The sequence below is a fragment of the Nansenia antarctica genome, assembly GCF_963989245.1.
Source record: "Nansenia antarctica genome assembly, chromosome: 5".
Taxonomy (NCBI): Eukaryota; Metazoa; Chordata; class Actinopteri; order Argentiniformes; family Microstomatidae; genus Nansenia; species Nansenia antarctica.
Window position 1 is genome coordinate 22533525 of NC_137690.1, and position 228675 is coordinate 22762199.

Sequence of the window (228675 nt, forward strand, 5' to 3'; positions counted from 1 at the left end):
GACCACAGAGCCCAGCTAACCGACAGTCACTGGAGTATGAGAAACTCTGAAAATGGCCATTTATGGTCAATAGGAGAAAAGCACTCTGTGGTTACAGTCAGAGTAGAACCATTTTGGGAAAGCTGTTACCAGTAGTATACACTGGCACACGGTGTGTGTGTGTCTGTGTGTGTGTGTGTGTGTGTGTGTGTGTGATCGTGTACCGGTATGTATCTATCTGTGTGTGTGTGTGGTTGTGTGTGTGTGTGTGTGTGTGTGTGTGGGGGGGGGGTGGTAGTTTAGGCTACTTGTTACTTGTTTGTATTTGCCTATGGTGACTTATCTTGGCCTACACTCGAATGAAAAACATGTATGCAAAAAGTACCATATTAGAGCACCAGTCAGTATCTGCTCCATTTCTCTCTGTGTCTGTGGGACTGTATACTCCCCCTGGAACAGTATCAAAGACATGTTGGTGCCTGTTTGATTCATACCAACATTCTTTAGGTTGTTCATGCTGTCTGCATGTTGAAGATATGTAACGTCTTGTATAGGCCTACACTTGTTAGTCAACCTTTCCCTCAAAGTAAATGATGTTGCCCTATGTCCTGTGTATAGTTCAGAAAATGCAGATGTTAAGTAAGACTGATAACTGATTGGAGCGGGTGTCTGTGTCATGGTATTTTTTTGTGCATCTACTGAACAGATTGGCAATACCAAGGTAAAGAATTATTTCATGTGTTCCTTGGTTGGGGAATAGTGTGTTTTGCCTGTTGCATAACAAGGCCGTGGGTTGGTTGAGGACAGGTGTGTACGTGGTGTGCTGGTACCGATCTAGCACCTCAGAGCACTGCTAGAGCCGTTTCTAATAGCCCGGAGTGGTGGCGCACCGTGGGCTGTTCAGAGCTGAAATCCGGAGAAGGCTGATTTACCACTGTAATTTTAAAATGAAGAAGTAAAATAGGCGATGCAGCCCCTCTCATCTCTATAAATAAACCAGCTCTCACCCTCCCCACCCATCTCTCTTTTACTCTCTGACGACGGTCTCCGCGTCACGGCCTGATGCGCTCCACTCAGTCTGCCTCTTCCTTTCGCTCTCTCCCGTTTATCTGTTCTACTCCTCTTTCTCTCTATCTTTAGCTAGGCCTACCCTCTATTGATTTATCCTGTTGCGTACTTTTATCTCTTTTTCTGTCTCCCTCGCTATCTCCCTCTGTCCCCATTATACACCTTCTCTCAAATCTATTTGTGTCAGCTCCAGAGCAGAGGAAATTGACACACTAAAAGACTTGGTCCTTTACAGGGATTGAACAGAAGGAGGTTTGCGATAACTACTCTGCTGTGCAGTAGCACCTCCCACTCACAGTTTACTTTACATTTCAATATTTTGGAGAAGAAATATCTTTCAAGTACAGTAATAATGTTGCAGCAATGTTGTATTGATTTCAACTGCACTGTTATGCCATCATAACCTGATGGGGTAGCATATCAGTGATTGCCTTCAGGTATGGTTAGCATGAGCCTCAATGCTGCTTTCTAGTTGGTCCAGCTCAGCCCTTCTGGGGGGAGGGGTCAATCAGCAGCCAAATTAACGTGAGTGCTCACTCTGGGTCAACATCCCCAACACTGCCTTTGTCTCTCTGTTTGTCAAGCATAGTTTATTCAGAGTGAACAAGGATAACCCATCTGGTTTATTTGGTCATCTGTCTTGCTCAGTGAATAAGATATGAGCTTGAAATGCATCAATGAATATGGTGACATTTTGTTTGGAACTAACAGTTCCTTCCCCCTTTCTCCTATGTAAAACCTTACCCAAAGTGGCACTCCCATTTCCCTCTTAACCTACACAGGATGACAGCAGGGTGCAGACAGAAATATTGTATTTGCCTACACAGATGGCCGTCAGCAACAATCAAACACAGCCGTTGGTTTTGCATAGGGAGTATTGGTGAAGTGAGAGGTAGGCCTAATCATGAGTCACCATGTCAACTCATGTCTGATGGTTGTCTTTGCACAACAAATATAAATGATGCACTATACTTCATTGGTAGGCTGTTACCTGTCGTTACCAGTATCATGTACACACATAGTCAAGGTGATATAGGACCTATGTGAACTACAGTGAAACAAAAGCAATAAATCATGGAATAGAGGAATGTGAAAATCATACTATACAAAGAAGAAGCGAGAGGGAAACAGGGACATGAAATTGAAACTGAATGGAAGAGAAGGGGGATATAGAGTGAGGGTGAAAGTGGAGAGAGTAGAGGAGTAGCAGCTCTGGTCTCCACTCTCCTCGTCACACCGACTGCATCGCAGCAGCCAATCATGACAAAGCCTCCTATGTCTCCATGGTAACCTCCTGTTGAAGCAATGACAGAGAGAATAGAAAGCGGGTTTAGGGGCTCAATGTAGAGAAGAGAAAGACTTTCCGCCCCTAAAAACAAACAAACATTGGCCTTGGACACTTTTGTCTCTTTCTTCCTATGTTGTCTGTGTATCATTAGAGATGACAGCCAGGCCATTAAACACAGCAGCAATATCAATAACAGCAGGGGAGTGTAGGTGGTAGAGGACGACAACCCAAGGCAAAGATGAATAGCTGAGGTAATTCTCAGAGGTAATTCGCTCTGCACATTTGGTGGTAAGTTTGAATTACATTTATCCTCATAGGGTCCAAGTCATGGTGTAAGATATATTAATTTATGTAGCTGAATGAAATTCCGGTGGGTCTGTAGAAATAGTCTTTCCCCAATTTGAACCCAGGAAAGGTTTTTAGTTTGTTGAGGCACGCACAGTTAAGGGCTCTGCACACAGCGTGCGATTTCTGTTGCGCATCAACGTTCCATTTTGAAGTTTGAATGGAAGTCTATGAGAACATCGCATTTACCCACACACGGCCCCGATTTTAATCGCACGGCGAACATTCGATTCCATTCATTTTGAATGGGACAAAGCACACGGCGTGCGAGTTTTGTCGCACTGTCAAAATGAATGGAATCGAATGTTCGCCGTGCGATTAAAATCGGGGCCGTGTGCGGGTAAATGCGATGTTCTCATAGACTTCCATTCAAACTTCAAAATGGAACGTTGACGCGCAACAGAAATCGCACGCTGTGTGCAGAGCCCTTTAGTCTGACTAAGCCGGTTTTTCAGTCTCTCTCTATTGCCCTCAAACAAAGATCGAACTTCTTTTGATGTATTGTATGTCATAGTTGTGCACCGCAGTGTGCTGAAAATCGTACATGATGAGCTTGCTAACCTTGAAGATGCATCTGGAGCTTTCACATATGGGAGGGATTAGGCAAGAGTAGGGAGGTTTTAAATTATTGAAAAAACTAATTGTAATATAGAGCTCACAAAGCTTTGTGATGAGAGGGAGGGTTGGCTTGTTGTGGCTTTGGTACAGGGAAACCATTAGCAGGTTAAAACGTTGACTGATTGGCCTTGAACAGTGTCTGCAGTGTGATCTCTCCTGTCTTCAGTGGGATTTCCTGGCCCTTTGCACCTGCTTGGTAGAAACAATGTCAGAGGAGGGAAAGCCACTTGTTAGTGGGCCGTCATACCTTGAATCGGCGTCTTGTTGTTCGTTGAACTTTCTTGGATCAACGTATGATGTCAGAAAGATTGTTTCAATCTCTGAGAACATCTGTAGCCCCGGGGAAGTTAGCTGCATGAATTAAGTGATGGACGAAATGGTGGCAGGAATGTTTGTTCTCTTCGATATCCGAGTTACGTAAGACTGCTCTCTGTTACACCGTTCTCTCAGGGTCTTTAAGCAAGCTACCCAGACAGAATGTCAGTGACGGGTGATTTCACTCTACCTCAGCACTTAAACTGATTAATTCAAGTGTGATTTGCTGCTGTACTGTAAGGTCATCTCTCCTCGTCTTTCAGGGCACTTGATGTGTAACTGGTAGCAAGTCTTTTGAAAAAACTGTGAGCAAAAGACCACAAACAAACCAAATGAAAGACTCATATATAGCAGTGTTTAGGGCTGCAGTTGCTCGTTGTTATCGATGTTGGGGTTGGGACTCAATAACTGTACTGGAGTTAATCCCCCCCTCTTCCAGTCACAGTGCCTTTTGGCCTTCCCTCCACTCCTCTACCTCATCATCATCTCCTGATCACCCCATACAGGACCCAAATGAACCACTGTGTTTTACAGTTGGTAGCTGGTTTGACAACAAGATAAGATGTGCTACAAAAGGTCTTAGAAGAAAGTTATATCATGGCATCACATCACTGAATTACGGACTATGTGAAACAATTGAAATATCTGAAGACATGTGGCTGAATGCCTGGGAGATACAGTCATCCTCCATCATCTCCCTGTCCTGGAGAGACTTTTGCTGGAAAAATCTGATGGTTTTTAAATTTTTATTTTATTACTCCAAAACAGAAATCTAAACAAACGGGCACTCAACTATGCTGCTGGAGGGAATGTGGAGGAATTGTGGTTGATCATGCTCATAATTTCTGTTCCTGCCCCTCTATTCAGACCTTCTGGAAGGAAGTAGCAAAAATCATCTAAAAAAGCCTGGGTTTTTAGCATCAGTACAACATTCACATCCTTATATCTTGGTCATATCCGTGACGGGTTAAGTAAAGATGATAAATGAATAAATTAGGCAAATCTATTTTGATTTAATTTGATCATCCCGTGACCTTGTTTTTTTGTTTTTGTTTGTTTTGTCTAATTTTTTTGTTGCCTCGTCTGTATGGTTTCTTGTTCTTAAAGTGGAAAATGTTCATACATAAAAAGTAAAAAGAACAAAAAAAGATAGGATGTGCTCTGAGGTGATCATGGTTGGTGGGTCATTAACTAACAATTTACTGGTTGTTCATCCTGAGCTGGGCATCAACGAAGCTGTCAGAAGCTTGACTATTGTACACCATTCTACTAGTATCAATATCTAGCTCTGTTTCAATTTCTTTTTAGAAACAGGCGTGGGTAGGAGGAGGAGGAGGAGGAGGAGGAACGTGATGGAAGAGATGCTGGGTATATGAGTATTTTTAAGCGCTCCCCATAGCGGAATGATGAGGAGGACATCCCTCCTCTGCCTGTGGTGGGGCAGGGTCAGGGGGACTTCACCATGGTAGACATGGGAGACTGCCCTGCGATGCAAGAGACTGTCCCCATGGCCATTTATTAAGAGCCGTTTAGTAGTACTTTTCGACATGGCTCATCAGAAATGAATCAGATTTGGATTTTGCCTCCCTTTGGCATGGCCTCGCAGTATCCATTGTATGACTGTTTCGGAAAATATTTCCAAAATGTATTTTATCCCAGTTATCAGGGTAAACCAGGTATCAGTCTTTTGTTCCTCCTGTATGGTCATGGTAGGGGGGTGGCAGAGCTCGTTCTTAACAAGGCTCACACCCAGATGATGCTGTATTGTCCAAAATCCTGTGCCATTTTAACAGGATTGGGAGGAAAGCCTGTATAGCCAATCATGGGTTCTTAACATACACTGAGCGGTGTTTAGTGGTTGTCATGGCTAATTTTGCTCCTGCAATGTCAAGGAGATGTTGTGTGAAAGTGATATGTTGTATTTTAGGCAGGACAGGGCCCAACATTTTCCACTTGTGCTTAGGTGGGTCTTATTTTTGGCCCAGTCATGAGGGGAAAAGCCCCGCCCCAAATGCTCCCCTTGAAGCCCTCTTCTCAGAAAGAGGGTGCATTTAATGGAGCCCCACTATTGTGACCTCTGGGAAAATGCCTCCTGTGACCCCTCTCTCCCAGGATTCTGCCCTGCTGCCTTACGTCGCCGTGACGACAGCCAGGACCAGCTGTTCCCCATTGCTCCTTCTACAATCTCTTTGTTGAGTGTGTTTGTTTACATACAGTAGTGTATGCACTGTGATAAGTCGTGTGTATGTGGAGATTGGTCAGGTTAAAGAAGATTAAAGTTTTGATAAATAAGAACTTCATGATGAATGTGAGTTGTACTTAACCATGCTAGGTTATACAGCCCTTCCCTAGTGCACCTCTGTGGGAGCTAGGTGCTCATCATTTAAAAAAATTCTGTCATGGCACATAGAGTGACCATAACAGCACTTCCTGGTGTGTGTAGCGTCCTGTGCTCAAGTGGCATGAAGATAGAGAAGCCTCTAGCTTTAGATGTTGTGCTTTACTGTTCTATAATCCCGGTTTAACTGTGTGAGAGTGACTTGTGTACATATGCGAGTGTTGAAATTGAGTGCGTGTGTGTGTGTGTGTGTGTACACAGTGGACCTGGCTGTCAGATGCACGCACAGATGTTGAGTGTTTACAGATGGTGCTGGTTCCCGTCGTGCTAAGAGTATAATTTCAGGCTTTCAACGGTTGATCTCTGTTGATCCACCCTGAAACCATGGAAAGTTAGTTTTACAGACCTCTGACACTATCATGCAAACCTGAGTCGTGCTCTTTTCAGGGAGATTGCGATGGTATTGGGTTAGCCCGGTTTATATTCACATAGCATATCTGATGCCAGCTGCGATAAGCTATCGGGCCAGTTCAGCTCGCTTAAAGAGAGCCAAGCTGCAAAGTGAAAGTAAAATATCTAAGTCAGTCGTGTACAGTTTGAGTTGGCACAATACTGTGATTACAAGGGCAACCTGGACCTGTGCTATCCTATTTCCAGCATGATACTGAAAGTGTGTGTTCACAGGTATTGGTGATATGGTGTAGCAGCAATGTGAGAACTATCAATTTTGTTTGTATGTTGAGGGTTGCATATGTTGTCCAACACTCACTCTCAGTGCAAGACGTCCTGCTGCTCATACTCTGCCCGGAACACCTTCCAGGGTAGAGGGCAGTGCCCCACATGAGAGGGACACAGGAGTGGGCACAACCTTGTCCTCAAGTAACCATCTAGAGGTGCCACCAGCCTAACTCAGTGGTCTCACACACACACACACAGGGGAGATTGGGCCTCTTGGGTTAACATTACAGGGAAGGGATCATAGATATGGGCCCAGCGAACAGTACAGAATGGTGTCCAAATGTAACTAACTACCTTGGCCATAACACCCCTGAGAAACCCCTCCAATGACAGTGGCTCACCCACAGCAACAGCTTCAGTTTTAAGAGAGTGAGAAGGCTAAACCTCAGCCCATCAGATTAGTGCTGACTCTGTGCGCTCTTCTGTGTGCCACTATTGCGTCACGGTCCAGATAGCAGGAGAGAAGAGACTGTATTTGGAATGGGCATATTCTCTTCCTGTACAGCGTCATGCACTCTGCTTGCGTATGTTGGGATTATTGTTACCAGTCTATTTTTAGTCCCTTGCGTGTGTTCTTTTTTTGTCTAGGTCAAGAGCGGTGCCAGTGTTCTCTATGAAGGTTGCTGGTGGTTGTGTGTAGTGTGTGTAGTGTGTGTGTAGTGTGTGTGTGTGTGTGTGTGTGTGTGTGTGTGTGTGTGTGTGTGTGGCCTCATTCTGCACAGAGCATCTGTATCAGTTACGCAAGTTAGGGTTTTGGTAGGGTCATAGTTAATTAAAGAAAGATAGAGGTATAGTTGGGCAAAGATGCAGCAACATTATACAAAAATAACCTGTTTTCATAGTGAAATGTTTGTGAAAAATATCAGCCATTATCAATAAAGAAAGGTATGGTCGATTTGAAAAACTGACTCTCTTCGGCAGGAAAGGTAGAAGAAAAGTGATCAGTTAAAGATCTGTCAATCAGTCTGCCTGAATGCTATGCTGCTCTCCACTTTCCCCTTCAGTTACCCGTGTCAGTCAACCATCAGTCCCACCAGACTGTTGAAAAAGTTCACAGAAAGGTTCCAGAGAAATTGAAAGTCAGTGGTTGTCATTTCTTGGCTGTGTCTTATTCCAGAGGGCTCTGAAAGAGTTTGGTATTGCCTAGACAAAGAAGAGAGAGAGAGATTAAGAAAGACAGACAGTGACAAAGGGGGAGAGGGAGATGACGGGTTGAAGAGGACTAAAGTAAACGTGACAACCTTCTCTCTCCTCCGAAAGACTCATGAATGTTGCATGTTGATGGCTGTGTGGCAGTCGGGCGGGGATGTATCCGCATGCGTCAGCATAATCCCCTTCTGCAGCGTCATTTCCCACTAGGTCCCCCACGACAGAGCTACTCTGTGACACTGCACTAACTGACTGGCTATCTGTCTGTGTCTGTCTGTCTGTGTCTATCTGTCTCTCTCTCTCTCTCTCTCTCTCTCTCTCTCTCTCTCTCTCTCTCTCTCTCTCTCTCTCTCTCACTCAGACACACTCTGGGGAATTCTGAATGCAGAGGTGTGTGAAGGGACAAGGACACAGGGAGCCTGTTCTTCATACAGGCTTGACTAATGAGATTAATCCTTGACAAAACAGTTAATAGGATGTGCATGTTATGTACTGTTTTTCTAGAAGTGTGTGTATTAGGGTTGAGAGGTAATACTGTAATACCGTACACCGCAGTATTTGAAAATAGCAACGGTGTCGATACCAATACCGTCATATACAATTTTTTATATATAATGTACAGTGGGGGAAATAAGTATTTGATCCCCTGCCGATTTTGTAGGTTTGCCCACAAAGAAATGAACGGTCTATAATTTTAACAGTGAGAGACTGAATATCAACCAAAAAATCCAGAAAAACACATTATATAAAAGTTATAAATTGATTTGCCTTTGATCGAGGGAAATAAGTATTTGATCCCCTAGCAAAACATGACTTAGAGCTTTGTGGAGAAACCCTTGTTGGCAAGCACAGAGGTCATACGTTTCTTGTAGTTCAAACCAGGTTTGCGCACATCTCAGGTGGGATTTTGGTCCAGTCCTCTTTTGAAAGTCCGGAGACTGACTAGGCCAGTCCATGACCTTAATGTGCATCTTCAGCCACTCCTTTGTTGCATTGGCCGTATGTTTTTGGGTCATTGTCGTGCTGGAAGACCCATCCACAACCCATTTTCAGTGTCCTGGCTGAGGGAAGGAGGTTCTCGCCCAGGATTTCGCAGTACATGGTCCCGTCCATCATCCCCTCGATGCGGTTAAGTCATCCTGTACCCTTAGCAGGGAAACAGCCCCAAAGCTTTATGGAGGTAATCCTGAAGGAAACGGTCGGTATTTATGCTTTCCCTACTCCTCCAGTAGTCGATGGGGCCCATAGAGTCACCATTCCCCATTCCCCGTCCATCCCTTGCATGGATCCACCATTACCAGACCAAGGAGCGTATCCTGAAACTCATTCCCTTTCATTTTAATGAAATATTTGGATTAAATGGGGGGAGGGTTGGGAGGATCAGAGAGAGGGAGGGGAGGTTTGGGGTAAGGATGTTAACTCATTTGTAAAACCAATAAAAACTGTTGAACATTTTTTTTTTAGAAGCGATCATAATCATGTGTCACATGACCACTTCTCTTCAGAAGAAGGATGTGTGATTCACACAGCACTCGTCTGCTGTAACACGCTATGTGCTTTGTACTCTGGTGAGTGTTGGCCGTGTTTCCCATACATAGTCAAATTTGTCCTGCCATAGACTCATTATGAAACAAAAGTATTTTTACTGCTGTTCTTATTTATTTATTTTAAGCACATTTTTCAGCACTGCTTGTGGAAAGTGTTCAAGCAGGTTCATGTAAAGGCTAGGGCTTTGGTCCACCTTTCACCAGCCGCTGTCAAGAATTTATTTGAAATTGGCGGCTCCCTCAAAGCCACAGTGTGATTTTGAATACCATAATATGATATATTATACCACGGTTACATTTTGGGGCGGGGAGTTTAACGGTATACCGGCCAACTCTAGTGTGTATAAGCTGTCACAAGTGGTGCATATGAAAGTCATGTGAAGAAGAGGGCCTCCGAAGCTGTTATTGTGTGTGGACAGAAGAAGAGCTTGGGACCTAGGCCAAGTAGGAGAATGACTTCACCCCTGACTGAAGAGTAGTGCGAGGCTCTTGTTGCTTGCCTATTGTGTCTAGTGTGTGTAAGTTCAATCCTGTTCTCTCAGGATGCCGGTGGGCGGTTAAAATCTAGTGTAGGCCTAGTCATAATGATTATGATACAGTACGTTGGTTAATAAGTAGTGCCCTAGAGCAGTGTTATAAACATCTACTTTTGGGTTAAGGGTAACCCTAACCCGCTTTGTTCGACACATCACTGCTCCCTATTATGCAAACTGTGGTGTTGAGAAACTGTGGTGTTGCATCAAACTGAGTAGGTTTATAAAGTGGCTTTTCAGCAGATGTGATGTAAGATGGGTACAGGAACTCTCCAAATACACAGGCATGCCCCTCCCGCCCCTACCCCCTAGGGCCCCTGTGCCCCTGCCTCCTCTGTAGGGCTCTGTAGCATAGCCTATTTTATCTCCAAGTGTTTCCCAGGAGTGTGGTTATTTTAAGCGGAGCACAATGTTCCACTCTGCTTTTGTGGGTGTGTCCTCCGATCTAGAGCAGGCCGTACGTTGTAGGAGAATATAAAGAAAGAGCGGAGGAGGAGGTAGAGAGATGAAAATCCACAGCTCCACCGCCCTCCCACACTCTGAGCACTGCCTCTCAATCATCACCTGTTTATAGAGACAGGTCCCTGAGTGAAAGTCTGGATGGGTCCCCTTCATGTCCCTTATCCTGCAATGGATCGTCACTGAGTTTTAACACGTGAGCATGTCTGGAGAGGATGGGCGCCAGCGTGCATTCCAACAGGTCCAGGGTCTGAAGGCGACGGCGGCATCACTAGGGGTCCTCTCTCAAAGCCAGCCTTTGTTCAGTGGATGAGTGACGCAGTGGGAATATTAGTGTGATTAGTGTGATTAGATGAGATGGCCGTGAGCCAGAGGGGGAGGCAGCCGCTGCTATTGGAGGGGAAAGTTGTGGTTACGCAACACTGTGGTAATCACAAATGGATGACCACAGGCAGCCAGGCCCGTGCTCTGAGCTCTCTCCCCCAGTCCCTAGGAGAATTGGTAAAGGCATAGTCCACTGAGTTTTTGTCCTGTGGAAACAATGTAAGGCAGTGGATCTGAAAACAGATCCCAGAGGCTATGACTTTACTGTGTGGGGCAATATTATTTCATTATAGTTACCAAGCAGCTGTATGGACATGTGCTTGCATGTTAGCACAGTACCTGAAATGAGTGAGGAGCCCTGGTGAAGCTCGCAGTGTACCGATCACAATCTGCTTGTTCAAGTTTGTTTATCTGGCCTCTAGCATCAGGTGTTGTTGTTCTGCCCTTAGGACTCGAGGTAGGTAGACCTGCCCCACTCACTCACTGTATGTGTTTGACATTCTTCATCCCCCCCCCTCAGCCTCACAGTTAAAATGAGAACATTATTATATTTGTAATGTTTGGCAACAAGCGTCAATGGGCCCCCCTCTAGGAACCACTGTAATCCCTCTTAGGCTAAGTGAGCCCCCCATGTGACCGTACTCAGGTCTGCCTGTATATAAGAGCTGTATAAGAGTATATAAGAGCTGTTTCCTCCCGTTGGCGGTGGGGACCTTACTGGGATCTGAGATGTGAAAGAAGGCCACTATCGGATGGGGCTGCACTGCTGATGAAGTCTCTCACTGAACTAAGCTTTGGGATCCACGTCGACACTGCTAGGTTGAGCGTATGCCCCCAAAGACTCCATCTCTCCTTTCGTCCTCCTGTCCTCTTTATTTGTATGTGAGCCAATTGAAAATGTATTTTTATGCCTTTTGTGGTGCAAATAGAGGTGTTTCACTGCCAAAGGGGATTCTGTTTTTGAATACAGGTATTTTTGGACTCTCGGGTTCTTGGACTATTTGTTCCATTATTTATTTTCGGCGTTTGCGCTGTTGTGGCTTTGAGGCATGCTTTATGATTTTAAGTAGAGGCCTATTCTATTTTTGTAATTCTGCACATTTAAGAGAGCTTGATTGGATTTTCTCTGTTAGAAAAAAGTACCTCCTGTGTTACCAACATCTACCTAATCAGATGTCTCTCTCTCTCTCTCTCTCTCTTCTGTCATCCACAGGCATCATCGATGAGGACGCAAGCAGTGATTTGACACACCACACATAGAAGTCCCTCCCATCCCCAACCCCCCTCCCCTCCCTCTTACCCCCCCCCCCCCCCTCCCTCCTTCTGAGTGGACTGCTCCCCCTTCCTGACCCCTCTCCCCTAATTCCAGACTCACCATGCTGATTAAAGAGTACCGGATCCCCATGCCCATGAGCGTGGAGGAGTACCGCATTGCCCAGCTCTACATGATCCAGGTGAGGCCGAATACACTCCCACCACCTTTCACCCAAGGCACATGGCTCAACACAACGATGTCTGTGCAGTGAGAACGGGACGCAATCCTGTGGTAGGAAAGAAGGTTATATAATGGTGGAGACTTTCCGAAACTGGTGGCAGTAAGTGCTGGCACTAATTATGAATTGATTGGTCAGGTGGAATCCCATATCTGTATGAAGGAACAGAAGGAGCTGTGTGATGATGGATTATCTACTTTAATTCTGAAGCTGACTGCTCCGCCCTGTAACTGGCAGTGTGTTTGTCCAGGGAGGGAGAGCCATGGAGGGAGGGGCACCCTGCTCTGACCGCACAATTAAATGAAGATGCTGTTGTGACATAAATGAAAATGCTGTGACGTAAATGCAGTAGTCGCAGACTGGAGATATTCTACTCCCGAGGAGATAAATACAGTTTGTCTGACTGACTTTGACCATGCCAGATTAGTTTGAGCAATATTGTTCCATTTATATAGCCAGTTTTTCTTGTATGAGGTAATGGAAATAATCTGTGGAGATTCAGGCTCTACTCTATGATGCTTTGGAGCTTGGAAGGGAGCCAGCTGTCTTTGTGTGCTGGGTAGTTATTTGTTATTGTTGCACTGTGCATTATCCTCTGGTTTACTGGCTGGTAATCCAGTTGAGCCGCATATATGGTTGTAAATGGATCGAAACATGTGAACAGACATGACCCAGCATGAACATTTGCTACTACCACTAATGTTTCATCACATACATACTGTGGTGCTGTGAACTTTAACTTGATAAATGATATAATCAAAGGAAGGACTTTGACACCAAGAGGAAGAGAGCAGCATTGTTTTTAGAACAGCATATCTAATGCAATGGGGGGGAGAGGTATTCTGGCTCAGTGCCATACTCAGAATAGGCTCAGAATAGGATGGGCTGTGTATATTGACCCCCAAAGCATGTGAAGTAAGGGAGGAGGCAAAGTGTTACATTGACCTCTACTATCAGTGACCCATAGTTACCTTTCCCCCTGACCTCAGCCTTGTAGCTGTTAAGTTTCAATTACCATGGCAACCGTGACCTCAACAGCATGCGGCAGTCAGAATTTGTAAGAGAGAGAGAGAGATGGAAAGAGAACAAGAAAATAACAGAGGAAATGGAGACGGGGAGGGAAGGAAAGAGTAAGAGACAGAGACAGAAAGGGAGGAAACCGTGAGAGGAAGAGAGGGATATTTAGGGACATTAGGAGATGAGAGCCGAGTGTGGATACCTTTCTTTCATTACTGTATGTTGCCAGGGCAACGCAAGCTTGCTGGCCTCTTATTCATCCCTTGTATAAGCATGATGGTTCAAGTCTGGGCCTCCTAGTTGTACAGTATCTCCTCTCCTCCACTCCAACAGGCAAGACTTGAGCCATTGCTTCTCAGCACTATTCTAACCTCTGGGGCCCTTATCACCATGCCTTGTTAATTAGTAGTTAATTGTGAATTAATTATTGCCACTATGGGATTTTGCAAAGACATCACAAACATAAGTGAAATGTTGTAGGTTCTCTCTCTCTCTTCTCTCTCTCTTCTCTCTCTCTCTTCTCTCTCTCTTCTCTCTCTCTCTCTCTCTCTCTCTCTCTCTCTCTCTCTCTCTCTCTCTCTCTCTCTCTCTCTCTCTCTTTGTCTCTGTGCCTCTTCCTAATTGAATGATTACCCACTATTTTGCTCTCTTTACAATGAAGTGAATACCATCTCAACAGGAAACAGGTTTTACTGATCTGACACCAGGAAATAGGGACAGGGCAGGATGTGACTCCTCACATCCTGTAATTACAGTGCCGTGGTGAGGCACGTCTGAAGAGAGGGCTTTAGATCAGATCCCCACCCTAAAATGTAGCATACGTTGATTGTCTTAACAATCCTGAATAGCATAATCAATGTAACCATGTCTGTTTGATATACTTTTTAAGTTATTCTTTTAATATCTATTCTATTTGAGGCTCTTAAAGGTTTACACCCTCCAGATCCAACTAGAACATGTGGTCTACTCTCCCTCAGTTATTTTGCCCTAGGGTAGGAGTTGAGCATGGATTTTTTTATGTCCCTGCTGGTTTCTGGCAGGAGGGTAGGATTGATACTGGCCAGTGGCACTTGGGCTTGCAGGCCAAAAGCACCTGTCAGCGGGCTAATGAAGTGTGTGAGCGTGTGTGTGTGTGAACGAGTGTGTGTGTGTGAGCGTGTGTGTGTGTGTGTGTATGAGCGTGCGTGCATGTGTTAGTGTATGTATGCTGCCTGTGTGCTGGTGCTGCAGTGTCTGTGCTGTATCTGAGGAGCTGTGTCTGGCTGTTGAGAGCAGGCCGGGTGGTTAATGAACGACCTGTCAGAGGTAATGAGGTCCGGAGGGGTGGACAGTCACCTCACACCCCATCTCCCCACACCGCTGATTCACTGGCCTGCCCTGCCTCTGCATCCTGCTCTGGAGAAATCTCTGTAATTAGACATCTCTGGAAATACTGTATTTAGTCAAATGCACTTTTTTTTAAGAGGTTGATTTATACCCGAAATTAAGCTAAAGAGAAGAATAAAACAGAATGCAATGTCAAAACATGGTACTCATGTAGTGGTAAAGATGGGCCTATTGCGCCATACACGTCATGTGTAATATCTGTGGCTCCAATAGGGATATTGTACAGTAGTCCTTGCCCTTTGCACCTCACATTTTTGGTGGCATCAGCACTTGGACTCTGTTCCCTTTCCTGTCCTTGGAAGATTCTGTTTCCCAGATTTCCACATCAGCAGGAAGCTTCTCCCTGGTGTGTCACAGTACCCTGTGGTAGGAATGTTGAGTTATTCGTCTGTGGTGTACCTTGAATTGAAGTATGGGAAGGGTGTGGCTCCTGCTTTGGTGAGTGTGGGTAATAGGCTGCAAATCTATGATAATGAACTACTCATTTACCAGTGTTTCTGTGTCTGTGTGCTCATCTGTCACTTGCTCTTTGTCAATAAATGTTTGCTCAAGCAAACAGTTGTGGGACAGGTGGTTTAAAAAGCCTTGTGCTTCCAACACCTTTAGTAGGGAGTGGGACAGTGCCTCAGCCTTTACAATGATCCTAATACAAGTGTTCTTCTGTATTCTCAACAGAAAAAGAGCCGGGAGGAGACTTGTGGTGAGGGCAGCGGAGTGGAGATTCTGGAGAACAAGCCGTACACAGACGGACCAGGGGGGATAGGCCAGTACACCCACAAAGTCTACCACATCGGCACGCACATCCCCATCTGGTTCCGCTCCATCCTGCCCAAGGCAGCGCTGAGGGTGGAGGAAGAGTCCTGGAATGCCTACCCCTACACCCGCACAAGGTGTGAGATTTCCCCGTCCAGGAGTACTACCATTTCACCCCCTCACAGGGAGCCTAGTGCCCTCCACTCTCATAGAAAACCTGAACATACGAGACAGCATCCTCTTTGCCTTTGGCACACCCGCTTACTGTATGATTCGCCTTATGCTTACACCTGCTCCTGGTGAGGGAGTGTACACACTTACGGTCCATAACCCTTTATGTGGGTCCATAAAACCCCCTTGTACATAAGGGACATCATACTTGGTTGGTTGGTTGGGAGACAAAGCCAAGCAAAGTGAAAAGGTTCCAGAGCAGTTTTCTGATCAGTGTGCCAACAAAGTTAGTCAACAAGCCAAGAGCTCTGCTAGTCTGTGGTTAGATGTTGACGGTCTCTCCAGTCTCAAGGTGTGTTTGTCTGTCTGGGGCCTGGACACAGCCGGCAGCACACAGGTGTAAAGCTGCTGGAAAGCAAAGCACTCCTTGAAAACACTGTCAAGATATTGATAGACTAGAAGTGTCTGCTGACACGTTTATCAAACGACTGCTTTTGCTGCAGACATCTCTGACTCGACAGATTGGCAGGGCTAGCACCTCGCCTCGCCTGAGGCCAGACACAGACAGAGACACTGAGAGACAGATAGTGAGGAGCAGTGGATAGCTCTTATCCAATAGAACAGACATGGACTTCGCACAGTAGCCCCTTAAGAATGAAGACATATTCATCATGCACAACTCATGATGCAAAGATTGGCTGTATCCAGGCCAATATAATGCCAGTGGTTATAAATGAGGATGGCTGTTTTCTTTCTTCCAGATACACCTGCCCCTTTGTTGAGAAGTTCTCCATTGACATTGAGACGTACTACAAGCCTGACACAGGCAACCAGCCCGACGTCTTCAACCTGTCCTCAGCGGAGAAGAGGCAGAGGAGTCTTGGTAAGGACACCAATCGTTGATCAATCAAGGAAGAGTCTCGCACAGTACACTTAAGAGATACGAAGGAAACACGTCTTACAGCATTGCAATGGATGTATTGAGTAATAGTGTTCATTGGTTCATATAATTTCCAGTAAAACAGGGCCCGGTAATTAACAGCACGGTAATGACGATGATGATGATTTATGGTGATTATTTGTCCTCACTATCCAGCATTGTTGAAAGACCATCAGGTGTGAGTTACATGACCTCCAGTACTGAATTACAATGACAGGCCTAGGGTATCAGTCTTTTTTTAGATCGCTTTGTTATTAAAGGCTTCCTGGTCTATGACCTCCAGCAGGGTTAGGCAGCACTTCACACACCAGCCAGTAGACTAGAGGCCCACTTGTGGCTGTTTGCTGCTACTGCAGCTATTTTCCTGTTGTTGGCGACAACAGGGGCTCTCGTCAGAAGTGACGCTACTCAGAAGCTCATGGTTTGAGGGCATGCAGTGACCCAATTTACACTGTATTGTCACAGTGTTCCTGAGATGTCATGAATTACCTATTTTTACTGTTTCTTCGTCAGCTCGAGACTGAAAAATCAATGTACGTCTAAGAAAAGATCCAAACATAGGCTCAAACAAGTCCAGTGTATCCTAAATATAGTCTATCAAATGGGGAATTATACCATTCTGTGGTGACCAAAAGACATCAAACCACCTGTTATGTTATGTAATAAAATACAGACACCTTTTTAAAATATATATGCATATATAAAAACAATTTATTTTTCTGGGATGTTTTCAAGTGTGACTCTCTCTGTCAGACCCCATCGACATTGTAAAGGACCCGATCCCCCCACATGAGTACAAGGCGGAGGAGGACCCTCGGCTCTTTCAATCAGACAAGACCAAGAGGGGCCCCCTGCAGGACGACTGGATCGAGGAGTTCAACAATAACCCAGGGAAGACACCCATCATGTGTGCCTACAAACTGTGCAAGGTGGAGTTCCGCTACTGGGGCATGCAGTCCAAGATTGAGCGCTTCATCCACGATGTAGGTGTGTATGCAGAGATAAGACGAGCCATGTACATTCACAAGTTCACAACATATCCCTGCCCAGGGCTGTGTAAGTGCTTGATCAACGGGGGGTAGAAGTGTTTTCTATAGCAGAGAAATAGTACTGCTACTATCTCAGTCCATAGTTGGGCCTATGTGTCAGTGCAAATTCAGGTCAAAGTCAATACTAATTTTCTCTGCCAGAAGTGAATTGAAATTCAATTTGTGAAATGATCCCCCCAGGGCTGAGGAAGGTGATGGTGCGGGCCCACCGGCAGGCATGGTGCTGGCAGGACGAGTGGTACGGTCTGACCATAGAGGACATCAGGCAGCTGGAGCTGGAGACCCAGCTGGCTCTGGCCCAGAAGATGGCCCAGTACAGTCAAGGCGAGGAGGCCACCGACGCCAACGGAGCTGCCACCTCGCCAGACAAAAACCAGGAGGCCAAGGAGGCCATCAGCTCCATAGTGGCTGAGGAGGCCGTGTCTGCAGGGGAAAACACTCTCCACGCACGAGCAGGGCTCACCAAGCAGTGGTCCACCTCATCCAGGTCCTCCCGCTCATCCAAGAGAGGAGGTGAGCTCAGCTTTAACCCACCAGTGTGTCCGTGTCCGTGTGTGTCCGTGTGTGTCCGTGTGTGTGTGTGTGTGTGTGTGTGTGTGTTTAGGTGTGGGGCTGGCACCAAGTAATCTGGCAATCAAGTTAAACAAGCAGGAATGTTACATTCCTCATATGTCAGACAGCATTAGCTGTAGCTTCAGTGTGTTCTATCAGTCTCTATATAACCAGGTCTTTTGTCATTGTCTGAAAACACACACCCCTCTCCTCCTGCGCCCCGGGCCGATGTAAAAGTTGGATGGGGGGCGCATTATAAATCAAATTAACATTAACATTAACATTACAAACAGTAGAACAGTGAAGCAGCAGTCAGAGTCCTGCCTACCACCTCCAGCCTCACTCCTCTCCGGGCTGCCTTGTTTCACCCCTATGTTACCCCCCTCTCTGGTGCTCTCCCGAGTTATTTATAGCTGCAGTATTGACATCACAGGCTAGAGGAAGCTGACGCTCTTCACACTGACCCACCCCTCCACCCCTCCTGCACCCCCCCCCCCCCCCCCCCTGTCAGGCACAGCTGTGCTCTCCTCTCTCCAGCTCAGCCCTATGAGCATCCAGCATGGGCCAGCCTCCCCCTTCCCGCCTTCTCAGTAATGATATAGGAGGTAAACAACAAAGACATGTGATGGACAAACTTAGTTTTAGCCTAACCCTCCTCTCTGTGTGATCATTGGCTGTCAGTGTGTTTGTGGTGTCTGTGTTCCATTGGACATTGCACTCTTCACACCCCCGCCTGACCGCTGAGCAATCCATCTCTGAAGTCAAGCATCACAAAGACTGTTGAGTGTTTATATAATATGTGTGTGTGTGTATATATGGTATTGTGTGTATGGGTAAGAGTATGATGCTAAAAATAACAGTCCTGCTGTTTGTGCTTCTGCTTATGTGTTTCAGCGAGCCCGTCACGCCACAGCATTTCTGAATGGAGGATGCAGAGCATAGCACGAGACTCTGAGGAGAGCTCAGATGAGGAGTTCTTCGATGCTCACGGTAAATTCCCCATGTTCATAAAGTCTTCGAGGGTTAGATGTAGCTAGAGTAGAACACAGTAGTGTGTTCCCTTTCCCATAAACATTCAGCGCTGTTCACCGCTTCTGACCCTGCATGCGTCTCTCTAACACAGATCAGTTCTTAAGCAACCCAGATACCCAGCATGCTTTGGGCCTGCGGTTGAAATAGGTGGGTGTGGTGGGCGACACACAGGTCCAGTCGACTTGTCCTGAAGAGAAGTCCTGCAAGCAGCGTCATCTACCCTTGCCGGTTCCCATTGTTAAAACAATGTCTCCAACCTTACACGCTCATGCACGCACGCACGCACACACACACACACACACACACACACACACACACACACTTTACGTTAGCTCTATTACACTTACAACAGTCTCTAGTACTTGTTATAGGCTCATTGCATCCCCAATTCTACCACGCATTGTCTGTGGAGAACCAATCCTGTCAAGGCCAATTGATTCTGCCAATTGAAAAATAATGCTTCATCATGTGCGGGTGTAAGTGTGGATGGATGGTTCGATCAAGCTGATGTTAGCAACTATGATGTTTTATATATATAATACAGAATAAAAGCCATGGCTTTTCCATTGTATTTATTTATTTTGATGATACTGCTGCCATTTAGTTTTCATCTGTGTCAACTGTATGGAAACCGTTTGTGGTGTCACAAATTAACTGCATGTGCAGAATTCATGTTCAAATATATCGCTGTGACTGCTTTTGGTGTTGTGCTATTATTTATGTTCATATGGATTTGATGGCTGAAATGATATAGCCATGTTTGGTGAAGATAAATGACCAGTCCTGGATTTATTTATATTTTCACCATATTATTAACACCAGTCCCATCTCTGTATGTGGCTATATAAAACATGGGGAGAGTCCTCAGCTTTTCAGTGTGCACTTGGTTCGTTGGTTTAAACGCATTGAAACACAATGAATTCCAGCAGACATATGCCTGCCCCCACATACAGTATCTAACCATACCCATGCATTACATAAATCATTATTTTACTATACTCTTTTACCATACAAGCACTACCCTTCAGTTGCTTCATGATAGTTGAATTAACCAACTTTCCCAGTATGAGCAGGGTTTTTAGAATCATGCATATATACTGTATAGTAGTGTGACAATATCATGCTGATAAAGATAACACAGCAGATTAGGCTCCATGAGGCCACGATGAGCTAACATAAGCTTTGCATGAAACGAATAAACAGATGAGTCACTTCATTAGCTTGATGAACACAATTGAGAGCAGCATGTGCAATGATAATAAACAGAAAACACAGCTGTGTAGGACACGTGACATTTGGTATCCGATCACTGCCTGTCACAGCGGAATGTTACTGTAACACTCAGGCTTCCACAGAGCATCGTATCATCACAGTTCTGCTACATCACTGTTTCAATTAATCTGTGACCATTTATGCTAAATCATGGTATGACTGAACCAGGGTGACACGCATACCACTGCTAGCACCCGTTTTAATCAGGTTAATATATGTTAATAAGCTGTAGAAGTGTTTGATTGAGCATGAAGTGAAACAGCATGCTACTGCTACAGACAGTAGGCAGCATAGAGTATAATTAGTTAGGTTGTCTGAGCCATGCTTAAATTAATACTGTTTTACTGCTCAGCTCTCCTAACTGGATAGAGTCCCTCTGATCTGTGTGACTGAGAACCAACAAAACAGCATTAAGGAGATTCAGACTGACTGGTGATCTTTTGATAAAGCAAAAACATCTCTTAGGCTATGTGAAATAACATGGTGTCTGTCTCCTAGTGGCTCTATGATTCAATAGATGAGGCAATGTTATTGCAAAACCATGGTTTTTAAAGGGAGTAACTATTAGATTTGTCTACAACTAGTGATTGATTTTCATATCATCAGGGGCTGGGTTTATTTTTGTTAAGGTATCTGTCTGTCAGTAGTCCGGTAAGACAAGTATTTGCATATAGAAATGGCGTATTGACTCATATTGGCTATAGACTTGACAGTGCCCCTTTGTCAAAGACGTTTGTCCCTTGTCGCCCTCCACAGAGGACTTCTCAGACAATGAAGATGTATTCCCCAAAGAGATCGCCAAGTGGAACTCCAATGACCTCATGGACAAGATTGAGGCAGCTGAGGCAGAAGGAACCCCCGGTATGGCAAGGGAAATGTGTGTGTGGGATGATGGGAGATGGAGTTTGTGTGAAAGTATCTTTTATTGGCACAATCACACTGACTCTGACTCTCTGTTAAAGTGGGTCCTGTGTGTGTACTTGCGTCTGCAGGAGAGCTGTATAAGGACATGACAGTGGATTACGAGAGAGCCGCCAGTGAAGAGAGACTAGATGAGGTAGGTATCTCGGAATGTGAGCTAGCTTTAACTAATCATTCTCAGACCACCAGTGATGTTTCTACCAGGCCCAATGGTAGTACGACATTGTTTAGAAGCAGTCCGGCAGGATTCATGCCTGAGCAAAAAGAGCAACCCTCAAAATGCAGTAAACGTGAGCTGAAAGGCCAGCTCAGTCACTGACTTTTTCAGGCACAAGTAGGTGTTGAATTGAATTGTGTGCCCTGCACAGGGCTTTAGGGGTGGGCAGTCAGAGAGAGGGTCCACTTCCTCAGCCTCTCTGTCCTCTTGTGTTCAGCTGCGTGGCTCTGTTAGCGGCCAAGCCGATAGCTCTACCATTCCCACCATCACCGTAACCAGGCACCAGTCAGTAAGTAAACTTCCTGGCCCATTGCATTATGGGCCAGAGTAGATCCACAGTCCCTAACTGACCCAGTACTAACTGCCCTTGCCCCAGCCCACCCCCTCTACTCCTGAACCCCTCCTCCCCCCACCCAGTGTGAAACTCCCCTGTACTGTGGTCGTGCCGTGGAGTGTAACATGCTTCTTTGTGAAAATGTGGAGTTTTGAGTCATACAAATCTGGGAAATAATGGCAAAACTGCACATTACGTTTTCCCTGTTTGATGTCAGTGTATTTATTTGTCTTCGGAGGCTTTTGGTGTTGGCTTGTTTCTGTGGTCAGTTAAAGATGTAAATGTTGGCACATTAGACCAACAGTAGGCTGCTGGTTCTACCTGTCCCTTGATTGTGCTCTAATGCTGATAGTGTGGAAGGAAAGCTGAACTGGCATGCTGGATAGACTATAGACTACAGTGCAGTTACTGGTGATTGACTACTACTGCATCATCAGAATGGCATAGTTACGTACACTTCCTGTAATCCACATCGGGAGAAATGGACACTGGGAGGAAGTGGGGAGGTTCAGCGGTTCACTCACACTATAAACAGTGAGACGGATACTCAAATCTACAGTGATATAACAAAGAGGTGTGTGTATCAACAAAGGCTTGCTTCTATCTCAGTTAGGAGGTGGTTTGTCATTTTAGGAGGCATGTTTCAGTGGTTATAATGAATGTTACAGCCAAGCCAAAAGCACAGTGAGATCAGCGGGAAGGCTTCATTTTACTCGAGTTCCACAGATGTCTGCAATGTCCAAAATACTTTCTGTCCCCCTCACCTCTCATCAACCTTCCCCCCTCCTTTACCCCTTTACCCCATTTTCAGGACGGCTCCTCGCAGTCTCTGCAGCCCTCCAAAGTCCACGTGCTGATCTTGGTTCTCCACGGAGGAACCATCCTGGACACAGGTGGAGGGGACCAAAACAGCAAGCAGAGCGACGTCAACACCATCAGCACAGCGTTTGACACGGTGATGCGTGTGCACTATCCCACCGCGCTGGGTCGCATTGCCATTCGTCTCGTGCCCTGCCCCGCCATCTGCTCCGAGGCCTTCTCCCTGGTGTCCAAGTGAGGCAGCCTCCACTCACGAGCACGCACGCACACACACATACATTACACATTATGCCACTTGATACATTTTGCACACATACTATTCCCTCTACTGGTGATAAAATGGTTGATCATTCTAACCTGTGTTTCAGCCTGAGTCCGTACAGCTATGACGAGGGGTGCCTCTCCAGTAGCCAGGACCACATCCCACTGGCAGCCCTGCCTCTCCTGGCCACCTCTGCCCCCCAGTACCAGGAGGCTGTGGCAACAGTCATCATGAGAGCCAACCAGGTGTTCTCTGACTTCATCAGGTCCCTGGACGGGGCGGCCTTCTCTGGACAGGTTAGAACCCGTCAGTCTCGGCATGGTCATGTTTGTGGTAGCGCTCAGAACCACATGACCACATCTTTAGTCCGAACACTTCACTAGCCAAGAGCATGTTTCTAGGTCAGGGATAAGATCATCTGATTTCCTTAGGAAGCAAGAATGGAGCTTTGGTTTTGAATCATCGTGACAGAAAGGAAGAAGATACATTATTATTATTACAGTACATAAGCTACCACACTGTATAAGCTACCTTAACTGTACATAGCTCATAACTGTATATACCTCTAAACTACCGCACATGCCATACTGTACCTATCACTATCATTGTCATGTCACTATTTGCACTTTTGGTTACATGCTAAACTGCATTTCGTTGTATAGTACTTGTACTCTGCAATGACAAAGTTGAATCTAATCTAATCGAATTAGCACTTAGTATTTGATCCCAGTTCAATTTGGTATAAATGTTGGCCTTTTTGTAACAAATTGACAGAGGCACAGATTATTACTTGTTTATTCAATAAAGGCTATGATGGCTGTGTTTTTTGACTTGCTAAATTTAGCCATTGGTGTGTATGTGTTTGTCTGCAGAAATGTGTGTGTGTGTGTGTGTGTGTGTGTGTGTGTGTGTGTGTGCGTGTGTGTGCGTGTGGGTGTTTGTTTGGCAGTTATTATATCTGATTAGTCTAAGAGGGTTTGAACCCTCTTATGTGTGTCGTTGTCTGTATTGGTGTCTAATGATCTGATAGTGTTTGTACATTGACCTATGACCTCTGTAGGTATGCCTCATTGGGGACTGCGTGGGAGGGATCCTGGGGTTCGACGCGTTGTGCAGCAGTAACCAGACAGTGTGTGAGAGCCAGAACAGCAGCCGCCGTGGCAGTGTCGTCAGTGTACAGGTAAGACCCAACCCCTGAACCTGACTCCCTACGGCCTACCCCTACACTTCACATTACCCCGTCCCCACATCCAAGATTTACAAAAAGTTCTAATTTACCTAAGTAACTACTCTTCTAATCCAATCCACTACCATATTTCTTATCCCAAATGGATACTTACCGAGAACACAATTTAGGTCGGGTACAAATTGCTTTTGCGTCAACCATACAATCCCTCAATTTTCCGCCAACCGTTCCCCCCCTCCATCTCTGCAGGACCAGGACCTCCTCTCCCCTGGCATCATCATCAACTGTGGGCAAGGCTCGGCCTCCCCCACCCTGGAGGGCAGCCGCCACCTCAGCCGCAGCAACATCGACATCCCTCGCTCAGGGGGTCCTGACGACCCCAAGAGACAACTGACCCGTAAGAGGAGCGACTCCTCCACGTATGAGCTGGACACCATCAAGCAGCACCAGGCCTTCCTCACCAGGTGTGTGTGTGTGTGTGTGTATGCGCGTGTCCCGTCCCTTGGTGGGATGAGTCACATTACGTCTTGTTTCTTAAATCCCTTTTTGTTTAACTAAGAGTTATTGGGTATGATGTTATATGGACATGATATGTTCTTTATCCTACATTAGGTCTACTGTATTGAAACATATGTATATGCATGTTGGTGAGAGTATGCTGCCCTAACTGACTGTGTGTGTGTGTGTGTGTGTGTGTGTGTGTGTGTGTGTGTGTGTGTGTGTGTGTGTGTGTGTGTGTGTGTGTGTGTGCGTGCGTGTGCGTGTGCGTGTGTGTGTTGGCCCTGTCTCAGCCTGCACTCCAGTGTGCTGCGGAACGAACCGTGCTCCCGCAGGTCCAGCAGCAGCACCATGCTGGATGGAAGCTCTATGGGGAAGTTTGACTTTGAAGTGTCCGACTTCTTCCTGTTCGGCTCTCCCCTGGGCCTCGTCCTTGCCCTGAGAAAGACTGTCATTCCCGTACTGGATGGTATGTTTACCTGGACAGAAGCCAAAACGAATACATTTATTTATTTATTATTATTTATTTTTTTTAAATATATTTTTGGGGTAATTTATGTTTAGGGGCATTTTGCATTAAGCTCTTAACTTTGCTCTATCTTTCTAGTGGCCCAGCTCCGCCCAGCCTGCCAGCAGGTATATAACTTGTTCCACCCAGCTGACCCCTCAGCCTCACGCCTGGAACCACTCTTGGAGAAGAAGTTCCACCTCCTGCCCCCCTTCAATGTACCCCGTTACCAACGCTTCCCCCTGGGGGACGGCAACTCCGCTCTACTAGGTGAGCACACTGGCTGCTGTTAATATGCGTGCAGAGAAGACACACACACACACACACACACACACACACACACACACACACACACACACACACACAGATACAGACATGAACATTTACATGCACACACACACTTGTACCAACTTTGGGTTATACAACAATTTGAGTAACCGTCTTAGGTAGCCCTGAGGCTCTCTGTGTGATATAACAGGGTGTGGAGAAACAGACAAATATGATCTTCTGTCAGGTTATCTCTGTCTGGGAGAGGGAAATGTTTTTTTCTGTTTTTGTGATACTCATCTGCATGCTGTTCTGGTGCAGCTGGTTTGACTGGCCCTTCAAAAGAGTATCTTATACTCTACATCTAGGTAGATATTCAAGCAGTAATGCTTTTAAATATCTCTTATACTCTAGGTAGCTTAGCTTTATTTTAGTTTCATCTAGCGGGCTACCCTTGAATAAGCTACCACAGGGAAGGGGCTTAAGAGTGGTCAAATATATCCATACAGAAGCAAGGGTGATGCTGGTCCTGAATGGCTGCAGGGTGTGTTTCATATTTAATATAAATAATTGGTATGACAGTTGAATCAAATGAGCTGGCAGGCTATATCCCCAGGTGTACCATGCACCATGGCTAAAACTTCCTCAATATTCAAAACTTTGTTAATTAAAGATTCATTTTGGTTCATTAATCAGCTTGTGCATAGGTGAATAGGAACCAGCAAACCCTGAATTAGAATCCTTGAAAAGAGTTGTACTACGACTGCTCTGTGGGCACCTCTACTCTAACGTTACTCGTAACGCTAGTAACCTGCAGTCTTCCTGTAGCTGGGAGGGCTGGACCTGCTCTCCAGTCTCATATGTGTAGCTGTTGTTCTTGTTATTGCTTCATGTCCTTTGTCTTCCTTGTCTTCTTTTTTTCCTCCTCTCTTGGCTTTCTGTCCCCATCCATACACACCTGGCTCCCCATCCCCTTCAACTCCCTGACCCTCCCCCTCTGCCCCCTGCCCCACTACCTCCCTCTCTAGTGGAGACAGTCCAGAGCAACCCTCAGCTCCTGCTCGATATTGGGGCCCCCCTCTCTTTCCGCTGTCAGGAGACCATCAGCGAGACCTGCATCCCTGTGCCTGTGCTAAACTGGCAGGAGGGCTCCCTCAAGGCCACACCCGCCGCTCTGGAGTGTGTGTAGCCTCTCCCATTCACCTGCATCCCACTAAATCCATTCTGTGTGTGTGTGTGTGTGTGTGTGTGTGTGTGTGTGTGTCTTTGTGCTAGTTGTATATCCTTTCCACTTACCCATACACACTCTGTGTCTGTGTTTGATATCATGTGTCCTGTTCACACCATTTCCAGTGCTATTGCATGAGAATTATGTGAGAATGTTACCCCCAGTCAGAGTTGGGGTCCCATTTCTGTCTGTTCCAGGTCAATTCTGTCTGTATGAGCCCTCATTCTCCACTATTCAGTCTATTATCTTAATCTTAGAGAGAAAAATATTTTTAAAATATTTTAAAAAGCAAAATTGTCATTATTATTATTATTATTATTTTAGTGATAGAGAGAAAACATTGACCTGGAAGAGTCTGTCCTTGTTTGGTTGCATTTTGCTTTTGACATCAGTTATTCATGCCCTCTATAACTGTGTATAAATACAGTACTTATACTCATTTCTGTGATGTGGTTTCAGTGCTACTGCAGCATCTCCACAAGAGATGGGAGAGTGTCTAAAGAAGTGCATTCTCTGAGTGTGTGCTCTTGACAAATCGGAGGCTTAAAAGCTGTAACGCTGTACTGATTGTGTTGTCAGATGGTTTGTGCCTGCAGAGAACATGGAACCATGTCCCTTGCATTGTAATTGCATCCTTGTGTTGTTTTTTTTTACTGCTAGTGATGATGGTCAAAGGTCCTTTGAATATTACATTCCCGGCCTTATCTGTTCTCCATTTTGATCACAACGACATGCTATTATATTATTATACACCTGAATTATTGAATTTGGCAAACATTTTACCCTACAATCTACTGTTGAGATACAGTAGCTAACCTCTGGAAGGACGTCCAAAACTTTGCAACAGAACATTGACAGTCAGCCACTGAGGTGAAGGCTGACGGTTCTGACCTGTGGCTTTTCACATGCTGTTGTATTCATCCAACCTTTATGTGACCACTCACTGTCTGTCCCTGAAATGGTTTCACCCCCCTCTGAAACCAGACCAATCACATTTCTTGGCTGCAACCCCCTAGTCATCCTGTCCCCTCTCTTGTCATCCTCCTTGCCTTTGTCTATGTCTAATGGGATCTCCTTGTTTCGGCTCAAATAGCGGATGTTGTTCAGTCTCATGGTGGTGTCTTCATGGACAGTTCGTACCCATCCTCCCCCATTACGGGCCCCCACTGCCGGGGCCTGCGGAGGGCCAGTGAGGTCAGCAATACCAGCCAGGTCTCAGGAATGGCAGACAGTTACACTGCCACCAACATAGCCAACAGTAAGTGTTCTCATACCACAAGTAACTCTTTCTCTCTTTCTCACACACGCACACACGCTGCGCCATTTCTATTCCTCTTTCTGTCAATCTGTCTCTCTCATAGCTATCTCCCTCTCTCTCTCTCTGTCTCTCTCTCTGTCTGTCTCTCTCTCTCTCTCTCTCTGTCTCTCGCACTCTCTCATTATCTTCTGCTGCAGTCTTTTATTCTCCTCCCTCTTATTTCTCTCTCACTCCCTCTCTCCTTACTCACATTCTGCACACACCTTGCGCGGTATCCCACCCACTGGATCCCACCGATTTGCTAGCTCTGCTCAACCACATAATGACACCTGTGATCACACTGCTTTTCGCCCCCTCTGTCATATCGAGAGGCATTCAGAGAGGACCTGATCCATTGTGTAAAAAAAGTGAAAACTCTACTGAGGGTGCACAACCTCACCACCGTTCACTGGGTGTCTGTCTTACTCTGATCCATTGTTTCAATGTAAATGCAAAGGAGTGGTGCTGCATTTATCTAATGTGTTTGCAATGCATGCAAAGAGACCCATGTTGCTGCTGAGTCATTCCTGCATTGTTCACTCCCTGTCGCATTGTCTGCTAAGATGACCAGGCTTCTGTTGTGTGATGTCAAGATTGTCTCCCAAAGTCACCCTCTCCCTTGTTATATGAAATGGATACATTCTATTCAGGGCCTCCAGAAGCATAACTTGGTATGTGAAGATATACCAACATTCTTCTCAGTTGGGTTGTTATTATAGTGCTTTGATTATTTCCAGCTCATGGTCATTGGAAGAAATGTTGATAATATCAATGCTTGTCAAAAGCAAGTACCGGTACTATGGAATGCTATTCTGTGTTTTCAGGAGTACTAAGAGAGCAAATATATTGTGGACAATGTAAGAAAAAGGTGTTTTTTTTCTACATCCAACACACTCACTTATTATCAACACACACTGTGCTGACTCTTTGTGAAGTTATTTTAACCTTCCTTATTTTAACCTTCCTTTTGAAGTTCACCTGAGGACCATATGGACACTTCTATGATTGCTATTTTAAAGGAGTTGTTTTCAGGTCATGAATGCAGCCGGTACCAGATGTACAAAATTGTTTGCAAACTGGAATTGACTGTGTGTACTGTATAACACTATTTCCTTTGGCAACAACTATCACTCATTTTCATCTCTTTCTTTTTGTTTTGTTTCCCATAGCACAAGTGTGCCAAATTAATCAATCCAAAAAAATCAGCCTTTTGTCCCAACTCGCCCTGTCGTCACAAAATAAATTCTTCATAAGAAGCCCCCCTAAGTCCCGTAGGAAAGTAAGGGCTGACCCAGTCTCGGACTCCTCAGACACAGGACCTGTGAATGAGCTACAAGCAGACCCAGAGGCAGACCCAGAGGCAGACCCAGAGGCAGAGGCAGACCCAGAGGCAGAGGCAGACCCAGAGGCAGACCCAGAGGCTTACGGAGATCTGAGCCCCTCTGTGGAGTTAGACAGATGCCTGTCGGCTGGGCTGGATCATGCTATATCTGACCTGGTCTCTCTGGACTCCCAGGCAGAAGTGGATGAAGGTACTCTTCTGAGGGATGGGCCCTATTAACTCTGTACCAAAGCCAGGCTGAGGCTACAGCTGACTACTGTCCTTGTCGTAATTCTTAATTACATTGTTCAATCAATATCTTTTTTATTCTTTTGTCTCCAAGAGATGCTCCGCTTTGTGTCTCTCCCTCTCTTTTTCTATGATGGGAACCCTTCTCTGAACCATCACCATCTTTTCCACTGTTTTTTAAGCTGTTTTTTTTACCCAGTATGGGAGTTTACTCTGTCATTGTATGTTGACAATATCAGGTTCAATGTAGCGAAACAATAACAGTTACTCAATTATTTTTACATTCCCCAGGTAAACAACAACGCATTCAGTGTGAATGCACATATAGTAGTTTCAGATATAATTTACTACAGATTTATTTTCAATCACTTCCATCTTTCTTAATTTTTCATATACTAATACAATTAACACAGCTTGTTTGTTGCTATAATTGTTTAATCATGGTTCTTTCCTGTTATTGCATAATAATCTTCTCTCTACATTTCAAAGCTTTCTGTAACAATCTTCATCTATACTCCCCTGTAGCCGAGGAGCTGCTGTGGACTATCTGGGCTTTGATTGTGGTTTATGATTGATTGAAAACAGCCTTGTTTCAAACTGACCATGTTTTCACCTTTTTAGGGGTGTGAAGTGGAAGGTTTTGATCGTGCCTAACCACCTATGCCAGTCCATCTCCCACCCCACCCCAACCCTTACCCATGAACCCTCTTCCCCCATGCAGTTGCAGCCCGTTGGTGGGGTACCAAGCGTATGGATTTTGCCCTGTACTGCCCTGATGCCCTGACAGCTTTTCCCACAGTGGCGCTACCTCACCTCTTCCATGCTTCTTACTGGGAGTCCACTGATGTTGTGTCCTTTCTGCTACGGCAGGTGAGTATTCACTTGACACCCATCACCCCATTTACTTCACTGCTAGCGAGTTTGGTCTCATCTGTATGTCTCTTGTAGGTGATGAGGCATGAGAACTCCAGCATACTGGAGCTGGACGGTAAGGAGGTGTCAGAGTTCACCCCATCCAAACCCCGTGAGAAGTGGCTCAGGAAGAGGACCCACGTTAAGATCAGGGTACGGTTGTCAGGATAACTAAAGCTAGAACAGCGTTGACCACCTGGCTCCAGACCAACACTGTATCTGTGTGTATCTTTGACAGAATGTGACAGCCAATCATCGTGTCAGCGATGCAGTTTTCACAGAAGACGGACAGCAAGTGGTGACAGGCCGCTTCATGTACGGTCCTCTGGACATGGTCACTCTGACAGGAGAAAAGGTGTGCTCTCTCTAAACAACTATTCTCTACATTCACTATTATTACAATAATATATACTCATATATGCACATGAGGTATTTCAGTGTTTAAATGTTAATACATTTGCTTACATTTCTAAAAAATCATTATGGGGTATTGGGTGTGGATTGATGACAAAAATAAATTAAATTCCACAACAAAATGTGGAAAAAGTGAAGGGGTATGATGACTTTCTATATGCACTGTATGTGCGTATCATGTGTCTGTGTACATCTTGGTCATATGTGTGTGCGTAGGTGGACATACACATAATGACTCAGCCTCCGTCGGGAGACTGGGTGTACTTCGACACGGAGCTGACCAACAGCAGCGGCCGTGTGTCCTTTGTCATCCCAGAGAGCAACCGGCTGGGGATTGGCGTCTACCCGGTCAAGTTGGTGGTCAGGTGAGACTGGCAACTTGGAACATATACTAGAAATGTTTGTTTACATAACTTAATATTGCATTGGTTGGATCATTTTGCTCTTGTAGTTGATGGCCACTGACATGCTCAGGGGGTGATGATCTTTTTTCTTGAAGTGTCAATGAAACACAGTCCTTTCTTGCCTCTCTTTTGCTCTGTCCCTCTACCTCTTTATTTATTTATTTATGTCTCTATCTCTCCTCCTCCATCTCTGTCACCCCCAGGGGGGACCACACATTTGCAGACAGCTACCTGACAGTGCTTCCCCGGGGAACTGAGTTTGTGGTGTTCAGTATAGATGGTTCATTCGCTGCCAGCGTGTCCATCATGGGGAGTGACCCCAAAGTACGGGCTGGAGCCGTCGACGTGGTCAGGTGACACACTTACAGAAACTTGTCTTTTATAGGGATTGGTGGAACAGAATAAGCATCTGCCAAAATGATTTATCTCTGTTTCTGTCACCATCTATTTCCCCCTCCTCCTCTTACACTCTCTTTACTCTTTCTCACAATTTGTCTCCAGGCACTGGCAGGACCTCGGGTATCTGATCGTCTATGTCACAGGCCGTCCCGACATGCAGAAGCAGCGAGTGGTGGCTTGGCTGTCTCAGCACAACTTCCCCCACGGCATAGTCTCCTTCTGTGACGGCCTGGTCCACGACCCCCTCAGACACAAAGCCAACTTCCTCAAGTCCCTCACTGAGGTTAGGGTGGGAGTGGGATGGTGGGCTGGAGTAAAAAAAAAAAAAAGAAGCTCAGTCTGAATTTGTAGATGACATCTGATGATTTGCTGGTCCCACAGGCTAACATGAAGATCTTTGCTGGCTACGGTTCTACCAAAGACATCTCAGTCTACACCTCCATCGGCCTCTCTGCCTCCCAGATCTACATTGTTGGTCGAGCCTCCAAGAAGATGCAGCATCAGTGCCAGGTACTGTTACGTTAGTGTGTACTAGTCCTGGTCCTCTAGTGACTGTATTATATTAGTGTGTACTAGTCCTGGTCCTCTAGTGACTGTAATACAGTGTATTATATAAAAACACCTGTGTTTTGGTTTGAATATCCCTCTTGGGACCAGTCAGTATAAGGAAAGTTGATTGTTTGGACCACTTTAATACAGCATTGGTCTCTCTGTCTCACACTCTCCTAACAGTTCATCACAGAGGGCTATGCAGCCCACCTCTCTCAGCTGGAGTACAACCACCGCTCCCGGCCAGCCAAGACCAACAGTACCCGCATGGTCCTACGGAAAAGCAGCTTTGGCCTGGGTGCAAACAGCGACTTCCTGAGGAAGCGTAACCATCTGTTGCGCACCATCTCGTCCCAGCCATCCCCCACTTCACCCACGGGCAGTGGCCACAGCAGACCGGAGCGCACCCAGAGCCAGTCAGACAGCGCGGGGCGGGAGAGGGAGCGCGGGGAGCGGGAGAGGGAGCGCCTGGAGCGAGCTCACAGCCAGGGCCACGGCCACAGCCACAGCCAGGCACCTGCCCAGCGCAGTATGAGCATGGCAGCCGGATGCTGGGGCCGCAGTGGCAGCACCAAGCTGGACCCCGGGTTATTCAGCCCAAAGTAGGGTTATGGTAAGAGAGAGAGAGACAGAGAGAAGAAAACGTGATGAGAGTTACTATAGAGACAGGAAGAAGAATGAGAGAATACAGCAGAATACAGCATTGACAACCGGTGCTACAAACCAGTATTTGTAAAACCGACACCATCAATATGCCTGCATCAGTAAAAACAATAATGGACAGTCTTCAGACAATAATACAAATGAGAAAGGCTTTTTAAGGAACATATCCAAGCAAGGAACATGCATGCACAACAAACAAAAACAACAAACTGGCCAACAATTGGAAGCGGGTCAATAGGACAATGATTTTTTAAATCTAGACAGTTTCTATGTTTTAATATTACTTACGTTTTTTATTTATCAGTGTCTTCAATACAATACAGACATACACACAGTGCGTGGCCTCTCAGTGTGTAGGTTTGAGAAGATGGCTTTAGATTGGAGCTGGTTCCGGATGATGGTTCCCTCAGCGCCCTCATGCTGCAGGTTTAGGTAAATGCATATCCTGAAAAATGAAACATAACCAATCCTGGGTGACGCAAGTGTGTTGGATCCCCTCTGAACAATGCCAGTGTGCAGTCACTGCAAATACACAAAACACAGCCAAAACACTGTAGTCCAAGTCTATAAAACAGTTGCTCTTTTTGCACTTTTGTTACAGCTGAGACTCTGATCATTACCTATGTTACAGTATGTCACATTATATTTATTACAGTGCACTGTTGGTGTTGTCTACACAGCTAGCATATGTACTTTCTCACTTACAGGATAAACTTACACCACTGAAGGTGATGTGCCAAAGCAGGAAGTATAGAATTGTGTGGGATATACTGTATGTGAAGGGAGAATAACTGAACCCAAGATGTAATGTGTGAAACTGAAACTGCTCTGTGGGGCATAGCTGTTATGATTGTATAGTTAAAAGAAAAGCAAGATTTGTATATAATATTGCATAATCTTGTCAAGCTTGGGATCAGGTCACAAGGGGCCATTCTCAAGTATCTTCTTCTCTCTGCTGAGATAATCATATTCATGTGATACACGTTCATTGACCATTTAACAGGACACAGATACATAGATCGGCATGTATATACACATTTTATGTTTTGGTTATTTTAATTGCATAGTGATTCTTTTTACAGGTTAAAATCATCTGCAGAAGCTAGTACACATCAGAGGTATTTGCCTTGCACAGTATTGTATTTCTACCACATGTAGTTTGATCATGCAAATCACCAGAATTGTCAATGAGTCAATGAAATTGCTATCTTATTGTGTCATATGTTTATTATGATGTATTTGGAAGATTTGGTGTACAGCCTGTATACCTGTTCATAAATGTAAATGAGACATTGAATGTGCACACAGACAATACTTTTAAGGTTCAAATGGGAGTTCTTTGCAGAGGCAAGACAAATACAAATCTGCAAATTGTAGATACTGTAAAGATATGCTTTGAAATGTAGGAATATTAAGTTAAGATTTATTCAATCATGTAAACTATTTCTAATTTCAGTCATCATTTTGGTTTATGTATTCAAATGATGTAGCTCTTTCCCTGTTTCAGACATGTATAGAACTAAGACTGTAATGGACCAATGAGAACTGAGATGTTAATGAGAAGGTGCAATATTACCCAATCATGTCACAGCAGCAGATCCACCATGCTGAGAAAATGCCACAAAGCATCGACAATCAGTTAAACAGGCACATACTGTAACCAAAGTCAAGAAGCAGGTGTTGCTCAAGAGGGCAAGACAGAACCTCATGCTCACACTGTCGATTGTCTAGGTACCTGATTCATGACAAATTGACAATAGTCAATTATTCCGATAAATGAACACTTGGTTCATTTGTCAATAAGGGAGGAGCAGTATCTGTGTCATACATATTAGATTATGCTATTCCTGTCTAGTGCTCTACTATAAGCACCCTATTAACATTCAGGGGTGACCCAGAAACCAATGCCACAAATACTCATTACCATTGCATAATATGGAGTGCAGATAGCACAATAGGGGGTATAGGTAGTAAAGCAAAACAGATGTACAGTAATTGAAACTGTAGTCTGTCACTATCCCCAAGCTTTGACCTTTGCTTTGATAAGTTGCTCGCTCGCTCTATGGGCAACCCTCTTGTCTTGCTGTACCTGGAGATGAAATTGGGGAGAATTGGGGAAGCAGAAACACTGTAACCTTACAGCTATGAGGTGGCCACTGTCGCATCAACCCTCCAGAGATATCAATGTCAACTTTACATTAACATCCAGAGAATGTAAGATTCTGACCTGTGCAATCATCAATTAAACTTGAACCCCTCTGGACAGAGACAATCTCCATTATTCTGCACACATTCTTATACACATGCAGATATTACCAGAGGCCTTACAGTTCCCTTTTTTGCCTTACATTCACGGTTCCCTTAGTTTGATTTTAACCCATGGATTAATACTATCATACAGTACAATTAATTGGTTACTGGAAAATGACATTATTTCACACAAGACTTTGGTATGACTTGTAGTTGTTGATTGGTTGTTATTTCTAGGGAAAGTAAGTAAGAACTATTACAAAATTGACAGCAATGTCATCTTCATCCATGTTGACATCCAACATGTACCAATAACATGTCATACAAGCCTTCCCTCTGCTCTTTTTAACAGGTTTCATCTCACGCTTTATCTCACAATTGTTGCAATGTCAATGCTACTGTGACCAATTTTCATGGTCACCTCAAAAATATATATTTTTCCTGGCTGTAAATGCAATGTTCTAATACCTTGGTGAGCACTTGGTAAACAGTATCAGTACTTTGTGTTAACTTTGTGTTAATGGTATTGGACAGCTTTATTTTATTCATTCCCTTGTGTTTCCATGTACAGTGTATAAAGTAAATATGAATAACAAAAGTAATTTGTCGTTTCTTGTCTACATTATTTTAATGGCAGTCCTCTTGAGCCAATTGCTGCCAACTTTGACAGAGCGATGACTGCAGGATTATCATTTTGTTAAGACAGGGTGCGTTCCAATTCTCTACTCTTCACCCAGAAGTGTGCATTCAAACACTTTCTCATGCATTTTGAATCTGTGGATTGGTGCAAGCATGGCTGGAGAGACTTCCCATATTCCTTAAACCATGACATTCCTTTTAAAACCATGTTAAAGAATGGCAGCAAATCCCTGGTTTCACAAGGGATCATCCCCTGTCAAAACTGGAATCAGTTAGCATCATATTTTCAAACCCACCACTGCGATATTCCAGGATAAAAAAAAAAGAGCACTACCTAACACAGTAGACGGTTATTTCAAGTTCATAGCAGAGAGATCATAATAGGCTCAGTTGCCTTCACTCAACACAAAGTGCATCACTCATCACCCAATTTAAACTAAATTGTTTAAAAACTGGTACATTTATTGACTTTTGGTATATAAAGACATTTCAGCTGCCACAGCTATTCCAACACATTCACATGAGGATTTAGAACAAAATAGCATAGCCAGACGCAGATTTAAATGAGTTAATCAAATCAAGTAGAATGACATACATACTTTACAATACAGTGGTAACAGTGTAGTTACTACAAATGAACATGTTATCAAAGTGATGGTATCTGCATGTTCACATAAGCATAATAAAACATGTCTATAAGTCAGCATATTAAAATATAGGCACTGAGGGGGGCTGATTGTAAATCCTGGTAGAATGTGGGTCACTAAAGAATAGCTCTGTGTTATCTGGGTACTTTTACACACAATCCACCATTTATTGCAGACTCCTGTCCAGTCCAGTGCTGCATAAAGTAGAGATAACTCCAGTCCTAGGTGTGACTCAGTCCCTTTGTCCCATAGCCTCTACCGCTTGGTTCCAAGTCTCTTCTGAAAGGAATTTCCGTCCGCCTTAGTGGCTTGCTGTGAGAAGAGGAAGGTGATTGATTAATGTTAAAGAGTGATGCTCAATTCTGATCCTGGAGATCCAGTCCAGGTTTTTGTCCCAGCCTACTGCTACCACACCTGAATGAACTAATCAACTGATCTTGAAAACCTTGATCAGCTGAGTCAGGTGCGTCACTACTGAAGTGGGATTGATTGAATCCGCCAAGATTGAGGATCACTGATACGGACTGTGTGCAATCATGCACACACACACACACACACACACACGGTAACAGGCCATTGGTGGCTTTTGGTTTACCTTGTTGACGTCTTTGTGTTTGTCTTTACTGACGATCTCCTCGATGATCTCACCCTCACCTCTTATTAGCCTTAAAAGCAAAGATAGAAAATGTCACCTTTTAACCAGGTAGAAAAGCACACATCTAGCACTCAAGAAACAGAGGTAGGACCAACTGACTAATAGGTAGAAAACACTAGAGATCTCTGGCTTTGATGTGATGTACCTGGTGTTTCCAGTCTCAGGGTCTACCACCCTGCGGATGACGCTCTGCCTGGCCTCGTACTCTTCCCTCGTCAGCGGCCTCTTAGTGGAGAGCCTGGCCTTCTGCTCATCTGTCATTGCTGCAGAATACAAAATAAAAAAACAGCAGCTTAGCCTCTGGTCACCATTTACATTTACTATTCATGAAGCTCCTGAGGGACCGGCAATACATCCAAACATTGCCAATATGACATGGTAACATTTAACAAATCAATTGCTGGGGCAAATTCTGATGGATGACATCCTTGACCATCCTACCTGGTCCTTGCTCAGCTGCCTCTTCACACTGCCACAACTCCAGGAAGGACGGGGGGGTCTCCACAGGCGGAGGGGGGGGTACGGGACGCATGGGAGCCACCACAGCAGCTCTTTCCTCAGCCTGTTTCTTTAACTTCTTATCTCTCTTTTTCTCCTTTTTCATCTGTTTCTTCAACTTTTCCCTCTTCTTCTTTAATAACTTCTTCTTCTTCCTGTCTTTACTCTTTTTCCTTTTTTTCTTGGCCTTTGCGTCACTGGATGACGACGACGATGAAGAAGACGAAGAGGAGGAACTGGACGAGGAAGATGAGGAACTTCTTTTCTTTTTCCTTTTCTTTTTCCCATCTGAAGCAGACAAAACCAAAGTAGATTTAGTGGCATTAAACATCACAGATTGACGGCATACTCTGAAACTGTCTCTCTGGTTAGGCCTACTACATTTAGAAGTCTACATCCACACTTCTGATGCTGATTAACTTCTCAGTCAGAGCTAAACAAAGGACAGAGCTAACGGGTTGCATGTCATTTGAGAAACTAGTGGTCAGTATATACAGTACAGGCCAAAAGTTTGGACACACCTTCTCATTCAATGCGTTTCCTTTATTTTCATGACTATTTGGTACATTGTAGATTCTCACTGAAGGCATCAAAACTATGAATGAACACATAGGAATTATGTATTTAACAATAAAGTGTGAAATAACTCTAAATATGTCTTATATTTTAGATTCCTCAAAGTAGCCACCCTTTGCTTTTTTGTAATAATATGTGTTAATAATATATTAACATATTAAATATGTTGTAATATTATTATTATATATTTTATTAACAACAAAAATATATATTTTATTAAACAAAAAAGCAAAGGGTGGCTACTTTGAGGAATCTAAAATATAAGACATTTAGAGTTATTTCACACTTTTTTGTTAAGTACATCATTCCACATGTGTTCATTCATAGTTTTGATGCCTTCAGTGAGAATCTACAATGTAAATAGTCATGAAAATAAAGGAAACGCATTGAATGAGAAGGTGTGTCCAAACTTTTGGCCTGTACTGTAAGTTAACTAAGCTATACAATACACCTGGATCGTATGAATGATTCAATAAGTTAAGGAAACCTTGGCTCTTGTTGATCGTGCGCGTGGCTTTCTCTTTCTTAGGACTGGGACTGCTGCTGCTGGACGAGCCAGACGAGCCTGAAGACGACCGGCCCCGCTGCTTCTTGGCTTGTTTCTTCTCTCTTCCTTCTCTGCTTCTGGACCCACTCGGGGACCTGACGCGCGATCTGTCCATGATCAAAAAGCAAGAGTCTTTCTAGCTTCAATCGTATATGAATATTATCTACTCATATAGAGCCAGGAGTGTAGACGAAACCTCCTTCAAACAAACACCATATAAAAAACAAGTGGTAAATTAACTGTGTAACCGTGAATGTATTCCCCCCAAATATTTCCGGGTTTTAAGGAAATACGTCCGCCTAAATAGCTGTCCTCTTGCGCACCAGTCGTCGAGCATTGTGACAAAGACAGTTCCGACAACTTATTATTAATGCTGGTCTTGGTATTAAATACCCAAGGAATTGACACTATTGGATTTCTGTGCATCAACTATTTAATTTTATGTATTAAAATAATTAATTCATCTACACAAACAATCTGGTCATCCCTAAATATGAACAAGAGTAGAATGACTCGTATGCTTTAGCCACTTATGCAGAATAATAATAATGTTTGCCCATTCTGGTATTTCAGGGTTTTACAATGGGCTATAAATCATATGATAACACAGTGCCATTAGAGAGTGGTAATCGATCATCTACTACATCTACAAAGTAAGCCACATGAAGTGCAGCAGGGGTATTTTTCTGGTGTATTTCCAGCTACAGGCACTTGTTCAACAAAACAACCCAGCTCGACATTTACCCCAAGAAATGTACACATATTGCATAATGACTTATTATAATTAAGAAGACCAACCATTTTTAGGAGCCACCCCTCCTAAATTTCGTTGTTTGGTACCTGTACTGTAGCAATGACAAATAAAGTCCATTCCATTCCATTTGCAATACATTTTATTTAAAAAGTATATTTACAAAGGAATTTCTGAAAATCTGTACATTTAAAGCTTATGGTGTGTTAACAGACTTGTTCATTTCACGACTCTAGCCCTTAACCCTCAGCTCACAATTCTCAAGTGATCTAAAGGGTGTTGTGAAGATGGACATTGGTACAGCTGTCTACTTTGCCTGCTAATTTACATTGGTTGGCTGTCTTCTGTCCCTTGCACTTTACATTGGACAAATGAACGCAGAAATATCAATAAATAAACTAGCAGTTCAAATTCACCTACAATTCCAAAGGTCTCATAAAAATTCAATGCAAAAGAGAAATGCCAAATAGTCTAGAAAATAATAAATACGTAGATGCATGGGTGAGTTGTGTAACAGTCTGAAACAGATAAAGCTATCATCATGTTTATACCCATATCTACATGCAAGGGAGTTTGCAACGTTACTCTGGGTAAAAAGGGGAGGGGCGGGGGGATGGAATGTGTCACTGTTGAAGGAGTTCAGCGTGTCTTGTTATGAGGAGGCCGCCAAGCGCATCCTCTCCGGGGGAGTCAGCAGGAGGTTCTTAGCTGCCTTGATGGTGTTCTTCATAAGCATGGCCACTGTCATGGGTCCAACCCCCCCAGGGACTGGGGTAATGAAGCTTGCTTTTTGCCTCACACCTACAGATGGAGAGATAGAGGGTAAGTCTCGAAGAGAATGTATGATAATAGTATGTCAGGATAAATGTAAGATGTGACAAATTGTGAAGTCTGTCTATAAGCTCTTACCTTCAAAGTCCACATCCCCAACCAGTCTATTCTTGCCAGTCAGGGGGTCGTGCACTCTGTTTATTCCAACATCAATGACTGCTGCTCCTTCTTTAATCATGTCTGCAGTAATGAGGTTTGGAATCCCTGAGATGGGGAGGGGTTAGAGGGAGATATAGTTAGTAAATAATCCAATGACATATTGCGAGCGAAACAGCGAGAAGACATTATAGAGAGATGTATGCTAAGAAGAAGGAGAAGATACCTGCGGCAGAAACAACTATGTCTGCAATTTGTGTGTGCTGACGGAGCTGCTCCTTTGGAGTGTAACGGTGAGAGATGGTGACGGTGGCATCACCTGCAACAAAAAAAGAGACAGTTAATGTCAGGGCTTTCATCCAAAAATCAATTCCCCATCACCTCTATTTACAGGGCCTCTGGCACCATCACTCACCACCAGGTCTCTCGTGGCTTCCATCTGTGTGCAGCAACATAGCAATGGGCATTCCTACATTCTTGGAACGTCCTAGCACCACAACATTCTTCCCAAGGGTAGGAATACCTGAAAACCAGAGGGAAGTCAGTAACCAGGTTGGCAATTTCTGTAATTACAGTGTACCAACATTGCTATGTTGGCAGGCATTCAGGGTAGTGACTGCAGTGTTTCCTCTATATGCATTTATTGGTGGCGGGCCGCCACGAATGAATTTCCTCCGCCACTAATTGATTCAGACAGTCCACTTTGATTCAGGCTGCGCAGAAAGGCAGCGAGTTATTATGACCGGAGAACAGAAAAAAAGCAGATTGAAGATAGATTTAGGCCGCTTCCAGACCAACATTTCGTTACGATTTAGGGGTAGTTATTTACAATATGTTACAATGTTGCAATTAACCTCGTCGTTTGTGTTCGCACTGCAATCGAGACTGAATCTCTAAACAGACGCGCGGCGCGAGGCGACGCGCTTTCAAAACAGTTTTGTGATTGGTCCGAATTTAGCGGGACACACGCCGGTCCCTTTAATCCCGTATCCTAATCGAAAATGCAACATCATCAGCGACGACTGTGGGTTATTGCATTTACTGCTTATTATGTTTGTGTTATGCTAATAAATGTAGATCCACACAGGTATACAAACTGAGCTCCATTCATTCTGACAACACACACACACAGGTCGTAAAGCTCTAACGGACGTACAGAAGGTGACGTCGTAAAGTGCAACAAAGTGCTGCAATGACACACTGTCGTACATAACACTGCTGTTCTCTGGTTCATGTTCTTATACCAGTGCTCAGTATAGAGTATTTTAAATGAACATTCGTAATGTATGTCTCTGATGTTCATGGTCAATTAAATCAGCCTATTTTGTGAAACAAATAATGTTCCTGCTAATGGGTTAACCGAGCATTCTCGCACCTAACGTGCAAGCACCTAGCTTCGAACTATTCATAGCAATATGCGCGGGGCAAAAATAATCTATTGCCTCTAAAATCACCACGAACAGAACGGCGGAGGTACGGGTAAGCAGGGCTCATGTTGGTGTCCTCAAAGGTAAGAGTTTGTTTTCTTTAACTCAACTGATAGCATTACCTTGCTGTTGTTGTTTACCGAATGCTCCATCTGACTGTCACACTGTGATTTTACTTGTGTAAACAGTTAATGAGTAACGTTAGACGGTTTTGTGTGTGTACTCTCATGTAGGCCTACTTCGTATTGATCTTTCTGTGTGTGTGTGTGTGTAATGCGCGTTCCGCATGTTCCGCTGCAGCTGTAGGTAATATTGGTATTTGATCACCTTCTATATAAAATCACCTGCTTTAATGACTTAATGGCTTTAATGACTTAATCGCTATTTAAGAAATTATAATTGTTGCCACCCTCTAGTTTTTGGTGAAACTACGTCCTTGTTTTGAGCGCCAGTGCGCGTTTTATGCGCTGTGCACGCGCGAAAGATGACCGCTCCGCCACTAATGTGAAACATCCTGGAGGAAACACTGGACTGTTATACTGATACTCCCATTATCTCACCTGTGCGTTTGATGATTTCCCAGACTCCCCAGGGAGTGGCAGGTAGCATGGTAGACTGGTCCAGGCACATGCGGCCTACATTGACCACGTGGAAGCCATCTACATCCTTGCCCGGAGACACCGCATTACAAACACGGCGCTCATCAATGTGGTCTGTTAGAAGATAGGACTTATGGTCAGGAGACAGCATGACTTTACCATGTTGTGCATCTTAATAACTGGGTTAATGTTCGACGAACCAAACGGATGATTTATATTATACAATATAGGCCACTTAACCATTCAAGTAATTCTGTCTCTACTGAGGTTGTATTGCGTCTGCTCCTATCCCTGCGCTTCCCCTTCAGCCTTCCCTTACCTGGAAGAGGCAGCTGGATCAGCAAGCCATCTACCCGATGGTCTGTGTTGAGGTTGTAGATCAATTCCATGAGTTCTTCCTCAGAGATGTTGTCGGGCTTTAGGATAGTCTCACTGCTAATACCTGTAGAGAAGAGAGGAGAGGAGTGGATTTTTGGATTTGAATAAAAAAATAAAATAAAAAATCCATGTGTGCAATTTGCATCCTTCAAGCTTTAGAGATAAATGAAAGAATTACTTCTGAATTTATTTCCAGCTCATTGTGTGTGTGTGTGTGTGTGTGTGTGTGTGTGTGTGTGTGTGTGTGTGTGTGTTCGTACCAACATCAGCTGCAGCCCTGGTCTTATTCAGGACATAAGAGTGACTAGCTGCGTTGTCTCCCACAAGGACCACACTCAGGTGGGGTCTCTTGTTGCCAGCGGAGACCCACTGCTCTACTTCGGCCTGTGCCTCCTCTCGGATCTGACGTGCCAACTTCCTGCCTGAGATGACCACTGCTGCCTGACTGCAACATTTGAAAGCAGAGAGGTAGCAGTTAAAAGGATGCAAAGAATGTTGAGTGTCAGCAGGAAATAATCTTGTATTATCACAACTGAAAATAGTCTGATGGTCACGTCCTACACAAAGGTTTTAGCACTTGTCTACAAAATGATCAATGATAAGAGAGTTGTGCTTGAGAACCACCCATAAGTTAGGCCATGAGTAAACCGGCATAACAATGCACCTTCAATCAGAACGCAATCTTCCTTTCACACGGAATAGTGACTCCCGACGGTTGAGTCACTCCCAAGAATTGCATAAGAGTTTCCACTGAGCCATTTATAAGAAGTCTTTATAGAACAAAGCAATATAGTATTTGACCTACAGCCCTGTGTACACAAATTGTGGGTGCATGGCAGGCTAAACCAGCAGAAACCAGTGAGGGATGCTTGCAGAAAGCTTTGTAGAGGTCACCATAAAGGCCAAGTACAGTCATATTGGGGTTCCTGGCGGTTGCCCATGCCTGAGAGGGTCAGATGAAAATAGCATGACACAACTAACACTGTAATTTAAGAAACTTATTGGAACCCCCTGCCCTCCAGGCAAGTTGGCTTCAGTGTTGAATTCACAGAGTGAACATGAGACCATAGTGCTGCTCTACATTTATAGACTGTGCTTATATAATAGTATGCACAGAGTAATAACTGAGGAGTAATGAGCCATCCACGGTGATGTGAATAGAATGAATATCAGATCCTCTGGCAACACTTGCCATTGGTCCAGGTTCCAAAGAAGATTTGGTGTTTGCCATTTCACCCCTGGCTGTTCCTGTTTTGGGTCCACTGCACTTCTCTTGATAAATGTGTTGCTTTCCTATCTTAAATGACATCTCGTGCTTGTCTCAGTGTTGGAGCCAGTCATGTGCACAGTGCACACGCGGCTTGTGTTTCTGCACGATGTGTGGATCATTAATTATATCTCAATCATAGGGAACGTGGTGTGGTAGGCTATGTCTCGAATAAAACTGACACATGACATTGGATTAAACAAAATGTAGAAAGTAAGAAGAGAGAGGGCAAGCAAATACTTGTTTTAAACGTAGAGTACACAATGCACATAATGGTTGATTTAAAAACTGATCAACAGGTTGGTTGGCGAATGTCGGTGGCTCATACACAATCCACAGAGGGAGCCAGACCGCCCGTGAAATGTAAGTGTCCTGTGCGATTTCATCAGCCGGTGACTGTAATGATACCGGCATAGCCACAAGGGGCGCACTACTATAATCATAATAATTCCTTCCTACTCGTTTCGCTACAACGAATGGTTTTAAGATGACATATTAATTGTATAAAAGCACAACTTGAAACTTTGTCTCCGTCAGTTACAAAACAGTGAGTGTGAAATATACGGAGATTCTGATGGGAGCTCGGCAGTATATTGGAAACCTTCAAATGACCCAAGGAGCCTTAAATACATTAAACGTTGATGAACAAACAGCAGCCTAAGTATTATTCCACCACGATTAAACACGGATTCAACTGCAAATGGTACATACCTTGAGGCAGACGTGTGTAGACTACACAGTTGATGCTGCGAGTGTTGCCATAAATTCCTCAGCGCTCTCAGTGTGGCCATACTGTTTATTGGTGTTGACAAATTATCCAATGATAATGTCAGAGAGTCAGATAAGCGATCGGAAAAGCAAGGAAGCTATCCGGCCTGACAGAGGGCGGTCTGCAAGAAAGACCGAAGCGAGTGGAAATGTTTTAAAGGCTCCTTCCCCCTCCCGCATGTCCCCTCTACGTCAATGCGGCGCAGAGCCACACCTCCAAATGCAGACCAAACCAACCCAGTGAGAGCAATTCCCATGTGGCTCTTTAATGGCTGTAACCAAATTAAAAACATTTAAAGATGTGTTTTACACATGTGTACATGTGTTTTTAATGTGTTTTAATTACCGTGTGTATATTAACTGCCCTGACAATACTACAATAAACCAAACGTTTTGTTTTGTATGTATGTATTGCGGAGTGTGCAGTCAGAACATGTCATATCCTACCTACTGTGCCTACTGCACAAATAGAGAATGGCTGTGTTCGGAATGGCATACTAGCATACTACTCATACTAGATATGACATATGAATGAATGAATGAATGAATGAATGAATGAATGAATGGTCTTTATTGTCATTGCTATAGTACAGGTACCAAACAACGAAATTTGGGAGGGGGGGCTCCCCTGGTGCTAGGAAGAAGAAAAAAAACTAGAAAAAAAACAAGAAGGGAAAGGAGCTGGTTTACATAAATAAAGGCGATGTACACTATCCACTATACTATACTGTACAGATAAAACGACTAGGGTTGTCATATTGCACATAGTGTTATTGCACATTTCGCAGTTTGCAGGCTTGAAATGTACACATTTGTGCCTCAGCACTACACCAGATTTTTTCAATCCAGCAGCTGCCATCAATCCGTCCAGACTGTCCAGGGCCCAGAACCTAGGTCTTTGCTGTGTTCAGGGCCTGGATGGCCCTGGGGTAGAAGCTGAGCTTCAGTCTGTTTGTCCATGCGGCCATGGTCCTGTACCGCCTTTTCGAGGGCAGCCGGCAAAGTGTTCGTACCCAGGGTGGGATGGGTCTCTGGAGATCTTGGAGGCCTTCCTGAGGCAGCGTGTGTTGTACAGCTCTTCCAGAGAGGGGAGGGGGGCGCCGGTGATCTTCTGGGCTGTTCTCACGACTCTCTGTAGCGCATTTCTCTCTGCGGTTGTGCAGCTGGAGAACCAGTTGCAGATGCAGTAGGTGAGGATAGATTTTGAGTATGCAGTGTGTTCTCACTGTAGATTATGTGAAATTTGAGTATGCAAGAAATGTATACTAGATTTTCGGTCGGCTGGTATTGGCATACTTATTATGAATTTAGTAAGCAGTATGCAGTATATACTAATTGAGTATGCTAGTATGCAGTACGCTAGCATGCCATTTCGAACACAGCCAATGTGTAGCTAGAGAAATGATTTGATGAGCAGTGCTCATAACGTCCAGCAGGGGGCGACTGCAGTGTTGAGAGATGTTATTGCTGTGGGCCTCTCGCGAGGGAGTCGCACCTTACAGGACACCAGTGACAACTGAAGAGGAGACGAGTTGAAAACTTCGGATTTTTTTTTTTTTAACAGGGAAATTGCCAAGCTCTCGACACGACCACCGATCCGTGTCACTTACTCTCGTGTATTATTTGTTTTGGTGGTCTACTTTTTTCAAACCTGAACTAAATAATTCGCAACGATGAGCTTCCTGTTGTAAGTAGCCTGGCTACTGTAAGCTAGCTAAGTTAGTTAGCTCACGGCGTTAGCTCTCTGCTGTCATGAACGGGTTGGCAACTTGCTTTGCTCGGTCTATGCATGTTATTTGATTAGCTAGTAAGCAGTCGTTTGCCAATGCCCTTAGCTGTATGGGTACATTAGGTCGCTTGCACCTGGCAGGGGCATGTTTTATTATTTTATTATAAGTTGGTTGGTGAATTAGCCAGCTAGCTAAGTGATACTAGCTACTGTATTTACTGCATCGCCAGTTTGCCAACATGTCTGCTTGCAGAGAAGCGGAAAGTGTCAAATAAAGCAGGAAGGAACGCAGACAATCTCAAGTGTGTCTACGCTTCTATTTAGTCTCTGACACTAGCATACATATGTATTTACTAATGTTAATGCTTCACACTACTAGCTAGTTGACAACGTAACATAAGTGGATCCATCTCTCTTTTGTCCCTGGCTCCAGTGGTAGTCGCTCATCAAAGACCTTTAAGCCGAAGAAAAACATCCCCGAGGGTTCCCACCAGTACGAGCTGCTGAAGCATGCCGAGGCCACGCTGGGGAGTGGGAACCTGAGGCAGGCTGTCATGCTGCCAGAGGGAGAAGACCTCAATGAGTGGATTGCTGTAAACAGTGAGTAAAGGAGTTGTAGGCAAAGTCAAGTAAAGGGAAATAGCAGCCAAGTGGACATGGGGAGTGTTAGATGAAAACTACTGCACTGCCATTGCCACTTTTATAAAGAAACCCTAAAATAAGAGATCTAGCTGTTCAATTAATTCCACATAACCCCTGGTGATTAGATGTCCTTGTCATAGCCTGTTGCCATAGTTATGCAGCAAATGAGGTTGTGTTTTGGCTGAAGTAAGGTAACATGGCCTTTTCTTTGCTGTGTTTCAGCGGTGGATTTCTTCAACCAGATAAACATGCTGTATGGCACCATTACTGAATTCTGCACTGAGACCAGCTGCTCTGTGATGTCTGCTGGGCCTAGGTACCTTTACACCAAGTCTGTTGGTTCACTGTTAGTTTCACTTCAGGTTTATGCTGTTTGCTCTTAACCTAAGAGATGTCCTTGTAGAGGAATGAAGTTTTGGCACTTCCTCCTTGCTCTATTTCAGTGTCTAATCGAGAGGAAGAGACCCGAACCGACTTCCTGCCTTCATGGCCATAATCAAGGCCAATGTAGATACAGTGCCCTGCATAACACATTTTTATTCCTAACATCCCTATTTCAGGGCACCAAAAGTAGTGGGAAAGATTAATATAATGTACAAATCTAAACACTCATGTTAAGTATATGGTTGCAAGTTCTTTGTATGCAATAACTGACTGAAGGATTGGATTTGAATCTGGAGATTGATTTGACCAGAGAAGAACTTAGGCTAACACATTTTGGCCCTGAAAAACATTCAATGGTGCTTCATTTAATGACCATCCAATGAGTAATTAGTGGAAGAATTTGCTTCTACAAGATGTTCCTGTACACTTCTGAATTTATCCTGCTGTTACCGTCAGCAGTCATATCATCAGACAAGTGAGCCAGTTCCAGTGGCAGCCTTAATGCCCAAGCCATAACACCCCCTCCGCCATATTTCACATTATGTGGATCTTGGGCAGTTCCTTTTTTTTCTGCACTTTCCTGACTTGCCATCACTATGGTACATGTTCATCTTTGTCTCATATGTCCACAATACCTTTACAAAAAAAAGTTTTCAACAACCTGCCAATCCTGTTTTTGGACCGAATGGAAATGTATTGTGCTTTACAAAAGTGAAACACTAGGATAGTGTAAAGGGGGTCTGGGGGGTTCTCCCCCCCAAACATTTTTTACAGAGTAGATGCAATTTCGTGTATTCTGGTGCCTTTTAACAGGTGGGTTGATACTTTTACCTGGCTATACTAGTATGAGAAAAAATATGGATCATTTTGTAATTTCATCCGGAGGAAGTGAGCAAACCAAGAGATCGTCAGCCAAAAAATAGACAAATCTACTCTACAGACTGTAGCTAGACTACAGTACCAAATGAAAACTAGCCTCCCTCGTCCTCTTTTCACTATTTTAAGACCCACAGGAGCGCCGGCGCTCCCAAATATCATACCTTCTTTAGAAATGCATAATTCGGAAACAGTTTGAGCTAAAGACAAGTCGCTTTTTGCATTTAAAAGTAGGCAAATAGCGCTCACCGGGAAGCTCCCGTTCATCGATGTGCGTCGCCGATGTCCGTATATAAATCTAGCCACAAAGTTGTAGACAATGTGGATAGTTTCTTGCTTTGCCTGCCGCAGTACTTCGTCAATCCCTGTGGATATAGGTCCTCTTGGAAAAAAAACGTCACATCCAGTCTCATGTTGGGTCCAGTCAAAATGTATAATACTAGTCATGTGCCAACATATCCGAATCCTATGTTAAATGTCAAACCAATTGTCCCAATACTTTTGCTGCCATAACTTTGTATAAAAAGTGTTCTTGTTTCGAAATGTTGAAAACCTTCTAATCTTGCATACTCAAAACACATACTAGATGGGTCGCAGTATGAGTAAATCGGACACTGCCCCCCCTCCTAAAACGTAAGTGTACCCAACTACAATAGTGTCCTCAGTGTTTCCTCCAGGATTTTTCACATTAGTGGCGGAGCGTTCATTTTTCGCGCGCGGAGCACTGGCGCTCACTGGAGCACTGGCGCTCACTGGAGCACTGGCGCTCACTGGAGCACTGGCGCTCAAAACAAAGACGTAATTTCACCAAAAACTAGAGGGTGGCAACACATATATATATTTTTAATAGCGGTTAAGTAATTAAAGCCGAGCAGATGATTTTATATAGAAGGTGATCAAATACCAATATATCCTACAGCTGCAGCGGAACATGCGGAACGCGCATGACACACACGCACACACAGAAAGATCATCAGCTCATCGATGAAGTACACAAGAGTAGAGTACAGATGGAACCGGGAACGCGCATACAGCACTGAACAACATCCGTAGAATATAAACTTGTGACTGACAGTCACATACATACACACACACACACACACACACACACACACACAATGAAAGATCATCAGCTCATCAATACGAAGTAGGCCTACATGAGAGTACACGCACAAAACCGGCTAACGTTACTCATTAACTGTTTACACAAGTAAAATCACAGTGTGAGTCAGATGGAGCATTCGGTAAACAACAACAGCAAGGTAATGCGATCAGTTGAGTTAAAGAAAACCAACTCTTACCTTTGAGGACACCAACATGAGCCCTGCTTACCCGTACCTCCGCCGTTCTGTTCGTGGTGATTTTAGAGGCAATAGATTATTTTTGCCCCGCGCTTATTGCTATGAATAGTTCGAAGCTAGCGTTAGGTGCGAGAATGCTCGGTTAACCCATTAGCGGGAACATTATTTGTTTCACAAAATAGGCTGATTTAATTGACCATGAACATCAGAGACATACATTACGAATGTTCATTTAAAATACTCTATACTGAGCACTGGTATAAGAACATGAATCAGAGAACAGCAGTAAATGCAATAACCCACAGTCGTCGCTGATGATGTTGCATTTTCGATTAGGATACGTTTACGGGATTAAAGGGACCGGCGACGGGCGAAGAGAGAGAGAGAGGAGAGTGATTTCCTGAAATCCAAATGTCCTGCTAAATTCGGACCAATCCCCCCCAAAAAATGTAAAGCGCGTCGCCTCGCCCGCCTGTTGAGAGCGATTCAGTCTCGATTGCAGTGCGAACACAAACGACGAGGTTAATTGCAACATTGTAACATATTGTAACTAACTACGCCCTAAATCGTAACGAAATGTAGGTCTGGAAGCGGCCTAAATCTAGCTTCAATCAGCTTTTTTTCTGTTCTCCGGTCATAATAACTCGCTGCCTTTCTGCGCAGCCTGAATCAAAGTGGACTGTCTGAATCAATTAGTGGCGGAGGAAATTAGTTCGTGGCGGCCCCATGCATATAGAGGAAACACTGGTCCTTCACATACACCAAATGTTGAAATTCAATCTGCCCTAGACAACATTTGATGGCCCATTGGCCTCATGATCAACCATAGGGACTTGAGGAATGTTTGGCCGTGTCTGAATGATCATACTGCTACCTATTTAGAAGGTGCTTTACTTATGGTGCCTAACCATAGAACTTAGTTGTCATGGTAATGTTGATGTGTATAGCAGCAAACACCCAGGAATTCTGAACTGCACCACAGGCATTCTTAGTATGTAAGGATTGCTTATTATGACAATGATCAACTTGTAGTGTTGTGTCTTATTGTGTGTGTGTTTTCTTTACCTCCTTCAAGGTATGAATACCACTGGGCAGATGGCACCAACATCAAAAAGCCCATTAAGTGCTCTGCTCCTAAGTACATAGACTACCTGATGACCTGGGTGCAGGACCAGCTGGATGATGAAACACTCTTCCCTTCCAAGATAGGTTGGTTTGATTTTCAGTTATGAGTATTTATTCCTAACTATCCTGAAACCTTTACTATCTAAGGCCCTAATGCTAACTTAAGATGTGTGCTCATAACTCAGTGTTTGATGTAAATCTCTCATTGACCTCAATGCATGATTTACACGGAAATCTGAATTACACTTGCATTTCACAGTTTAGGAATTCTCATTCCTCATTCTGAACAAATATTCCTGTTTATACGCTGATTAAGTTTCCTTTGTGTTTCACTAGGGGTGCCCTTCCCCAAGAACTTCATGTCTGTGGCCAAGACCATCCTGAAGCGCCTGTTCAGAGTCTATGCCCACATCTACCACCAGCACTTTGACTCTGTGATGCAGCTGCAGGAGGAGGCCCACCTCAACACCTCTTTCAAACACTTCATCTTCTTTGTCCAGGTGGGGCCAGAGAATGTACATGTGGGGTTAATGGATGACTCTCTTATACTGTGGACATAGTTGTTGTTAGTTGTGTGATTCTCACAAATCGCAGTGTGTGATTGGAAGATTACTTATGATGTGTATTTGCGTGTGTCTGTAGGAGTTTAACCTCATTGACCGACGTGAGCTGGCCCCCCTGCAGGACCTGATTGAGAAGCTGGGCTCCAAGGACAGATAAATACGATCCTCTCTCTCCCTCTCCCCCTCTCTCTCTCTCTCTGGCCACTTTCACTTTGTGCCTTTTTCTTCTCCCTTCCTCCATGTTTTCCTCTTATGTTTTTTTTTCTTTTTTTTCTTGTCTCCCCAATTTGTTTAGGAGCTTGTCATGATAGAGCTCACTTAGTCTTTCAGGTAAGAGTGTAGTGTATTAAATGTTTTTTTTCTAATGATTTTCGTTTAACAAATTCTATACGTGGGGCCTCACTGACCTGTACTGTGGACCAATATGTTTTAGGAGTTAAAATGGAATTCCTTTGAGCAGTTTATAGTATATCAATATCCTAAAACAGTTTTACATTTTGTTTTTATTTTGGGGTTTTGAGTGAGTATTTTTTAATGTACTGCAATGCTGTTTTTGATGTCTGACACACTTTTGTGTTTTAGATTATTTTCACTTAGGGTGAATGAAGTAGCTAAAGACCAAACGTGGATTCAAGTAGTATTTGAAAATAATTTATATATCAATATAAATCGAAAAAATAATTTCAAATACTTAGCTGTGCTTGAGTGAGTGCCCCACCAGGCACTCCAGGCAGGCTCACGTAAATGCTCAAAGTACAGTACTTAAAAGTATTTCAAATACTCATTCACCCAGGTCTACTAAAGAAAGGATATTGATTCAGAAATATATAGGGTCACCTTTGACATATTTGAGAAATAGATAATTTCCCAAACTCATTAACATTCAGAAGTTAGATTTTGTACACCTTATTTGAATACTTGGAGGCTTACATTTTATGGTATATAGGGTATTTTAAGAGAAACCAATCAAATTATCAGAGACTAAGATTTCGAAAATGTACATGCGATGTCAAATTAAATGTAGCATAATGTGAATTTATAGTCTTACTCATTTTGTAATTTCTGTCAAATAGTACAAAAGTGCCTCAATGGTATATTAACTATTATTGAACTCCTTGAATGTCTGTGTCCGTCATGCTGGTACTTCATGTTGATATCAGTATCAAGTTTTAAGTTGTTTTTGTCGTTGTCGTCTTTCGCTTCTCTCGTGCATGCAACAGTACATGACAAGGATGTGACGAGGACATGAGGTGTATGTAGTTTTTCATGTTTAAAAGTGTTATGTGTTATTTGTCTTCTGAGTGTGACATGGTAACTCCCCTGGTCATTTTCTGTGTAAAGTCCTGACACACAAGGCTAAAGCAGCAGGGCTGTTTGCTGTGCCAGTGATGCAAGTTTAATCCCATTCTATTAAAATGAACACACCAAAATTGAATGTGACTTTCAAGCTACAAAGCAATTTATATTCACTCTCTTCACATGTGGCCATGTCTATGCTTTTCAATCTGAACTCATGTCAGACAATCACGGACAATACTACCAACACAGTCAACACAGTCTTGGGCAATTCTGAAATTAGTTTACAAAACTGAAACTCTTTGTGATCGGTTGCACACGTGTTTATGTCTGATGAATAGGCCCTTCGATTGTATAAATTGACATAGCAGTTAATGCATGCTTACACATTTTATTAGCTTTGGCATGATTGAGAGTTTAAACTTTGTTACATCACACCATAGGAGATGGGGTGTTGGGAATGATATGACAATACACACTGATTGATTGTGTTTCTCCCCTTTGAGAGTAATATGTTTGTTTAGGTTTTTATCTCTATTTTATATGATTTATTGAACACGTTTATTGCATTTTGTTTTGTTTGTGTTGACCATTTTTTCTCCCAGATAATCATTTAAAAACATTTTTGGGCATGTCATACATTTGGAGTTACATTTCATGGTATTTTTGATATTGCTGTAAAATAAATTGTATCAGGCAAAGACTTATAAAAGGGTTGGGCTATTTGTACACATTTTGATGGTTATACATCTTTTTTAGGTATTTTTTGACTACAAGGATATCATTGAGGATGTTACAACTGTGACTCAGCTGTAAATAATTTACAGTGCATTATCTGAACAAAACTGTGCCTTAGAAAAGAGAAAATATTATGTCTGAAATTACAGTGTTGATAGCAGGAACGCTTGCTAAACATTAAAATGAATTTGTGGAGATGTTTGTTTTGTGTGTTTGTGTTTTTCTTTTCCATAACTGTGCTGTAGTACTGGACCTGACCTAGTTGCAATTGCAACCTGCGGCTTCACACTGACATTGCACAAAAAGACCTAGACAAAAAACAGAAAAGACATTACATAGCTCATAAAAAACCCTCCTTCAAATCGTACTTATTTGTTGTTCGACATAACTCATTTGAGAAGAAAAAAAATTGCGTAGTTTTTTTACGCAAATGATTTTTGCAAATACATCACTTTTCTCCACATATTTGTAGCCGGGGTTTTGTCGATAATGTGCTATCTATCGAGATGTGTCACTTAACCCTATGCGCATGCGCAGAACCGCTCAGGTTGGGGTTCGATTCGCATTAAACAGTAGCATTTACCGACAAGGCAACATAAATCCTCCGGAGAAAACGGATCAAACATAACTTCTGGTGAGTACTTAATTTCAACTCTCTGCAACGAAGAACAACACAAACATAATTATTAACAGATATTTACAAATCAGTTTGTATTCAGATATAGTAGCTTATGTATTTTTATGCAACCACTAGTTGCGACTTAACACACTGACCCAGTGCTGGAAATAGGGGGAACTCTCACCAGATTCCGGACATTAACATGTTATTGATGTTAAATGCCTTAATTTCAGCATTCAGTTTGCCTCTGGACTCATCAAGGTTCCTCCAATGGATTAATTCAGTTTCACCACTGGCCTCACCTGACCCCCATCGCTGCACATCACCCTCGCTACTCCCAGTCCACGCAAATACATCACTTTTCTCCACATATTCATTTCGAATTTAAATGCTGTACCTCTGCTACACGATTAAGTAGAGAATTGTCTTGTTCTTATTTTGGGACACTCCGGGTACGGGACACCAAGTCAAAAGTCACTTTCAGCCAATCACAATCATCCGTACAGAACCCTGTCCAACCTCACAGCCAGAGCAGGGGGTGGAGCTGGTTGGCTCTCCAGATCAACAGTGTTGACATGTCTGTCCGAGGATAGCTAACTTACTGTCTTTTAGCTAGTAGAAATAACTAGATACGTATGGCTAGGTGATATTTGTAGATGTCAACGCAGGGGAAAGTTTTTGAGTAAGTTTGAACTGATGTCACGGTCGTCTATTTTGCCAGTTAAGCGAAACGGGAGCTACATTCCAGGAAGATTACAGAAATTACAGGAAGCAAACTGGTAGACACATTTAGCCGAGCTAGCTAGCTAAATGTGTCTTGCTTTTCAGCAAGATACAGATTTATCTCGAAACCCAAAATATAATCTGTGAGATTGATTTAGTGAGTCTAGCGGCTGTCTTGTATATTAACATGGTTGAAACAAAGCTTTCCTGAACTAGCTAGCTAGAAAGGCTTAGCTTAAAGCCCAGAGAGAGGCTAGTACTGGCACCTGCTAGCCACCCTACCGAGTCTAGACGAAACGAAAGCGATCCTCGGAGTCTAGTCGGTGGAAAAGCTAAGGTAAGGCTTCATACAGCTGGCCAGCTAGTTAGCTAATTTACGTAAACGCCTATCTACCTACAGTTGACAAATATATATGAAACGTATTTTGGGTGAAATGTCACTAAATGTAAGTTAAAGGGGCGATCTTTGATTTACTTTTACTTGAAGTTAATTCTAAAATATATAGCAATTTATTGAATAATATAACTTTTAAATGCCTCATGAGCTTAGTTCAGCCAGATATTATATAGATTTAACTGTCCTACCCCATCAGAACAAATATAAGCTTGTTTCACTACTAACACTGTAGGTTCAAAACATAACTATAATTTTGATCTCATGGAAGTGTTTTTTTTTTTTTGGTCACAGCAAGCCATGGCAGATGAATGTACACAGTTCTGTGCCAATTGGTAAGAATCATGACTTAAATGTAAAAAAGTTTTAAAATCATGAAGATCCAGGAATTGTCTTACAATGCTGAATGTTACAACGTCTCATTCACTCTCCCCTCAATTAGCAAGCATGACATTCCAGAGGCTAATTTCACTACCCATGAGATTCACTGTCGCCGCAACATCGCCCTTTGTGATGTATGCCAAGAGCCAGTGCCCCACTCAGATCTGCAGCAGCACAAGGAGTTGGAGCATACACAGGTACATAGTGTGAGATATGGAGGGGATGTTATATTTGTAAAAAAAAATATTGTTTATTTATTTATGTGGACAAATGGCATCACATTTCCTATTCATTTTAGGTGAAATGCAAGTGTGGCATGAAGATTGAGAAAAGCCATATGGATGCCCACCAGGTATGTGTGTAATGAGTGTTAAGAGACTTGTCATGGTCATCACTGTTTTGAATATAGCTTGTTCATCAGATCTCTCTTTTCCAGAGCTCTGAGTGCAGTCAGCGACTAGTTCCATGCCAGTACTGTGACTTGGAGCTGGTCTTCAGTCAGTCCAAGGAGCATGAGGATTACTGTGGGACGCGCACAGATCCCTGTCCATTTTGCAAGTGCAACATAATGTTGAGAGAGCAAGCTATTCACCCAGCCTTGTGTGGCAGCCTTACACCTCCCCAAGAGAGAAACAACAGCAGATCGAGTCACAGTCCAGCAGAACCCCAATCCCCAGGGGCCTGGTTTGAAGCCCACTCCATCCGCAACCTGCTGAGGGTCCAGGAGGGAGGCCATAAGAACAACAACATAAGTGCACCTGACCGCAGGGCTCTTCCACGGCCACTCGAGGCCAGAGTGCACAACAGCACCCGGGGGCCAATGGACTTAGATAGAAGGAACACTGCCCCTAGGAATACAGCCTTCAGCCACTGTAAGTTAGACAATGGCTAATCAAGTGTTCTCATACAGACAAATGATCCCACTGATAAGCAATCAAACAAAAACGTAGGCATGGATTTAAACAAAAAGAAAACAGTTTTGTCTGTCTCTTAGAAACTATCTATATTCACCTGGGTTTTGTAATATGGAAATGTCTTATGTCTAATTGAAAGGATATCTCATAAGGTTTCACTTCCTTCAGTGCTGGAACAGGAAGAGGTGGTGGGAACCAACAATAACAGAAGTGCCTGGCCAGTGAGCCAATCATCCGGAGCTGAGTCATCGAGCCTGGACTATTTGCTGGCCCTCAGCCTGCAGAGTGATGGCGAAACAGGCGATCTAGGGGGAGAGGGGGCCTTGTGGACGGATGTCTGGGACCACAGACTTGGAAGGACATCCAACACCTCCCTCGTCTCTCCAGTCTCTCCCCCTAACAACAACTTCCAACATATCACTAGTAGTATAAATACAGCCCCAAACCAGGACCCGACAGGTAAGAGAATGTTGAGTGATGAATCTCATCAAAAATACTAACAATTTAATGTTTTATTATTGATAATAGCTACCATTCTTGTACGTATCTGGTCTCCTCTTCTTCCGCCTCCCAGACATTCCCCACCATTTTTTTTTTAACCCAATGTTAAGGTGTAAGTTTGGTGTACATTGAAAAGGAGTGTACTGTACAACAATGTATGTACCCATTATTTTCCTGCTTTCTATCTTTTATATAGACACCATGTTGCCCTGTGAGTTCTGTGAGGCGCTGTTTCCTGAAGAGGACCTCATTTTGCACCAGGTTAGTGGGATTAGATGAAGTTTATTGAAGTTGTCCCATGACTCTACCTCAGAGTTCACACATCTGACTGCCTCCACAAAGCCTGAACCATAGCAGACTTCAGATTTCCTTTTCTGCGGCATGTTACTCAATACAAACCCCTCACCTCCCCCTTACTTCCTTCCTCAGTATGTTGTTTTTCTGTTGTTACTCCCGTCAGTAGTGCTGATTAGCAGGGATTTTTTTGGGTTTGTTTCTTTGATGTCTTTCAGACTGGTTGCAGTCCTGCCTCAGCCTTCGCTTCTTTCAGCAAGCGACCTCCTTCTCCACGCTATGAGGACAGGATGACCAGGGGTGCTGGGGGGCTCATGCACATCCCACCTGACCCCCCCACCTTCAACATTCCCACCTTCCCTTCTTCGGTGTCCCCACTCTCCTACAGTCCACCCTCCAGTCCACTAGAGGGGGATGTAGTCATTCCGTGTGAGTTCTGTGGAGTTGCTCTGGAGGAGGCGGTCGTCTTTCATCACCAGGTACATCATTGGCAACACAAGACATGATGAAATTGTTACATTTTGTATGACAATAGACTATTGATGAGGTTGACTCAAGCTCTCATAACACTGACTCTGTACCCTGTCATTTCAGATGACTCTCATAAAGATCTTTATTAGTCTTCTTGGACCTGTCCCTGAATTTCATGGTCTGTGTTTACAGGATAAGTGTGACCTCCGACCCCGTACTGCAAACTCTGTGAATAAAGTGTCCTTTCAAAAACCATCATTCCCCTCCAAAGAGAGTCATGGACGGAGCTCACCACAGATGCAGAGGAGACTTAAGCACCAAGGTAATATACTGGAACTCACAAGATTTTCATCTTAATATACATTTTCGCTGACTAACTTTCTTGAGTAGTTACCCATTTCAAATTATATAAGAGGTGTGTGTGTGTCTGTATTGTACCTGTACCTGCATCATTTTAAGGGGACCGCAGTGAGCTGTCTGGTCTGGACAAAGGAATGCCGCCGGTTCGAAGCCCAAATGAATGGCAGAGGGGCCACAGTGGACTGCCCGCCCCCGGAAAGATCTCCAACTGTGATTCCCTGGTGAAGAACAGGCCCCTGCATGGCAGGGAGGCAGAGGGGGTTCCCTCACCGTTCAGTGACAGCCATAAGTCCAACTCTGCAACAGCAGTGGGGTAATGACAGCAGTACTTAAAGGGGTTGCGGTGCCTCATTTTAGGGGAAAAAGCATTTGATGATCATGTTATAACCACCCTAAAAGAGTCAAGACAGATGTTGCTTATTTGGAAAAAAGTGATGCGAAATGTTATATAATGTTTCCTCTGTGCTAGATCAACCCGACAAGAAAATAATGAAGTACGAAGGAGAATGAGGCCTATAGGGACACCAAAGGTAAACATCCATATCTTTTGTTCGGCCTCTGTGTGGCTATTTGTTGTTGATGTTTATTCTTATGCTTTTCTCTTATGTAATATCCAGGTGCCTAAGAAGCAAAATGAAGAACAGGGAGAGGAGTGAGAGCATGACTGTTCGGAGAGAGAGCATCAGGCAATCACCAACATTTTTTTATGTATGTGTTGTGTTCTGTCAGTCAAATCTTAGTTTGTCTTTGTATAGTCCTTGTGTGTCCAATGTCCATCTGTTTGGTTCAGACAGGTTGTGTGCTCCAGAATAACCTGTTTCAGTTGCTCTGTTAAAGAAGTGAAACGGATTCCTTTTAGTGATTCCTATATTTGTATAATTACTCTGTTCATTTTGTAAACTTTAAATGTTTCAAACTTTTAAAAGCATTGTAAAAAAAAAAAAAAACTGCCTTAGCACTCTTGCATATGTATAAGATCTTAAAACACTAGTGTAATTGTATTATTCTCTGAATGATGCATCTCTGACAAACATATTGAAGCATTATAGTAATTGTGAGTAGGGCTGCAACTATAAAACTTCTTTCAATATTATGATCTTAAAACTTTTAATAAATCCTTGTATTGACGCTTTAAGTTTGTGGATGACTGTGTCTTGAAACCATAATACAATGTCATGAATGCACCACATGAAAGCACTGCACACAGGCCAACCAGTATGGTTAGTGCAGTGAGAGGATAACAGATCATTTTAATCTGAGATTTTAGTTTGTTTTCCTCTTCTTTTTGTGTAGAGAATCGTATGATGCAGATGTCTACTGTTTAATAGTTATGACTATGTAGCCTTATATGTGCAGTGCATCTAAACTCGGAAAAAAACCTTTCTCTGTTGTTACAATGCTAATTTGCATTGTATTTTATATCGTTGGAAAGCCTGTTTATTTACCTTTACCGTGATGTCCAACTTGTAAGGATCATGCATTTGTGGGATGAGCAGCACAGCTGATTATGTGGGTAGCGCCCAATTAAAATTTGCCAAAATTCTCTGCCAATGCTTAACAGTATATTACAGTGTACTTACAAGTTGGACATCATTGTAAAGGTGAATAAACAGGCTTTCCAATGATATAAAATACAACAGAGTATTAATCATCCAAACATAAATGTCCAAATTTATGAGACATGGTCCTCTGTGGTTCAGTTGGTAGAGCATGGTGCTAACAATGCTTAGGTTGTTTGTTTGATTCCCTTTGGGACCATATATACTGAAAAATGTAAACGCTTTTGTCAGCTAAAAAGGTGTCCAAAGCAACTTACATTGGAGTGAGAGCATAGATTTGTCAGTATATTAGATTCCGATTAGATTAAATTCAACGTTATTGTAATTGCGGAGTATTACTAGAATTTTAACGACATGCAGTCAGATATGATCACAGTGGGAATCAAACCCACAACCTAAGCATTGTTAGCGCCGTGCTCTACCAACTGAGCCACAGAGCACCATGAAAGGAATATATACCTGCATATTCCAGCGAGTGAATTTAGTCGGTGTTTGTGGCAAAACCCTTTTATTAGATCATCTTTGTTTGAAGTATTGTTAGGGACTGTATTTTGGTAAATGATTATGTGGTCCACTAGTTGTCGCCCTCTACCTATTTTCCCCCTCACGTTGTTACGGCACATTATCACGGAGTAGCAGACCATCATCGGTGAATGCGCGGTTCTCATACGACACATTACCTTTGTAAAAAAAAAAAAAAAAAAAACGAAGTAAAAATAATACAGCTAAATTTGCTACTGACCGATAGCTATTTGCTATCGACGGTTGAATATGATAGACCAAATCATGAGCCTAGCGTAGCTTAAGTGTTTGTTATAGTGTGAAAATAATAATATAGAATATTTTCTGAACAAACGTGTTTTGTCTCTCTCTCAAATTAATCAATTAATGTTAATGATGTCTCTGATCCACCCACAAACTATTGCGTGTTTAATGTCTTATCTCCAATTGGTCGAAGCGTCCAGGGGGCGGGCGTACATCAACAGGAATTCTGGATTCAAAGCTCGCGCTATGTGTGTGTGCCTTTTTATTCAGCGTTTTCTGAAGTTCTGGGAGACAACTTTCAGTGGGAAGTGTAGAAGGGCGTAGGACTGAGACATGTTATCCTACTACAGGACATTTCGTTTCTATATTGCCGTAATCTAAAGAGGATTTTGAGGCAGCGCTTCACTGTGCTTAGATATCCACACTGCCAGGTTGTGAAGTTGCCGGGAAAAAAAGATCAGTTATTCGAGCAGGTGGAGCACCACTTCTGACTAACGTCAAGAAAAGAGGAGGGGGTTCGATGCTGACTAGGGGACTCTTTTATGATAACTACAATTAGTCCGCATAATCTAATCGTTTTCTAGCATACAGATACAGCATACAAATAAATAAATAAATTAGTTGTTGAAGGACGCAACTCTAACGTGGAAATCGGTCGTTCATCTTTGCAATTATCCTCTTCAACTTGGCATTGTGAAGAAATACTAAATATGTCTGATGAAAGATATTCAGCATTGGATGAATCGTCGCTTCGGAACCTGGTGAGTAGCCGCTCTTGCCGACAGGTTGTTGAAAATAAATTGTTGTTTTTCCCCCTGATAAAATAACTTTTAACGGGATGTCAATCTGAAGATATGCCAATTTGACACACCAGGTCAACTCAAGCCTCGTCCAGCGAATAGGCATATTCAGTTCCCAGTTGTTGTCCGTCCAAGAAGTCCAAACACCTTTTTCTTAATAATCTCATGTGCACGATCTGTGATCCACCATGCTGGGTACCACTTGCCAACAGCTACCCAGTAAAGCAGTACAAAATAAAACTCCTGGTATATCACAGTGTGTTAGATGATGCATGCTCTTGTTAGCTAGACATACTATTTGTTACTATCTCTATAAACCCCCATGCACCCTTGACCACCACATTTATGATCACTGGATGATCAACCTGAAATTAACAGGCCATACACTAAAACTCCCACTAAAGTTGACACTGTTGCTCCACAGGATTATTCATAAAAGCTGTCAATGTCAATTATTTTGAGAGACACAAAGCATCTAGCCTACATCATTCCACACCTGTAGCACATTAGATCGAGGAACATTCCTGGCCAATTGGGACCTTGAGAAAGGTGGAACTGGTGTACTTCCAGCTTGTTATGGTTAGGCCAACTGAGGTGGTAGGCTGACTGTCAGATGTGGTTCAAGTTCTCCTTCTGTGGCAAGAGTCCCCTGTTTTTTTATTTGGTTGAATTGTTAATGACCTAACATACAAACTCAGAATGTCTACACAGTGTGTACACACACACACACACACACACACACACACACACACACACACACACACACACACACACACACACACACACACACACACACACACACACACACATTAAAGGCCATCTTAAAATAACATTTTGATTTCCACTTTTTTAAAGATGGCTCTTTTTGGTAGAGGAATGCAGTCTGTTTGGATAAAGGCGGGGGAGGTAATGAATTGTTGATCTGCTAAAGATTTATTTGATATTTTTTATTGAATGCCATTTACCCCTCTCAAAGATAGCAGGGAATTGTCTGGCCAGGGACTCGGGTGACTTCATCCTCGTAAATCTCTGCAAACTTTTACCAAGAAGCATGAATCTGAGAGAGTGCAGGACGAACGTAATGTTCCTCCTCATGACATTCTAATGTCTTCACTTCAGCTTGGAATAGGGTAAGATCTGAATTCAGTCTAGACTATTGAAGGGCTATATATAGAATGCTAAGCGACAGGAATATGGACATCTGTAGCTTTATAGTTTTTTGTCTTTCCACTCCCACACTTTCTACATTTTTGTACCTCACTGGCTAGAGTGATTAACAGTTATGAGTGCATTGCATCATGCATTATCAACCAACTCTCAACACTTGACTGCATTAACATAGAATAGGGCTTTACAAAACATTGATTAGATAACATCTAATGGCATAAAACAAAAGAGGTTTTGGGTGAAAAACATCAGACACACCGCAAGTTGCCTTGGCTTATACCTGTGTAGTAAGTGTAATTTCTCTAATAACAAAACGTCATGCTGTTTCAATAAGTACATTGTGTGTGTGTGTGTGTGTGTGTGTGTGTGTGTGTGTGTGTGTGTAGATACCCAAAGTATATATCCATTAGGCTATATTTACATTATTCTGATGTCTGTGATAGTTGCAGAATAACAAAGAATCAAATGCCATGGCTCGCCTCATAGTCAATGTACTGTAGTATTTATGGCGGTGAATGAGGCCTACTTGTATATGTCCCCTATGGCTTTCCCATCTCAGATGTGACCACCAACGAGGGCCTCCAAGCTCCCAGCCCTTCAAAGACCAGCTTGATGTTTTGTGGTGTCATTAAGTGTCGCTTTTTTCCATGGCAGGATCATCTCCAAAAGAAACAAAAGGCTGTCTGGAGCTTATTGCTTCAGCCAAGTGTATATTTGGGGCCATGATGGGATTGGGGGCCTGCTTGTGAGAGATGAATGGCGCCTGATGTCCGCTTATTTCTTTTCTACAGTATCATAAGGGTTAAAACAAAAAAACAAAAAACACCTAACTGCTGAAACAGACCTGAATATGAATAAACAGTGCTTTAGCATCAGGGCAGCAGTTTGTGAACACAGGTCTCTAACCTGTTGCTATTCAGGAAGCTGGTAAAAAAAAGCCATTAAAACGTTTAACGGTAGAACTGCAAATGGTCTATACAGCCAGCACTGATGAAGGGTGGGGTTTCTACAAAAACAGGTTTAGAATACACACACACACACACACACACACCCACACACACACACACTCACAGACACTCAGTGCTGTACCTAATGAACTAAACAGCTAAAAGGTCATATGGTGGTCTCTCTAACGGCACTAATCTCATGAATACTCTTCCATTCAGCCCACTGGCTGCCTGATTTATTGCTCATTTTGTTCCTCTCCACAGCAACCTGGGAGAGCACCTTTCTATTGGTCTGAGATCCCTAAACTCACACAACATTACATTTACATTACATTGTTGGCATTTAGCAGAAGCCTTTATTCAAAGCCACTTACACCAACTACCTTTGTCTAAGTAAGTGAATCATCTACCCATTAGTCATCATAAGAAAAAGTAATCTATGGTAAGGCCAGGGGTCATAATGCTAGAAGAAGAATTATATTTTTTTTACAGTAGAGAAAATGTAGAGGGGATGAGGTCTGACAGTTAAGATGTAGTAGCCAGAAGAGAGACAGTAGTCTGGAGGTCAGCATCAACAGTCAGTTAGCGTCTTCTCCCCTCCTCTGTCTCTTTGGCACCTCACTGTTGGAGGAAGCTCTGGGAGCTTAACTACCATCTTAAAGCCAGGCCATGATCATTGTGGAGAGACAATTGCTAGGGTCATGTTTCCTGTGCAGTTTTTCATCTGACACTGGGACACATTTAAGTTAAATGTGTCCCATAACTCATAGATCGATATGGTCTCTCTGCTCATAGGTTGTGGTTGTGTCCTGATAATTTCCACTGATCGTATTATGGTGTGTGCAGTCAATTTCTTGATTAATACAATGACCTACGTTTTTCAGATAAGAGGAAGGCTAGGCTAGACTATGGAGGATAATTGTTAGTCATTATGCCTTCATTGAATCCACGTCATGGAGAGCAATGTAACAAACCTGCAGAACAGGCCGACCACCAGGTGTTCCAGACAGAGCCACTGTCAGTGCGGGGTCTTACCTTTCCCTCTTGTCTGGTGAGCTTCAGTGTTACACCTGCACAGGAAGGCAGGACGCACCTGCTGGCTCAAACGAGTGACTGACAGTCTGACAGCTTGCTCGTATCAGGCGGCCTCCCCACTCCCTCTGTAGTGTCTCTGAACCTGCTGGGCCTCCCTCCTAGTCTCTTAACGTGTAGGTAGGTGAGACCTCACTCAACCAGATCCAAGTTGAACCTCCTTAGTTGACTGTTTTTAGAGTTCTGGTGATATGCTGAAGTTGCAAAGGATCACCCTTGTTGTGGCGTTGTTTTGTTCTGTGAAGAGTGAGTGTTACAGTTGCACACCTGAATGTCATCATCATCATCATCATCACAGATATGAGGTTACCCTCCCCAAGGTGCCTGGTGAGCTGATGATCTGTGTGGAATGTCCTGCATGGTGATTTGTGACTGGGCTTGCAGGCCCTGTGACTATCCTCTCTCCCCAGTGAGAGAGATTCACATGTTAAAAATAATGACACTGTGTGGTTTCAGGCCCAGTGATATATGGGACTTTATGGCCCTCTGGGCACTGCTGTGTTTTGACAGTGGCTGGAGGGTCACAGGGAGGCAGAAGGAATGGGTTTGTTTTAGAAGCTCTCACACCATTCCCCTGGTCATCAGACCCCCAGAGACCTGGGCTGAAATGTCAGTTCCTTCAGAAAAAGAAAGAAAATGATCTGAAGAACTATAACAACAGTCTGGGTTTATTTTATTGTAAGTTTATTTGTGTTTTATGTTATCTTTCACAGAGTTTGTTACATTTGGTGGCAGTTGCCATTATTCGTTTTTCTGATAACACACTACAGTTGGCCTAGATTTTGCTGATGTCAGTGTATCAACAGGGTTCAAAATGTCTCTCAACTCCCCTCCAGTAAGCATTCAACTGTAAGACCTGTTTGCTGCACAACTTACTCCAACTTGACACTGCAAGGCTAGACATGCGTTTTTGAAGCATCAAGAGAACCACCCTCCCCTGCATTCCCCGGAGTGGTTCTGAGGTGGCTGTGAAGAAGGAGCAGTTAATGTTTGAGTGTTTTCCAACTAGGTCCTGGATGCAAGCTGCAGCATGCTATACAGATACTCTCTCAGTCGTTGTTGTCGTCGTCCACCCCACCCCCGCCCCCCCCGTCCCCCCCTGGCTGAGATAATAAGAATAGGACCAGCAATTTAATCACTTAATAGAGCTCCTCCATTGAGAGCCTCTCTCTTGGTTTCAAAGTGCATGCAGATTTGAAACAGTTCTTTACCCGGGGTGAGACTGTCTATATGTATGAGATTGTCACTGGACTTGTGTGGACCCTCTCATTTAGCCTAGTATGATGACGACCACAGCGCATCCAACTGATGACACAGTGCACGTTTTTTATCTAAACCATACTGTGGTTGGTGGTTGTCTCCCCCACACAGAATATATACAACACCCTGGAGTTTGAACCAAGATAAGAATGAGCATGTTTATTTGATAAGATGGAAACTTTTGTCTCTCTGACGAGTGCTAAAAATAGCTATTTTTTGGACTAGAAATGGTGAGAACTTTGACATGGGCTACATTTGTAAACCTAAATAATATTATGTTTAGTCCATTGTGTTTCAGGATGTTTTTGGAACAAGAACAATCATTTTCAGTGAATGTACTATGTGTTCTATAGAATCAGAAAAAAATAAAATAATCTACTCATAGAATACATAAGTCATTATGAACCATTACAAGTTCCTTTTTTATGATTGTTCCTTGTGTATTTGCATCTGATTAGTAACCGTTTTCTATTTAAGTCCATCTAGCAATACTTGGTGATCTTGTTGGAAAAAATTAGGCTTGAGAGAAACATAGATTATGTGGTTCTTTTCACCACCTGCAGAAGATTTATTAGAGCTCCCAGTTCTCTGTGCGTGTGTGTCTGTGCGTGTGTCCGTGCGTGTGTGTCTGTGTCCGTGTTTGTGTCTGTGTGCATCCTTGTCTCTCCCTGTGGTAGCAGTAGTGTGGTCCAGTGTTGACAGACTAATGGGAGGAAGGCCAGAATTCTGCAGGTTGAAGTGCAGAGGCCTCACCACAGCTGGTCATAACGTCAAACACATCTGCTATGCAGCATAGCATGTCATGTACTGTATTAGTGAAAAAGGTCAGCGATCCATCTTCAGAGAGGGGTTGTCAGCCAAGCAGAGAACTAACTCTGAATTGATGGGTTAGTTAGGCTACCCAGAGCTTTGAGAATTATTCTTCTGTCAGTGCTCAGCCTCTATCTCTCTGTAAAGTGAACCAGCAGGCAGGGCTTCTGGGGCTGGTCCCTGCCTGTCTGGAGCAACACCCTGCCAAAAAGAAACCTCTGGAAAAGTGATTTGAGGTGTTTTTCTCCTCATCCTCCTCCTCCTTTACTCTCTGGGATGTGTGGATAGGCCCCTGGTCCAGTGTTCCCGGGGGCCTAGAAGCTTTGGGGATCATGAGTTTGGAAAACATTTTGTCTTCTGCTTTTTCTGGCACATACCTGCAATAGATTCATGAAACAGGTGTTCTAAACCCAGGAGGAGCGCAGTTTGTAGATATTTACAGTCTCTTATGTGACAGGCCTGGAGCCATTCTCAGTGACTGCTGATTCACAGGTCCCCCTGCCTAGGCCATGGTGGCCTTGCTCTGCCTGAAAGATACAGTAAATTGCTGACACAGATCTCTCCCCTGCCCTCTGTTGCATTTCTGTGTCTCTTTTCATCACATCACATAATCTTATCCTCTCTGCAGCTTTCTTTTGCTACTGGAGTGGTCTATTAGAGGCTTCACCAGGTGTGATTTCTTTGAAGACCTTCTATGCTTCTCCAGACCTGCTTTATGTATTATGGTCTCTGACAAATCCTTTGCAAAAGACTGTGATCAGAAGATGGGATCAAGAAGATGGGAATAACTATTGAAAGAAAGAAAAAGAGAAACCACACATCACTTGGGGTTTTAACCTTCCTGTCTGGAATCCCTCAGGAAAGAGGCATTTCCTGAGATCCACCAGAGACGTCTTTGAGCGGATGTTGATGTTTTGCTTTCGTTGCTCCAGTGTTTAAAATAGTGGCACTCTAGATCTACTCAGCTGATTTTGTAAGTATTGTTTTGTTCTGTTGGTCTCTTTCTCTGCCCCTCTCCATGTTGCGGTCATTACAACGGGCACAGTGGATGAGAAGAGGGAGCTGTACCCACTGGGCTCATGAATCTTGCTGAACACCGCGTTCAAGTCCTGGGACCTCCAAATGAGCAACAAGCTCTCTCTTCCATCCCGTGGGACTTCTGTCTCCCGCCTCCCTTATTCAGACAAACGAGTCAGTCACGCAGAGCTGCAGTTAGAACCGTGACTGAAGACAGCACAATGTCCCATATTTGGAGTAGGCCTACTACCCATCATGCTCCAGTTCTTCTCAAGTAGCCCTTGATCTTGGCCATCAAATTAGGCGATGTCAGCAGGAGTTAGAAATCAGATCAACCCTGCGTGAGAATTTGTGTCATGTGACGTCTCTTCCATGTGATGATGAGGGGCCCGCTCTATCACTGCATGTGCTTATGTTAGCTGCAGGGGTTCTAGAATATGCTTATGTTAGCTGCAGGTGTTCTAGAATATGCTTAAATGTTAGCTGCAGGTGCTCCCCAGGTGTTGTGCAGTAATAAGAGTTAAGATCAGGTAAGGAGATAATGGAATGAACAATGGTAACACAGAAACTGAGGACTTTGTGCTTTTGAATGGAAGGCAGAAGATTGACGTGGCAGAGTAATAGACATCAAAGACAAAGAGCCTAGGTGGGTCTGTAGTCTCTACTTGTGGGCAGGGATTGGATAATGGTAATGTGTTGCTGTGCACATGGGACTGGAAATTAAAGTGAAATTATCCCTGGAGAGGAGAATGAGGACAAAATCAACAATTTAAAATGATAAACAGGTATAGTTTTTCCATTGTTTGTGAGATGTCTGCCTGGGGAATGAGGAACTGTCCATGTCTCTGTTGTCCGCTACACAGCCCTCTGATAGGGCCACCTCACGTCCACTGACCCGGATCCTCATAATCACCAGCTGTGACCTGCGTTACTGAGGAGGGACACATGCAAGACTTAAGCTCTGAAAACTGAATGATGCAGAATTTAAAAAAAAAAGAATTGTAAAAACCAGCCAGGAATTAGTCACTGATTCAGAGGAACGTTTTGATTTGAAAGGGAAGCAACCGACCGTGAAGAAGTAGAAGCAGCAGTTCATAGAAAGGAGGGTCATAGCAGGCTACTGTATGATGATTAGGATTTCACTTGCTCCCCAGGATTCAATTACCCACAGAGATGAGTGATACATTTTGCACAGTGCCGACTGACCTCACATCAACACATGTTAGTGGGCCTCATTGATGATCAACTAACACGTGCAACGCACCATCCAAATGTGACAACACTTTGGACTGTAACACGCCCATGACCCAGCAGTGCATGCTGTAGTGTGAGGTCTCAGACCTTCACTTAGTGTGTCATTATTCTCCTGTAGTTCTTTGTCCACACACACATGCATTCCCATGCTCTCTCTTTCTCACTGTTCGATGGAGTGGAAAGAGGGCCACTGTTTTCCCTGGCCTGGCATGGCATGGCATGGCCTGGGCCTCTTGTCCTGCCACAGAGATCTTAGTGGGGGATAATCTGCCCCACATTATGGAACTCTCCTCGCTGCATGGGCTGAGCCACAAACCCAAGGGATGAGCCTCAAACCCACACCACCCCCACTTCCCACTCCAATCACCTTTCCTTCTCTCCAAACAATAGCTGCACAGTATGGTGAAGTGCAATCTGCCCTTGAGTTCAGTACACTTTCTAGACCTGTATTTCCCCCAGAGACTAGGGCCAGTCATTAAACTGTCGTTTTTAACTGTAGTATCTTAACTGTCTCATACACAACAAGGCTCTCATTTACGCTGATCATATTTCCATTTAGATGGGTGTGGTGTGTACATTTGTTTGCTCGTGGCATTGGGGAATGGTTCAGAAGGTGTACCAGCCTGTTTTTAATAGAATTTGAACTGGAGCCCTGCACTTACATTATACATGTACTGTATGTGTTTTCTCTCGTTCGTTTGTTTGTTTGTTTGTTTGTTTGTTTGTTCCTATGTATCTGTCAGTCTATGCCAGTCAGGCTTCCTCGGTGGAAGCTGGTAATCTACTCTAGCCCTGCTCTGAGGTCCCATGCCCTTATATGGACAAACTCACTCTGGGGCTGACACTGGAGTCTGAGGCACTGATCCGATCTGCTGCCTGGCTGCACTCTAACCCCTGCTCTGGAAATTATTACAGAACCAACCATAGACGTATCGTATACCCACACACGCACACATGTTGTCAGTCACACAATGAAGAAAGCATTAAGTACAACAACAACCATTGAGACACACACGTGCACACATGTTGTCAGTCAAAAGGTTACGAGACAGCCTGAGGGTTGTTTCGCTCTGAGACAGGACTGGGAGGAGGAGAAGAGGGGATTCCTTTCAGACGCAGGCTGTGATGTAGAGTGACTCTATACTGGAGTTAAGTAACAGCATGACGTTGCTCAATGTGACTATGACTCAGACCATGGAGAGACTAGTGGCTGGTACCCTGGCCTCCGCAGCCCTGACACACACTCCAGCCAGTGTCTCTGCCTGCCTCCTTGCCTGTCAGCCTAACACAAAAGGGACCAGAGCAGGATTCAGAGACTCAGACTGCTCTTGTCTTCCCTGAAGCGGGGTAGCTCTGAGGTTTTTGCCAATCCAGTTCAGTAGTCTGTACTTCACTGTACGTGTGTGATTGGATCACCCAGAGCTCCATGTGCCTCTTGGCAGGAGCTGGACAGTTGTCACATTTTCAGTTTGGTCCAGATTACTTCTGACAGTTCTTGGAGGCTTAGCCTTTGTGCATGAGCTTTAAATCAAATCAAATCAAATCAAATTTTATTTGTATAGCGCATTTGAAAAGCAAGTGAAAAGCTCTGTCCTTGAACTGAGCTTTGGCATACTACATGTTTATTGTCACTTACATTTGTAACAAGTGAGATTGAACTGTTCAACAACTCTGGAGATTCAGCACCTGACCCGGCAGCCCAAGAGCTAGCCAGGCTTCGTTCTGTAAATATGTAGTAGTAGGTGATACAGTGTTACACATTGAAGCAGTGATGGAACATAGCGTAGCCACTCAGATCTGTTTTCCTTACTATAGCCCTATATGAACAGAGGCACATGCAGGCGTGGACTTGGTGCTGGCAGTCCTCAGAAGCCTTTCCCCAGCTGGTGGGTATTATGAGTGGGGCTTGGTATGCCATAATCGCCCTCTTATTGACAGTGATTGATTGAGCTACATCAGCTAAATCCCTTTATGGACAAGTTTGGGGTTTTTATTCTGTGGTGAGCTCTTTGGTGGAAATGGGCCTTTGGTCTGCCGGATGTTGAGTCAGAGAAGGCTGCATGCCTTAACAATGGTGCTTATGAAAACTTGAAATTACTTTTTTTTCATTTCTTACTGCAGTACATGTAATTTGACAGGTTTCCGGTGGGGCAGTCAAACAGGGCTCCAAGCGCTGCAGGGAACTTCATAGAGAACTGGATTGATGGAGGAAATGAAATGGGTTACAATGGTATTCCTATGCTACTTTCCTAACCATCATTTTGGGTTGGGGGAGGATGCGTCAGCTATCAGCAGGAAGTTCTGCCTGTCTCTCTCGCAACCATGTCCCTCATCTTTTCTGTCTACTAGAACCACCCTTCCACTCTATCCTGTTTCCCAACCACTCTGCCTGAATCAGGAGACACACCAAGGCCAGGTGTGTGAGGGGAGCTTCCTGATAGGCTGACTGTGTCATACACAGATCTCTGTTGTGAGTCAGGGTGCTGGCCGGTGTGTTATCTCTGTACCTGACTCATGCCTATTTCCTCTGTCTGTTAACAGTGTTTCTTCCTCCATTCTCAGAAAACTGCTCAGGACAGGAAAAGACCTCACATTCTCTTGGTCAAGCAGTGTTCTCAGTACTCACTACAGTAGAGAACACTCCGTTCTGTGCGCTCAGTGTTGTGGCTCAGTAACTGCTGCCTTCTGGATCAGAGTGCTCTTTGATTTGACCATAGTGACGGTTGGTTACCCAGAAGCCCGTGGTTTAGTTTTTGAAAAAGGCCCACAGTGAAGGCCCATGGTGTAAGGAGCTGTCACTGAGCGGTCTGTCCTGGGGCCACAACACTGGGCTCCCTGTTACAGTACCTACCTCTGGTCATAAGTGAACTCACACGCACTGTGTTTCCGTCTCTGGTTCATTAACAGTTATGTTCTGTTTTCTTTGGCAGACGCCCAAGGGAAAGGTGTGTTTTATTTGCTCTATCATTACTCATTACCTTCCTGTGTGCGACCCAGTCATTGGTATTGGAGTTTCTTTTTCAAATGAGCGTGCTGTAGAGGGAAATGACGGTTACAGCTGCTGGCCTGGTGCCAACAGACAGTCATTTCCTCAGCATGTACGTGGCATGACCTATCAGGGCTGACGTTGGGGTAAGACCTGCCGACGGATTGGCCAGTCAGAGGTTTTTAGAACCTGCCATAAGCTGTTGCTTGGCAATGTGCTGTCATCAGGGACAAAAGTCGGAGTCCACATGATCACAACAAGTTATGGATTCTGTTTCATCTTTTACCGTCACCTTGTGATCTTAGTTCATCACTGTCTGTTTGTGTTTGGAAGAATTGGGGTAATTCAGTTGGTAGCCTAATACCATGGAGACCACAGTCCAATGGCAGGCCATCACATGCCCTGTTAATGGGATGAAGGACTCATTTTATTGAATTCTGGAACTTTCAATCTTTGCAACAGGTTATTTTAAACAGAATATTGAATTACATGTTTGGCTTAGCTTAATTGAATTACGTAGTTTCTCCCCTTGATTCATAACTGTGTATGTGGTCTGTTATGAAACACTCTCACTATAGCTCTCACCTGTTTTCCGATTTGTCTCATGCTCCAGGCTGTTTTTTTGTTATCTGAGAAATGTAATAAATAAGTCAGTAAATCCTAGTCTAAAAACTTGGCAGAATATGTAATCTAATCATAGCATTCATGCAGCAATAAGCTTGACGGCACAGGAAGGCCCAATCCCATTTCATCCCTTGGCCTTACCAATTCTTGTTGGCTTGGAGGGTTAGGGCTACATGGACCTCCAAACAGATTTTTTTCTGAGGCACACTCCAAACGGAGTGTTATAAGTTAAGTGTACTTTTGTATTTTGTAAAATATTTTCTTTATACAAAATCCCACAATGCCTTGTGAATCATCGGCAACTCACAAGCAACAAAAGAAAGCCACAAATTATTTAATAAAGATAACTAATAATAATAATGGTTCAGACTTCCCATAATAGTAATAATAACAAAATTATGATAACTGTAGTATTATCTCACTTTAATGTCATTTCAATGTATTATAGACCATTTCTTTATAACAAGCATAACAAAAAAAACATTAGTATACCGATGTCTCGAGCTAGCTATCTAACTTTATAATAATGTTTTAAGGCTGATTTCTGCATGACAGTCCTGCATTTTGAAATGTTTCCCCTTTAATGGCATATGACGCCCAAAATGTAACTCAAGTCCAGCCACGAAGTTGTTGCACTTGTTACCGCTCCACTGATATCAGTGCAGACTGGCAGGGTAGGAGCACGGGTTGCTAGCCTGCAGAGCACTGCTATTCTGTCATGAACAGGCCTGGTAATGAAGTATTGTTCTTTTTATTTAATGACTTGTTTGATCGATTGATACGGTGACATTTAAGTTGTGAAAGAATCGCGAGCGTCGATGCTTTTCTATGATACTACTGATCACGTATCAGGGTCTTGAAGGGTTATCCCATTTCATACCAACTACTAGCCCTTGTAACTCTGTTCTGAGGGGCAAGCCTCCAAAACGAGGGGTAGGGGTAAAAATGTGTGTGTGTGTGTGTGTGTGTGTGTGTGTGTGTGTGTGTGTGTGTGTGTGTGTGTGTTGAGAAAATAGAGTAAAAAAATTAAAAGTAATTGAGTAAATAGTGTATATAATGTGTGTTTTAATTTCTTCTCCTCTCTTGCCTTCTAGCAGCGGGCCCTCTAATATTATTAGTTGGTTCAAGTTTATTTCGAACAGCAGTCCAAGTACATTGGAATACAAATTATTTCAAAAATAAAGCCTTTTTTTTTATTTATTTTTTTATCCACATGGTTAAGCTGTCCGAAAGGGAATAAGAGGAAGCAAAGCTTATTTGTCCTATCCCCATTCACACACTACAGTTACAGTAGCGTAGGTTTACAACAGAAACAAACAACAAACAAAAAAACAATCAGGCTCAATTTTGTCATTCAAATTCAAATACACACAATACAGGATACAAACTATCATACGCTAATTTTAGCAAATGGCATGTCCTGTCTCTTCCATGTTGTATCTAGAAAGGATATAATTCTTATACATTCTTTTGAATTGCAGTTCATTAGTACACATTTGGAGCTTTTCCTCAAGGCCATTCCACAACACAACTCCGCAGATTGATATACAAAATATTTTAACGTTAGTTTGTGCGTAATGCCGTCTCATGTTAAGTTCTCCTCTAAATGTATAGTCCCCCCCTCACTCAGTGAATAGTCTTTGCAAATTGCCCGGCAACAGTTCATTGTTGGCTTTATACATAATCAGTGCTGTCTTGAAATCTACTATATCCATCAGTTTCAGGGTATGCATCTTCATAAAGAGAACATTGGTATGATCAAGATATCCAGCATGATTAACTATTCTTACAGCTCTTTTTTGTAATATGCATAATGGTTGTAAAGTGGTTTTGTATGTATTTCCCCATACTTCAGGACAGTAATTCAGATATGGCAGAACAAATGAATAATATAAGGTATACAATGCTTTTTTGTTTAACAGGTGTCTTATTTTCCCCAATACTCCAATACTCCTTGCTACCTTTGATTTCACATAGCTTATGTGAGGTTTCCAACAGATCCTGTGGTCTAGAATCGCAACTAGAAATTTGGTCTCGTACACTCTTTCTATAATAAACAATGTTATTCATTGTTACTCTCACATCAGAATCTATTTTACGGTTTCCAAATGTCATCATATCAAGTTTAGTTTTTTTAACATTCAATGATAGTTTATTCAGATCAAACCATATTTTTAGTTTATTAATTTCTACTGTGATTACCTCCAAGAGCTGCTGAATTATGACCATGCATCACGCCCATGTGTCATAGTCCCAATCCCAGTTCTGCTGAGTTCCCCATCCTCTCTCCCCTCATGAGTCAGCAGGAATGTGAGGAATGACCTGTGTGAGGCTTGGCCTTTCCCACCCTGCTCCTGTCTGCCCATTTTTAGGCATGGCCCACTCACTCTTTTTCCTTCATTCCCCTCTCTTTCTCCCTGTCATCATATCTCTCCATTAACCACTCTATTTTTGCCTTCCTCCTCTCCCTCTCTTTCATACCTTGTAACTTCTCTTGACTTTTTCTTTTCTTTATCCAGTTTCTCCTCAGTCAGCTCAATGTTTTCCAAATTAAGTGCATAGGAGAGCCCCCTTGAGCAAGAGGCATTCTGGCTCCGTATTCAAACCACAGAGAGGCCTCAAACCCACCGACCTTGTCCCACCCTCATGAAAGGCACCCCATCTCCTCCCACCACCCGCCTGGGGATATATACGACTTATAGGCGACTCATAGGGTTGAATAGAACCCACCCCCAACCCTTGGTCCCTAACTATACCCTTCTTCATTCTCCCGTTTAAAGTGTTCAGTCTCTCGGTGCAGTCTGGCAAAAGGGTAGGGCTGTAACAGTTAATCCTTGCGTGTGTTGACAGGTTCCTGCTGTCAGTGCTGCAGGAGAGCTCTGTCATACACCTGACAGAGACGTGCTCCATCCACCCTCCCACGCTTTGGGCTGTCACTCACATTTAAAGCAGCTGGCTTTCAGAGCTTCTGTTTGTGCCTGCAGGCAAACACACACACACCCACACAGTCTTCAACCTGCCTCTGTCTTATAAAACACCTCTAACTCATGGAGCCACTTGAAGACCTAAAAGGGTCAGTGCTTCTGGGATGAGTGCTCTAAGTGGCCCACTTTGTTGACTGAGGCACAGTTGATAGCCACCCAGAGCCGTCTGGCCACTGTTCAACAGCAGAGAACGGATGAGCCCTGGAGAGCAGGACTGTGGGTTTAGTGTTGCCTTGTCTAGCCTTTCTCCTCGAGCACAGTAGCTCAGCAGCAGCTGTGAGCATGTCTGTTTCTAATTCTCAGCTCTGTGCTCAGGTGGCCCTGACTCTCGCTTTATTGAAGTTAAATCACTTGTCCCCAAACTATAAAATCTCCCATAAGCCGTGCTGACCCCATGACTCCCCACCACACTCAGAAGGCTAAGCCATGGCCCTGCAGCAGCCCAGCGCCGCCTGGCTCACACACTGCAACAGTCAACTAACATATCCTGTTGCACACGCATCATTGTACAATTTCAGACGGTTTCCTTTTCTAATTGAAGTAAGCACCGAAAATCACTAACAGAGCACTATTTGACTATGTGGCGAGAACGGTTCAGAGATTAGGGCGATTTGACTGTGTGCGTTTGGCAGAGCAGGGCAGGCATAACTCCTGCCGTCTCGTGTAAACGCACGTCTTAATGAGCTCGTTAGGTCGGGTTAATTACAGAGGGCGAGAGAGGGCTACCGTGCGAGGCTGTGGAGAGGAGGGTGTGGCGGCTGCTGAGCTGGTTTCCCATGGAGAGACCGGGATGAAGGAGCCTTCACAGAGGGGCTTGGAGTCGACGGCCACAGCGGTTTGACTTTACAGGGCAGAGGGCTCCAGCCAAAGAGCTCCAGCATCTGCCAGCACTGCCAGTCTGGTTAATTACCACTCTGTAACTCCTCTGGAAATAGAGCATGTGACCTGAGCACTGGGAGCACCATTTCCGTGTGTGTGTGTGTGTGTGTGTGTGTGCGCGCGCGTGCGTGCGCGTGCATGCACTCTCAACAGTTGGTGGAAATGTGACGACCATCTTAGCCATAAAGTATGTCTGGCAGTGTGTGCTTTCCCGCTGTGCTTGTTCTCCAGTGATGACACTGACTTGTCCCTCTCTCTCTCTCTCTCTCTCTCTCTCTCTCTCTCTCTCTCTCTCTCTCTGTAGCTGGATGGGACAGTAGATCTGGATGAGCGGCGTCTGATCCGATCAGCCATCCGGGAGCTGAGGAGGAGAGAGATAGAGGATATGGAGGCTGCCCTGGCTAGCAAACGCTTTCGCCCCACACGCCTCCACCAACAGGAAGACAAAGAGAACCAACACAGGTGAGACACATTACACACAGACCCTCCTGCCTGAACACCATGGCAGATCGCAGCGGTCCTGGTGAGTTGCTCGGGGAACTAGAGACAACAAGTACACAAACCCAGATGCAGCATTCCCTCTCCTTCTCCAGGGAGGCACATCGGTCGGACAGAACGTCTGGAAAAGTTATATCTGTGAATCTATTGGGACAAGGAAGTGAAAGCACAACTCATTTGCCATCATTTTGTGATGCATGTACACAGACACAGACGTCATTTACAGTAGTTGCGTGCAATTAATTGGATTTGTATTTTATTTGTCTTTATTGACCCATTACAGCAGGCTTTTAGCATTTTACAGCTTCAGTGATGCGCAGCCGCCAAGTCCCATCACACAGCGGCAGCGGACGGAAAAACGAACGACTCTGCGTTTTAAAGCTACTGTCGCCTCCCGTCATCTGTTTATATGCAGTTTGTCTTTCATTTAATTGATCCAATTGTAAAACAGGACCAACAGACTCTCGTTGATTCTATTCAACAACATCCCTTTGTGAGCCCATTATCATTGTGCTTTTTAAACTTGTTTTCATTGGACTTGACTTGGAATTGTAGTTCCCTCCAGTGTGAGTGAGAGCTGTAGCGTCTAGGCCGGGCCCTGTGGGCTGTGCTGGATTACACACTGCTCTCACTCTGCTAATGAATGGCTAGCTTCAGTGCAGGGCCTTAGCAGATGGTCTGAACTCCTGTTTGGGGTTGGAGTTCAGACTTCCCAGAAGTCGAAGCTCCTCCACGTCTCTCCAGACCTATACAGTATCGTAGCCCCCCCCCCTTTGCTACTGGATCCTATTATGAACAATGGCAGCGTTAAATGACTTCCATCCGCTGTTGTAGTTGGATTACTTGGGTTACAAAAATAACAGAAGTGCAGGATTTTGTGAAATCAAAAGTCAAACACATGCACGCACATTTGTGCGCACACACACATACACACGCACCCCTCCTACACACACGCGCATGCACACACAATCCTTCTGAATGCAATATTATCCGTTGCTATTCACTGTTGGAATGTGAAGCATTCCCCACAACGTTCCACACATCCTCTAATACCAATGAGGCGAGGAGGAGGAGGAGGAGGAGGAGGAGAGGAAGAGGTGGAATGAGTCACAGAGAGGAATGAAAAGAGGCAGTGGAGATGGATAGATATATGAGGAGAAGGAGGAGGAAGAGAAAAACCTTTGCCAGGCTGTGTCAGGCAGGCTCTGTCCTTCGTGTGTCCAACATGCTGTTACTTTTTCCAGGCTGGATTTGGGAATCTTTTCTGATGTTTTTCCCAGCCAAGAAAAACTGTCTGGCATCTTGGGTTTCTGCGCTGCCTAAGCATCACACTCAGCATGGTAGAGCTCACAGCTCAGAGAGGAGCCAGGAGATTCCACAACACTACAATAACTGTCCCATTGTGGAGCTCACTCCACCTTTGGCAATCTAGTCATAACTGTCTCTTTAAACATGCACCTTGACGTGTGTGTGTGTGTGTGTGTGTCTTTGTGTGTGTGTGTGTGTGTGTGTGTGTGTGTGTGTGTGTGTGTGTGTGTGTGTGTATGTGATTCTCAGGTCGGAATCAAGTGACACTTTAGACATTCTCTCTGGGAAGCTACAAGCCATCGAGGATATTGATGAGCTTACTAGACTGGTAGGTATACAACACAGTACGCAGAGTCACCACAACACTCCTTAACAATCGTCCGTTGCATTCACAGACACGGGCCCACTAGTGAATAGACGGGTCAGGTTATTATCACTCTCACAGCTCAGTCGGCCCATCTCTTTCTCTTGTCTGTATCTCTGTGTACATACATGTGTGTGTGTGTTGCTGTCCACTGGTGAAGTGGACCTTTCCTACTGGTTGTAATGGGTGCCTGTGTGTTTCTGTGCAGCTACGCGGAGCCAGCGAGTATGAGGAGAGGAAGCTGATTAGAGCAGCTATCCGCCGCCTGCGAGATGAGGAGGGACAGGGTGAGTACACCAGAGGAGGAACAGATAGATAGATAGAGAGTGAGGGGGAGGAGGAGGTAGAGGGAAAAGTCAGAATAGGATGTTGATCCTGAACAGGCCCATGGTGTTCTGGGTGGGATTCAGTGTGACCCAGTTTAGGTGGTGAGGCAATGTCTCCCTCAGGTGTGTGTGTGTGTGTGTGTGTGTGTGTGTGTGTGTGTGTTATACGTGGTCGGTGGTGCAGATCTTACCTGTGATGGGGGAGCAGATAGTGGATTCCTGCCATTCCTTAGCCCTGTCTGGTCTATGTGAGGCCCCTGTCACCCACAGTGGTTAGGAGAGACTCAATGACGTGGGGAAGGTGTGGCTGACACACAGAGGGAGGTAGACACACACACACACACACACACACACACACACACACACAGAGGGAGGGAGGTAGACACTGCTCCCTGCTACCTGATAAGGAGGACATGTTGGGACACCTCTCTCAGATAATCATGTCCCCTGTCACCCAAGTTCTCGCTTTTTATCATTTTACTCTCTCACTATCTCTACCCACCTCTCATCCCCTTTTTAATTCAGCAGTGGCTAGTTATAGACTAGGTAGGCTGGTTTGGAACCTGTTCCTCCCACCTTTACTCAGTTCTCAGTCATTACCAGTGTAATCACACATGCCACCATGTCTCCCTCCCTGCTCAGCCTTTGTGGGTGTATTTCTGTGTCAGGTGTGTTTCTATATGCGTGTGTAACACGTTGGCTGTGTGTGTCTCAGGAGCGGTGGAGAAGGGGAGGCCTGCTGGTCGATACCTGGAGCCAGAGACCCTCGAGACCCATAGCAACTTGGGACCAGGGGTGAGTACAGGGAGGGGTCTCTGGGGGGAGGAGGGGTCTCTGCCTCAATAATTTATACAAAGATCTAAAGTTTGAAATGAAGAATGAGGATGTTGCAACGTATGCATCAACTTTTATTTGCGAAAATAAGCACAGCACAGACTAATTTGTGGGTGCTGAGTGTATGTCTGTACGGAAACAGTGACCCCTGAGGTTTTCTGCTGCCACAATGAAGAATGCAGCAAGCAAAAACACCCAGGCATGTGACCGGGCCAGACACTGTGTCATGAGTGTGTCCTTACCATGGCCCAAAGACTTAAATTGTCTGTCTGAATGCCAGATGAGACATATACACACACACACCGCAGTGGCTGCCACGACGCAAGGAATGTATTTTTTTTCTTCTTCATTCCACATTCACTTTTTGGCTAAGACCTACACCCAGAAAGGAAAGGAAATTTGCTCATGGACTGCCGTTTTGGAGAAGCAGGGTGATCCTGAGTGATATGAACACCCTCCAAGCCAAGCATGTCATTTTACACATTACTATTTACACAGCCTGTCACTCACACACTCCGGCACGAGGGGAAATCAAAACGTTCGATTATGTGTGGTACGGCACCAGAGGTGTGGCGTGGGTGTGCATTTTTAAGATTGGATAAGATTGATATATTCTCTTTTTGCCTTTCTATCGCTATCCCTCTCTTCTCTCTCTCTTCCTCTCAGGGCTGAGACTGGAATCTCTTCAAGTTTGGTTAGGAGAGGCCCCCTTGTGGTTAGTGAAACAAACAACTGGATTGTTAAACCGAATGGCGTCTTTTCAAGATGATATAATGAGATTTTTCCTGTGTAAGCATTACAGATTGACTGATGAGTGTAGCACACTGATAATGTCTTAATGGCATCACTGTAAAACAGCCTGTCTGGGAGAAGTCGCCTGGGGCCAGATGGTATCTTATCAGGGTCGTTTGATCAGTTTGTGTCTGTACTCGCTTTGATGAATGCTCTGTTTTCTAATCACAGGATTTCTGTGGGAAAAAATTAAGGTAATTCCTATTGCATGCAGTCCTTTTTAGGGTTTGTGAAAGTGATGGAGAGGGGGGGGTGAGTCTGTCCAGCTTAGCCTGAGTAGTAGTATACAATCATCATAACAGAGAAAAGTTTGTCACGTGCTCTGATAGTCTTGTTGGCTCGTAACAAAAAGCATTGACGTCAACAACTGGTTCTCTTTTGTGGTATTTCCTTTACAGTCTGATGTTGTTAGTCATAGATTTTGGCACCCTATAAATCTTTTGCTCTATTGTGTGAAGATGAAGCTACAGTAATGTAATTGTGTAATTGTTCTAGGCCAGAGTAACAGGATTTGGTGGCACAGCTGTCCTTGACTTTTAAACGTCTTCTGTATGTCTGTGTTGGGAGTGTGTCCTGTGTGAGTATCCTTTATATATTTGAACTTGTGACTGAGTTCAGTGGGTGTCTTTTTTTTTTGTTTCTTTGTGGCTGTGTGTTTGGAGTCTGGCTCTACTGACAGGAAATAGGATAGCATTTTAGGGTCACGGGGCACACAAACATACAGACCCATCTACCTCACTTCTTCTGAGACAGGGGGCTCTGTGCTCAGATGGCGGGGCTGATCTGGTCCTCATGCTGTCAGAGAGCCACAGGTGGGGTGAGGGGGCGGGGGTGAGGGGGGGGGCAGACAGACAGCCCACCAGCTGTGGCCCAGTAGTTCAGTCTGCTCTAATGGGGACGCGGCCAAGAACAACAGCAGCCACCGGCAGCAGGACTCCTTCCACATGCATCACAGGAGCGGATCTCTTTGAGCTGCACTCGATTGTGCTGGGGCAGATGGAGGCCTCAGATAGTAGTCTATAGATCACAAGCACGCACACACACACTTTGAGTGTAAAGGTCTACAGCAGCCACCTAAATACAGCTGCTGACCTCAGTTGATGTATTAGAGCAGTTTGTATCTCACATTCAAATGAGAATACAATGCAAACATTTTCATTTTAATCATTGGTGGGAGTTCCATTTATTTATGTATTGTGGCTGTTATGCTCAGTTTTTCACCAGGCACCAATGGGCCTGCTAGTGGTTATTGATGACTATGTTCATAATGAATGTGCATGAATTGAAGGGGATAACTGAGGTAAAAGCTTCCATCTGGCCAGTAGAAAAGAGCATTTTGTACACGTACAGTGTAGTTCAAATCTGTAATTACATGTATGGGTGAAAGAATGTTGGCTTGAAGAAACAACTTTTGTGGGACTGAAAAAAAAACATACATATTTTTCTTTTTTTTTCTTCTTTTTTTTTTTAAGTGCAGAGGTTTCATGCTATATTTCTCTTTTGTCTGAAGAAACTTGCCAATTAAGGCTCAGTCACAATTGGCAAGAACAAAGGAGTTAACTTTTGTCAAAACAAAGGAAAAGACTGTCAACCAGGCGCCCACTAACCTATAAGAAAAGTGAGTGAGGGTGAAGGAGAGGGAGCCCTGTGGAGACAGAATGGGAGAGGGGGGAAGTTGAGGGAGTGGCCTCTTAGTGTAAGAGTATGTGTGTGAAAATGTGTGTGTGTGTGTGTGTGTGTGTGTGTGTGTGGTGTAGGAGTGTATGGTGACTTGGGGAGTAGGGAGGCAGAGTAGAGGACGTCTTGACTACGAGAGGGAGAGCTGAGAGAGAGAGGGACAGTAAAAGGAGCCAGGGAGAAAAGGTAGAGGACGCATCCTTTCTTTCCATTCACAAGTCTAGCTCCTCTGTCTCTCTTTCTTTCTATTTCTCTTTTCCTTTAGGCTAAGGTGTATAGGATACCTGCCTGCCTCTACCTGCCTCTGAGCTTTAACTACAAATATGCTATATAGCTGTTCACCATAATTAACAGTAGAATGTATCTATGTTCCTAAAACTTAATTTGAAAGCGAACGGTAGCTTGGGGTAGTGTCTCTGTCAGTGCCAGGTGTGTGTAGAACAGGCAGAGGTGAGGCAAGGGAGGGGACGACGACTGTAGACAGTCTTGTTTGTTCTCTAATCTGATCTCATCATAAACCTGCGCTGTAACAAACTGAGTAAAGAGCTACAAGAGATAACTGGGCTCAACATCTGCTTCTTTGAGCCTCGGAAAAGCGCTATATACATTTAATGAATTATTATTATTATTATTTATAGCGAGGAAGACAGAAAGGGGCGAGAGAGAGAGTTTAGCCTGGCATTTGAATGATGTGTGGTGCTGAAAAATGGGGCTGTGTGTGTGTGTGTGTGTGTGTGTGTGTGTGTGTGTGTGATGAAATGATTGCTACCTCATTCCTGCTACTGTATTTCACTTATTGGAGGCAGGCCGAGCGTGTGGCTTCTCGGGTTTTGCCATGCAGTAATGGAAAATGACCCTCTCAGACTCCCCTCATCCATGTGGATGGTCTGACCTCATCTGCAAGCTGATGGAAAATAAGCCTGTTCAAACCCAGGTAGCTAATCCTTGGTGTGGCTGGATCTCTGTGGCTTGATGAAAGCTAAGGCTGTCCTCTCTCAGCCTTTATTGTTGTTTTTGTGTGGCTGCAAGGGTTCAGAGGAGTCCAGATGGCCCACGCCTCGGCTGTGGTCAGGCCAGAGGACAGTTGCCATGTTTGTGTGGAGGAGGCAGAACCTTCACAATTACAACTCGAGACAAGCAGCAAACAGCCTCCTGAGGACAGATGAGGTGACCTGTGTGAGGTCAGGACCAGCCACAAGAGCACAGCTCAGAGCCGCTCAGGGTGCTGTCTGGGTTGGGGACTGGGTTGGTTGGTCCCACTCAATCAGGTCAGGTCTGCTCTGCTCTGTCAGGGCCAGAGACCAGAGTGAGGCCGCTAATTACAGCGTGGGATTGGCAACGGCTTTGTCTTTTCTCTCCTTCACACACCACTTTATCTCTTTCTTTCCTCAGTCTCTGTGTCTGTGAGAACTATGTTCCCTGTGGTTTAGGGGGAGCTGTGAAATTATCACTGTCTGACAGGCTCCTGGTCGTGGCAAAGGAGAGGAGGGGCAAAGGAGAGGAGGGGGATAGGGAAGGGGAGGAGAGGAACACTGGGGTGGGTGGGGGGGGGGGGGGGGGGGGGGGCTCTTCCTAATTTGTGCTTCCAGCTCACACATCATTACCGCCTCAGCCTCTTTGAATGAAAAACCCTCCTTAAGAGTATCATGAGAGTAGTGTTGGTGTTTTTTTAAATTCTTCAATTTTCAATTATCTCTATTGATCAACCTAGCCTCTCTCTCCTTTTCCTCTGTGTGTGCTGTTGCAGCTGTTGAGATGAAGTGTTTTAGTGAGACGGTCAGTGGCTGGTCCTGGCTCATCACTCACAGGCTAATGAGTCACTAAGCTGATCTCAGACCAGTGCTCCACCTCTTACAGTACACAGATAATGAGCCTATTGTGTTTTTGTCTGGTGAGAGTATGACTGTGATTGAGCTACTGTCCTGTTATCCGCTGCTGAACTCTAGGTGGGGATGGTCATAGTCAATGGAGCAGAACCCACGAGGCCGTTCTCACGTCTCCCTCTCAGGTGTGTTTGGTTGGAGCAGGCTCCGTTTGCTCACTCACTTACCTGCCACTCTCTCACCTCCCTCTGACCACAGCCTGATTTGATTAAAGGGATATTACACTTTGGTTCCTTACCGTGAAAATAGTATATGGTCTAGGAGAAACTGTACTCACTTCAGCTCACTTTAGCCACCGCTAAGGAAAATAATCTAATGCTGTGAATGGGAGCAGGAGACAAAATTAAATATTGCATGGCCAAATCATCTCAAATGAACTTTCAGACTTTGTTGGTAGTTATTTTGAGGTGATTTGGCCACAAATGTTGAACTGTCTACTGCTCCTATTCACTCCATTTGACTTTTTCTCAACGGTGGCTAAAGTTAGCTGAAGTAAGTACTGACTATTTAAACATTTGTGTGTGTCTGTCTTGTCAAACATGACATTTGGTTTTAATATTGGTAGTGGTGTTTCACTGCTCTATTTCTGACACAAACACGGTAGAATTGTTGTTTAAGGGTGTTTAAGGTCAGAATCACATGTTTACAGAACAGTGAAGCAGCCAGGGTTCTGGTTTCACTATTCTGGGATGTGTTTTGTCAAATACCTTATGGTTTCAAATACATTACTTACTGTAAAGTTATTTTTGACATTTCTAAATAAGCATGTGTAGAAACACTATAAAAGGGTCTGATCCTTCAACACTGTACCACAGATGCACTTTAGTGGAGTGGTTTGTGGGACACTGGAGCTTTTTGGACGTGTGTGTGTGTGCGTGCGTGTGTGGAGGCCTTGGTGTTTGTACAGCTGATCCTCCTGTGGAGTAGCTGAAGGTCAGGCACCAGGGGCCCAACAGCAGTGGCAGCATCTACATCTTCCCTTCTCCTTCTCCCCTTTCCTCTCCGTCTCGACCTCCCCACCTCTCCCCGTTTCCTCTCCTTATGCCATGAATGTGTGCAGTCTCTCCTCTATGCCTCTCCCTCCTGCTGTGTCCTTCCTCTATCAATGTAGATTAGGACCAGACTGTTTCTCCTGCCTGGCTGTGCACCGTGTGCAGCTCTCTCTATCCTGAGGGCCAGACTTCAGACTGACCTCTCCCTCCTCCATCTTGGCCAGGGTCAGAGGTCAGATAGATGGGCTGCCCAGAGGCCAGGCAGATGTTCAGCAACCCAGTGCGTTAGCCACACCCTGCAACCATCACTCCAGAGGGTCAAAGGGTCAATGGGTGTTACCACTGAGTCACAGACTCCCTTGGTATAGAATTCAGCTCTCAAGTATGGGTTAGTTCACCTGCAAAGGTGTGTTTGGCTAATGCTCTGAAGCTGTCTTTTCCCACGATGAGGAGGGACAGGGTAGAGACATGAGGCTAGTGTTGTTATTATCACAGCAGGCCAGGCCAGGCCTCTCTCTTTGAGGACTGCTAGACCCTGACGTATTACACAAGACTGCTCTGATTGCCCCCATACAGAACTTTATGCACCTGTTTGTTTGTTTTTGTCACTGATCTGATCGGACCGTTGGGAGGGATGGGATGGGATGGGCGGGTGGTCTCTGTTCGATCTTCCCATCTTGGAACATCATGTCAGAAGATATTAAAGGTCCCTATTCCTTTGTCTATGCATCGAGGCGATGCATTGTAAGTCAGTCAGTGTCTCTGATTTGCGTATTTTGTTTTTGCAGGACACAGAGAGGGAGAGCCTTGGTGAGCGAGAGCGAATCAGATCACAGATCCGGGAGCTGCGCAGCCACCAGACGCAGCAGGGCAAAGAACTGCACAGGACAGGTGAGCAACAGTATTCCACACTGAAGCAGCCCTCAGGTGTGACTGCCATCCGTGAGGCTTGTAGAATAGCCAGTGTATAAGTTTTACACACACACACACACACACACAGTTTTAGTCACAACAAACACATACTGTAAACTGTTTAAATGTTTGTACTGTATATAAGGCATGTTTATATGGCAGTTTTTGCATTAGCTTAAAGGTCGGGTTTGGATAGGGGCTTAGACTTAACACAACATTGATTCGAATATTGCCTGTATCTCCACATTCATGCACCTCTCAATGCAATTTCCTCTAGACTGATTGTGAAAAAGCCAATAGAGCCATTTTACTGTGGTGGAGGTCAGTGGAGTTGACAGGGTCAGATTTGTTTTTAGCTCCTCTACAACCGTATTACAGGTTAGAGACACCCCAGTCATGGGACTAACTGCTCTAGCTTTGTGTGTGAAGGAATTTCATTTACCACTGTGTTAGCGGACCTAAAAATAAAACATGAATGAATGATTCACTTTACTAGGTATGAATGTGGTACTCCAACCTAAAACCTTGTGACTTGTACACACACATCTAGACAATGAAGAATAGGTTTTATGGACAAAAGAGTGCTAGGTTGGATTGAGAGAGATGCAACCAAGGATGAGAGGAAAGGACTGAAAATGTGGTTATGGCCTGACTGATTTGAATATAGGCCGACTGGTTTGAATATGGCCCGACTGGTTTTGTTAACCAAACTCATTCGCCCTTGAGTATTATTTTTTATCTGAGGTGGAAGGTGTTCAGGGAACCAAACCTAGATCCAATGGTCCATAGTAAGTTCATGTTGCACACAGGATCCTGCTCAACGACCAGTGTCCGTTTCTGGTCTTATGGGAGGGCACAGGAATTTCAAAGGGGGAACACACACCCATAGTGATACCTCTACTATTTCAAGCAGAACAGAGCAGAACTCTGTTTTAACGTGGCCCAGAAACACACAGCTCTCCCTGCCTTACTCTCGCCCTGCAATTAGGGCCGGGGTGAAGTCAGGGCTAGCGGCAGGAGCGGACCTCCAGAGAGGTCTGAGGGATTGTGGGGAGGAGCTGTTTGAAATGGACGCCGATAGTACAAAGACACAGGAAGTTTGTGGCTGGGAACGGACAGGATAGGGTGGGGTAGGTCAGTGGTGGTATGGTGTGGAGGGTAGTGGTGTATTTTAACAGAGAAAAGGGGAGAGAAAGAAAAACTCTGCTAAATATGGAAGATTGGGGGGTGGGAGAGGAGGAGGAGGAGGAGGAGATGCGTGTACGTGACCACCATGTACACACATCTACCCCTGTCTTACACATACATTTAAACAAACGGTACAGTAGCATACTCTTGGGCAAGTTAACACTAACGCTCCATATAGTATTAGTGACAAGCCTGTGATTTAGGAAATTAGCTGTTTGCAGAGGCACTGAGTGGAATGTGTTCCGTCCCTCCATTTCCCCAGGGAGCCACACTACACAACTCTGCGTTGAAAATACCCCTTTTGTGTTTTGTTGTTGTTGTTGTTGTTGCAGCTTTGTGTTTGTGTATTCATTAATTCAGGGAAGGGCGAGCGGTCCACATTATGCCCCCCTATGGTTATTTTAAGACTAATCTCTCATTATCCAAGAGCAGAAGGGGTTTTCCCAGAAATCTTCACAACAACGCACAATGGACACAGTACAAAGAGCCAACGACACTAGTGCGAGAGGTCAAGAGATGTGCTCCTTCTGCTGCCTTTCACTTCAACCATAGTTCTGTTTTAATTGGAGTGGACCAAAGCCCATCACTAGATAACGCATCTCACTGTGTTGTGGTCTGTCACGTGTCAGACAAGCAGGCAATATCTGTTTGTTGTGATGATGATGAAGTGAATGTGCATGATGGGCATGTCTCTTAGTCAAACTCTATTACACAACTATTTAGTGCAACCCAGGCATTGGAAGCTGAGAGAGTCTTCTGTGGCTTGGTCAGACCAGAGTTGGGGCTTCCCCCTCAGGGATGTGATTTGTAAACGATAGTCCTGCACGCTTTGTGAACCCTGTTTGCCTATTTGGATAGGACATGCGGTGATGTCTATGCTGTTAGAACACTGACTTTGTGAGGCTGACTGTGTCCAGCCTCAGAGTAGCACCAAGGGATGTGAGTGTTGGAGAGACTTAGACTGGAGGAGGGGGGGGTGGGTGTGGGCACGGCAGTGTTGTTTGGAGTGTGGTTTCCTGAGGAGAGGAGGAGGAATGAAGGAGGTTGGACACGGGGGAGGGGGAAGTACTTGTCTTAGTCTCTATTTCACCCCCACTTCCCCCTACACTTCCTGAGTTTAGTTACCACCTAATGTTCCGGTGCTTGCTTGCTCTCTTACACTCTGTTTGTCTCACTTACTCACACACACACACACACACACACACACACACACACACACACACACACATACACAAACTGTCCAGGGATTGGAGGCTGGCGTAGAGGAAATGCCTACATCCCCTCATGTCTCCACGTATCTCCTCTCTGATCCCCAGAGGCGCTCCTACATCTTTAGCTCTGTGCTCGGGGGGCTTGGGAGGCAACGGAAGCCATTCATAACCTCAAGACACCAAATTCAGCTCTAACTGTGCGTCATGTGACATTCCATCTTGTTTGTGTTAGTTCGGAGAAACAGAAAAGACGAAGTACAGAGTACTGAAAACTGTTCCATAGGATGAAATCCTCTGTGCGTGTGTGTGTATGTGTGTGTGTACTATAGGTACATGAGTAGGTTCTACTCACTGTGTGTGTGTGTGTGTGTGTGTGTCATAGATTCCAACTCAGGAATGGTGCTGGTTCTGGACCCCCTGGTGAGCGAGGAGGTCCCGGGGCCTTTGCCGGGCCTGCCACAGCGGGACTCTGTGACATCAGAGCCGGACGCAGTCCTGCCCCACCGCCAGCGCTCTGACTCTGGGGCCTCTGATCGCAGCCTGGCCTCAGTGCCCTCCAGGGCCCGTATAGACTCTGGAGCTTCTGAGAAGAGTGTGAGCTCAGCCTTCCGGGCCAGACTGGACTCTGGGGCGTCAGACAGGAGCCAGTGTTCAGCTCACCGCAGCCGCCTGGACTCCGGGGCCTCGGAGCCCAGCATCACCTCCTGCTTCAGACAGAGGCTGGACTCTGGCACCTCTGACTCCAGCGTGGGCCCACCAGCACGACCCTGCCTGGGCTCCGAGGCCTCCGACAGCGCCGGCCTGCTGTCACGGAAACGGCTGGACTCTGGGACGTCTGACCTGAGCGGGGGCGTGTCCACACCTGTTGGACGCGGCCGAGTGGACTCCTCCAGCACGGACTCCGAGGTTGAGAGCAACAACCACCGTCCAGCCAGCCACCCAGCCCCACCTAGCCACGACATCTCTGTCACTGACCCTGACCGTGATCAGTCTGATGGGGCCGTCTTATCCAGGAGAGTTCCAGGCTCCCACAACGGCCTGCTTAACGGAAGTGCCAGAGGAAAGATTGACATCCAGGAACAGAAGGTACAGCTTACAAACTAGTATCAGCAATGTGACACATTAGAACATTGAATCATGAACCCACACTGTATTCCGCTGTACCAGAAGGAGAAGTAGAATATTTGAATGCATAACCCCACTAGAGGGGGCTGTTGAGCTGTGTTGCATCAACTGGCTGCAATGCTCATTAACTTGTTGAGATTTTTTCTTTCTTTACCCCCCTCACCCCCTCCCCCCCCACCCTCTCTCCCTCTCCGTGACACATAATTTCTCAGCCACACCATTGTCACACTGACAGCTATAAACATCTCATGTTTCTCTCGACGCGTGTTAAGCCCTGTTTGTTTGACTCTGTTTCTTGGCTACACAAACACGTTCGTTACCTCAGAACTGGTCCCAAAACGTTGCTTTGTCGGGGTCGGTTCTGATTCACTTCTGTTCTCTGTCTCATCCACCTCCTGTCAGGAGGGGAGACACAGCGCCTGGCCAGTGATCTGTGTCTCCTCAGTCCGCAGCACCAGCAGTGCTGAAGCCCCGTAACAGACAAACACACAGGCTGGAGATGGATGCTTCTGTATTCACTTTCTGTTTTGTTCGCTGAATCCCTTCATCGAGGGCCTTCGGTCACTATGACTTGTTTACCCGACTCAGGCTCCAGGCTCTTTTATAGAACCCCATAATACACTAATGCACAGTGGGTGTTTACAATTACAATCAGGAGGCTGGGGCCCACCCCCTGTCCCCCTCAGACAAAAACAGAACCTGGCAGTCTGGCTCTAACAAACACCGTTACAGAATGAAACCTCGACCCGGTCGTCTGCATGTGTTCACATGGATGTCACCATGGCTACTCTGCTGTCTCACCCCAACGTCCTCCCGTGAATCTCATGTGTCTCTGTCTCTGTCTCTCTCAGGTCCCTCTCAGCAGAGATTCTACACTCACTCCTCTCAGTAATGCAAAGGATGCAGGTAAGCAATTTTATTGTACAAACACACATACACACAAACATACATGTACAGTTCTCACACACACATACATATACACACACACACACACACACAATGGTGAAGGTTCGTAGTTGGACTTGACATGAGGGAGCTAAGTAGTCGATGAGAGTAGATGCCTGTCTCATGAATGAGACGTTACAGTAGATCTCTCCTAACGGTGTTGATAATATCACACCAGAGGAGAAAGAGCCCGGAGGCGCTAGTCCTCCTGAGTTATAGTTGTTCTGCTAATATCAAGACGTCCTGCCCTCCTATCATCTAATGGCTCCCATCCTGAGCCTGTGCAGCCCCGGGGCCAGCATGACCGTATAGGGCCCGTCTCCCAAGGGTAGGGGTGGGTAATGGTGCACCTCTGGAGGAGTAGAGGGAGGGAGAGAGAGTACTGTGCAGTGTACCGTCTGCCGTGGATGTGTGTGTGTGTGTGTGTGTGTGTGTGTGTGTGCTTCTCGGCACACTGTTCCATGTAAACATTATTTTGTTGCATAGCAACACATTTTTTGACACAATAAAGGAGACGTCCATGTATACCTTCACTACACTCTATTTTTGTCTTTGGCCCTAATTTTCAATCTCATCTATCTTTTCTCTGCATTGTTCCCTATGCGGTCACAAGAGCGGTGGCTTTCAGCCACTTTCCTCTACATGACCTTTGATTAGCTCGTAGTACTTAGCATCTCCTAGGACCTTAGAAACTCACAGGAAACTAAAATAGTACAAATCTTTCAGCTCATGACCGAAGAAGAGGAAAGAAAAAAGAGGAAGCATGAGGGAGGGAGATTCAAGAAAAGAGGGGGGCTGGGGCAAGAGAAGGGGAGATGAAATGAGGGAGGGAGGAAAGGGATTTCAAGAGAGCTTTTGGAGGAGGAGACCATGGATAGTGTTCTGAGTGTGCTACTTTGAGTTTTGTGGATCTAAGGCTTATTGCCTTCAAGAGGGCTGTGAGACGCTTCCACATCTCTTTGTGCGTCAGTTGCACCGGATGTATTGGTGATGAACTAACCGAGGTTATGTTATTTTAGTTACGTCTATGTACGTGTTCCTCTGTGTGTCAATAATTTCCACTCATGCACTCTGTCTCTGTTCTGCAGTGGCTGAGAAGAAAGAGGTTGTGCTGGCCCCGTTCAGCAGGGCCAACTCTGTGAGGGACAGGGTGCGTAAGTTCACAGAGCCCAGCCCCAGTGTCCCGGCTTTGAAGAGGGGCTCTCTGAGGAACGGGACGGGCCATAACGCCACCGGCCAGACCCCCCTAGCCCGAGCCAACCAGCTGTTTGGAGACAAGAGACCGGAGGCAGGAGGGCCAGCATCCATCACCACCCCTGCAGACCGGCCAGGGAAGCCCCACGTAGGCTGCACATCCTACTCTTCCTCCTCCTCCTCCTCCTCCTCGAAGAGCCTAGTCCAATCCCAGGGCTTAGCTCAACAAGGGGGTGTGTCCAACAAGCTTCTGCCCTCAGCAGGCCAATCCCTGAACGCTGTGGGCGGGACGAGGCGGCCGGGTGAAAAGCTGAAGCACGCCTGTGGCGACTCAAAGGAAGAGAGGACCCCAGGGAGAGCAGCTGTACAGCGGGACAGCCAGGGAGAGGCAGACCCCGACATGAAGACCTTCCTTACTTTCGAGGTCAGAGATGGGCGCACCAGCGCCACCTCGTCCTCCTCCTCCTCCTCCTCCAGAGCCAACATGACCCCCATGGTCCCACGCATCACCACCAACACTGTGGGACAGAGAGCAGGTAGGAGCATCAACAATCTACACTCCCAGCCTCGGTATGGGAACACAGGGCAATAGGTCAATACAGGGCAATAGGTAGGATTTGGGACATGAAGATCTGGCTGGTCTTGTTGTGGGTCAGCTCAGATCAGGCATGCATGTTGAGATCGGTCTTTGAGGGGGAAAAAAAGCTCCTGTGCATCTCGTGTGCGTTTAGTCTCCTGTGTCTTGATCAGCGCTCTGGTTACCAAAGGAGACTGAGAGTGCCTGGTCTTTCCCCCTTTAGTCTTACAGTAGATAAACAAACATTGCCAGTGGAACACGCAGTACTGTGGCGTGTTGAAGCCCTACAGCTCAGTCTACTGCAGTACTGTTTACTGTATACAATACGTGTGTGTGGAGGTAGTGCAGATATGCATCCTTTGGCCCAGTTCCGGCCCAGAATGCTAATCTCAGCCTTCAGATCACCCTGGAATCCCTGTTGCCGTGGGAGACCAGAGACGCCAGCGGGGTCTGTCGCAAGAGATGAACTCTGCGATTGTGGACAGGCAGGTCGGGGCGCGTGGATGTGTGGGTTGGAGGTCAGAAGTGGGCATGGCGAAAGCATTGTCACTGTGATGGCCACATGGTGGGTGTGGAGGGGGGGGTGAGGCCAATGGTATGGGAACAAGGACACGCAACAATGGGCAGTTGTACGACCTGATGGCACAATACTGTCTCTCTCTGGCATTCCTGTAGAGTGAGAATACCAACATCCACAACAGAGCAGTCTATGTGCCACTCACTTGTATGTACACTTACTGTACATATATATATATATATATATATACACACACACACACACACACACACACACGTGTACACATAAAGCACACACACTACTACCAATACCCCTTGTTAGATTTGAGCACCAAACCTTCCAGCCCATGCACTTAAAAATATGTACATCATGTGGTTCTAGAACTATTCCACCACATTGTAATGCCCCCAACTCTCATAACCACTGTCAATTGAAACACATCATTCATGCGTGTAGGCCCGTGTCTTTCAATATGTGTTTGTCTGTCTCTGTACAGTACGCGTTGGTGTCTTTGTGTGTGTTAGACGCAGCCTGGTCACAGCTGCTGCTGTGGAGATCTGTCCAAACACACAGTCTTGTGTTCCAGCTCTTTCCAGCAACCAGGACCTCCAACCCAAACAGTTTACTTAAGACCCTGCCTGAGGCATGTCTATTATAGTCAGCACCAATGAGCCTCTTACCCCAGCCCCACCCCCCACCCCCCTATTGACAGCTCCACTGGCCTTCTTCAAGAGGTCTGCACTGTTGCTTTTAAGCCCAATTTGCTTTAATGGCTTTGGGCTCCTTTTTTGGAAGCTTACTGACTGAAGATAGGCTTGAAAATGTACAGCAGTCTAGAGTGCACAGTACCCTACGCTGGTCTGCATCCCACAGGTATCTCAGTGTCCCAGCTGTGCTTAGACTGACAGAGCTCCTGTCTTAAAAGTTTGCGCGTGCGTGATGCAGACCTGTGTAGTGTGACACATTGTGTGTGTGTGTGTGTGTGTGTGTGTGTCCGAGTGCGTGCGCGTGCGCGTGCGTGCCTATGTGCATGTGTTTGCAGGTCAGCTATGAAACACGTGTATGCACTTGGAGGAGGATGAACATGACTGTTTATGTTAGCGGTGGCTTTGTCCATACTTGTGACTCACTCATTAGACATGAAACTCAATGTTTATGACACCATGGCAGTTTATGTAACTGAGTAATGGCCACCCCCCAGCACACTGTGGGGCCACAGGCACATCATGTAATGTCTAGTACAGTATACAGATATGTGTAGACGTATGGTATTTGTCTCTATTTAACAGCTGCTCATCTCTAAGCTGTCTCACTGGTGTGGTGTGACACTATTTGAAATGACAGCATTTTATAGAGCTTTTCATCTAATTTGTATGTGTCTCTCCTTGTCAGAGTTGACCCTGGGCCTGACAGCAACCCCCTTCAAGATCTCCTCTTCCAGCCTCACCTCAGGATCCTCCTTTAAGGTACTGTGGCATTCTAACAACTATGGGCTCTGACATTTTCATGCCTTCAGAGGTTACCACAAAACATAATTGTTAAATTTCAGTTAAATATACCCCTTTTGACTGTCATGAAGTAGTTTGAGAGGCTTAATGAGAAGGGGAGAGGCAGAGAACGAGAATGAGAGGGAACAGGGGGAGGACTTGGTGTTTATCAAACACAGAGTGGGTAGCTGGTCACATCTGTCCTTGTAGGGTATGAGAGACACACAGGGAGAGGGAGGGAGAGGGAGGGAGGTGCGCTCGGCGCTCTTCACATTCTCTCCGTCCTGTCCCTCCTGAGATGTATGTCGGAGATGCTTCCTAAATTACATCACTGTCTTCATCTACACCATTAAGAAGCCCTTCTACCTCCCTAAAGTCCTAGCCTCTGAACCGGGTGATGACAGACTCCTCATCGCAACTCTTCTAATGCTTCCTAAACTGGGCCTCTCGACCCTCACCCCTCAGGTTGTTGTGTGCTGAGGGGAGAGAGAGGCCAGGTTCAGTGTGATTTAAGGATGATTCCTCCAGTCAGGTGGTTTAAGTATAGTTGGTGAGGAAGGGGAAGAGAGCATCGACCACCCAACCCTACACAGTTAGAACATCCTTGGCGTGCCTCCCCTTCCCAGCATCCTCCATTAAGGAGATTCCCTGTGGTGGAGTACAAGTACTGTAAGAGAGAAAAGTGTCTAGTTGGCTCTATAATGGTCCTATATTCCAGTACCCATGCCAAGTGGGACAATAATCTGGTTAGGGGATCAGGGCACTGGTTGGTTAGGCGGGGGGGGGGGGGGGGGGGTTGTTTTTGGTGATGCACAGAGACTGTCTCCATCAGTTAGCCCTGCAGTGAGACACATACACCCGGACAGATAAAGACATAGATAGGAGACTCTCACACACAACAGAGAGAGCCGCTCAAGCAGGCTGAGACAGAGAGGAAAGAAGACATTTATTCTGTTCTACTGAAGATTAAGCCTATGCTTTACTGATCTAAAGCATTATCCAGACAAATAGGTACAGTATCTGCAGTGTTGCTGTGTTTTTGTACAACGTTTAATTTCAGTTCTCTTAAATGTGAGGGAGACCTTAAAGGTGCATTGTGAATGTCATGGATAGAGCCATTGGATTCTTTTAAGATTCCAAGGGATTTACACACAGCCTTTTACAAGGCTGCGCCATGAAACTTTTCTGATTTAATCTTCTCTTGTGGTGATTTTAAATGTGTGTAAGACTTGTCTTTTTTTTTACTGCAGGCACTCTCACTGTTTGGGAAAGCAAGTCACCAGCATGGTGTGGATTATACATTGGCATCACTTTCCGTTACCGTTGGCTAGGATCTCAATTGTTATTATGCTGCTAATGCGGTTGTTATACATAGCTGTCAGAGGGTGAGTTGAGCCGTTGCACTTGACACCTGCAGCAAAGTGTAGTACGTTGTACCTTTGAATAGCAATGATGTGGGTGACTCAGCATGAAAAATTCATATCCTAGGCTAAGGTGATGACTCAGCAAATACCCCATTTACTGGGCAAACATGAAAACAGCCTGGCTAATGATACACAAAAACACTGGCAGACGCCATTTCTCTCTAGGTTAACATCAAGCAAGAGAGAGCTGGGCTTCCCTCCGCCATGGGTCCAGAGCTGACCACCAGTTCTTATGCTGTGGAGGTTCACGGGTATGTTAGAGAGTTGCCACAAGGAGCATATACAGTATCTCTCTCTCACTGATGGTTCTCCTCATTCACATTCAAAAGTCCTTTAGCTCTTGTACTGTAGTTGATATATAGACCTCTTTGGGATGAGTCTTGTAATCAGAGATGTATGATCGGGGAGTTGTTTTGTTCTTTGGGTTTTATTTCTCAATCTTGATTGATGTTTGGGAGAGAAGCTGCCCCTCTCTGATCTGTGTGGGTGGTCTCTGCCTCCTACCTGGTGGTCTGGTGACCTGTCCTACTCTCTACTCATTCTCACCCCTGTACCATTTCCCTAATAACAGCTCATGTTCAGATATACTTTTTTTGTGTGAAGATTACAACGACATAGCATAGCAATGGACATTATAATAATAATAATAATAATAATAACTTTATTTGTGTAGCGCTTTTCCTGCCAACTTTGCAGCTCAAAGTGCTAAAATAGCACATCAACTCCGGAGAGGGAGCAAGTGTGTGGGAGAGGGTCAGAGATAAAAGGGTGGAGGACAGGAAGGAAGTAGAAGTTAAAAGAGAGCTGGATGAACACTTTGAATGAGAAAGAAGGCAGGGGGAAAGGTGAAATGAAGATGGAGACCAAGAGAGAGTGAGGCAGATGGAGTGATGGAGGTTAAATGACTGCTTTTGGAATTGCTCCAGGGTAATGATAAGCAGAGAGTGAGAGAAAGTGCATGTGTGTAACAGGTGAGACAGACCACTGGGGTTAGTGATGCCCAAGTCTGCCCTGGCCTAAGAGCCCACAGCTGTGCCCACTCATCTCTGCCACTGTCTGCTGCCCCCATGCCCTCAGGCATAAATAATGCCATCTCCCTGTCTGAGAGGCCATTATGGACAGTCAGTGGCTCTCCCACAGGCATGGAGATTACAGCAGAGTCCTCAGTCACGCTGGTAATGTTTACTGATGGACTGGCAGCAGCAGCAGCAGAACTAAAATCATTTGTCAGCAGACCTTCAACACAACCACAAACGGGTTACCCAAGCAGTTCACCTGTATCCCTGAGTATGGCCCCTGTGCTAGGCTTCGTGGAGGAAAGAAGGGCCGTAGAGAGATTCAAAGCGAATACTATTGTGGGGATGAGCCTAATGTGTGGGGTGTTTTGTGAACTCGGTCCGAAACATCATGTTTTCGTCCTGGTGTTCTGTTGCGAGCTATTTTTAAACCTGTTCCCTGACATCATGGTCTCCCGTTGTGCTCTTTGGAGGCATTCAGATTAAAGTCTCTACGTTGCTTTATTGGTAAGGCCTGGATAAAGCTGCTGCTATTTTTAGACACACTCTTGTAAATAACTGCGGGGTCACCAACAGCCAAAGACATCGTCACTTGTGTGAGACACAATGTATTTAGCAATTAAGGTCTACTTGATTCACACATTCACATGCGTTCCGTCAGATACACACCTGGTATTAGACATACAGGACATCCTCACTTCAACATTCACATGTACAGCCCCGACTGTGTCTGTGACTCACATGTACAGCTCTTTGTCTGTGACTTGCTCTTTCTTCCTCCTTTTTGTTCCCCCTCTCTCTCTTTTACTCACTTTTTCTCTCACACACACACACACACACACACAAGCACACACTCCCTGTTGTGGCACTGTACTGTATTTAGACCCCCTCCATGTCCATTTGACCCACTTCCCCTGGCCACAGCCACCTCTGCTCTCTTCTCTCTGGCCTCTTCCTGGAAGCTGCTCTGCTTTCCTCTTAATCCCAGGAAGTCACCGCTCTCCAGAGCCAGCAGCTCAGTGACAGCTACTAGTGTATTGTCAAGGGACAAAGTCACTTAAGAGGTGCTCAATGAGACCGCCATGTCACATGAACCCTGCTTTTTCCAAAGGCTGCATTTTGAGAACTTCAAAATTGGAGTTCAATATGGCTGAGACATCAGCATGGAGAGTAGATAGTCTCTTAATTGAATGTTTAGCTCATTGTGTGTGTGTGTGTGTTGGTGCGTGTGTGTGTGCGCGTGCGTGTAATATCCTGAAATTAGAATCACATAGCTTTTAGTACATGTACATAAACATACTGTATGCAGGACCCACACACTCCCATAAAGAAACACATCCTCACATCCGCACTCTCTGAGCATTCAGCCTGACACACAAAGCACTTGAGGCATGCACACGTACTGTAACTGTGAGCAGCAGCTGGTCAGATCACTGGGATATTCTGTTATATTCTATTAGCGAGACCGAAGCACACCCTGTCATTCCTCAACCAGCCACGGGTCAGGCACCAGGGCCGAGCTGTCCTTTTCCAAGAACCTTCCCCCATGGCCAGCCAGAACCAAGGCCCACTTCTCCATTCTCCACATTGGCCACCATCTCTCATTGCATGTAACCTACATGTCCTCTAGGTTAATCAAGGAAGGGGACACCAAGAGGCTGAACAAGCTTATTAGGAAAGCTAGTTCTGTCCTCGGTTTCACCCTGGACACAGTGGGGGAGGTGGCCAATAGGAGGAGGAGGACCAAACTCCTGGCCATCATGGACGATCTCTCCCAGCCACAAAATGACACTGTGGCAGGGCAGAGAAGCGCCTTTAGCAACAGACTATTACAACCACGCTGCACTAAGGAGCGCTATAGGAGATCTGTTCTGCCTGCAGCAATAAGACTGTACAACTCCTCCTCCGGCTGGCTCATTCGGGGTGATCAGAGTCAGGCTGGGGGATGTTAATTCTTCTTACTGTATAAAATGATTCTATTATTCTATTGTCACTTTATTTTGTTGTTTGTAATTTTGCCATTTAGCAGACGCTTTTATCCAAAGCGACTTACAATTACGAATTACAGGGACATTCCCCCTGGAGTAACTGAGGGCTAAGTGCCTTACTCAAGGGCACACTAGTAGTGGTGTGGCTTCAGGCGGGATTTGAACTCACAACCTTCCGATCCCAAGTCCAACTCACTATCCACTAGACCACCACTACCCTTTGTGAGCTGCCCAACACTTTAATTTCCACTCAGGGATAAATAAAGTATCTATCTATCTTAACCATCCTCCAAGTGATCTGTCCTATGATGCGTGTCAAGTCAAGAGTCAAGAGTCACTTTATTGTCCCATCACTGGGAAATTTGTATTGGGCTTACACCCCACAGCAGCCAACAAAGAGCAACAGACAATACAGAATGTTAACACACAAACAGAAGGCAGCCCTGATTAAGACAAGAGTGTCATGCAACCCAACCTGTGAGGCGACAGAGGCTGCAGTTGGTCAGATACATTTCTGGGCCAGTAAAACTCCACTGCTGAGCTTTACCAGTTCAGCCCAGGCCTGGGAGCCCTGTCCAAAGCTCCAGTCGCCTGCCAATCGAGGTGTGAAGGACAAGAGCTCTAAATAAAAGGATTTGAGAGCGGGAGGGGTTGGGGGGAGGGATCTGAATTGTTGCCACCAGTATTCCCCTCCTCTGGCCCCCACCAATCCCCCAGGCCTGCCTGGCTCAGTGGAATAATAGCTGGCCCAGTGATAAATAGACATGTCTATGGCACCTGAGAAAAAAAGGGGGTGGAGGCCTCTGCTGCCTTGGAAACGGGATTCTGTGCATGCTCATTGGCTGTCAGACACTGGGTCGCTAAAGAGGAGAGATTTGTGGGGGGTATAAAGAACACAAGTTGTTTTGAAGGGTCTCTATAAACAGGCAGACTGAGAGAAAGCCGACTGTCCTCCTCTCCTAACTCTTGGATTTGAAACTATTACAGTATTACAGTATTTGTTATCCAGTGCATTGCATCTCATCTCAAGCGGGATTGGACTTTCGGTGTGATTGGTTGCAGTCAGCCACCATGCCTGGTGTTAACCTCGACTTCCTACCAGCCATGGAGGCACCAGGGGCCCTAGACAGCCCAGACAGCCTGTGTGCTGAGTCTGGTCTAGAGGCTGTGATCGGAGACCTGCTGGCCCAGGAGGAGGTGGAGGAGGAAGAGGAGGAGGAGGAGGGGGAGAGTGAGGGTGAGGGGGGCGTATGCGGGCTGGAGCTGACCCTGCGCTGTGCAGTGGGGGAGATCCACACTGACCTGCAGGCCTTTGGGAAGCGGGTGGATGCTCGGCTGGAGGAGGCTGTGGGGCGTGTGGCTCCTCTGGCCACAGCTCTGGCCAGCCTGCAGGAGGAGAACCTGAGGCTGCGCATCCAGCAGGAGAGGCTGGCCAGGCAGGTGGAGGCCCTGTGCCAGGCCTTGGGGCTGCCTGATCCTCTACCCGTCACATCCTTCTGCCCTGAGCCCTCGCCCATCACCCCCCGCAACACTGATACCCCATCCTGCACACCCCTGGACCCTAAAACCCGTCCCAGGGCACCCCAGGACTCGGACTCCCCGTCCAATGACCAGGAACTCTCGCTAAACGTGCCTAATGACCCTGAACCCTGCGCGCCTAATGACCCTGACCCTGAACCCAAGACAGCCCCAGTCTCACACCGTCCCACCTTCGCCACACGTCGCTCCTCATCCACCTCCTCTTTGGTAGGATTAGGAGGTGTCTTACGCAGCAACAGCATGGTACGGCACTCTCTTACTGGCTGTATGATCCCCTTCCCACCGTAATCCTTCTCCTCATTTTAAGCCTCTTTCTTCTTAACCGACTCTCTATTCCTCCTCCATCTTTGACAACTTGATCTTTTCTTCTGATGTCTTAGATGTCATGTTTTACCTCTTACCTTTCTGTCTGTCCCTTCTAGCTACACTACTAATGAGAAATGGGACTTAAGTACTGTGTATGAAGATGGTTAACTGACCATGGAGGGAGTAGTATGATCAAAGTGGCTTAGTAATAGCCAAGATGAAAGGTTGTCATGATCAGACTATGGTTATATGGTCTCTTCTCAACCCGGTGTTGTCAATTCAGGGCTGATTTTCTTAAGCATCATTGTGGAGCAGTGAATTCGCCCTAAAGACCAACTCAACTGCTTTGTTTTAGTGCCCTGTAACCCCGTCCTCCCACACTTTCCATCCTCTAATTTGAAATCCTCTAAACTGGGTCTACGTTTCCATCTCTTTATGATATTCCCACAGCATCCTTTCTATTCCCACCCACCACAAAGCCTGACCTTCTCTATTTATTCTCACTATTTCATGTCAGCTGGTTGTTCTGGTTGTTCTGTGAGCAGGCACGGATGTGTGTGACTGCTGCTGGTGTTATCTCTGAGGTGTTCCAATCCTTTAATCCCATTGGGTTTTTGTTTGTGGAGGTGCCTTGGCATCACACACAGAGGGAGAGAGTGAAGAGAGAGAGTGTGTGTGTGTACGTGTGTGCGTGTGCGTTCGTGTTCTGTCAAGGGAAATATGATGAGGGGATACACTTCCTACTGAGCGAGGAAGCGACTTGTCATTTAATCCTCCGAGTAACTGCCTGACAGTGACACTGCCCAAACATTAGACTCCTTGGATCTCTGTGGCACTCTCCTCCTAAAATAGGTCCAAAACATTGTGTTGGACTGCATGTCGATCTTTCAGGAACTCCTCACCTCTCCACAACATCGAATCATAGTGTGGCTGGAGGTCCTGGCTCCTGTCCTGAAACATATTTCCCTGGGTTCAAGTCAATATTCTTGATCTCTGATTATGTCTCTAATGTGTGTGACCACACTATTAGGCCCGCTGTGGTTCAGACTTCTTTTAGGAAGAACCTAAATTAGTTGAGTACTGGAGGATAAGGAAAATCCTGATATGCTCCTTGGTCTGCTAGGGGCCATGCATGTTGCTGTAGACCAGGACAAGTGGGTCAGCTGTGTGTTGTGGCTGGGGTTAAGGGAACTGAGCCAAAGAGCTGCCAACTTGAGGCCCTTCTGATTTTGCACTCTGTTGCCCTCTAAACACCAATACCAGTCAGCACACGGGTCCAGAAACCAGTTGACCTCTCTGGTTAGGAATATAGTGCAAGAGATAGAATCAGTCATCTTTGTTTAAAACATTTAACATTTTAAATGGTATTATAAACCCACTTTCTCTCATACTTCCAATGCAAAAGATGCCATGCTACTGTATATGTGTGTGCCAGGATTTTCTATTCCATTATTCAGAGTGGTAGAATGTTTCCTGAGCTGGTCTGATCTTGAGTGGAGTTAGCGTGTGTTTGTTAATACGTCCATGAGTGAGTGTGAGTGTCGATGAAGGATACTGAAGTATTTATGTGGTGTTATCCTCAATTATTAATCTGGGCAGGGTCCTTATCCCAGTCTAATGCTATCAGGGCAGCTGGTCCTATCCATCAGCCTCTCCAATCTAAGGAAGGTGCTCTCTTTTAGTTCAGTCATTTTACACTCATGATGATTGGGATGCACAGACTCTGAGTCTGACCTTGCCTGACCTCTTTTCAGAATGTAATAGTTGATTGACGTAGTTCTGCCTTTACCAGCCATTACATAATGATGTAGGTCTATACAACCACTCTCTCTGTCATACTGATATACAACATTGTAGTCACTTCACAATAACAAGCCATTTAATCAAAGATAAAGTCCCCCCCCCCCCCAACGGACCACCATACACACTCACACCCTCTCTCACTCCAGGTCAAATCGGTTTGTTTTGGTGTTAGGCTGCCAAAAACATTCCACGGCGGTCAAGTGGCTCTCACTCCAACCTATCCCATGGGTCAGAACAGACCAGAACCAGACAGGTCACCGTTGATCATACAGCTCCCGATGTGTCCCTCAGGCTGAACTCTGAGAAGAGGGAGGAGGGGGGAGGGGAGGAGGGGAGGAGGGCAGTGGGGGAGGGGGGGCTAATGGGTATGGTTCCAGCTGTCTGGGCTAAATCTGGACCTGGACTCAGTTACAACAAAAACAATAAAGTCAGAGGCAAGCCCGCCTCGATAGTCTGCATGTGGCACTATATGAAAATCTATTTAAGATGGTGTTATCTATAGGTTTTATGGCCACTTAAAATAAACCGATGGCCAGCCAGTAATATCTTAATAGAATGTGTTTATGTCCATGGCTTATCTCCTCTATTCACCTGTCAGCAGTGGAAGCACACACAACTCTGTCTTTTACCTCTGCAGGGTTCCGCCTAAATTACACATCCGACCTTACCTCAGCAGCGCGTGTGCGTGGCGGAACTTTTCCTGGACTTTTTGCAACGTCGAACTCACTGGACACCTGTCCAGCACTTATAGCACTTGCGTGTCTACCACGGAGCTGCTACAGCCCTATCTTTGTATATTGAGTTTGCCTTTTGATAATGACCATCAATAATATAATGTTTCATTTCACTTCATTATGAATTGTTCTGGGTTCAGTCTCTGCTGTCATCCGTCCTTAATGAGCGATTAGAAAAGTCGTCCCAACGACATATCATTTCACGTGACACAATGTTGCCGTGGCAAGAGAATACCGAACACAGAGAGAGAGGGAGAAATCATTGGAAAAATACTGCCCTTCACCTGATGTTCTTTTAACTTATTAACATAATATAATTATACTATAGTCTACGTGAGGTTGCTGCTTTGAAACAGATAGCGGAAGTGTTGATTTAAAAAAAAAAAAAATATACATATTTACAGATGTAGACATTGAAACTGTAGTCTATGTTGCTGGTAGATCATTTTCACGTCGGCCTCACGCTGAAAAATAGGCAACAGTCCGACTCGATAGTGAGCGAGCAGTAGGCATCAGCGTGAGGAACGCATGAGAGTGGCTCTCACGCAGCCTGTGGAGATGCTCCAACCTGTTAACATGGGCGCCTAAATGAGACTCACACGCGCCGCTGAGGTAAGGTAAGGTTGACACAGCATGTGTAATTTAGCCCTTACACTGGCTGCTGGGGCTCCTTATTAGCTCCTGGACATCATACATGTCGATATTGTAGTAGTGTACACTCCTGTATGCTGTGGGAGGAAGGTCCTGGCTGCTGTCCTACACTTTACATTCATGTAGCCCCTCAGCCTCCTCACATAGTCAGAGGCAGTCAGTAACAAATGAGCCTCCGATGGTTCCAGGATGTTTTAATAAAATCTACCGGTGCTCATTCGTCCTAAATGTCAGCAAGTCTCAGTGTGTTTTGTATAAATGCAGCTGTAGGTGCTGTCTAATAGGAAGCCTCCTCTCTCTCTCTCTCTCTTTCCCCTGGCTAGGCACGTCACGGCCCCATCATGGTTTCTCACCAGCTGTAGAACGGTGTTGGAGTATGATCAATCTTCAAACGCTACTGGGCTTTTGATTGGTGTTATGTATCTGTGTGATGCCACTGACAGCTGTCCTCAGATCGTAATAATATGAAACCATAGTCAAGGTTATAATTGAAGAAAGGTTTCCTCGGTCATACAGCCTGAAGTAGTTACACATCCTGAATTGAACTGTGTAAGTGTTAAGTGTAAGTTCTGGGATTAATTAATGAACTCATAATATGCTCTCCCTCCCACTGTGTGTGCACGTGCAGATGGAGACGGAGCCTGTGGTGGCGTCGGAGCCTGTGTTTGCAGTGGAGCCCTCTGTCCAGTTGGCCAGTCAGGCCTCCGTTATATCCAATGGCTCATCTGCTGCTCGGGCCAAAGTCGAGGAACACTCTGGGAAACTGACCGAAGAGCAGCTGTCTGCGATTGAGGATGAGGAGGTCTTGGACAAAATGGTACTGTCTGCTCTGCTGTAGCACTCACACGTACTGTAGTAGTCATGAAACTGTCTTCAACAGAAGAGTTGCGTGGTGATTTGTGCACTGTTTTTGGAATGTACTGTATGTGTGGTCGGTGAGAAGCTAAATGGATTTATTTTTGGAAAGATCATACCCGTGTGTGTGTGTGTGTGTGTGTGTGTGTGTGTGTGTGTGTGTGTGTTTGTGCGCGTGTGTGTGTTTGTGCGTGTGTGCGTGTGTGTGTGTGGGGGGGGGGGCAGTGTTCCTATGGGGTTGTCTGAAGACTGATCCCTCTCATTCCTTCCATCTGTGTTGTGTTTTTTCCAACAGCTGGATGAGTCGAAGGACTTTGAGGAGAGAAAGATGATCCGAGCAGCCATGAGGGAACTGCGTAAGAGGAAAAGAGGTGAGAGTAGGGCCAAAGCCAGCCAGCCCAACCTCCTGTCCTTCTCTCCCCCTCCCCATCAACGTCAGCTCGTCTCTCTTGTCTCTCTCACCTTCTCTACTTGTTTGTCCACTCTCTACTTGTTTGTACCTCTTGTTTTCCTCTTGTTATCTGTGCTGTTGTCTTTCCTCCCTTCAACAGATGGCTCAGTATGAAGCTGCCACTTCTTCCCCCATTTTCCATTCTCTCATTTTCTGCTCTTAATTCCCACATTCTCTCCATGTGCTCTTAGAGGCCAGGCTGGGATGTACTCAGGAGGAAATAGGTAGGAATCGGTTTGTGTGTTCGTGTGGAGTTTATTAATATTATGGATATGCACCTGCACTTGTCTTTTGTCTACAATATTCTTTCATCGTCCACCACACTGTCAAACCATTGCTGTTATGAGCTCATACCTAATGAACTCTCTCACTGGTCTTGTTACTCTCAATTATACAAATTGAAGATCTACGCTTGCATGCATAAACACAGCTGTCATGGTAACCTGTATGGTGGACGATGAGGGATATGTCGTTAACACATCTGTGAACATGCATGAATGTAGCCCGCATTCACCATGCTCTCCACACGTGAGGCAAACGCACCACATGCCGTTCCACGTATGGCAGCTTTAGTGCATAGTGCTGACTGTTTGTTGAGACTCCAGACAGGATTCTGAGACCTGTGTCTATGCTAGAGTGTGTTCCATGGGCCACCTCAGTGGCCACGCTGTGCAGGCGTAGCCTGGACCAGTATTGCCGTAACCCCAGCAAATCTGGAGAGAGAGATCTGTTGGAAGAGTAAATGAAGAGCTGAGGGAGGGACTCAGTGATGATGAGAGCTGATATGTAGCACTGAGACTTAGAAAGGCGATTGGACAGGTAAGACCAGGAGACCCAAGAGGCATTGAGTAGCATTGCTGGTGTTAGGGTGTCAGAGTATTCAGTCGTCTTGGCCACGATTTCAGAGGTGGACGTTTTTTTTTTTGTCTGTTTTTGTACTCTTTGAACTTTTATGTTTGTGTATGTAACACGTGCACAGCCTGGTTTGGTTGTGTTTTGTCTTTCACCTGTGTGTGGCTGTTTGCTTTTGAAGGAATTTGAAGGTACCCAATGGAAAGATTTGAAGGAAAGAATCCTGAAATAGCTCCTCAAATATTAAAGCCATGTTTAGCCATGCTTTTGATCGGACGAGGTGCTTTCAGTTTGTTGAGTACCTCTTCTTCTCCTCCCTCTTTTTCCACTGACATCTCCTCTTCCACCTCCTCCTCCCTCCCTCCCTCCGTCCCTTCTCTCCTCCATCTCAGACCAGAGAGAGAAGGAGCGAGAGACTCGTCTGCAGGAGTTCCGGCAGCAGAGAGAGGAGCGCACTCAGAAGGGTCGTACAGGACCTGCTGCCGGAGAGATGGTGATGAGGAAGGTGGAGAAGTCAGCCGATGGCTCCACCCTCAGCCAAGTCACCAAGACGGACCGCTTTGCCAAGTCTGGTAGGCCGAACATAAACAAGCTCAGCCATAGACCATGCCAACACAACACACACACACAGTTGAAATGGTTCTAATGGTTTTGAATATGTATCTTTGTCTAGATGATGGCAGCAGGTCATCTCGCAGCACCATCATGGAGGCCAGTTATGTACAGAAAACAGACAGTGAGTCATTATCACACACATTATTCTTCCTCCTTTCAATCATCATTAGAGTCTAACCCATACATTTCATATGATCTCATCATCATCTGTCCCTGCTCTCTCTCTAGAGGGGACAGTCCAGAGCAAGTCCTACAGCTACTCCTCCTCTTCCTCCTCCTCCAGCTCCACCAAAAAAGTGGGCAGGTGAGTACTGAAACAAACCTCTTGGCAATCCATATAGAAAGTCGCATCATTTCTGTTATAACAAAACAAAACAAAACAAAAAAGGGAAATAATTGTAATTTTATACTGTTGTTTTTATTGTATCCCTAATAAAAAGGAAAGTCACAGACTGATCAGTTGAACTCTGACTCTCTCTCTCTCTCTCTCTCCCTCCCTCCATCAGTGTGTTTGACCGTGAGGATGACTCATCGTCTCGTAGTGGCAGTGGGTCCCTGGCAGCTATGGAGCGCAGGCAGGCGGAGAAGCGTAAGGAGCTGACGAGGGCACAGACTCTGCCGAAGACCTCTGCCGCACAGTCCCGCAAAGCCATGATAGAAAAACTGGAAAAGGAGAGCGGCGGGTAAGGATAGAGGGTTGGAGTAGAAGAAAGGAAGGAAGGAAAGGTAATAAACGTACTCAAGCATGGTCATACTAACAGAGACTCCCTCTATAGCCCAGGGAACCAAGGCGTTGCCAAGGTGCAGCGTGCCACCAGCTTCGGTGTGCCCAATGCCAACTCTATCAAACAGATGCTGCTGGACTGGTGCCGTGCCAAAACCCGATCATACGAGGTGAGCCAACCAGCCATGGCACTTGAGAGTTGATGGTCCACTCGCCATCAAGAGTGAGCTTTAATTCATCCTGACCTGTGCTCGGGCCTTGTCCAACTCTCCTACTGCAGTGCCAGAGTGCCGTCTCCTCTGCCAGCTCTGCCCTCTTTACACATGTGCACATGTTTATGAGATGAGTTAAGAAGAGTCTTTCTCATCATGCTTTGTGGGTTCATGTGATCTAATTTCTTAGGGGAGGGGACTCTTTTATCTTATCTCTTTGTTTTTCTTTCTTTCTCCCTGTAGAATGTGAGCATCCAGAACTTCTCTGGAAGTTGGTGTGATGGCATGGCGTTCTGTGCCCTAGTGCATAACTTCTTCCCTGAGGCCTTTGACTACTCCTCGCTGAGCGCTAGCAACCGCAGACACAACTTTGAGGTGGCCTTCAGCACTGCAGAGTGAGTAAATACACAAACACACACACACACACATATGGTACAGGTAAACTGTATGTGAACTGTATGTGCTAAACTAATGAAACTAACCCTGAGAGTTAACCCCGTCAACAGCAGAATGGGTTTGAGCCAGGTCCTGTCTCTTGTGCGTGTGCAGTAACAAGGAACCATCCTCAGAACATCCAGTATCCTCAAGATCACCCGTCGTCTGACCACCCTAACAGTCTGATCTTTCTAGCAGTCTAGAAACCACCTTGCCCCCCCCCCCCCCCACTGAACACAAAAACACAGTCAAACACCTTAAGAACCCAAAGACAAACAACTTGCCCTCACTTCTCCCTGCCCCAACCAACACACTCCTCCCCCAGTGTTTAAATGATTTTTATCCAGTGTCCCTCTCTCATTCCCTCTACTGAGGACCTCTGTAAGAACAACATCCAGCCAATCAGCTCTGAGTCTCTGAAACCCACAGCAGTGCTGTGCTACTGGGTTCCCCCAGCTTCTATCAGCCTCATTATCACCTCCCTACTCATCCATGTAGACCAGCCTGGAGGAAGAGGAGAACATGAACCAACAGGAGACACCATGATCAGCCTTTTACACACATGTCTGGGAGGTGAAAGGTCACAAGAATTGTGACTCCTTTTCGACCAAGAGATGGCTGGAGCTGGGGTGGGCCACCCTCATCACTGTGGCCCAGTACTGTGTGCTTTATGAGGGGGAATCTAGTGGCCCTCACCCCCTGCTCAGTCTCATCTCTTCTCTCCCTCTCAGGTATGTGAGATCAACTCATGGATCTGCAACTGATGCACCATTTACTTTCAACTCTAAACCTCCACTCTCTCCTGTCAGAGATGGCCATCTCAGTGGGGTGTCCCCTCCATCTCAACCCTGCTCTGAACCAGAGACCCCCCCCAGTCTCCTGAGAATGAGAGATCCCTGACCCCTAAATAACCACCAGGTTACGACTACTTGAAAAGCACTCAACTGCTGCCCCCCTCTACCTCCCCTCTCTCCCTTCGTCTGTCTTTTTCCCCCCCTCTTCTTCACACCACCTCCTCTGTCATCTCCTGTTTGGATGGGGTCATGTCTTTTCAGCCTGTGACCTGTCACCCACCCGTGTCTGCTCTGTTCACCTGTGATCCAATGATGATGCTGCTGATGACGACGATAATGACAATGTCAACACCAGATTGTCAAACACGTGTTCCTTTCAACTACCCCAACCCCCACCCCCACCCGCCACACTGTGTTGTTGCACTGTCACTACTTCCCTGGGCACTCCCCCCACCCACCACTCCACCCCTCTGCCCGTGTGCCTCATCTGGAAACTCTCTCAAACACACATACCCCCAACACACACACACGCCCTGTGCACCACCAGTGTATGTCTCTTGTAGGGTCACTCTGTGGTCCACGTCTTTATGTAGTTTGTGTAGATTCTTGTTGTTGTTTTTTTTCCGAGTCTCTTGTATTTGTACTAGACAAAACAAAGCCCAGTTCTGTTGTCGATGTCCCTACCGTTGTCTTTTGTCAGAAAAAATAACAACAAAACAAACAAAAAGGCAAAATGGACGTCGTCTGACGCTCCATTTGACATTTTGTTGTGTCTGTGTGTGCGCATATGTTGTTCATGAAGCATGTCAACTCATGGATATGTCTGTCAACACAGAATGTAATGTTATCGTTTCTTTTTGTGTCTTTTCTCTCTCTCTCCCTCTGTCTCCTCCCTCTGTCTCCACACCCTGAATCCTCTGGTTTGGCTGCTCACTGCTTTATCTCTTTTTCTCTCCTTCTCCCTCCTTTCTTTCTTTCTTTCTCACTGCATTTCTCTGTTCACTACATCTTTTCTCTACCTTTTCTTTATATCTGTTCTGCACTCGGTTCTTCTTTTGTCTCTGTTCCTCTCTTTCCTCCCTCGCCTTTCTTTCCCCCTCTCTCTCTCCCCCTCCCTCGCCCCCTCTCTCCCCCTGCTCCCTCTCCTGGGTGTGGGTGCAGGAAGCTTGCAGACTGTCCCCAGCTGTTGGACGTGGAGGACATGGTGCGGATGCGTGAGCCGGATTGGAAGTGTGTGTACACATACCTGCAGGAGTTCTACAGGGGCCTGGTGCAGAAGGGCCTGGTTAAAACCAAAAACTCCTCCTAGAGTCACGGCCCACCCAAATTACACTCATGGTGAGAGCGGGACCAGCCCACGGAGGAACCTCACGCTGGTGCTGGGAGAATTAATGGGGTGGGATTGGTGTGCGTGTGTGTGGGGAGTATGCGTGTTTGAGGAAATAGCAAGGATTATGGTTATTGGTTTTCCTAAATATTTAGTGAACTGTGTTTTCCTCTTTCCTCTATACTTAAAACCTCCTATCGACAACATCAAACCACTGCGGTTGATTAGTCACTGTGTGGTTTCATGGTCAGGAGTGATGTTGATGCCCTACAGTGGTTAGTTACTCCAGAAGTAACCCTGCCTTTTCACTGCTGAGATCAGAGGAGAGACATTTTAATTATGCATTAGTACAAGCAAGTTCATTAGCGTGAGCCAGCCCAAACATGGTGTGTGTGTGCGACCGCAGAGGCAGGCTATGGGCCAGGCAGAGCCAGTCATCCTCACTCCCCATCTGCAGCTCCACACTTTAAAAGGAGCTGCTGCACCACAATTTAGCTAGAGATTAAACAAAACTTCAGTCCACTTTGTGTATTATCTCTCATTTATTGACTTTAATCAGTGTATTTGTTCTTGGAGAGTAGCAATGAAGCCTGATCTGTAAACAATGAAATAATCGGTATTCAAAAAGGCAAAAACACCACGTCTGATTTTTATGGTGTTGACATTTCTGGCATTCAGGGAATATTTCACCCTCTGCTGGTCGTGTAGTTTTGCTCTCCGTGTCTCTCTTGCAGCTGTTTCCTAGAGCTCTCCTTCATGCTGTCTGCTCCTGGCTTGGAAGCTCACACTGCAATACTATTGACCAGCTCAGTTGTATCATTACTCTATACAGTCAGTTACAGTGAGCACTGCAGGGTTTATACAGGTGAAGACTGCCACCCTGTGGTTATGTGCATGACTTAAACCCTTGGCCATGGTTAGTGTATACGTTTGTGGTGGATGGATCAGCTGTATGAAGCTGACAGAACGCTATCTGTAGAGAGGATGTCATCCTTCACCCGTGCTATAATACCATCAGTTCATTTCTCGCTCTCTCCATTTTACCACCACTCTCTCCTTTTCTTATCTCACCATCTCTCCCTCCCCTAGGGCCCATGCCAACTGCATGCCCCTGCTGGAGGTGGAGGACATGATGATCATGGGTAAGAAGCCTGACTCCAAGTGTGTCTTTACCTACGTGCAGTCACTGGTCAACCACCTGCGCAGGTACGAGATGACCATGGCCCGGCGGGCCTGCGCCGACCTGTGATCTGCTCACGCGTAGCTCCCACCCTGAGCAGGGTACCACACTGTCCCCTGCTCTCTCCCAGAGCCCTGAGCCCATCCCATAATACTACCCTGCACTAAGGCAGCCGAGACTCTGAGAAGGTGTGTCACTTATTGCCACATCTCTGATTGCCATGGGGGGGAAAGTGTGTGCGTGAGTGCGCACGTGTCTGTCTTATTAATTGTGTTAACAGTGGGGGCATGTTTGACAGATGTGTCCTCTGGACACACACACTTGTTTCAGCTACACAAAACCTCCCTGTCTTCCAAAAAGAGAGAACACCAATGTTTTTTATTAGTCTTTTTAAGCTTTAATTGATATTGTGTAAGTTGTATACCAGTCCACACGCAATACCACCCATGCTTTTGAGGTCTTAGGACTGGTGCTTATTAAGAGAACCTGAAGATGTGACACCATCTAAACCCCAAAAGAAATGTATGTATTGGAGAAAAAGAAGAATGTCACTGTATTCTCCCCCTTTACCCCAATGCCTACTTGTTTTTATTTTCTGTAACCATTTTAAGATGTTACCTGAGCTGTTGGTGATGATGATGATGAAGAAATAATATGATGCATCTCTTTATATTGCTTCAGTCTCCATCACCATGGTACTGTTCAATGGGTTACCAAATCTGCATGCTTTTAAAAACACATCTACTTGAATTGTTTTAGACAGTCCTTCTTATTATAATGATGTTGTTTTCGTTGTTGATAATGATCCTTATTACTATTTAAGTTCATTCATAAGCACTGGTATGGAGGGATGTTATCTCTGTAGTTAGCATGATTATGACATCAGTGTATTTGTGCAGCCCTATGCTGAGTAACAGCCGTACATCAGAACTCCACAGAGCCACTGAGCTTAACTACAGTAGGTTGGTTTAACTTTTACACATTTTATAACACTGAATTTGTTGGTATTGTGTCAATTGGTGTGGTCCACCTTTCATAACCCACTCAAACACACATTATTCAAGCCTCAAACCGAACAGCCACTAAGCTCAGTCATTTGGTGTTGTTTTCACAGTTGTCCTCTAATCTTTACTCCGTCTGTGACTTGAGAGCAACTACAGACATGTCTTGATGTACTACAGACATGTCTTGATGTACTGTAGATGCATAGGGAGACTCAGTGACTCAGCAGGGGTTGTCACGATCACACTGCCATCACCTGCCCACTCCCTAACCCCACCTCTGCAACGCACACACACACACACACACACACAGCTCCTTTTAATGGGCTCTTTATTTATGCTTGGGTAGCGTATTTTAGATGTATTTTTATTTCAAAGGTGTTCCTACTATATGCTTTGTGGTTTTGATTCATAAGCCAATTTATGAATCCAACCTATAGCCAGCACAGTATTTACAGTAATGTCCTTATTATGATTGAATATGAGAGGTTGGTTAAGAGATGCTAACTTCACTTCTCTGCAGTCTTGGGCCCCATGAAAGCTGGCTTTCAGCTCGGTTTATTCTACAACAGGTAAAGGGAGAATATTAATGATTAAGACTGACTATACTTTATTGCCAATGTATATTTTCTGAACTCTAGCAAAAGAAAAGAAAACGTGTAAAGAAAGAAATGTATATTCCATATTGTTATTATGGTTTCTTTATCAAGAATTTAAAGATTATTCGGATGGTTTTAGAACTGGTTTTGATGTAATTCTCTGTACATCTGTAATTGAGACGCAATGGTCTGTCTACAGATGTATTCTTCTAAAGTACTGTTCCACTCTAGCCAACTCAGCCACTAAAGAGCTATTGAATCCTGTACATACAAGCTTGGACACATTGTCATAATTCCATGTTTCTGTACAACACAATTAAATGTGAATTAACAATTAAAACCAATTTAAGAAACACAGAAATGTCTCTTCTGTTTTTTGCTGTGAATCGTCATCTAATGTATCCCAATTGTTTACAACTTAAATCTGTGATTTCCTCTGTCATTTAAAATTAATTTTGTGTAGATGTGTGCATGATAAGCATACAGTTATGTCCGGAAATATTTGGACAGTGACAATTTTGTCTCTGTCCGCCACCACAATTGAAATGAAACAATTGCAGACTTTCAGCTTTAATTCAAGAGGTTGAACAAATATTGTAATGTTTAGGAATTGGAACCATTTTTATACACGGCCCCCAAAATGTAATTGGACAAATTAATATAATCCTAAGTAAAGTGTTCATTGTTAATACTTCTTCGAGAATCCTTTGCAGGCAATGACTGCCTGAAGTCTGTAACCCATGGACATCACCAAATGCTGGGTTTCCTCCTTTGTGATGCTTTGCCAGGCCTTTACTGCAGCTGCAGCTTAAGTTTTGTCTTCAGCAAGTGGAATGCATTCTTGATGAGATCAGGTCATTGAGGTCATGAGATCAGACTGCCATTGCAGAATATTCCACTTCTTTGCCTTAAAAACCTCCTGGGTTGCTTTCGCAGTATGTTTTGGGTCATTGTCCATCTGTACTGTGAAGTGCCATCCAATCAACTATGCTGAATTTGGCTGAATCTGAGCAGACAGTATATCCCTAAACACTTCAGAATTAATCTGTTTGCTTCTATTTTCTGTCACATCATCAATAAACACAAGTGACCCAGTGCCTTTGGAAGCCATACATGCTCATGCCATCACACTGCCTCCACCGTGTTTTACAGATGATGTGGTATGCTTCGGAACATGAGCCGTTCTCCATACTTTTTTCTTCCCATCATTATGGTAGATTGATCTTAGTTTCATCTGTCAAAAGAATGCTGTTCCAGAACTGGGCAGTTTTTTTGTTTTTTTTAATGTTTTTTGGCAAAGTCAATCTGGTGTATTCTTGAGACATGAATGGTTTGCACCTTGTGGTGAATCCTCTGTATTTGCTCTTGTGAAGTCTTCTCTTTGTCTTAGACTTGGATAATGATATGCCTACCTCCTGGAGACTATTCTTCACATGGCTGGATGTGATGGGGTTTTTCTTTACCACGTAAAGGAGCCTGCGATCATCCACCACAGTAGTCTTCCGTGGACGTCCAGGCCTTTTTGTGGTCCCGAGCTCACCGAGTTATTTTTCTCTCAGAATGTACCAAACTGGCCACTCTTTAATGTTCCTGCTATCTTTTGCTTGTTTTTGCAGCCTAAGGATGGCCTGTTTCACTTGCATTGAGAGATCCTTTGACCGTTTGTTCACAGCATTCACAGCAACAGCTTCCAAATGCAAGACCTTTTACCTTAATTGATGAGGAAATAACAAAGGAATAGCCCAGATATGTCCATGAAACAGCTGTTGATTCAATTGTCCAATTACTTGTGGACCATTGAAAAAGAGGTGGCCACATATTAAAGAGCTGTAATTCCTAAACCCTGTGAATACCCTCAAATTAAAGCTGATAGTCACTAAGCCCATATTCATTATATAACTGTAACTTTAATATGTTTTGGTTAACAGCTAAAATAGTAATGATTGTCAGAATTCTGTCCAAATATATATGGACCAAACTGTATATTTCTTTGGATGTATGTAATGCATACAATGGGAGTTTCTCTGGCACATGATACAACTGGCACATCATACAACAATATATTTGGACACTTTATTGTATCACCATTATGTCATGCCCTCCACATAAAATCCCCATGAGTGACTAAACCCCACACACCAGAACATGTAGCATCAGCCCCAAGCTAATCAGGCGACTTTACAGCCAGGGGCGTCATTCAGTTCCACAGTGGACAGGAAGTCATGAGACACATGAGAGATGAGCAGAGGAGAGAGACACTTGACACTTAGTGGTAAAATCCTACTTTCACCTGAAACAAACGGACCAAACTCAGGAAGAATGTATGTGCAACTTTTGAGTGTGAGCTTTGAACCCTAGGTGGACCAATAATTAGCATATGCTACAGAGACTGTGCCCCAAAGTCCTGATCCAGGACCTGCTTGCCTACATTCTGATCCTTAATGTTGTTTGTCATCAGCTGCAGAAACAAACTGGTCATGGAGCAGCACTGGGGGGCAGGCCCCCTTTGTCCACACAGACTGCAGACCCCTCTTACTGATATGAGGATTTACAGGTCTAAATGCTTGGCCTCAGGGTCAGGCTCTGTGGAGGCTGTGGTGGGGGGGGGTGAGGACTGGGACTCCGGAGCATCTTTAAAGGGGCTGTCCTTGGCAGGGGAGAAGCGAAACTCCTCTGGGACCTTGTCCTCAGGCTGGGTTTTCTTGTAGAAGCCCAGCTTCCCCAGCAGCTCGTTGATCTCAGAGCGGGTCATGTCGGACAGGGCAATCCGCTGAACAGAAGAAACACACACACACCGGTTACACACACCTATTCCCACTGAGGCTACCGTACTCTTCAACTATTACTACTACACATCATAACACAAAACAGGTCTTGTCATGAAATGTCTATCCCAAATATGTGAATTCCATCATAAAACTGCTCTGTTTGCTGTGTCTGGTTATATAGTAGAGTTCTTTACAGCTATCCCCTTCACTGACCCAGCTTGAGATTTAAAGAGAACTATAGTGAAAAACTTAGAAGAACTATACATTATTATGTCATGGTGAAAATGTTCTATGTAGCATCAGTAGTAGTCATCTAGACTACTTGGATTTTGGATGGTACATCAAATCACACATGCAAGAAACAAATCTCATTTTCACTTATTATTAAAAAAGATTTGTGAGGAGGAAAATCAATGTGAAATCCTTGTCCCTTGTTAACTGCAACAAAAACATATAGCTGGCCAGTGAGATCATCAACATACAGCATGTTAAATCATGAACCCTTTTGATGCAATCGCGATAGCGTATAACTTTGCTTTCGGCAGCTGACTTACATCCAGCTCTTCGTAATAGTGGTTGAGGAGGACAAGCTCAGGGTCTGCCCCAGGGAGGTGCTTCATTACCAGGTTATGGCTGTGGTTGCAGGGGTCAAGGAACAAAGAAAAACATGCAAACAGGGAATCTGACATTACACTTGTCAATTTGTATTTGGGACACTTGATTGTGCAATTAAGCTGTGATAAGTACTCGTCATGTCTAAACACCTGTTAAACAACATACCATGTTGTACATATTAGAAGGAAGTGTTAAGTGCACCTTGTACTTTGTACTTGTAGCACCGGAGAGGGGGTCAACAACTCTTGAGTTGTGAGACAGAAGTTTACATGCTGTAGGAGTGACTGCTTTAGGACAAAAAGCTAAATGCTGGGTGAGTGTAAAACTGACTATAGGGCCTTGGTGAGAATATTCCTTCTGGTATAAATGAGTTGCTGTGCAGAACTTTTGTTGGTGAATGCAAGTGTAGTAAATGTGGCTGCTATGTCTTTGTATTGTTGTGTAGTGGTATGTTAGTCCAGAAAATCACAATGTCCTTAATTGCAGTGGTATCAGTGTTATTGGTAATCATTACAATATAAATAGGGTCTATCTTTTTTGCATTTCATGATATTGTAGAACAGTATTGATTCATTCATGTTAGGCAGCAGCCTATGCCTGCACCCTTTAGGTGCATGTGATGTGAATGTGGTTTTGGTTTATAGCTCAGCTTTTTAATTTTATGTTTAACAAAACTTACCCTTGATAATACTTGACAACATGAAAAGGATACTAAAGAGGAATATCCTGGGTCACAAAGGCTTTAACCTGAGGAAAGAGTTAATGGTTAGTGTAACTATTTTTCAGCGAGACAGCCATCCTTTCAAGTCTTTCAGCACTTGCAACCTGGCAATTGATCATTATGTTTATACACTCTTATCTTACCAAGCGTACATTACATGTAAGACACACAGCTGTCAATAATGTCAATAATATTGTAATGTAACCAACTGATCAAATGAAGGAGCTTTAAGTGAAGGTACTGGATACCTTCGCATTCAATGGTTTGTCTTTATTTTTTTATTATTTTCTACATTGTAGATTAATACTGAAGACATCAAAACTATGAAAGAACAAGATGCACAACACAACTGATGGTCTCAAACACATTAAGAAGGCAAGAAATTCCACAAATTAACTCTTGACAAGGCAGACCTGTTAATTGAAAACCATTCCAGGTGACTACCTCATGAAGCTGATTGAGAGAATGCCAAGAGTGTGCAAAGCTGTCATCAAATTAAAAGGTGGCTACTTTGAAGAATCTAAAATATAAAACATATTCTGGTCTTTTTGTTTAGTACATAATTCCATGTGTTCTTTCATAGTTTCGATGTCTTCAGTATTAATCTACAATGTAGAAAATAATAATAATTAAAAAACATTGAATGAGAAGGTGTGTCCAAACTTTTGACTGGTACTGTATATTGCACATGCAAAATGGGTTATTACAAAACTGAAAGGCTCACCTCTCTCAGCCTGTTCAGCTGTCATCCACCGCATGACTGAGGGGAAAAGATAAAGCAGGACAAAGTGAGTTTACAAGTCTATCCCAGGAGCAGTCCAGTGGGTGACTGGGTCTAGCTCACAAGTGTCCATAGGAAGTTTTCCTCATGAGGCCACCTGGAGACAAGTGGCCTCTGCACATTATGGGACACAAGAACCTGTTTCCTCTTGTTGAGAATTTAGATAAATAGTAGGCAACAACTTTATTGCCTTTGTACACTATTGCATTTGTGTATACTTGCTATAGCCTTAGGCAGAGAGAAGATGTACATTGCACACTCTGCTTTCCCAGTTCTATGAGTAGTATATTTGGCCCTCTGGCAAAAAAAAACGGGATTTTTGGGAGGGACCTGGAGGCTAAATTTTTCATAAAAGGTCCCTAGAAGTCAAATAAATCATCAAAACATGTTAGACAGAGAGTGGTCACAGAATTGTGGTTTTGGACCCTACTAGTAACAACGTTTTTAACTTGTGGTTACAAAATAACTAAAATAACTAAACTTGTATCCGTTTGTACCGTATCTGGTGGTCCCCCCACAGGTGCATACACATTACTTATACGGGTAGAAATAACCCAGATGTATTCAATGATCCTGACAGGTGTGGTTAAGGAGTGGCACCCTGGAGGCCAATTTCATGTCCTCTTAACAAAGAGAAGAGTCTAAAGAAAAGGGTATTGTTACTGCAATTCGAAACTTGGGTCTGATCTTACAGACACGTTGAAGAAGTGCATTATTGTAGGCTTGAATAGGCTCTCATGAAACACCTACAATAGTCTCTTTCACAAACAGTCTGTCCTGTCCAGTGGAATTAATTACAATTCAATGATAACACTTTTACTTATTTTTCCAGTTCACATAGATATATCACATTTAGTCCAAAACGGCTGTCATACTGGCGCAATCATTCGTTTTTCTGTACGTCCTTACGCGTACGCATGCGCTCTAGTGCGGCTTACAAAATGTATTATTGATTCATTCAAACATTCGTCTGTCCAGTCGGACACAGAGTTTGATTTACGATGATGATTATCTGGATCATAGTAGCGTACTGTATATCAATGTTTATGGAGTAGGTCTACGCAACCGAATATTTCTTATTTCTTATGTCAGAATTGTCGAGTGCGTGTCGAGTAATTGTATCATGCATGTAATAATCACTTTTGTTCATGTATTATCACCGAAATTGCATACAGTAGCTTACCTCCACCTTTGCTTTTGCGAGGCCATCTAATTTCTTCAAATCTAAATCATAGGCCGATAAACATTGAAGGAAGCTGGCAAAAACGATCAACCACATTGTTTCCCCTGATTTAAGCATCTGTGGTTCGGATGAAGTAGCAACCGGTCTTCGTCGTCCGGGTAGTGTTTGAATGATCAAGATCCAGCAGAGAGGTGATGTTCAGCTGCTATGTCCGTGTCCGGACTCCTTGCCACGTCAGACGCCTCCCCGCTGGCTGTGGAGAGAGGGCGGGAGGAGAGGGGAAAACGAGGCATAAATACTTAAACCTCATTGGTGGATAGTTGGAGAAAGAGGGAGTTGTTTATGTCAAGCCGTTTTAACATGTATTACGTATATTGTATTGTAATACAAAAAAGAATTGTCTTAATGTAAGTGATTAACTGGGGAAGTTTCATAGTGATAGCTATTAGTTACTTTTTTTTACCCTATTCACCTGCCTTAAAGGTTACAGGTATTTTGGATTTGGCCCTCTGGCAAAAAAAACCCGGGATTTTTGGGAGGGACCTGGAGGCTAAATTTTTCATAAAAGGTCCCTAGAAGTCAAATAAATCATCAAAACATGTTAGCCAGAGAGTGGTCACGGAATTTTGGTTTTGGACCCTACTATTCATTAACCTTTGCCTGCATCTTCACGTAGGCCTAATTTAGAAGAAAAATAGGGTTGCAAAAGGAAATGCATTTATCTATAGATATAAGATTTACAAAGCAACTATGTATCTAGGCCTTATAAAGAGTTTATGTTGCATTCATTAAGCCTCAATGTTGTAAATCAGGGATCGTACTTGGTCAAATAGGCTCTAATTTGACAGTCCATTAATCAGTGAACATCATGATCCATGGTATATAAATAAATTATCAAAACATTATACAATATTGTATTATTCATTTTCTGACTGTCTTGGCCAACAATGGAAGTGTCTCTGAAAGGGACAGGGAGGGGATACGGTTCTTGCTGCCTCTTTGTACCATGATGAAAAAGGTGTGTAAATAGAAGGGTAGCTTCACAACTCACAAATACAACTTTCTTGAGGCTGTTTTGGGAAATAAAACACAATAAATACACATCTGTGAACTGTGGCCAATCTGTTGAGGTGAACTGTGCGTGCGTGTGTACATGTTTGGTTGGTTGTTTGGTAGTTTGGCATGACAATTCTGGGCCAGCTTTCAGGCAAGCTTTTACATATGTTTTTTTGTTTGATATTCGGGCAATATAATACCTACTATACCAACTCTCAATGATAATACCTACTATAATACAAACACTCAATGATAATACCTACTATAATACAAACACTCAATGATAATACCTACTATAATACCAACTCTCAATAATAATACCTACTATAGGCCTAATACCAACTCTCAATGATAATACCTACTATAATACCAACTCTCAGTGGATCTCTGTTATCATGAAGAGGGTGTCATAACATAACTGCAGGCTGTGGTTGATGCCAACATCGGTTCACCGAGACTGTCAAACAGTAGGGCCAACACATAAAGGTCAACACATAATGTTATGTAAGCCCCATGAGCCTTGTCCACTGAAGATACTAATCCAAACATACAGGTGATATTCCCAATGGGGCACACACATCCTCTCCTATCCATAATTATGTGTAAGAATGTCAGCCCTATTTTCAGTATAAGCATTATGACTGCTGTGGTTACTGATCAATCTGTGACCTCTATACATTGTATGGTTGTGTTATATTGGAGCCTAATGTGGAAGCTCTGACAAATGATGTGCCTCAAAAATGTCAATGTTCAGATACACCTGCCTTCAGATAATACAGCTGTGAATAATGGCTGCATAATCCACCCTTAAAAATAATTAAGGCTAACACAGTTTGACGTTCATGAATTTTACAGAGGTCACAGTGATTTAGAAAGTCATTAGTCTGTGGGGAAGAGGAACCCTGGGATGTCACCTGGGTTGCTTCTGGTGTCACCAGTAACAGAGTCACAATGAAGCAGCTTCCCATTGATGAAGATGTTTGTTAAACAGACATTTTATTGGAATAGGAGATAACATATATTATGTGTTGATTTGGTGTTGATGCTTGTCTAGTCAAATGGTAGATGGTACAGTCTTTCACACAGGAGAACCGGGTTCGAAGAGTCTACAAACAAATATAGTCACTCATACCAGTAACTTATATACTAGTCCACATAACATGAGACAAAATCAAGTACAGTATGTAGTAGTAGGGCCTAGGCTACTAATAATTTTACATTTAAGAATGGGAGAAGACAGCACGCGTGCGCATACCTCTTCTTTTTTTCCCTTCAAATGGTGGCAGTCTGTAACCTTATAGCAGAAGAAATTAAGAAGTAGAAGCTACACATAGTTCTGCTGATTAATTCTCGTCATTGAAGATTGGCATTCAAGTCGCCACATTGCGCGTCATTGAGCAACCTTCACGGTTGTTCACACACATAACCACTGTGCGGCAGTAACGCTTCGTTATCTCTGCTGTCTGTAGCCTATCAAAGAGACACTAAACACTACAGGACAGAACCGTATTGATGGCGTAGGGACAAGTTGCTTACGGAAGCGATCGAACGGATTGTAATTTGAAGGACAGGTTATTATCACACAGTTTCATCGACGCTGCATTCACACAGCAGTTTGGCACAATTGCTTTGTCGTCATTTGAAACGGACATACCGCTAGTGAGTGGTAACGTACGCTTGTTTTGTTTATGAAATGTATCCGTCGCTCGTGCAGAGAGTAGAATCTTGCAATACTCAACTTGGAAGAGCACCTGCGTTCTGACGTCGTCAGTGTGGAACACGCCGGGATGCCAATGCTTCCATGTGAGGAAGGGCTACAGGCAGGGCTTTCATCGTAGTGATATTGTTGTAATCGGTAAGGCTCTGTCAATGCTCATCCTCTGAGAAGCCGTAAGTACAGTAATAGCTTGGACTTTGCATCCTCTGGAGAGGTTTGCTGAAGAACCAAGTCTTCATCTGAAGGGTCATTTTGTCGCCCATCACCAGTTCATCTTGCATCGTGACTAAACAGGTAAATACGTTTGTTTTCTTATCATTTCGTTTTAAAAAATAGAAATAGATGTCATGGCACAGTCGACTAGAGCACAACATAGCCTAAAGAACATTTTTAAGTCCTAATCGGTCATTCATCTTCAGGCATTTAAGCAGGTCCTCACTGAACATCCAGAATTGGACAAACCTGGTTATTACAAACTGTAGGTAAAAATGTATATTGGCTCAAGATTAAATATAGTCATAGCCTTATAACGCTGTGTTATTATAACAACAAGAACAAGCTAGGTTGAGTGCTCTTGTTTACATTATCCATTTAGTTTATTTATTTGAAAATGAATGAAAGGCACTATTGTCTTTTTGGTACAAATCATATTATGTTAATTGGACTTCTATGTCACATGAATTTCGTATATTTCTGTTCACAATAGGTATTTTGTGTCATTGTGTATAGCTGCCACTGCATGACATAAATGACATTTCTCTCCTTCATGTCTGTTTCATCCTCAGACCCAGTCTCTGATTTAGTTCCATCCTCAGCCTCTGAATTAGTCCCATCCTCAGGAAGCAGCTCACAGGAGTCTGACTGAGCCTGTATGGAAAGATATGAAAGCTCAGCAAGTAGTCTGGAGAGTGATTGTTTATATCAACAAACCCTTACAATTGGAGGTAAAATCCAATAACATGATCCAATAACATGCCTATTTGACATAGCCATTACATGCCTATTTGACACACCCATCCTTTCAGTTTTTTTACATGCTTGTACGCAGGTTTACTTAATCTATTTCACGAATCACAATCATGTTATTATATGGCACACATACACAGACGCAAACACAGAAACGCTCTCTGACTCTGTCTTTATCTCATTGACACACACAAACATGCTCATGCCTGAGATAACATCTGAGACTGCGAGACATCAAATTAAATTGACCTTCATTTTTTCCCATCACAATGCCCTTGAAATAGAAGTCGAATTAGGCCACACAAACGACAACTGGCCTCATTCATTTATAGCTTCAGTTTCCCGGAGAAGTCCATGATCTAGATATTTGAACTATAGTTATTGGACTGTAAAACTTTAGAATGCAACACCTTTCTCACTTTGGCAGATCCATTTGTATAGATTTTTTTGTTTGTCACAGAAACAGTAAGTGTTGATTTATTGTTCATTTAAACAATAACATAATAGTAATAATAATAACAGCACAAAACAAAAGCAGTTTGTGTATACTTTGCAGAGTGTATGGTTTCCATACCACGCATGCACACAAACACACACGCACACGCACACGCACACACACACACACACACACACACACACACACACACACACACACACACACACACACACTCAATCTTAATGCATGTGTTGTGTTGTCGCATTCTCTGGCAAGGCCCTTTGAAGGGATTTCATATTTCTCATTAAAAAGATAGCAGCGGGGCAGAAGGGAACACTTGGGCATTTAATTGACTTCATAAGCCTTTAATTCTACTCGCATGCCTGCATTAGTCCTTTAGATCCATGGGGCCTATGTTCCAGTCAACCAAGCACAGTGTGTCCTCCTCGTGGATTCACTTGTGTGTCCTCCTTGTGGATTCCATCAGCAAGTTGCGGGCTCTTACATCAGTTTCAAGTTTGATTGTTATGTCACATTACTCAAGTGTCAGAGAGTCAATTTTAGGCTTCGAGGGCTTGAGGATGTGACCCAGTCTAGCAGGGTCTTAATGTGGGAGATGCTGCCTCCTAGTAGCACTAGGACCTTGAAGAGCCTTCTACAGCTGTGGCAGCTGGAGGTGGCAAGTCTGTCAAGGACATCATTTGTATCCCTGTCAGGCGGGACATATGGCCCTGGAGGCCCGCAGACCAACAAGCTTTTCAGCTGTAATTTCAACAATAAACACTGGAGATGTGAGATGAATGTGATCAGGCTGATCAACATGAATGAAAGTCCACCACTGTTCAGGAATGGAACTGAGTGGCTATGATTTCGGTAATGATGGGCTACATCAGGACTTATGTAGCCAGTACCTATTCTGTATGACTTCATTCAGAATAACCTTGAAGAGAATGACAGACTTAGCTATTTGACATTTGGATCCAAAGAGACACATACCATTTCTGGCCATTCAAAATAATCAGGAGTGACGCTTGAGGCAATGACTGAGGCGTGTTGTTTATTGTTCTACTGTGTATACCAGTGGCACAGGTGTACAGGTTTGCTGCTCTGTTCTCATGTGTTTGCCGTTAGGATTCTCTCTCTCCAATTCCCCTCTCTCTCCCGCCAAGGGGTGCATGTAAACATCATGACAGATTTGCTTTTAGGAAATCATTCCGCTCTCTCTCTCCCTGTAGAACGTCAGTGGAATGAGAAGTGGTTGCTGTCAGTGTCTGTCTGCCTATTCTAACGTGTGGTGCTCAGGAAAGTCATCTAGATACAGTAGCTCTCCGAAAAGCATTAAGCATTAAGCATGCTCCAAAAGATTCAGTATCTGAGGACTACACAGCAACACTTGAATAGGTACATTTTGATAAACATTTGCAAATGCATAAGAATAATACAGTGGTAACAATCTATTGACTTCTACTTCTCCCTTCTACCAGCTGTTTTCAAGTCAGTGTGGTTTCATTTTCTGGATAATGTTCTCAGACTTTTATTTTTGCTCACTACAAGTCATTCAATATTTTTGTACAAACCTCCATTGGGCTGCTGATAGTGATCTCTAGCTGCATGTGACAGCGGCCATGGGCACATTGACGTCACTGATAGTGACTGTAGTATGGTTGGATGAGGGGGGCAATAAAGAATACGTCAGCCTGCGGAGTGGTGGAGTACAAGTGTCAAATTAGAGCAGAGAGAGAACAGAGGGAGAGGGTGAGAGAAATCGCAAAGGGGTAATTTTAGGTATGGAATTAGATAGACAGACGGGCAGAGTTAAAGGGATGTTTAATAGAGCATGGAGATGGGGAAGAGGCAAACTGGAGGAGAAAGAAAGAGAGAGAAATAGGATGTGTGGGACGTAGGAAGGGAAAAAACGGCAGAGGAGATTGAAACAAATGATGAGTAAGATTGAAAGCCAGTGGAGAGGATGGAAAGAGTGGAAGAGATAAAGGAGCGGAAGAGAAGGGGATCGAGGCATGGAGAATAAGATAGTGTCAGAAAGGATTTGTACACAAATGAAATGGGGAGGAAAGAAAATTACATAGTTTTATGATTTAGAGACAGAGGATGTTGTCACTGAAGGAAGAATCATCTCGGCTGTCTCTCTTTTATGCCCTAGCTCGTTTTATACCCACCCTCTCCCACGTGTGCCCAATCACCACCCACCCTCCCTCCCCATTTCCCCTCAGAAACACCATACATGGACTATAGGCATGTGCCCAGGGAGCAGACTATTGGTGCGCACAAACATCGCCATGTTACTGGGCAAGCACAGCATGCACATGGGAACATGTGACTAGGACTGACCTCCAAGTCAAAGCTGTGGTTCAAGAAGGTCATGGGAATTATTGTGATTATAGTGAGCAGATAGGAATTGTTTTGGGGTTGAAAATAATAATAGGACGATCAATAACGAGGTGTATTTGGAAATGTGCCTGCAGTTCATGTCTTGACCTATTGTACTGGTCCTCGAATAGATGTGAAGTGGCAGCACATTTATATAGAGCTAATGGTGGCGATCAAACACAGTCATGTATATGAGCGTCACGTGTATAGCCTAATGTTTTGGATGATTGCCTGGCCGTCTTGGCAGTCAGAGGTGCCCTGTATCTTCTTGCCCAGTCTGAGACATGTCCTCACGTCTATATCTTACACTCACTGTCACTCAGTAATGGGAATGGGCAGGGCTCCAAACTGGCCCTGAGTCAGTTCTCTGTGCCTCAGGGACACTCACAGGCCAGAGGCTGCATCATACACGTGCTCCCTTGTTTTCCTTTGAAGTCTCTCTTTTTTTCTCTCTCTCTCTCTCTGTTGCTCTCTACTGTATGTCTCTCTCTCGCTATATCTCTCTCCCTGTATCTGTTGTTGTTGTTGTTGTTGTTGTTGTTGTTGTTGTTGTGGCCATGCTGTTGGGTTGGGTTGGGTTGCGGACCCTGCAGCAGTCCCCCAGGCTTGTTTCTAGCAGGTGTTCTGAGCTGATATGAACTGACTCTGCATCTCTGTGGTTACCGGGGGGAATTACAGGCGGCTCGGGTACAAAGAGAGAGGCTGATAAGCAGCACCCTGCCTTTCTTGTGCAGATTCTGTTTATGAGTTAGTCCAACAAGAGCTGTGGGAGGTGTGAAGAGTGTGAGAGCAGAAATAAGAGTGTGAAGTGGGTGCACTCTCCTTCTCTTCTTTCTTTCTCTCTCTCTCTTTGTCTTTTTCTCCTCCTGGAGGACTTAATTACCTGTTTCTTGCACTCTCAGCCACCCACGAAAGTGCGGCGGGCACTCAGGGCTGACATTATATTGGCAGATCCAACACCCTGGTAACTGGGGGAAGGACTCAATCATGGGAACAGCTGAAAGCTAACACCACTCCACCCCCTATCAGCAGATTTGTAAAAAAAAAATCGCCTACTGTTTAGAATGCCAATCTTTTTTTTTAATTGTTATTATTATTGGTCATTGGTTTTAACAATCATTATTACAATCAACATAACACAATTAACAATTACTAGACTAAACATACTCATGAACGTGAAAATATCCATCAATTCCTTTCCTATGACCAAAGTATTTCCTTTTTCTTTATATTAAGTAAAACAAAATAGCGAATGAACTTGGGGAGCTCTCACCTTACATATCACAAAGAATAGAAAAAGATTAAAGTAAAATAAACAAAATTACATCACCCTCTCATGTTCTTTTAACACTAGAACCGACATGGGTGGGGTCATTTGACCCTGTGAGTAATTCTTTTTGCACTTGATGAAATTTCAGGACCCTCATTTCATGACTTTTCCTAGATATGTGCGTTCTACCACCCAGTATCTTTACATTTTTTAAATCACATCAGGATAAGCTAGTATGAAGCTATTTAGCAGTTTTTCTGTGTAGGAGGCAGGCAAATTTAGGTGTTCGCCAACTAGTGGTCGTTGTGTGTAAATGGCAGCTTTACATTGTAAAGGTCATTTGACCTCTGAGGCGGCTCTTATAGTAGGTAAAAAAGGCACGGCTGTTCTAGTGTTTACAGTTCAACAAAAATCTGACCGTAAAGGTTTAACATATCCCGTCCATTTAGAATGCCAATCTTAATGCCCCTGTTGTTTTTCAGTGAGTTACTGAGAGATGGAGCCAGAAAACCAGAGCCAAATCCAGACACAGCCTGAGAACCCATCTGGACCAGCAGATGTTTCAACACCTACTCCAGCACTGCCAGGCACAGACACCACTGCCTCAGCCCCTGCCCCTCAGCCCCCAGCCCCCGTTAGGCCTCGACGACCTCAGAGGACCCCAAATGTAGAGGGCTCTGTAGATGTCTTTGAGCCCAAACCTGAGCCTCCAGAGGCCAACCAGGACCAAGACACCCCTGATGCTCCAGCTGGGGCTAGTCATCCTAAACCCCTGCGGCACGGCGCAGCCAAACCCCCCAGAGAGCAACCAAACCCCACTGAACCCATGCTGATGGCTGGCCCTAAAGTCCCAAGCCACCATCCGGGAGCACGGAGCCCCATCTCAGTGAGGGCTGCCTCAGTGCCCCATCCCCCGTCCTCCAGGCCTGTACCTCCTCACCTCCATCCTCATGCCCAGAGGGCCTTTTCCGTGGCAGGCACCGCGGATACACCGGCCCAGACTGTGGAGGACTTCAGGTAAACGCCAATCTCTGTGTGTTGAGTAAGGGCTGCTTACAGCGGAACATTTTTAACACAAAGAGAGAAATAAAGAAAATAGCATACCTAAGTACTACGTGAATATATTAAACTTTTACTGAGGTGACTCAGTGACATTGAAGTGACTTAGGTGACTCAGTCATTTACTCAGTGACAGTGAAGGTTGACTTATTAACCACATAGACCTAGTGCCTGCTGCCTACTTGAGTACAGCCAGTGGAGAATGAGTACGCACCTACTGACTGCTCTCTCTCAAGGTCTCCTCCTCTTCTCCCAAACCAATACAGTGTTTATTTGCCAAATTGTGTCTAGACGTTATTTGCCAAATTGTGTCTAGACGTCTGATGTGATTGTGAAATACTATGTTCCCTCTCCCTGACAGGGTGCACATCATCACATGGAATGTGGGGTCTGCTATGCCGCCCGATGACATCACTGCCTTGCTGGGGTTGAACGTTGGTGATGGAAACACAGACATGTATATCATTGGGTGAGCATCTTGTGGTGGCGTGGCGGTCAGCCAATCCACTCCTCATTGCCAAGTGTACCTCTCTTGACTGATCCACCATCCTCCCTCCATAGACAGTTCCCTGGGTTATGGATGTTAGGGTTACTGTTGAGCAACACGTATACTGTACCACTCCATCATTTTAGATGTTGCTGTATCCCCCATCATGTTAATTCTATTTCATCTACCCCCATAATGACCGTGCGCTGACTGGGTGCTGCTCTCTCAGGCTTCAGGAAGTGAACTCCATGATCAACAAAAGGCTGAAAGATGTACTCTTCACAGACCAATGGAGTGATGTCTGCATGGAAAGACTCAGCCCCTTTGGATACATACTGGTCAGTAAAGGGTTGGCTATTACATATACAGTACATGAATGTACAGCGCACCATAAACATTCAAGCTCCCCTACACATTAATAACTCTCAGAGTTGACATACACAGAACATATAGGTTTTGTGGGAGCCAGTTTCTGTCCCTGCTGCTCAATTGGATCATATCTCTCCCAGAGCATGTGATGTGTGTAATATGTGCAAGCATAGTGGAGCGGATGGACGGATGACTTCAAACAAGCGTGCAGTGTTGGTTTATCTTTTATCTTCCTCTGTCTGTCAGGCTTGAAAACAAACACTCAAACAGTCTCTCTCTCTCTCTCTCTCTCTCTCTCTCTCTCTCTCTCTCTCTCTCTCTCTCTCTCTCTCTCTCTCTCGCTCTCTATGTCTCTCTCTCACACACACTCACATACCATATGTGCACACACACAATTCTGTGGCTTATCTTGAGCCCCTCACCCAACGGCATGCTGCAGCACTATTGGTCAGGGAACACTTTTCATCCGTTTCCAATGTGCTTATTTACACTCTACAACCAGCTAACGTGTGTGTGTGTGTGTGTGTGTGTGTGTGTGTGTGTGTGTGTGTGTGTGTGTGTGTGCGCGTGTATGGGGACACAGCTGGGGTACTGTGGTTGGTGTCGGCCTAACAGGGTCTAACACATTGTTTGGCCCTGCTGGAGTGCTGAGGCGGACAGCATGAATCAGCTGCAGAGTACAGAGAGCCAGACAAGCGTCTCCCAGGGTGCTGGTTTATTTTTGGACCGTGCTGATGGGTCTCTGACAGTGAGACTGATGCTGTCCCCCGGCCATCTCATACCCTGTTTGACTCCAAACCTTCTTAGAATGTTGCTTATGACGACAGCTACTGTATATGTTTGTGCACATGTGCATGGTTCTTTATTGTGGGGATTTTGTGTATTGTATATTTGATGGTAGCTGGTGAAAAGGGGAACAAGTTGGCAACCAATCCAAATGTTCTGACTTTTATTCAGAAAAATGTAATGTAGTCTGTGGTTTGAGGATGCTTTCCAATATTTTTTTGAATTGTTTTGTGAGCCTGCTAACAATGTAAAGTAGTGTTATAGTTAACTAGTTAGAAGTGGAGATTACTCACCAAATCCATTGCACTGCAAATTTTGGCTCGACTAGCAAGTGTGTGATGTGATTTTCAACAATGTTGAAATGTATTTATTTTCAAATTTTTCGGAATAAAAGTCCAAGCATTTTGTCGGTTGCCGACTTGATCCCCCTTTCACCAGCTGCCGTCACATAGGTGACACAGTCTGGTCATTCGGGCCGCAAGTCGGCAACCAATCAAAATGTTCAGACTTTTATTTTGAAACACGGAAATACATTTCAACGTTGTTGAAAATCTCACTAGTCAAGCGAAACTCCCCACTGCTACCTAGTTAACTATAACACTACTTTACATTATTAGCAGGCTCACAAAACAAGCTGTGTTAGTTGACTAGCGAGTGTGTCATTGATTTTCAACAACGCTGAAATGTATTTACATTTTTCGCAAGAAAAGTCTGAACATTAAATCGGATGCTGACAGACCGTGTCACATAAGGACAGATCTGTGTAAAAGGACCCATGGGGACCAAAATGTGAAATTTATCAGAGCATATCAAATTGAGTGTCAAATGAAAGCTAAGTGTCTGTAATTTGGGGAAATCAAGTCAGAACATTTCTCAACTATCTTAAGAATAGGGATAAGCAAAGGCTTTGACTTCTGGTCAAACATGGAAAAGAAAACCTCTACCAGAAAAAGTCTTTAAAGGTGTATAGAAAAAACATCACACTTTAGTATAGACCCCGGCAACTAATATAAACACTTCTATTTTGTTTTAGCTCAACAACCAAAACAGATTTTTTTCAAACTCAAGCTATCATATCATAGCTAACACTCTGCAGACATATTTAAATCTTAATTTGGGTTAGGGTTAGAGTTAGAGTTTTGGGTAAATGTGGTTTCAGTTACGAACCCATGGAGATTTTATGGTCATTAAGTACATGACCAAACATTGAATCTGTACTGACCTTAAAGTGCATGAGTTTTAGTTTTTTCTACAATTGGGATTGTTAGAAGTAGTCCTTGTGCATGGAGTTGTATGATAAAATTGATTCCCACCATCAGTCTGTTACCATGGAATTTCCCATATCAACTGTCTTTATGTCTATTAGAAGTTGAACCATGACAGTGCTACAGTAATAGTCTGCCGTGTCCAGAATGAGGCATGTTGGACTGAGTGACATTTTACATTGTTTACATTTAGCAGACGCTTTTATACAAAGCGACTTACACCATTTGTGTAAAGTGTTTTGTCCATTTGTCTAAAGTAAGTGAATCATCTATACATCAGTTATCTTAAGCAAACATTTATGAAACACTACTTTCGTTGAGGGTACTGTATAGATAGAACACTAGTGGGGACACTGTCCCCACAATAGAATGAGGCATTTTGGACTGAGTGAGGTTTCCAGGAATGGCCAGTAACCTAACACTCCCCCTTCCTCTTCATGAGGTCATTGTCAGTAACATCCCTCTCCCTATACTACTACGCCTCCCTCACAACCTATGGTCAGACCCAGCAGGCCTTTGGATTAATCACAAGAATGCTTGACAATATCAATAATTCACCCCAGAACAAGCCACCTATCAATCAACATTTCCCTATCCAGCTACAGCTTTGGCAGCTGACTTATTAGTTGTCTGTTTGTAAACACTATCTCAACACAAGCAAGCAGTTTTAAGCAAGCAGATCCCACACAAATGTTGTTGTATTGTATCAACCTAACCAGTGTCCTGACTCTTGCTTATCATCAGCATAATGTCATAATTTCTCTTGTTACCCTCGACGTTCTCATAGACAAACCATTGGAAACATGTTTATGAAATGATATTGATTTTCTAAAAGAATAGAAAAAAAATGTAAGACCCCATTAATATTCTCATGGCCATTAGTGGACTAAAGGTTTCCATGAGCCTGGAATTACACTGGGTTTTATTTGCGCTTGACTTCCTCTGCAAAACTCCAGGGCTGCCCTGTTGACACTGTGGCTAACAGCGCATCTCAGGCCTAAGTCATGCGCACACACACACACACACACACACACACACACACATGGCCACACATACACACACATTGCCTCACACACACACACACACACACACACACACACACACACACACACTCACTCATGCCTTGGGGCCCCTAATGTCTTTCCTATTATCAACCCAAAATGTGGTTTGGCAGCCTTCAGGAGCACGTTGAGAATGTTCAGAAATGTTTTTGTTTTTTACTGTATACACATAGGCACACACAGTCAGACACACGCACACACACATACATAGACACACACACATTTTCATTGTGTCCACACGTAGAAAAACACAAACCAAGTCCAGTTTATGGTTCAATAGAGGCATTACGCAACTAAGCCCTCTGAGTGGCCAGTGAGTGTGCAAGCGAGAGGGGCCTTCTCTCACGTGGAGATGTGTGCCTCCATTACTGCCTTCAGGGCATCACAGGCAGAGGAGAGAGCCCAGGCTTCTGAGGACTGAGGTTGGGGGTGGGGTGTTTGCTGGTGAAGGGGAAGAGAACAGCATAAACATCCAGTATCAAGTAAGATGTGCAATCTAGTCCCTTTGGCTTGTTTACATCAGGACACGTGCATGTCATATCCCTATCACCTTTATTTTAAGCTCTTCTTAACAGACTGATATAAGCACAATATTTTGTATACCAACATGATGCAACATTTAAACAGCGTATTATACAACAAAACTGATTACTGTAACTAGTTGTTATATAAGAAATTAGGTGATAAAAAAGTATATAATTTTACTGATATAAACTCCGAACTAGTGATGGCTTGTGATGGAGGTTCAATATGAAAATGCAAGTGCAGTTCTATCTGGTTTGTTGGGGTGTATGCTGCATCATGGTTTCCACTGTGCAAGATTGTCAGTTCATGCATCATGTTATTTCCATACTTGGGTGTACTTCTATGTAGACATAGAAGATGGACTGCTGGCTATGGCCTCCTTTATGTTCACTGCATCATGCAAAACAGTGGGAGAGCGGGGCCACGGGACCCTGCAGGGCACAATCAAATATCAGGAGAGATAGAGACACACACTGAAAGAGAGAGACCGCACTGCTACAGAGCAGTGATGGATACACACAGTTAGCTGTGCTCAAACAGCCCACAGAGATAGCTTATGTAAACTCTGCTATCAGAAACAGAGAAGGTTATTTGCATACATTACAGTAATCCCATTGACTGCTATGGTATGATAATGGACGAATGAATCAACTCAGAGATGGCTGTGTTCATGTCTGAGGTCCATTTATTAGAAGACTTTCGGCAGTCATGTTTGAATTGATAAGCAAGACATAAACAACCACTAAAAATACCTCACAGTGTATTTCATTCTCTCCTTCTCTCTTTCCTTTCCTCTATCCCTCTCCCTCCCTCTCTCTTGTCATATCTCTCACAGGTGACGTCCCAGAGGATGCAGGGGGTGTTGCTGCTGGTCTTTGCTAAGTACTTCCATCTGCCCTTCCTTAGAGGGATCCAGACGGAGACTACACGGACTGGCCTGGGGGGCTACTGGGTAAGAAACCTGCTAAGACCCGTCTCACTGACCCGTTCAACCCACCACACTGGCAAAGACAGTATTAACACACTAGCCTAGACATTGTATAGAAGTATGTCAACCACTGAACTGAAATGCACAATTAGGCAGACTCTTTACAGCTTATTAATGTATTTAGCAGGGAATGTTGTTTAGGTGGGTTGTACCCAAAGCGTGCCTTGATGTCTGCTGTGCTTTTGATGTCCAGAAGGTGGTGCTTTAGTATTCTCGCAGCAGGAGTGTAGATGGGACCACTTTGATTTAATCTGCTCTTCAAGAACTTCATATGATTTAGTGTCTAGAGGGAATGAAAGCCCTTGATCAAAGCGTGCAGGGAAGTCTCTGCCTTGCTTGCTGGGAGATACATAGAGGTCCATGTTGTAGTGCAGTGTGTAATCTTGTGTAAGACTTTCTATTGTTCTCCCTGTATGAACCCTGATAAGCATCAGCACATACTGCATATTTTCTTCCGCTGTGTCATCTCTTATAATTTAGTCAGAGCAGTAGAGAGCAGCAGCTCCATCCTGCCCACACAAAGACCACTGCAAATAAAATATTGATAATAATGTGATGCACTGGTCATTAGTGTATTGGTACACTTCCTGTTTACACACAGGTTTCTGTCGCTAGACTGGATCTCATTCCATCATTCCATTGCTGCATTCTCTCCGTCCTATTCCACTAACTATATTATTCACCTTTTCTATCCTTTCTTCAACTCTGTTCTGTTCATCTCTTCCCCTGGCTCTACACCTCTGTTGTTTGTTTCTCTCTCTTCTCTCTATGTCCCTGTTTTAGGGCAATAAAGGGGGTGTGAGTGCACGCATGTCTGTGTTTGGTCACACCATCTGCTTCCTGAATTGCCACCTGCCGGCACACATGGAGAACTCGGAGCAGCGCATGGAGGACTTTGAGAGCATCCTACAGCAGCAGCAGTTTGAGGGCCAGGCTTCTACAGGGGTGCTCGACCACGAGTGAGTTCAAACATTGGTTAAAGGAATAATTAGCATCAGAGTGTGTGGCTTTCTTTTTCTATCTTTTTAAGTCTCACACACCAGCCTGTCTCACACACCAGCCTGTCTCACACACCAGCCTGTCTCACACACCAGCCTGTTTCACACACCAGCCTGTTTCACACACCAGCCTGTTTCACACACCAGCCTGTTTCACACACCAGCCTGTTTCACACACCAGCCTGTTTCACACACCAGCCTGTTTCACACACCAGCCTGTTTCACCTGCCAACTTGCACCTCTCCTTGCTTTTTTTTTTTTAACACTCAATCTAAATATAGCCACAAGTGGAAATGAAGGGCGCAAGGGTTAAGCTCAAATTTGCTGCACATCTCTGTTATGGCACTGTCTCAAAGCACACTAACTTTGAGATTCATTAGACTAACAATCTGGCATAGTCCTATTTGCTGTTATCATGTATGGTACATACTAATGTGCAGGTAGCTGTGTATTTTTAGTATGAACGTGTCCTTCGCAAACTTGGCAGGGACTGGTATAAGCATACTACGTCATTTTTTTATGTCAATCGGAGTTACAGTTCATGAGAAGATTTTTATGTGTTATTTTTTTATATTTTTAAGGAAACCTAACCCCAGAAACCAACTTAATGTAGGTATCTGGGGTCCCCAAAACATGTCATTGATGTTTTCTGCTGAAAATACCACTCAGATTTTAATTCTAAATGCCTCTAAATGCATCTGTTTCAGTCCTTTTCTAAAATTTGTTTTTCAGATTTTATCCCCTTTTTCACCCAATTTGGTAGCCAATTGAACCCAACCTAGCATCCAATTATCCCCTGCCTATTGCGTAGGATCCGCCGCACGACCCCGTGGCCGGCAGTCCCAGAGGAGGGCGCCAGGCAGACTAGCTGACTGGCTCCTCGAGCCCAGTACCGTTACTCCAGCACCAGACGGGGGCGGTGTTGCGCGACGGATCCTTGTCCGGAACTACTCCTATACCGCCCTCGGGAGCGGCCGCCCAATATGTCGCTCCCCGTGTGTGCCCCAGCCATATCCGGATCTGGCGAGCTGGTGTTTCAGTCCTTTTCTGGACAGGCCATTTCACGGGTCATCTGTGTGGCAGCGCAGCAAAAAAACACACGGTTCCCGGGGGAATCAAAATAAAAACCAAATATCCCAGTGTTCCCCACAAAACAATGAAATGCATATTTCATGAATTATGGTGCTGATTCATTTTCATCTAGCGTGGGAACTTTTCGTTCTCAAACTTGTTACGGACTGGTACATACTTATGTACCAAGTTTCATGTCGATCAGACTCTTACGGTACATTGGAAGACAAAATTCTAAATAGTGGAAAATCTATCTTTTCAGTCTAAATAGCTTTTTTGTTCGTCTTGAGGAGCTGGATTTGCCAGTGTTGATTTGGTTCAAAACGTATGGCCTCTCAAAGCTGAAAAACGTATTAAAGTGGTGCTTGCTTGACGGATGAATGCATCTCTTCCTTATCTTCCGCAATAGACTGAAGACCCATCTCTTCAGGCTCCACCTCCTGAAACCTCTCCATTCTGTTGAGTTTGTCTACTGTATATACAAAAACAAATTTAAAAAGTAGCATTATGACTGCCTATGGCCCAAGCAGAGATGACTTTTCTTGCGATGACTGATGGATAGATGATTCACTTGCTCAGACAAATGTGTTTGTTGTAAGTCGCTTTGGATAAAGGCATCTGCTAAATGCCAAAAATTTAAGTGCAAATGTCTTACGACTAGGCCACCCGAAACCTCTACCTCAGCAGCGTGTGTGCGTTGAGGTATCAGGTGTGGCCCAGGCGTAAGCCTCTTGGGCTGCTACAGTCCACCGGCTTTTGTGGCTCTTTTCACTGTGTATTTGTGAACTGTTCCTCTCCTCCAAAGTGTGGTGTTCTGGTTTGGGGATCTGAACTTCCGGATTAATGACCTGGAGATGCAGGCAGTGAAATCAGCCATTGATAACAACAAGTTGAATACGCTCTGGGAGAAAGATCAGGTGAGACACATATTCAACACATAGCTCTTGTACTGAGAATGTAATGTATAGTAAATGCCACTAGAGGGCAATCAAAGACCTGTTATGGGTTCATTGAGAACCTTAATGAGTTTCACTCTTCCTTTCATCTACTTCCTTTCATCTACCTCTATATTTTGTTTTATCCCACATTCTGCAGCTGAACATGGCCAAAGACAATGAGACCGTCCTGGAGGGTTTTCTGGAAGGGCCTCTCAAATTCCCCCCCACATACAAGTTTGATGTGGGGACAGACACATACGATACAAGGTGATGACATGGGGGTCCACCTCTCATCTGCTTGACATAAAAAGCAAATGGGATGAGTGTTTTGATCATTGATCATCATAGTTGTCATCTTTTTTCTCTCTCTCTCTCTCTCTCTCTCTCTCTCTCTCTCTCTCTCTCTCTCTCTCTCTCTCTCTCTCTCTCTTTCTCTCTCTCCATCTCTAACTATCTCTTAGTGGGAAAAAGCGTAAGCCAGCATGGACAGACAGGATCCTGTGGAGACTGAGGGCCACCGTTCCCTCTGTCCCCGGCCCCAATGCTGGGAAGCGAGGGTCTATGTCTGGGCTGTCCAGTGGGACAAAGGTGACTCAGCACTTCTACCGCGGCCACCAGGAGTACACTGTCAGTGACCACAAGCCTGTCTCCTCCATCTTCACCCTGCAGGTGAGAGACACCAGGACACTGACATGCATCTCCCAACTGTTAACTGAGCTTTGACTGTACTCAAAACCTCTCCTGAAACATGTAATCATTGACTTTTCATATGTGCAAGATACATGTAGATTGTGTATGTCAGAGTGATAAGAGACTTGAACTATGTTATCATGGGTCAGCATCATGGTACTCATGTTGTAGTAGAATTATGTTGATGTCTGCTATCATACCGCTGTGTTTTGTTGTCTCTAGTTCCCATATAAGGTGGATATTCCCCTGGTCACACTCATAGTGGAGGATGAGTGGAATAGCATCTCTGACACCACAGCCATATTTAAGATTGCACCCAACTTTGCTCGCAGCTCCTGGGACTGGATTGGGCTGTACAAGGTATACACACTCTTAATATCACTCCTCTGATGATGATGTTGATGTTTAAAAGGCTCGCTGTTATCTCCATGACCTGTGAAGAGAAATCCAGATATTCAGATGGAGGTCATTGAGACACAAAGGGTTTTTATCAACAATATGTATTTTCCGATACCTCCTCAGGTGGGGTTCAAACATCACAAGGACTATGTAGGGTATGTGTGGGCCAAGCAGGAGGAGGCAGATTTCCAAAAACAAGAACACGAGGTAAGAAAGACTTTCATGAACACATATACATGAATCCAAGGTCATTCTTATGTTATTTTATGTCCTTCTCTTCTCGTACTCATTCCCTCTTCTTTCCTTCTATTTCTCTCATTACCTTTGCAGGTAACCTTTACTGAGGAAGAGTTGCCCAAGGGCTCAGGTGACTTCATCTTGGGTTACTATAGCAACAACATGAGCAGCATTGTTGGAGTGACAGAGCCATTTCAGGTGCTTACAATGATGCTATCGGTTGTTGTGTATGGTCAATATCCTGTACAGGGACCACAAAGTGGAATCAGATATTGCTGGAAGACATATTGAGCATTACTGTAAAACAGGGATAAGTCATTAAACTCTCCCTTCTTCTCCTCCTTATCACCCTCTTCATATGAACTCACTCCACTGCTACTTCCCTGTACTCCTTACCCTGATCCTCCCCTCCTCCTCATCTGCACTGTCAGGTCAAGTCAGGTTTTGTTTATTTGTTTTGTTTAACAACATTCTCATGTAGGTGCCCTTCTTGTCAGGATGAGATAGAGCAGTGTGTAGAGTGATGGCAATGGTGTAATCAGTGGATCTGTTGGAACGATATGTAAATTGGAGGGGTCGGTAGAGTTGCCGGTAGAGAGGAATTTATATGGGGCTTAACCAACCTTGCAAAACACTTCATTATGACTGCCACATATCCTCTAAAGGATTTCTTCTCCTCTTCCCCCACTCCCCCCTCCTCTTCTTGTCCCTCCTCCTTGTCATTCTGCAGATCCAGCTGCCCACCTCCAGCCCTGAAGCCAGCCCCTCAGACAGCTCTGATTTCAGCTCAGAGGACGACAGCACTGTGGTGAAGAACAAGTCTCGCAGTCCTAGCCCTGGTAAAGGCAAACATCGCAGCCGGCGCAGGCGCAGCCACAGCCGCAGCCACAGCCGCAGTTGCAGCCACAGTCGTAGTCGCAGTGGCAGCCCTGCACTGCCTAAAATGCAGGGTCTCAACCTGCGCCCCGGCTCACGCGATGGCTCACCCCATGGCACAGCTCTGGAGAACAGCTCCACCGATGGCCCACCAGAAGGCGCCCATGGGCAGGAGCAGCACCTGTCCCAGGCCCCCGCTCCTGGGGAGAAGCCCTCAGCTGAGGCTGGGGATGCAGGCTTGTGATGCAGCCCCTGTTATTCTGTTCTCAAATGGCCAACTCTGTGTGGTTTATTTATACATGCAATGTACCATATGTTTCCTTTATTGAAAATGTACATTTTCTGATACCATTTTTTCCAGGACTGGGTTGTTAAGAAGACTAATTTGTCATGTGTGTTTTTTCTTAAGCCGTTCACTCTCTCTTTTTTCAAATTTATATATCTCCCTGTATGTTCTCTCTCTCCTCTTTCTCACTCTGTCATTGTTCTCTCTCAGGCCTAGACAGTACAGGGAGTTGTCAGTTTAAGAAAAACCTCACATGACAGAAATATCACAGATCATCACCATATCCTAGTCTAAGAGAATTGGTTACTAAATACGTAACTAAATATGTTACTAAATATGTTTGATCTATAGCGCCGGTTGTTTCACAGAGATTTCGAAACAGCTTATGTATTACCAGTCTATTAGCCCTGGCGGCTTAGTCAGCGGTTTAGCATGTGTTCTGTGAATTCAAGGAAATGCTGTCTCGTGATGAGATGAACAATTAAATCGACTCACACAAGGAACATTCCTCACAAATAGGAATAATCCCTATTTGCTTTAACACAATTTTGGTCGGTCATTTCAATAAAGCATTATGTTCACTGCTACATACATTCTGGAGGGGGCCAGGTAACCAATGGAAAAAACGATGTTGTTCCACTGTATGTGCATGATTGAATACCATGAGAATGAGATCAGGAATATTAGTTCAACCAAGAAAACATATTCCAACATCAGTCTTTTTGGTAGTGTTCTGTATGCTGTATAGTACCAGTCAAACGTTTGGACACACCTTCTCATTCAATAGTTTTTCTTTATTTTTGTATTATTTTCTACATTGTAGATTAATACTGAAGACATTATGTAGTAAACAAAAAAGTGTTAAACAAACCAGAATATGTTTTATATTTTAGATTCTTCATAGTAGCCACCTTTTGCTTTGATGACAGTTTTGCACACTCTTGGCATTCTCTCAATCAGCTTCACCTGGAATGGTTTTCCAACAGTCTTGAAGGAGTTCCCAGAGATGCTGAGCACTGGTTGGCTGCTTTTCCTTCACTCTGCAGTCCAACTCATCCCAAACCATCTCAATTGGGTTTGGGTCGGGTGATTATGGAGACCTGGTCATGCTGATTGAGAGAATGCCAAGAGAGTGCAAAGCTGTCATCAAAGCAAAAGGTGGCTACTTTTGACTGGTACTGTATATGTGTGTCTGCCCTTCATGACACCCTTGAGTACGGAGCTCACCTCCTTACCGTAGGTCCTCTTGAGGAATGATATTTTCCAGAGACATAACAGCATGGGTGACAATTAAGATGAAAACATAAGGTGAAGAATGGCAATGTTCACCTTCAGGGTATTTTGCTGTAATTCCCTCTCCTTCTCAACTACCCTCCTCTCTCTCTCTCTCTCTCTCTCTCTCTCTCTCTCTCTCTCTCTCTCTCTCTCTCTCTCTCTCTCTCTCGTCCTTTCCCCTCTTCTCTATATTGTGGTGGTGATTAGCTGACACTGTTCTGTCGCTAGTAGTAATGTGTTGGATTGATAGCTTGTGGCCTCCAATGCACCACCCTATACACTTTGTACCTACGGACTGTTAGCTTAGGACAGTGTGTGCTGTTGTACTGTAACCTTATTGTCTGTGTGTGAGAGTGTGTGTGTGTGTGTGTGTGCGCGCGCGCGTGTCTGTGTGTGTTCATGTATGTATTGTATGTGCAGGTTTTTATGAAAGTAAGTGTGGGTGTGTATGTGTGTATCTGTGCGTCTTGGTTAGTGAGGCGTGTATGTGCTTGCATGATTTGCTGGACATACTGTACATTCCGGTACTGTGATTTTGTGCCGTTAAGTGCTGTTTTTGACTCCTCTTTGTAAAATATATTGCTGTTGAGAAGTGTTAGAAAAACACATAATGAGGACAGTGTAAAATCTCAATTCTATGCCAAATAGATGTATACTGTAGATAGATGAGAAAAGGTATGGATCAGTTTGCTTGCAGAACAACACAAAGGACTTATGTCTCTTTATTTTATTAATTCAGTTTCATTGTGTTTTTTATGCACATCATATTTTATTGATAAAAAACATGCAGGATATTGCAATGGAACGCTAGGTATGATAATAATCGTTTTTAAACTGTCAGATTGTCTAATTTACAGGATCATGGCACAACTACTGCAATGTAAAGGAGTATGATTGTTCAAGGGATCATTCTTGTTTTAGTGAGTATATTGTACTGTATCTATCAATGTAAAGCATGGCTATAAAGAGCGTTGATAGACGGGTGGTTTCAAGTGAAACAGAAAGAAGTTCCATTTCCAGTTTTTCAAGTTCTAGTTTTTTTCTCTTTGCCATACTGTATGTGCAATCAAAAATATGTGAATAGACTATGAAATGTTATTTCTTACACAGTCATTAAAGCAGATGAGACTATGGATGTGAAACGGGCAGATATCAAATATAGAACAGATGACAATCAATGCCAAAAAATATAATTTTATTTCAACATTGTCTATTTATTTTCTTAACGAATCATGTCAGATGAGCTTGAATTCTGCTGGCCAGTGCATAAGAATCATTTAAATCCAAAGGGTATACATCTAGTGATGAATATATATATATATTTCATTTTGTGTATACATACTTATTTGTTTGATATTTATTTAACTATTTGTCTATACTGTATATCCATGCACAGAACATGGTTGTGTGTGGAGGCGGTTGGTTAGTTTATCTGCTATTTCTTGTCAGGTAGTTTTTGTTTTCAATGTCGATTGTATTGGCTCTGCAAGATGTATGTGATTGGGATCGAAGTTGACTGTCTTGAAACTTTTTCACAACATTACAGCAACATTGTGAGAAGCTAGTTGTTGAATGTTGTCATCTGAAGATGGTGTATGGACTCTCCTAGGTGTCAGGTGTTGAGGGCTCAGAGGCTGAACCCCTCTGTCTTCTAGCTCAACATCTCTGTTCATAAGCTGTTAGAAGAAAAAATTAAACTCCTCTTCAAGCTGTGATGCTGGTCTGGTTCATGAATCTTTCTTTTGTTTTCAATCAGCCAGGTCAAAGTAAATTGACCTCTCACCAACATTGTTTGTTGATAACAAATACATTATTATTTTCTGTTACATTGTCACTACAGTATATCACATGTGCTCTACAACACACACCCCCAGGCATCATTTTCCATCAGAGGGATGAGATAATGAAGCAGCAATGCCATTTTCAGAGGCATTTTCTTCATTGGTGTATCAGGTTAGATTTACAATACTCATTGCTAACTAATTCTAAAGACCCAGCCAGCTGTACAGTATGTATATGGCACTATTGTAGCAAATAAAGGCAGAAGAGATGATCTTATTTAGGTGTAAAGGTCATTGTATGTGTGGGGAGGGGGTTCGGGGGGGCACCACAACCTCGAAAGGCTTCTGTTAAGTAATGTTATCTTAGTTACTGGGATACGTCATGCCCAGACCATGTCTCTGCTGAGCGATAACACCTGCATTATCATCACACGTTATGCAAGCTCCTGAGATTATCTTTAAGAATGTCTGCCCCAATCCGGTACGTTCAGGATGACTGAACTGTAGGTGATACACCGATTGAATGATTGCCTGGGGGTGAGAGGGCACTGACCAATAACACCTGTTTACTGCCTAAGAGCTCAGACTCTCACTTTTTTATTGATGGCTATTAGCAAACATGTCTCTGCAGTTGTTGTTTTTTAAACAGTCTTATATGGCATGTGAAAGATAATGAGTACAGCTCAACATAACAATGTGAGGTCAATAGCACAAATACTGCACATCATGCTTTGATCCTTTGTGAAGATACTGTCCACCTTGCACATTTTGGGCACTGTGTAGGACTGCCAACTCCCTGATGCAATACTGACCAAGTGTTGGGTGACTTGATGCAATACTGACCAAGTATTGGGTGGCTTGATGCAATACTGACCATGTTGGTTAGGTGACCTGGTTGGGTCACTTGGGAATACCAAAACAGATTGCACAACCCTTTACTTGAACACATGATTTGGTTTGGTCTTTATTGGAATTGACTTTAACATAATTCCTAAATGTGTTTATTATCTAACTAACTATTATCTATCTCTCTAATTATCTTCATAAAGAGGCAAAAAAAACGATTGAAATGGGACACAGAGGAACTCAACCTTTAGATAAGAAACAGTAAGCAAGTCTGGAATTCACCTGGAATTGGTGACACTGGACGTGATCTATTCACATTATCCTGCAAAGGGCATGATGATAATGAACATTATGTTTAAGTATATATAGGTTTAATTGCATATTTTCTCACTGCCGTGGGTATAGTGGAATTCCAGTTGTCTATGCTTCCTGATGCAACACTGGGCTGGTGTTGAGACAGTGAGGGACGTGGCAAAGGCAATGCCGTTGTGTGTCTGCCACAAGCCCAGGCACAATCCTTCCAAAAAGGCTTTGTCATTGTAAGTGGGGTGGCTGACATAGAGCAGGATGTTTTGATTACCACATGGCTTGATAATAGATGGTTGACTCATGCTATTATTCTGTTCTCTGCTCCTATTAGATGACTAGTGAATTGGAAAATTATCTAACTTAAGATGATGCTGCAGATTTCTTTTGTTGACTAAAATCTGCAAGGTCATTCTGATTTGAATTGTCCCTCCCGAGTGGGAGTCGAGTAACAATTGTCTGGCATTGGTGACACTCATTTCTATCACACGTGGCATTAAATGAAGGATGGGCACCATGATGGTCTAGTTTCTTGTCTGGTGTTGCCTGCTAATTATGTATACTCGTCTGCACACTGAGGAATCACATTTTTACTCTTTCTCATCCTTAGACATTATTGGATTCTGCCCTTAATGACAACCATCACCCCTGATGCCCAACCATGACCTTACTCAAGGCTGCAGTATAAACATTGTTTGTACATTCCTGAACTCCTCTTACCAAGTAATGAGGATTCATATGTAATCTCGCTGTTAATTCCATGTTAGCAGGGGAAATATTGCAAGATGAATAAAGGCCCCTCTTGATAAAAGAGGCCCGGCAGGACTATTATTGGAACCTCCTATAAGAGTGAGCCTTGAAAGAGTTGTGGGGCTCAACGCTCCATAGGTGTCAAATTATATAGGTCAAACAGATGGCAGGGGTGCCCCCCAATACACTTGGAGTAGGCCAAAACATACATCCAGCTGCCCCATGCCAGATTGGATTGCTTTACCGGGTAATACTTGAGTGTTACTCTGGATGCTTGTCATTTGATACTCCCTGATATACAGTGCATAATGTGGCAAAAACGAACTAAACTGACCGTGTACAATAGTTATGAGAGTATTCTTTTGTTTTTGTTTTTCAAAATGCAAACGCTGTATCACTGTAGCTGTTTTAAATTGTTATTTGATGGTTGTTGTTCAGTCAAATATTGGTTGGAATTAACAGTTTATTAGACATTGTAATGTGATGGTTATTTTTCAACGTTGACTTAAGTCATTTCTTGTTCATCACTTAATGTTGCTACACGATTGTCCATGGATTGAAAATTATGTTTTCTTAACATTTGTTGTTGATGGTCAGCATCAAACCATCTCACAGTTAAAAGTATTTTTAAAATGTTGGTTATTAACGTAAATACAACATTAAAAGTAATATTGATGTAACATAACCTTCCTAACCAAATGGATAACAAAAAAAACTCTGTATTTCACTTATCTCAGGAATGGTGTCAATAACATGAAGATATGACATATTTTACAATTAGGCTTACATTTTGCATTTTATTTAACTTAACTCTCTTTTTCTGTCCTCACTTCAACTCATAACCTCTTGTAAGACATTACAGTGCCTTACTTGCTGTGCCACCAGGTCAGTGCAAACACCCTCATACATATTGGGGAGACCACACAGTTTGCCAAAGTTGGCCTGAGCACTGTTAGATTGGATTAGATTATTCGATGTTATTGTTATTGCAGAGTACAAGTACCAGACAATCACTATTTGCACTTCTGGTTAGATGCTAAAGATTTAATTGTCTGGTACTTATAATAATTGCAATAACAATAAAGTTGAATCTAATCTAATCTAATCTAATCTAATTCCATGTGTCTGATATTATGTCTGAACAACAAACAAGGTCCAGATGACCTCTTCTGTGTGAGTAACCTTATATGAGAGGTAAATACATAAATTGATCTCACAGGTTGCTACAGCTCAGTGGGTGATATAATTAATAGAAAGGTCACGGTGTATAATTAATAGAAGATTTACTGCAGAGGTTAAATACTGCTTTTGTCCAAATGGAGCCCCTTCAAATGTATTTCAATAGGTGTCTTAGATAATGACCTATTCTCATTATTCCATGAGTGCTAAAAATCAGCACACCTCAAACCTTTCCATAGCTCAGTGATTAGTAAAGTTCTTGACTTTAATCCAATAAATGCGAGTCAGCAAAATTCAGTCTGTGTGGTGAATGTTTGCTTTCATGGGGACATAACCTCAATTATTGCTTACAACTACAATGCAATGTTTCTAAGAATATGCCAGAATAACAATGAAGAGGAACAGTGGGTACTAACATTAAAACGGATATATTTGGGACGTTAACATTATAATAAATAAATAACTTTATGTTTAGTTGTTTGTATGACATTCGGTATGAGACATTGCCTCAATTACACTTTCTGGTTGCCTGACTATGATCCTAAAATAACTTGTATGAGACAGTGTTACCACATTCTACTTATGTCTGTGCAATGTTTGGGTTTAATATTGTCTCACAGTTATATTGTCTTATATTGTCTCTTTGTGGTTGTTCTAAGCCAGCGAATCAACATCTATTTACATACCTTTACACAATGTTTTGATTTCAACATTGCTGGACCATACCATTTTCCATCATGATGGATATACAACGATACTCCCAAAAAGCAATGTTTATGCAACGTCAGTTTAAAACAAATTCCCCTGAGGATATGTCTACTATGTTCTATTTTCCATCTCTCTCAGAGGTCTGGAGTTGTCATAGATTAGATGAATAGGAAATTACCAAACTCCCCTCCCATCTGAGTGTTATCTGTCTGTACTGATAAACGGACCAGTGACTTTAGGCTCAATAAAGTGCCATTAAACCTTCCAAAAAAACATGAATTGAGGTATAGCAGACCTAAAACAGGCATCCAAAATCTGATTTACAGCCATTGCAATGATTACAGACATATGCCCAAAAGCAACAACCTGATGAATCTGAAATTAGGTTTATGACAAAGTAAAAGCTATACAACTGAGAAAAGAGCCTTGGCTCTGCATATTATTTCTTACATAACTGAATTATGTTTTTTACAAAAAGCCCCTATTTCACCCTTCCCCTCAGGCAAGATTGATCAACCCAACCTCTTTGTTTTATAACTTAATCAAAAGTCCTGGCTTTCAGCATTGGCTACCTTTTTCGGGGACAGAAAATAAGTATGTAGAGTCAGGAACTGATTTGCTGTGGCTTTAACTGTGGAACAGCACTGTTTGGTTTATTTGAAAACAGTAAGTTCACTGCTGAGTGACATTCAGAGAGGACTGTAGGACCACAAGCCCCAATGTACATTCAAAAGGTTTTATGACCAAATGTGATATTATTAGACTACCATGTCTGGTGTGAGGGATTATAATGAACACAGAATCAATGAGAGTGAAGACACTGGCCATTCTTAATGTTATGTCTTACTATAAATACATGTAGGCTATGCTATATATCTATACTTTAGACAGGTACTTGCTGTAAGTCGCTTTGGATAAAGTCGCCTGCTAAATGTCAAAAATAAATAAATAAAACGCTACACTAAAGTGCACATCCAAAAATAAAAAGGTTGAGTGAATTTCTAGATGTACACAACATCTTTCCTGGTGACTGACATGGATATCAGCAGAAAGTAAAGGCAGAATATCTCTAATAATTAGATAGATAGATAGATAGATAGACTTTATTTGTCATTGTTACAGTACAGGTACCAAACAACGAAATTTAGGAGGGGAGGCTCCCCTGGTGTTTAAGAAAGGAAAAAGAAACACATTTTGGAAAAAGCATAGATGCATAAAATCACAAGAAGATAAAGAGCTGGTTTACATCAATAGAGGCTATGTACACAATCCACTGTACTATACTGCACAGATAGTCAACTAGGGTTGTCATATTGCACAAGAAAGTATTTTTTCACATTTTTTTTAAAGTGTCACAGTTTGCAGGCTTGAAAATGTACATGTTTGTGCCTCAGCACTAGCTGCCATTACAATCCGTCCGGACTTGTCCTGGGCCCAGAACTTAGGCCTTTTCTGTGTTCAGGGCCTTGACGGCCCTGTGGTAGAAGCACCTGCCTAGGCTGTGGTGGAAACCCCTGTGCACCAATTTTTCCTTCCATTTATTGATTTGAAAGAGTACACAAAACCACCATTCATATACTTGGTTATTAGTTGGTTTGTTTTGCCTATTAATTTTCCTTGGTGGCCTCTAATTTACTTTACCTCTCAAGTTGTTTTTTATTGCTTTTTTTATGCTTTTGTATTTAGAATAAGGGCATAACAAAAGCGTTTTCTACTTATCACACATAAAGCACCGTGTAGTTGCGTCGTGGAAGGTCAATAACTGATGTAATGTCTGGTTTGTAAACCTCCCAGCACACCTTGTCACTTCTGAATGCACCTGGTCAATGTGTCCCCCCCCCTGCGTTTAACATGGTATCGCCCACCGCCCGGGACAGTGACGTCTGAGCATTAGTGAATAAATACTGGAGCGCTAGAAAGGCACATTTGCGAATGCATGGAACGAGCTGAGGAGGAGTAAAACGAGCACACAGACAAGAAAATAATCAATAAAAGCTGCGTCGTTTAGCGATAATCGTTCTCTTTTTCATCTTGTCAAGTAAATCAGAGTAACGATGATGAACGGACAAATGAACGGCTTCCACAACTCGCTTATTGAGGAGGACTGCTTCTTGTTCACCTCGGAGTCGGTCGGAGAAGGGCATCCTGGTAAGACATCGCAGCTAACAGGCTATTACATCACTGGTTTCAGCGAGCAAACATGGTCGCCTACGTTTTGGCCGTTTGTTGTTCGCTAGGGATAAACTATACGTTTTATTTTTTCTAAACGTAGCATGCCATTGTTGTCGCTGATTGACAGTGTTGCATAAGGTTAGCTACCTGCGCAAACCACGCGCTAGGATGGATCTGGCTCGAGCCGCATGTGCGGGCCAAATGTACTTATTCAGTGCTAGTAGTCTTATCATTTTGCCGATGATGATTAATTGTTAGCTCATGACATGTACTGGACCCTAAACACATTTCAGTGACCGAGACTCGTTACGGTAGCTAGCTACAAATGTTATTGAGTCGCTAGAGACATGCCTGTTTTGTGTTTTCGCGTCATCTTGCTTGGCGCAGTTCTCTGGCCCCTGCAGTCTTAAGATGCGGACCAGTTTGCGCGCGCGGCTCTCTGGGATTAACTAGGCCACAGCACACGTCCAGAGTTCTATGCAAGGCCCCGTGACGCCACAGCTAAAATATGTATGAGTTGCTCGCTGTTAGATAGTCATTTTAGCCCGGTCATCCAACTACACAATGTTTGCAGCAGGTTCTTAATATAAACCCGTGGAAATGGCGGCGCTTCTTGCCCTTCTTGTACGCCGGAAACTAGCTACGTCTGGATGGGCTTGCTGCGACTGAGCCCCGCCTACCATGGCCATACAATACCCTTGACATGTGGTCGGCCGGTCTGCAGTTTGTAAATGACTGCTTGGCCCTGCAATACTGATCATAAAGGGCCGTCTGGACAATGTGAGCGAGTTTTACATTGTCCTAAAGAAGGCGTTTGATCCGTCTAAAGAAGTGAATGTGCCTCTTCCAGCCGTCTCTTAACTGACTTGTCTGTCAATGCGGTTGTGGCATGATGCAACCGCTGAACTCATTCTCCTACTTTGTGTAGATCTGCAGACTTATGGTACTTGTTTTATCTTCTAGATAAGATTTGCGACCAGATCAGTGATGCAGTGCTTGACGCCCATCTTAAACAGGATCCTGATGCCAAAGTTGCTTGTGGTAAGAAAAAAATCAACAGTCTGATGCAACCTCTTCCTACTATTACGTCAGCTATCACATGATGATTTAAAGCACCCAGTTGAACTCCCATTTACCTTGCATGGATCAATACCTGCTTTTCTCAGATTGTCTTTATTGATTGGAATGATTTGGCCTCTGAAGAGATAAAGTTGCATTCCTCGCTCTTGACCCCCTCTTTACAGAAACTGTTGCCAAGACAGGGATGATCCTGCTGGCAGGTGAGGTGACTTCACGTGCTACAGTGGACTATCAGAAGATTGTCCGTGACACCATCCGTCATATTGGTTATGATGACTCTTCCAAAGGTGTGTCTCCTTGTCCTTTTTCTCTTTCCTAAATTAACTCTCACACACACAGTACAAGCCTACTCTAAAAAATGTCCATCACATTGTAATTGTCCTTTTTTCTTTTTCAGGATTTGATTATAAGACCTGCAACGTGCTTGTGGCTCTGGAACAGCAATCTCCTGACATCGCCCAGGGTGTTCACATTGACCGTAATGAGGAGGACATAGGGGCAGGGGACCAGGTCAGTGGTTGATGTGCAAACAAAGGCAACGGGTCATCTTTGTATTGATGTTAGTTGTACATTTACCAGACTGAAATGACACTGGCATGTTTGGCAGAGCTAACAGTAAGCCTTTTTCCCATCCCCAGGGCCTAATGTTTGGCTATGCCACAGATGAGACAGAGGAGTGCATGCCCCTCACTATCGTTCTTGCCCACAAGCTCAATGCCAAGATGGCTGAACTGCGTCGCAATGGCACCCTGCCCTGGCTCCGGCCAGACTCCAAGACCCAGGTAAGCTGCCTTATAGAAACTATAGCGGTTTAGTTGATGTCTTTCAGCAAACGTTGAAATGTTTGAAATGTAAAACTAGGTGCAATATGACATGACATATTCAATATCACCAACCTCTCCAATTCTAGCATTTCTCAAACTAGTTGTTATGCGTGGCTGCTGTTTTACACCTCGGCTTTCTTTTCTGTTTAGGTGACTGTGCAGTACCGTCAGGACCGTGGTGCCATGCTGCCAGTACGTGTGCACACCGTTGTTGTGTCTGTGCAGCACGATGAGCACATCTGCCTGGATGAGATGCGTGACGCGCTGAAGGAGAAGATTGTCAAGGCAGTGGTGCCCTGCATTTACCTGGATGATGACACAATCTACCACATGCAGCCTAGTGGGCGGTTTGTCATCGGCGGTCCCCAGGTAAGACTGCAGGGCTGAGGCTTTTCAGTTAGCTGTAGTTGTCAGTTAAAGGGATAGTTTGACTAAAAACAGGGGGGGGGGGAAATCTGTATTTTCAGATCCAAACCAGTAATGACCATTTGTCCTGTTTCTGCAGGGTGATGCTGGCCTTACTGGCCGTAAGATCATTGTTGACACTTATGGAGGCTGGGGTGCCCATGGTGGAGGAGCCTTTTCTGGGAAGGACTACACAAAAGTGGACCGCTCTGCTGCCTACGCTGCACGCTGGGTGGCCAAGTCTCTGGTGAAGGCTGAGCTGTGCAAGAGGGTTCTGGTCCAGGTGAGGGGAGGAACTCTTAAGGCCGATTTAAAGTTCTGAGTCGAATTTACGTGTGTAGCTTACGTAGACTACGTAAGGGGTCTCGCACTTTACACTTCTGCGTAGGCTGCGCTGCAATTACACCGTCACATCGCTAGGTGGCAGTGTGTTTTCTATGCCCCTGTGCTGTGCCTCTTCCGGTTAGGAACTCAACGGAGCTCAAAGCGGCATAATAGCGATCTTTTTGTTATGCTTGTTGTAAATAAAAGTTCTATGATGCATTGAAATGACATTAAACTAAGATAATACGATGGTTATCATAATTTTTCAAATCTTTATTAATGAGTAATTACAGAAAAAGTAAATTACATTTCTGTCATGGCTTCCGCATTTTGGCCGACGAGAGAGTCGGAATCATGTGCTACCAAGCGGACCAATCACAGAGCTTATGGTTGCGTAGAAACTGACGCGTTCTTACATTTTTGGAGATGTGCACGTCAACCCTCCGTAGACAACGCAAGGCCACGCGGGACTACGCAAGGCTACGGCGTCGATTTTACGCAGAAGTTTAAATCGGCCTTTATAACACCCCACTTGAGCAGAGGGCTGTGACAATCAAACCAAAAATCTGCTGTATGTTTATATGCTTATGTCATGTCTGTGTGCCTACTTGTATTAGGTGGCCTATGCCATTGGAGTGGCCCACCCCCTCTCCATCTCAATCTTCCACTACGGGACATCCCAGAAGAGTGAGAGGGAGCTGCTAGACATTGTGAAGAAGAACTTTGACCTCCGACCTGGGGTCATTGTCAGGTAAAGTATAGCCCTCTGAGGCTATGTGTCTCACCCAATCAGTCACTTCTGGTTCTCACTTGTTACTCATGCTTCCTCTATGTACTTGCTGTTCTAGACAGTTTTAATCCTTAATTGTGTCATGCTGTATGTTTTAACTGGATAGCACTGTAACTATTGCACTGTAACTATTGCAACGCCTCTGCTGCTTTGTTTGGCTTTTCAAATTCAATCAGGGCTAGTGATCCGTTTGCCAGTCCTTATATTCTATCCCCCCCTATCTGTCTTGCTTCAAATGTCATTGAAGTACAATATGTAGAGCTAAAGGTTCAACCCAGAGAACTTCAGTTAGAGGCTCAAGTTAATTTTATTGGATGGCATATTAAATACCCAGCATGAGTGAAGGGTTTCCTGCTCACGTCAACTAGAGTGCATAGGGTTCTCAGAGCTTTTAAAAGTTCAGGGCCATTTATAAATGGGATCAGTGTGCTTTCCATCTCCAAGTTGCAGTCCCCTCACTGCTCAAGGATGAATTTGTTTGCAGGGTAAGTGTCGAAGCTTCACCCCTCCCCCCTCTCTCTCTACTAGCTGGCCAATTGAACCTTTCTGATTATGGTTTTCTTTTATGGCTCTCGACACTCCCTATTGGCTGATTGAGCATTATGGCTGTGTGAGTATTGATGCGTGCATCAGAGGTCACTTCCTGTGGTGGACGCTAAATGAGTTGATTATGTATTCCAGGGAGCTGGAGCTGAAGAAGCCCATGTATCAGAGGACCGCTGCCTACGGCCACTTTGGCCGTGACTCCTTCTCATGGGAGCAGCCCAAAAAGCTCAAATACTAAACCTGTTAAGCTTTTCCCCCCAGGCCTGTTGGTGTATACTACAGAGAAGCCTACACGGTCCCAGGGGGTGAAAGGCCCTTAAATCCTTCCCTCATAATAGCAAAATTAAACCCCTACCTACCATGTCCTCCTCACCTGAAAATGTCCCATCTCCCCCCTTTTCTGCTTTCTCTCCTTAGGCACCTGTACTGTCTTCGACTGTTTAGAAGTATTTTCTGTACTCCTCTAACATTCTCACAATAATTAAGATACATTTTATGTTGAGAGAATAGTAGGGGAGGATCCTAGAACATTGGAATGTGCAGCCTGTGCTTTATCATGTTACCATTTTGTCATGAGGTCCCAAAGTATCCTCGTCTTCCACTAATGCCCCACACATAACTCTAAACCCGTACCCAGCCTCACTGAGACACTTGTAAGGAGTACCCCAGTCTTGGCTTTCCTTATACTTGATCGGCATTGGAACCTTTTTCTTCCTTCTAGTCTTGTTACCAAGGCCACACATAATACCTACACGAGTTTACTGGTGCTACTGAAGTAAGGGACATTTTGGGCATCTGTATGGCATTAGCTGGCAGGCCATTCCCAGTGGAAGAATATTATGTTTGGGATACAGTATTGTCTGGTCACGTCACCCCCCCCTCTATATACTTCCCTTTTAGATGTTTCCTCCCATTAGTCTGGTACTGTGAATCCTCACCCCTAATCCTTTCTCCCCCTTATTTTATTCCCCTTATCTTTGTGGAGGATGTACGAATGGCACGATTAAGGGTTAATGGTTTTTTGCTGTTTTTCAAAAGAAATGCTATGCATTGCAGGCTGAGGAACGAGCCAAATCTTGATTTTTCAAGTCAAGTTCTTGAAGATGCGCAGTTAAGTGTCAGACACCCCTACACAGACCAGTTAAGTGTCAGACACCCCTACACAGACCAGTTAAGTGTCAGATCCCCCTACACAGACCCGCGCTGTTTTCTGACGTCATACAGAAAAGTCAGAAGCTGCTATGTCACTGCTACGGTCTTTAGGGGGATTGGTTACACTTGATAGTTTGAGAAGAACGCATTGGATAGACTTTTATTAACATTGAAATGTCAATTTTAAAACACTCCTTCAAAAGGGAGTTTCATTTCTTGTTTTTTTACTTACTTATTAAAAGGGTTTTAAGACTAAGGTACTCCTTGGGTATTGATGGCAGGTGTAGCTACAGAGAAACCTGGTCCCCGTCCTTATCCTGAAGGAGTACTTTTTTCGCCACAATGAAGAGCTCTTACTACTGGCTAACAATCAAAAACAAACCTTGAGACTATTTATGTTCTCTGAAACTCAGTGTGGATACAGAGAAGCTGAGGTTTTCAAAGGCAGCTTTAAAAGAAACGACAAGGTTTTGTTTTTAAATCATGTTTTTTTATTTGGCCGAATGCCATAAGTTACATTTTCAGTGTGTCTCTTGTGGTTCCAAAGTGTCCTACAGAAAAGCTTTGGTTTGCCTCCACAGGGAACTATCACTGGTTAATGTGATGAGTATTTTACAATTTTGGACAGCAGGTTTTTGAGTGAGATTGTATTGACCATACACATCTGGTACTGTTCTCTCCCCTCCCTTATCATGAAGCGATGGCAAAGTTTGGCTGGTGTTGTACAGAGAAACCAGCCTTGTTTACATGCCATCGCTTACTAGTCTGGATAGGGTCTCCCTTTTGAGCTTTGGTTGTGTCTCCTTTTACCGCTCAAAAGGTTAGTCAGCTGGCTACAGTGAGTGTAAAGAGTGCCTTTTCTATTTCCTCTACCCAACCCCTGTACTGAAACCATTTCCCTGTCCTGGTCTTTATCAACATGCGTCCAACATTCTGAAGAAACCAGTAGCTTGTGTATGCTTCATTGTCTTCAGAGGTTGGATACTAATCCTTCATGTCAAAGATCTGAAATAAACATGGCTACTTTCCTCCTTGAATCCTTGGTGTCTCATTAATTGTCGGTTTCCTTAGTATAAGAGATGCAGCACTGTGTTATTTTATCTAGGACTATCATATGAAAGTGCAATTCCAAGTAATGGAGTGGTGCCCACTATTTGATCACTGGGAAGAACTGTTGTGAGGTCCTCTGCCTCAGTTGGTAGAGCATCCTACTAGCAATGTTTATGTTGTGGGTTTGTTTCCCACTGGGACCATATATACTGAAATGAGTGCACTCCCTGCAATGGAAGTCGCTTTGGATACAAATGTCAGCTACATGGCATATATGGATCTATAAGCTGGAAGCACACATACAGACCATGGGCATTGTAGTGTGCAAATAACAAAAATCTGTGTGTGAGTGAAGGTAAACATTTAATTTGGATATACAGTACAGGCCAAAAGTTTGGACACCTTCTCATTCAATGCGTTTCCTTTATTTTCATGACTATTTGGTACATTGTAGATTCTCACTGAAGGCATCAAAACTATGAATGAACACATAGGAATTATGTATTTAACAATAAAGTGTATATATATTTTTTTTATATTACAATATATTTTATTAACAACAAAAAAGCAAAGGGTGGCTACTTTGAGGAGTTATTTCACACTTTTTTGTTAAGTACATCATTCCACATGTGTTAATTCATAGTTTTGATGCCTTCAGTGAGAATCTACAATGTAAATAGTCGTGAAAATAAAGGAAACACATTGAATGAGAAGGTGTGTCCAAACTTTTGGCCTGTACTGTATATTTCAAATTCCCATGAATGTGTTCAGATTCCCTGGAGTACGAAGTAGTAGTTCACTAATTTGCCACAGATTGGGAAATTGGTTCGTTGCAAGATAAATTAACATGGCATCCTAATATTTGAAGGGAGACTTAAAATAAATATACAATAAATTGGTGATATTCAAATACATTACACTAAGCATGTAACCAGACAGGCAAATATTGTACATTCCATAATAGGTTCTCTCTTCAGAACTAGAGGTGGTTTCCCGGACACAGATTAAGCCTAGTCATGGAATAAATCGCAGTATAAATGGTGATTCTCCATTGGAAATGCTTATTTTGCCTTGGGCTATGCTTAATCTAGTTCTATGACATCTGCCCTGAATGTCCTCTGTACTAATCTTTATGAAAATGTGATTGGGCTAATTCAACCAAGCCCCCTGTCCTATATGGTTTACTAATAGATCAAATTAAAGAACAAACAATATCATAGGTATAAAACTGATGATGAATAAAACTTTACCCTTTGACTATGCTCTTATCGGAGGTACACATTATGCCTTATGCTTGGGCCGTATGAATTACTCCACCCACATAGTCTTAGGTGTGTCAAGTTTAACCAATCAGTTCACAGAACAGACACACACCTCCTTGGCCCCAGGAAACGCCCAACATTATTTAGGCGAGAGAGTAAAATAAGGGGAATACACACATCTATGTTTTGTTGTATTGACACCCCATGTATACAAATAAAACATTTAATTCAAAAGAAGAGACCAAAAGACAAGAACAGGGTGCAAATAGTAGCCTAATAAAAATTGCATAAAGCTGAAAACTAGTGTTATTTAGTTTTTGTTTCTTGTTCTGATCAGTTTGACACCTACTGAGGGTCCACTCACCTGGTGTTGCAATTGTACATTTTGTTTCAGATGTACAATTGGATTGGAAGCAAAATAAATTACGTGCGTCCCTTGAGGTCCAAGAACAAACAGTAATTGTGTCCTAAGTCTAAAGAGCTGGCCTAGAAAGGGTCTTTGAGTACAGTCTGTCTCATATTAATTCTTAAGAGGTCTAGTCTTCTTTTGGCCTTGTTCTATTCAAAACTATTTTTCAATAATAAGCGGCTTCATAAAAGTACAAATGGCTCATTCCCTCTTGCAACCCTAATTTACCCTGGTTCAATGCATTCAGACCCTGATTGGCAATAGAAACAGTTTCGCAAGCAGAGCTTTTAGAAGCAGCAGCCAAATCCTGTTCCTTGCTCAGAATTTAAAGCAGTTGCTGTTCTAAATTGCTAATCTTTTGATCTGCCTCATTACCATTTACTTAGCTGGTCACCACTTTGTTATTGTGCGACATTAATCTGGCTGGCTTTCTGAATTCATGAATGTAGTTTGTATGCAATCTGCTTAACCTTGTGTTATTGTGTTGTGTTAGCCAGTTTGACTTGTTTTCTTGGCCTAACAACAATGTAGTGTTGTTGAGCTCAGACACCCAAACAACGGCTGTGAATGTTTATTATGCGATGGTGTTGGTGTAGTCTATGTATTGTTTATCTCTCTTATGTGTTACACAAGGTTGTATATTAGTTACCCAATTAAAATTAGTGTGCCAAAGTTGCCTCCCTAAGCATACTGGTTTCTGGTGGACTTACACCCACTCAGGCGTGGCAGTTGCTTATGGTTATTGGGTGACTCAAATGCCATGTCTGCTTTAGGACAGTTGTCTACCCCTCAGGGAAGTCTCTCAAAGTGTCACTCACCCTTCCCCTTTGTGGTCATAAATATCCAGGGGACACATGACTCCTTAGGACCAGGGTCCACTGGACTTACTTGGTCCTGGAGATATTAGAGGTAAAGGATCAATGTGAGGGAGGCCATTTCCTAGTTTAGAGAAGGTGCCGGTGTTGCACTTTTCTTTATTGACTTGCTTGCAGTGAGGGATGTGAGTGTCACATGCTGCGAAGGAATGCAAGCTCTTGCAGTACGTCAGTCTTGCCCTATAGCATTCTCACTCCTCATTTAGGTACAGTAATGTTCACTATGTATGGTAATCATCGCCGCACCAAACACGTACGTTCTTCTGACCCTATTATTGCTTGGTTTGTTCTCAGTGTTGTCCAAAAAGCACAGGATACACTGCTGAAAATAAGCCCTGAAATATGTATTTTGCTCAGAATTTGGATTTCTGAGAGCTTGGTCATGTCTGTCTCCACTCCACAACTTTTTACTTTAAGATATGCAGATACTAGATTTGGTGGATACTTTCATCCATACAGTCAGTGCATTTATTTCTCATATATATGGTCCCACTAGGAATCAAACCTACAACCTTGGTGTTGCTAGTGCTATGCTCTACCAACTGAGCCATATAGAGCATCTAAAGACCATCACTCTCTTAATATTAACCAGTATTACTGCTCCCCTGAAACACTACAAGAGAAAAGAAACATGTGTTGGCCTTTAATGAATTCCCTTGACAACATAATCTCTGGGACTGTCCAAGTATATGTTATGGATAATATGGGTCATCATTTAAGCACTGCGCCTCAGTAGTACAGTACTACTGTTACACTGTATCAACCCAGAACCATTAATAGCATCCATGCTCAAGTTACTGGTTAGCAGTGCCAAACTGTCTGTCACTAATCGACTACACACACTGCAACAGCTGTCCAGTCACACTACCAAGCAGGCTTACTCAAACCTCTATTTTAACTTGCACACACTGACAGAATACTGAGGTTAAACGGATGTGTACACCCATGCTATGAACTATTTCACTATAAAGGATATTTGACACATAAGTGACAGTCTAATCCATAATGTTTAAATGGACTTTAAGTTGTACAGGATGTTTTGATCACACCTTTTGCCCCAGAGCCTCATTTGAATGAGTGAAGTGTTATAAAACTACACTGTGGGTAATCATTTAGGTAAAGATGTGTATCAGCTTGCTGTATTTATCGCCAAGCACACAGACAAGGTCCAAAGGTGAGGAGGAACTGAAGGACCCTGTACTGCAGTGCAGACACAACAACACACCACTTAATAAGAGAGCAGAAAGGCCAGTACATGTGAGTTACAGGTTTACACAACCCTGGGAATGAGACTAAACCAGATACTCTGGACTGATTTGGAAGGATTTATCAGGTAATGCAAAAAGAATGTGCTATTCGGAATAAGTATTACAGGCCAGTGTCCTGTGCCATTGAATGTTCTCTGAGCTGAATGCACACCACAGAGTCTAATGGACTGTACCACTGGACTTGGAAGGCACTTAGGGGTGATGTCACAGAGAGAAAGGTCATGCTCAGGCTGTTTGGCCATGGTTAGGGATGCGGCACTGGCACTGCGGGGTTTGAGAGTAGTAGAGACACAGCAACATTAGTGGAGATTTTTTGTACATTGTATGTACAGCAAATAAAGATCAATATCATTTATTTAGACTAACGATGCAGTCATTTTACAAGAAGCTCTTTATCTAGGAACAGAGTGGCATAGCTTCTCCTGGCTTGCGGCCATTATCTGAACAGTTTATGTGAAGTGCATATTTATCCAATACCAGATATCCAATCTGGGGCATTAGAATGAACCCGCCAAAATGATATATATTATATGAATATATTATAATACAGTGTAATTATACAGAAGAAGCTACTGTTTGTCAACCAGTTAAACTTACAACAGGACTGGACCTGCAGTATGCTCAGTAAACTCAGTAAAACCAAGAGGAATGATAATCCTACAATAAATATGTTTTCAATAAAAAGTTTTTTTTTTTTAAATGTCTTTCTGCAGATGATACTTCATAACATCCCATGGCTGCATGATGGCATACAAAGTTGAAGAAGAAAACAACTTGGATTTTGCTTATGTAGTCAGTTTGGCATCGGTCAGTATTAGGTATTATTAGGATTATCTATGGCGCACAGAGAAATCCCATTGTTTCAAAACAAACTCCCTCAGCATGGTGACTGGGGCCTGTCTTTGTCAGTTCCAGTAAGGATTGACACTAATCTAATCACAATTTACAACATTATGCAATGTGGTTACATGAACCATTAAAACATAATTATTTGTATAACTTGTTTGAATGCTTTTATGAATGATAAGATAAGGACCTTTTCATTGCACTTTGTATGGTACTATTTCCACTGATATTTACTAAGTAGTTGCCTAATGTTACAACTGTAACCAGGTGGAAGTGGTAAACTCACTCCTTAAATTGAAATACTCCCACCCTGCAACATCGAATTTCTAGCTTTTCAGTTGCATAGCTGGTTACCATTGGGTATTTTGGTGATGGTCACGTGTGTTGGCAATACAAATCGTGAGCTTAGAATTATAAGGTTCTATCTCCGTTTAGGGTAGTTCAGAGATATTGAGCGTCAAAGTTTTTACATTCCATTATGTTTTATGAGATTGAACCTTTGTATTTTATTAATTACTAACTCAAAAAGGTCAACATTTTTAAAAAATAACACCACACAGGCATTAATAAACACCTAATGGATCAGATCATGTAAAAAACTAAATTTGGACAAAAATGGAGATAGAACCTTATAATTCTAACGTCACGAAATGACGCAGGTTCGGTGGTGTCTAAATGGTGCTTTGTGTTATAATTTGTGTACTTTAGTAGAAACAAAGTAATGCATTAAAGTTATTATCATAGGTTTCAGTAGAGAGGACATGTTCCCTCCCGTTCCCTCCACCACTGAGGTCAGGGTTTTCGTGACAGTTAGAGTTGATGTGACGTATTTAGCTAGAAAACTGTTGAAACTATGTTGTGTGAATCACACAAAAGGCGTAGGCCACATTTTCTTGGAAGAGACTTACCACAACCTCTTCCCAAAAGGTAATTTGGTTTTACACTGAGGTGATACTCAACACAACACCTTTCAATTAGTGGGACAGTATTGTTTGTTTAATCATGCAGTCATGTCTTAACATGCTGAGATTGATTCAGCTGCTTAAACAACATACAGTCAAGTGTTTTGCAATAAGCTAATTGGAGAATGACTTGCAGAAATAGTCAAAGGTACAATGTGGTCCTAGGATCAAGCAAGGGGGGGGGGCATAATGACATACCGGTAATGTGCACCCAGAATCTTGTTTTCAGCCAATTATTTTGTTTCAGTTACTGGAATTAAATGCAGACCAGAGACCACACAAATGATCAAAGCAAAGGTGTGAAATATTATCTTTAATGTCCTCTGAATAACATGCTAATATACAACATGTTAATATGCAACATGTATTGAACAAAATCATGCCAGTATTTCCAAATGATGTGGTGCCTGTACAATATGTGGATGGAGAACATATACGGATATATTCCACAAGCGGTTTAACTGTGGTATTATATCTCATTGATAACAATGCAGAAACATAAGCGAAAAAGTCACCACTGATGTAAGCTACATGGAGTTTGCTGTTACTACCACACCTAAAACAACTATAACACTGCTGTTACTGGCAAGTGTGCACCATTTACTGATGAAAAAGACATTAGATCAATCTACTGATGCAGTAAACCACTGTTAAACATTTTGCGTTTGTTCCTTTCTATAAACATGTGAACGACTGTTTCCATCTATTTCCATGCTGTGATTCATGTGAGTCCTGAAAACGAACCTTCTCCCATTCTATTGCACAGGTAGGTTTTGACTCATCGTAGGCAAGAAAATGAGCGTTGTGAATATTATGAGACGAGAAGACTGTCAGCCTCACTCACATGAATCTCTCTAATACTACGGATGGCTCTCTGAATGCTGTTTGCATCTTTCTCTCATGTTAATCAAACCGGCAGATCAAAGCGTGTCAATGTTACAGATTGTAAAAGGCCAGACCTGTTTTTGCTGACAACCCTCAATGTTTCTTGCATAACAGACTATGTGATGGTGTTGTGATCAGCCAATTGGGAAAGATGAAACTGGGGAGAATTGGTGGAGAGGCACAATGAGAGAGGCATGGGAATGTAGGAATGTGTCCGGCCTTCCCCTCTCTCAGCAGCAGTCACATGCCAACTGGGAGTCAGTGAGCAGGGGGTGTGAGTTCAAAGAGGTGTGGCCCTGTTCCACCAATAGCATCACAGAGACTACTCCCCCTTAAAAAGGGTTTGCATAACAGCAGCAGAGGCTTGGCTAGGCATCTGGTCCTGAATGAAGTTAGCATATTTTCCTGCTTCCCTGAAAACAATGAATTAATCTCCCGCCATGGTGGGAATCAGCAGTTTGTCCTCCCAATTTTTCTATTTTTTTGGGGGGTGGTGGGTGGGGGGTTGCACCTATTCCCACAAGAACATGTTGTTTATTTACACTACAGTCCTGGGGAAAAGCTGTCTCTAGTTCTAATCTCACTGTTCATTAAACAGTAGTGTGCCAGAGATTTATTCATTCTATAATCTGGGTAGTGTCTATAGGACTGGATATAGTCTGTGAGCCAATGGAAGAAACTCTGGCCATGTGACTCTTCAGCATTGCAGGATGCTATATTAAAACGACTTTTGTTGCACCTCTTCTGTGTCTCCCTAACATGTGAAACAGTGTACATGGAAATACTACTATAGTTATCCCTGATGGATCTGATTATACATAGTGTCTACTCTGCATTTGTGCAAACTACAATACAATGTCCAAGCATGTCCCTTTTGAAAGATACATGCGATTAGTCAATCATTGTATGAGACAGTGTAAGAGGATCAAGAGGTGGAAAACCCCCCCAAAATGTAAAGGCGTCTATGGAGTAATTGTGTTGAATTACAGTACTATGAAAACTGGTACAGCCTATTTAGTCAGTGCCCAGTTAAGTTGGCAAATGCTGCCATCTGGTGATGGTAGCATTACACTGCACATAACAAGAACAGGGCCCACTGTGCTTGCATAAACATAGTTTATTCATATAATTATGTGTATCTGATTTGTGAATGATTATCTACATTGTTGTGCCCATGGCATGGTTTTTATGTCTTGCCCTTTCAAACCAGAATCTATAAGTTGTCATGCCTTGTTTGAATATCGAAATCTAAGATATCTACCCATTGACTCAAAGAATATTAAAACATAAATAACATTTTAAAAATGCTTGGATTTATGGTATTTTAGTGAGTATATAGCGCCTTTCCACCTTACACATGTGCTCAAAGCAATTTGAGCCTCTTAAATTGAACTGTCTTCCCCATTAAAACTAAAACTAAAATATTTTGTTTACCATGTTGATATACATTTTCAGTCTTTGCATCCAGAGTTCTGTCTATTAATTTGTATGGTCACACATCTCCAACCCAATCTATCAGCTTTATGTGGTGGGGCTGACATTTGGTTGTTTTTAAAACTATGGATTGTGGCTTTAACAGGTTTTCTCCACATTCCTAATACTGGCCAACCTTAACATGACATTTGTTTTAACCTTTATTTAACCAGGAAATCCCTTGAGATTAGAATCTATTTCTTTCTCTACATTAATGTTAAAAACCAATCATTTTGCATCACTGGGCAATGAATTGGTTTTTTATGTTATACAAAAGGAGGAGAAAGAGAATATGGCCACAATAGAGACAAAACGTTGTAGTCAATTGGCAAATATTACAAAGAATAAGGCCAAAGAAAATAGAAAATAACTAATGTCTTTAATATATTTAATACTGAAACAAAATTACAGTATCAAAAATAAATGTCTCAGAAAATACAGGCCAATCAAAAATAAATTAGAAATGTGTCACATTCTTTAGACAAACACAAACCAACTGCTACATTTGCATGATTTGCTCCCCAGTCTTACAGAGAAAAGGAGCACATTGTGACCGTATGTAAGAAAACAGAACACTTTGATGCAATGCAATCCCATGAATCACAACACTTCACATAATGATCACACTGATATAAACAGTACATTTAGTGAAAACATGAAACACATCACATATTTTCGATGGGGCGGAGGAAGTCACTGTTCATTTAAAAATATATATTCCCTGGGGACGGTGTCACAGTCTGGGACCTGTTGTGACTCAGAGAGGGAATCCATGTCGGTTTCTGCACTCTGGAGTGAGTGGACAGATAACCGAAACTCAACCATAAGACAACCTCAGTCTTACACTGTGCCCTAGAGCCATAGCCCAGGGTCGGAGGTGCCTGATCCTGGCCAACAGTTGCTCTGTCCCCATTAATCCTCTGGTATGGGCATTACAGACACGGAGAGGAGAGGATTGGCAGGAGAATAGACCAGGGCTTATGGCTCCTCTACCCTGCCTCTTCTCCCCCCTCTACCTCATTACTGTCACCTTTACTATGATCTCATCCCTCAGCGTTTGTCCCGTCGTTTGTCCATTTCCTTTCGAACCCGAGCCTGTAGTGCCAGCCTCATGGCTGAGTCCAGAACATTCTTCTCTGCAACACGCTGCACAACCCTCTCTGGCTTGTCCTCCTAACAGACACAAAAGACACAACATACAGCATATACAATTGTTTGGTAAAAACAGTGCAAAGCGCACAAAACAAACGAAGAGATGGCTTCCTAATAATGAATTGTTAATAGCATGTGCACTCCATGGTAATAAAGGGAGTAAAGGTACACATATAGACAGACACACACATGATGCAGATGTGCAAACCTTGTGTACAATGAACGAGGTGACACGACCAGAGTCAGCCTGGTAATCTAGCCAGAAGAGCTCAGTTCCCTGGGTCTCTGGTTCTGTGCTTGACCCACTCTCATTCCACTCCTCCATCTCTGCGCCCACCCCTGGCTCTGATCCATCTGGGAACACACGTACACACACACACAACTACTGAAACAACAGTGCCCCGTTGAACTGGCAGAAAAGTTTATAGAACAAAAGTATTTTCCTACTTCTCTGTCGAGGATGGTACACTGGGATGTCGGGCCGCCGGGGACGTCTCGGGGTGGGGGTGTTCTTGCGGCTCAGGCGCTCTTTAGCCTGCTTCACCTCTTTGTCATAGTGATCTCTGTAAAACATCAAGTGGTCAATAAGTGGTCATCAATAAGTGGTTGCCAAGCCAGTTAATAATCCACCAAAAGAGGGGGGGAAGTCATCATTAATGTGTTTCACTGTGTATTTTAATTAGAGTCATCATTACTAAGGAGGCAGTTGAAATTATTTGTGAATAGATTAAAACAACATTAGTGAGCAGAATGGGTGAACTCAACAACTGAGCTCTGAAAATGGCATTGGATAGCGATGGACATCACGCGCATGCCCAGTAGATACCTAAGTGAGTAGGCGTACTAGCGATGCATTTCCCCCAAATTAGCATAATCCTGAACATCTTCACAATTGCACTACCTCAGAATTTATGACATTCACAAACAGAGACCCCCAACAATGTCAGCTATGATCACCTGGCAAGCTGGTTCCTTCGAATATGGTGTACGAAACCATGGCTCATGTCCAAACGACCCCCAGGTTTATATTTCAGATCCTGTTCTTCATCATCATCTCTCAAAATATCCATCGTAAGATATTATACAATATATATATACAGTATTTATATAGAGGTGAATATTTCCTCTCTTTATGTATTACACCCCAACAAGATGCATCGAAGCTAATGTTAATCAAGCTTTTAAAGAGGGTTGTTGCTGTCCAACTAAAATGGCACACTACGTTACGATACTGTCTTCAATCTATTTTTAGCAGAGATTTCTCCCCTGCAAAAAACATTTTTTTTCTCCAATTTGCTATCCTCATGATATTTTTTATACACTTCATGGAAATGATTATGAATGTTTTAAAAATAGCTATTTAGAGGCCCAAATGACAATGTCCAACTTACTTTTTTTTTTCGCAAGAGAAGTAAACTTAAAACCTCGGGTTAGGTTTTAGTCGGCCTCAGATTCTAACTGCTACCGGGAGTTTTTGAGTGCACGGTGTTTCGTGGAGGTTACCAGTTAGCTAGCTAATCAATTCACTCAGCCAGGGTTTTAGTCATCTATCAACTTTTGATTAACCGACAAATATAACGCAATGGTCTCCGTAAAGCGAGAGAGAGAAGTGGACGTGGACGATGACGACGACGAAGGTGGAATAAGCTACTTAACCAGTTATAGTAACAGTAACTGGCTAGCTAGTATAAGCTAACTTTGTCGAGTTAGCCAGCTAGATAGCTAACGCGTTATCAGAACGTTAGCAAACCGTGTAATGTGTGTACATCGCTAGCTAGTGTGTTTAATACGGTAGCTAGCTGTATAATCATTGCGAGTTTAGATCACATACCATAAAATAAACTAACACAATTTACTCTAATTGAAAACGCACGAAACATAGCTAGCTCGCTAACGACTGGATATCAATGTTGTTGATCTTTTCAGTGCCAGTCAAAGTTGGCCGCTCACACGACGCAGAGGACCGCAGAAGCCGCCACTGCCCCTACCTTGACACCATCAATAGGTACAGTTACACACACAGTCACTATAAATATGGGAGATAACTTAAGATAAACATGTCTTGAAAGATTGGGTTATCTATCTTCAAACTTCAACATGCACCTTCCCCAACAGGAGTGTGCTGGACTTCGACTTTGAGAAGCTATGCTCCATCTCTCTCTCCCACATCAACGTCTACGCCTGCCTCATCTGTGGCAAATACTTCCAAGGTAAAGTATCCAATGCTTCTGTTGGAGAATATTGTGAGGACCCCAGATGGCGTCACTCGTAGGCTTAATCTGAAATGTGTGTCTCTTCCAGGTAGAGGTCTGAAGTCCCATGCCTACACTCACAGTGTGCAGTTCACCCACCATGTGTTCCTCAATCTGCACACACTTAAATTCTACTGTCTGCCAGATAACTATGAGATCATCGACTCATCATTGGAAGACATAACAGTAAGGGCAGATATTTTCTTGCATATTGTAACGCAGGAAAGACCATTATCATGATTCAAATAAAGAACCAGAGTAAATCTGACATGTTTATCTTTTTGTGCTCAGTATGTTTTGAAGCCCACGTTCACCAAACAGCACATCTCCGGCTTGGACAAGCAGGGCAAGCTATATCGAGCTTATGATGGCACCACCTACCTACCAGGCATCGTGGGACTCAACAACATCAAGGCCAATGACTATGCCAATGTGGTGTTGCAGGTAGGACTGTGGTGTTATCCACCACAATATTAATGGGTGACTCTCTGACCTGCCACCAATACCATACAGCCTAAACATTTTCCTATTTTGTTGACTCTTTAACTCCCCAGGCCCTGTCCAATGTGCCCCCACTGCGGAACTACTTCCTGGAGGAGGAGAACTACATAGGGATTCGCAGGCCGCCTGGTGACATAATGTTCCTCCTGGTGCAAAGATTTGGTGAGCTGATGCGGAAATTGTGGAATCCGCGGAACTTCAAGGCCCACGTGTCACCCCACGAAATGTTGCAGGCAGTGGTGTTGTGCAGCAAGAAGAACTTCCAGATCACCAAGCAAGGTCAGACACATGACACCAGATCACATACAGTGGGACAGAGTGCCTCAGTTCTCAGGATCTAAGTGCATTTAATACTATCAAATGTATGTTTTTTGGTAGTTGCCCTTTCTTTTAAGACTTTGTTAAGCAGCTGATTCCTCTGTGTCCTGCAGGGGATGCTGTGGACTTCCTGTCTTGGTTCATGAATGCTCTGCACGGCGCTCTGGGGGGAACCAAGAAGAAACCTTGTGAGTGGGAGATGGGAGAGGACTGAGAGATATGTGAAAGAGTGTTTTACTTTCATATTTTGCACTGACTTTGCCGTTCTAGTGTTGTTTATCCCATGGTGCAACCAGTATGGGGATAACCAAGGTCTCTCTAACTTTCCCCTCTCTCTTATTGCCATTACAGCAAGCATTACCAAAGTTTTTCAAGGCTCCATGCGCATCTTCTCCAAGAAGCTTCCCCACCCAGACTTGGTCAGTGACTTTTTGCCGGCTCAATAGCTTGTGACTTAGCAGTGTATTGCTTTATGAATCTACTGCAATCTGCTTCATGATTGAACATCACAGACTTTGTAGTTTTTTGCACAGACCAACTGTAGTTTGACTATGGATATAATCAATATTGAAATGTGGGTCACTCAAGTGATTTGATGATTTAGTGATTTTGACTCTCTCCAGCCACCGGAGGAGAAGGAGGCTCTACTTCTCAAAGAGGAGTACCAGGAGGAGATGTCTGAGTCAACCTTCCTGTTCTTGACCCTTGACCTCCCTACAGCCCCACTGTACAAGGATGAGAAGGAGCAGCTTATCATCCCACAGGTCCCCCTCTTCAATATCTTGGCCAAGTTCAACGGCAACACAGAGAAGGTATTATTGCCCTCAATCGCCAGTCTACACTAGCTCAGAAAAACAACACTCATTTCCGGGAGTGATGCACCTCCAAGCCAGCATACCATCTCTCTTCTCTTCCACTATATGGGAGGATTAAAAAAGTGTTTGAGTATGTTCATACATATGTATGTTCATCCTTTAATTGGTTCCCTTTTTCCCCCTCTATCCCTGCACCCCTCACTCTAATCTATGTTTTTAGGAATATAAAACCTATAAGGAGAATTTCCTCAAAAGGTTCCAGTTGACCAAACTGCCCCCTTACCTCATCTTCTGCATCAAGAGGTTCACCAAGAACAACTTCTTTGTGGAGAAGAATCCCACCATTGTCAACTTCCCTATCACGTAAGTCACTGTTCCCTCTCCAGTTACCAATTTAAGAAGGAACTTATCACAGTGTCAACACTAGGGATGTAACGATACACTCAACTCACGATTCGATACAATTCACAATACTGGGTTCACGATACGATTTTCTAACGTTTTTTTTAATGATATTGCAGACAAATTATGACTGAAAAATATTATTTCTCAGACAAAAAATACAAAATACTGTATTTTCTTAAAGAATGTCTATGAATGCATATTTCCTTTTCTTTATAAAAATGAAAGGGAAGTCAAAAGTAGATTACAGCCTATGCTGTCCCAGGTGTCATAAAAATGTCCTAAGAGTACCGTATTTTCCGCACTATAAGGCGCACCGGATTATAAGGCGCACCTTCAATGAATGGCCTATTTTAGAACTGTTTTCATATACAGGACGCACCGGATTATAAGGCGCACCGGATTATAAGGCGCATAGAATAGATACTGCAGTCAAACGTTTGACTGGGGTTGCGTTACGCCCAAGCTCCACCTACTGCGTTGCGTCACCTCTCCATCGGTGTTGTGTCAACTTCCCGTTGTCCAAGCTCCACCTGAGCGTTGTCACCGTCAACGTTCTACCTGCTCCACTGTCAAAAATATATATTTTTCCACCTCAAGTATCAGCCGTTCGTCATCCATTTTTGCAACAAGCGTCAAGGACCTGAGGTGATTCACAGCTGACTCGCGTGAATAGCAATTCGCAATAGCTGCAACCACGAGATATAGAGTAGTTAGCTACAAGCATTTTCAATCTGCTATTATCTCTATTAGTGGATTAACCGCTGTGGTGATTTAACAGCTGATAAAAATACATCAAGTAGACTACAAACAGAGCAAAACAACACCAGAAAACAACCAATAGGCTATACAATTATAACCAACAACCAATATGTGACAGCTCCTGGTGAAATGTGCAACGTACTTTTTCAGTTTTTACACATGCTTAAACTACAGATTGTAAGCTTTCAAATGATGTGTCATACATTCAAATCAGAGAAAGATTGAACACGACAGGCGTATTTGAATGTTGGTTCACCTCAAACACTGAATGGGAGAAAAGTGACTCTGACCAAACCACAACAAACGCTGCTAGCGGCTAACAGCTAACAAAACACATCGCTACGAAGGTCTAAACTGTATTTTAATAACATGACAACATACTGGGAGAACATCGACATGCTAAAAACACATAACTACACATAACTAGATGAACACACAGTTCTTGCTTTTGAACACGAGCTAAAACGAAACTATGTTTACAAGTCAACCCTCCCTCACCGGTAGCCTCCGGCAAACGAGAATAATGAATCCAATACACAAATGATAAGTGTTTAGTGATCGTTAAACTGTTGTTTATTATATCGAGTGGGTACTTTAAAACTTCAAGTTGAAAGCACCAAGAATCTCACTTTGTTCCCTCGGAAACTCTGTTTAGTCTTCTTTACTTGGGGTCTTGTGGTGTGGGACTGTGAGTAAGCACAGTATACCGGTGTTTACTGATTACCGTAATGCTGCAAGCTGTGCGGCTTTGTAGTTTACCAGTCGTACTGAAACATTTTGACAGAGCGCCTTGAGCGCCGTGTACAACCAGTATGGATCAACAAATTAACCAATTGATCCATATATAAGGCGCTCCGGGTTATAAGGCGCACTGTAGTTTTTTTTGAAAATTAAAGGCTTTTAAGTGCGCCTTATAGTGCGGAAAATACGGTAAGTGCTTTTGCCTCTTTTTCTCGCTTTCGGTTTTCAAGGGTTAAAAAAAAGTATCGCAAATAATTTTTAATCGATTTGAATCGTCACATATTTGTACCGATAATTAACTGTCTCGCGATGCATCGTTACATCCGTAGTGCCAACTGTTAAGTTATTGCTTATTGGACAATGTATGTACAGGTTCAAAATGTCATATCTATTAGGGTCTCTCTCCAAGTGTTAAGAGTGTGTTTTGACTGTCTCCTGGCATTTGTTCCCATATAAGGAACGTCGACCTTCGTGAGTACCTGACAGAAGAGGCACAAGTCACAGAGAAGAACACAACCTATGACCTGGTTGCCAACGTTGTGCATGATGGCAAGCCCACTGAGGGGGCATACAGAATACATGTTCTGCATCATGTAAGTGGCAGATACATGTTTAGAAATGTATCTTATGTGTTCCTCTGGTGCAAATTTGGATACCTGGCAATACACTGCTAGTAAGGTAAAAATTAGGGCTGTCAGTCGAAGGTGTTTTAATTTTTTCCATTAGTTGATTCATCTACAGATTTCATCTGATGTGGAAATATGATCTTCTAAAAATGTCAAGACAAAAAACCCAAAGTGTTTTCTCAAGAAACCCAATGAGTGTGGTAGTAATTGGGTACTTAGTTAATGATGAAATGATGGACCCCAAATCAGTGTGAATTGTCCCTCCCATTCCCATAGAATAAGACAAGAGCCAATTGCCGTAGCCATTTCTTGGTACAACCTCCTCTTGTTTTCTTACTCTAGCTGTAACAGCTGTAAAACTAAAACATTGGTTGATTAATCTATTGATATTTAAATGTATTTTTTGGCAAACACTCATTCAGCTCAATTATTGGTATTTTGTTTTGGTATCAGTAAATGTCACTGCTCTAATGTGTGTTCCTCTGTCTCTAAAGGGAACTGCTCTAATGTGTGTTCCTCTGTCTCTAAAGGGAACTGCTCTAATGTGTGTTCCTCTGTCTCTAAAGGGAACTGGAAAGTGGTATGAGATGCAGGACCTACAGGTGACTGATATCTTGCCTCAGATGATCACACTGTCTGAGGCCTACATTCAGGTATGTAGTGTTCTACTGTTTTATATCTAACCCACATGCATATGTCTAGATGCGTAAGACTCACTCTAACTTAGAAAATACAAATATATTTGGTCACATGGTAATGTATGATTGTTTATGTTCCAGATTTGGAAAAGAAGGGAGAGTGAAGATGACGCAAATAACCACACGGGGGCGTGAACGAGGAGCAGATTTCCCCATCATGTTTTACACTCATAACAGGAAAGTGGTCCTGAAAGAGATCCTGATGCATGTGCTTGGACAAGTCCCAACAAGCCAATTGTAAAGAAACTGGACCCTCAAACTGTCCAAGACGACCTCAGGATAAGCCTCCAAGAGGACCATGACTTTTTATTTGTGGATGTCTATTTTTTCCCCAAAACTTTTATCTGACTAGGAATAAACCTCTAAAATGTCTGTCTCAATCATTGATAGGATTCTCAATAGTATACTTTTATTGGCCGTGTATGGTTACACTTATTTGGTGAAGTTGTTTTTCCTAGTCATTCAGACCCAGAACTGTCACTAACTAATCTCTAAAGTGGACAAGACAGAAGATTCCTGCATCATGTCTGATATGTGAATTTCTGTATTATGTCAAGTAGGGCCCATATTGCTAAAATGTGTTGTTATAAAGAAAGCAAGTCAAATGAGTACCGTACAAATTAATAAAACATTTTTATTTTGAAGGCAAGGCAAATGTATTTCTACAGCAAATATTCAAAGAACTGCATAACCATAGTGCTTTACATGAACACATGAGATAAAATAACAATAAGTGAAAAATAGAATTAGTCATAATACATCACAATCAAATGTAAATACAGATACAATAATCATTTAAAATGTTCAGTTTTAGTAAAACGAAAAAATAATAAAAACAATATATAAAACAAATCAATCGGTTAAAAAAACGCCTAGACTAAAAAAGGCCAATGCACACGGCGGCGATTTTGTCGCACCGCCGAATTCGATTCCATTGTTTTGAATGAGACAATGCACATGGCAATGCAAATGTCGCACAACAACATTCGATTCTCCATTCACACCCATGCATTGGCATTGTGCAAAATCGCACGCCGTGTGCATTGGCCTTAATAACTCTTTAAAATACACCCAATTAGAAGCCGAACAGAACATAAAAGTCTTCAGTATATTTTTTAAAAGTTCCAGTGTTCGACTGCATAGTGAGCGAATGCTGCCTCACCACTTTTGGTGCTCTTTCTAGGAACTGCTAAAAGGGCAGCCTCAGATGATCTTAGGGATCTAGGAGGTTCATAAGGCACTAGCATAAGTATTTGAGATGTATTTTGGCCCTACACCATTCAGGGATTTGTAGACCAGAAGCAAGATTTTAAAATCTATTCCGTGAGATACCGGGAGCCAGTGCAATGATCTAAGAATGGTTTTAGTCAGGACTCTTGCAGCAGCATTTTGAATAAGTTGTTATTGTCTAAATGCCTGTTTGGAGAGTCCTGAAAAAAGGCCATTGCAGTAGTCTAACCTGCTAGATATAAAAGCTTGGATAAGCTTTTCGAGATCCTGCTTGTACATATAACCCCTAATTCTCGCTATATTTTTTAGATGACAATATGCTGTTTTTGCAGTTGACAATGTGGGAGTTAAAACTTAAGTCTGAGTCTAAAATGACACCAAGCTCTCTAACCTGATCTTTACATTGTATGGAGCTGGATTTTAGATGTGTGCAACCACTAGCCTATTCTTTTTGGCTCCAAAGATAATAGTCTCAGTCTTGTCTTTGTTTAAAAAAGTTATGAAAGAATGTTCCAACATGTTTGTAACTATACAACTGGAAATATTCTCCAATATTTTCACATTAAAAGCTAAACACTGTTTATCATTGTATGTTTTATCTGACAACCGAAGTCAGTACTTTGAGTTGTATATTTAGGTTATTTTACATACAGTGAACAGTGAGGGGTAATTGTCATAATGATTGTCAAAAATCACTTGAAATGCATTCATATAGAATATATGGGGGGTTAGAGTAAGTCTCACTTAACTGTATACTAACTTGAAAAGTGCACACACTTTCATAAAATCTATGACAAATCACTATCTCAGTGCTAGAAGTGCAAATAAGAAATACAGGAGAAATGGACAGGGATTTCATTCAGGCTGTTCAGTAACTGAGTAATAGATAACCTGTTAAATGCAATCAACTATCAATCCTTCATTTCAACCGTGGCAAAGAAATGCATAAGCAGCAGTGCAATACATTTTGTAACTAGTGCAACATGTTCTAAATGTTTTATTAACTGCAGCTAGATCAGTTTCATTCAATGAGGAAGACCTTGTAATTTGTGGTTCTCCATCCTAGTTCCACACAAACTTCTGGCAGAAGGCTACACTCTGGGGTGGGATGAAAATGAAAACAATCAAATGATTTACAATAGATAGAGCTGTTCCATGAAGTTGCTCTGTTTTAGGTTATCACACAGACATGGCTTTTATTCTGATTGGATTTACTCACGCCACACTCCTGGGCAGTCTTCATGTCTTTGCAGTGGTAACTGGCTCCCCAGGTACAGTGGTCCTTCCCCAGTAGTTGCTGCTCTCTCACAGTAGTGCATACATCAGCTCTCTGATGGACAGAGAGAGACAGATAGAAATAATCTGGTGACACTGAATAAGACCAGCCACAGTCACCAGTCTATACCCTACACTATCACTGGGACAGTCACTTTATGAGGGCAAGGGTTTCAAATGTTTGTATGAGTGATGTGGGGATTTTAGATGGTAAGGTTTGTCTGACTGGACTGTGACGGACACTGCAGGTGGAAGAGGACCACTGAGGTTTACCTTGCATGCATCTGGATCATCCACTTGGTTTCCCAGAACCTTCTGCAGCCTGGGGCCATAGAGTTGGATGAATCCTTCACACTAAAAAAAGCACAAAGACAGGAACAATGAGAGTGACCTCGCTTTTCAAAATGTGTCAAGCCAATTCAAAGCTTTGTGTTATTGTCCTATCACTTTCATGGTACAGTAACTGGTAACTACATTCTCTCTGCTATTACGGATGTACTGTACTCTGGGTTAGGCCTAAATAAATGACGATAAACATTTGATAAAGTGTGTCTGAATCTGTCTTTAGGCTGCCTAATGGACACTAGAAGCTGGTGTAGGAGCTAGAGGGATGGGGACTGTAGGGTGCAGTAGGGCTAAACAGACCTTGGGGATGGCATTGGGATGCTGCAGGCAGATAGACTGGAGGAAAGAGGAGCTCTGAGTTTCAGAGGCATTGAGACCAAGGTGAAGCCGGCTCAGAACTGCCAGAGTACGGCAGGACTCACAGTCAGAGGGGAGGGGTATAACTGGGGAGGGAGGGACAGGGTCAGCAGCAATGACTGATGGTCTAGGCAGCTTAAGTGAAACAATATTCACAAACACTAGAGAGAAGATGAAGATGGATCACTTGATATGTAACGACTTGATAACAGTATAGCCAAGAACATTCAAATACCCAACAAATGTAACCTGATGAGCGATAACGACAGAACCTGGGACTGACTACATTTCCCCGAACACTCACCCATGCTGGGCGACTCCTGGAACAGACAAAGGTGCAGCATGGCGCAGATGGTGTGAGGGGCAGCCGAAGACAACAGGAAGTCAACCACCTCCTTGCCGTACTTGTTGATAAAGTCATCACACTGGTCCTTATAGCTGGCAGGCAGGATGTCACACACCTCATCCATCAGCTTCACTACAGCATCCTGAAAGTGAGAAGGGAGAGGAGACAAGGCAGGGGAAAGGGTCAAGTGCGTCTGTGAGTGTGTTTAATGAGTATAGACAAGTGTGAGAAACAGAGAGAAACTTAGAGTGAGTTACCTCAGTCCTCTCCTTAGGCAACAGGCTCTCCAGTTTATTAATTAGATAAACGCAGAAGGTACACTGTGGGCTGATCTGCACCTAGAGAGAATCAGTTGGTGAGGGAACTGTTCTTAAAACGACTAACCAATAGCCAGAATTACAAATGTACTAAATCAGTCAACATGAATTTCCTCTGCATTATGCAACAACTAGTAACATTATTGTAAATGGCATTGTTTAGGCCAGGAGACGTTGCCCTTGAGGAGGTGAAAACACGTCATGGAGAACTTAACTGAAATGTTACTGATAGTCATGTCAGATAACACATGTTAAAGCTGAACTTGGTGAATATTCATTTTTAACGACCTCTATCCACCATAGTCAAGTATGATGAAAACATACCCCCACCCTACACACCCACCCCTCAAAAAAAGAAAGAGATCAATGCCTCAACTCTGAGGTTGAAAAATAACTTGTTGCCCAGAGATAGATTATCTTATTTGTCCTAGAGAGAAACAAGATGTTCAATAGGGTAGCCTACTACTGTATGTGAGTTCCAATAGGTGCAGTGGTCTCTGTCATGCCTGATCCTGGAGTGCTCATGAGGGGGTGTTGGGGTTTATTATAGTTTCTCACCCTAGTTTAGTTTCAGCCCTTAAATCAAGAACAAGAATTAAAACAAGATTCAATTAACAAAAATAACACCTCACCGAAGACCCCTGTGTGATGTCAAACTGGCTCCTGTCAGTCTCACTGAGGATCCTGGTCTCACCTAGGAATAGCCACACAGAAGAACAATATTATTTATTAAAGTATAATGTAGCAGCAGATAATGACAATCAAAATCGATATGTTTAATGCCGAAAGAAACTGGATGGGTTACATTTTCGACAGAGAGCAGAATGCATAATAATGCAATAACATACGACAAACAACAAGGGCCTTGACAAAGACGTAAACATTTCAGATTATAGAGTTCACTTTACTTACCGGGGCAAAGAGATGCAATAAAGATCAACAATATACATTCTAAAACCGCCATCGTATGACTGTACAGCTTAGATACACATGTACAGATAACGATTTAGGGTTAGGGTTAGTAGACCGATACCGTTAGCAGATGTCACTTTTGACACTTTCACTTCTCTGAGCTCCGCCCACCTACTTCCGGTCAACGTAAACGTATGTAAATAAGAATTCCTTCAAAATAAAGCACTCAAGTTAAACTTCATTTAGCATTTAAATGGTCAATATGGAAAGATCTAAGAACCACAGGCAATGCGGCTGGTGAGAGGGTAACAAGTCGGCAACCCAACAAAATGCTAAGATTTTTATTTTGAAAAACAGATACATTTCTATGTTGTAGACAACAATTCACTCGCTTGTCAAGCCAAAATATTGCAATGCAATGGATTCGGTGAGTAATCCCCACTACCTAGTTACCTATAACACTACTTTACATTGTTAGCAGGCTCACAAAACAAGCTGTGTTAGTTGACTAGCGAGTGTGTCATTGATTTTCAACAACGCTGGTGGGTAATTTTTTTTATACGGTGCCATTTGGACTTCATAACTTGTGAAAAATAAATTGTTGATTTATCTATATTTTAATGTTCTATTATATAAAGGACATATCTAGCTTGCTGAAAAACATAGTGGTCGAGCTCAGGCACCTACATTTTATTTTATTTAGAATACCCTCTGTAGTTGAATAGGGCGAGTGTCTCCAGAATAGAGTGGACACATAACAGGGTGGACACTAACAGGGTGGACATTTTGAGTTAAAGTTAGCCTTTAGCCTGCCTGTGTTAGCATAATGCCTAGAATGACCATGAATACTTGATGAGGAATCTAATTTGCACTAAATACTTTTTTTTGAAATTATTCAATTTGATTGATCTCCTCAATATTTAGGCATAACAGGGTGGACACGTTATGGTCAACCACATTAAACTCACTGGATAAAAACATAAAAATCAGATGGTAAAAGAGGTAGAAAATCACACAGCTTACCACATTTGAAATCCCCTCCACTGATGTGATGTCACCTCATGAGAGTGATGTGATTGAGAAATATGGTTTTCTTTTAAAAGGGACATTAACACAGCATAACAGGGTGGACAGTGATCGCAGGGACAAGCAATATTGTAAGCAAAACCTTAATTTTTTGTACAAAATAAAAACAAAATGGATAAAAACTATATTTGATTTCAATAGATATTGATCAGGAAAATTAAATAATAATAACATATTTGGAAATGTATATATTTTTAAGAGTTGGATTGGATTGAAGTTGAATGAACAACACTGGGGACATCCCAAATCCCATGCAAAATCCAATTTACATCTTTAACCAAAGCTTTTAAAATGCAGAAAACAACAACTTAGAAGCCCATATCATTGTATTAATAATAAATAACAATTGACTATACATGAAAAACCTAATGGAATTAGTATTTGTCCAAATTTAGACAAAATACAACATGATTTAGTACTGGGGTCGGAAAAGGCACCGTATTTAAAAAATGACCCTGAAATGTACTACCGGTATTTAAATTAAAAATAAATAAAAGTCGTAACATTAAATCGGCTGTCGCTTTGTTACCCCTTTCACCAGCAATATACAAATTATCTTGAAAAATATATGTGAATCATCAACATAGAATATTTGGTATAGTATTTGCATAGAAGGGTTTGTAATTGTTCTTATATGCTAATTACCCTGATAAAATAGTATTGCCCCAGAATAATGGACTGTACAGAAACATGTTAATTAATCTCTAGTACCACTTTTCTCGTAACAATTCTAGAATGTAGATCAGGTCTAAACTAAAGCGGTGTCTTAGCAAATGTTGATGGCTATTTACAGCGACCTTACCTCCCAAAGAGCCGTATCTGCACTGCGTAGGACACATAATGGACTGTACAGAAATATTTTCAATTTCAATTATTTCAATTAATCTCTGGTATCATCACTCTACTCGGCAACAGATATTTTGTGGATGCAGTGATCTCTAATGCACGATGTTAGGCATTGCGATGTGAATTTAATTTTGACTTGCCTTTTTCTCAAGTTTACAAATCTTTTAGTCAGTTCGGATCATTTGGACAGGTGTGAACACTCCATCTGAACTTGGGTGCACATCAAACAATCGGACCGTAGTTCGCCAAAAAAGGGTAGGCTAGTCCTCTTCCATTCCAACAGGTGCGGTTCTTTACTAGTGTTCTATTACAGTTTACAGTATATTGTTGAGTATGCTTAGGTGAATATACTGGCTAGATGAACATTGGAATTCATAATTGCTTAATATAGTATAATTGTACATATTAAATCATGTCATACAGTGATGTCATAAAGTGTATGAGTAAGCTATCAGACTTTTGGCTGCTGCTTTTCGTCTCTGGCTTATGTCAAATATTTTTAGTATCTATGAAGGGAGACTCCTGTTTAGAGTCACACACTTTTCGTGTGTGGAGGATGTAATCATCAACTACAGGCAGACATCCTCCACCTCATGGAGGAGGTGAAAGTATGAGACAATTGCATCACTGCTCTCCAGGACCAGATGAGACAGCATACTTACAGCTCGGCCCTTGTTGTAGGGGAGCGTTTTAACCTGGGTGCTTTACCTTCCCATTACTAGACCAGTCCCCAAACCGGTGGTTGCAGGTAACAAGAAGGAAATCAGGCAGGTGGCCGAGAGTATTGCTCCACAGATTTTTCCCCTTTGTGGATGACCTGGTGGAGCCGTCAAACTGCTTTGACCTTCTCGACCATGATGCTCCAGTTCCATCGGCCCCTGATGCCCCCTTGGATTCCTCTCCCACTCGGAGAATAGAAGTCCTGGCGCCAACATCATCCTCAACTCCTACCAGTGCCATCAACCTCCCCAGGAGTCTCAAGCTTCACCCCGGCCCCCCCGGCTGCACTGTCCTCTAGGAAGTAGCTACCCCTCCTCCCATCCAGCCAACAGCAGTTCCATCACCCACAGGCCCATCCAGTATTTGTATTTCTACGGAAAGGCTGTGCTTGACGCTCCCATTGGACTGACGGCGGGGCTCATACAATCTCTGCGTTTGTTATAGATACGAGTGCTCCGGTGTCTTGCTGGTCTTGCCTTCGAGGCTTTGCAGACTGCTTTTGATGCCCTTCAGTCCCAACTGTTTCAGCTCAGACTGGTGTTGAATAATTAATAATTTATACAGGGAAGACCAAAGTCATGCATTTTTCCAATAACAAGCGGGTGCCAAGTGCTCTTCCTGACATTGTATCATGTCAGGGTTCACCTATTGTGCTTGTGCCAAACTACAAATACCTTGGCATTCAACTGGACGACAGCCTCTCTTTTCAACTGCACATAGACAACCTTCTAAAGAAACTAAAATTGAAGCTAAGCTTTTTCTTTAGAAACAAGTATTGTTTCTCAGCTGCTGCAAGAAAACGTCTGGTTGCTGCCACCTTTCTGCCTCTCTTGGACTACGGTGATGTCTTGTACATGAATGCCTCTGCTACCTCTCTTCAACATCTGGATGCAGTTTACCATGGCGCGTTAAGGTTTATAACAGGCTGTAAACCCCTTATGCATCACTGTGTGCTATACTCTCTGGTTAACTGGTCATCTCTCTCTATCCGCCGAACCCTTCACTGGCATATTTTCATTTACAAATCCATCCTTGGTCTGCTCCCCTCCTACCTTTCTAACCACCTGTCACGCAAGCAATCCGTCTACGGCCTTCGCACACAGGACATCATCACATACTCCATCACCTTGGTCCGGACCATGAAAGGCAAAAGGGCGTTCTCATTTGCAGCCCCTTCCTCTTGGAATTCTTTACAGCAGAGTCTGAAACTGTCTCATCTGATCCCTCTTTCCAGTTTCAAGCTCTTGCTGAGAGACATACAGTGCGAGTCCATGATTTGTTCTGGCAATTGAGTTGACCCTCCCTTTTGCCCATTGCTGACCCCTCCCTGTCCCTAGCTCTTTAGCTGTTTAGTTTTAGTTTTTGTAGTTTTAGTTTAGTTTTAGATTATCTTAGAGTGTTTTAGACTAGTTTTAGTTTTAGACTATGTAGTTTTAGTTTAGTTTTCTATGTAGGCCAGGTTTTGTATTGTATTTGTTTGTGGTGGTGGATGTTGTATGCCTGTGAACAGGTCACACTTGAAAATGAGCCCTTGGGGCTCAATGTGTTTTTACCTGTATAAATAAAGGTTAAATAAAAAATAGTCAAATATAATTATTTATACAGCATATGGATGTTACGTACCTGTTACTTGCCGCTTTCAGTTCTAGTAGATCAAGTAGTTCTAGTAGATAGCGCAACCCGGGAAACGCCGACATGTGTTAATAAAGGGAGCAAGACGCGAATCTACCGGCATTTGGCTCATGAGTGAACGGCGAAAACGCCTGGTCGGCACAGCTTGGGATTCCATGGAACTCATCTTTTTAATATTGCCTTTAAATGACTGTATTATTTTCTAAATGTATCGTTTAATGTCAGTATATTTGTATATATTGTATATATGTGTATATGTATTAACTTGTTTAAATCTTATAGTAATTCTTATGTTATGAGTTATTTTGTTAAAGCACTTGGAGCTGCGACGTTTGCAGGAAAAGTGCAAAACCAATAACGGTTATTATAGTAGGGATAGTATGTTATTATAGTAGGGATAGTATGTTATTATAGTAGGGATAGTAGGTTATTATAGTAGGGATAGTAGGTTATTATAGTAGGGATAGTAGGCGTTCCCGACGAATAGAATATGGGCGGGGCTTGAGATAAACGCGGAAACGTTTTATTTCTTTCCCATTTTCTCAGATTTGCAACCGAAAGACAAAACTTTCCATTTCAGTTCCACGGCATGACATCGAGCTAGCACGGGGAGGGATGCATGCTGAATGACTCTGTGTTCGTTCTTGCTCGTTGCTGCTTATTGGCAAATCTGAACCATTTAAAAAAAGAAAAGAAAAAGTGTATATCTTTAAAATAAAAAAATGGTTCATGAAGAGTTGAGCGCCCGTCTGAACGACTGCGGGTATAAGAACTGGCTGAAAGCGGGCTACTGCCTTCTGAAGCTGCGGGACGGACTTCACTCGTTCACCAATAACGAGATGAAATCTTTCCACGGAGATTTGCTTTATCGAAACGCGGTTCTACGGCGGCCGTGTCAGGGAGCCTGCAGACCGAAAGGGAATCAGGCAAGTTTGGGGATCTGGTAGGTAGGCCTACCTGTAACGTACACACAGGCACAGGTCACTAGGCATACCTGTGTTGAATCAGAACCTCATCAGGGTAAACGCTAAACCCAACTGATCATCTCAGGTTCCATTCTTACAAAGACCTAATGATGATGATGATGATGATGATGATCATCGTGTGTGTGTGTGTGTGTGTGTGTGTGTGTGTGTGTGTGTGTGTGTGTGTGTGCGACCCACAGCTGTACTCGGTGTGTGTGGTGTGTGCGGAGTGGCGGGCGGAGATCCTGAGGCACCACACACACCCCGGAGGGACGGTGAACTGGGGGAACTGTAGACCCTCCCTGTGGCTGCAGGACCACTGGGAACTGGCCAAGGTAGCATACAGCCTACCACTCACTCCCTCTACTGGTCAAATAGGGTACTAGAGACAGACAGAAAAGTCCCCCTTTTGTTGAACGTCAATGCTTACCCGTACTGTTATTTTTATATATTTGATGTATCTATACCCTATGTAGATGTGGACCCAATTACACACAACATCTCTGTGTCTCTGTCTCTCTCTCTGCCTCTCTGTCTCTCTCTCCCTCTCTGTCTCTCTCTCTCTGTCTCTCTGTCTCTGTCTGTCTCCCTCTCTCTGCCTCTCTGTCTCTCTGTCTCTCTCGCTCCCCCCCCCTTCTCTCTCTGTCTCTCTCTCTCTCTCTGCCTCTCTGTCTCTGTCTCTCTCGCTCCCCCCCCCCCTTCTCTCTCTGTCTCTCTCTGTCTCTGTCTCTCTCTCTGTCTCTGTCTCTGCCTCTCTGTCTCTCTCTCTCTCTCCCCCCCTTCTCTCTCTCTCTCCCCCCCTTCTCTCTCTCTCTCTCTCTGCAGGCCTACATGCCGCGGGGTCAGGCAGGGGTTAAGGGGGCGGAGCTTAGTGATGCGTCAGCTCTGCTCAACCTCCTAAGCAGCTGTGATCACTTCAGCCGCCTAGACCAGAGACAAGTCAGAGAGGTAACAATCACACACACACATTTGAATACTTTATTTGGTTCCACAAATTATATTATACAAACAGGGAATCAAATATTTCGGGGCTAAGCAGCACTGAACACTTAAGGAAACACACACACACATCCACCACACACACACACACACACACACACACACACACTCATCCACCACACACACATCCACCACACACACACACACACACACACACACACACACACACACACACACACACACACACATCCACCACACACACACACATCCACCACACACACACACACACACACACACACACACAGGGGTATGACTGTGTTACGGAGCTTATCTGAGTCCTTCGGGGTCTGGTGGTCTGTGCATCTGATGATGCACTTATCTGGTGTGTGTGTGTGTGTGTGTCAGATGAAATCGGATCAAATTGTATTTGTCGCGTACATACTCACATAGCTGTAATAAAGCTATAATGAAATGCTTATAATATATATTATATAGTAATAATTAGGGCTGGGTTCAAAAAATCGATTTCCCGATTCTGAATCGATCTTGATTAAAATGAGCGATTATCGATTCATAAATCCCGAGATCGATTATTTATTTATTTATTATTTTTTTTTTTGCTTGCAGCTTCAACCCGCAACGAGATCTCGTGGCCAGATCTCGCGCTACAAGAATTTATCATATCTCACGCAACGTGAGGTCTCAACACTAAAATCTAAAAACATGGCGACGGCAGGGACACTCAAGTCACCACCAGGCTTAAAGTCAGATGTCTGGGTGCATTTTGGATTTAAAAAATGTGACGATAGAGATGAGCTGGACAAAAGCAAAGTCATATGTAAATAAAAAGTACATTCATGTAACTGCTTTGGAGTCAATTCATTGATATGTTTAACAATGCTACATGTTATAGGGTTCCTTGAACCATTTATAGCATTAGTTCAGAGAATCTGAATATTCAAGCAAAAAATGTATATTGTAACTAGATCGAATCGGAATCGAATCGAATCGAATCGAATCGTGAATCGAATCGAATCGGGCTGTGAATCGAGCTGTGAATCGGAATCGAATCGTTTTGGGAAATCAGTGGCGATACCCAGCCCTAGTAATAATAAAACAGTGACAATAGCGTGTGTGTGTGTGTGTCCTGTCAGGTGATCCGGTGCAGGAATGAGCTGATGCATTCCTGTGAGATGCGAGTGGACGACAAGTGGATGAGCCGCTACCAGGCCGGCCTGGAACACCTCCTGCTGCAGTTCACTCACCTGCCAGAGGTGGCAGCAGCTGCTCAGCAGATACGGGAGGTCGGTGTGTTTTTTTGTTGTTGTTATGTTTGTTGGAGATATCAAATTAGAACAGAAGTTATCCTAAAATGGCTGTGTTTGTGTGTGTGTGTGTGTGTGTGTGTGTGTGTTTCCAGATGCTGACCGTTGATTGGTCAGTGTGCGTCCCGGGGGTAGACAGAGTGGACGCGTCCGGGCCGGACGGTGTGGTGTCTGACTCTGTCAGCCAATGGGAAACGGAGGCTGATTCTATCAGCCAATGGGAAACAGAGCTACTAAGAGAGAGACTACGGGAGTTGCTGTCTGACGCAGACACACAGGTACACCCTGCCATGACACACACACACACACACACACACACACACACACAATATGGCCAGATCTCTCGACTACGAATACCTCTGCCTGTCTTAGCTGTGTTAGCGGTCCGACTGTGTTAGCAATTAGCAACATACCGACCTGTTGTCTCCATGACTCTGTGTGTGCTGCTCATTGGCTACTTCTCCTAAAGCCCGGTACACATATAAAAACATCTTAACAGATTTTTAATCTGAGAGAGACCCCACACATGAAGAAAAAAAATCATGGATTGAACAGTTTTGATCGTATCGTGTGTGGTGCGCGCCGATATTCCCAATATAGCACAGCTGTCCTTGGTCGGAAGGGGGAAAATCGGCCCAAAATCGGCCAGATTATCTTTATGTGTGTACCGGGCTTTATTCACTGAGTTAAAACTGTTAAGTCAATGCTTTTTATAATGATCTCTCTGTCTCTGTCTCTGTCTCTCTCTCACACTCTCTCTCTCTCTCTCTCTCTCTCTCTCTCTCTCTCTCTCCCTCCCTCTCTCTCTCCCTCCCTCTCTCTCCCTCCCTCTCTCTCCCTCCCTCTCTCTCCCTCTCTCTCTCTCTCCCTCCCTCTCTCTCTAGGACACAGAGGAGCTGTTGCGACTGAGGGACTTCCTGCAGGCCAACAGAGATCTAGGGGAGCAGTTTTCTCCGGAGCTCCAGGCGATCACATCGCTGGAGACAGAGAGGAGCGGAGAGAAGGAGAGAACCGTTCAGGACTGAAGTTGCCCTGTAAAGGCACAGATCCGGGATCAGCGGACACATCTCCCGATCCTACCACAGACCTTAAATCAGCGTCTAGGGGCACCTTTATGACTTCATCTGGACATAGACCTATGAGCCTGAGTGTGAGGAACAATTCATACCAACCCCTAGGCTACCTCTTGTCTTCCTCACTGTTGGTTTATTTGTGTCTGTGCCAAATCAAACGGAAATGTGAGTCAATCAAAAACCCAGATAGGGGCCACTTATTCCGAGCCAAGTATTCGGCAGAGTGTTGTCCCACCTCCGGCTATAGCCAGTCCTATGTGGGTCAAAAGTGGTCCGGTTCTGTATTAATTAAAGCACCCCAATTCTGGGCTGTGTGCGTGCGTACGCAGCTATGATATTGAATATTAATTGTTTTCTAAAATACCCAGGGATTACTGTGGTTCAGGCTTTATGGTTAATAAAATGTACACAATCTTACAGTCCTTGTATTTCTTCTTTGTTGCTGTACAAGCTCCGCACCATGGGAGATCGGGCTTTCTGCTCGGCTGCTCCCAGGCTGTGGAATGCTCTCCCTGACCACCTAAGGGCACCACAGTCTGTGGATGCTTTTAAACAAGGCCTTAAAACCTACCTTTTTAATAGTGCCTTTTTTTAGCCTTTTAATTTAAAATGTTTATTGTTTTATCTTCTTGTTTTTAATTGTAGCACTTTGAGATTTCTTATGTAATGTGCTTTTATAAATAACATTTATTATTATTATTATTATTATTATTATTATTATTATTATTATTATTATTATTATGTAAATGTCCGGGAACGCAGCCTACATCCGGCTTGATTTAGGCAACCGTTGGTCGGATCTGGGCCACTTCAGGGGCCTCATTCATAAAAAAGTACTTGAACGTCATCTTTGACTTTGACGTATGGACATTTTTCGAAACCGTCGTAAGCATTATTTATAAAACGAGCTGAGATGATTTCAACTTGCGTACGTGCTTCCTTCTATAAATACCAAACATACTTGGAATTGAACGCAGGTGAATGAGGTTTGTATTAACGCCCTGTGATAGCGGCTCATGTACTGTCTGTATTATATTATAGCACTTGGCTTCATTTAGCCGCTATTTGAGCCGCTATCACAGGGCGTTAATGCTATATTATAGGGTAGGCGTGCGTCTGGAAGCGGGAGAGGGCAGTAATACCACGTTCATTGATAAAATGACATAAGGGATGGAAAGGGGGGATGGCAGTTTTAGAAGGGGGATGATTTGGACTGTTTTTATTTCAGGGGGGGTGCCATTCCCCCCAGGGTTCGAGTTATAAGCTGAGCTTTGTGGGGGTCTCCAAAATAACAGTGCGAAATGTTCTCATGCACGCGCGAGTCATGCCCACACAGCGATGGGACTTACGAATTTTAATTAGCCATAGGCTACTCATTTCACCACATCAACAGCACCACATGAAACAACAGCTATAAGCGATAGTCACGGGTATCTCGGCCAATAATGTTGTTGTTTTTGCTATACAGTCCATTCACTTTCCCTGTTAGCACGACACATTGTCCACATCTCCATTTCCAGTGACATCGCACCTGACATAAATAATCATGTATGATGCTCGTCCATGAATTGTGCTTTCATCTAATGTTATGCTAATACGAGAATCAAGTGATTTGACATTAGAAATGAATTAGTTTTTCATCTATTGTGCAATGTGCTCTACAATCTGGGCACATGAATGATCGGTGAGTAGGGCCGACTGTCGCGCCATTCATCTCATTAAGGTTGGCCCTGAACGAACCAGCTGTCTCCCTATACATACTGGAGGGGAGTTCTGCTACTTTCTTCGGAAGCACTTGGTTTTGTTTGAGCTCTTCTATTTCAACAGTTTCAACGTTGGGTGTCATAACAGGTGCAGCTAAATTCAAGTCAAACAACACACGCTGCCTCAGGAAGGCCTCCAAGATCTCCAGAGACCCATCCCACCCTGGGTACGAACACTTTGCTCGGCTGCCCTCGAACAGGCGGTTCAGAACCATGTTCGCAAGGACAAACAGACTGAAGCTCAGCTTCTACCCCAGGGCCATTCAGGCCCTGAACACAGCAAAGACCTAGGTTCTAGGCCCTGGACAATCTAGACAAATTGATGGCAGCTACTAGATTGAAATCAAGTGTAATACTGAAACACAACTGTGAACATTTCAAACCTGCAAACTGCGACACTTCAAATGAATGTGCAATAACACTATGTGCAATATGACAACCCTCGGGTACATAAGGTTCAGAGATAGGAAATGTTAGAATAGGTATAGCATAGCATAGAGTACAGCACAGTGTTTTATTTGTATAGTATAGTATAGTGGATAGTGTACAAATAGAAGCATTGATGACAAACACGTTTGCCTCCCAGAGAAGAGATGTCCTAAATGAAAAAGACACACAGACCTTGAAAGAAGAATGGCCCTATCTTTTCAACACAACTGGATTGAAGGCTCATTTCAAGCAACTAACCGGTGTCCACATAAATGAAGAATTCCAAGAGGCCATGAATAGCAAATACAAAAGAGTCCTGGGATATTTCAAGTGTCAGCGCCCGGAAAGAGAATGTGTTGCAGCAAAACTCATACCTCAAATCCAGGCTGCTGGTGAAGACTCCTGTGGGGCTGTGTTGCTGCTTTTGGCCCAATTCAAAGAAGATCAGAACAAGATGCTCATAAATGTTGATGATACCTGTGTTGCAACAGATGTGGACTTGCAGCATCTCCCCACAACCCCATGCATATTGCTGTGTGGTAAGTGAAAGTATATTAACCATTTCATGTGCACATACAATACAGTCATTGTTGAGAAAATGTAATGTATAACTTGTCAGCTCAGTTTTGACTCTCTTTTTCTCTCTCCCTCTCGTATCGCTGTCTGTCTGTCTGTCTGTGTGTGTCTCTGTCTGTGTGTGTGTGCGCGCGTCTGTCGTACCTTCACAGGAGAAAGCCCACTGACTGCATCTGCTTTCATGGTAGCAGTGGACCAGGTGGTGGTCAATGACAGAGTTGGAAGTTTCACAGAGGCAGTTAATGACATATTCATGATATACTATGTCCTCAACATCGACTACCCTGTAGAGCTTTGCGCAACATTGGAGTTTCTTCAAAGGTAATTGTATATTTTTTCATCTTTAATTTTTCATTTACCGGTATAATTAACTTTTAATCATAAAGTCCTTGTAGCAGAGTTTGAGACTGAATCAGAGCGGTGCAGAAGGCAGGGCATGAGTGACGGAGCCCATTCTTTCAAACATTCATTGAGAGCAGCGCACACTAGGCAACAGCAGAATCACAGTGTACAGCCAAGGCCCACCAATGTGAATGAACAGAATTGTGTAAATGTACACCATTTGACAACGATGTCAAGGATTCTATGTACCACTCCTCTACCAACAGATGCATGTTCAAGATAAATCCGGACAAGGGCTCAAAAGTACAAAAACAAGGCAGTAAGAAGCGTGTCGCAGTCAATCCCAAGGTCCTGTCACTCATATCAAAGATATCGGAGTATGACTGGCTGTAGTGACAGGTGATTTTATTGTTATTCATTTGATTCCTTGTGATTTATTGACCCAAATAATGAAAAAAACTGTCTAGACAAAATTGACCCAATAATTTAATACTTGAATATTAAGAGTAGTTTTGGACTTTGCGTGATGCCTGAGTGATTTCTTTCCCCAGCCGTTTCTTTATATGTCTATTCACTGTTTGAATAAAGTTTGTTTAAAGGAATGGTAACAAATCAAATCCTACTTTTCAATGACTTTCCAGGGAATCATAGTGTCCTTTTTTCGTTTTCACAGATGCACCAAGGATCCAGCTGTGAGCACAGGCCCCACTTGTGGACGTCGGGCCCTCATACCACCCTCATGGAGTCTGTTTCTCGCTCTGGCAGTGCTCCTCCTGTTCCTCTTTGCACAAAGGACCAGATAGCGGTCCTGCTGCTGGGTTGTTGTCCTTCTACGGCCCCCTCCACGTCTCCTGGTATCTCCTCCATGCTCTTGACACTGTGCTGGGAGATGTGCCATCCTGGATGAGCTGCACTACCTGAGCAACTTCTGTGGGTTGCAGACACCGCGTCATGCTACCTCTAGTGGTGAGGGCACTGGCAAAATGCAAAAGTAACCAAAAATCAGTCAGAAAGGATGAGGACACGGTCTATGGCCACCACCTGCAGAACCATTCCCTTTTTGGTTGTTGTCTTGCTGTTGCCTCTCCTGTCCACCTGTTGTCACTTTCATTTGCACCAAAGCAGATGAAATTGTTTAACAATCGTTTACGCATGCCTTTCTAATTGGACAGATCGATATCTCAGAAGTTGAATTTACTTGGTGTTATAGTGTAATGATTATGTGTTCCCTTTATGTTTTTGAGCAGTGAAGTAAATTCCAAAATAAGTGAAGTAAATTCCAAAATACAACTGTTATTTTATGGCAGTTGGCAGTTGAAGCTTTTGGTTTGAAAGAAATCTGTCAAATAAAAGTGTTTGTCTGCTTAACTTTTAGTGATGCCCCTTTATTAAAGATGTTTGATGGTAATAATTTAGGAGAAATCTGTAAAATAACGGTGCTTCTCTGCTGAGTTTCTAGTGCCATCACTTTATTGAAAGTGTTTGATGGTAATAATTGAGGAAAAACCTGTATAATCAGTGTTTCACTGCTGAACTTTAAGTTCTGTCACTTTATTGAAGGTGTTTGATCGTAATAATTTAGGAAAAACCTGTAAAATAACCGTGTTTGACTGCTGAACTTTAAGTTCTGTCACTTTATTGAAGGTGTTTGATCGTAATAATTGAGGAAAAACCTGTAAAATAATAATAATAATAATAATAATAATAATAATAATATTGTCCGTTCGGTTTGTTAAATGCATACAACACTCCATAATTCATCACATCTCTTTATTTCCCCGCGGTTGCTAGGGTTAACATCCAGTCAGTTGCTAGGGTTAACAGCCAGTGTTTACATTTCGGGGTCCTAATGAAGCCGTACTCGAATTCTGATTGGTTTATCAACTAGAGCGACCAGCGATGTGCCTGAGCAGACAGACTATTAAAAAATAAGTTTGTGAAAATCAGCTGCAAACAAATAAATGAATTACTTAATATCATATGTAAGAGATCGTTTACTCTGTAGATGGAAAAAGATAAACTTCGCGATAAACGCATTCGGCCCACCACCTAGCCGCACGGAGACGCAGTGTGTGTGTGTGAGAGAGAGAGAGAGAGAGAGAGAGAGAGAGAGAGAGAGAGAGAGAGAGAGAGAGAGAGAGAGAGACCCTTACAGGCCTACTGTCATTCACAGGAGATTAATGGTGCGCGTCGTTCTTTTGGAAAACGTGTTTATTTTAGAATATTTATCATATAACTAAATATAAATAATACTCATTACATTGACATTTTTGATCAAATAATGGTTGTGGTAATGTATTATTAGCGACCCCCACAGATGTATGTTTTAGTTTCTTAGAGAGAGAGCTGTCAAACATTACTGAATCTACTGGAGATAGAACCTTATAACTCCAACTCGGTTTATGTTTTGTGAGATGGAACCTTAATTACTAACCCAAAAAAATTAACATTTAAAAAATAACACCACACAGGCATTAATAAACACCTAATGGATCAGATTATGTAAAAAAATAAATTTTGACCAACAATGGAGATAGAACCTTATAATTCTAACATAGATCTGTTGTGACATCATAATAGGTGTATATAGGTATATTATAGCAAAGCAGTTTCAGACAGTCTTTCACTTCAGTAGGAGAGGTAAGAAGTAGCTACAAGAGAGAGAGAGACGATTAATTAAAAGATGAGTTGTGTTCTAAACCAGCTGGGAAGACGCGAATTTGTCGTCGCGGCTGGCCTGGTAGCAGCCGCTGCTGGTTCCTACCACATCTATAAGACCTGGGGCTCTGAAGAGGCCCCTGTTATCACTGATGAGGAAGGTAGGCTACAGTTAGCCAGTGGATATACAACAACATGACATGTTTTAGTTAGTAATTAATAAAAACATAATAAAACATAATGGAATGTAAAAACGTTGACGCTCTGAACTACCCTAAACGGAGATAGAACCTTCTCATTCTAAGCTCACGAAATGTCAATGTCATTATTCCTTCTAGTCCACCTAGTGGACAAAGTTAGACGGTAATTTAGCTACGGCAAGCATGGCTCGAATTTTACAAATCACATTACAGTACATAACATCAACCCACTATAATAGAGTGCATTTATTAGTTCAGAAATGATTACAACACTTGTGTGTTGTTGTGAACCACCTATATAGCCTGTAGAACATTCTAGAAACCCTACCAATAAACATAATCATGTTTGATATTACTAGTCCTGACCGTGGAGGATCTGCCAGTGACTCAGGCGTGTGTCCTGACCCACCCTGTGGGAAACCCAGACCTCGGTCAACCAGACCAAGACTCACCCACTGTCCTCATCTGTGAGGTAAGATCTCCCACTAGGAGAGAATGATGACAGTCTCTAGTCTAGGTGTATGTATGTTAGTAGTACAAAGCATTACGTTGATTTTGTATTGAGTATAAAACAGTATTAATGCATTTTAACATTGAGACATATACTGTATTTTGTATTGACTATAAAATAGTATTAATGCATTTAAACATTGAGACAAGAAGCTGTCTTCTGTACCCGCTCTCCCAATATCTCAAACTGTGACCCCCCTCCCCAAGAAAAAGTTTCAGGCGCAGCAATTTTCCCCACTTTAAGCCCTGATGCTGGTGCTGCTGAGTAGCCAGTCAGTTTCCCTATCCCCAACCCCCCCTTGTTCCCAGTTATCCTGTGTCTCAGACACCTGACCCTCCCAGCCTGCTTATCTGGGGTTCCCCATCTCTTGCAAGTCTTTCTCCTGCTCCTATTCCTAGCCAATGTGTTCCTCCCTTAGGTGTATCACAACCAATATGGTAAGGGCATTCAACTGCAATCCTAAGGGCCACAGTCTCTGCTGGTTTTCTTTTTTCAATTGATGTAATGAATCACTGAGAGTGTACACGTCTGGGTTTCCAGATCTAATTCGAAGTATGAAAACCAGGAGACACTGCAGCTCCTGGGGGGTGAAGTTCAAAACACCAGAGGTGTGCTGTGTGAGAACTGATATGGTACCACCAAACTATATCCACTAGAGGGCAGCGCAATACATTAGGAACAGGCATCCTATATTATTACAAATGTGGGATTAGAGTGTCATTTGATGTACTTATACTACTGCTATGATGGACCTCTCTGCCACGTGTTTGTATAGGGCCCTATTTAAACTCAATACAGACCCTTCCTCAAAGACTTGCGCGATGCCAGGGATATTCAGCAGTTACCTTGTCTTGCAAGTGTATACAGAACACACTCTTTTTGAGCCAGAGTTGTCCTGTCCTATAGGTTGCCACGGTGTCCGAGAAGTCCCGCATCATGGAGCTGGAGAGGGACCTCTCTCTGCGGACAAGGGAAGTGGCCGACTTGCGGCTGCGTCTGGAGTCCCAACAGGTCTCTGAGGGTGCTGACTCCACTGCCTCACCTCTTCTTGAGGAGGTGATCACACTAAGAGCTCAGCTGGCCTCTCAGGAAGCCAATCAACAGGGTGAGCTGACTGAGCTAAAGGAGAGGATGGGGGCTGAAGAGAAAGCCCACCGTGAAGCACTGGCCCAGCTTCAGGCTTCATCCGGGAGGCTCTCCGGTGACAACGAGCAGTTGCGAATGCGCCTGAGCCAAGGTGAGAAGGAAAATGCAGACATCATAGAGTTGTGGCGCTCTAAGCTGGAATCTGCCATTGCCTCTCACCAACAAGCAATGGAGGGGTTGAAGGTGTCCTTCAGCAAAGGGGAAGGTGCCCAGGCGACAGAGCTAGTAGAGACCAAGAGTGCCTTGGAGAGGCTGAAGGTGGACCACAAGTTAGCGCTGGAGGAGGCAGGGGCCAGGCACAGGGCAGGGGCTGCAGTCTTGGCACAGGAGACAGAGGAGCTAAAATCACAGCTGCTGATTGTGTCAGAAGAGAAGGAGCATCTGGATGAGTCTCTGCGGACCAGTGTGGAGAGTGCTGAGGAGCAGCACCTGGTGGAGATGGAGGATGTGCTGGGCAAACTGCATGCTGCTGAGATGAAGGTAAAGGAGCTGGAAGACAACGAAGCAAAGTTAGTCCAGCAGGTCCAGGACAGAGCCAGAGAGGCCCAAGAGCAGGTGGCAGCTATGGAGGCCCTGAATTCCCAGGAAACTCAAGGTAACTTAGAGCTCCAGAGCCTGAGGACCCAGCTGGAGGAGGCCCAGAGCCAGGCCCGCTCACAGGGCGTCAAGGTGGGCCTACATCCATCTTCCCATTGTCAATCACCATTTCAATCTCCAAATGTATATCCAATCCCATATGTTATAACTAACACATTTGCCAATTGATCATGGAATACATCTGTATGATACTATCTGTTATAGCTTATCCCTTTCATCAAATTCCTTACTTGAATTTATTTTTATTCATTATTACCCTTTCCTCCATATTTATTTTGTTTACTTATTGTCATTTTGTTTTCTTCAAAATGTCCTCCATGTCCATGCATGGTGTCACCATCTGGCCTGTGCTATAGTTCAACGAGTTAAGCTCTGAGTTGGAAGGACAGCAGCAGAAGCTTCTCTCTGTGCAGCACAGCCTGACCTCTGTTCAGCAGGAAAAGAGCTCCTTGGAGCAGGAGCTGGTGAGTTATGGGGCCTACAGAAGGGTGGTGAGGAGCCAGGGGTTGGGCATGGGTGGCATGACTGTTGGGATAGGACTTAAGGTAAGCTCAGGTAAGGAAGAGCATAGCATCATCAGCATGCTAGTGAATGCTACAAAGAATGCAATGTTGTGCTACAAAGATTCATCACATGGTGGTGACACATTCTTCAAGAGGCTAGATGCCTATAGAGGTTTTGACTTATTATATCATCATGGATAAACCATAATTTCAGTCTTTAGTATAAGCATAACTTGGATGTCTCATTATGAATTGTGAGTAATTTTGAGGTGTGTCTTGGAACAACACATTCCAGCATGCACACACATACTAATAACTTTTTTTATTTCCTCAGAAACAAAAACTGGAAGAAAGCACAGATGAGAAGATTAAATCAACACAAACTATGCAAGGTAAATGTATTTACTTGGGTTGATCTTTCATACCCTTTTTGTTTGACAGATCTTACTTGTAGATACATGAAGTAATCTGAATTCAACTCCTTCTTTCAGAGTTGCTTGAGAAGCTTGGCAAAAAGGAGGAGCAATGCACATCGCTCTCCGATGAATCAGAGGCTCTAAGGAGCCAACTTGCAGGTCAGAGCTTTGGCCAGAATTGTGGTGTTTAACGTACAGCACACACACAGTACAAGTCACCATTTATGTGACATAGTTTTTTTGTTCTAGTTGAGTAAAGTGTGAGTAAATTCCAATGAATTGTCTTCCTTATGGGTTATTTTTCATTCCATAAAACACCGGTGTAAGTGTGAATATGCCTGGTTAAAAAGGGGACACGTGATGATAAAAAAAATCACAAAATATCACCATTATTGCTCTCCTTGGTGATAAAGTTGTGTTTATGTCCATTGTGTGGGAAAGTTGTCTTTACTGACATGTCCATTGTGTGGGAAATATGCGTATGTTGTAACAAAACGGCGTGTGTTCTTGTTCAGGGACTGACTAGTAGATTTAATTGTGTTTCTCACATTCAGGCCTGGAGAGGAAGCTAAAGGCTGGGGATGAGAAACTTGATCAGATCACAAAGGACAAGGCCCAACTCAAAAGTGACATCTCAGACATGATGAAGTCAACAGGTGATCGCTCAGAACAGCTCACCAAAATGAATGAAGACCTCACTCAAAAAGAAAGGTACATGCCTTTAACAGCCCAAAAATGTTCTGATGAAGTCTCTCGTACATTGCATTTTCAGCAGAGGTGTGTCCTCAAACATGCCAATCCAAATGTTATTTGCTCTGTTGTAGAACAATGAAACGTTAATTTTTATCTTACAAATGTTGATACCTGACTTGCCTTTAGTGTTATTTAAGAAATTGCAGTTGTATAATCTTGGGTGATGTTGAAGTGTCTTTACATTGCTTGCTGAACAGAATACAAAATATTCACAAATTACTCATCTTGTACTTGTACTGTAGTTTTAATGCTCATCTCAAATAGTAAGATGTTGCTCATAAAGCATGTGATAGTTGCTATATTAAAGTAGGTCTCACCATATTTCTATCTTGGTTTATCAGGTCTTACTGAGGTTAATTTTGTCTCCATATGTGACATGGTCTGGTGAAAAAGTCCCCAAGTAGGGCAAGGTAATTTTTCAGTTCAGAGATTATGAAAGTGCAGATTGTAAGCTTTCAAAGGATGTGTCATACATTGAAAAATAGTTGAAGAAGATTTGCTTATTTGAATGTTGGTATCATCTCGTTGAGCTACCTAGCAGCTAAAAAGAAAACATCGCTATACTGACATGTAACTGCATGTTTAGCACATCAGAACACGCTTATAGAACATCAACATAACTACACATAATTAGATGATCACACAGTCCTTGCTTTTGAACATGAACATTTTAAAACATGTTTGTTTAAAAGCCATGTATCTCTAACCCAGTAGCCTAGGAACAGGACGGCTGGCGATACAGTGAATCCAATTCACAAATTATAAGTATTTAGTGATTCTAAAACTGTTATTTGTTATATTGAGTGGGTTTTTCAACACTTAAACTTTTGTAATATGAAGGGGAAAAAAGCTTTTTGGTCATCTGCACGACTTGAGAATTGTGACTTGAGAATTCCCTGCATGCGGACCTTTTCACCAGACCATGTCACATATCGATGGTCAAAACGCAAAACCTCCTATCTGCAAAATTCACTTTTTCACAGACAGACTTATCATGTGCAGCCTGAAGGCCGATTTAAACTTCTGCGTAAAATCGACGCGGTAGCCTTGCGTCGGCCCGCGTGGGCCCGCCTTGCCTACGGAGAGGCTTGACGCGCACATCTCCAAACATTTAAGAACGCGTCAGTTTCTACGCAACCATAAGCTCTGTGATTGGTCCGCTTGGTAGCACATGATTCCGACTCTCTCGTCGGCCAAAATGCGGAAGCCATGACAGAAATGTCATTTACTTTTTCTGTAATTACTCATTAATAAAGATTTGAAAAATTATGATAACCATCGTATTATCTTAGTTTAGTGTCATTTCAATGCATCATAGAACTTTTATTTACAACAAGCATAACAACAAAAAGATCGCTATTATGCCGCTTTGAGCTTTGAGCTCCGTTGAGTTCCTAACCGGAAGAGGCACAGCACAGGGGCATAGAAAACACACTGCCACCTAGCGATGTGATGGTGTAATTGCAGCGCGGCCTACGCAGAAGTGTAAAGTGCGAGACCCCTTACGTAGATTACGTAAGCTACGCACGTAAATTCGACGCAGAACTTTAAATCGGCCTTTACTTTAATTTAAAGTGAAAACCGCAAATCAGAACATTTTGCAGATAGGAGGTTTTGCGTTTCGGCCATCGATATGATCAATATTCAGTCTATCATTCTTTAAAACGGTCCCATAGAATGAGCCTCTAGTTTGTAGTAGTAGTTTAGTTATCCCCCTCTCCCCCTCCTTTTCCTAGGCAGTTAGAGGAGTTACAGACCCAACTGGCACAGGAGAAGGAACGGATGGCACGTTCTGAAGAGCAACAACAGCAGGAACTGGGCCGGAAGGACCAGGAGCTGAAGGAGATCACAGACAAACATCAGGGTCAGCTAAACAGCCTGCAGAAGAAAATTGTTGACCTGGTGAGTGATGATCTGGATAAAACATTGAAAGTCAGGGACAATAAGAGGTTGGTGAAGACTACCGAAATGGCTTTGAATGTTATTAGAAATGCCTTTTCTTGAGTGCTGCCACATATTAACCTATAACACATAAATTATAGGGACTTGACCAGACCTTTTCCTGATCATTCTCTCCCTCCCTGTCCCTTTCCTAACAATTGGTGATGTAATTAGTTAAAATGTCTCTCTTCTTATGCATTGTATAGGAAAAGCATGTGCAGCAGTGTGAGACCCAGGCCAAGAAGCTTGAGGCCTCTCAGGAGAAGGCCCTGTCTGAGGCCTCAGAGCGCCATGCACAGGAGCTTCAGGGTCAGGCTAACAAGGCGAGGCAGGAACTGAGCATCTCCAGGGAGAAAACCCAGGAGCTGGAGAGGCTGGTATCTGACTTGCAATCTTATAAGGAGAAGGCCCAGGTAAGCACCAACTTATCATAGCATCATATTGTTTGTCTCCAGTGTATTAGAATCACAGATTCTGTGGAGGTGCTGCCTTTTAGTACCAAATATCCACCAATGCAGTGTTTCCTCTATATGCATTTATTCGTGGCGGGCCGCCACAAATGAATTTCCTCCGCCACTAATTGATTCAGACAGTCCACTTTGATTCAGGCTGCGCAGAAAGGCAGCGAGTTATTATGACCGGAGAACAGAAAAAAAGCAGATTGAAGCTAGATTTAGGCCGCTTCCAGACCTACATTTCGTTACGATTTAGGGCGTAGTTAGTTACAATATGTTACAATGTTGCAATTAACCTCGTCGTTTGTGTTCGCACTGCAATCGAGACTGAATCGCTCTCAACAGGCGCGCGGCGCGAGGCGACGTGCTTTCAAAACAGTTTTGTGATTGGTCCGAATTTAGCGGGACATTTGGATTTCTCTTTTAGCCCGTCGCCGGTGCCTTTAATCCCGTATCCTAATCGAAAATGCAACATCATCAGCGACGACTGTGGGTTATTGCATTTACTGCTGTTCTCTGGTTCATGTTCTTATACCAGTGCTCAGTATAGAGTATTTTAAATGAACATTCGTAATGTATGTCTCTGATGTGTTCATGGTCAACTAAATCAGCCTATTTTGTGAAACAAATAATGTTCCCGCTAATGGGTTAACCGAGCATTCTCGCACCTAACGTGCAAGCACCTAGCTTCGAACTAATCATAGCAATATGCGCGGGGCAAAAATAATCTATTGCCTCTAAAATCACCACGAACAGAACGGCGGAGGTACGGGTAAGCAGGGCTCATGTTGGTGTCCTCAAAGGTAAGAGTTGGTTTTCTTTAACTCAACTGATAGCATTACCTTGCTGTTGTTGTTTACCGAATGCTCCATCTGACTGTCACACTGTGATTTTACTTGTGTAAACAGTTAATGAGTAACGTTAGCCGGTTTTGTGCGTGTACTCTCATGTAGGCCTACTTCGTATTGATCTTTCTCTGTGTGTGTGTGTGTGTAATGCGCCTTCCGCATGTTCCGCTGCAGCTGTAGGATCAGGGCCGCTTGGGAGATATGCGAGGCCCTGTGCGAAGTCAGATTTGCGAGGCCTTTTATAATGATGTAGGCTACTGTTATAACCGATATATTGCAAGAAATGCGCTCACATGCTGTGCTGATAGACAATAGCATATCTACTTATTTAGATAGTTTACAACCATGTTTGTTTCATTTCAAACCCTTTATACTCGTAAAGGATTAGGATTTAGGATAAAGCAGTCATCATACCCAACATTAAATACGCACAAGCCATTATTGACATGAATAGAGATGTTACTCACCACCATGTAGGCCTATCCTTTATGTTGAAAAGCTTACAGCAAAAGCAAAAAGACATGTCCCGTTTTTGAGAGTACACAAGCCACTTTCTTTCTATTTTTTCCCCATTTGGTAGTTTTCAGAGAAATAAAGTTTCACTAAAGTTCCTGTTCTCATTATTTTTAGGATAACTAAATCCAGGTTTCATCTTTGGGGGACCTCTTCTAATGATCACTTCTGTAACTGTAGAGTCCATATGTACCGGCCAATTTACCAGGATCATCATACATGACATATCTAACACCGTAGGCTCGTCTTGCGTTCCATCACTCTCAGCCCTGCTGCTGCTGCTCTGAGTAGCTCCATCTTCCGCCTCCGTATCCTCTACTTCGCCACTCCTGACCATCATCACCTGGGGCTGGGCAGCCCCGCTGCTGCCGGTGTAGCTGTTGTCCTCCTCCACCTCAGAGACATCATCTTTGCCTCTCAGGGGGGGCTGTGCCATGCTACTACTAGCATTGCTAGTGCTAGCAGTAACGTTAGCTTCTTCGGTGCTAACGGGAGCCTCACTTGTTTTTAGAAATGTTTCGAACGAACCTCTAAGCGAGGCCCTGAAGCCTTCCTTTCTTTTATTTGTATTTCTTTTTTCAGCACCCGATTAACATTTTCTTCCTCGGTCTCGTTCCCTCTGCATTTTGTCCGTTGCACTAAGCAGTCACTATGCACAACAAGTGTCAACGCGCGCCCAAAAATTATTTTCACGTTTCACGTAAGGTGTCATAGGGGGAAATTACTTTTTTCTGTTGCTAAGAATCTCCCTGTCCTACAGGTATGCTAGATTTTAGATGTATGATTGACTATGATTATCACATGTGTGAACATTTAGAAATGTATTAAAGGCAAAAATAATAATATGGTCCCTTGCCTGGCGCTTTGGAGGGCCTCGCCAGCCAGGGTACCATTTTTTATTTTTTTTACCCTGCCTCACGCGAGGCCCTCCAAAGCGCGAGGCCCTGTGCCACCGCCCCAGCTAGCCCCCCCTTAAAGCGGCCCTGTGTAGGATATATTGGTATTTGATCACCTTCTATATAAAATCACCTGCTCGGCTTTAATGACTTAACCGCTATTTAAGAAATTATAATTGTTGCCACCCTCTAGTTTTTTGTGAAATTACGTCTTTGTTTTGAGCGCCAGTGCGCACCGCGCGCGAAAAATGAGCGCTCCACCACTAATATGAAAAATCCTCGAGGAAACACTGCAATGGCCATGTTTTGTGCTGTTAAGTAATGTTTGATTGTTGTAATGCAAACTGTGATTCCCACATGTAGTGGCTATAGACATACAGGATGTTCACATTTTGTTGCCTCAGAGCCTGGAATCTGATTTTATTGTCTTTGTTTCACTGATCTAGACAGCAATACAGAAATACAAATTCTAAATATTTGTAGTAGTAATTTATAAAAAAAAATAAAAAAAATACCTGTTTGTAAAAGACCCCCCTCGCTGTGGCTCAAATGCAAATCAATAATTGTGTTTGCAACAATGAATTCAAGTGATGCTAGAAATATGTTTCTTTGGCTTTACTACAAAGCATTACGTTTATTGCAAACCCAGCACACTGGTGCACCTTGTCCCATGTGAAGAATAGTGGTAGCTGCATCATGTTATGGGTGTGCTTGTCACTTGATCAGGGGTCAAGAGAAAGTTGAGAAATTTGCTGAGTTGGTAGTGACATCCTAATCTACACAGTGTGTAATTGTTTTCTATTAAAATCGGGGACCCTACAAGGACAATGATATTCATTCCGATATCACATGAACTATTATCCTTGCACTCAGATGGACTCAATTCTGAATAAATAAACGGACTCAACAATCTGAATAAATTGTTGAATAAATGTTTGCATTTTAGCTAATTTTAGGAGCGCCACAGCAAGGGGGGTGTAGACCTTTGCAAACAGGTCTTTACTTCACTTTGTAAGTGTCCAGTAGGCTGTGTAGATCAGTGTGAAAGAAATCCTAATTTAATGTATTTCGATTCCAGCCGCTGGGGCAAAAAAATATGAAAATGTTCAAAGAGGGTGTAGCCTTTCTATAGGCACTGTATATACACTTTATACTACAAATGTCATTGCACATATTTTATTAAGGTTGCTCACCCTGCTTCCTTCTACTACATATTTTGGATGTGTGTAAGAAAATTTGCCTTTGGTCAGGATGGGTGTGAGAAAATGTTTATGAATGTTGGAACCCAGCTCGTCCCTTCAAATGCCCTAGCAGTAATCATAAATGTTCATGTTTATGTTACAATTAACAACCAGCAAATTATGCTCCTAATATTCATCTTCATTTCAGCATTTTCTGTGTGGCTATGTTTTTTTTTTTATGGGCTACTTTGAAAGCAGGGGTACTATAAACTGATGCTTGGTGGTGGTTTTAGTTTACCACCTTGCTCTTATAGATGGAGTTTGATAAACGTATGTGTGACTTGTGAGTTTGTTTTGTAATTGTACCTCAACTTCTTAAGAATCTTGATTGATTGAATGGAACTGCTCTGATCATTTAGCATAGTGTTTTGGATGCAGTATGCATTATGCCATACGAAAAGGCTAATTGATATTTCAACCCATGAACTGCTCTCCTGGTTTAGTCAGTGTTTATCCTGTTTTACATGCAAAATGTAAGTAATGGAAAAGTAGACACTTTGGTCCTTGAGAAATCACTAACATAGACCTAAAAAGAGTTGCCATCACAATTATAATTCACACACAAACCCATACTCTCAATTGAAAATGTTTGATTGCTGTACCCCTGTTTTCAATGTATTTGTTGTAAGTTCAGGGTGGTGTCTGCTGTGGTATCTTTTTCCCCATAATGTTTATGCTTGCACCAGCTTAACCCTTCCAGTTGCATTTTATTACTTTTCATTCATTTGCTTTACTTCATTTTTGGTTGTGTTCACTTCACCTTTCCCCTTTTTCTTTCAACTTTTTTCCCTCAGTCTCTTTCTGCTGAACTTGACTCCTCCAAGCAGGACGTTGAGCGTTTGTCTGCAGACCTGCAGAAGCAAATCACAGCTCTGGATTGTATATCTAAGGAAAGTGCTACGTTCAAGGCTCAGAAGGAGAATCTTGAGAAGCAGCTCTCAGATGTACAGGCCAATCTCTCTGCCTCTGAGGCTTGTCACAAGGAGCTCTCATTCAAGACAGAAGAACTCTTGACATTTAGGGACACGCTCACAGAAGATCAAGATAAACTTTTGACCACAAACCAGCAGTTAGATAGAGAGAAGGCTTCACTGTCCAAAGAGGTGGAGAATCTGAGAGCTGTTGTTCAGGAGGCACAGGTCAAAAACACAAGCCTGAAGAATGCTGAAGCTGAGCACCAAGCCCAAATTGAAGAGCTTCAAAAGGTCAATACAGAGCTTGAGAAGGATCTTGAGAAGTCTATCCGTGACAATGACGAGCTCCAGGCTTCCAAAACGAGTCTGGCCAAGATACTTGAGGAGTTCAAGACCAGCAGTGAATTAACAGACTCTGAAAGGGTTCACCTCCTGCAGGAGAAAGAGGATCTGCTTGCTGCCCAGAGAAAAGTGTGTTCTGAGAAGGAGGAGCTTATTAAAGAGAGGGAGGAGTTGAAGGAGAAGCATTGCTCTAAGATTGAGGCCCTTGAAAAAGACAAAACCGATCTTGCAGAGGAGCACAGCAAACTAAAAGTTGAAGCTGAATCTGTAAGTTTGGAGCTTGTTCAACAGAGGAATAACCTAACAAAAGAGAGGGAGCTCCTGCTGTCCCAGCAGGCAGAGCTTCACAAGAGCCTACAGCTCCTGCAGAAGGGCAAAGATGATCTACTTCTGCAGGTTAAGGAGCTCAAAGGCCAGGCAGAATCATCTGCAGAGGCAAAGAAGCTTCTTGAATCTCAGCTGCAGGCTAAAGCCAATGAGCAAAATACACTGACCTCTGCTAAGGATGCCCTCTCTAAAGAAGTACAGGACTTACAGACAAAACTGTCAACTGTGACACATGAAAGGACTACTCTCCTGGAGTCTGAATCCAATCTGAAGGCAGAGGTTGCCTCTGTTTGCATTGAAAGAGATACAGTGGCCTCTGAACAACATCGCTTGCTTAAAGAGGTAGAACAATTTAAGGCCACTCACACTGGATTGATAGCTGAGAAACAGGGTCTGCTGGACGAGAAAGTCCAACTGCAAGCCAAAGTACAGGACTTTACTCAACAATCTCTCACTGGAGACAAGGCCATGGATGAGATGTCTTCCAGCCTTAACAATGCTGCACAGGAAATAAAAGCCTTGAATGCAGAGGTTAAGGCCTTGAAGTCTGAACTGAAGCAGAGAGACCAGGCAAAGGGGGACTTGGTTGGAGAAAAAGAGTGTCTGTCTACCAAGCTGGAAGAGCTTGGCAAAGAGGCCTCTTCCCTGGCTAAGGAGAAAATGGACCTCCTAGCTGTACAGTCAAGGCTGGAGCAGGACATTTCCTCTCTCCGCAGCAGCCAAGAGAGCGGTGATGGGGAATGCTCAAGGCTCCTTAGTGAGGTAGAGAAGCTGCGAGCTATCCAGAAAAGGCTTGAAGCAGATGCCCAGGCCCTACATGCTGAAAGGGCACTGATAGAGGGACATTTTAATGCTGCCACGGAGGAGGCATCAGTGTCTGCTAAGGCAAGAGAAGAATTGGACACCAAGGTGGCATACCTGAGTGTTCATAAGGAAGCCTTGCAGAACGAGAGAGACAAAGCCACTCAGCAAGTCACCCAGCTTGAGGACCAACTCAAAAATGCTCTTTCCAAGCAGCTTGAGGTATTCCACACTAACATGTCCTGAAACTAATAATCATATTTGAATGGCTGAGGTTGTGCTGCACCCTTAATGCTTGCATGCTGATTTGGTCTCCTTTCCTGTTGTGCTTACATTTTTATTTTACATCTTCACATACTAACTTCTTTATCTTGCTTTTAGTCCCTTACAAATAAGTGCTATTAAAAACCTGGAATCCTGTGGACTAAGAACGTGATTTGAGAAGTTGGGGTCTTCTGTTCTGGACTAAACGCCATGTTCAATAGTTAATTTCCTAATGCGTTCTAGTCCAGGAGTAGGCTTAACCTACTTACGGATTTGCACTGTCGGACATTAGTTGTGTTTCTACATGCACACATGATTCAAAGACGCAGCCATCAGAAACAGAAAGGCGAAAATCAGTGAGCCCACTCCCCTAGAACATCCCCTGGCCACAACATGTTTGTATACATACTGAGTATTGGGTAGGACACATTTTAAAAACCGCTTTTGTGGGACCAAAATAAATAAACATTGTTATACAGTACAGCTGTAAATCACTGATGGATATTTCCATTGACACAACAGATTGAAAGTAAGGTAATTATTGAAAGTATCCGTTCTCAGACCACAGGATGTAATAAATATATTTTCTCAACTCACTTTTCACTTTTAAGTTAACCTTTCATGAGGTCCCTCTCATTAATGCTGTAGACAAAGCCATTTGCCTGTTGCGTAGCTGTAGATCTTGGCATTGCTATGATTCCTGAAAATTACGACTAAATCACACAAGATCATTGTAAACCCACTAAAGCCTCAAAATCTAATTTGGAATGGGATGACTGACATGCAAAGCATGCAATTTAATTCTGCATGGTATTACAAATTTAGAATAATTGTCTCACTAACTAGTTAAAGGTAATTTGGGCTGTACAAAACAACGCTTAACCAGAGGATCTGCAAATCTCATGATATCTGAGTTTGCCACTCACCTCAACCAACCCACACACTAGTGAGTTCTTCTGGCATTATATTTGTCTGGTTGACAATGTCCATCTTTCCATACAAAGGCAGCCGAGACCTCAGGGAAGACTTCAGAGGCCCTGGAACAGCTGACACAAGAGAAATGCCGTCTGCAGCAGGAGAAGAGCGAGGCCCAGTCTCTGCTGGAGGAGTTCCGCAGTGCCAAACAGGAGATGCAAAGTCAGGTGAGACAGGAATTCCAATGCTGGAATACCCTAAGGGGAGCATTGTGGGTTGTAAAAGTAGGAGGAGTGTAGAGTGGCATTGGAAGTGTGGTCGATAAAAAAGTTACAGTGTTTAAGCGTTATGCAACGAGAAAGTCGTACGAGCATGGCCACACATTTGCCGCGACATCACCCTGGTGTGTTGACGGGAGGCACGAAAAAGGCAGCTTGACAACTTCTGATAATGTAGCCAATTTTTTCATACCATGTTTAAAGTAAGGTTTCACTTTATTATTTAGTTAAAAGTGGCATAAAACATGTTTATTTGTCTGCTTTAAAGAGCCCAGTGATTCACTGCTGCAACCAGGTGCATCCTCCCTCTCTCCTACTGCATCATTTAAGTTGAATGTGTGTTTCTGTTTAATATGTAGCCTAATGTTTGAGTGTAGAATATGTTATGTATGTATATCTATATATATATACACACATACACACATATATATTCCAGTTTTGACATCTTGAATGTTGTTGGGTTTTACACAGTAAAAGTGGTGTTTTTACAGAATTCGAGGAAAAAGCTTTTTATTTTTATTTTTATGTTTTGTGTTGATCCGAAAAATGATCTGATCCGTGACTCAAAAACCGTGACACGATCCGATCCGTGAGTTAGGTGATCCGTTACGCCCCTAGTAGAGAGACAGACAAGACATCATCATTGTGTCTTTATGTCCATGCATTCTGTGCTAAAGCAGGCAGTTGTTGCCATGGAGGCCATGGAGGTCAGGTCGTCTGTACTGTGGGCCTCTGGCCATAAGGGTAAGACATGTTTTACTATCCTAGCTTGTCAGTCTGTTGGATTGATAAATGCTGAATGCGATCCTTGGGACGGCCCAACTCTGACGTCACCCGTTGGGTAAGGGTTGGGTATGGGAGATAGATAGAAGTTTATTTTTCCCAGGGGGAACTTTTTGTGGGGTGGTAGGCTACAAGCAACTGTTGGTACTAATCCACATGTCCATTAGAGAGCCAAGAAAACCATCATTAATAAACAAATACAGTACAAGACAGAAGATTACAACTGAATATGATTGGGAGGAGTCATTGTTCAAGGGCAAGGGTCAAAGGTCACCCCAGAGAACCCACTTAGGGCTTGATTAGGTTTTGCTCGTGCAAAAAAAAAAAAAAACACCGTCAGCCCCCAGTTGGACTTTCAAAAAGGGTCAAAGAGGGTTTGTGATGGTCTTCTCCTGTGTGGCTGTGTGACAGAGAGAGAGAAAGTTTATTGTGAGTTTACTATGCAGGCTGGGAACTGTGTGTGTGTGTGTGTGTGTGTGTGTGTGTGTGTGTGTTTGTAGTATGTGTGTGTACGTTTGCGATGTTGAATCTAGACTGGTAGATCTTGGCAGACTGGCTACTTGAAAAGTAGATCTTGGGCACCCCTGGTGTATAGTATATCCATCCCTGAAAAAAAAATAAGAGAAAAATGAAATCAGCATCTCTACATTTCTGGCAGCCATTCCATTCCAGTGTCTGTTGAATTCCAACACAGACACACCTTATTCTACTTAGTGAGGTACTGATTAGGTGATGACCAGAACCAAATCTTATTTAACAACAAAAAGTATAAAAACCACTGCTGTGGTCATCACTATCCTCTTAGTCATACTAAAAACAGTGCTAGTTGTACCTCAAAGGTAATTGGAATAATAATTTAAAAAAAATACTGACCATGCCAAAACAGTTGAAGTTTTTGAGTGAGGAAAAGAACTGTTAAGCAACACTCACTCATCAACTTAAGATATCCGCAATTAATCTCTCAAATACCATCATGATTTGTATCCTACCACAGTTTACAAGTCATATAGAGCCTGTTTCAGCTACACGTCAAGAAAACATTAATGATTGGTAATGAAAAATAACTGGCCCCCACAATGAAGGCTTTGCTGCTTGACGCAGTCAGAGGTAACTGCGTCAAGCAGAGGTAAGAGGTAAGCAGAGGTAACTGCGTCAAGCAGAGGTAAGAGGTAAGCAGAGGTAACTGCGGTTCTCGACAGTGCCTTTCTCTAAAGCAGTGGTTCTCAAACCTCTCTTCCGGGACCCCCAGGCCCTCCACATAATATTTGATCTTTTCCACCACCAGCACACCTGATTCAACTTGATTAGTTGGAACAGATCAAATATGTGGAGAGGCTGGGGGTCCCCGAGGAGAGGTTTGAGAACCACTGCTCTAAAGTGAATGAGCCTCGATCTCCCAACTCTCCAAAATCTCTTATTTATTAATACTAACATAGAAGTTGATGTACTTTGTAATTATTGTCTATGTATTTGAGGGGTTGAAAAATCATCTCACTAAACAGGGTCTCTCTCTACCAGGGTGTAAATCTGTATGTGAAGAACCTGGACGACAGCATGGATGACGAGGCCCTGCGCAAGGTGTTCGCCCCCTTCGGAACAATCACCAGTGCAAAGGTGGCGACGGAGGGTGGACGCAGCCAGGGCTATGGCTTTGTGTGCTTCTCCTCCCATGAGGCGGCCACCAAGGCCATGGCTGGCATGAACGGCCGCATCGTGGTCACCAAGCCGCTGTTAGTGGCTCTGGACAATGGCAGGGAGAGAGCAAGGCCCTCACCACCAGCCAGCGCAGGGGGAGCCAGGCCTCCAGCCCAGAAGCTGGACCGCACGACCAGAGACAAGGTTTGTGAATTTATTAATACTAACATAGAAGTTGATGTACTTTGTAATTATTGTCTATGTATTTGAGGGGTTGAAAAATCATCTCACTAAACAGGGTCTCTCTCTACCAGGGTGTAAATCTGTATGTGGAGAACCTGGACGACAGCATGGATGACGAGGCCCTGCGCAAGGTGTTCGCCCCCTTCGGAACAATCACCAGTGCAAAGGTGGCGACGGAGGGTGGACGCAGCCAGGGCTATGGCTTTGTGTGCTTCTCCTCCCCTGAGGCGGCCACCAAGGCCATGGCTGGCATGAATGGCCGCATCGTGGCCACCAAGCCGCTGTTAGTGGCTCTGGACAATGGCAGGGAGAGAGCCAGGCCCTCACCACCAGCCAGCGCAGGGGGAGCCAGGCCTCCAGCCCAGAAGCTGGACCGCACGACCAGAGACAAGGTTTGTGAATTTATTAATACTAACATAGAAGTTGATGTACTTTGTAATTATTGTCTATGTATTTGAGGGGTTGAAAAATCATCTCACTAAACAGGGTCTCTCTCTACCAGGGTGTAAATCTGTATGTGAAGAACCTGGACGACAGCATGGATGACGAGGCCCTGCGCAAGGTGTTCGCCCCCTTCGGAACAATCACCAGTGCAAAGGTGGCGACGGAGGGTGGACGCAGCCAGGGCTATGGCTTTGTGTGCTTCTCCTCCCCTGAGGCGGCCACCAAGGCCATGGCTGGCATGAATGGCCGCATCGTGGCCACCAAGCCGCTGTTAGTGGCTCTGGACAATGGCAGGGAGAGAGCCAGGCCCTCACCACCAGCCAGCGCAGGGGGAGCCAGGCCTCCAGCCCAGAAGCTGGACCGCACGACCAGAGACAAGGTTTGTGAATTTATTAATACTAACATAGAAGTTGATGTACTTTGTAATTATTGTCTATGTATTTGAGGGGTTGAAAAATCATCTCACTAAACAGGGTCTCTCTCTACCAGGGTGTAAATCTGTATGTGAAGAACCTGGACGACAGCATGGATGACGAGGCCCTGCGCAAGGTGTTCGCCCCCTTCGGAACAATCACCAGTGCAAAGGTGGCGACGGAGGGTGGACGCAGCCAGGGCTATGGCTTTGTGTGCTTCTCCTCCCCTGAGGCGGCCACCAAGGCCATGGCTGGCATGAATGGCCGCATCGTGGCCACCAAGCCGCTGTTAGTGGCTCTGGACAATGGCAGGGAGAGAGCCAGGCCCTCACCACCAGCCAGTGCATACAGAGGACGGCCAGCGCCCACGCCACGCCATTCTGCATCCCTAAGGCCCAGACACTGAGAAGTGTGTGAGGGGTTGGATTGGACTCTCATGGCCAAACACACACACACACACACACGCACACACACACACACACACACACACAGTCACACATACAGACAATACACAGAATACACAATAAAATTATTTAAATTTAGATTCTCTCCTATTGACTTATTGTTTGCCCCAAATACACCTATCGCACTAAAGACACCTAACTTGGCTATGACAAGCTCTTTTGGAGTCGATGTGTGTACACAGGTGAAATAGGATGCTGACATCCTGATAGATATATTTACCTGATAGTGAGCCTGAGAGGTATTCCAAGAGCTTTCCACGGAACCTCATCGGATATATGCTATCAGATATATGCTACACAATTACCATCATGGCATGGATCAAAATAAAGCTTCTGCAAAGCTTCTCTGGACTTCATGAAATGCATTTATGCAACGAAGTGTGTCTATAGGTTCTAAACTTTATGTCCACTATCGCAGCGAGTAGGACTGGGGCGCTCAATACACACACACACACACACACACACACACACACACACTTGTCTGACATGGGGAATTAGCCTCCTGTGTTTGTGTGTGAAGTCTTTCTAATCTCTGATCTCTTGGATAAGAGCTCAGATGTGCCAGAGTTAACCTGTAGCGGGGCGTCCGGTGTCCTGGTGTCATTTTACGCACACATTTTCAGGTCGGTTCAAGGCGGTTGCATATTTTAAAAAATAAATAACATTTTAAGTCATTTTTTCTGAGTTGGGTTGTCCCACTCACATTTCATTTTATTGGACAGATATACGTAGTAAAGACAGACAGGAAAGTAAGGAGAGAGACATGTCAGCAGGGCATGGGCCAGACTCGAACCCATGCCAACATGGGCACATGTGTGCACTGTAGACAGCGGTGCCAGACCACTGGACCACCACAGGCCACGGTTGCATATTTTCTGACTTATATATCTTCTTTCCCCTTTGCTTCTGGGTTTGGATATCGTGTCTGGACATGTGTGTGTGTGCGTGTGTGCGTGTGTCTGTGTGTGCATGTGCGCGTGTGTCTATGTGTGTGTGCGTGTGTGTGTGTGTGTGTGTGCGCTTTCATGTACAGTATGTATGTACTTTTTTTTACTGTCTAGCCTGGGGAGCTGTGACCAAGGTCTCTTTTACAAGGGAGCCATGCAAACAGAAGAGTAGATCATGGAGAGAGACACGGACAGTACAAACACGCAGACAATGAAGACAGTAACAGCCATGTCACAGTCAGAAACAGACAAAACACAGACAGCAAGACAAGACACAGAGTGAAAAGAGGACAGATGGAGAGAGAACAGAAGTGGGTTGATAGTACAGGCATTATACAATATGACCTCAGACAAATTGCAACAGAAACTCTTTCAACTGTCCTAGTCTCATGGATATGTCCTTCATAACATATCAAAAGTCTTAAGAAATCCAAGTGGTGGAAAGTATTGAAAAATACTGAAACTGGTGATGCCACAATTTCCCCTTGACGTCCATGTTAAATAATGTTTTTATGCATGTCTTCTTGTCTGATGTCCACACAAAGTGTTCAATACTGTCCACAATCACCCAGAAACTGTTTTACATGAGACATGGAGTTGGATGCAGTACTATATGTGTGTAAAAGGACATTCTTAACCCATAGATGCATACAGGTAAGTGGGTCAAGAGGAACCAGTGGGTTCGTTTTCTTGCAATATATTCGTAATGAAAGGTTTTTATCATTTCATATTCCAGGTATTCCTAAATATATATATATCAGACCATCTAACCCTAACCCATAAATAAAAAAAAAGATTTACCTTTTACACTTTTTAAGTATTTTTTGTATTACTAGCCCAAGCTTCCATAAGAGGGTCAAAGATACCTGCATGCATCTGATCTGGATGAAGTTGCTGTCCTCTATGCACAGTTGATGGAGGGATCAGTGTCTGCAGAGAAGGCTTGCAATGCTGATGTGATACTCAGAATAAAGGAACAACTCAAAAGCAAAAGTGAATACTTAAAATCCTGTAGCAGGACATCTGCCCTCTGGTTGCAGTACATGGATATGGTGGACATACTTCGCAAGTTTCTGAGAGCTGAACGTACTGGCAATTGGGCACTGCACCTTGAGGCAATATCAGAAATGCTTCCTCTCATGGCAGCATAACTTTTTGGCATTTAGCAGACACCTTATTCCAAAGCGACTTACAATCAATACATTTGACTAAGCAAGTGAATCATCAATCCGCCAGTGACCAGTCGTAGCAGGAAGAATAATCCAGCTCAGGCCCGGGGCCATTGATAGAAGGAAAAACCTACTTCTAAACCTAGGTTGTTGTTTTTAATTTATATATAGACACTGGAGAAACAGAGAAACAGTACAACGGGGTCAATAGAAGTTTTTAGGGGACACAGTAGAGGGGAAAAGCGGGTGTCTTCAGGAGACGCAGTTCTGGGGTGCAGTAGATGTCTCAGGAGGAGCAGTCTCAGGGTATGACTTCTCATGGTATGATTCTCTGAAAGCTGCATGCCTTGTATAATTGTAACGGCGAAGATTGTATCGTTTTTCAACAGCTACCGTTTCAGTGCAGATGAGGCATACAGGTTTTGCTTTACTCAATGTTGGCCAGATAAATGCGTACTTGTCAGTCCATTCCTCATTAAAGCTGTGGTTTTCCACGTGAATTTTACGCTTCAGGTTGTTTGAGAGTAACATTTGTTGTGTCCTGTTTATACCGCCAGTGGGCGCTAGTATGCTAGTGATGTATGCAGTTACTGATGTGAGGAAGAAGTTGAATAAACGTGCGAGGTGAACAGCATCTGCGCTTCTCCCGGTCTCCTTTTTCCTAACTACCTTCTTCACTACAGAATACCACATTTTTGGCGACGAGGATGGCTATTTCCGTACCCTTACCTACACCGTTCATGCCTGTGCCAGGCGAACCTGCTATTTCTTTTCCTACTTGGTTGAGAATGTTTGAAAATTACATGCTCGTTATTGATGCTACCGGAGAAAAATGGCCTGAGGAAAAAAGCGTGCGGTTCTTCTCCATGCACTTGGGACCGAAGGACAAAGACTGTTCTACACTCTAAAGGATACGGGTGTTACCTACACTTCTGCCGTGGATGGACTGAAAAAGTACTTTGTTCCTAAGGTGAATGTGATTGCTGAACGTCACACATTTCGACAGAGAGCTCAGGGTCCTGACGAGACGGTTAATCAGTTCCTTGCTTCATTACGCGAGCTAGCTGCAGCTTGTGAATTTGGCGCCATGGAGGAACAAATGATTCGTGATCAACTGATTGAGCGTGTTGCTAATACACGCATACGAGACAGACTTTTGCTTGAATCGGACTTGTCTCTGGACAAAGCTACTTCAATGGCCTTACAAATCGAGGCTGGACTACGGAACTCCAACGTTCTCTCTGGAGCTACAGCTTCGGTGAGAGCCATCGAGAAACAGCCGACGAGGAGGAGGTTCGACAAGGGCAAGAAGAAAGCTCCGACGACTACTGCACCTGCCACGGTCCACAGCCAGCCAGCTACAACTGGGAATCAGCGCGCCTGCTTCCGATGCGGATCCACAGGACACTTAGCTAACAAGCCTACATGCCCGGCGGTTAAGGTGACTTGCAATACATGCGGAAAAGTTGGACATTTTTCCAAGGTGTGTAGATCGGCTCAAAAAGAGGTGCGTGAGGTAGTGGTGAATGACGTTACTGTGCTTTACATGCAGGGGGCCGTCGTGAATGATAAAATTCTGTGTACTGTACGAGTTGATGCAAATTATCATTCCCATGATGTTGAGCTGATAGTGGATACAGGCTCATCTGTTTCTATTATTCCAGAGAGTACTTACCAGACACTTTTCCATACATGTGTCCTTGCTGAGCCTACAGTGAATCTGCTTACTTACTCCAGAGAGAAAATTCCTGTTAAAGGTTGCATGCATGCTACAGTTGTTCATAATGGACATTCAGTTACAGGTTCATTGATAGTGGTTGAATCAGGAAATGCATTGCTGGGACTAGATTTATTTGTAGCATTGCAGATGTGCATTGAGGGTAACAAAATTATTACTGTTAGCTCAGTAAGTAACTGCTAGCTCTCCTACTGTGCTCCGAGCACCTACTGTACAGAGTACCACTCCACAGACCGAACCAGAGGTTCTAGTACAGGAGTTAGGGTGTGCAAAAGGTTTTATGCACAAAATACAGGTTAAACCAGATTCTGTGCCAGTACAGCAGAAACTGAGGAGGCTTCCGTTCTCAGTGAGGCAGGCTGTGACCGATGAGCTCGCAGATCTACAGGAAAAAGGCGCTATAGAACGTATAGATGCATCTCCATGGGTTTCCCCTATAGTTGTGACCCAGAGAAAGGAGGGAGGAAAGCCTCGCCTGTGTGTTGACCTCAGAGAACCTAATAAGGCAATCATCAGTGACTGTCATCCCTTACCGCACATGGATGAACTGTTCGCTGAGCTCCGTGGAGCCACAGTCTTTTCTACTATAGACTTAGCCTCTGCTTATCACCAGTTGCCATTGCATCCAGATAGCCGTGATTTAACTGCGTTTATCAGTTAAGAGGGTCTCTTTCGTTTCCGCCGAGTGCCATTTGGCCTCGCTTCTGCTCCTTCAGCTTTTCAGAAAATGATGTCGACTGTACTGACAGGCCTGCCAGGCGTACAGGCCTACCTGGATGATGTGATTTGCTACGGCGTCACACAGCAGGATCACGATGTCAGCCTACGGAGAGTGCTACATGCTCTAAATGAAGTGGGACTTAAACTGACATGCACAAGTGTAAGTTCAACCAGAAAGCTCTGCGCTTCCTGGGCCACACTGTGTCCAAAGATGGTCTTCATCCTGACCAAGACGGGGTCAGTGCTGTGGCGAACGCGCCTGCCCCGCACGACACATCCTCCCTGTGGTCCTTCCTAGGACTTGCATCGTGGTACAGTAAATTCATACCTGACTTCTCTACTGTGGTGGAACCGCTACGTGCCAGTGGGCGCTAGTATGCTAGTGATGTATGCAGTTACTGATGTGAGGAAGAAGTTGAATAAACGTGCGAGGTGAACAGCAGCTGCGCTTCTCCCAGTCTCCTTTTTCCTAACTACCTTCTTCACTACAGAATACCACAACATTTTGCATGATTGATAACTGAAAATGATTACAATGTGTAATAACAAAGTGAAGCCAAAATATCTTGATCGCCCCCTGGTGGCTGGCTGCAGTATAGGTGTCAGGAGTTTGTTAACACTGATAATAAGCCATTAATAACATACATTTTGAAAGAAAGTGAAAATATTAAACAATAATATGCTAATTATGCCTAAATAAAATAAATAAATATAAGTCCGGCCCCCACAGTGTATGCTTCGAAAAATTCTGGCCCTTGGACAAATGTAGATGGTGACCCCTGATCTACGCCAACCTCAACCAGCCTGCTCCATCATTCTGCATCCCCAAGGCCCCAACCTATGCTGCCTACTGCCTCACCACGGAATCTCAGTGTGGCCCTTCTCTGAGGAAGAACAGCGTCTTCGTCAAGAACATAGACAAATCAATCGACAGCAACGCTCTCTACGACGCCTTCTGCAAGGTGCCCTTTTTATATATTCTTCCTGTAAAGCGCATTGTAAAACATTGTAAAGCCACTGACAGTCCATTGATGATATTATGGAATGTATTACGGTGGAAATAACGGTGGAAAGAATGAAAAACGTAATTGTAAGCTGTGTTTACAGAAAACCAGGATCTAACATGGATACATTCATGATTAACATGGAAAGGTTATTTTCCTCTTCAAAACAAAAGATTAGCTATGTCTGTGGGGATTTTAACATCGACTGGTTGAATCCACACAAACATGAGAAAACAGACAAATTAATTGAAACAATGTATAGTTTGAGCCTTTTTCCAACCATTTCCAAACCAAGCAGGATAACATCTGAGTGTGCCTCCCTAATCAATAATATATTAACAAACAATTTGGAAAGTAAGGCGATAGGTGGATTATTAATCAATGTTAGCAATCACTTACCTGTCTTTACGGTATATGAGAGTAATTATAGGAAAAAGAGTCAACGGAAACACCGTATAAGAGAATAAGAACTGAGGAAACGGTATCTGCTTTTAGAAATGATTTCCTGCAATGCAATTGGAAGACTTTGTGTGATGAATCAGATGTGAATAAAGCCTATGGGTTATTTATAGACAGATTTAAGGTTCTCTATGACAAAAACTGCCTGGAGTGGCTGAAAAGCTACATAAGCAGCAGACAGCAATTTGTGCAGATGGGTTAGTACATGTCTAAATGTTTAAATTCAAAACTGCACAAATTATGTTTAAGGTTATAAATAACACCAAGCAACATTCAGAAAATGTATATGGGTAGAGAAGGTGGTTAATATTTAAGAGGGACTTTGAATATAAAACAGCCTAGTGTTCGTACGACTCTGAAAAGAACGTGCATCTCGGTTTGTGAGGCATCCCTTTGGAATGGACTAGATACGAGTGTAAAACTGAGCAAATATAAGAGTAAATTCAAAGGCCATTATAAACAAGTGTTTTTTAAGTGCAGGACAGAGGACTCTGAGTAGTAAGGTGACTGAAATACATCTTATACAATTTTCTGTGTTTGATATTTATGTTGTATATGGATATTTATGTTCTATTTTGTTGTAACTTTATAGGTTACATTGGTTATGTTGCATGATTGATTGACAGTTGAAGGAGATTGAATAATATGTTACATGATTGATTGACTGTTAAAATAGATTGATTGATGTGTTGCATAGTTGATTGACAGTTATGTGTTATTATTTATCGTTAAGGTTCTAGAATGCCTTGTATGCAAGATGTCATATAAGTTGACAGTTTGTTTTTAAGAAATGCAAATATTGTATATAAAGAACCTTTCTTTCAATCACCAGTCCAAGCCATCCTTTAAGAAGGTAAAAATACTACATATTTAGTTATAGAAAGAGACTCTATTTTTGAATATGTGTAATATATTGTAAGGAAGGGGCAGGACTAGATACGTTTTCACTTCTTCCTGTCCCCTCCCGAACGCGCTAGTGTAAATTGCACGAGGTGAATTTGTGTTGGATAAAACTTGTTTTAATGTTTTAATTTTTATGTTTTTATATGTTCATTGTGTTTGGGACAAATGAAAATCAAATCAAATCAAATCATTGGTGTATGAAATGTTCTATAGAAATCAAATTCGTTGCCCACTGAGCCCACTCCTATTCTCATTCGCCATCGAACCTCTGTCTATCATGTTAAAATCTTCTCCAATAATAAATGGAATTTCTAGATGGGGAAAGGAACACAAGGTGGCGCTATATGCCGACGACTTACTGTTGTATGTATCTGACCCGGTGCAATGCATTTCCCATATAGTTCAGATGCTGCATAGATTTGGTAGCTTTTCGGGATACAAGATCAACCTCACTAAGAGCGAATGTTTTCCAGTGAACAACCTAGCCCTCGCAATCCCACAATGTGACTTGCCCTTCCATTTGTCTAAATATGGCTTCAAATATTTGGGAATTAATATTACACGGTCCTTCTCTAAACCACATCAAAAAAACTTCACGCCCCTCGTTAAGAAATTAAAAGATGATTTACAGAAATGGAGGTCCATTAATTTATCACTGGCAGGGAAGATCAACTGTATTAAGATGAACGTTCTACCCCGATTCCTCTACCTTTTTCAATGTCTCCCTATATTCCTCCCAAAGTCCTTCTTCTCGTCCATAGATAAGTCCATATCATCTTTTATCTGGGGGGGTAAAGTCCCTAGAATACGGAAAAGACTTCTACAGCGACATCGGTCCCAGGGCGGACTGGGCCTACCAAATTTGCTTTATTATCACTGGGCTGCCAATATTCAGAAAATCATATACTGGGTCCATTCACCACAGTCGTCTTGGTGCGAAATAGAAAATGAGTCATCTCTCAACATCCCTCTCCGCCTTGATTACCTCCAAACTCCCTCTATCTGCCCCACACTACACCTCTAACCCTGTTGTTGTTAATACATTACGAATATGGTCACAATTTCGACGCCACTTTGGTTTAAAAGATTTCTCCAACCTAGCCCCTATCTGCAATAACCACCTTTTTGTCCCCGCCAGAATAGACAATGCTTTCGCCTTATGGAAAAGACTCGGTCTCTCCAAATTGAAAGATCTCTATACTGAGGGCGTCTTCTCGACCTTTAATCACCTCTCTCAAAAATTCAACCTTCCACGCTCAAGTTATTTTCTGAAGAAATACGCTCCTCAATGTCAATGAAGTGTTTAATGACACAGATGAAAACGCCCTGCAAATATACAAACAATAGAAGCATGAATTGATAAAGTATAAGCAGGGTAAATGTAATATATATAACTTAACCAAAAACATTCGAATAACCAACTTACAGGAATAGGTGGACAGCTCAATAGACGGCCACCGTAACATGAACGTCTAACACTAACACTGACACACGTCTGACACTAAACAAATAATAACATGTCCGACTCCTGACTGAGCCGGACAGCATAGCAAACGAGATACTGCCACCTAGTGGACAGGCGGTATACCCTTCATCCCCCCCAGTCCGGAAAGCTATAAACTGAAATAGGTAACCGGACTCACTCGGGCTCGTAGTGCTTGGGTGGCTCCCTTGTACGGCTAGGCCTCGTAGGACGGGGCAGCGACAGTGGCGACTGCGACACTAGAAGCGAAGCGTTCGGGGTGGCATCAGTGGGTACAGGGTCGCCCTGGGACCCGAGGCCAGGGGCCGCCTCACCAGCAGACGCCGGCAAGGAGGGACCCAGGGCCGCGCCACAGGGTCCATCCGCCAGCTGCTGGACGATCCCCTGGGGCACCACCGGGCACGGTTGGACAGGTAGGGAGCGGTGTACCAAGGGCGCAGGTGGAGGGGACATAGCAGCTGGCTGGTGAGGAGCATAGGGGGTGTAGCCACGGAGGAACCGCCGGTTGCGTAAAGTCAGGCGTCCAGACCCATCAACCTTAACCCGATACTGATCGTGATCACGTGACTCCACCACCACCCCTGACCTGTCCCACTTGTTAGGGCTAGGGCCCTGCTGGTTCTGGAGGAACACCCTCTCACCAAGTGCCAATGGGCGGAGTGGCTTCGAGTGAGCCTGCAGGGACTCAGTGGTACGGGACATCCGGGTCCGAAGGGCATCCTCCTTTGCCGCCCATGCTTGGCGCCAGAGCGGTCGGATATGTGGGTTCGAGAACTTCTCAAGCCTGTTGACGAAGGAAAGCGAACCTCGAAGGGGGTGACCGAAGATAATCTGCGCCGGTGAGAGGTTGCAGTCGGGGTCAGGCGTGTTGCGTAACTGTATCATGGCACGCAGAAAGCGGTCATGATCGAGACTGCCAGTCGGGCCAGTGTTGGACATCAGGAGGCGCTTCGCAGACTTCACTGCAACTTCCGCTCTTCCGTTTGACTGTGGGAAAGCAACAGAGGACACACGGTGTTTGACGCCCCACAAACGGAGGAAGTCCTGTGTCTGGCCTGCTGTGAACTCCGGACCACCGTCGCTCGAAAGTTCCTCCGGCACGCCAAAGGAGCCAAAGAACGCACGGAGGTGGCGAACCAGCCCAGCTGAGCCTCCCATATCAGTGCCTGCTGTGGAGCATAGGACCTCCACCCAGCCCGATAGTCGATCTCCGATAACCAGGAAGTGACGACCTCCATAGTCAAAGAAGTCAGCAAACACCGCCTCGAATGGGGTGGACGGTGGCGAGGATGGCAGGGGGGGCGTGGCTGCTTGTGACGGAGCGTTCCGGTTACAGTCCGCACATCCGTACCTGGCGGCTCGGATGTCCTCTGACATCCCTGGCCAGTAGACTATGGCACGGGCCTGTTGCCCCATCGCCGAGATCCCTTGGTGGGCGGCATGGAGGTGTCGAAGGACGCTGTCGCGGAGGGATGGAGGGACCACGACGCGGTCATGATATAGCAGGACGCCGTCCTGTGCGTAAATGGACTCACAGACTGGTGATAGACTCGCCAGGGCTGGGTCGTTCATATCAACCCTGTCCCCATGTTCGATCAGGTGCAGAAGGTGGCTGAGGCATGCATCACTTGCTGTTTCTCGTGCAAGGACGGTCCAAGAGACGGCTCCGAGCTCTTGTGCATCGGCGCGGATGGAAGCCATAAGTGCTGACTCCACGGCGTCAGGCACGCCCGGCAATCCCAGTGAGAGGCTGTTCGCTGAGCCTGATGGAGACGGATGTCTTGAGGTTGCGTCAGCGGCATAGTTGCTCTTTCCAGGCAGGTGCACAATGTCGAAGCGCCATGGGAGGGTACGCTGCTTGAGTCTAAACAGGCGTGAGTTCGTTATCTCATCTAGCGTACGGTCGCCAAAGATCTTCACCAGGGGCTTATGGTCTGTAACTACGACGAGGTTGTCGCTCCCCTGCGTGAAGTACCGTGCTTGCTCCAGACCCCAGGCCACGGCTAGGGCCTCTCCTTCGATGGCCGCATAGCGCTGTTCGGCCGGGGACAGGAAGCGTGAACCAGCGAGGGTGATCCTCCATCCTCCCGGGCAGCAGTCTGGTATGCCCGAGGCGCAGCTACAATGTTGTTGGAGCAGGAAGTAACCAATACCGCGCTTGGACCAGTCAGGGCGGAGGCAGGTGCGCTTCTGCATGTCGTAGATCTCCACGCCCTCACGGATAGCCCCGACAATAGCACTTTTGGACGTTTGGAAGGCTTCCTCCAGTTCGAGTGACCATGAGAATTTACAGCGTGGGCTGAGGAATGGCTTAAATGGAGCCATCGTGTCGCGCAGCTGGGCATAGTTCGACACCTGGTTGACAAGGCCGAACCAGCTCCTGACATCCGTCGTGGAGTCCGGGGTGGGGAAGTCTCGGATAGCGTCCAAGTACTTGGGGAGTGGCTCGATAGTAGTGTCCGACACCCTGAAGCCAGCGAACTCGACGTCCCTCTCCGCAAACTGGAACTTGTCCGGGTTCAACACGATGCCTGCCCGGCCGACACGAGTAAGGAAGTCGATGGTCCTCCACCAGTGCTGCTCCAGGTCGGTGTCATAGTGGATGGTGTCATCCACACAACGTTCCTTACGCTCATAGTCCGAGAGGACCGCATCGAAACGGCGGTTGTAGCCATCCCCCGACGATAGGAAACCTTGTGGCGCCCTGGTGTAACGCCAGCGGCCAAAGGGCGTGATGAATGTGGTCAGATGACGATCCGATTCACGCAGGGGCACACTGTGGTAGCCATTCCAGGCGTCCGTGACAGTCTTCCAGGTGTCCTTTGGGATACGACGTGCAAAGGTGGAATGGGGACTCGGTGGCGAAAGTCTCACGTAGGCAGAACTTGTTGAGAGGTGAGAGGTCCACGGTCCTGCGGGGGGAGCCATTGTGCTTCCGAGTGACCACCATACGATGGCACCATGTCACTGGTTCGCCGTATGGCACACGTTCAATGACACCGAGGGCCTCATCCCGGAGAAGGTCATCGTGGACTCTCTGCTGCCAGTGTAGAGGCACAACGGCCGCGGTGTGGCATGCTCTCGGCGTGGCTGCGGGGTCCACATGCATTTCAATGGGCGGCCCTTCCATACACGGCAGCGCCCGATGAGGGCAAGTGTTGAATGTGGATGAGGCGTATCTCCCGAATAGCCAATCCTTCATCCGGCTGTTGTTCTCTGGTGTGACAGGGAAGGGTAGCGCCGTAGGGCGTTCCGGAGGGACCGTACGCTGGGGACATGAGCACTGGGCGCTGTGGGGGTTAATCGGGTCGCCGCAGCCGCCGTTGGTGGACCTCGTAGCATTGACGGACAGGGGCTGGTTTGGCGTGTAAGACCCACGCTCGTCGTTGGGCCCCCCTACGATGTCACCTGATGGGAAGTCCATAGACAAGAGGCCGAGGTTGAGCAGCGACTCGTAGGATAGGTACATGGCCCGGACTGAGCTGCTCACGTACACCATGGAGCGGCAGGACGCCACTCCACCGCTGCTGGAGGCTGTCGAGAGTCTAGCGAAGAATGCGCCTTCGACAGCTATGGGGGAGCGGTTGGCGGCCGACATGCTGAGATGGACGGGACGCAGGTCGTCACGTGAGAATCCGCAGGCAATGAACTCCTCTAGGGACCAAAGGTCCGACTGTGCACCAGTGTCCGCGATGGCGGATACCCTCGCCCCGTTGACCGAGCCACGGTCGCCGGTGCCTGCACTCGGTCCGACAGGCATGTCAACCGAGATAGTGATCAGCGCTCGGGGATGGTCTCTCAGCCTGGCCCTTCTCCATTCGCCCTTGGAGAAAATGTGGTGCTCAAGTCTGATGGGCGTGGGGGCGTGGCGTTGGTGGTGACTCCCACGACGTTGGCCAGGGCGGGCATCAGACTGAACCGACGAGATCTGGGAGATCGGTTCTGACTCCAGGGCGGCCTGTTGACTGCTGGCAGATGGCTGCGGTCGCCCCTTGCGTCGGCGGGCCCTATAACAGTCGATACAAAGCTGGTGGGGCTTGGTATTCCATCCGCGGGATCCCTCTGTGAAGACATTAAAGCAGTGGTGTAGTCTACGTGATACGCAGGACTACGCCGTATACCCACTAGGAAAGGACAAGGATTTGCGTATACCCACTAAAAAATGCGCGAGGATACGTAACGGCGTTTTGTGACAGAACTTTCACTTTCATTCATAACATTCACCCCGTCTGTGTTACGAAGCACTTACTTCGAACTTTCTGACATGTTTGTTATCGCATAACCAGTCGTTCAGAATGCTAGTCTCAGTATTTCCCCTACAGAGCCTTGGGGTGGGCGGGCCGCGAATTTGCGAAACCTAGGATGGTAGGGGGAGGCAGGGCACGAGTCTCGCCAGTCTTCTTCTTTCGTGTAACGTCAGAGGTCCAACTCGGTGTCGCGTAGCCATGCCCGCATCTCTGGTTCTAGGTCGAAGAGGCTGGCTTCTGAGGGTGGTCTATATAAGGGGCAGATGGTGATTATGTGGTCGGCGGTCTGCTCTGGGTCACCGCACTCGCATGCTGCACTGTCCGACAGGCCCCACGCCTTCATTGATGTTTTAAAGCGACCGACACCAGTTCGTAGACGGTTCAGTGTGGTCCATTGCCGGCGTGGTAGGTCGTCTCCTCCAATGGCGCCATCTCCTGGGTCCCAGATGTAGCGGTGGATTCGGGAGGGCCCGGCTGACTCCCACTCCTGCTTCCAAGCTGCTGCCAACCATGCATCTCTGGAGATGTCCTCAGAGGTGGAGTTGAGCATGGCTTGTGCTGCCTTGTTGTAAGGGTGGCGGGTCTTGAGTCGGCTTGGAGGTGCTGGTGTTATGGTGGTGTTGTGCAGGATGTGCCAGTCATGCTTTTGTGCCTTCCTGGCCAGGGCGAGGGTGGCAGCCTCCCGTCGGAGGCCGGCCGGTGCTATTCCCGCGAGTCAATGAGGGAGTGCTTCACCAACCAATCAGGTAGCGGTATTGCCCTGCCTCCCCTTACCATCCTAGGTTTCGCAAATTCGCGGGCGGGTCAGACCTCCACATACAGCTTCGTGCCGCTGGAGAATGGTTTTTGTTTTTGTTTTGTGTGCGCGTGCGACGCGAGAGAGTTTTTGCAGGGTGAAAGCTCTGTAGAAGAAAGTAAGCAAGTTGAAACGTTAGCAAATATAATTACTGTGTTCTGACAGAGAAGGTTGGTAACTTCAAATTAGTCGTTATTATTGTGATTAGAAAGTGTCTGATTATAGTTTCATGGTGTGAATAATAGTGTCAAATAACTAGCAAGCTAGCTAGCTCAGAGGTGATGAGATGAGCTAGTCTGCTGCACACATGCCAGCTAAAGAGCTAACTGGATGCACTTTATTATTTTACTTAAAGTAGATATACTATCTTTCTTATTCTGCTAGAATTGGGCTTTATGGTAATACCATAATGGTATATTTACAGTACATGGACAGTGGATTGAAGCATTGGAACAAACCCTCACTCATTGGAAATGTCTGTTTTTTGTAGTTGGACATACGATTTTCTTACAGGTGAGAGAGTAAGTAAAGACAGTATCTGACTGCATTGCCCACAGCAACCCAATATTAAATTAGAATGATGTTATGATTTGATATGAATTCAATTTATACCTCTTGTTGTGAAGGCCCACAGTTTTAGAGCCAGTTTTAGTTTCCCCGAAATCAGCCCTTCTGCCCCAGTTATTTACTTTGTTATTTTCTATACTATTCATATACGTTTCGTGAAGTGTATGTATTATTCTTGTAATGTTTATGCATATGTTTGATGACGTAGTATCCGGGGTGTGTCCGTGACCCGGATGCTACGTTCGGTGGTGTATATATAAGAAACGGAAGTAGTCCGCGAGTCAGTGTGTGGTGAGCATCAGAACGAGAGAGACCAAATGAGAGAGAGAGTAACGCGAAGTCAATGTAAGATGGCGGATTCAGTACGACGCACACCGTGCAGAAGCTGAGGACGCCAGGAAAGCGATTATTGAGTGTACCACTGTAGCCCGTTTAGTTGTGTTCCCGTTGGACCGCCTTGCCAGCAGCCGGCTGTTCAACGTTGGACCAAGCGAGACGCCAGCTGGACATAATCGTCGCCTCCACGAGCGGACTGCGACCGAACACTGACTCCAGCGGAGCTTCGACGCGGACCACCGGACTTGGGCCCTTCACCTCGTGGTGGACCACGAAGACGGCCCTTTCCCTCCGCGTTGCTACGTCACCCCCCCCTTTCGTCGGCTAACTTCATCGACGCACATGCCATCCAACCAGGCCTCAACGCGCACCACAGCCCTGGACTATTAGCCTGTTCAGGCCCGAGACTGTCAGTGAGTGATTGAGTGCGTGTGTGGCCGGCTGGGAGGGAGTGTATATTTTGGGAGATATAGACATATACCATTTGTGTAATAAATGTGTTGTTCATATGTAATACCGTGTGTTAGTTGTTTGTAGTTCCAATGCTAATGCTAATTGTATGCTAATGCTAAGTACAAGGCTAATGCTAATGCTAGTTGTTTGAATGCTAACGGCTAATGCTAATGCTAGTTCCCATGCTAATGCTAACGATATTAACTGCTAGTCTAACGGTTTGCTGGCGCCCCCTGCCTGTATCCTCCTATACTGCCTATTTAGCTCCATTAGTTAGATAACCAGCCCCTTCCTAAATTATACAGTCCTTTTCAGCTACTCCCTGGTTACAATTGGTCCTTCGAGCCGGATAGGTAGTGTAGTGATAGCATGGCTGAGCGCAGCCAACCAGACCAGACAGTTACCCCCCCTTCTCCGCCCCCTGAGCCAGAGCCACGACCACAGAGAGTCCCGCGGTTGCCTCCGAGGTTACAGGAGTATGAGCTTGAGCTCGAAAGCTCACTGAGTGGTAGCGAGGAGCGCACTCCACGGGATACAGTGGTCGGAGAGGCCGAGGTGTCCGCCGGCGCGCGGGTGGCTAGCACTGAGACAGCCCTCAAAGAGCACCAGCCTGAGGATGAGATGGCAGAACCGCAGGGTTTTGCCGTGGAAACGGAAGAACAGGAAGGAGAGGCCCGGTCCGACAGCGCCTGCGGGCGGAAGAGGGAGGGCCTCAGCCTTAACGATCTGCCTCCCAGTACGGCGCGCTCGAGACCTAGCTCCTGCCGCTCAGTGGCTTCCTACCGGTCCAGGGCTTCCGTGGGCAGTTCTGCCTCTGGGGCGGATAGCCTGCACTCCAGAGGGAGTAGTGCCGCGCTGTCCGAATGTATGCGCCAACAGGCCGAGATGGCGTTAGAGCGGGAGCGCCAACAGGCCGAGACGGCGTTAGAGCGGGAACGACTCCAGTTCGAGCGTGAACGCCTCCAGCGCCAGGAGGCGCTAGAACGCGAACGCCTCCAGATGAACGGAGCGGAACGCGCGGCGGAGAGACAGCGCCAGGAGGCGCTAGAACGTGAACGCTTCCAGATGGAGCGCGACCGCCTCCAGACGGAGAGGCAGATGAACGGAGCGGAACGTGCGGTGGAGAGGCAGCGCCAGGAGGCGCTAGAACGTGAACGCCTCCAGATGGAGGGGGCGTCAGAGAGGGAACGCATCCAGTACGAGCGCGAGCGCCTCCAGATGGAGGGGGCGGAACGCGCGGCGGAGAGGCAGATGGCGAGAGAGCAACTGCACGCAGAGAAGATGGAGGAAATGATGCAGACCATGCGCGACGTGTGCATCAGCAGAACTCCGTCGGCCCGTAGCTCCAGAGCATCATCCGCACGGCCCTCTCGAGTGCCATCTCCTGAACCCCCCGCCGATGGCTCCATGACCCCCGCCATGACTGTCCAACTGCAGGCCCAGCTGACCACCTGGAAGGAAGAGGACCAGGGACCCGACCGCTACGCGGCCCAGAGGGAGCCAGCGTCGCTGCCCGGGAGGGGAGCCATCCCCCAAGAGCGTAGCACACCCCTAGGTCCTCCAGTGCACCAAAATGCATGCAGGCCGGACACCCAGACCGTCACTCCAGCACCGATGATCCACTACAGGATGTTCCCCCAGGTGGAGGGACCCAAGTTCCCCTTCTTCAAGGACGAGGACAGGAGCCAGTATGTGGAGCTACGCATCTGCCTAGACACGCTCTTGGACAACTCCTGCTCAGAGTCCTACAAATATGCGATTCTCCTTCAGCATGTGAGGAACCCCAGAGCCCACAACATGGTACTGGCCCATGCCTCCGCACCGACACCTTACACCAGAGCGCTCGCTGACTTGGATGCCCGCTACGGTCGTCCCTGGAACCACGCCCTTGCTGAACTGCAAGCCCTCGAACAGCAGGCCCCCATCAAGGATGACCGGGCGCTGGATGACTTCGCGCTCCGCGTGCACACCTTGGTTGGAATGCTGAAGACGCAGGGCCCAGCTGGCGCCAGCGAGATCAACAGCACCTCCAACGTAGAGCGGCTGCTCCGCAAGATCCCACGCTTCCGGCAGGAGAGGTTCCGGCGACAGCAGCGCGTTCGTAACCCCGGGAAGTTGGGTCTGAGCATGGCTGCCTTCGCGGAGTTCCTACTGGAGGAAGTGCATGACACCAACGTAGACGCCATGGGTTACGCTGAGCCGAAGAAGGAGAGGGAGAAGGGAGACCGCTGGGACGGGCCGAGCTCGAACAGAGGACGCCCAGTAGGAGTGCTGCACACGGAGGAGGAGCCTCGGAGAGAGAGGACCACCCGACCTGAGGGAAAGGATTCCTCTCAACCCCCTCAAAAGGGACGGAGAGGTCCACCGCCATGTCCGTACTGCCCCAGCGAGCACTGGTTCAATGAGTGCAGTGACTTCAACAACCTGAGTACCGAGGCCAAGCAGAGGTGGCTCGAGGAGCACAAGAGGTGCTGGAACTGTGGGCGCGACCATCTGGCGAAGAACTGCACCTTGAGGAGGAAGTGCAACCGCTGTGAGGAGGTCCACCTCCACATCCTACACGAGGTCTCCCTCGCCAGGTCCACGGAGGGCAACAGAAGCCCTAGGTCCGGTCGCGCACCGGAAGAGGAAACCCCTGTCTACTACCTAGACTCGCCACAGAGCAGCGGCTCCAAGGTTCTACTGAAGGTGGTGAAGGTCCGACTTCACCACAACAACGCTGTGTACGACACGTACGCCGTTCTAGACGACGGGTCGGAACGGACCATCCTTCTCCAGGGGGCAGTGCGCCAGTTGGGGCTCCAAGGGACTGCGGAGAAGCTGACTCTGCGCACGATACGTCGCGACCTTAAAGAGGTCACCGGGGCGAGAATCAACTTCTCTATCTCCCCGGCGGGGCGGCCGTCGGATAGACATCGGCTTCAGAATGTCTTCACCGCCGACCAGCTAGCGCTCTCCCGCTACGACTACCCCCTGGAGAGGTTACGCGCAAGATATCCCCACCTACGGCGAGTAGACCTACATCCGATAGAAGGAGCGGAGCCAACCCTTCTCATCGGCTCGGACAACGCTGAACTGATCGTGTCGCTCCGTCCTCCGCTGAGAGGACCACGAGGCTGCCCGATGGCTGTTAAGACTGCGCTTGGGTGGGCCCTCCAAGGCGCTACCGAGGGGAGAGATAGAGACGGGAGAGCTACGTCATCCCTCCATGTCCGAACCGAAGAAGCAAACCAACCAACCGGACCGCCTGGAGTGGAATCTATTGCTGCCAGTGCACCTGGAACAGTTAGTACCACAAATGGTTCACCACAGGATGACCAACCAAAGAAGAAGCCTCTGTGGACAGAGCATAAGTCTCTGGATGGGAAGACCTACTTCTACAACACAGAGACTAAACAGTCCTCAGGGGAGAAACCAGACGACCTGAAATCTCCTGCTGAGCAAATGTTGTCTAAGTGCCCGTGGAAGGAGTACAAGTCTGACACGGGAAAGCCTTACTACTACAACTCCCAGACTAAGGAGTCCCGGTGGTGGCGCTACCGTGCCATGGCGGCAACAGCTGTTGCCGAGGAACACCTGCAGGTGGCCATGCACCCTCACGTGGCCGAGGTCAGCATTGACGCACCCGTCAACTCCGTCGAGTACACGTCAGCCATGGAAGTCTCAGCCAGTATTGTAGACTCCTCCAAGGAGGAAAGGCCGGAGTTGGCGAAGAAAACGTACAAGTGGAACCCAAAAGAGGAGGCCAAGCAGGCCTTCAAAGAGCTTCTGGAGGAGAATGGTGGTTCATCCAACGCGTCATGGGAGCAAACCATGAGAATGATCATCAACGACCCACGCTACAGCGCCCTGCCCAAGCTGAGTGAGAAGAAGCAAGCGTTTAAGGCCTACAAGGCTAAGAAGGAGAAGGAACAAGCCAAGCAGCTCAGGAAGAGGAACTGGGAGGCGCTGAAGAGCATTCTGGACAACATGGCCAACGTCACCTACCGCACCACCTGGTCCGAGGCCCAGCAGTACCTGCTGGACGACCCCACCTTCGATGAGTACGAGGAGCTGCAGAACATGGACCAGGAAGACGCTCTGATCTGCTTCGAGGAGCACATCCGCGCCCTGGAGAAGGAGGAGAAGCAGAAGACTCTGCTGAGGGAGAGAGACCACTTGTCCGAAGGTGCCGTGGTACTGGTGATCGACCAGTCCCTTCCACGCGCCGCCTGGCAGACAGGCAGAGTGACCAAGGTCCTATCACCTCATACCTCACGCTGCTGGAGCAGCCTAGCCAGTGTGCCTTCTTTAGTTAACTGAAACCGAGGGTTTCATGGGGCGGCTGTTGTGAAGGCCCACAGTTTTAGAGCCAGTTTTAGTTTCCCCGAAATCAGCCCTTCTGCCCCAGTTATTTACTTTGTTATTTTCTATACTATTCATATACGTTTCGTGAAGTGTATGTATTATTCTTGTAATGTTTATGCATATGTTTGATGACGTAGTATCCGGGGTGTGTCCGTGACCCGGATGCTACGTTCGGTGGTGTATATATAAGAAACGGAAGTAGTCCGCGAGTCAGTGTGTGGTGAGCATCAGAACGAGAGAGACCAAATGAGAGAGAGAGTAACGCGAAGTCAATGTAAGATGGCGGATTCAGTACGACGCACACCGTGCAGAAGCTGAGGACGCCAGGAAAGCGATTATTGAGTGTACCACTGTAGCCCGTTTAGTTGTGTTCCCGTTGGACCGCCTTGCCAGCAGCCGGCTGTTCAACGTTGGACCAAGCGAGACGCCAGCTGGACATAATCGTCGCCTCCACGAGCGGACTGCGACCGAACACTGACTCCAGCGGAGCTTCGACGCGGACCACCGGACTTGGGCCCTTCACCTCGTGGTGGACCACGAAGACGGCCCTTTCCCTCCGCGTTGCTACGTCACCCCCCCCTTTCGTCGGCTAACTTCATCGACGCACATGCCATCCAACCAGGCCTCAACGCGCACCACAGCCCTGGACTATAAGCCTGTTCAGGCCCGAGACTGTCAGTGAGTGATTGAGTGCGTGTGTGGCCGGCTGGGAGGGAGTGTATATTTTGGGAGATATAGACATATACCATTTGTGTAATAAATGTGTTGTTCATATGTAATACCGTGTGTTAGTTGTTTGTAGTTCCAATGCTAATGCTAATTGTATGCTAATGCTAAGTACAAGGCTAATGCTAATGCTAGTTGTTTGAATGCTAACGGCTAATGCTAATGCTAGTTCCCATGCTAATGCTAACGATATTAACTGCTAGTCTAACGGTTTGCTGGCGCCCCCTGCCTGTATCCTCCTATACTGCCTATTTAGCTCCATTAGTTAGATAACCAGCCCCTTCCTAAATTATACAGTCCTTTTCAGCTACTCCCTGGTTACACCTCTTATTAAATTATAAATACTCTGGTTGTTATGTTTGCCTTTTGGTTGACAGCAAAAGAGGGAGAGAGGAGGATAGAGAGGGAGAGAAGGAGAGAGAGCAGGATGGAGTCAGCACACCAGAGAGAGAGAGCAAGAACCAGGTGAGAAAGTGGACATGTAGTCAAGACCACATAAGTAGCCTTGAGAACCGATGGTTCTCGAGCCTAACGGCCCTTAGGGGGCAGGAGCCTATCTCCTGTTTCCGTAGCGTGAGGCAGCTTGATGTACAAGTACAGTCCATGCCACCCCCCCCCCCCCCAAGGCAGCAAACACCGGTGTAGATGCATACTGTATGCATAAGTGAGTGTGGTGGTGCTTATGGGGTGTCGCTACGGGACAGGTGTCGCTCTGACTGGGAGGGCAAAATCACAGTATACCCACTAGAAAAAACTAGACTACACCACTGCATTAAAGGTGACTGCTAGTGAACGTAAGGCGGCAATTAGGTGTGGCAAAGGTTCGGAGGCGGCGTTGGGGTTGACTTTCAACAGGCTGTCACCAAGTTCAGGCCCAGCGCACTGAAACAACTGGAAAGGGGCCTCGGCGGCTCCTATGCCTGAGCCAGTGCAGAAGACGTCCCAACGACGGATGAACACGTTCCATTCCTCAATCGATACGCCTACGTCGACTTTAGGCCGATCCAGTTTCGGGCCTCGGGGGGTCGGCGCGGCTGTGACAGGCGATGTGCGTTGATGGGCAAATCCATGATTCGTCAACAGGGCAATGGCGAGTGCTTCGGACACGTTTTCAGTCCCGAAAGCGCAGCCAGGGACAGAGCATGCAACGACGACCATGGCTTCCTGGCGTTTTCATGAAGAAATACGCTCCTCAATGTCAATGAAGTGTTTAATGACACAGATGAAAACGCCGTGCAAATATACAAACAATAGAAGCATGAATTGATAAAGTATAAGCAGGGTAAATGTAATATATATAACTTAACCAAAAACATTCGAATAACCAACTTACAGGAATAGGTGGACAGCTCAATAGACGGCCACCGTAACATGAACGTCTGACACTAAACAAATAATAACATGGCCGACTCCTGACTGAGCCGGACAGCATAGCAAACGAGATACTGCCACCTAGTGGACAGGCGGTATACCCTTCATTTTCGATACCTCCAGGTCCGACATTTCATTAAAAATGTGGATCCAAACTTCCCAAATGCACCACAACCTTCTGCTATAGATGATATCCTCCAAATTCCTCCCAATCTAAAAGGCCTAATTTCAAGTATTTATTCTAGCATATCATCCCTCGGAGACACTTCCCTCCACAAAATTAAAGAGAAATGGCAGGAGGAGCTATAGGGGACGTAATACCCGATGACTCATGGACTGAGGCTCTGACGAGAGTTAACGGGAGCACATCATGCTAGACTAGGCGTAATCCAATTTAAGGTCCTGCATCGAATTCACCTTTCCAAATCTAGGCTAGCCAGAATCTATCCTAACGTAGATGAGAATTGTAGCAGATGTCATAACGCTCCGGCAACGCTAACACACATGTTTTGGTCATGTCCCTTA

The 228675-nt window shown here is 44.3% G+C and overlaps 13 protein-coding genes across 18 annotated transcripts; 8 read left to right on the plus strand and 5 right to left on the minus strand.

The window, feature by feature from the left end:
• Positions 1-12077: 12077 nt before the first annotated feature.
• LOC308159001 (membrane-associated phosphatidylinositol transfer protein 2-like) lies at positions 12078-35632 on the plus strand (the record flags this gene model as incomplete). Of its 3 annotated transcripts, XM_080532733.1 has the most annotated exons (27): positions 12078-12155; positions 15273-15487; positions 16283-16404; positions 17215-17448; positions 17691-18023; positions 18957-19052; positions 21123-21227; positions 21359-21423; positions 21722-21793; positions 22650-22891; positions 23026-23215; positions 23980-24099; positions 24355-24569; positions 24897-25072; positions 25211-25381; positions 26407-26559; positions 27700-27864; positions 29073-29174; positions 29280-29435; positions 30195-30343; positions 30422-30538; positions 30624-30740; positions 31016-31164; positions 31407-31556; positions 31705-31885; positions 31984-32112; positions 32335-35632. In XM_080532733.1, the coding sequence occupies 27 exons, from the start codon at positions 12078-12080 to the stop codon at positions 32755-32757; spliced, it is 4425 nt and encodes a 1474-aa protein (XP_080388859.1). In that variant the 3' UTR covers positions 32758-35632. The 3 variants fall into 3 exon arrangements, with proteins under 3 accessions (XP_080388859.1, XP_080388858.1, XP_080388860.1); XM_080532732.1 differs by lacking the exon at positions 21722-21793 and having other exon boundaries at positions 29073-29435; XM_080532734.1 differs by lacking the exons at positions 21722-21793; positions 29073-29174; positions 29280-29435.
• A 377-nt stretch (positions 35633-36009) lies between these two features.
• arl6ip4 (ADP-ribosylation factor-like 6 interacting protein 4) lies at positions 36010-38854 on the minus strand. Its single transcript, XM_080532681.1, has 5 exons — positions 38567-38854; positions 37447-37791; positions 37151-37268; positions 36946-37015; positions 36010-36662 (listed from the first exon to the last, which is right to left on the minus strand). The coding sequence occupies exons 1-5, from the start codon at positions 38739-38741 to the stop codon at positions 36606-36608; spliced, it is 765 nt and encodes a 254-aa protein (XP_080388807.1). The 5' UTR covers positions 38742-38854; the 3' UTR covers positions 36010-36605.
• Positions 38855-39587: 733 nt separating this feature from the next.
• On the minus strand, positions 39588-44820 carry mthfd2 (methylenetetrahydrofolate dehydrogenase (NADP+ dependent) 2, methenyltetrahydrofolate cyclohydrolase). Its single transcript, XM_080532155.1, has 8 exons — positions 44687-44820; positions 42969-43153; positions 42650-42772; positions 42292-42444; positions 40720-40827; positions 40531-40623; positions 40287-40412; positions 39588-40178 (listed from the first exon to the last, which is right to left on the minus strand). The coding sequence occupies exons 1-8, from the start codon at positions 44764-44766 to the stop codon at positions 40030-40032; spliced, it is 1017 nt and encodes a 338-aa protein (XP_080388281.1). The 5' UTR covers positions 44767-44820; the 3' UTR covers positions 39588-40029.
• A 1439-nt stretch (positions 44821-46259) lies between these two features.
• mob1a (MOB kinase activator 1A) lies at positions 46260-53585 on the plus strand. Its single transcript, XM_080530501.1, has 6 exons — positions 46260-46430; positions 46906-47072; positions 47337-47430; positions 50751-50884; positions 51137-51300; positions 51443-53585. The coding sequence occupies exons 1-6, from the start codon at positions 46417-46419 to the stop codon at positions 51518-51520; spliced, it is 651 nt and encodes a 216-aa protein (XP_080386627.1). The 5' UTR covers positions 46260-46416; the 3' UTR covers positions 51521-53585.
• A 390-nt stretch (positions 53586-53975) lies between these two features.
• On the plus strand, positions 53976-59041 carry trafd1 (TRAF-type zinc finger domain containing 1). Of its 2 annotated transcripts, none has more exons than XM_080530691.1 (12): positions 53976-54031; positions 55428-55468; positions 55576-55711; positions 55813-55866; positions 55951-56386; positions 56597-56887; positions 57126-57190; positions 57442-57702; positions 57887-58016; positions 58154-58367; positions 58524-58584; positions 58672-59041. In XM_080530691.1, exons 2-12 carry the CDS (start codon positions 55434-55436, stop codon positions 58708-58710), a joined length of 1722 nt encoding a protein of 573 aa, XP_080386817.1. In that variant the 5' UTR covers positions 53976-54031; positions 55428-55433; the 3' UTR covers positions 58711-59041. The 2 variants fall into 2 exon arrangements, with proteins under 2 accessions (XP_080386817.1, XP_080386816.1); XM_080530690.1 differs by lacking the exon at positions 53976-54031 and adding an exon at positions 54614-55076.
• A 2047-nt stretch (positions 59042-61088) lies between these two features.
• On the plus strand, positions 61089-111003 carry smtnb (smoothelin b; the record flags this gene model as incomplete). The annotated part of the gene is made up of 20 exons (XM_080531477.1): positions 61089-61139; positions 76503-76660; positions 78254-78332; positions 78577-78655; positions 79410-79489; positions 85661-85763; positions 88566-89269; positions 90160-90214; positions 91342-91983; positions 93934-94007; positions 104118-104306; positions 104640-104715; positions 104987-105019; positions 106040-106219; positions 106321-106383; positions 106491-106566; positions 106769-106945; positions 107039-107156; positions 107442-107593; positions 110844-111003. 20 exons carry the CDS (start codon positions 61089-61091, stop codon positions 111001-111003), a joined length of 3249 nt encoding a protein of 1082 aa, XP_080387603.1.
• A 3603-nt stretch (positions 111004-114606) lies between these two features.
• Positions 114607-118826, minus strand: selenom (selenoprotein M). Its single transcript, XM_080533097.1, has 5 exons — positions 118603-118826; positions 117363-117398; positions 116630-116664; positions 115857-115935; positions 114607-115304 (listed from the first exon to the last, which is right to left on the minus strand). Exons 1-5 carry the CDS (start codon positions 118717-118719, stop codon positions 115083-115085), a joined length of 489 nt encoding a protein of 162 aa, XP_080389223.1. The 5' UTR covers positions 118720-118826; the 3' UTR covers positions 114607-115082.
• A 2765-nt stretch (positions 118827-121591) lies between these two features.
• On the plus strand, positions 121592-138428 carry inpp5jb (inositol polyphosphate-5-phosphatase Jb; the record flags this gene model as incomplete). Its single annotated transcript, XM_080531478.1, has 13 exons — positions 121592-121669; positions 126918-127452; positions 127856-127963; positions 128211-128319; positions 132823-132939; positions 133759-133934; positions 135850-135961; positions 136140-136249; positions 136444-136651; positions 136895-137032; positions 137195-137278; positions 137402-137506; positions 138039-138428. Exons 2-13 carry the CDS (start codon positions 126932-126934, stop codon positions 138426-138428), a joined length of 2178 nt encoding a protein of 725 aa, XP_080387604.1. The 5' UTR covers positions 121592-121669; positions 126918-126931.
• Positions 138429-147259: 8831 nt separating this feature from the next.
• Positions 147260-153634, plus strand: mat2ab (methionine adenosyltransferase 2Ab). Of its 2 annotated transcripts, XM_080531256.1 has the most exons (9): positions 147260-147463; positions 148451-148528; positions 148732-148854; positions 148965-149077; positions 149206-149349; positions 149542-149760; positions 149897-150079; positions 150738-150871; positions 151592-153634. In XM_080531256.1, exons 1-9 carry the CDS (start codon positions 147370-147372, stop codon positions 151692-151694), a joined length of 1191 nt encoding a protein of 396 aa, XP_080387382.1. In that variant the 5' UTR covers positions 147260-147369; the 3' UTR covers positions 151695-153634. The 2 variants fall into 2 exon arrangements, with proteins under 2 accessions (XP_080387382.1, XP_080387383.1); XM_080531257.1 differs by having other exon boundaries at positions 150738-153634.
• Positions 153635-162165: 8531 nt separating this feature from the next.
• Positions 162166-163860, minus strand: cUnh2orf68 (chromosome Un C2orf68 homolog; the record flags this gene model as incomplete). Its single annotated transcript, XM_080530534.1, has 4 exons — positions 162166-162811; positions 162999-163144; positions 163238-163353; positions 163748-163860. The coding sequence occupies 4 exons, from the start codon at positions 163858-163860 to the stop codon at positions 162689-162691; spliced, it is 498 nt and encodes a 165-aa protein (XP_080386660.1). The 3' UTR covers positions 162166-162688.
• Positions 163861-164316: 456 nt separating this feature from the next.
• Positions 164317-170277, plus strand: usp39 (ubiquitin specific peptidase 39). The gene is made up of 13 exons (XM_080532140.1): positions 164317-164427; positions 164717-164795; positions 164906-165000; positions 165092-165228; positions 165334-165486; positions 165597-165822; positions 165975-166049; positions 166213-166280; positions 166485-166673; positions 166897-167039; positions 169039-169174; positions 169774-169860; positions 169987-170277. Exons 1-13 carry the CDS (start codon positions 164373-164375, stop codon positions 170038-170040), a joined length of 1497 nt encoding a protein of 498 aa, XP_080388266.1. The 5' UTR covers positions 164317-164372; the 3' UTR covers positions 170041-170277.
• A 233-nt stretch (positions 170278-170510) lies between these two features.
• sftpbb (surfactant protein Bb) lies at positions 170511-174824 on the minus strand. 2 transcript variants are annotated; one of them, XM_080532142.1, is made up of 8 exons: positions 174688-174824; positions 174408-174469; positions 173716-173790; positions 173417-173600; positions 173056-173198; positions 172684-172764; positions 172355-172465; positions 170511-172233 (listed from the first exon to the last, which is right to left on the minus strand). In XM_080532142.1, exons 1-8 carry the CDS (start codon positions 174737-174739, stop codon positions 172198-172200), a joined length of 744 nt encoding a protein of 247 aa, XP_080388268.1. In that variant the 5' UTR covers positions 174740-174824; the 3' UTR covers positions 170511-172197. The 2 variants fall into 2 exon arrangements, with proteins under 2 accessions (XP_080388268.1, XP_080388267.1); XM_080532141.1 differs by having other exon boundaries at positions 173716-173796.
• Positions 174825-179623: 4799 nt separating this feature from the next.
• LOC308157882 (uncharacterized protein CXorf38-like) lies at positions 179624-183566 on the plus strand. Its single transcript, XM_080531479.1, has 6 exons — positions 179624-179897; positions 180137-180271; positions 180762-180884; positions 182030-182179; positions 182296-182478; positions 183085-183566. Exons 1-6 carry the CDS (start codon positions 179694-179696, stop codon positions 183223-183225), a joined length of 936 nt encoding a protein of 311 aa, XP_080387605.1. The 5' UTR covers positions 179624-179693; the 3' UTR covers positions 183226-183566.
• Positions 183567-228675: the final 45109 nt, after the last annotated feature.

What these genes read in the sequence shown, in the direction of transcription:
- LOC308157882 (XM_080531479.1), top strand. Translation starts at nt 179,694, where the DNA reads ATGGTTCATGAAGAGTTGAGCGCCCGTCTGAACGACTGCGGGTATAAG. An exon ending in GCAGACCGAAAGGGAATCAG is followed by an intron (nt 179,898 to 180,136) that starts GCAAGTTTGGGG and finishes TGCGACCCACAG; the next exon opens with CTGTACTCGGTGTGTGTGGT. An exon ending in TGTCTGACGCAGACACACAG is followed by an intron (nt 182,479 to 183,084) that starts GTACACCCTGCC and finishes CTCTCTCTCTAG; the next exon opens with GACACAGAGGAGCTGTTGCG.
- usp39 (XM_080532140.1), top strand. Translation starts at nt 164,373, where the DNA reads ATGGTCTCCGTAAAGCGAGAGAGAGAAGTGGACGTGGACGATGACGAC. An exon ending in CTGTGGCAAATACTTCCAAG is followed by an intron (nt 165,001 to 165,091) that starts GTAAAGTATCCA and finishes TGTCTCTTCCAG; the next exon opens with GTAGAGGTCTGAAGTCCCAT. An exon ending in TGTCTGAGGCCTACATTCAG is followed by an intron (nt 169,861 to 169,986) that starts GTATGTAGTGTT and finishes TTTATGTTCCAG; the next exon opens with ATTTGGAAAAGAAGGGAGAG.
- trafd1 (XM_080530691.1), top strand. Translation starts at nt 55,434, where the DNA reads ATGGCAGATGAATGTACACAGTTCTGTGCCAATTG. An exon ending in ACACAGTTCTGTGCCAATTG is followed by an intron (nt 55,469 to 55,575) that starts GTAAGAATCATG and finishes CCCCTCAATTAG; the next exon opens with CAAGCATGACATTCCAGAGG. An exon ending in GGCCTATAGGGACACCAAAG is followed by an intron (nt 58,585 to 58,671) that starts GTAAACATCCAT and finishes TGTAATATCCAG; the next exon opens with GTGCCTAAGAAGCAAAATGA.
- sftpbb (XM_080532141.1), bottom strand. Translation starts at nt 174,739, where the DNA reads ATGGCGGTTTTAGAATGTATATTGTTGATCTTTATTGCATCTCTTTGC. An exon ending in ATGATCCAGATGCATGCAAG is followed by an intron (nt 172,466 to 172,683) that starts GTAAACCTCAGT and finishes TCTGTCCATCAG; the next exon opens with AGAGCTGATGTATGCACTAC. An exon ending in AGACTGCCCAGGAGTGTGGC is followed by an intron (nt 172,234 to 172,354) that starts GTGAGTAAATCC and finishes ATCCCACCCCAG; the next exon opens with AGTGTAGCCTTCTGCCAGAA.
- mat2ab (XM_080531256.1), top strand. Translation starts at nt 147,370, where the DNA reads ATGATGAACGGACAAATGAACGGCTTCCACAACTCGCTTATTGAGGAG. An exon ending in ACATAGGGGCAGGGGACCAG is followed by an intron (nt 149,078 to 149,205) that starts GTCAGTGGTTGA and finishes TCCCATCCCCAG; the next exon opens with GGCCTAATGTTTGGCTATGC. An exon ending in TTGTCATCGGCGGTCCCCAG is followed by an intron (nt 149,761 to 149,896) that starts GTAAGACTGCAG and finishes CTGTTTCTGCAG; the next exon opens with GGTGATGCTGGCCTTACTGG.
- mob1a (XM_080530501.1), top strand. An exon ending in TGAGTGGATTGCTGTAAACA is followed by an intron (nt 47,073 to 47,336) that starts GTGAGTAAAGGA and finishes GCTGTGTTTCAG; the next exon opens with CGGTGGATTTCTTCAACCAG. An exon ending in ACTTCATCTTCTTTGTCCAG is followed by an intron (nt 51,301 to 51,442) that starts GTGGGGCCAGAG and finishes GTGTGTCTGTAG; the next exon opens with GAGTTTAACCTCATTGACCG.
- mthfd2 (XM_080532155.1), bottom strand. Translation starts at nt 44,766, where the DNA reads ATGGCCACACTGAGAGCGCTGAGGAATTTATGGCAACACTCGCAGCAT. An exon ending in CAGGGCTGCAGCTGATGTTG is followed by an intron (nt 42,773 to 42,968) that starts GTACGAACACAC and finishes TCTTCTCTACAG; the next exon opens with GTATTAGCAGTGAGACTATC. An exon ending in TGGGGATGTGGACTTTGAAG is followed by an intron (nt 40,179 to 40,286) that starts GTAAGAGCTTAT and finishes CTCCATCTGTAG; the next exon opens with GTGTGAGGCAAAAAGCAAGC.
- arl6ip4 (XM_080532681.1), bottom strand. Translation starts at nt 38,741, where the DNA reads ATGGACAGATCGCGCGTCAGGTCCCCGAGTGGGTCCAGAAGCAGAGAA. An exon ending in CCTGAGACTGGAAACACCAG is followed by an intron (nt 37,016 to 37,150) that starts GTACATCACATC and finishes TTTGCTTTTAAG; the next exon opens with GCTAATAAGAGGTGAGGGTG. An exon ending in AACACAAAGACGTCAACAAG is followed by an intron (nt 36,663 to 36,945) that starts GTAAACCAAAAG and finishes CTCTTCTCACAG; the next exon opens with CAAGCCACTAAGGCGGACGG.